This window comes from Colias eurytheme, chromosome 27 (assembly GCF_061535395.1).
Source record: "Colias eurytheme isolate Ceu_HAF_F1 chromosome 27, ilColEury1 Martin Lab GWU primary, whole genome shotgun sequence".
In the NCBI taxonomy this organism is placed as follows: domain Eukaryota; kingdom Metazoa; phylum Arthropoda; class Insecta; order Lepidoptera; family Pieridae; genus Colias; species Colias eurytheme.
Window position 1 is genome coordinate 4,837,987 of NC_143006.1, and position 220,061 is coordinate 5,058,047.

The window sequence follows — 220,061 nt, forward strand, 5'->3', positions numbered from 1 at the left end:
TGAATTTGAATTTGAATTTGAATTTGAATTTGAATTTGAATTTGAATTTGAATTTGAATTTGAATTTGAATTTGAATTTGAATTTGAATTTGAATTTGAATTTGAATTTGAATTTGAATTTGAATTTGAATTTGAATTTGAATTTGAATTTGAATTTGAATTTGATTGTGTTCGTGTTCGTTGTTCGTTGTTCGTTGTTCGCTGTTCGCTGTTCGCTGTTCGCTGTTCGCTGTTCGCTGTTCGCTGTTCGCTGTTCGCTGTTCGCTGTTCGCTGTTCGCTGTTCGCTGTTCGCTGTTCGCTGTTCGCTGTTCGCTGTTCGCTGTTCGCTGTTCGCTGTTCGCTGTTCGCTGTTCGCTGTTCGCTGTTCGCTGTTCGCTGTTCGCTGTTAACTGTTCGCTGTTCGCTGTTCGCTGTTCGCTGTTCGTGTTCGTTGTTCGTTGTTCGTTGTTCGTTGTTCGTTGTTCGCTGTTCGCTGTTCGCTGTTCGCTGTTCGCTGTTCGCTGTTCGCTGTTCGCTGTTCGCTGTTCGCTGTTCGCTGTTCGCTGTTCGCTGTTCGCTGTTCGCTGTTCGCTGTTCGCTGTTCGCTGTTCGCTGTTAACTGTTCGCTGTTCGCTGTTCGCTGTTCGCTGTTCGCTGTTCGCTGTTCGCTGTTCGCTGTTCGCTGTTCGCTGTTCGCTGTTCGCTGTTCGCTGTTCGCTGTTCGCTGTTCGCTGTTCGCTGTTCGCTGTTCGCTGTTCGCTGTTCGCTGTTCGCTGTTCGCTGTTCGCTGTTCGCTGTTCGCTGTTCGCTGTTCGCTGTTCGCTGTTCGCTGTTCGCTGTTCGCTGTTCGCTGTTCGCTGTTCGCTGTTCGCTGTTCGCTGTTCGCTGTTCGCTGTTCGCTGTTCGCTGTTCGCTGTTCGCTGTTCGCTGTTCGCTGTTCGCTGTTCGCTGTTCGCTGTTCGCTGTTCGCTGTTCGCTGTTCGTTGTTCGTTGTTCGTGTTCGTGTTCGTGTTCGTGTTCGTGTTCGTGTTTAAATTTGAATTTGAATTTAAATTTAAATTTAAATTTAAATTTAAATTTAAATTTAAATTTAAATTTAAATTTAAATTTGAATTTGAATTTGAATTTGAATTTGAATTTGAATTTGAATTTTTGAATTTGAATTTGAATTTGAATTTGAATCTGAATATGAATTTGAATTTGAATTTGAATTTGATTGTGTTCGCGGTCGTTGTTCGTTGTTCGTGTTCCTGTTCGTGTTCGTGTTCGTGTTCGTGTTCGTGTTCGTGTTCGAATTGGAATTTGAATTTGAATTTGAATTTGAATTTGAATTTGAATTTGAATTTGAATTTGAATTTGAATTTGAATTTGAATTTGAATTTGAATTTGAATTTGAATTTGAATTTGAATTTGAATTTGAATTTGAATTTGAATTTGAATTTGAATTTGAATTTGAATTTGAATTTGAATTTGAATTTGAATTTGAATTTGAATTTGAATTTGAATTTGAATTTGAATTTGAATTTGAATTTGAATTTGAATTTGAATTTGAATTTGAATTTGAATTTGAATTTGATTGTGTTCGTGTTCGTTGTTCGTTGTTCGTTGTTCGTTGTTCGCTGTTCGCTGTTCGCTGTTCGCTGTTCGCTGTTCGCTGTTCGCTGTTCGCTGTTCGCTGTTCGCTGTTCGCTGTTCGCTGTTCGCTGTTCGCTGTTCGCTGTTCGCTGTTCGCTGTTCGCTGTTCGCTGTTCGCTGTTAACTGTTCGCTGTTCGCTGTTCGCTGTTCGCTGTTCGCTGTTCGCTGTTCGCTGTTCGCTGTTCGCTGTTCGCTGTTCGCTGTTCGCTGTTCGCTGTTCGCTGTTCGCTGTTCGCTGTTCGCTGTTCGCTGTTCGCTGTTCGCTGTTCGCTGTTCGCTGTTCGCTGTTCGCTGTTCGCTGTTCGCTGTTCGCTGTTCGCTGTTCGCTGTTCGCTGTTCGCTGTTCGCTGTTCGCTGTTCGCTGTTCGCTGTTCGCTGTTCGCTGTTCGCTGTTCGCTGTTCGCTGTTCGCTGTTCGCTGTTCGCTGTTCGCTGTTCGCTGTTCGCTGTTCGCTGTTCGCTGTTCGCTGTTCGCTGTTCGCTGTTCGCTGTTCGCTGTTCGCTGTTCGCTGTTCGCTGTTCGCTGTTCGCTGTTCGTTGTTCGTGTTCGTGTTCGTGTTCGTGTTCGTGTTCGTGTTCGTGTTCGTGTTTAAATTTGAATTTGAATTTGAATTTGAATTTGAATTTGAATTTGAATTTGAATTTGAATTTGAATTTGAATTTGAATTTGAATTTGAATTTGAATTTGAATTTGAATTTGAATTTGAATTTGAATTTGAATTTGAATTTGAATTTGAATTTGAATTTGAATTTGAATTTGAATTTGAATTTGAATTTGAATTTGAATTTGAATTTGAATTTGATTGTGTTCGTGTTCGTTGTTCGTTGTTCGTTGTTCGTTGTTCGTTGTTCGCTGTTCGCTGTTCGCTGTTCGCTGTTCGCTGTTCGCTGTTCGCTGTTCGCTGTTCGCTGTTCGCTGTTCGCTGTTAACTGTTCGCTGTTCGCTGTTCGCTGTTCGCTGTTCGCTGTTCGCTGTTCGCTGTTCGCTGTTCGCTGTTCGCTGTTCGCTGTTCGCTGTTCGCTGTTCGCTGTTCGCTGTTCGCTGTTCGCTGTTCGCTGTACGCTGTTCGCTGTTCGCTGTTCGCTGTTCTGTGATGTGTGGTGTGCGTGGAGAGAAATAAAACGATTGATGGTTGGTTATACACTGACTTTTATTAGAGAAATTACCCCTTTTTATATTAAAATGTAAATAGGTACTTAAACTAAATATCTATCCGATTACAGGCGTCGGATTGCTAGTCTCTAGTTACTAATTAAGGAAAAATAATATGATATTCCAGTAACAATTAAAATAATTAAATATGATATTCTTTATAGTTTTTAAAGACACGTGTGACCTAAATTCCTTAGTGATATCTGATAGGAGTCACATTATATTTATATATAGGTATAAGTACTCACCTATACCTAATACCTACATTACATCTCTCTCCTTTTTTAAAAAAAAAAAATATCTAATACATTTTTTTTATATATGATACGGTATTGTTCTATTTTTATGAACTATATTTTCTTTACCATTTTGTAATATTTTTACATTGAAATCCATATCACTTATTACTTTGTATGGTCCCATATAAACTTGATCCAACTTTTCTCTATTTTCTTTTTTAACAAGCAATAGATCTCCCTCTTTATAGTTTATTGAATTTGTTGTTTTATCATAATTGATTTTTCTGCGTAATTTGGACTGTATTAAATTTTCTCTTGCTTCTTTCTGGGATTTTTGTAGCCTGTATTTTAATTCAATAGGGTAGTTATCAAAATTGTAAATTGGATCAATTTTATTTACAAGATTACTTGGTATACCACACAATTTACCAAATACAAGTTCATAAGGTGTATATTGTGTTTCACTATGAACCGTTGTATTATATCCAAAACACCAATATTGTAACCAAGAGCTCCAATTTTGAGTTTGGTTGTTAGTTTGAATCCTTAGAAACGCTCCCAATGTTTTGTGCGAGTTTTCTAAAGAACCAATACTTTCGTGGTGATATGCTGTTGATTGTATTTGCTTTACTTCTAACAATCTACAAACATCTTTCATAGTTGCTGAAATGAACTCAGTACCTCTGTCAGTTGCAATCGTCTGCGGAATACCGTAACGTAAAATAAAATTATCAACGAAAGCACGAGCTACTGTGTCTGTTTCCTTATTTGGTATTGGGTATGCTTCCACGTATTTCGTCAACTCACATTGTAGTGTTAGTATATAGGCATTTCCATTAACATCTCGTGTTATTGGACCAACTGTATCAAGAAATATTTTTTCAAAAGCTGAAGATGCAGTGCTAGTAATGCACATAGGTTGCTTCACTTGCTTATGAAATTTCTGCTTTTGACATTGCTCACACTTATTCACAAAGTTAGTTATGTCATTGTCCATATTTGTCCAGTAGTAACGTTTCTTTATGTTATTCGTCATTCTTCTTATACCAGCATGTCCACTGCTTGGTAATATATGAAAATCATTTAGTATGACCTTTTTGTCATCCATATTTTCTATTTTTACTACACCTTTTATTATACATATCCGTGGTCCTTGCCACTTATTTATATTTTTTACTTCCTGAGCTAGCTCTTTTATTAATTTTTCATTTCTTTCATTTTTTATTATGCATAATTCTTGAATATTTTCTTTGTTACAGAATTGTTCTAATTCTCTCACTGCGAAAGCTCGTTTCAACCATGATCTAGAATTAGGATTCATTGTAACCATATTCCTTGAAGGTGTATACATAAATGTTTTTTCTTTACTATGGACATTTTCTGAACATGTCTCGTTCTTCGTATATTCGTTAGTCTCCAAATTGAATTCTATCGAATTTTTTGTCCGTTTAAGTATTTCTACGACTCTTGGGTGATCAGTCCAATCGTCAGCTTTTTCATCGTTATCCTTCTTCTTATTTTCCGTTTCATCCATCATTTTTCTTTGTCTTCTAGTCATAACCATGAGGCAATTGACTTTATTATTAATAGACTTTAGGTCGTCCGTTGTTAATACTATACGAGATAAAGCGTCTGCAGCGACATTATCTTTTCCTCGCGTGTATTCTATTACAAAATCGTATTCTTCTAGACATAGCCTGAATTTGGTAAGTCGACTCGATGGGTCTTTCATGTTGAATAAGTATATCAATGGTCTATGATCTGTACAAATTTTGAACTTTCTTCCATAAATGTATGGTCGAAAATATTTGATAGCCCATACAATTGCTAAAAGTTCCTTTTCTATCACAGGATAGTTTCTTTCAGCTTTGTTTAAAGTACGACTGGCATATGCTACTGGTCTTTTGTCTTGATTTGATAAAACAGCTCCAATCGCTAACCCTGAAGCGTCTGTATGAATAATGAACTCATTACTTTCTTCAAAATTTGGATATTGCAATAAAGGCGGGTTACATAGTGTATGTTTTAAAGTTTCAAAAGAATTTTGACAATCTGTAGTCCAATTGAAGTTAACATTTTTTCTGGTTAAATTATTTAAACTTGCTGTAATTTTTGCAAAATTTGGTATGAACTTTCTATAATAATTGGCAAACGCAACAAACCTTTTGACTTCATCTGCGTTTTTAGGAGTTGGATAATTTTGCATGACTTTAATCTTTTCTGGATCTGGTCTTATACCTTCTGGTGTAACGATGTGACCTAGGTACAAAAGATCTTTTTTCAAAAAATTACATTTTAATGGGTTTAATTTCATATTTACTTTTCTTAAACGTGAAAATACATCAATAAGATTTTTATTGTGCTGATTTAAATTTCTTCCCATCACAATAATATCATCCAGGTAGACTATGCATTTTTCATAATTTAATCCTGATAATGCAATTGTCATCGCTCTACTGAATGCGCTAGGGCTTGTTTTTAGACCCATTGGTAAACGTTTCATTTGATAATGTTTATCAGCTACGAATGCTGTATATTTTCGGCTTTCAGCATCTAATTTCATTTGATAATAGCCCTGATTGAGATCTAAGTGACTAAAATACATAGCTCCTGATAAAGAGTCCAATATTTCGGTAATATTTGGCAATGGGAATTTATCGTCTTTGATACAATCATTTAGTTTTCTGTAATCTAGTACAACTCTCCATTTCTTTTCACCATTTGCTCCTATTTTCTTAGGCACTATCAGTAATGGGCTGGACCATTCTGAAGTTGATTCCTCGATAATATCGTTGTCTATCATTTCCTGTATTTGTTTACTAATTTCCGCTTTCTGTGAATGAGGTAGTCTGTAAGGTTTAGAGTAAACTGGATTGGTATTTTCTTTTAGGTGTATTTTCTGTTCGTATAAATTGCAAGTGTTCAGTTGATCACCCGACAAGTGGAATATATCTGCAAACTTAGCACATATACTTGCAATACTTTTCTGTTCTTCTGTGTTCATGTTTTCTAGTTTCAGTAAATCGAATAACCTTTTAACTCTTTCTCCATTGTTTGTTACTTCTTCAAATGTGAAGCACTCAAACTCGTCTAAAGGTATTATCTCTGGTGTGAAACAATGTAAAACTACTTCTGTTTCCCTAGTATTCATAATATGTATCGATATTTTTCCATTTCTGGCTTTATTCAAAGTATTAGCTATGAATACTCCATCACACACCTCTTTTGAAGTTATTACACAGTTGCTAGTATGGTTCGTTTTTATATTAATTATTTTTTCACATCTGGGTGGCAGTTTTATGCTTGTTGTGTTTATATCTTCTGTTGAAAACATGTCTATTGGTATTGTTGTATACTTTGAATTATCTGTTTGAAGCGTTAATGTTTGGTTTTCAAAATTTAGTAATGATTTGTATCTCGACAAAAAGTCTTGCCCGAGTATACCGTCAATGTTTAATGGTAATGTTTTAAATATATGAAATTTATGTTCAAATTTTTCATTTTTATATTTCAATGTTAATTTGGTATATCTGTCTGAGGTTATTTTTCCACCAATGCCCTTAATTTGTGTTGTTTTTTGGGTAACTTTGTGTTTAGTATGTTGTATAGCAATATCTTTAATTATAGATAAGGATGCTCCAGTGTCTAATAGAAAATTTAGTTTTTTATGATTTATATAAAATTTTACTGAATTCATGTTGTTATAACTTAATACGTATTCATTATTGTCGAAAAAACCACTTCGGTATCGAGCTTTGCTCATCTTCGTCCTCTTCGTTTTGCGAACTTTGGGCCAAATTTACCTGCTGATGCTGGTTTCTGTTTTTATGAGTATATGGTTGAGTACTACGGGTATTTGCTTTATTCCTTCCGTTTGTTTTACCTCGACCTCTTTGAAAATTCCCTTGATTCCTACCACATGAATAGTTGGTGAATGTATTCTTAAATTGTGTTTTTGGTGACCTTGAATTAGTATAGGAATATGATTTTCCACAGTGTTTAGATCCTTGGAGTCCCCGATGATAGGGTCTTCCTTTTGCAAAGAATACTTGGTTAGATGATGGAGAAGTCATCGTTACTTCCTCATCCTTTGCGCCTTGAATAGCGTCCTTTAATGAATTGTAATTTCGTGCAGCTATAACAGTTTTCAATCTGTCATTCCGTAGACCATCGGCGAATTTATGTATTGCCTGTTTTTCATTTATGGATTTCAGAATACTGAACGTGTCTGAATTTCCTTTTGATTGTGAGATGGTAAGGTTAACAAACAGTTGCTCGAGCTCTGTTCCAAATTTATCTATCGACCGATTTCCTTGATAACAATTTAATAGTTTTTTCTGCAAAGCGATTTCTGACTTAGTAGTTAGGAGGTGCTTTTTCATGTCACTAACCATTTCTTCTACGCTACTATAGGTATCTTTTAATCTTAATTTCGCGTTTCGTGACAACCGTGTCTTGCAAACAAATTGAATAAGATTTGTAATACTTTCTTTTGAAATCATTGTCACATATAATTCAATAGCATCTATTAACTGCAGAGTGACATTTTCTGTGTCGTCCATTACGGGCAACAGAGAAACTGCCGTTTTTAACTCAAATTCTGGTTTTGTCGACATGATTGTCATAAGATTTTTTATTTTATCAAAAAGACTATCTATTTCTAATGTTACACTTAATTCTTCTACTTTAATTTCTACCACTTGTATATAGTTTTTATACTCCTTGTATATTTGTTTAGCTACTTCGTATTTTTCGAATGCTGTTTCACTTTTAAGACGTTTAATTCCAAACTTAACTAAATATTGCTTAATTTCTAGCAAATCATTTAAATATTTTTGTAATATTATATTAGACATTTATGTTTATATATTTATATATTATATTTTTTTTTTAAACATAAGTTTAATTAATATGTTAATTATATTTCTACATAAAGGATAAACGTGATTAAATAAAAATAGATTAGAGAGAAAGGAAAAATTGCCACTTACAAGTATACTGCGAGTCACTGCACACACTAATTGCCACTTTTGAACTGGGTTTTCAAGTTGTGTTTTTATTTTTTATGTCCCTTTAAACCGAGGCGCGACGTGACTTCAAAACTATTTCCGTAGCTTGCCGCTGTATCTTCTTTGTAAGTCGCTTGTGCATCTTCTTGTAAACAGAATACGCAAATATTATTCCACAAATGACTGCTATTACCACGATCAAATTGAACATAGTTTCCGATTTTTCCCAGGGTGCGATGTTGTTTGGTGCGTAGTTGTTCTGTCCGCTCTGTGTTATAAATACTTCTTCTTTTTCGACTTCTTTAGATTGCTGCTTGCCCATTTTGTCTTTACCAATCTGCGTATGTAGAATCTCTTTCCCAACTTATTTTGTATAAAAATAACACGCTACCGCTATAAACTTCTTCAATCTTTGCAATAGCTCTCGTTCCGTCGGGGAAGTCCACATCCAAGCTCCATGTCCATGTCCATCCAATGATATTTTTTGCATTAGGCTTATTTTTGTAGGGGATGTATTTTGATTAATGTGACCCTCTACGTAAGCCTCTATTTTGTCACGATGTTGGTCTTGAATTAAGCGAATGGCTTGAAATTTAACTTCGTATATCTGGCATACTATTAATAGTCTGCTTTTAATAAAATCGATATATGAAAAGACTTCCATCTTTGCAAGTACGTCCGATTATCGGTGCGACTGGCGTAATTCTCCATAATAATTTATTATGAAGCCTTCGGCTCTCCGTATGAAGATGAAACTCCGATTTCGGTGCCAAATACGGAACGTAATTCTAGAACACTGTTATCCGACGCGCCCGCGCTGGCAGGGTCGCCATGTGATGTGTGGTGTGCGTGGAGAGAAATAAAACGATTGATGGTTGGTTATACACTGACTTTTATTAGAGAAATTACCCCTTTTTATATTAAAATGTAAATAGGTACTTAAACTAAATATCTATCCGATTACAGGCGTCGGATTGCTAGTCTCTAGTTACTAATTAAGGAAAAATAATATGATATTCCAGTAACAATTAAAATAATTAAATATGATATTCTTTATAGTTTTTAAAGACACGTGTGACCTAAATTCCTTAGTGATATCTGATAGGAGTCACATTATATTTATATATAGGTATAAGTACTCACCTATACCTAATACCTACATTACAGTTCGCTGTTCGCTGTTCGCTGTTCGCTGTTCGCTGTTCGCTGTTCGCTGTTCGCTGTTCGCTGTTCGCTGTTCGCTGTTCGCTGTTCGCTGTTCGCTGTTCGCTGTTCGCTGTTCGCTGTTCGCTGTTCGCTGTTCGCTGTTCGTTGTTCGTGTTCGTGTTCGTGTTCGTGTTCGTGTTCGTGTTCGTGTTCGTGTTTGAATTTGAATTTGAATTTGAATTTGAATTTGAATTTGAATTTGAATTTGAATTTGAATTTGAATTTGGATTTGAATTTGAATTTGAATTTGAATTTGAATTTGAATATGAATTTGAATTTGAATTTGAATTTGATTGTGTTCGTGTTCATTGTTCGTTGTTCGTTGTTCGTTGTTCGTTGTTCGCTGTTCGCTGTTCGCTGTTCGCTGTTCGCTGTTCGCTGTTCGCTGTTCGCTGTTCGCTGTTCGCTGTTCGCTGTTCGCTGTTCGCTGTTCGCTGTTCGCTGTTCGCTGTTCGCTGTTCGCTGTTCGCTGTTCGCTGTTCGCTGTTCGCTGTTCGCTGTTCGCTGTTCGCTGTTCGCTGTTCGCTGTTCGCTGTTCGCTGTTCGCTGTTCGCTGTTCGCTGTTCGCTGTTCGCTGTTCGCTGTTCGCTGTTCGCTGTTCGCTGTTCGCTGTTCGCTGTTCGCTGTTCGCTGTTCGCTGTTCGCTGTTCGCTGTTCGCTGTTCGCTGTTCGCTGTTCGCTGTTCGCTGTTCGCTGTTCGCTGTTCGCTGTTCGCTGTTCGCTGTTCGCTGTTCGCTGTTCGCTGTTCGCTGTTCGCTGTTCGCTGTTCGCTGTTCGCTGTTCGCTGTTCGCTGTTCGTTGTTCGTTGTTCGTGTTCGTGTTCGTGTTCGTGTTCGTGTTCGTGTTCGTGTTCGTGTTTAAATTTGAATTTGAATTTAAATTTAAATTTAAATTTAAATTTAAATTTGAATTTGAATTTGAATTTGAATTTGAATTTGAATTTGAATTTGAATTTGAATTTGAATTTTTGAATTTGAATTTGAATTTGAATCTGAATATGAATTTGAATTTGAATTTGAATTTGATTGTGTTCGCGGTCGTTGTTCGTTGTTCGTGTTCCTGTTCGTGTTCGTGTTCGTGTTCGTGTTCGTGTTCGTGTTCGAATTCAAATTCAAATTCAAATTCAAATTCGAACACGAACACGAACACGAACACGAACACGAACACGAACACGAACAGGAACACGAACAACGAACAACGACCGCGAACACAATCAAATTCAAATTCAAATTCAAATTCATATTCAGATTCAAATTCAAATTCAAATTCAAATTCAAAAATTCAAATTCAAATTCAAATTCAAATTCAAATTCAAATTCAAATTCAAATTCAAATTCAAATTTAAATTTAAATTTAAATTCAAATTCAAATTTAAACACGAACACGAACACGAACACGAACACGAACACGAACACGAACACGAACAACGAACAGCGAACAGCGAACAGCGAACAGCGAACAGCGAACAGCGAACAGCGAACAGCGAACAGCGAACAGCGAACAGCGAACAGCGAACAGCGAACAGCGAACAGCGAACAGCGAACAGCGAACAGCGAACAGCGAACAGCGAACAGCGAACAGCGAACAGCGAACAGCGAACAGCGAACAGCGAACAGCGAACAGCGAACAGCGAACAGCGAACAGCGAACAGCGAACAGCGAACAGCGAACAGCGAACAGCGAACAGCGAACAGCGAACAGCGAACAGCGAACAGCGAACAGCGAACAGCGAACAGCGAACAGCGAACAGCGAACAGCGAACAGCGAACAGCGAACAGCGAACAGCGAACAGCGAACAGCGAACAACGAACAACGAACAACGAACAACGAACAACGAACAATGAACACGAACACAATCAAATTCAAATTCAAATTCATATTCAAATTCAAATTCAAATTCAAATTCAAATTCAAATCCAAATTCAAATTCAAATTCAAATTCAAATTCAAATTCAAATTCAAATTCAAATTCAAATTCAAACACGAACACGAACACGAACACGAACACGAACACGAACACGAACACGAACAACGAACAGCGAACAGCGAACAGCGAACAGCGAACAGCGAACAGCGAACAGCGAACAGCGAACAGCGAACAGCGAACAGCGAACAGCGAACAGCGAACAGCGAACAGCGAACAGCGAACAGCGAACAGCGAACAGCGAACAGCGAACAGCGAACAGCGAACAGCGAACAGCGAACAGCGAACTGTAATGTAGGTATTAGGTATAGGTGAGTACTTATACCTATATATAAATATAATGTGACTCCTATCAGATATCACTAAGGAATTTAGGTCACACGTGTCTTTAAAAACTATAAAGAATATCATATTTAATTATTTTAATTGTTACTGGAATATCATATTATTTTTCCTTAATTAGTAACTAGAGACTAGCAATCCGACGCCTGTAATCGGATAGATATTTAGTTTAAGTACCTATTTACATTTTAATATAAAAAGGGGTAATTTCTCTAATAAAAGTCAGTGTATAACCAACCATCAATCGTTTTATTTCTCTCCACGCACACCACACATCACATGGCGACCCTGCCAGCGCGGGCGCGTCGGATAACAGTGTTCTAGAATTACGTTCCGTATTTGGCACCGAAATCGGAGTTTCATCTTCATACGGAGAGCCGAAGGCTTCATAATAAATTATTATGGAGAATTACGCCAGTCGCACCGATAATCGGACGTACTTGCAAAGATGGAAGTCTTTTCATATATCGATTTTATTAAAAGCAGACTATTAATAGTATGCCAGATATACGAAGTTAAATTTCAAGCCATTCGCTTAATTCAAGACCAACATCGTGACAAAATAGAGGCTTACGTAGAGGGTCACATTAATCAAAATACATCCCCTACAAAAATAAGCCTAATGCAAAAAATATCATTGGATGGACATGGACATGGAGCTTGGATGTGGACTTCCCCGACGGAACGAGAGCTATTGCAAAGATTGAAGAAGTTTATAGCGGTAGCGTGTTATTTTTATACAAAATAAGTTGGGAAAGAGATTCTACATACGCAGATTGGTAAAGACAAAATGGGCAAGCAGCAATCTAAAGAAGTCGAAAAAGAAGAAGTATTTATAACACAGAGCGGACAGAACAACTACGCACCAAACAACATCGCACCCTGGGAAAAATCGGAAACTATGTTCAATTTGATCGTGGTAATAGCAGTCATTTGTGGAATAATATTTGCGTATTCTGTTTACAAGAAGATGCACAAGCGACTTACAAAGAAGATACAGCGGCAAGCTACGGAAATAGTTTTGAAGTCACGTCGCGCCTCGGTTTAAAGGGACATAAAAAATAAAAACACAACTTGAAAACCCAGTTCAAAAGTGGCAATTAGTGTGTGCAGTGACTCGCAGTATACTTGTAAGTGGCAATTTTTCCTTTCTCTCTAATCTATTTTTATTTAATCACGTTTATCCTTTATGTAGAAATATAATTAACATATTAATTAAACTTATGTTTAAAAAAAAAATATAATATATAAATATATAAACATAAATGTCTAATATAATATTACAAAAATATTTAAATGATTTGCTAGAAATTAAGCAATATTTAGTTAAGTTTGGAATTAAACGTCTTAAAAGTGAAACAGCATTCGAAAAATACGAAGTAGCTAAACAAATATACAAGGAGTATAAAAACTATATACAAGTGGTAGAAATTAAAGTAGAAGAATTAAGTGTAACATTAGAAATAGATAGTCTTTTTGATAAAATAAAAAATCTTATGACAATCATGTCGACAAAACCAGAATTTGAGTTAAAAACGGCAGTTTCTCTGTTGCCCGTAATGGACGACACAGAAAATGTCACTCTGCAGTTAATAGATGCTATTGAATTATATGTGACAATGATTTCAAAAGAAAGTATTACAAATCTTATTCAATTTGTTTGCAAGACACGGTTGTCACGAAACGCGAAATTAAGATTAAAAGATACCTATAGTAGCGTAGAAGAAATGGTTAGTGACATGAAAAAGCACCTCCTAACTACTAAGTCAGAAATCGCTTTGCAGAAAAAACTATTAAATTGTTATCAAGGAAATCGGTCGATAGATAAATTTGGAACAGAGCTCGAGCAACTGTTTGTTAACCTTACCATCTCACAATCAAAAGGAAATTCAGACACGTTCAGTATTCTGAAATCCATAAATGAAAAACAGGCAATACATAAATTGGCCGATGGTCTACGGAATGACAGATTGAAAACTGTTATAGCTGCACGAAATTACAATTCATTAAAGGACGCTATTCAAGGCGCAAAGGATGAGGAAGTAACGATGACTTCTCCATCATCTAACCAAGTATTCTTTGCAAAAGGAAGACCCTATCATCGGGGACTCCAAGGATCTAAACACTGTGGAAAATCATATTCCTATACTAATTCAAGGTCACCAAAAACACAATTTAAGAATACATTCACCAACTATTCATGTGGTAGGAATCAAGGGAATTTTCAAAGAGGTCGAGGTAAAACAAACGGAAGGAATAAAGCAAATACCCGTAGTACTCAACCATATACTCATAAAAACAGAAACCAGCATCAGCAGGTAAATTTGGCCCAAAGTTCGCAAAACGAAGAGGACGAAGATGAGCAAAGCTCGATACCGAAGTGGTTTTTTCGACAATAATGAATACGTATTAAGTTATAACAACATGAATTCAGTAAAATTTTATATAAATCATAAAAAACTAAATTTTCTATTAGACACTGGAGCATCCTTATCTATAATTAAAGATATTGCTATACAACATACTAAACACAAAGTTACCCAAAAAACAACACAAATTAAGGGCATTGGTGGAAAAATAACCTCAGACAGATATACCAAATTAACATTGAAATATAAAAATGAAAAATTTGAACATAAATTTCATATATTTAAAACATTACCATTAAACATTGACGGTATACTCGGGCAAGACTTTTTGTCGAGATACAAATCATTACTAAATTTTGAAAACCAAACATTAACGCTTCAAACAGATAATTCAAAGTATACAACAATACCAATAGACATGTTTTCAACAGAAGATATAAACACAACAAGCATAAAACTGCCACCCAGATGTGAAAAAATAATTAATATAAAAACGAACCATACTAGCAACTGTGTAATAACTTCAAAAGAGGTGTGTGATGGAGTATTCATAGCTAATACTTTGAATAAAGCCAGAAATGGAAAAATATCGATACATATTATGAATACTAGGGAAACAGAAGTAGTTTTACATTGTTTCACACCAGAGATAATACCTTTAGACGAGTTTGAGTGCTTCACATTTGAAGAAGTAACAAACAATGGAGAAAGAGTTAAAAGGTTATTCGATTTACTGAAACTAGAAAACATGAACACAGAAGAACAGAAAAGTATTGCAAGTATATGTGCTAAGTTTGCAGATATATTCCACTTGTCGGGTGATCAACTGAACACTTGCAATTTATACGAACAGAAAATACACCTAAAAGAAAATACCAATCCAGTTTACTCTAAACCTTACAGACTACCTCATTCACAGAAAGCGGAAATTAGTAAACAAATACAGGAAATGATAGACAACGATATTATCGAGGAATCAACTTCAGAATGGTCCAGCCCATTACTGATAGTGCCTAAGAAAATAGGAGCAAATGGTGAAAAGAAATGGAGAGTTGTACTAGATTACAGAAAACTAAATGATTGTATCAAAGACGATAAATTCCCATTGCCAAATATTACCGAAATATTGGACTCTTTATCAGGAGCTATGTATTTTAGTCACTTAGATCTCAATCAGGGCTATTATCAAATGAAATTAGATGCTGAAAGCCGAAAATATACAGCATTCGTAGCTGATAAACATTATCAAATGAAACGTTTACCAATGGGTCTAAAAACAAGCCCTAGCGCATTCAGTAGAGCGATGACAATTGCATTATCAGGATTAAATTATGAAAAATGCATAGTCTACCTGGATGATATTATTGTGATGGGAAGAAATTTAAATCAGCACAATAAAAATCTTATTGATGTATTTTCACGTTTAAGAAAAGTAAATATGAAATTAAACCCATTAAAATGTAATTTTTTGAAAAAAGATCTTTTGTACCTAGGTCACATCGTTACACCAGAAGGTATAAGACCAGATCCAGAAAAGATTAAAGTCATGCAAAATTATCCAACTCCTAAAAACGCAGATGAAGTCAAAAGGTTTGTTGCGTTTGCCAATTATTATAGAAAGTTCATACCAAATTTTGCAAAAATTACAGCAAGTTTAAATAATTTAACCAGAAAAAATGTTAACTTCAATTGGACTACAGATTGTCAAAATTCTTTTGAAACTTTAAAACATACACTATGTAACCCGCCTTTATTGCAATATCCAAATTTTGAAGAAAGTAATGAGTTCATTATTCATACAGACGCTTCAGGGTTAGCGATTGGAGCTGTTTTATCAAATCAAGACAAAAGACCAGTAGCATATGCCAGTCGTACTTTAAACAAAGCTGAAAGAAACTATCCTGTGATAGAAAAGGAACTTTTAGCAATTGTATGGGCTATCAAATATTTTCGACCATACATTTATGGAAGAAAGTTCAAAATTTGTACAGATCATAGACCATTGATATACTTATTCAACATGAAAGACCCATCGAGTCGACTTACCAAATTCAGGCTATGTCTAGAAGAATACGATTTTGTAATAGAATACACGCGAGGAAAAGATAATGTCGCTGCAGACGCTTTATCTCGTATAGTATTAACAACGGACGACCTAAAGTCTATTAATAATAAAGTCAATTGCCTCATGGTTATGACTAGAAGACAAAGAAAAATGATGGATGAAACGGAAAATAAGAAGAAGGATAACGATGAAAAAGCTGACGATTGGACTGATCACCCAAGAGTCGTAGAAATACTTAAACGGACAAAAAATTCGATAGAATTCAATTTGGAGACTAACGAATATACGAAGAACGAGACATGTTCAGAAAATGTCCATAGTAAAGAAAAAACATTTATGTATACACCTTCAAGGAATATGGTTACAATGAATCCTAATTCTAGATCATGGTTGAAACGAGCTTTCGCAGTGAGAGAATTAGAACAATTCTGTAACAAAGAAAATATTCAAGAATTATGCATAATAAAAAATGAAAGAAATGAAAAATTAATAAAAGAGCTAGCTCAGGAAGTAAAAAATATAAATAAGTGGCAAGGACCACGGATATGTATAATAAAAGGTGTAGTAAAAATAGAAAATATGGATGACAAAAAGGTCATACTAAATGATTTTCATATATTACCAAGCAGTGGACATGCTGGTATAAGAAGAATGACGAATAACATAAAGAAACGTTACTACTGGACAAATATGGACAATGACATAACTAACTTTGTGAATAAGTGTGAGCAATGTCAAAAGCAGAAATTTCATAAGCAAGTGAAGCAACCTATGTGCATTACTAGCACTGCATCTTCAGCTTTTGAAAAAATATTTCTTGATACAGTTGGTCCAATAACACGAGATGTTAATGGAAATGCCTATATACTAACACTACAATGTGAGTTGACGAAATACGTGGAAGCATACCCAATACCAAATAAGGAAACAGACACAGTAGCTCGTGCTTTCGTTGATAATTTTATTTTACGTTACGGTATTCCGCAGACGATTGCAACTGACAGAGGTACTGAGTTCATTTCAGCAACTATGAAAGATGTTTGTAGATTGTTAGAAGTAAAGCAAATACAATCAACAGCATATCACCACGAAAGTATTGGTTCTTTAGAAAACTCGCACAAAACATTGGGAGCGTTTCTAAGGATTCAAACTAACAACCAAACTCAAAATTGGAGCTCTTGGTTACAATATTGGTGTTTTGGATATAATACAACGGTTCATAGTGAAACACAATATACACCTTATGAACTTGTATTTGGTAAATTGTGTGGTATACCAAGTAATCTTGTAAATAAAATTGATCCAATTTACAATTTTGATAACTACCCTATTGAATTAAAATACAGGCTACAAAAATCCCAGAAAGAAGCAAGAGAAAATTTAATACAGTCCAAATTACGCAGAAAAATCAATTATGATAAAACAACAAATTCAATAAACTATAAAGAGGGAGATCTATTGCTTGTTAAAAAAGAAAATAGAGAAAAGTTGGATCAAGTTTATATGGGACCATACAAAGTAATAAGTGATATGGATTTCAATGTAAAAATATTACAAAATGGTAAAGAAAATATAGTTCATAAAAATAGAACAATACCGTATCATATATAAAAAAAATGTATTAGATATTTTTTTTTTTTAAAAAAGGAGAGAGATGTAATGTAGGTATTAGGTATAGGTGAGTACTTATACCTATATATAAATATAATGTGACTCCTATCAGATATCACTAAGGAATTTAGGTCACACGTGTCTTTAAAAACTATAAAGAATATCATATTTAATTATTTTAATTGTTACTGGAATATCATATTATTTTTCCTTAATTAGTAACTAGAGACTAGCAATCCGACGCCTGTAATCGGATAGATATTTAGTTTAAGTACCTATTTACATTTTAATATAAAAAGGGGTAATTTCTCTAATAAAAGTCAGTGTATAACCAACCATCAATCGTTTTATTTCTCTCCACGCACACCACACATCACAGAACAGCGAACAGCGAACAGCGAACAGCGTACAGCGAACAGCGAACAGCGAACAGCGAACAGCGAACAGCGAACAGCGAACAGCGAACAGCGAACAGCGAACAGCGAACAGCGAACAGCGAACAGCGAACAGCGAACAGCGAACAGCGAACAGTTAACAGCGAACAGCGAACAGCGAACAGCGAACAGCGAACAGCGAACAGCGAACAGCGAACAGCGAACAGCGAACAGCGAACAACGAACAACGAACAACGAACAACGAACAACGAACACGAACACAATCAAATTCAAATTCAAATTCAAATTCAAATTCAAATTCAAATTCAAATTCAAATTCAAATTCAAATTCAAATTCAAATTCAAATTCAAATTCAAATTCAAATTCAAATTCAAATTCAAATTCAAATTCAAATTCAAATTCAAATTCAAATTCAAATTCAAATTCAAATTCAAATTCAAATTCAAATTCAAATTCAAATTCAAATTCAAATTCAAATTCAAATTCAAATTCAAATTTAAACACGAACACGAACACGAACACGAACACGAACACGAACACGAACACGAACAACGAACAGCGAACAGCGAACAGCGAACAGCGAACAGCGAACAGCGAACAGCGAACAGCGAACAGCGAACAGCGAACAGCGAACAGCGAACAGCGAACAGCGAACAGCGAACAGCGAACAGCGAACAGCGAACAGCGAACAGCGAACAGCGAACAGCGAACAGCGAACAGCGAACAGCGAACAGCGAACAGCGAACAGCGAACAGCGAACAGCGAACAGCGAACAGCGAACAGCGAACAGCGAACAGCGAACAGCGAACAGCGAACAGCGAACAGCGAACAGCGAACAGCGAACAGCGAACAGCGAACAGCGAACAGCGAACAGCGAACAGCGAACAGCGAACAGCGAACAGCGAACAGCGAACAGCGAACAGCGAACAGCGAACAGCGAACAGCGAACAGCGAACAGCGAACAGCGAACAGCGAACAGCGAACAGCGAACAGTTAACAGCGAACAGCGAACAGCGAACAGCGAACAGCGAACAGCGAACAGCGAACAGCGAACAGCGAACAGCGAACAGCGAACAGCGAACAGCGAACAGCGAACAGCGAACAGCGAACAGCGAACAACGAACAACGAACAACGAACAACGAACACGAACACAATAAAATTCAAATTCAAATTCAAATTCAAATTCAAATTCAAATTCAAATTCAAATTCAAATTCAAATTCAAATTCAAATTCAAATTCAAATTCAAATTCAAATTCAAATTCAAATTCAAATTCAAATTCAAATTCAAATTCAAATTCAAATTCAAATTCAAATTCAAATTCAAATTCAAATTCAAATTCAAATTCAAATTCAAATTCAAATTCAAATTCAAATTCAAATTCAAATTCAAATTCAAATTCAAATTCAAATTCAAATTCAAATTCAAATTCAAATTCAAATTCAAATTCAAATTCAAATTCCAATTCGAACACGAACACGAACACGAACACGAACACGAACACGAACAGGAACACGAACAACGAACAACGACCGCGAACACAATCAAATTCAAATTCAAATTCAAATTCATATTCAGATTCAAATTCAAATTCAAATTCAAATTCAAAAATTCAAATTCAAATTCAAATTCAAATTCAAATTCAAATTCAAATTCAAATTTAAATTTAAATTTAAATTTAAATTTAAATTTAAATTTAAATTTAAATTCAAATTCAAATTTAAACACGAACACGAACACGAACACGAACACGAACACGAACAACGAACAACGAACAGCGAACAGCGAACAGCGAACAGCGAACAGCGAACAGCGAACAGCGAACAGCGAACAGCGAACAGCGAACAGCGAACAGCGAACAGCGAACAGCGAACAGCGAACAGCGAACAGCGAACAGCGAACAGCGAACAGCGAACAGCGAACAGCGAACAGCGAACAGCGAACAGCGAACAGCGAACAGCGAACAGCGAACAGCGAACAGCGAACAGCGAACAGCGAACAGCGAACAGCGAACAGCGAACAGCGAACAGCGAACAGCGAACAGCGAACAGCGAACAGCGAACAGCGAACAGCGAACAGCGAACAGCGAACAGCGAACAGCGAACAGCGAACAGCGAACAGCGAACAGCGAACAGCGAACAGTTAACAGCGAACAGCGAACAGCGAACAGCGAACAGCGAACAGCGAACAGCGAACAGCGAACAGCGAACAGCGAACAGCGAACAGCGAACAGCGAACAGCGAACAGCGAACAGCGAACAGCGAACAGCGAACAACGAACAACGAACAACGAACAACGAACAACGAACACGAACAGCGAACAGCGAACAGCGAACAGCGAACAGTTAACAGCGAACAGCGAACAGCGAACAGCGAACAGCGAACAGCGAACAGCGAACAGCGAACAGCGAACAGCGAACAGCGAACAGCGAACAGCGAACAGCGAACAGCGAACAGCGAACAGCGAACAGCGAACAGCGAACAGCGAACAGCGAACAGCGAACAGCGAACAGCGAACAACGAACAACGAACAACGAACACGAACACAATCAAATTCAAATTCAAATTCAAATTCAAATTCAAATTCAAATTCAAATTCAAATTCAAATTCAAATTCAAATTCAAATTCAAATTCAAATTCAAATTCAAATTCAAATTCAAATTCAAATTCAAATTCAAATTCAAATTCAAATTCAAATTCAAATTCAAATTCAAATTCAAATTCAAATTCAAATTCAAATTCAAATTCAAATTCAAATTCAAATTCAAATTCAAATTCAAATTCAAATTCAAATTCAAATTCAAATTCAAATTCAAATTCAAATTCAAATTCAAATTCAAATTCAAATTCAAATTCAAATTCAAATTCAAATTCGAACACGAACACGAACACGAACACGAACACGAACACGAACACGAACACGAACAGGAACACGAACAACGAACAACGACCGCGAACACAATCAAATTCAAATTCAAATTCAAATTCATATTCAGATTCAAATTCAAATTCAAATTCAAATTCAAATTCAAAAATTCAAATTCAAATTCAAATTCAAATTCAAATTCAAATTCAAATTTAAATTTAAATTTAAATTTAAATTTATATTCAAATTCAAATTCAAATTCAAATTCAAATTCAAATTCAAATTCAAATTCAAATTCAAATTCAAATTCAAATTCAAATTCAAATTCAAATTCAAATTCAAATTCAAATTCAAATTCAAATTCAAATTCAAATTCAAATTCAAATTCAAATTCAAATTCAAATTCAAATTCAAATTCAAATTCAAATTCAAATTCAAATTCAAATTCAAATTCAAATTCAAATTCAAATTCAAATTCAAATTCAAATTCTAATTCTAATTCTAATTCTAATTCTAATTCTAATTCTAATTCTAATTCAAATTCAAATTCAAATTCAAATTCGAACACGAACACGAACACGAACACGAACACGAACAACGAACAACGAACAACGAACAACGAACAACGAACACGAACACAATCAAATTCAAATTCAAATTCAAATTCATATTCAAATTCAAATTCAAATTCAAATTCAAATTCAAATTCAAATTCAAATTCAAATTCAAATTCAAATTCAAATTCAAATTCAAATTCAAATTCAAATTCAAATTCAAATTCAAATTTAAACACGAACACGAACACGAACACGAACACGAACACGAACACGAACACGAACACGAACACGAACAACGAACAGCGAACAGCGAACAGCGAACAGCGAACAGCGAACAGCGAACAGCGAACAGCGAACAGCGAACAGCGAACAGCGAACAGCGAACAGCGAACAGCGAACAGCGAACAGCGAACAGCGAACAGCGAACAGCGAACAGCGAACAGCGAACAGCGAACAGCGAACAGCGAACAGCGAACAGCGAACAGCGAACAGCGAACAGCGAACAGCGAACAGCGAACAGCGAACAGCGAACAGCGAACAGCGAACAGCGAACAGCGAACAGCGAACAGCGAACAGCGAACAGCGAACAGCGAACAGCGAACAGCGAACAGCGAACAGCGAACAGCGAACAGCGAACAGCGAACAGCGAACAGCGAACAGCGAACAGCGAACAGCGAACAGCGAACAGCGAACAGCGAACAGCGAACAGCGAACAGCGAACAGCGAACAGCGAACAGCGAACAGCGAACAGCGAACAGCGAACAGCGAACAGCGAACAGCGAACAGCGAACAGCGAACAGCGAACAGCGAACAGCGAACAGCGAACAGCGAACAGCGAACAGCGAACAACGAACAACGAACAACGAACAACGAACAACGAACAACGAACAAAGAACAACGGACAACGGACAACGGACAACGGACAACTTTAAAATATTCCATTACTTTCATAAATCATATAATATGTATTTTTTTATTGCAAATTTTTAAGCATTAATCTATCATTTAATGTGTATTTTTTATTTATTTTTTACTCTGTTGTATGTTTTAGAAATTCGATAAAATAGCCTTACTTTGATGAAATTTTATACACATAAAATTTCATCAAAGTAAGGCTATTTTAACTTAGATTTTCTTTGAATTTTTGAATAAAAGTACTTAAATTGCCTCGAACATATTTTAGGATGTCTCAGTGTCTTTACTGTTGTATATTTTATATGAAAACTTCTTCTTTTAAATTCCGTGTAAACTACAAAGACACGAACGTCCCGCATGGAAAAAATTGAAACACGCCTCAGGTTATTTATTGGCTATTTAACAAACTGGACAATGAATATCAATAAATTATCTCGAACATATTTTAGATATTGAATGAATCTTTAATTTAAGATAATAAAACACATTGTTACTAATTTAGTTTTGTTAAACGAGCGCCTAAAGAATTACAGAAACAAGTCAAAATCACTCGAAAATCGATATGGACTCTTAAGAGAGAACACATAAACTGTAAAGTGGCTGAATTAATTTGCAACGAATTAAACATAATCAGTTACTTAAAAAAACTGTTCATAGGATTGAGAATATTTTACATTATAAAATTTAACAATAAATTCCGAATTAGTCGTAGACCGTAGTAGACGAAAGTATATTTCAGTAAATAATTTGTTTTTTTTTCGAATAAAGGCATTTATTTATGTAATGGTTATTTTAATATCTATACATATAATAAAATCGAAGGAAAGTCAAAACTGTAGATTGAATATTTTTTTAAAAGAATTGTATGGGCTGCTGATTGATATGATATGATATCCCATACACTCCTTTAGTTGATAAATTGATAGATTGATAGTTTGATGATGTAAAACAAGTTATTGCTTTTGATCACTTTATTGTTGATACTTTAAACTAATGATGATAATATGATATGATTGATATATATTTTGATAGTTGACTTGGGACAATAGATACCGAAGCCAAGAATATAGGTAGGCTACAAACTGAAACAATCGATATTTATTTAACGTGAAGTCATTGACATCACTTTTCTATACTATTAGACCGGGAGATACTGACACAAAATTTCGAGTCATTTGTAACAGGATGGCGGTTCTACAGGGTTCTTAGTACGCAATGACAAAAAGAAAAATGATGGTGTGAACGCTGGTACCGGCGGCTTAGTCGCGTGGGCGTTAGTCGAACTCATCGGAAAATAGCGAAAGTCAAACGATTTGTAACAGTATGGCACTTATTTTTCCTGTAAGTTTGAGGATCAACGAATATAAATACAAAATTTCAAAGATCTAGGTGTTGGAAATCTTCACTTAAATAAATTAATAATAAATTTATTTTTCAAGTATGACAGCACTTTTTCCCCCTACTAGAAGTATGGCAAATATAATAATGGTCACATTTTATCAAATACTCTCCAAAAAGCCAAATGCAATACTGGTACAAAAAGATAGGCGAAATAAAAAAATTTTGCAGATTTTCGGCGGTATGGCGACCATTTGGAATCGTCCGAAAAGTATGGCATGGCGATTTTCGTAAATGGCTGCACGACGATGGTTACCTGTGCAAAAGTTAGCTTGGTACAAATGGTTGAATAATTGTTTTTTTTAAATCAACACATTCTCGTCGGTATGGCGGGCTGTAAGTCATACCGGAAAAGTATGGCATGACACTACCGCCTACTTCTTTTTTATGGGCTATCAGTAAATTCTAAAATTTTTGTGTTACAAATCGTTTGACTTTCGCTATTTTTCCGACGAGTTCGACTAACGCCCACGCGACTAACCCACCGGTACCAGCGTTCACACCATCATTTTTCTTTTTGTCATTGCGTACTAAGACCCCTGTAGAACCGCCATCCTGTTACAAATGACTCGAAATTTTGTGTCAGTATCTCCCGGTCTATATGTATCTTTGTCATTCAAAATCTGTGGATGTGTCATCCGCTACTATCGATCCCCCTGAATACCCTCGTAAACACGCTTGATGGGGGGGGGAGCCATTTCGAACATTTTGTATGAAGTTTCCTTACTGACACTACATAGTATAAAACAAAGTCGCTCTCTCTGTCCCTATATCTCCCTATGTATGCTAAAATCTTTAAAACTACGCAACGGATTTTGATGCGGTTTTTTGAAGTGAAAACTTCTTTAGCGGCGTTGAGCACTTTTTCTGTAATGGGTATAAAATCTTAAACTCGCGTCAGGACACGTGACCTGATCGAAAAAGCGTAAGACGGATACCATTCCAAAATATCAAACATGCTCAACGTTAATAATCAAGTTTTCACTTCTGCCGGCACTCCCGGAGTGCAACCCGTCTTTTTTTTAATAGATTCAAGAGGAAGGTTTTAGTATTTAATTTATTAAAGTGAAACTTTTATTACATCGTCTCAAACTTTTTGGTCTGTGTAGCGCATGTCGCGTGTATCGCGGCTGCCGAGTAGGTATACCTACCTACTCGGCAGCCGACCGACACGCGACATGCGCTACACAAAGCAGTGTTCGGAACCGTTCGAACAGTTTCACTTTTACCGTGGTTTCATAAAACCACACAACATTTTTTATGTTTTAGACAAAGCGGGCGAAGCCGCGGGCGGAAAGCTAGTAACTTATAAAAAGTTTCGATACTGTAACTTAATAAATTAGAATGTAGTTCATGGGATTTAATTTGTTAAACATCTATATTTTTTTCATATAAAAATGAATCACAAAATGTGTTGGTAAGCGCATAACTCGAGAACGGCTGAACCCATTTCGTTAATTCTTTTTGAAGTGAAAACTTCTTTAGCGGCGTTGAGCACTTTTTCTGTAATGGGTATAAAATCTTAAACTCGCGTCAGGACACGTGACCTGATCGAAAAAGCGTAAGACGGATATCATTCCAAAATATCAAACATGCTCAACGTTAATAATCAAGTTTTCACTTCTGCCGGCACTCCCCCAGTGCAACCCGTCTTTTTTTTTATTATAATCCTTGAAGTAAGAGGATAGTTCTTATGGAGAGGAAACGTAAAACCGGGTCCACGTACCACGAGCAAAACCGGTGCTGACCGCTGAATCTTCGTAAAATATACTTAATATCTCTTTAAATTATTAGCTCCACTCGAGGTTTTTTAGTGCGCTTTATCACTATTATTTGATATTTCATAATAGTGTTACCTACTTGTATATTACATACATATTTTAGTTTAATGAAATGGAATTTAATCCACCTAATTTCATACATATTTTTATTTAATTTTAGCGAAAGTAATGGCACTGCTTCCATCAATTAACGAAGTGAAGAATTTAGAAAAGCGACATCTATGTAATTGATTTTATATTACGAACAATGCACAAGAGCTGATGTTGTAGGTAGTGGCACAGACTAATGTAGTGGTATTACGATGTTTAGGCGCTTTAATAAATTCGTTCAGATACTAAAATAACATATTATTATCTTTTGTTCTGTAATACCTAGGTATTTTTATTATAAATATTGTAACTGCTTAAGACTTTAGATTAATAAGAAAAATGTGAACCAATAAAAATTTAAAATTTATTTTTTTACTATAATAGATTTTAATATTCTGCACAGATAAAACAAAACAATAATAAAAATGGATATAATATGTATAATTTAATAAGATCTTCCAAAGAATATTTTCAATAAAAAAATGACTGATAACTAATTTTTTATTGGAATACAGATAACATAATATAGCTAATTTATCACAGATTATACTAAAATCACTGCCCGTCCACTTTATCCTCACTGAATTGCGAAGAAATCCATGTCAAAGCCCATTTCAAATTCGTTAACATATACTTCAGAGCTTTCGTCCAATGTTCTTCAGAATTAAACTGTATTTTGATAGAATAAGCATGCGGAGGTGACGCAGTGTCTTCAATTTTGCCCTTATCTATTCTATACGGCAAGCAAAACCCTGTATTTCCCTTCTCGACTTGTTCTTTAAACTGTTGCAGACAATCTAGGAAGGCGACCATAGCTGCGTCAAACTTTGTGTCCCAGAGAAATCTGAAACCCCCAGACCCATATAAGGGTAGTACTTTTTGATCCTCCAAAACCTCTATGTATGAATGATTTCCGTATGGAACGAGCCTGTATCGTTGAAAACAGAAATTTATTTTCCTTGCCAATGATGATAGTAGTAGTACTGTTTGTCCCCACGCGGCATTTATTTCTGACCAATCTACTGGAGCTGTGGGTAATCGACCCAGTCTAAAATTGTTTATGATGCCAAATTGTCCTGAATCCGATATGTGAAAAGTTGCTTTAAATACATTTGTTTTCTTTAGTTTTTCCAGCTGCGCTTGTGTATATGATAATTGACATTCATAGAATTTCATTTGATCTTCCGTGGTCATTAAATCCTTTCTATATCTAGTGTATTCCTTCCAATATATGTCTTGCTCTTGTTCTAACCGCTCTTTCTCTTTTTCCTGAACATCTATTTCATCTTTCATAGCTTTTTCCTCCTTTTGCAATGCAGATAATTCTTGCAAAAGTCTATCTTCTTCTTGCTTCCAATCTTCTAATTCTTTTTCAAGACCTTCCAAATTTAAATCCTCTTTATCATCCTCTAGTTTTTTTAAATAATCGTTATAATCTTTCCATTCCGCTTCCGTTATTTTTAATTGATTATCCATAAGTTCTAATAGGGTATCTGTACATTCATCACATAAGGGATGGTCTACATCAGAGTTGTTTGACAAAAGATCGAATAAAGTAGCTTTTACATGTAATTGATGCCCCAGAGATGTAGTTTCCCACCCGTCGGAGATCACCATAAACCCGTTTGCTCCGTTTCCTGAATCTAACATACGAAAGGGTGGAACATAGTGCTCTAAGCTTGATGATTGCAAATCCAAGTCCACTTCATTGTTACGACGTATCTGTAGTGTTAAATCGGCGATTGTATGTTCTCCAAGATTGTTCAAAGATTCATCGAGCTTCAGAGGCTGAAGACATCGCTGGCACGAGAAATTAACATAAGATTTAGAATCACTCATTATGGTTATACAACTTTCACGATGTATCAAGGAATGTTGCAATACTATAGTTAATATTTGTCTCAAGAAGAAACTTCACTATCTATATTTAAGCTTAGCTTATATGCAATAGTATGTACAGTCCATGAACAAAGAAGTCTTTGTGATTTATTTATAAACAATTTATGAATTTTGAGATTGACGACATTCGCAAATTTTTGTGATTTAGAAATTGACTGTAGACACTTGACAGTTGACATATTTCGATGACAGTTGGCATTACTGACAACTGACAATATGTGCCTTGTGTGACCATATAAAAAATTACACTGTATTTATCTGTGGTAGGTATTTATTTTAGAAAAAAAATTAAACAATCTCTAAAGTAAAAGTAAGAAAAAATGTTCTATTGAAATATTAATATCGCAAATAAAAGGATGATGGAGGGAAAAAAGAAAGTGTAGTTGGTAATGAAACAATAATATTTGCATTATATTAAACTTTAATACGTTGGTAGACTAGAATACAATGAAACATAACAGCACCTTTATTTACAATGGATAAGTGAATATAAAGTAGAATATTATAGACAATAAAATACTATTACTAGGTATGCACATTAATTCTTAGAATAGTTAAAAATAATAATGGAATAGGAACAATAAGTATGGCTTCTTTTAGCATGTATATTATGTAAACAAAGATTTATACAAAATAATTGTAAATATTCTATGTTTTTCAGTATTATTCAAACATATTTTTCACAACTATACTTAGCTGATATTTAATGAAATAATCTGTTATCTAAAAATCTGTAGAATACTGACACGGTTAATATATTTTCAAATCCACTAAAAAAACTACATAATTAAAATAACTAAATAGACTATGGTTTATTTACATTTAAAAATAATAATTTTTCTATCACTTTCTAATAAGCAATAACTAATACTAAACTCTAATAACTATTTTCTTGAAAATATAAAACAGATATTACAACATCCTCCTTTTATTTAGCTATTCTTATCGTTCTTTTGTTTTATTTATTTTCATTAATCTTTGGATATAATAACATAAGTAGTATAAAACCAGTTTCTCGACATGCTGAGATATTTTTAACACTTCTTGACATACATATTACCTATTAGATTTATATTAATTGTCATTATTAGTATAAACAGTACGTGTTCAGAAAAATGTGAGACTGGCTAGTAAGCATATTAAAATGGGGATTAAAAAGTAAATATTATCACAAATACATGGCAACACCACTTTATGGTACCCATCTATTATCTACTAGAGGTCCGCCCCGGCTTCGCCCGTGGTACATATTTCGCAATAAAAGGAGGCCTATGTCCTTTCTCGGGTATCAAAATATCTCCATATCAAATTTCATGCAAATTGGTTCAGTAGTTTAGGCGTGATTGAATAACAGACAGACAGACAGAGTTACTTTCGCATTTATAATATTAGTATGGATGTTGTCGTAATTCGTATTCGCAAACGGCTGAAAATGTGGCTGAAAATATTTGCCAATGAATTCAAATTTGAAACGGAAATTCGTAAAAATGGATTTGTTTTTACTGTGATTACTATCTTAGTAAATTACTCATGTGAAGACTACACCAGCTTATAATTCACCAGTCTTAACTAGTTTATATTTTAATTCATAAGATATATAATTGAAGGTGACTAATTTAGTGTAGTGTAGTAGTCTTGTAGTAGTATACAGTTTTCTAATTCCGTTATTACAACAACGAACTTCAGATTATTTCACGCTATTTTCTTCAGATTATTACCCGCTATTTTAAAACTTTCCGTAGAAAAAAACAGCGGATTTTGTGCCATTTTCTCAGTTTTTCACATCTATGGAGTGTTGCCATGTAAATAATGAGTTGCGTCTTGAAGTTTATGGTAATACGCGTTGGGTATGAATGACTGTGCCCAGCCACCGTTTGAATGTTGCGCGGGAACCAGGATTTCTCTGAAAAAAAAAAATAAATGTTATTACTTATTACTTTTGTCTTTATTTTGAAATACTTACTAGAAATGTACTTGTTTATAAGCCAATAATTTTATCTTTTTGTATTAGATTAAGTTTTTTTTTATAATATTGAAATAAAATTAGATAATACCTATAATGTTTCTCTGCATCAAAAGAAAGACTGAAATAAAGGCTCAAAAAAGAATTTTTGAAATCGGGCCATCGTCTTGGAGTAATCGAGTTAACATAGCATAAAAATTTCAATAGAAAACTTTAATATGAATAGAACTTTTTGTGACGTCAGTACGTCGTCAGTTCAAAATTAACAAGTCCAAGTCCTATCCTATCCTATCCTTATCTTACTACCAAATATTATACCTAAATGCGAAAGTTTGTGAGGATAGAATGTATGTTTCACTCTTTCACGCAAATACTAGGTACTGAACCGATTACAATGAAATTTAGCACACATATAGTGGGTAACATGGATTAACACATAATATACTTAATAGGTTTTATCCCGGATATTCCACAGGAACGGGAACTACGTAGGTATAGTTTTGGGTTTTTCTTTGAAAAAAGCGGATGAAGCCGCGGGCGGAAAGCTAGTATAATATATAATATTGAAGTGTTGTTTACAAACATTATAACACACATTAGTGCCTATTTAATTTGCCTATTCTAAATGTGTTTATATTAACCCTTTAAGTTAAAAATGCATAACATACAAATAGGTTTTTAATACAAACATAAATCTATTTTTGCAAATAAGGTTTTTAATGTCGCTCTATTGTTTGAGCCTAACAAAAACTACTTACTACGCTTGATTGAAACAATGCAAATGGCCGTTTTGAGCTTTTACGATTTTGTCGTGCTTTTGACTTCTTTCAAATGAATATTATTTATATTTTGTGAACTAATGTGATTTGCACCATACGGATTTTACATATTAGGTGAATAAGGAGATGCAGTGGTTTATTTATCAGTAAATTATATAAAAAAATTAAAACATCCTAAACAAAAGTTTTACTATAACTGTTAGCACTACGAAAATAATAAGTACTGTTAAAATACAAATAATACACTTAATATATTTCTAGATATAGTTACCTTTCTATTAATCTACATATACTAATATTATAAAGCTGAAGAGTTTGTTAATTATTGTTTGTTTGAACGCGCTAATCTCAGGAACTATCGGTCCGATTTGAAAAATTCTTTTGGCGGTGATATTATATATGTATCTTCACGCTAAGACCAACGACAGGAGCGGATGCGGGTAAAACCGCGGGGCACGGCTAGTATATATTATAAAGGGGAAAGCTCGTCGAATTTCTGAGTGATATATGCTATATTTCATTTTATCCTGTGCCAACCAACGAGCGAATTGTTTTGTATATTACTAGCTTACCGCCCGCGGCTTCGCCCGTTTTGTCTGAAACCTAAAAATTATATAGGTACCTTCCTCTTAAATCACTCTATCTATTAAAAAATAATTTGGAAAATCCAAAAGTGCACGCCTCATAATTTTTTTTTAATAAATATTTATTAATTATTATTTTTGTTTATTTAATAACAATTAAACCACATCGAATCAGACCCTGAAAAATGAAAGGGTTCTATTCCTGAGCATACTCAAGCGTAAGAGAAAAAACCGGCCAAGTGCGAGTCGGGCTCGCGCACAAAGGGTTCCGTAGCAGCAAATATAATAAATTACAGTTAAATCAACCTATCTCAAAAACTATAAGAGATACTTTGATCAAACCAAAAATCGTTGAAAGAGTTAATTAGCATGCATCACCTCTATTTTTTTTAGAATTTTATACCCCGTAGTTATAAAAATAGAGGGGGGGGGACATACTTTTTACGACTTTGAGAGCTGATATCTCAAAAACCGTTCACTTTAAGAAAAATGTTTTTTAGAAAACTTTATATCATTTTAAAAGACCTTTCCATTGATACCCCACACGGGTATGTACATCGAAAAAAAAAATTTCATCCCTCAGTTACATGTATGGGGGGCCCCACCCCCAATTCTTTTTTTTACTATTTAGTGTCATATTTTTGTAGCGGTTCATACAACACATATTCCCATCAAATTTCATCACTGTAGTACTTATAGTTTCCGAGTAAATCGGCTGTGACAGACGGACAGACGGACAGACGGACAGACGGACATGACGAAACTATAAGGGTTCCGTTTTTGCCATTTTGGCTACGGAACCCTAAAAAAGACTCGATTAGTAAAGTATTTCGGTCGCTATCGTGTTAACAAGAAAAAGGATCCGCACATACAGACACACGGACGTCCAAGACAGAACTTTTTTAAACTGTTTTTTAACTAGTTTAAATAACAAAAATGACATCAAAAATATCATGAATGTTAAAAATAGTGTTTTTTCTTAATATGTGTGTGTATGTATTATCTTACAAGTGCAATGTATGATACATAAAGACATTTTAAGTTTGAAAAATCAGATGTTTTGCGCGAAGTGACAGTAGTACCCACCTCAACGCTTCGCTTATGAGGCGTGCAATACATCAAAATCCGTGACGTAGTTTTAAAGATTTAAGCATAGGTACAAAGGGACAGAGAAAGCGACTTTGTTTTATACATATGTTTTATACTATGTAGTGATTAAAAATTATTTCAAGTTTCGTTTATATAAGCTTCAGTCAATTGGTCACACGAACCGACTTCAACCTTGAATATAAAAACAATGGCTTCCTTTGACTGGAAGCTCGTAAATATAATATTTGGGTTTTGTGCTTATCGCTCTTGGGATTGGTGTTTATATTTTTTAAGATGTAACAGACTGCGCGAAAGAGGGTCATGTTTTTAGACTGTAGTTACTAAATTAATAAATACATCACCTGTCCTTCTAAATATCGGCTTTTAACGAAAAGGAAAGTCTATAAATTATAATCACCATCAAAATATTTTTATAAAGAAACTATAGATTTCCGCCCGCGGCTTCGCTTTATCTAAAGTCTAATAAATTATACACTTAAACTCACTCACTCACTCAAAATCACTCTATCCGTTAAAAAAACTTCATCAAAATCCATTGCGCAGTTTTAAAGATTTAAGCATACATATGGACATAGAAAGCGAACACTTATTCCTACTGTTATGTATACGTGTTATCTGCAAAAAATACACAACGTATGGCAAAACCTATTTTTTTTTGTCACTGGCAATAATTACTGGACATGTCATTAGTGGACATTAATCAATGCAACAAAGGGTCGTCACATCTGCAATGCCCTTTTGGTAAATACCACGAAATGTATAAAAACTAAACAAAGTCAATTTTTCATGGGGATATCGGCAAATGGTGCTGAAACATGTGAGAGCAAATCAACAATAAATGGGTAGTAATTTAATCGATAATAATAAAATAATAATAATGGTGCTGAAACATGTGAGAGTAAATCAACAATAAATGGGTAGGTAGTAATTTAATCTTTAATCGATTTTTTAATTTTTATTCGTTAACCATTAGGAAAAATATCATCAAATGTACAAAAAAAGCTTTCCCCAAGCTTTTTTAGCATTTAAAGAATTATTGAGAGGAAAGACTTTACTTATCCGATTTTGAAATTCTTTAATCAGAAGAAAGCTACATTATTTCACAGTGTCCAACTTTATTTTTATCACGCACTAGCTGTGCCCCGCGGTTTTACCCGCATTGCTCCCCTCCTGTTGGTTGGCGTGGTGATATATAGCCTATATCTATAACCTTCCTCAATAGATGGGCTATCTAACACCGAAAGAATTTTTCAAATCGGACCAGTAGTTCCTGAGATTAGCGGGTTCAAACAAACAAACTCTTCAGCTTTATAATATTAAGTATAGATATGTTTGACACGCACTGAAGGGTAGGTTTGCTATGTCTGTTTTACTCAGTTTTCCCTCTTCTAAGCGATTTTTTATGACACAAAAAAAATAAAGCTACCACTCACGGTCGATTCGGTTGTTGCGGAGTTCTATCCCTTTGTCGGCGGTTTTTGAACCAATTTGACACTTGTGTCAATGTCAACCCGGTTTTTTGGGCAAGCGCGCGCTTTTCGTCTGGCGTAGGATACCTGTGTAAAAAATATATAAAAAAATCAATAGGTATATAACACAAAAATAGTTAAGAATCATGATAAAAAATAACGTGTGTGCCGAGCACACGTGTCAGAAGTGAAACTTCTTTGACAAGATTCAAAGTTATCAAAATCGTCGCCTTCTTCCATGGCGTTACGGTATTGCCATGTCGCTACCTTGAAATTTTACAATACAATTTATAACAAATGAGTATTTGAATAAAATTATATTTATTTAACCCTTTACAACCGGTCTGATAAGATCGTGAGTCTTGACTTTAAAAAAATCTGGACCAAAATCAAATCAACTTTTGCGAACGCAACCTGTGCCGATCGTTAGTGAGTCTATCTGAGAACGCGTGAAAAACTGGTTTATTAGTGTAGACACAATTCATAACTTGTTAGAAGCCCAGAGGCCGCAGGAAGGATGGCTGCGTTCTTCGACAACGATTCCCGCTCGCGTAAGTACCTAATATTTACGTAATTTAAACAGATATTTAAATAACTTTCTATGTGTATCGTATCTTTATGAGTTGCTTTAAAGTATATCAAGTGTTTTTTGTACTTTACATCGATAGTTTTATTAGAATCTTCTTCGAAATTTAAACACTCACGGTCGTGTGATACCGGTCGTAGTACGTACAATTAATTTGTTTTGTTGTGGTGCATTTTTAAGTTGCTTTTGAGTATTATGCTTCCTAAATATGGTTTTATTTTTTATTTTAGGGCTTAAGCTTACTGATGACATGATAGCAGACCTATTAAATGATGGAAATAATTCAGAGCTAGAAGATTTTGACGAAGACGACCTGGAATTATTCGATCAAGATGTCTTATTTAGGCAAACTAATGATGAAAATCACTTTGAAGGGGAGCAGGTCGATGAAGTTGTCCCTGAGAGTTCCTTTATGGCTCCTTCGACGTCATCTACTCCAGTAGTGCCACAACTTTCTCCGTTGATTGAGATACAAATCCCGCCGACACCAAGAAACACTGTTCGGGTATCTAGAAGATCACGCCAAGGCAATTCAACTTCTGCTAGACATGATAGATCCAGCTTATCAGAAGTTGTTCTGGAAGCTGTTCGAGGAAGAGTTTCAGCATCAGCACCCAGGGCAACGAGAAAGAGAGTATGGAAGCAAACTACATTCGCAGAGAAAGCGCACGACTATCCTGCTCTGCAAATAAAGCCGGCAAGGCGTCCAATTGATTATTTTAACGACTATTTTGACACTGAGTTTCTAGAAGAGGTATCGCGTTGCACAAACGTATATTTCCTACGCACTACAGGCCGTGAACTCAAATGTACAAGTGCAGAGATCGCTAAATTATTTGTAGCACATATCATCATGGGCTGCATTTCCTTTCCTCGACTGCCGATGTATTGGAGAGCTACTACTAAGTTAGAGGTGGTATCTCGTCTTATGTCATGAGACAGGTTCCTTGTCCTTCGTAATGCACTCCATGTTATTGATTCTGATACTCCGGCTGCAAGACAGGTAATCCGCTATGGAAGGTACAACGTTGAAAGTTCTCATACACTTCTTGGATCTTGCGCTGGTCAACTCTTGGAGGCTTTACCGAAACGATTGTTTAGCCAATAAGTTACCTAGAAAAGAATCACTGGCTCTGCTTGATTTTTATTTGAATGTTGCTGATAGCTTATCCTGCATACCAGATCGTCTTCGTAGAGAAGAAAATGAGGATGATTTACCATCAGTTCCTCGTCGACATTATTAGAAATCAATCATTAATTAACAACGACTCCATTATTTCCTTTGCTCTACCACAGAATAATAACTAGTAGGCTCTACGATGCTAATAATCATCATAAATAAGTATCTATGTACGAACATAAACATACTGTATATTTCTGAAAACTTACCTATTTCTATAATAACAGTCCTTTAGTGCGTTTCGACTTTTCTCTTTAAAACAGTAAACTGTCTCTTCACCATCCCATATTGTTTTTGGTAAGGGATATTTTTTTCTTAACCTGTACTTGTCCACAGCACCTAGGACAATTTTATATGTTTTATTAAAATTTAAAAAATAATATATCAATCTGACGAAAATATTCTAGTTATTTGTGTAGATAGAAAAATATATTGAGTTCACAAATGAATACAGTACAATTTAAAATGCTGCTAAAATATGATTGCTAAGAAAATCCTGAGTTCCTTCCTAAAGAGCTCATCAGAACAAATCAAAGATAACCTAATTGTATTGTAAAACAAGAAAAATATGAAATGTTAAATTGGAAATAATATCTGGTAAAAAAACAACATAAAATTATAAAAAAATCTTACCCAAAGCCCGCCCTCGAACTTTTTCCGCTTCTTTATAATGCGCTTTGAACCATAAAGTTTGTAGAGTGGAGTGATGTTTTGGCGGGAAAGTATGCGTCTCCAAAATGGCGTACAATTCTTGATAAACTCCTCTATGGTACGCGACGAGGGCACGAGCTCTAAATTCAACATGTTTCAATTTTAATCGAGTGAAAAATAATAAACACAATATATATAAATAACAAAAATTAAATAGCCTCAACCGCGCCGTGTTTGCGCCGTGAGTGAGACTTGGTATAACAGCAAAATAAAATTTTGCATAGGTGCTACGTCGGGAATAAAATATTTAAAAATTAGGTACCATACTTTGAAAAATTGTAAAACAAACTTACAAACGATAAATCATATCTCCATAGGTAATCTATACATACTTAAGTCTTGTATATAGGTATTGTAACTAGCTTTCCGCCCGCGGCTTCGCCCGCGTTTTCAAATAAAAACCCGTTCCCGTAGGATTTCGGGGATAAAACCTATCCTATGTCCTTTCTCGGGTATCAAAATATCTCCATACCAAATTTCATGCAAATTGGTTCAGTAGTTTAGGCGTGATTGAGTAACAGACAGACAGACAGAGTTACTTTCGCATTTATAATATTAAGTATGGATTGAAAGATTGCATACAAATTAATTCAGTACGGCTAAAAACGACCTAATACCTATCTACTGTTATTTCTATCAAGGACAAAAATAAACCATATAACAGCTAATGATGTTACAGATTACAATACATAGAATATACATACCGTAAAACAGTTTCATTTCCACACAACAGCTGACTCTCTGGCAAACTCCATAAAAAGGCTGCTAACTTTTCAATATCTCCCTTTTGCTGTAAAGCTTCACACATACACTGCACTTGTTCAGAATTAAAATTCATTCTACGCATATTATTCGCGCCATTTTCAAAATAAGACTGCAATCTTTCATTATTAACACTGGCAACATGTTCGAAACTCTGATTATTTATTTCAATCTCAATTTCAGTTAAATTATTCTCATTTTGAATGCACTTATTTTGCGCATCACTGAAGTATGAACGCATCCTTTCTTCTGTTTCAACTTGAAAAAAGTTATCGTTTATTGGCGGCAATTTGAGTTCGAAATTCAAATACTTTTTGCTTCTTGGCGGGGACAGATAATCGAAATTTTTATTGCTCTCTTGTAGATAAACCTCTTTGGTTCTTTCGTTTTGAGGTGACTTCTGTTTGCAGGAAAAGAACTGTTTTTCTTGTAATTCTGTTTGGTAGAAGTTTCCATTTTGGTTTTCATACGCAAAAGGTGGTAGTGACGTTTCCGATTCGCTTGTTATGTCACTCGAAGGACTGAGTCGATCGGAACAATCCATGTTTGTAGATTTCATCACTTCTTATTCTGTGAATGGAATATAATTTAATTACCACGTAAACAAACACAAACCAAACAATCATCCTTTAACTCCTTTTTCAAAAACATATGTACAACAACAAAAATGTAGCAACTGCAACTCAAATTTGTGAAAAATGAGAAATCTATTGAAAAATATTATTGATTAAGAAGGTGGTGTAATAAAACGTATTATATGAATTATACTATCTACTATATAGTATGCTGATATCAGCACAATAGTAACATCATTATTTTTAATTTAAAATGTCAACCATTCGCGTAAAAATATTCGCATTGTTATCATAACATCCTATGAGTTTTCACCGGACACTATTTTAAAACAATTTTTGCGGTTTATTTCTAGAATCGGAACATTGCTATATATGTAATAGCTATTTCATCCTACTTCCTACTAATATTATAAATGCGAAAGTTTGTGCGGATGGATGTGTGTGTGTATCTTTGTTACTCTTTCACGCAAATACTACTGAACCGATTACAATGAAATTTAGCACACATATAGAGCGTAACTTGGATTAACACACAGGATAGGTTTAATCCCGGAAATCCCAAGGAAACTATGTCATTTTTTCTTTGAAAACGCGAGCGAAGCCGCGAGCGGAAAGCTAGTTTTATTATAAAGAAGTAATGTTTGAATATTACCTGAAAATGTACCTATAACTTCAAATTTCATTTTCAATTTGGTACCTAATAGTGGTGGTTTTAGTTTTTGACAACGAAGGCTAAGCTCGTAAATTTATATTATGCTTTTACCGAGTTTATTTGAACGTGCAAACGGCAAAACTGAGTAAATACTGTGAAAATCGAAATTCTTTCACCGTTGGACAAAACCGGGTCAGACTGCTAGTTATTTGATATGACCGCTTGCTTTTAAAGAACACTAAATACAAAAAAACTAAGCGAACTAATAGGGATTAGTTAGATTTACTACTATTATAATAGGTATAAAATCTAGCCTATTAAGGAAATCCGACGGGATTGGGAACTATGCGGTTTTTCCTTTTGAATACGGGGGCGAAGCTGCGCGGGAAAGCATTTAAATAAAGTAGAGTTTTATTGCAATTACATATTATATATATACTAGCGGTCCGCCCCGGCTTCGCCCGTGGTACATATGAAAAATAGATGTTGGCCGATTCTCAGACTTACCCGATATGCACAGAAAATTTCATGAGAATCGGTCCACCCGTTTCGGAGGAGTATGCAGACTAACATTGTGACACGAGAATTTTATATATAAGATATAGATATTTATATAATAGACCTTTTAATATGTTATTTACTAAAAAAGAATTTAGATATCAGTATTATTAATAGGTAATGATTATGCTATTATATTACCTGCATGAGAACCTATTAGGTAACATTTTTTCTAAATTAATAACACATCATAAGTTAAATACCGAGATACAAGAAAAATTAAACAACAATAAGACTTATTTTCCACTAGAACGCCAACAAACGCCAACTACCTACCAATTTTTTAATTACTTTATAAAGAAAGAATATTCGATTTTTGTTTGTTTGAAATAGATTATTTAACTGCCTCCTGCGTATGTAATAATGTAACAGATCTATAAAATAAAAATTAATCGCCAAATGTAGAGCTTTGCGTTAAACTCGAGAACGGCTCTACCAATTCTGCAAATAGGTACTTAATTTTTTTTTTATTTTGTCACAGCACAAGGAAGGTTCTTATGGAGAGAAAACATGAAATAGAGGCAATAGGGCAGAAAAACATCTACTGAGATACCTAGTTTTTAATATATGTAAATGAATACTTATAAGAAATAGAGTTCGGCTCTATATTATACTAGCGGTCCGCCCCGGCTTCGCCCGTGGTACATGTTTACGTTTTCTCTACATAAGAACCATCCTCGTACTTCAAGGAATATAATCTTATCTTATATATAAAAATGAATCGCAAAATGTGTTGGTAAGCGCATAACTCGAGAACGGCTGAACCGATTTCGATAATTATTTTTTTATTATATTCCTTGAAGTACGAGGATGGTTTTTAGGTAGAGAAAACGTAAATATGTACCACGGGCGAAGCCGGGGCGGACCGCTAGTAAAAAATAATTATCGAAATCGGTTCAGCCGTTCTCGAGTTATGCGCTTACCAACACATTTTGCGATTCATTTTTATATTATAGATTCACTAGGATACAAAAGCTAAAAGTTTATAATATTATGCTCCTGTTTTCGTACTGTTTTGTGCAAAAGCCCGAGTTATGCCAGGATAAGATAAAAATAGATATTATTTATTTCATAACTTTCTGTAACCCCATTCAAAGAAATAAGTGAAATTTTATCCAATTCCATCAAAACCTGGTTAGTCATTTTACAATAATGGATATTATCAGAGATATTTTTTTGTGTTATTTCACTTTAACAATACATATTAGGTTTTTAAATAAAAAAAATTGATATAAAAATAGTTTTCTAAGATCAAACATAGGTAAGATATATTTTTTTGTGAAAATTAATCCCTAAAGATTTGCCCGGAAAATTTTCCATACTGCCGAAGAAACAAGTTTTTTTAAATCTCCTAATATAAATTTTGTATCAACATTATTTTTTATTTTTATTCAAATATACCTTATTCATTCATTCATTCATTATTCAGGTTTAATCTATACTAATATTATAAAGCTGAAGAGTTTGTTTGTTAATTTGAACGCGCTAATCTCGGGAACTACTGGTCCGATTTGAAAAATTCTTTCGGTGTTAGATAGCCCATTTACCGAGAAAGGCTATAGGCTATTTATTTTTACGCTAAGACCAACATGAGCGGAGCAACGCGGGTAAAACCACGGGGCATAGCTAGTTAAAAATATTATGAAGAAATAGTAGAGTCATGGTAGAGCAATTGTTTTACATTTTAAAAGGTATTTAATAAATTATTAAACCGTACAAAATAATAGCATTACATAGTTGCAATTTTAATTTTAATTTTAAAATGACCTATTGATGCAATTATTAAAAGACCTACTGTAGGTATTTGAATAATAAACTGTATTATAAAAAATATTATATGAAAACCTTTATAATTTTTTTTGCAGGCCATTTGTGATTTTTTTATAATTTCTCTCATCTTTACAACCTATCTATTTATCTACAATATATAACAAAAGGCAAAACCAATATCTAAAAGCTCTAATAATAAAAGTATACGAAACTCACCTAAATTAAAACCTAATTAATATTTAAAACTTATTGCACACACAGTCACCGGTGTTCAGTTTCAAATTTTAACAACACTACAACTAATTTATCTATACACCCTCTCCCATTGACGTTGCGGAGTCAAATAACAAAAGCGCGTTCGGATTTCAGAGGGTAAGGAAAGAGACAGACAGTGCGAGAGGGACGGCGAATGGGCGGTGTTAGCTGAGTTTATTTTTTAATTTTCGCTTTTTGGCAACGCCTCAGCCAGGTGAGACGAAGGTTTTATTATTTTTCTTTTTTATGGTAACCAGTGGCCAGTGACGTAATGGTTTCCCTGGATTGTAACACTGCTTGTCCGTATTTTTCATGAGGTTCATCCTCAGGAAGATTTTAAAAGAAAGTAAGTTCAGAGGATATTAGATAAGCGAATATTATTTTAATTTATGAGGTCTACATGGTCCTTAAAATTGATTTTTTATTTATGAATTCTAATATTGTCCTATAAATTGCAATAAATTCCCACAACCTACCATATTTGTATGATATCGTATCGTTCGGTACCATATTTCTTTAATTGTAACTTGTAAGTAGGTATACCTATATGAGTAAATAAACTATATTTTTGACACATTTGCATGTTTAGGTAGGTAACACCAAATTACTGAAGAGCATTAAAATGCAACAAGCTTTAAGCTCTTTCAGATCTCTCTGTTTCGTGCCGAAAGAACTGAATTCCTACGATACATTTTTAAAAGTTTAACACTATTTCAAATGTAGTTTAAAACACTCCCACCTCATTCAAATTTAAATGCATAACCTATTATAAGTTCCTATTGTAAAACATACAATTTACATTCAGCTGCTTCCCTAAGTTACGCCCATTAGTTTTATAAAATGTTTATTTATATTTTACAAGCTCCAGCTTAGCTCCAGCCCGCGGGTTTACTCGCGTGGTAGGTACTAGTAGGTACAATCATAAGCACAATAGTAGGTATATACCTGATTACTATCAGGTAGATCTAAGTTCTAACATAATATAATCATAACATGCAAAAATAATATTTTGGCACTGGACTAGGCTTTCAGGATACCTACCTACCTGTTGTCGATGCTACCTACTAAATCCTGTAGGTTTTATGTAGGTATACTTAGGGCTAACACTGCCATTTTAAAAACGTATTCTAATTGCCCGTATTTGACAGTTTACGTGAAATTTTAATATTATCGTGTAATAATATTAAAATTAATACGGATGGATACCTACGGACGGATAAGTTTTAACCAAGCATTGAAAAATCGGCCCTTACCTAAATTAAAACCTCCATGAATTATTATTAATCGCAGTATCCAAAAACGTAAGTACCTATACAAGATTGCCTTTCCAAGCGCAATTTTGTGGTTATAAGTTATTTGTATTATTGTGTGTAGGTACATATTTATTTGTGTCTGATAACATTTAACATATTATAGACATCTGACATAATATTCTAAACATATTATAACTTATAGATCAGTTAAGTTCAGTAGAGCTGTCTCTTTCATTATCAAACCTTTTTAACTTCCCTCAACATATTTTCACAAAAAGTCCCGACCTTTACTATCACCACTTATAATAATTGAAAAGTTACGTCTGACTGATTTCCACCATTTCAAAATGGCCGCCAATTCTCAGTATTCCGCACATAACCATGTATTTGGTTCCCACAACGGTTTCCTCGTAACAGCTACATGACACCTTGCATCATGTTCAATGGAAAGGGAAGGAAATCATGTATTGATTGTTTTGTCGAAGTTAAAAGGTTGATTTTAATACAGGTGAGGTTTTAGGTATATCTTTGTAATTGTTATCATCAGACCATATAATATGTTCCCACTGCTGTGACAAGAGCCCCCTATCCTATGAGAGTTCAGGAGCCGTATTATGACCTATTATTTCCAGACAGATTACGCAGTAAATTGAATTGACTGACAAATTCGTATAATACCACTAGCGGTCCGCCCCGGCTTCGCCCGTGGTACCTACATGTTTAAACTATCCTATATCTCAAGTTGGATCGAACTGCACATGGTGTGCGAATTTTATTATAATCGGTTAAGTGGTTTAGGATTCCATTGAGGACAAAGTACAAACATTATTGCGATCATAATATGAATTTGCCAGTCAGTTCAATTCGCGGCGTAATCTGTCTGGAAATAAGAGGTCATAATACGGCCTCAGGTCAAAATTGTGAGCTAGTACCTACAAAGTGATATGTTTCACATTTGTAAAGCGTTTAAAATGCTATTAAAAAAAATGTGTGCGTGTACTAGTGTACACACGTAAGAAGTGAAACTTCTTTATGACCTTATTTTTCAAAAAATAATTTACTATATGCAACTTTACAGAAATTCGTCGAATCACGCGTGGTAGGGATAAGAAAAAGATGGTGCGTAACGGAAAAATGTCACGCGTAACGAAAAAATGTTACACTATTTTTTTTTCCAACCTCGATAAAGAAGTTTCACTTCAAAAACTAGTACAAAATGTCCACTCAGGCCAAAATACGTGTAATAATTAGAAAAAATCGCTACATTTCCGCTTCATACTTTGCTCGCATGCACTTTGCGTGATTTCAAAATTCCATGGAAAACCAATTTTCAAATTTCCAATTTTTAAAATATGCTTCATCCCTTGATGTTTCGGTATCAGTTATTAGTGGAGCGCCGTAAGGTTTATACCTCGGAATCCAGGGCCAGTCAATGAATATTAATATAAACCTTGAAAATATGTTTTTAATAGTATATAGAAAAATGTTAAAAAAAAATTTTTTCGCGCTCTCAATTTTTTAAAAATTATTATAAACAATTATTAATTTTTTGGAGTTTTCATTGATTTATATTAGTCAAAAGTCATATTTTAAAATGAACAACTATTACAAACTTGAAAACTTGATCTTGGATCTTTAGGGACTGCAGATATACCGATGAAGGTCGGGTTGGAGACTATTCTCCAACCTCCAAAAGAGGGGATAACCGCAGCTGTTCGGTATTGTTCATGGCGGGCAACTTGCTAGACATAATACGTAGCTGTTGTTTTCGTTCCGAAAAATATTTATTTCAGATTTTTGTTTATTAAAAATTAATGTTTATATTATTGTGCAGTGAGTGTGATAAAAGTTAATTACTGAACATTACTGAGTTTTAAAAACTTTGAAAATAGTGGCATAAATTGTAAGTAGGTATTTGTTTTTCATTTATATTACATGCTTTTGAAAACAGTTATGAATATTTTGTAATAAATCGATGTTAAAAGTTAGAATATAATAGTAGAATTTAATAATATAAATCATTAAGTAAAAGTTAGTTATTAATATTACTAATATTTGTTGTTGCAGCCACGTGTCGCAATGGGTGAACCATCCTCATGATGAAGACATCTAGTCCTGAATTAAGCTCTGAACTAGGAGATATTATAAAAGTCACTAGAGGCATATCATCATTAAAAGCTGCATCTGCGGAAAGAGGGGATGGACTTTCTCAGTATATAAATACTCGCGACTTTGTCTACGTGCATTCGGTATGCAGACAAAAATATATTAATAAAGGATGCATTAATTCTTATTTAAAAAAAAGAACACCACATCGATCTGCATGCTCTCCACCTAAAAAAAAGCTTCGAACAGCTACTTCAATTGATTTTGATTGGAAAACTAGGTGCTTCTTTTGTGAAAAAGAAGCGGATGAAATGAAGGAAAGAAGGAAGTCCAAGTCGTCAAGACAACAAATCAGCTACGTCACTAGTATACTGATTTCAAGAAAAGTATTGTAAGTTTGATATGTGAAGACAAAAGTGAATATTGTCGCAATATTCATAAAATAATTGTAGGCGTGTTAGATTTAGTAGTTCAGGGTGCTAAATATCACGCGGATTGTTACATGCGTTTAAAAACAACGCTAAAACAGACTCAGAGGGAGAAAAATCACTAGCACTAATCCTTCACCTACAATCTTTATCAACGAGATCGACGACGACGACAATAATGTACAATGATGTAACAATGTGTATAGTTAATGATAAATTTTTTTTGTAACTTATTTTTTACGATAATCTAATAAATTAACATTGAAGTTACTCTGCACATATAATTTATTACAAATAAAATTAAATTTTTCACTATAAACACTTTTTCCCCCTTCCGCCTCTCATTTTTCAGTAAATTGTTGTTAAAAATTGTTGTTTATCGAGATCGGTCAATTTTTTTTTTTAACTTTTTTATTTGAGGTTTTAATAATGCAGTCTCATACTTGATATACAGATTCATTGACTGGCCCTGGGTTCCGAGGTTTGACCATTCTTATGCCTTACGACACTCTACTATATGTTATAAACATATAAATAAAATCACAAACTGTATTCGTGAGAATATAAAACGCTTACAAAATGTTTATGAATGAACATTTTATCGAAATGCGGAATACACAGAAAGCAATCGTCGTGTGAATGGACGGACGGTTTAACCTACTTGTAAAAATACGCTTATCTTCCATTTATATTATGAAACTATAATTTTGGCGTGGTTTCGTATGCGTTTTGGCATCGATAACGTATTTATTTTCTGTAGTGTCTGTTTCATAATGATTGACTGTAGCTCTACCAACCAATCAGCCATTTGCTATTTTATTTACAACTCTGCCTCGATAATTTATTTCTATTTTAATATTTTATTATTTATGTAGGTACTGCATGTACAATGTAAATAAATTTCGTTGTATTCGGATTTATTGATAAAATACAATTTCCGAACTCTGACGTTACATATGTACATATTAAAATTTAACTTCACCGGAATTAAATATCTACAGTATTGCCTCTTATTAAAATTAATAATATTAAAATTAAAAAAATTAAGCTCTTACTTTTACGTAGGTATAGTAAAAGTTATTTAAATATTAAAGTTCATTTTAGTTATCAATAATGTACAGATTTGCAATATAAAAACATATTTCGATTATTTTGTAATCCAACACGCCTGCATATCGCAAGGTGGTAATATTTTGCGTAACTCTTTGATATGTGAACCATGAGAAAGTTTTTATATCTACGTATGAAACAAAATAAATCATTGCTTTGTAAACGTATTTTATTTATTTACGTCTTTTTAAATTATAAGGTCAAGTCGTAATTGAACTTGTAATGCAAAGACATACAAATTCATGAAATAGGTATTATTAATTAATATATTATGTATACTTAATTTTTTTGTTTTAATGAGTTATTATATAAAATGACTATATTTTAAATTAACATTATATATTTTCATTGTTAGAAAGAAAGAAAGAAAGAAACCATTTATTCCAACACACACAACACACATATCAAATAGCATTGTAAATTATAAATAATAGGTAGGGGAGACCGGGTACAAAAGTAACACTTTGTACTTGTACCTTGATTTCTGACTGGGTGTTACTGTTATCATTAAATTAATATAACCATATATATATTTAGTTTATATTCTTTATACTAGCACCTCAATTTATTATATTATGTAGCGTTTTATATTCATAAAGTAAGTTTAAAAAAAAATCGTCAGTTGTTACTTTCGACCCCGTAAGCAGGTCGAAAGTAACACGTCGTGGGTCGAAAGTAACAAGACAAAGGGGTTGGTAATTAATACAATATTATGATGGTAAATCAACAAATTATTTGTTTAAAGACTTTGTATTAATAACACATATCAACTTTTGTATTTTAAATATAATACTTGCAAATATAATACAAAACAATCGATAAAAAATATTCGAAGTTCAAGTCGTGAGATTAATTAAGGGAATCATTATTTTATAATTAAAAATTCTGCATCCTGCATCCATCCACTAGCATTCCCAGCTCCAGCACAACCAACAGGACCCTCGGCAATACGAAAAAAGCGGAATGTGTTCTCCTAGAGCATTAATGGCAACAGCAACAGTTACTAATTTTCCAGGCTCTGCTAAAGTTATGGCACCTACTTGTTTAATCCCTTTTTAATCTATAAATTTGGTTTGTGGTCACCCCTGTCTCGTCCATATTCCAAGTATCTTTTGGCTCAAATTGGTATCTGAAAGATACCTCAGCAAGGTTATCAAAAAAATTATTCACATTATGCTCGTTGATGGAGATAACTGAAAATAAACTGCAGAGCACTCGATTAAATAGTCGCGTAGATTACTTTACTTGTTATTAGTAAATCTCGATCGACGCAAGGTAGCTGCAGTATTACGGCTTATAATTTTTTTATAAATCTATATAATGTTACATGGCAAATACATATTATATTTTTGCAAGGCCTCTAATTGTTGCACCATCTTTCAAAATGCTCTTCAGCCGTGTTGGTAATTCCTCGATCAGTAGTTCTAATGCGTTGTCGCGGCATTCTGTTGAAGTAAAGATGTACATAAAAATATACATAATCATAATGGGACAAAAATAACATGTTACTTTTGTACCCATAGGGCTATGTTACTTTTGTACCCGTCTATATTTTTGCCAAGACGTGCAACAAAACTTAAAAACGGAACGTGCTACATAAAAATGATTATGAGCAATGTACAATTACTCTAATCAAGAATGGATATGCAAACATTCAGATTTCTATCATCCTTTTAAGACTACGTAAACGGTTAATAAAAAAATGTCGAAAATCTTACTTTTGATTCGTGAAAACACGTTGCGTCCTGTCACACAGCCTAACAGCGCGTGGCGCACGCGGCGAATGAATACAATTAAGGGGGACGCTCTCGGCTATCGCCTGACAGAGGCTTAGCGGTGTACGCCCATTGGATAAATCTAGAGAGCATTTGTTACTTTCGACCCACCGTTACTTTTGTACCCGGTCTCCCCTAATAGAAAACATGAATTTATGTGTGGTTGTGTTGGTTGTTATTATTTATTGAATCGAGTAGGTACCTATAATAATCGGTTCCTTCCCCGGGAGCCGTGGGTATCTTTGGAAGATTTCCCCACTATAAAAAAAGGTGTAGGTAATAATCGGTCTAATCTTAGGGTCTAATAAAAAAAAGATATTCTCCTACAAAAGGATTCTAAAATTTTGTATTGTAGGTAAGTTAGCACACTCGCATAAGAAAATAAGATGAAAATTCAATGTTTATACCTAAGTTGTAAAAAGAATCGATTTATAGTTTGCACTTTTTTTACTCGAAAGTCTTGTTAGTTGAGTTATGTATGCAACTGTTTCCAAAGTAAGTAGATCCTACCTATACATATAAAACTTTTTTACACTAGGTACACCGTACAAGATCGAAATAAATAAATATTCACGCTAAGATTTCCAATCTCTTTTAATTATTATGTTTACTTTTTTCAGCACTTATATTATAATCATGTAATGGAGATTGTAACTACTATAATATTTGTTTATATTAACACTTAGCAGGTTTATAACACTATGGAGTTCAACACAAGGGCGATTTTATACAAAAACATACTTACATAGCAATAAACAACAATACCGCCTGTATGGCGCCCATCAAAAATTATAACAATTGGACCGCCCATAGAGACAAAAGCGCGGCAAATATTGTTTTCTTATTAAATATGTAAACAATATTTTTATATGGCAAGCCGCTGTGTAAACAACGTAATCGATCTATTCGGAGTTCAATAGCTGGGTCCACACCGGCCGATCCAGTGATCCCGCGATCCGCGATCCAGGATCGCGGAGCATGGATCGTGGATCATGTTAGGCCGATCCACTTTAAAAACTTGCGATCCAAAATATGCGCTCCAAGTGATCCTAAGGCGATCCGTGATTCAGCAAGTCTAACTCTTGTACGATATGGAGTCACACGTACAACGGCGGCGTCTTGCCGTTGCAGCAGTAACTTTTATTATACTGAAATGTTTGCGCAAAAAATAAAAAAAAGAAATCGACGGTTTTGGTTGAAACAACTTTACAAAAATCGATTGGAATCTGGGACTCAGCTGTACACAGAGTTAGTTTCAGATGAAGTGGAACACAAATTTGCAAGAATGAATGCTATTCAATTTGAGATATTCGACTTTCTGAGATGTCCATGGTGAGGTGGATCGCGCGATCCAACACAACCGTCCACACCGCGCGCATCACGCAACTGAGGCACCTTTGAAGCGGGTACAAAAACCGCCCGCTAACGGATCGCACGAGGTAGGGATCGCGCGCGGCAAAACGCGTGCATGGATCGCGCGCGGCACGTCCACACCGCCCGCATCTTTGGATCGCGCACCTGCCGCGCGCGATCGGATCGCGGTGGATCGGCCGGTGTGGACCCAGCTAATGAACGGTTGGTTTTTGATACTGGCAATATTTTATGTTTGCATTTTTAAATCAATAAAATTCTTTTGATTTTTTTTTTCACGATGTCAGAACAGGTTGGTGTTTTTCATGCTAAGTTTTCATGTATTGGCTCATGGCTGTTTTATTTCAGCACATTTAAAATTAGAAGATAATATTATCTTGAGTTCTATAGAGAATTTTAAAATTTCCTGAATACTTAGGTATTATTTATTTTCATTTAGGTAGTAGACATAATTTTCATGACACATCTCTAGAAATTTTATAAATGTAACTACCCATAAAGATTATTTTGAATGTACCTATATTTGCAGGTTTAGAATTTGGTTTATGTGCAAAATAAAATTTGACAAACTGTAGTTTCTTCTGCTTATGTCATAAAAGAAACATCCGCTCCAAATAATTCATATTATGATTCATTAAATAATTATAACCTTTGACTTTGCTACATTGAAATTCGTAATATACAGGAATTAGTAATTCGTTTTACTTAGCTTGATGTGATTTGTAAATACCTATGTCTGTTTATTCTATAACCATTCGTGTTTTCTGACAATTTTTTTACTCTTAGATAATTATTTTTATCATTCTTCCCATTTTCTATGAAACTTTAGCTAAAGATTTTTTAGCTTAAAAAGTCCCTTGTCCCAGTACACATCCTCTTTGAGACGAATTAAAAGATAAAAATTCGTAAAAAACTTACTGCAATCCGACCCACACCGCACCTGAGGAAATCTGCGTTCTGATTGGTCGAAATTCCCTAGAGGGTGAGTGAGCTTGTTCCTGATTGGTCGGTTCTCTAGGGGTGTATTCGGTGTCGAGTTACGCTTGTTAAATCGAGTGAGTTAGTACTTTGATACCGTTTACGGGATTAGATAATTCAAATTGCTACTTGTTAATTTGGTTTAATTTGGATGTTTGTTTTGCTATAGGGACATGATTGGAACTTAAAGCAAAATGATATGATAATTGATAATAGATAGCAAAGATGTAAATAGATGAATATTCTAGTTACAGCTGAGTATGAAAATTTATCCAAATAATACCTATCTACAAAAAATCTAGACAAATTAGTTCAGTAGTTTTTTACATAAAAGAGTATAATAAACACATCGATTTCAATTTTCAACCCTTTTTCATAATACCGGTGAACCAAGATTTATTTTGCGTAGGTAATTAATTATTAAATAGTTATGCCGTATAGGCATGAGTAGGGATATAATAGGTATATGAAATAATTTCAACAACAACCTTAAAAAATATAAGGAATATTTTTCATAAAAATATGTTCAGTACCAATTATTTTTTGTGCTCTAAAAGCCCAACAGACACAGAAGCGACGGCGTATCTAAAAGATATAGATACCTAAAGCTGTAAAGCATAGACATTTTTTCATCCCAATTCACTACAAATGAAGTATTCATACGTAAAGTAGCAACACTGGATTAAAAAAAAAAGTGCCACCTTTCAACACAGATCTGATAAATATTATCCCACGAACGAATGTATTTGTTTATCTGTGATTGGCTTAACTTTTTTTAAAGCCATTTGTTTTGGCGGTAATGATTTTGGGATGGATATTTTGTTTTTGTAGAAAGTATTATCCATTAGTCCACACAAAATTAGCGATATTTTATTACTAAATTATAAAAAAAATATATTATCCAGTGCCGGTGCCACAGATAATAATATAATAATTTACAGTATGATGTACAATACTGTAGTAGGTAGGTAGGTACTAATACTACAATTTACATGGACGTTACATGCCATGGTGTAAATATAAATTAATAGAGAAACCTTTTAAATTTAATTTCCAATAGGTACAGTAGGTAAATGATGTTCCATAAAGCTTTTGAGCACATTAATTATTATCAGTCTATGAAATTAGACATAAAACTTGTCAATTAAAATATAATATTATTACACGCGTGATATGTTAACAAATAGACATCTCAATTAATGTCAAGTATGACGCCATTATTGAAGTCCCAGCAGGGATTAAATGTGCAATCTTGTAACATATTGGGCGACAAATTCTATCCATTTGTGGGATGAGAAACGAGGGTTGTAACTTGTTTGTTCATTTCTTTTCACAGATACTTTAAATTTATTTGAAGATTTAGGATTACAAACCATTTAATAAGATAAAAAAAAGTTATTAAAAACAAGGGTTTTTATCGAAACCATTCCTAATTTTAAGCTTTCTTTAAAAGAAGTTATGCAGAGCGCGGCGTGCGCAGTAGATACTTTATACCTACCTACTATGCATTTAGTCTTGAGACTAAAATAAATTTACAATAAAATTATTACTGCCAAATCTCATCTCTTTTAAACAAATTTGTTATATTTATTACATTTGATATTTCACAATTACACTTATGAAATTGTACCTTGTGGATTTTAAAGTTGCAACCGATCTCCACGCACATCGCCAAGTGTGCACAAAATTCAACCATTGCGTATACCTAGTGTCAAACAACAATAGGGCTGTTCACTTCGCTCCCTAGTCTATTGTGTCCTTTGTTCAAATACTCGTAACTGCGGATTAACAGTGTCACGCCTTTGCCCCGGTCTATTAAAAAAAACATTATTCGAATAAACGTCAAACGCTGTGCAGCGCGGGCTTTGTTGAATGTCAAACTTCAGTTGACCACATTGAAATTTAGGCCTTATGTATTTGGTATAGAATTCATTTTCAGTTGAGTTGTTGTAACCATTGATAAAATTACACATTTGCGCTATCGGATTTTTGAAAAAATTGTCCACAACTACAGATTAGCGCGGCTTAATCCAGCGTGGAATTTGTTTAGTAACACGGAAAAAGTCAAGAATAGGTAAGTATATTATCGCGATTTTGTTGGCAAAAAGTTGAGCAACCATGTGGGTTATAAAAACAAACAAAGCGGATAATACAATAGACAAATAATAATAATTACTCACTGGTTACAGGTTTTATGTTGTAACTATTTAGTTATCTGTGGTAATATTCTGAATTAGGTCTTACATTGGAGAATTATTATAATTTATATTGGTGAGAACCGAGAACGTATTTTGATATAACAACATTTAAACTGCAAAAGGCAAATGTACCTTATTGCATTTTACAGTTAAAAAAAATAAACTTTGACAATGTTTATCTAAATCTAACTGAAATTGTATTTAACTTTGCTTATTATCCACTAGGTACGTAGGGTACCTAATAACACAGATATCGTGCCGTGTGTGAATATTGTCCTGAAAGTGTCCTGAAATATAATAACTACTAGCGGTCCGCCCTGGCTTCGCCCGTGGTACCTACATGTTTAAACTATCCTATCTCCTAAGTTGGATCGAACTGCAAATGGTGTGCGAATTTTATTATAATCGGTTAAGTGGTTTAGGAGTCCATTGAGGACAAACATTGTGACACGAGATTTATATATATTGAGATAATATAAGTACTAGTAATATCATGCCCCAAATCCCAAAAGAGGATACCTATTATTAAAGTTTAACTTTATCAAAATAAATTTTTAACATCACTCGATAGAAACATCAAAAAATACAAATAATTAGGACAATGAGAGAAAATACCAATGGATTAAAATCTGCAGACAAATTCGCGGGTAAAACCTAGTATTGTCACTTGTCTTTGGTATGAAAGAATAGTTAGTGTCAAATATCAAGATAAGCTTGCTAACTGATATCACACCTACAATATGAGAAATAATATGACTCTGGGAACCCGTTAGTTTGATATTTGCTATCAGCTGGACTTACATACTTTTTCACTTGTTAGTATGACTTATAAGGATTCACACAATCATTACCTATCTATTATTATTTTTAAACTAATGTTCAACGTCCGTCCGTCTAAAGACAAATTAGTAAACCGTATTAAACTTGTAAATGTGTCAATAGTTAAATTAGAAACTGTTTTATTGAAGTGACTTTTTAGGCGTGGTGAGGTTGCGTGATGCGTCATGGCAATACCGTCACGTCATGGAGTAAAGAAGTTTCACTTCTGACGGCACTGCACATGCTCTTTTTAATTAGGCTTATTATTTTTCCAAATTCAACTAGTGAAGACCCACTTCAAATCGATACAACAGTTATGGAAATTAAACCGAAAAAAAGGAAAAATCAAAAACAAATCATTTACAGTTTGCTTTTTATTGTCTAGGATAATAATAAAAAAAATCATATTACTTTATTTAACAGCTGTTTTTTCTCAAAGAATAACTTAACATAACAACAGGTAGGTATATTTAGTTTTAGCTAGAAACCTATTTATGTTCAAACAATAATATAACACGGGCTACATGCTTCACTTGCATTCGACATAGCGTGAAATGCAACTGTCAAAATGTCATTTTAATAATAGCTAAAAATATAAATAAGAATAACAATGACTAAGAACAATTAGTTATTGTATTGTTTCTGTATTTCTAAAGTATAGTAATCGTTTCTGAATTCAAGAAGCTAGTATGACCTAAAAATATGTAGAACACTTTTAACTTTATAGATATGTCGCAGGCAAATTGTATAATCTTGCCGTTTACAAACGGTCGGCATTTTGTAATATGCCGAAAATTCGTCTTTTTCCAAAATTCTACAAAAAGATGGTCGCGAGCCGACGGAGCCCCACTTCGTGGGGCTCCTATTTCTGTGTAGTTTTGAAAAACACGAACCTAATCTAACCCTTAACCCTTATCCAAACCAAAAATTTCTGATTACGAATTTTCGGCATATTAAAAAATGCGAAATATTGCAATTTGCCTGCGACAGAAAACACCTTCCAACGCTTTGCATGACACATCGACAACAGAATGGCTTGACAAAATTATGAAAGTAATAATGAAATAATCTCAACATTACGTCTTAGGTAGGTAATCTTAACGAATATTAACAAGAAAAATGATTTAATATTTTCTTTCATTGCGTTTATATTGAAAATATTCGAATAATTATTTACCGACAAGCTCATTTTCTTTTTCATTTAAATATGAATCAATTCGAGGGAAACCGGGACCTATAGCCTAGGTCCTAGGTATACCTAGGTCACCTAGGTATTAGTGTAGTGTATAATCAATATATTGTGTTGTTATAAATTTAGATATTGTAGAGGTGCACTTTATTTCACTAAAAACAGATGTTTATATCCTAGCCACCGTTTTTGTTTTTTTCACAAAATAACAACATCCGATCGTTAGACTTATTAGTGTAAAACTTCCAAATATTTCAAAATTACCCAAATTTTGACATAAAAATGACAAATTGTCAATAAAAAATGGCCGACACGAACTCTAACATCTAATAAGAATTTCAGCAATTTATTTTAAAAAGTGGAAGCTTTTTTGGTCACCTGACACCTCATTACGATAGTTGCATAAAATCTAATAATGTTGGAATGTGTTGGATAAGCCTAAATATTTTAAAGTGATTGCTACGCCCGATTTTCCATTAAGACGTAGAAAAAAGACCAAAAAATGTTAAAATGACTTAAAATTTGCACACGTTTTATTCCGTCGTGACGTCTCGTTGCTTTGAAAGTGAGCTTTATAAACTAAGTAGATATTCTTTGGCTTTATTCTTTTGACTTCTTTGAATTATCAAACTCAAGAAATTAAGTTGAACTTGTCAATTGTCATGCGCGAATCTTTGTCCTAACAAAGATTACAGATCTATTCTAATAATATAAAGATTCAGTTATTTTACAATAACTAGTCGTTAAAATAAAGAATTTTTTATATAGTGCATTTATCGAAGGCTAAAGACTTATAATACAGATAATATAATACTATACTAGGCTATCTCATCACGCTTAGACTAATAGGAGCGGAGCATCAATTTTGCAAAAAAAATGCAATGTTTTTTTTTTAACGTCGGTTAATTATGACAAGATCTCTGTATGTATTCCAATATAATATGTATATTTTATTAATGAAAAGGTCGTATCCACAAAAATCGAAATAAAGTGTCAAACATTTGTATGTCTCATCGCGGGGTTATTTTTTGTGGCAATAAATCAGTCACCCCGTGAAAAACTATCTGTTATTGCTTCGGGGTTAATTAGGTGACGCTAAAATTAGTGGCAAACGTTGCACTTTTTAGTTTTTACCTAATTTAAAATAATTTAAATACTAGGTATGTAGTTACACTTTTTACGATATCTTTCGATATTTAAAGGGTACAAAACTTATTTTTATAAAAAATAAATATATAATTTTACCACGTTCTTGCAAATCCAATACGTTTAGGAAATGAAACATGTTTTTCACAGAACTAGTAGGTACTTAGTAGAATATCTACACATTAACAAATACATATCTACTTAAATACAGGAATATCAAGAAAATTCCAACAAAAACTTCAAAAACAATTCAATTAAGAACCGAACGAAATCAACCCCCTCTTATAAATCTCAGTTTATCCAAACAACCCCTACAATTAAATATATTAGCTGCAAAAACACCCTTACACGCTTGTTACAACGTATGGCGGGAATCGCAAATTACACGGAAAATTACAATTAATTGTGTTGTTTTAATAAGGGTCATAGAGTATAGACTTTGTTTATGTTCTTTGTTTATATCTAAAATATAAAACGTTATTTCTACAATTAGTTAGAAAGAAGACGCTATTGATTGCCAGTTAACTAATACTTTTTTAACTTTGCTGCTAATTACTAATAATAAGAAAGTGTTAAATAAGTTTTGAGGGGTCAATAATAATCAATAATAAAGTAATCATATTATGTCATTTGTCGAATTCTGATAAGTAGTTTAGAAGTTACGAGGGAACAGATGAACATACATACATTCATACATTGCCTGTCAAAATCATAACCCTCCTTTTGCTTTGCCGTAGTCGGGTAAAAATAAATATCCACATTGTCTGCATGTTCTTGGTGAAATTAAATTTTAATAAGTGGAATGAAACCGCAATTAAATCTATAGGTATAATATTATAAAGAGGAAAGGTTTGTAGTTTGTACCTAATTATGTAATTATGTATGTTTGTATGGTCTTCACGCATTAACTACTGGACCGATTTTGATGAAATTTGGCACAGACAATCTTTATACCCTGAGAAAGAACATAGGCTACCTTTTATTGCGAAATATGTACCACGGGCGAAGCCGGGGCGGACCGCTAGTGTACCTACAATATGACGTGTAGGTAAGTAGGTATGTATTATTTAATTAAATGAAACTAAGTATTTGATTTTCCGTGTATTGATATTTTTTATCTATCTCATAATCGAAATTCATCATCTGTAAGATTATAAATTATTTATCTCCAAAACGTGTAAGTTTATTGGCTCCCCTGAGGGCTAATTATGGATTAAATTGTGAGGGTTACAATATAACAAGTGTGAAGTGACCCTTTCCAATAATAAGAGCTAGCGCGCACGAGCAACTTTGTCTCCGCAACTATTTTGTCTCTCCCACCTATGGGCTAGTATGAAAGTGCGCGCACGTCGCGACGCAACTCCCCATACAAATTGATGGGAGAGACAAAATAGTTGCGGAGACAAAGTTGCTCGTGCGCGCTCGCTCTAAGATGTGTTAGTACCTAATAGTTTGGGTGTGTATAATATTATCTTTGGTGTTAGAGATTAATTTTGTTTTGTATTAGAGCAACTTTTGTCTCCGCAACTATTTTGTCTCTCCCATCTACTCTATGGGCTAGTAAGAAAGTGCGCGCACGTAGCGACGCAACTCCCCATAGAGTTGATGGGAGAGACAAAATAGTTGCGGAGATAAGTTGCTCTTGCGCGCTAGCTCTTAACAATCCCAAAGTGAAAACTACTGTTGTAGATGTCTCTATACTATAAAATTCGACTCTGATTTGAATACAGTGGAATGAAGAGTATAATTCCAATTAGTTTGGCGCACGTTCACTAGATGGCGTTCAAATCAATAGTGTTTAGTGATGTGCTTATATAATTTTGGAGATCGATAAAATGTAAATTTCTGTGATAGTATCTTTTTGTTTTCTGTGATAGATCTATTTGTTTTTGATTCCGCAGTTATAAATATTATATTGAATGCAGGGTAGTAATTAGCTTTGCTACTGAAAATGTCTGATTTATCTTAGAAAGTTTAGTTATTCCATAGTTTTATATGTATAAGTTATTTAGCATCTCAATAGGATTTTATTAAAATAAAGGAAAACTAGCAGGTATCAAATAACAACAAATAATTTCGACGTCATTTATTCATAAAGATAATTTCATAAATTAACGCACTAAATTACGATAATTTTTGAGATATGTCACTTATATTTATTCAGTGGTAAATGTTATATTCCAGGAATATGCATATATTGCTGTGTAGAATATAACTCGTCATAAAATTGGTGTTTGGAAATCACGAACGTTTCTGTTACCTTTAAAAGCTGTTGCATTATAACATCACCACTTTTTCACTATAGTAATATAAATATATGCTTCAATTATGAACTGAAGTAAATCTTTAAGTACACTTTTGTACGATAACTTTTTTTAATCAAATCTCATATAATTTGTTGAAACCATGTTAGGATAGAGCACACAGACGAGATCATTCATATGAAATAGAAATACATTGTAGACTGTATGTTATTTAGTTATTTCGATTAATTTTTGCAAAATCTTTCAAAAGTAAAGATTTACCTCAGCTCATAATTGTAACATATAAAATTAATATAATAAGCTACAATACTTTAACGCTATTGTTATAAGATCAATGTTATTGGAAGACAAATCGTATGGCATATAATATTTTAGTATAATATTTATTTTTAATATAAATGCACCGATATGTATAACGCTAATAAACTCACGAGGGAACAGCTACGGGAATCCAATACAAAATATTAGGAAAATAGACATCTTATCTACTCGAAAATTTTTCAGAAAGTTTTTAGCTTAAGACAGAATTTTATATTATAAAAATTTTACCGGTGTTCCGTTACTAGACAAAATATCTCTCGTGCAATTGCAAGTGTTTATAATAAATACAATTTAGAGGATTTAAATAAGTAGATAGGTTAGTAAGTAAGGTAGTATTCAAAATCTTAGACAGAATTAACATTGTTGTATAAAATAGTAAAATTATTACAAAAATTTGAATTACTATTTATGAATGGAACTAAATTTATAAACGTACATAAATTACTGAACCTAAGCATAAACTATTTAACAAAATGAAAATAAAACTATAAAAAATGGACTCCTTCCTCTTCACAATTCTACATTCCTAAGAATCTTGAGATTAATCCAGTAACAGACACCAGCGTCAAATTACACAGATCGTAAATCGAAACGATAGTGCAAGAATACAAAAAAGTGGCACGTGATTAGAAATACATTGAATAAAATTACGTTAGACGAGCATCTTGTATAAAATTCAAAAATACATAATAAAAGCAGAAGAATACGCGAAACTAAAGCCACTTTATACAGCAGAAAGCGTTAACGTGGAGAATTACAGACTAACTTACGCTAACCTCAAACAATACCGATCGAACAACGATCCAAAATAGTAACATACAACTTATTTGATTACACGAAAACGATATGTTAGAGTAATTGATGAGTATAAGGTATTTATTAAAGAAATAGCCCTCACAATAAGCTTACACACAGCAACCTTAACTAGCAAAACTTGGATACTAGTGTTTTCACTTACTCGTTAAACTAAATATGAATTTCTAAAGGAAATAGAAAAATATTTACAGAAACCGTGGAAGTAAATAGAGGTAGATAAATTAGAATCACATAATATTAGGCTTAATTTGCTTAATAATTTAATTAATGCAACCCACAGTTCTAGAGAAATGATTTTAGTTAAAGTATATTCCTTTTGCCTTTTATCATCATAAAGAAATTAATACTTGATACATATTATAAAGACAAATAGTTAAAACAAGTGGGGGTAGTTTTAATGAAAAAACTTACATATTAATATATTAACTCAGTAATACATCGAATTTATCAAAAACACACAAGTCACAACTAACGTGAAAAAGCAGTCAATAGTAAATTACCAGAAAATCCTTATGAATACTGTAACTTAGTATAAATATACAATATGTTAACACTACAAAAATATTCGCACTTTTGATTATTGGTACAGGACATCGAAAATTTCCATTATCTTTTTTTGTTGTTTGTACTTACCAACTGTAACGAATGTATTGTCTAATAGAATATTAATAATTATTATTGTTATTAATCAAACATGGAACTACAGCCTAAGAGCGAGGAAAATATCACAACATATTCCTAACGCCGATATCCCATACCAATAACCAAGTATGTACCAGTAATTTAAACAATTACACAACGCGCCAATAAATAATCGAATCCAAAAATGCCATTCATTTCGCTCATTTATTGGCGCGGCCTATAATACTATACCGTAATTGATAATATTATAACCTACACTAGTGGAGCCAAGTTTTGCGCACAATACAACATCGATATCAGCCACTTTGTCGCAACGACGGCGTCGAATAAAAAAGTATTTATTGCTTGTACACGTAATATCATCAGTGTTCACTACACCGCAAACAATTTATAAAATAAATTATCATTTAATTACATATATCCCATAATTATAACTACAAACGTATGTTGATAAATTATATTGTGTATATTTATTATCGTGTGATATGTTTATATATTATACTGTGTTAAATAGTAACAAGGGAAACGCTATATTGACAATTACATGAAAAGTCAAAGCGATCGAGTATTTACGTAGTGCTTAATATATTTTAAGTAAAGATAAAAATTAACCTCTTTAAATTCAATAATCACTGACATCGAGGAAAAGCCACAAAAACCAAACTCTCTCTAAATGCATATACGTAATAAATTTCCGTATTCGTTTTTATACCGCACATATTGTATAGAACCAAGAAAATTTTAACTTATCCATAATAAAATCACTGCATAGATTCATCGGATGAGATTCAATAGATACTATCTCCAACAAATCGCCTTGACTTACTCATGAAACAATTATTTCAATCAAATAATACTGCTCTTAACCTAAGTCTATTTAATCGTCATTACACGCAACATTCCAATAGATTTAACAAAAAACGTTCCAAACGCAATATCTACTTTAAAAGGGTCAAAATTGTGCGATTATATTTTTTGTTAATTCTATTAATATGCCGTGAACGGAAATAATCTATCCTATAGTTTTGCGGGAATATGAGAGGATTAAATACATTTTTACATTATTATCAACCATCAACAACGTTTTTAAACAACTATTTTATATATCTCTGATAAAATATTCCCTTACATAAGAGTTCGACTACGAAATTTTTCGCATTTATATTTCGCTTCATTAATAAATACACGTGTAATATTCGCGTATAACATTTCCGAATTTCTATAACAATTCTAATTACTTGACGCAAACGCTATTTATCGATAGTCGATATATTCTTACATACATCACTAGACGTATAGTCTGTTCCAAAGTCACGTACGATCTGCTTTGGTACAAACTTTACACTACGCATTGCACATGCGGCAAAATACATGATAAAATATCGCATTTTGGATGTATTGAGTAATTGGCATACATTTTTGAGATCAATTTTTTATGAATGCGTTCTGATTTTAAAACGATTATACGATAAATAAAAACCAATAAATTATCGAGAATATTTAATAATTGAGATTCAAAATCGTTTTCATAAAACAAAATAAATTATGAAATAGAGTAATCATTATTATAATTACTCAGATCTTAATAAAAAAATCTAAATTTAAAAAAAAATGACGAACGATAAGAAATCGAAATTTAAAAAAATTGATGACGAACAGTAAAACATAAATAAAATAATCAACCACAATTATTTTAGGTCACCACAAATGCCCCAAAAAATTGAAATTCGAATTCAACTTAAAAAAAAAAGGCCACAAACAACAAAATTCGAAAAAAAAAACTCAGAACGCATTCAACCCCTTCATTCCATCGTGTCATATTGGACCTTTTTGACTTTCAAATACCGCCAAATCGCGTAGCCTACTAGCGTTCCCGCGGTTGCTATAGCCAGTGCTGAACCGACAGCGACTGGCGCGGTTTCCGAACGAGTTCTGTTAGCGTCAGAGCACTTCCATGGCGGGCCGAATAGACCGTCGCGTTTGAACATGAACGGTTGGAGACGCATTTGACGGAGGTACAGTTTTGCACGGTGCGCTGTGGTGGGGTTACTGAAAGAATTCGATTTAAATTAATTTTAGGTCACTTTAAATATAGTGGAGCTGGAAAAAGCGTGCTTAGGGACCATAAAGTAAATAATTCTGTATTTATGCCTATACAGAATTATTACATAGGTGTATATTATAATCTTCTAGCCAGCAATGGACTATTACCAATTCCTAAAGAATTGGTAATAGTCAATTAACAATCAAGGATAAAATCACCTGTTATTTTTTTAAATTCTCTAGTTTACAGATGTTTTTTGTTGTATTCTACTATCCAAGTAAGAATTTTGTAGAAAATTGTTGTTCAGAGAAATGTCTACGACGAAGAAAAATGTTTTGATAGTTAGTAGAACTGGTTGAATTAATGGAATGATCCAATAATATTCCACTATACGCATCAAAATCCACAAAAAACTTACCTAGCATCTTCTTCCAGCAATTCCACGATAGATTCATCAGGACAATCGAACGACTTGCCAACCGGAGTGGGAAACAATAGTGCCCTGGGTCCAGTTGTGAGACTAACTCGTCGACCCTGCTTCGCTGCGTGTTCCAGTATTCGGGCACTCGAGTTGTATGTTAGTCGGATGCTGTCGACGTACCAACGTTCGCCGCCTGGGGTCTGTAGGAGTCAAATAGTAAAGGTATAGTTGATTGACTGGGCTGAAGTTTGCACTACTGTATTGCTCATGTAAAAGTGAAGTCCCATGTCCCCTAGTGGGGTAAGGGGCAGATGCATATATACATCTATTTCACTGATCTATTTTCTTTAGGGACAAGTAGGTGATCAGCCTTCTGTGTCCTACCAGACCGAGACATTTTTTTTCTTCGTCTCCACCGGGAATCGAACCCAGGACCCCTCGGTGTTACGCTCACGCGTCAACCACTGTACCGAGGAGGCTCATGTAGGTAAATCTTATTACTGTGGTCCAGTCGATATTTTATGTTTTATGCATCGATACGTCCTTAACTTATTCTTCGTTCTTTTGTGGTATAGTAGACATTTTATGTTGTACGCATTAATATCAGTCCGGCCAATAAGATTGAATAGTATTGAAATTTTTGGTGTTAAAGATAAGGCTCTATTTTGCCATTGGACTTCAATAAAAAGAAGAAATGTTTATTTGCTTTTCCGGAAAGAAACGATGATATTTTTCGTTTCATGCCGTTTATCCAAATTTTTATGTCATGAGTTTTTCAATAAATAAATACATAGAATAATCAAATAATATATCAAAGAAAAATCATTTACATTACTCCAAAATTAATAATGCGTAAATAAAAATCACATACTTAACTAATTTCGATAGCTGATTGTGTTATACTAACTGCAAAATTGTTATTTCTCATATGTGTAAAAGATCATTGTATTGTTCTTGTTTATTTTATGAGATAAATAAAGTTCTTTAAACCGAATAAAATAAATAAATGCATAAATGCATTTAACCACTCTATATACATATCATCTTCGGACGCTCGACTCCGGGAATATGACAGTTGCCGAACAGTGACGAAGATTTCTATGCGCATTATTACTTTTGGAGTAGGTACTGTAAATATATTTGACCTGTATAACTAACAACAGATTAATTACCATACCTTAGCAAAAGTCCACTCCAATGCAAACTCCTTGAAAGATAGCACCAAGGTCTCGATGTCCGCTTCTTTACACGATCCAGCGACATTCGCGTTGTTCGGCACGAATGTGTTCGCGTCCTTCGAAATTATTTACATTTTATCAAAGATAGTCAGAGGCCTTTGCCCGGAACGACCCCATCAGTGTTAGTAGTGTTTATGAGTACTACCATTCATCCACCTAAGATACCACCTAAGATGACGCAACCATAATATGCTTACTTTGCTATAAAAATCGTGCATATAACTGTATAGTATGAAACACAGCATTATGAGAAAGCAATGCCTCTTGCATTGTTTACCAATTACCAAAACGACTTATCAACACATTAAAAGGCATTTCACAAAGCCATAGCCTTTGTCAGTTACTTCAGTGTTACAGAAAATTACCAGACTAATTTTGTAACGATTAAGGTGACTATATTATTATGTAGGTAGTTACTAGTTAGTGCTCTACTGATGACAAAATTACTTTCAGCGCTTTCATTAAAGCCCTGGCCTTTGGCCTTTGTTTAGAATTAGAACTATTATTATGACGTCTGTAGGTATTGTACCCAATATTACCTACTAAATATATTGTGCCCTTGGTTACCTTTTCTACAGAAGTATCATCGTTTTCTACATAAATTAGGTTAATATCGTTCTCTACATCGGTATCGAAAGAACTTGACCACTAATATTGCAAGCAATATATTATTTGTCACTTTTTGCCAACATTTTGTACGTAAAATATATCGGAATTTTAATGCAATAGATTCAAAGCAATAATTCATTTTGTCATCAAAATCAGCTACTAAAGAGGAGCAAATTTTATGATCCGTTTTTAATCCATCATAAACAAAATACTCACAGCCCGTTCATTAAGTTTGGTCATATAAGATATATCCAGTAATGCGTCCACAACCAGCAGGATACATGTCTCCCCCCCACTCCCTTGGAGACGATATGTGGCCGTCAACAAGCTGCGTTCGGTAGCTGGCTCCTGGAAGTTATAAAGTTACTAGCTTCACCGCGAGGTATCTGGATAAATACACCTAATTTCATAATAAAGGTTTTCTGCATAGAAGATATAAGGTTAATTGTATCTAAATTGCATCAGCTTCAGATATTGCTTAAAATATTCTTATCTACGCATTCATGGTAAAAAAATTCCCAAAAACCGTTGAGTCCTTGTTGACCTGTAAGAATGTTGCTGGCAAAATTGCGTATTGAAATTGACTGGCAAGCGTCAAATTATTATTGACGAACATTCATAAAATTTTCCACCGTCTATTTAGAATCTCTTCGAGAGATCTAAAATACACAGACAGGTACAGTTTAATTCTTATATTTGCTATAACATCTAACAATATTTAAATCAAAACACGGGAAGCAGAGCATCTACAATAATAGACCTTAGTGCAGCAGATCAGTTCCAACTATCAATACTATTGTATTGTAGTCACTATCTTATCTATTGTATTTTCTACCTATAACAGTATATTTAGATTATTCTGACTATCAAAGTCAGAAGAATTGCTATTAAAATAGACAGGGTTATTAGTAATAGTTCGATTGATTCAGCTCTGTGCCAAGCCAAGTTTTATGGTCGGAATTTCCAATAATATTTCCAAGGAGAATTTCCAATCATCAACAGTCTTCAACCAACGCTCCAAAAATCTTACAGTTCTTAATTCTTAGGTACTATTTTTGCTTTCCCTTATTAATTATTATATCCATATAATTACCGTTGACCCCGGCGACAGCGTCGTCTTGCTATACTTAGTTATCCGTGGCCGCCTGGTCGAAGCAATATTGTCGAGTTGCAAGCTATGCACTGAACATACCACCATCACTGCCAAAAGATACCACATAGATTACCACATTCACGCAATATAAAACTAAGAATTAACAGTCAATAGACAGAGAATTAAAACAATCGTTGGATGCTCTTTCAAAATATCTGGAGCACATTTTCCTTGTGTGTTTTGATAGAGTGCATAGCTAGTACAAGCATTCATGACTTGAGTCGCGATGAGATAGGGTTGGTACGTAATTTATCGATAGTTTTAATATTGTAATAATAAGTTGATTTATTCTTGTTCTCGGATATTATTTGTCATATACAAAAGTAGGTATACTACAACTGTGTTTAAATGTGTTTCCCTTTTGTGAAGTTTTAACACATACTTTTATTTGAACACAAAATGACTTAACATTATGTAAATAGGAGATTATCATTTAATTTCTTTGCTTAGCATAAGAAAAACGACTCAGCTATACATTTCCTAACATACACATATCGCCTTATTGTCTAGCAAATTTAAAATAAAGTAAAAGAAAAAATCATCGAACAATGAATTATACTTATAATATGAGTCGCTGTGACAAGTACAATAGTAGCAAAATTAATATTTATCGATAACAAATGGCACATCACTACGTAGCATGTAAATGGAAAATTATAGCCCACTGAGATTAATCTAGACAGACGGTTGTGATATGTAGGACATTCTAATTGAAACACGTAAGGACTAATAAAGGATTTAGAACTACTCTAAGTCTACTTTGAAATACGACGATAAGTAGATGAGAATTTCTCTTATAGTGAATTTGTACATTATTCTATATATTGAAATTAAACCAACAAATTCTATACACAACTACAATAACAATGGGGCGGACAGATAGCGATAGTTGCTGTAACTTTGTTTTACAACATGAAGTGATTATATTTCAATAAAATTTATTGTACTAACTAACTACAATAAACATAAATTTTTTGTAATAAAGAATAAGTGAAACTTATCAATTGGTCATCGTAAAATCTTCCAGATCGACCATAATATCTGCCCTCAAATTCATAAAAAATACAAATCAATTTCATTTGTCGTTATTTAATTTGGATTAGATCTTAGATTACAAAATAAAAGGAATAAAAGGATTGGATATTCAATTTAAAAAAAGAAAACCTTCAACTTCAAATTCAATCACAGCATTCGAAATCTAAAAAAAAAAATAACGTAGGTACCTAAATTAAAAATAGAACAAAGCTGGGCCAGTAGAAGCAGTGGCGCGAACTATTAAAATCGTTCATTCATGAACTCGAGATATTGGCAATTTATTCTGGCGATTGTTGTCTATGTATGTAACATGGCGCGTTATTAGTGTCTGTGGTTGGTACTTTTCGTTCACTCATAGATTCATAATGACTTTTCACTTTGTTTCAATTGCACTTACTAATATCTTCTGGTTGCCTAGTACATGATTTAAATTCTTTAAATCAACGCTAGGAAGTTACCTATTATTGTAATGTCGATAAATAAATAGATACGTAGTAAAATTGTAAACTGTAAAGCAATAACAATAAGAACTAATAATTGTATTAGCTTTTTGTTAAATCAATTCAAAAACTCAATTTCTCTCAAAATCACTCGCTTTCCATGTGATTTGAGCTTTTTGTTACATTGAGCTTTCCATGTGATTTGAGCTTTCCATGTGATTTGAGCTTTTTGTGAAATTGAGCTTTCCGTGTGATTTCAGCTTTTTGTAAAATTGAGCTTTCCATGTGATTTGAGCTTTTTGTTACATTGAGCTTTTCATGTGATTTGAGCTTTTTGTTACATTGAGCTTTCCGTGTGATTTGAGCTTTTTGTGAAATTGAGCTTTTCATGTGATTTGAATTTTTTTGTGAAATTGAGCTTTCTATATGATTTGAGCTTTCTATGTAATTTGAGCTTTTTGTGAAATTGAGCTTTCCATGTGATTTGAGCTTTTTGTTATATTGAGCTTTCCATGTGATTTGAGCTTTTTGTTACATTGAGCTTTCCATGTGATTTGAGCTTTTTGTTACATTGAGCTTTCCGTGTGATTTGAGCTTTTTGTGAAATTGAGCTTTTCATGTGATTTGAATTTTTTTGTGAAATTGAGCTTTCCATGTGATTTGAGCTTTTTACAACCTAGTTTCTTTGGAAGGTATATGTCGTAAAATTATAAAAGGAAAAGGTATAACAGATATCCAAGGTGTAGAAAACCTAATTTTTCATAATGGAAAATGAAAAAGTTGAAGTACATTACGTGATACGTCAGAGTGTCATACCGCCATTTTTCTTATGGCCCGACAAGACAAATGACATTAGGTGCCTAACCTTTTGTCAAAATGTCATGTGTCTGTTAACATAATGTTAGCGAACCACGAAATTATTTTATACTATTTTTCGCGCACCGCTCCTATTGGATTTACCTTGATGATATATATAACCTATATAGATAAATGGGCGATCTAACACGGATATTTTTTAAATCCGTAGCTCCTGATATTTGCAATTTCAATTAAACAAACTGTTCAGCTGTATAAGCATAATTTTAATTCAGATATTTGTTTCCTTACCGTATCTTAAAATAGGATCAGAATAAAAACAATAATGCATGAAAAAAGTTTGAGACGTTCCCTATCTTTAGGGACGAGTGAAGCGTAAACAATCATAAACATAGCTTTACTACATATAGCATAATACTGCTTTACTAACTACAAAGGAGCTCAAAACTATTTCGTGTTCCAAACAATTACGTTCACTGTTGGTTTCTAACAGAATTAACAATTTCAGGCTATCCCTAAAAGCAAAACTTTCTAAGTCAGTCACGTTTCGACTCGAGCCTGAAACTTTTGGTATTGATCAGCTTCTTTTAATCTAATAATATTAGTACTAAAGATATAATTAAAGCTTTTGATGTAAAACAATAAAGACCGACCGACGTTAGCGTAGCAGAAACTGTTAACAAGCCTGAAATTTTAAAAACTTAGTTTTAACCAAGAGTTTCTATTAAGAACAACAAAAAAAATACATGTAAACAAAAATTAAAACGAAGTTGTAATATATTTTTAGGAAGTGTTTTCCGTCCTAAGAATCCGATTACGTATCTGTTTCTATGATTTTTAGATTAACATCCTACACTACGTTATGTTTTAAATTATTTACAAGGAAACGTATTCTGCGTTTACTGAAAAGCATAACTAACCAAAATACTCATTATTATCATCACTACATAGTATAAAACAAAGTCGCTTTCTCTGTCCCTATGTCCCTATGTATGCTTAAATCTTTAAAACTACGCAACGGATTTTGATGCGGTTTTTTTAAGCTATTGCATAGCTTCTATCGCGGGCCTTGAGCGCGGGGACTGAATCGAGAAATTCCGTAACGAAAAAACCTCACGCTCCCCACGGGGACGGGCTCGGAGGTGTGGCTTGGAGGCATGCTATGCAATAGCTTTACCGCGGCAGTCCCCGAGTGCCACACGTCTTTTTTTAATAGATATAGAGTGATTCAAGGTTTTAGTATACCTATAATTTATTATGTTTTAGACAAAGCGGGCGAAGCCGCGGGCGGAAAGCTAGTTATGTAATATACCACACAGGAATGTTGTACTCTGAATAATCAAATAAAAGCTCTCAACGGAATAGAAACCAAATGTAATTTACTATATTACATGCGGTACGAAAATACTAATCTAGTAAAACAAACATACATAATGCGTATGGTTAAGTTGTATTTAGTTGAATATGTTTTCAACTAATTGACGAGCATAATAATTTTATTCCACTGAAATGAATGTTGCATACAAATTACCTACTCTCTTTACTATTATGTATCACCACTTGCTATTCAAGGTCAATAACAACTATGCAATTTTTTTTAAATATAAAGCCATTACCGTTATACGTATTAAACAAAACCAGGCCCAGCAGAGATCCCTGTACCACCCCCGCATAATCAATGCCTACTTTACGTTTGTAACCACCTACCAATCCCCTATTTCTGAAAACTTCTGTGTAATATTAAAACAATTGAATAAATTCAACCTATTAAGAATGTTAAATGACAAGAATATCATTATTTCACACGAAATCAATTCACACTAACCATGAGCAACTAATTAAAATGTCAGACTAAAATTAACTAGACCTTTCCTATTTCGAGTTATGGAAATCAATCGAGCTCCATTTTCTGGAAGGTTCATTAATATTGAACAATGGCTCAGAATAGATTAATCTTTCTACAGTTAATTTTATATTTCATATATCTATCACCCTTAAGACATAAACCTCGACTTTCCTTATCTTTTTTCCCTTGTGTTAAAAGACAAAGTTTATTTTGTTCACTGATTGTGATGTATACAATTACAATCCATACTATAATATTATAAATGCGAAAGTAACTCTGTCTGTCTGTCTGTTACTCAATCACGCCTAAACTACTGAACCAATTTACATGAAATTTGGTATGGATATATTTTGATACCCGAGAAAGGACATAGGCTACTTTTTATTGCGAAATATGTACCACGGGCGAAGCCGGGGCGGACCGCTAGTATTATAATAATTAAATATTATATTTTTTATACCTCTATGGACATGAGCTTAACGTAACGACTAGCGACAGTCATATCTACCAAAATATCAACTATAGGTATAAATTATTGCTTAAATATTATTTGGTTTAAATAGTATAATTTATTGTTTTTACAAGACTATTAAAAATCGCGTGTGATTAACCATTTTAGGTACGCTAATCAAACCTGAAACCTAATTATGTGTACTAATTACAACATACAATAATTAACAAATACATGAATGTCGTGGGAGCCAAGTGCCAACTCGGTCCCTGTTGTGGGACCTTTTTTTTTTTTTTTTTTTTTTTTATAGTGGGGAAATCTTCCAAAGATACCCACGGCCCCCGGGGAAGGAGCCGTGGGTTATGTCGGATTCTTACCGACTAAAAACCCCACTGTGTTCCGTCGAGCCGCTTTAATGATGGGGCCGCGGGTATTTGTTAGAATTCTTCCGCGACCCCTGTTGTGGGACCTACATTAAATTATTCTAATGATGACGTAATTGCTTTATTATTTGCATAATTGACATTCCCAAAACATTCTGATATTAAAACTATTTGGGTGTAATCCATACACAAATATATTACAAGGAGACATTCATATGATTCATTTCTATAATAGATGCTGTAGGAATTAAAAATCGTGCCAAAAATAAAGCTTAAAGGAATCCAAGTTCAGAAGAATCAAAGAAACAAAAACCGGTTATAGAAAGCTCACTAGATCATCACTTAAATTAAAACACAATCTCATATTTTTTTCTATCTTCAAATGTTTTGAATAGACAGTCTTAAACTACCTTCACAATTAACAAATCACGGTCATACTAATCAAGTATTCACGGTATCTATTTCAGCCTACAAATAGGTAATTGTTTTATTAGTCTTAATTACTATTATGCAACCTCTGACGTACCTTTAAACCCACACGATCAAAATCGTAGGCGTAGATAGAGAAATCAATTTAACTACCCTCATTTTCATATAACTTTATCAACGCTATAGCACTTTCCAATCTAAAGTAATGGCTGGTATTACTATACTTATATTATGTGGTAATGGTTTTGAAAATAACATAATACACACATTATATTATTACGTGCCTACCTTTCATAGTAGGAATTTCCTTTTATAAATAGTAAAGTTATTTTACAAAAAAGGTTTCATTTAACTTCATAACACAGTGGTATTTGTAGTAATATCTACGTTCTTGTTTATCATATATCTAGCTTTTCCTGAAATACTTTAATTAAATTTCCTTCGTCTTCTTTAAACCACTAATAACATTATAATATTTAGTACATTAAGGGAATTCCGAATGTAGGTGTAATTCGGATAATCGTGAACATCACTTCAGAGCATAATTTTATTGTATCATGAAGGTATCGCATGAAAATTAACGGTCTTAATTTATATTTTACAAAAACTCAATTAAATATGTATATTATTTACGTTACATTTACTAAACAGTTTATAAATATGACTTATTTTTATTTTTTTTCAGTGATACCGTAAAATAGATTTATTAATTTTTTTTCATGAACTCACTTTTATATTTTACTAACCTAAAGGCTAACAATAATATCTAAGCAATATGAGATATATTTACTTACAAAATATTTATTCTCTCCTCTCTCGGTTTGTCCAAACACTTCACCAGATATTAAAATCAACAATCAAGCCGGGGTCGGAAAAATACGTATCTATTTCCAAAGAAAATATTTGTTTTCAGTTATGTAAGTAGGGTAGGCGAATATTCAACTACCCTACCTACTAATAAAGGTTGTTTTTCCTTGTCTTTAAGTCGATGTCGATGCCAAGAATTTTCGTGAAATAAATATATTTCTGTATATTATGAATTTGAATAAGTTTTTATTAGAATATATAAATAGCTTTGGTCATAAAATCTAGGCTATCTGTTAAGGATTTATAACCGACTTTCATTAATTAGAGAAGGTTCCTAGTCGTATGTGTTTCCTTAGAAAGTCACAGTTTTGTTAAAATATTTAGACAATTTTAACCTACTTTAAAGAAAATTATGTTCGAAATAAGAAAATGCCCTCAAAGAAAATATCTTCTATTATTTTATCCAACGGGAAAATAAAGGCCTAACTGTAAATTGTATTACCTAGGAACAATGTATTAAAACTAGGCTGTCTAGATTTAAATCGATTCTTGGAAGGAAGAGACGGACAATCTAGGTTAGGTCCTCTTTTCCGCATTGTGATTCACAATTACTTAATTATTGCCATTTATAAAATAAAAACTTAGTAACAGGCACATTAATTGGAAACAATGCAATTTAAACATAACTGCGATGCCCTTAAAAACAGAGATCGTGTATATTTTTTAAGTACTTACTACAGGAAACTATATAAATTTGCGATAAAAATGTTCCAAATAAATTAACTATTGCAATGGGGCTGCCATGAACAATTTCACGTTTTTTTTATTAACGATTTCGATAAAACACGATAAAACGATTGCGTTTATTTTTATAAAAATTTGTTACAAATTAGAAAAGTACATAGTCAGCAATTATAATAAAAAATATGTAATCTATCAAGTAAATTAATACGTGGGTATGAACAATTAATATATTTTTTAATTTTGAATGATGTTGAGGGTCTTACGGACCTACACCAAAAATCTTTTGTTCCACTGTTTTGATAGCTTCAATTTTGATAATCAAAATAAATGTATATTGTTCTTTATTAAATATGCACCTTACATTTTCTAGTATTTTTCAAATATCCCCTAAATTATTATATCTTTGCAACAAAAAATTCAGTGATAAAGCTTTTGTGAAAAATGAAAAAAAGCTTGAAATATCCTCGATTATTTTAATTCTCTGTGGGAATTAGAAGTTAGTCAAAGATTATAAATAAAATAGAAATGGCAAATACTCACAGAAACACAGAAACTTCATCAGGGAGCACATAGCGGAATCCGCAGCCGATATTAAACTTATGAGCGATCTGCGAATCATTGTGACCTAAACTACCGTCGTAAAAAAAACGTAAATCATTTAACAATTTGAATGTTTAAAAATAAAACCGTTACTTTAACTGACAAAGCTTAGTACATCTGATATCCATTTGGGCGAAAGTATGCCAGAAATCTTGTATTTTAACGTTTTATACTAAGGTTTGCAGTGGTATGGCGGACATTTTGTGACGTCAGGGGAAAATCAATCAGTTCGCGCCTGCGCAAAGCCCATCCTTGGCCTATTTTGTTTACGGCGACCGTGACGGACATGTTTAATCTTGTATTAACACAAAATGGCGACCATTTTTTATGAATGAAACCCGCGCTCATTCAATTATTTATTTTTAGATCGGTTATCGCGATGTTAAGATTGCTTATTATATGTATAAGAATGGTCATTCATAACTTATTTTTCTCACAAAATTCGGTCTAAGTTGATAGAAATTGAAGACTTTTGTTGTTTCATTAACTATTTTTCTTAATAAGCAGTTATTGTGCAAATCAACCTCTCTTTTTAGGTAGGTAGGTACTTAGGTAATAAAATTTGTCGTCATATCTTCTTACAAATTTTATTACAAACCTGAAGACAACAAGTAACTTTAAATATATTTTTTTTATTTAAAATAATAATTAATACATTCAAATTAAATCTAAGTATCTGAGGGGTTTTCCTCGTTCATACCTAAGTGAACATACAAGTATTGTGGCAAAAAAATACAAACTGCTTTAAAGACCAACGTTAACAAATTAAAACTGAAGGACAGGAAGCGTTTACAATGTACATCTCCTTGATGTAATCTCCATTGAACAGAACGGTAAACCCCCAACGGCCATGGCCCGTGACCTAAATAAAATCAAGGTTGACCATATGAATGTCATATTTTCATGGACTAGTGTGCAGTTAAGTTATATTATTGCATTTAAATACCAACGTTCTTACAAGGTATTTCGTGCTTTGTTTTTTTTTTACAATGTATTATTTTTATCTCTCATAATATATTTATAAAAATAAATAAATAAAACTAACTAATAACTATGTATGGAAGTATTTGCCTTTATGATTAAACCAAATAGCTTTATTTTCTCTGATGCACGCGGATTTATTGTGGATGAATTACAAACATTGAAATAATCTAAAATTAATTAATTTAAATAATACAATCAACTAGATAAAATATCTAACTGAACAAATATTACGCTTTAAAACAATGTACCTAATATCGTATTCGTAACAGTGATCAAAAAATTAATACAAATTACAAATTACATAATAAATTAAAATTATAGTCTGTGTGGGGTAACATGATAAAAGTGGCTGGTTAATTATCTATATTTGTCATGTGTCAACTGTCAATCTTTATGTCATAACAAATCCATGTGTTTTGTGTACAAATTGTGTGTACTTTAATAATACATTTTATAAATCATTTAAATAATTATTATGATTAAATCTTACATTAATTAATACGCTGTATTGTGTTTGTAAATTACAAACTTCTAAAAATGTCTCATCCATTGAATGGTAAGAAATATATGTTTATTTAACAACATAACCTCTACAATATTAAAAGACTTATTTTAACATCTAATTCTCCTTTATATTGCATCTTTTTTATAATTGAATACTATTATCACATTGAAAAGTTAATTACAAATGCGTATGTAGCATTTGCTGCATATTTATTAGTCAAGATCACGTTTAATTCACACGTTTCTACGTCTTATAAATTTTAATGTTTCAAAAATCTTTTCCACAGAATTAAAGCGACGTCTAGAAGATGATTCCACACCTTTAGCAAAGAGATTCCGCCTTGCGAAAAATGTAGCATTTTCCGAGCATTTTCCTACAACACCTAAAGAGAGAGTAATAGGTAACTGGCTGGAAGAAATAACATGTAATAAAAAAATAACAAATAAGGACTTCAAGGATGTATTAAGCTGGTTAAATAATGTTGATGATTTTACTGTTGAATTGAAGTATAAACTTATAAAGGTAAGCAATATTATTATATACTAGCTGGGGGGAGCTTGCTGACCCGGCAAGCATTGTTCTGCTTATCAATTAGGGTTATACAAAATGAAGGTTAGCACACAAATTCATAACAATCAGTCCAGCTGTATTGGATGAGTTTGATAAGGAACAATATGACATTACTATTTTATAAGGGTAATTTAAAAGATTTGTATTCAATCAAATAAGTAGTATTTAGTCAAATTGTATCAAACAAACTAAAAATCAAATCTTTGCAATATATATTTTACTTTCAACTTATTATACAATATCTATTTGCAGATTGTAGTACAATATCTCAACAAAAACGACATACAAGATGAGGAAATACAGCACATAATATCCTTCATAGAAAATCCAAAAATATCTCAGCAATTGAGCGCACAAGTCGAAGACTATCTCTCCATAACTATGACTGTGTTACAGCATTTATCTAATTCAGAGCAAAATACAATAATAATCAACAAAATATTTAACCACATAACAAAATATTACAAAGAATGTCGGAAAAAGTTTGAATTTGTACTCAAAATATTGGCAGAAGACAGACTGGAAACTATTTTTAGCTTTTTGAACACTAACAATGAAAAAAGTGTACTCAATCTCTGTCAAAATGTTTTATTTCCGTTGAATAAAAGATCTTTCTTTGCACGGTATTTAAATAATTTAATACGAAAAGACAATTCTTTGTTGGAAGAAAAAAACGATAACATTGAATCTGTAATAAAAATAATGGACACATTTTTAACATTCCCAAATGGCCGTTCTAATAAAGAACCCAAATTTTTATCGGACTTCATCAAAGTATTTGTGAACTGTTTTAAAAATGAGAGTCAAATTGTCTTTGCCTTTTATATCATTGTTGTTAATTCTCTAGACATGACACAGAGTTATATAAATACTGTAACAAAACTAACAACTATAACATTTGAAGAGAATGGCGATAAAATAAAACGCAGTATTTTTCTGAATATGCTAGAAGCATTATTACAATATGAAGTAGATATCAGTGTACATCTACGCGACACATTGAACGAAAAATCTAAAGAAACCAAGAAAATATTCCTTATATTCCTACAAGAGGTTATAACGGGTACATTAAAAATGGAGGGAAAACCGGATAAAACCAGTTTGAAAATAATAAAGACATCATTAAAACTGGATCCTGGTTTAATCGATCAGAAAATGATACAATTACTTGCGCCAATAATGGTAGCAAAAAAAGGAGCAAACATTTTAGAAACATATGCAGACACAATTTTAATTCTGTTGCAAACATTATTTAAGTTGAGTAAAGGCATAGACTTTGTCCATCAAATGTTGCCACATTTAAAAAGCTGTCTCGAAAAAAATGATAGCAAACAGGAAGAATTAAAAGATAAATTAAACCAGTCTATGGACAATGAGGAGTGTTGCGAAAAATTGAGGAACAAAATTGTAAATGGATATGATATAATGCCGGCAAATTGTGTTGAATTGTATGGCAAGTTGACGTCGGAATTAATGTTTAGGCAGAATAAGGATTTGTTGTTTTTGTTACAAAAAGATTTGGAGGAATTAGTCAGGGGCTTAGATGGGAATAACAGTAAGTATATTTTATGTTATGTTTATGTATGAACAATAGGTTTAAATAGGTTTAAACAATCAATTTAATATTGGATACGTAGCCATATTTTTGAAGTGAAACTTCTTTAGGTACATTGAGAGTAAAATTTCAAGGTCGCGTCATGGCAATACCGTCAAGTTATGGAGTAAGGCGACGATTTTGGTATCTTTGAATCTTGCCAAACAAATTTTACTTCTGACACGTGTGCTCAGCACCCACACACGCTCTTTTTTATCATAAAATAATAATTCCTATGCTCTTATTGATTTTATAATACTGTTCTTTTTCCAATGATTTAATAAGTAATTAATACTTAATTTCCATTTCAAGTATGACAATTTGTGCTTAATCATGTTTTATTCCTTTTTCATGAAATATTTAAAGGAATTAAGCAAATTTTGTAACATTGGTTTTTAGGTGATCATTTTTACAATCTATAAAACATTTATTACAAATACATATATTACAGGTCCTTCCTTAGTGACACTAATAGGAATGGTTTCCGCCATTTTGTCGAGTTTCCTATGCCACAACAAAATGGCCGATCACACAGTACCATTACCTATTGGTGAAGAATTCTGGACGATATACCAAAACTTTGAAGATCAATGCTTGAAAAGATTTGGTGAATGTGTTTTGAAATCGGATTGTGTAAGTGTTCATTTCATTTATTTCTTCACTAGTTGTTTATTGCATGTAATGTATAATACCTTAAAAATATTAGTAAAATATGTTGTCAAAAGTCTAAACTGCACTAGGATTTTTTATAGAGATAGATACTTCTACTATGTTTGCACAGGAATTTAAAGTGTAAATACATATATTTTCAGTACCTTTTAATAGATCATTCTTTTTTAATGTAACAACCACTTGACTTACCTTTAAGAAATAAGAAAATCGTAACAGTACATTAATTTCTTTTACAGAGTTCATTACTATCATCATTTCTAAAACTTTGCATAAGTTTTGCTCAACTGAAAATATTGAATATCAAATATAGCAACACAAAAGTGAATTTCCCTGAAGTTCAAAGTGCTGATGTTTTTGACTTACATTCAGTTTTACCATGTTTAAGTGAATCACAATGGAAGGATATAGCAAGCAAAGTTACTGAAGAAAACAATATGTTATTGGTGAGAATATTTTTCTTTTAAAGTAATGTATTATAAATAATTAATAATTAATTATTAATTTCTTTTTTAATTTTAATTATTTGCAATTTTGACACTATCACTACATAGTATTAAACAAAGTCGTTATCGCTGTCTGTCTGTCCCTATGTATGCTTAAAAACTTCGCAACTGATTTTGAGGCGGTTTTTTACACACATAAAGTGGTTCTTGAAGAAGATTTTAGTATATAATTTGTTAAGTCTTCTACAATGCGAAACATATTTGAAATAAACTGGTAATACTGTTTTTAAAAATGTATAATGTAATAAATACTAACTAGTCATTTCTTTCAGGACAATCTACTCTTAGTTAAAACCATGGCCCTACATCTTTTAAAAATACAATCAAATACTGACAATATAGATGAAATAATATTAAACACTAAATCACATCTGATTAAACAGATATCAAGTACAAATAACCTTCAGAATAATGAGTATTTTGCTAAAGTATTATTTGCCAATTTAGATAAAAGCCAGCACAGACAATTGGCAAAATGTCTGATAAAAATGTATTCAAATAACCAAGATATAGACATTTTTAAAAATGACAGCATTTGTAATAATAAAGTGCTTCTAAACGCTCTAGTTTTTGAAGTAGCTAAAAATATTACAAAAAGCTTTGAAAATGCTTCGTCGTTTAGCAAAAGTTTGGGAAAAGGTAGTTTTGAAATCACTACCTTCTTTAAAGATAATAATGTAAATGATTATTTTAATAATTTAACAATAAGTACAGAAAACTTTGAAGAAATAGTCAAATATATTGAAGTGTTGAAACATCTACAGATATATTATTTAGACGAAAATTGCCAACTAACAGCCATATTTGTATTGGTGACGTTAAAAAAGTGTTGCAACTCGAAAAAAGTTAAAAGATCCATCAACAACATACTACAGAGCATTTTTGAAATAAGCCCGAAGAATCCTGATGTTTTTAAAATATTCCCTGTGGAAGTATTATTTAATTTTGAAAATGGAATACTGGAATTATTAAAACTGAACGCGAAAGCATCCAATCACGTATCGATAATCAAAAACATTCTAGAAACAGCTGTCAAAAAGGTTAAAAAAGAACCAGAGGTTGTAAAGAACATGGTTGAGATATTGCTCAATAATTTTAAAACAAAAGTCGTTGATATTACGAGTATCAGTGACTTTAATGACGATGTATTCCAAATTATATGTATTTTATTACCATTAATTGCTAAAGAAAAGAAAAATATAACAACGAGCGCGTATAGATCAATTCTAGCAAACTTACAAGACAATTTGAACCAGGCTATGTTAAATTCGTTCAAAAACGTTGATTTTAGTAAAAGTGTTTTGAACGCTAGCAACACTGATAATAGTGTAATATCTGATGAAACAATGGCAACACTTAACGCGATGGGAGCTTATACGTTGACTTTGTTGAAGATATGTGAAACTAATGACGGTACAGAAATAAAAAGTATGGATTGTCTATGGTCAGGATTGGATTTCTTCGTTCAAAATGCTGTGAGTATTTTAATTTATAACAATTTAACTTAACTAATTTCGTAGCAGTATTAAAGTTATCTTCATTCAATATATTTTGGTTCCAGAATTAACTGATAAGATATCAACTCTATCCTCTGTATGAACATTTAAATTTTACCCCAAAAATTCGATGTTTATAATGACCAATAGGTGGTGTTAGAGTTATGTATGAAAATCTTGCCCCTTTAAAGTAGATTTTAAAATTTCCTATCAGTGCAATATCAATAAAATTAAATAAATATTATAATTTGTAGCATTGTTTAACTAATATATTTGATAACATACTTTTTTTCCTTTCAGATACAATCCATAGAAAATCCAGACACTAAAAACATACACGTAGATTCATCGATGCAACTTCTCAACGTAATATTACGATACATAAAAAAGTTGGAATCACACGAAATTTTCAAAAGCAAAGACAAGTTATTCTTGCAAATATGGCGCGCTGTCAAATCGCGGTTGTTTATTCTACTCGACCATAGACAAAAGAAAAATAACAGTTGTCTAGAGGAAGTGGCTGTCAGTTTGAAATTTTTGGCGGAATTGTCTACGGTTGAATTCTTTGCGAATAATATTGTTGCTGATTTGAATACATTGTGTATTCTAAAGGTGAGTCCATTTACTTTAATTCTTTTGCTTTAATCCTTATCTAATATATACAATTCCAATGTTAGTTACCATACTCCTCCAAAACGGCTGGACCGATTCTCATGAAATTTTCTTTGTATAACGGGTAGGTCTGAGAATCGGCCAACATCTATTTTTCATACCTCTAAATGATAAGAGGCAGAACAACGTTTGCAGGACAGCTTGTTCCTTTATAAACATAGGAGATTTGAATCATTATTTTATTATTTCTGAGTAATAATTTATAAAATAATATTTTCATGTTTTTAGAAACCATCCATAATCCTCAAGAACGAAGAAGTGACAGCATCGCAAATAATAAGCAGAAAAGTACTAAAATATTTATGCCTTAATATTCTTAAAGCTAATATTATCGACACAAAATGTAGTGCATTGGAAAAATTAATATTTAGATCGACGAAAAATATTAGATTTTGGATACAGCAACATTATTGGAATGGCGGGGAAATACAAGATGGCGCCGATCAAAAGAACGTTATTATTGAAGATTCCATTTGTGAATTGTTGAAAATCGATTTGGATGTATTGGCTGATGTTATTTTGGCGGCAAAAAAAGTATGACTTTGAGTATTTACTTGCAAAATTAGACCTATGACTATTATTTTATTAAAAAGAAAACTCATGAAATATTAACTAAATTTTTTCTTCACATTTAGACCATAATTAATCATCATTAGACATCGGATTATATGCATTTGCATATTTGCATATGCAAATGCATAAATCTCTCTAATTACGGCGTTAGTGCATATTTTAGCCTTTTTCCCCAATCGTGCATATTTCGTTAAGTAGCGGGAATTTTTTACTGGTCGACTAACCTTTATTAGCCAATCAGAACGCTCAGCGAGTAAACAAACCCTATTTTAGCATGGTAAAATGGCAAAAAATTACAAAATGGGCTCCATTTTAAGTAAATTTTGAACCAATCAAAATAGGGCTAGATTACCCTTTTGGGGCTAAAAACTTAAAACACGGGTTGAATACCAAAAAAGGGCTTAGTTTAGCTCGAAATGGTCTAAGGTTAAGGTAATTTGCGCTCGAAAATTTGGTAAAAATGCTTAATTGTATATTGGCAAAAAAACTATACTTAATTACAAGAAAATTTCACTGTTTTTGTACAATCTATAATTTAAATATATAAAAATAATGAAGGTTTTTTGATTTTGTATTGTGCATATTTTAGGCATATCAGTCGTTTTTAGTGCATATTTCGGCCTTTTTTAGTGCATATTTGCATGCATATTTTGGCATTTTGTTAGTGCATATAATCCGATGTCTAATCATCATATACAATTAATTTCTTTAGCCGAATCAACTTGTTTATTAATGATAATTTAAAACAAGTAAAGAATTACTAAATAAGTCTTTTATAACAAAATATTTAATTTTATAAATCTACTAAAATATACTATACTTTATTTCCAGATTTCCCTCGACTACAAATTCATAGACGCCATCTTTGAATTACAACAACTCATTCATTACATTCTCGGCCGTAGCGCCATAGACTCAAGGTGCGAAGTCACTTGGCAATCGTTCTTCATACTGTTTGAGGGTTGTGTTGCTGTGTTGAATAGTATGATATTGTCTAGGGATGAACTGCTGGAAGATAGGTATGAATTTTTTAAATATTTTTTGTAGTTTATCTTCTACAAATATTGTTTAATTGCAAAATTAGTGTATGTTCTGCCGGTTCAAGGTAAACAGTTTTTTATTCAAGGATTTTACTCGCATTAAAAGACAATTTATTTACTTAATCGTAATTACTGCAATAAATAGGCCCTTTATTTTTACCAAATATCAATATTTGTAGGTGTATCACCAAACCTACTGTGCAAAATGTCTCTGACAATTGACATTAAATTCAGAGCACAAGGCGTTGCGATCAACTTTCTAGTTTTTAAAACTACCCTATCCAAAATGTTCATATATAATTATCTTAATATATATAAATCTCGTGTCACAATGTTTGTCCTCAATGGACTCCTAAGTCCTAAACCACTTAACCGATTATAATAAAATTCGCACACCATGTGCAGTTCGATCCAACTTGAGAGATAGGATAGTTTAAACATGTAGGTACCACGGGCGAAGCCGGGGCGGACCGCTAGTATCTTTTATAATAATAAAAATGAATCGCCAAATGTGTTGCTAAGCGCAAAAATCGAGACCGGCTGAACCGATTTGGTAAATTCTTTTATAATATTTCTTGAAGTACGAGGATGGTATGGAGAGAAAATGTAAACATGTACCACAAGCGAAGCCGGGGCGGACCGCTAGTTAACTATAATATATAATTTTCAGGTGGCCATGTCTAATGCAGTGTTACAAAACATTGGTTTTGTGTATGTGTGCGAGAGCTACAGCCATGAATGAAGCGGACAGATTGATTGAACATAAATTTGCTGAAATTGCACATTCTATTGAGAAGTGAGTATATTTTTTTAATATTAGTGAATACAAAAAAAGAGCGTGTGTGCCGTGTCAGAAGTGAAACTTCTTTGGCAATATTCAAAGGTACCAAAATCGTCGCCTTATTCCATGACGTGACGGTACTTCCATCACGCGACGTTAAAGTTTTACTCTCAACGCGCGTAAAGTAGTTTCACTTCAAAAAATAAATAAAATTAATTTACTTAAAACAAAAATTTATTGACTTGTTAATTTTTGCTACTTTTATATTTTTATTTTTACTGAATGGTATTTTTTAACTTTGGAATTAAAAAACTTAGTAGGTACATATTTTTTTCTGTGGCAATAAATGTTTTTCTCTGCCCATAACTTGGACAGTGGACACTAGTAAATTAAAAATTTTATTTCTCTCCCTTTTTCCCTCCCCGTTACTTTTGTTATTGCAAAGCTTAAAAGAAATAACAAAGCTACGTTTCAATTAAAACATTTATTAAAAACTAATGGTATTACCACAAAACAATTTAAACTCAGTCTAACTTTAAACCAGGGATCTGTCACTTTAATCGTTGTCTATGTGAAATATGACAAAACCAGATTAAAGAGAACCCGCGCTTAAAGTTAAACCCTGTCTAAAGTTTTTTTGTGGTAAGACAATAATTCTTTTTACAGGTTAACCCAATCCATATCGAAACGGAAAGCCCACGTATCTCGTATATCAGCTTACGCAGTCGCTGACTTTTGTTCCTGGCTCGAAAAATCTCCCCCACCAAAAATAATAAGACAACATTTAGAAAATTCCATTGTTTTGCTAATACAAGCGTCTGATTCTAATTACGCTATGGCGTTCTTACGACGAGGCCTTGCGGGGTCTATAGGGCAAATGACGTTAACAAATATGTATACAATGTATAAAAGATACCATAAATATGTTGGGAATGCTTAAATAAATATTTGGATATTATTTCTTGTTTTATTTACCTGTCCTTCAATATTTTTTATTGATACTCCGATGACCGATATTTTTAAGCCTGAGTAACTATAGCAGAGCTTGAAGGACTATAAGATAAATAATTCGAATAAATTTTAAAAATTTAAGCTGGAGCCGCTCCCTTGCTTGTATTTAAAAAAAAATTGCCTTAAAATCTAGCTCGTGATTTTTTTCTCTTATGTAAATAATTAAAAAAAAAATCCAAAAGTGCACGCCTCATAATTTTTTTTAATAATTATTTATTAATTATTATTTTTGTTTATTTAATAACAATTAAACCACATCGAATCAGACCCTGAAAAATGAAAGGGTTCTATTCCTGAGCATACTCAAGCGTAAGAGAAAAAAAAAGACTCGATTAGTAAAGTATTTCGGTCGCTATCGTGTTAACAAGAAAATCCTCCGCACATACAGACACACGGACGTCCAAGACAGAACTTTTTTAAACTGTTTTTTAACTAGTTTAAATAACAAAAATGACATCAAAAATATCATGAATGTTAAAAATAGTGTTTTTTCTTATTATGTGTGTGTATGTATTATCTTACACATACAGCACTGAAAACTCGAGCAAAATGTTTCATAAAACTTCTTCCTTACAAGCATGGCTTACAAGTATGATACATGAAAACATTTTAAGTTTGAAAAATCAGATGTTTTGCGCGAAGTGACAGTAGTACCCACCTCAACGCTTCGCTTATGAGGCGTGCAATTAAGATCATAAATCTCTTAACAATTATTATTTACTTATATATTTTTTTTAAACAGTGCAAAAAATAATTAAATTGAAATAAAAACAAACCACAACAAAATTTATTATGTTTAATGAAACAGCCAAAATTATAATAATTGCACTTATTAATTGACATTAATGTACACACACATAGAAACTGGTATACATTGTTTCTGATGTGTAATTATCATAATACTTTATTTCATTGAATAACCATATTATACGGTCTGATAAAGCAATGAAATATGTAGTTTATAATCTTCCCGCTAAGATTCAAATACAAATCTTTGAGAGCCGGTCTGAGCCGGTGCAGTTTCCGCCAGTCCATATATGGACATCTATTCAATACTGAATTTTGATTGGTTAAAATGTCGTCGTCATCAGTGAGTCACTTATCAAGTGGTTATCAAAAGTAAAAACTAGTGATAATACTTCTGAGTACGAGTTGGAATCGCTCATATTTTTTCATACAATATCTTATCATTGGCACCGCTCCTTTAAATTTATCATCTAATAGAAATAAATATAGAAACATCGCAGTGAGCAACGGAGATAGAACATTTTAAACAGTTGTCGCCTTGAGTGACATTTCTAAATAAAGACTAATTTTTAAAATACGCTGAATTAAGTTTGTGATATAAATAGATATTTATAAAATATTTATTTAAAGCAATACGTAATAAATTTGATTTTTTCAATTGTAAAATATTCCAGTACGAATTTATAAAAAAGTGTTTTGACTATCTTGTACAATTTTGACACATGCGCTCATTGGACGTCGCGTAAAAACGTATAGCCAACATTCCGGTTCAGTGTCGTTCCGGTCGCCGTTGTCGTGAACTCGGTGAAGTTAGTGGTGGAATTTTTACGTGTATAACATCAAAAAATGGTAAGTGATGAAAATAAATTGAAGTGTTTTATCGATTTGTTGTGTTAAATATTATTGGACACAGTGAGAATGTTAGTAATGGCGCAGTTACAAGGTAATATAGCGACGTATGACCGGTGCCGCCATCGGCCATATTATTTTGCACAACCCTCTGCCCAGTTCGCACGCCTTTTCGAAGAAATAGTTGTCACCGTTCAGTGATTTTATGCCACGTGTCGTATTCCACATTGCATTTAGACCATGATTGACGTCCCGCGAAGGACATGGCAGTTATGGAATGGATACACGTTTAGTAGAACGGTGTTATATTTCACTAAAGGTTAGCTATCCATAACGCCTTTTATGACGGCTAGTATGGAGACGTCACTAGCAGGACGATAAATTCGCGTTATCATAAACTTTTGGTTGTGTCGAGGGCAACGAACTCCGGAACGCCGCAACGCCGCGCAGTCGCTTTACAGTTTAGCCTTATATGGGTATAGGCCGGTAGCTTGTCATATAGTTAAAGGCCGCTATCGTACCAGTTTTTTCGTCGAAATATGTTCTAGTTGAGACGAAGGCATATATCTGTAACGTCCATGTACCACATTGAACGGTTGACCTTCGTGGGTGGTGGGTACAGTGACTAGGATGGGCGTAAACGCACAGGCTAAGGGTTATGATCGATCAGTGTCAAGGTTACGTCTTTATCGAACCCTGTACTCGCCTATGGCGATTTCCTTTTATGTATTGATTGTAACTTGTTTTACATGAGTCACTGAGATGAATCACCCAAAAGATTTCGGTGACTCCTGACTCAGTAATATGGTAATGTTGTTCATGGTCTTATCTTGTATTGAAAATGCTAAATACATAAATGAGTTAATACCTATTCATATAATATGATAGGCTAGTAAGGATTATATTGATTGAAGTGTTTGAGATAATTTGAGTACTCAGAACATGTTAATTGTATATCCTGTTTATTTTAATGATTACCAAACAGATATGTATTTTATTATTACCATTTATCATTAAAATACAATGGTGTTGTTTGTAAATGATATTTCATTTTTCTTCAAACACATCAACTTATACATTAAAATTATGATGTAGGTTTTCCATATCTGATCCAATTGACACACAAATATCTTACATTGACCAGAACTTAATTTCACTAAAGGATATATTCAAATTTAAGTTATATTATTGTACAAATTAAATTCTTACTAATACCATTCCTACACCAATTAATTAAACTAAGCTTCATATTGCCCAAATCCACAGAAGGTTTCTTATGGGTATGCTGCATCAGTAATAGTTATAGTTAGCAACTTGTGATAAATAACTCTATGACCATCTATACTAATATTATAAAGCTGAAGAGTTTGTTTGTTTGTTTGAACGCGCTAATCTCGGGAACTACTGGGCCGATTTGAAAAATTATTTCGGTGTTAGATAGCTCATTTATCGAGGAAGGCTATAGGCTATATACGATCACGCTACGACCAACAGGAGAGGAGCCACGGGGGTGAAACCGCGCGGAGCGGCTAGTGACATAATAAAACCACTTAAAAAGTTCCCTATTGGTCTTAAATTTTACATCTCTATACACTCAATTAGGTACTTGGTAATAAATAATTGCCTGTGATGAAAACCTAATATAATTATTTATCAATAATGATTGACCCTAAAAAATAATGACACATACCATATATTTTGTAACACTCCAATATGTTATATTTTATATCCTACTTCACTATATAATGAACTTTAATATATTAGAATTTAAAAATCTATGTTAATCAACTGAAGGCCAAGTTTAATAGATATCTAATAAGATAACACTGAGTACACATATTCTTAATTGTGTGAAATTGTATCAGAAAAGTATAGATAACCTGACCGTTAAAATATGATACATTTTATTATATACTAGCATTCTGCCTGCGTTTTCAAAGAAAAACCCGCATAGTTCCCGTTCCCATGGGATTTCCGGAATAAAACCGAAATATCCTATGTATTAATCCAAGTTACCCTCTATATGTATGCTAAATTTAATTGTAATCAGTTCATTAGTACATATTTGCGTGAAAGAGTAACAAACACACACACACACATCCTCACAAACTTTCGCATTTATAATATTAGTAGGACAAAATTGAAACAGTAAATTAATCTGCACAAAAACTCAGAACAACCAATTTTTATTTTTTGCTACAATACTAGGATTGTACAGAAGAAATGAAATTTGTAAAACGTGAGAGGTAATTAACTGTCTGAAAACTTTCACAACAGTTAATTGGTGAGCATTTGATATTTTGAAGCTAATACGGTATAATCAAATTATTTGTGAAATCATGTAATTTACGGTTTTATCTTTTTCTAATTACTGAAAATGGTAGTTCTGCAAATATTAATTATGTATTGATTATGCAGATTTAATTTTATATCTTTTTGACACATAATGTTAATTTCATTTCTAACTAGCGGTCCGCCCCGGCTTCGCCCGTGGTACATATTTACGTTTTCTCTACATAAAAACCATCCTCGTACTTCAAGGAATATAATAAAAAAAGAAATATCGAAATCGGTTCAGCCGTTCTCGAGTTATGCGCTTACCAACACATTTTGCGATTCATTTTTATATATAAGAAGAAGATTAAAGATGTTTATTGTGTATGCTATCATGATAAATAATATATTGATTTTATTGTATGTCTTTTTAACACAAAGCTTAATTTCTAATCCAATTAGACAATATTCACTGTCACTAATCTGTACAAAAACACGAAGGTCACAGCAGACATTGTTTATATCAAGTGTCTGATAAGTACACTACATTTGTAGTAAATTTATTTATTTTTATTAAGCGCGCTAGTGTCAACGAACCCGACGTCACATCTCGACGATGGAGGTCGTTGACCCCTGCTTCCTGCACCCTCGGAAGTACCCTGGTGACAAATGTCAGATAGATGACGTGGTGATCGTTTGCATTCGAATTACGTTGCAATTCTATCAATTATGTGTCTATACTGTATACATACTTAATATTCGTCAATAAGTAGATATGAACTTTCTCCAGTCTGAATTATTGCAGTTCTACAGTTATTATTTTTGATATAGTCCGTTATTTACTTGAGGAATAGCTTAATCTCTGTTAGATGGTAAATTTTACGTTTATTAATTCGTTTCAAACTTTTCTATAAAAAATAAGTTTCATGATTCTCCAAAATATCTACATTTAGCGCTTAGTACAAATCCCCATGTAAAAAACATCGCTTTGAAACGTTCTTAAATTTACGATTTAAGCACCTACATTAGAGGGGTTTTCATTACGTTACAATTGCAACCCCTCAACAATTTGATTACTCAAAGAAACTCGTGAACATAACCTAACCTAACACATAAATTTTAACGAGATCAGTTCGTTATCTTTCTTCTGCTCGATTAACTTGCTCAAGAGATAAATGTCTTTTCTCTACTCACAAATATAGATCTTATCCTGCGTTTTATACGTGCAGACTGCAAGACGCAATGCGGGTTTTGAAACCAAGTAAATTACTGTTTTACATGTATCGATTTTTAGATACTGCAAGATACGCCAACCAACCCCTTTAATAAATACATTCAGTGTAATACTACAGAATGTGTAAAAGAACATTTATTAAAATTTAAAACACTCACTACCTACGTCCTACATAAATTTCACTTCGTGTGAACTTCCAATAATTAATTTCATGCCGCATATTCGAAATGAATACATTTTACGACACAGTTCTAGTTTGAAATGCAGATTTACCGTTCGGCCAAAGTTCATTTTAACTTCGATTATCAATTCAGATGCATCGTCTTCATTATCTACCTACTTATTTTGCTCCTAATTACTAACATATACATAATACACATCTACAAGAGAAGTCAGTTTTATGTCTGTAATAAACCGTATAAATGAACTTTAAAAATAAATTGATTTAGATAACTTCGTCACAACGTAGGCGGGGGAGTCGCGTACGTCACAATCTAATTTTACTTTTATTACCATTGTGAAGTTTCCGTGAGTCTCATATTGTCCACCATACGCTAATATTTGTCTGTGAGAGACCGATGTTTAATACCAATTTTCAGTAAATAATGTTACTCAGAAAAAAATTAAACGTAATAAATGAGGTATCTATGCATTTTACTGCAATCTCTGGATACTAAGATCAAGTTCTACAGTAAAAGACTAGGGTCTCGTTAAAATTCCTATGAAGACTTGAATCTTCCTGTAGCATTTTATTGACCGTTATACAACCTATCTTATGCTATAACATACTCGTATCATCACATAACACCCCTCAAATTATCTGGAAAGTTACGATAAATATCATATAATTAACTGCCCTTATAATTCAGGGCAAGCTTAGTATAAGGACATCAAGTAACTCAAAACAGTCATACTTGCAGGATATAAAATATGACTTATTTTCGCGAAAAACGGATGTCTCATCGCAAATAATTTGCTATTGACCTGTAATATTTTCCCTATACCGGAAGAATGTCTATGATTAAATGAGTCAGAAATTAAAATTGACATCACGATTCACGTTGAATGCCGATCGTGTGAAACCATACCTTGGCGTGAATATATCATATCAAGGTTAAAGACTATAATGCGTGTGGTTGCAGTAACGTTAATTATACCTTGGGAAAATCGATATAAATAGCTATAAATTACGTATATTCTAAACTTAGATAAACACTTTCTCTGCAGCATCTTCCCGGTGCCGTTAGACATAAGAGCATTATACTAATTAAAATTATAATGTTGGAAACTTGTTATTTAACATGCAAGACAAGAAATAAGAATTCTTTGATTTGATAGTGTGCAACTTTAAAACATTTGGGTGATATTATTTGTAGGTATTAATTCGAACTCACAACTTTTATCAAGTATTTATGAAAATCGATGTAGGTATTTAAACTATATCCTACGTTACTTATTGCTCTTGTAATAAAGTAATTTTGGCAAATTCATTGAGATTCTCTGTAAAGTTATCATCGTTTAATCACCCTGCTCTTTAACCTCATTCAAAATATCACAGGAACTTCACCAGCAGACTATATCCTATATAATATGTCGAGATCAAAGTATTAAAAGATCTACCTACCATTTACCGCACAAAATATAGGATCAATGTGGGTAATTGTGAACAGGGGTGATTGAAAACAACTCCACTTACACTTTTAATACCTAAATTACAATTCTAAATAACTCTACTTACAACTGTAAAAAATATTTCATTTATAGATCGGATTCTGGTTTTTCAAACGTTTGGAAATTCATCTTACTAATTATAGAAAAAAAATCTTGTTAGTTGTTTACAATCGCCCCTGTTCACAATTACCCACCCTGTCTATACTAAAAATCCATTATCAAAACATGTTAGCAACACGTTAATTTGAACCTCATCAACGATAATATTGCAAACCAGTTGATTCTCAAATGCAACAAAATTCTTCTCAACTGTAACACGTGCAACGCGGCGACTATAATTAACCAACGGCCAATGTCTCTAGTCTATTTCGAAGCAACGCAGTGGTATGCCATACGTCTCAGTTTTAGAATAATCATTGTTTTGTGAATGAGATTACATTTAGAAAGCTTGCGTGTCATTTGTTCAATTAAATACGACACTTATTTTTGTTTTATCTAGAAGTGTCGATTTGTATGTTAATAATCATGATTAGCTTCTAGATATTGCCTGTTATCAGCGATTTCTTGGGAATTCTTTACCCAATATTTATGGTGTTTGGGCATTAATAAAGACATTCGTTTTGCTTATGTAATAAGATATAAATAATAGAAACTAAATAAATACTAAGTTTCAGTTATTTCTATGTACGAAGAACGGACCTCTAGCAATCCAATACCTATATCAAAATGATTTATTATCAATTTAATTAAGTCATTATTTTTCATTTGAAACTGATAAAGCATATTTATGAACTATCAGTTACATGAAATAATTAAATTAATTTAGAATCTTACTCTGGTAGAATATTGACCCCATCTCCGTCTAGACTCAGTCGAAAGAGAAAACGAATGATGACTGATAAGCTCGCTTGAAACGCAGCCAATTACCGGTTAAAAACCTAACTGCATTTGCAATCGATACTTTATAAGATGCAATGCAAGTTTTTACTCGACATCTGCAATAAATCTACGTCAGTTCTACGAGTTTGTCCAATCACCATTATAAGGATGTTTATGTAACTTGACTCTTATCGATCCGATAATAATGTCCTTTGTCTGTAAATGCTACTAATAAAATAAATGTAAAAGTCATGAAGATGACTGGATCTTGGTGTGTCTATCACGATTCACGACTAAAGGGTTTAATAAACTTAGATGTAATTCCCGGGCATATTACAGGTAAAGCAAGGATAAAAATATAGCATTGTTAGGTTTTATCATTATGAAATGCGACATACAATTAGTCACATAGCTTATTATATTCGACAGCATCTGTATGGATCAGAATTAGTTTATAAACACTGACTTCAAACTATACATGATCGTTCTGCAACTCCTCTCAACACTAAATAACATTAATTCACTACTCTACCACATGAAATTTGCATTGTAAAATAAACCGTATCACGTTTTGAATTAGGTCGAATCTCCTCATGACCTTTCACGTACGGAACATAAATCGGTTGAGTCATGAAGTATTTATCAAGAGAAAAATGCACTTCAGAGGTCGTGAAATGCGAAAGTTCGTTCAATTGAAAGTCCCCTAAATGTCGTGTGAATATCTCTATGAAGGTTATCATCACGAACAGTTATTTCTGTAGTGTTATTTTTAGAATGTATTTAGTAAGTGGTGATTTTGTTTGATCGTACTTGACCTATTTCGATGGTTGAAAGGGAATTTTCTATGGGAAATTTCAATTTATTAAGGAGGGAGTATGATATTGTATGAAAGATGTTTCGTATTCATTATCAATACCTTGTAAAGGTAAACTTTTAATACAGCATCTACCTAGTAACAAACTTTATCTAATATATTTAAAAATATTCCTAATTCCGCGTTACATTTAACACTTTTATAAAGAGAGTCCAATTCGTCCATTAGAACTAAAATAACCATCCATTAACAAGCATACATTACAATAGATGAAATGTACACAAAAAATATGCAAAGTGGATTCGATTAATGCATTAGGATCTCTGAGATAAGCGAAACAAAAGTTGAATCGACAACAGATGTGACATCACCCCTTCGGTTGCCTTCGGGGAATAAAGTAAAGGGGAATATAATAAAATTATGTATTATGGGTTGTTATTTAAAAACCCCTTTATTTAATTTATATGCAAACGTTAATTTCTCGTTTGTCTCTGTATTTTCAGTATGATAAATATTTAAGCTTTCGTAAACGAGCCCGTATACAATAAATCAATGTATGAAATATTAATTTTCATAATTAATTTAGAAAGATTGTCGTCATTAATGAACACGAGTGAATTTTAAACGATCCAGCATTTGCTGGACAAAATACGACCACTTAGTATCTAAAATTACCCGTAAAATGGAACGGCAGCTGCGTTATTATGTCACGCTTAACAATTTACTGGCTCGACTCGTGTGTGGATTAAAACGTGTTTTTTGGCCAGTTTATTAATCATATTTGAATTGGACAATGAGCACCGCAAGTTAATAAAAAAAACTATATTCTTTCGTGTAACTTTTCGCCATAAAATAGACTACAAGAAATAATAAAAAGCTGCTTTTCAAAAGGTCACAATTCCTTAGTCTATGTAGGATGTTAATTATAATATTTCTAGTACATATTTCAAATAAGACAGATTACGCCGTGAATTGAAATGACCGGCAAATTCGTATTATGATCGCAATAACCAGCCATGGTTAATTATGGTATCATATGAATTTGCCAGTCAGTTCAATTGACGGCGTAAACTGACTGGCAATAAGAGGCCATAATAGGACCCCTGTATGCATCAAAGAATATGATTGGTGGATATACATCCACAGCAACATTAGCATAGCACATCTCTGGTGAAAAAGCAAGCTTAATTTGCACGTAAAACAATAAATCTATCTACTAAATATAATATAAGTTGGGGGATAAAATATAATTTGGGGGATGAAGTCGTTCGCGTCCATAGGAAATCCCTAACCACAACCCTATACGTGTCCCCTGGGTGGCGCCAATCGAACGACAACGCCGGGTCTCGGGCGGCGGTAAATAACCTGATACTGCAGATCTTAAGCTGCAGATAACATCAGAGGTAGGAAATGACCTCTCCAAGCCGTAAACTACTGGATTCTTAACCAGGAACGGGGGTCTTGGCTTAATTGCCCGGACCGCGAGGAAGAAAACCTCTTCAAAAATTACCCAAATCCAATGGTGGGAAACGTGCCAAATGGATGCATGGCTGTATGGATGAACAGCATTAGCGCCAACCTCTACGGACCTGGCAAACGTAGTTGTATTCTGCCTTCTTAGGGAATGGCGTCACCCCTAAGTGACCTGTTATTTCGTCCAATACTCGTGGGAACAAAATGAGCAAACTTACCCCAAAAACCAAAACTAATGTTAATCCAACTATGATTCAACAAACTTTCCACAAAAGTTTATTTATAAAAACACGAAGCAACTCCGTCGGTTCCATACCGCAGGAAATTAATACTAACGATTTACTATTTAACACAAAAGACAAAAATAAAACCTGGCAACGAGACCAAATACCTCAAGCTAAAAGAAAAAGAATGGAAACAACATCTCCGGAGACGGAAAATGCAAACAAAAAGACAAATGTGACGGCATATGCCATTCCAACACAAAACCAGTTTGAAATACTAGACAATGAAGAAGATAAAACTAATGATAAGGATTTAGAAAAGCCACCAAAGCCAGAACCAATCTTTGTAACGGGGGTTCTAGATATTAGCTCACTCAAAACCCTATTGTCGCAAATAGCTACAGTAGAAAATTACACTATGACCACACTAAGGTCGGGACATATTGTGAAAATAATGCCTGGAAATATAGATGTTTACAAATCAATAAGAGAAAAATTCATCGCGGACAACATAAGTCATTATACCTACATGCTAAAGAGTGAAAAACCTTACAGAGTTGTTTTACGAGGCCTTCATTGCTCAGAGGATTTATCGGAAATAAAAGAGGAATTGAAGGCCCATGGACATGAAGTAAGGCAACTAGTAAATGTGCGCCACAGACTATCAAAAGAACCCTTACCCCTCTTTTATGTAGACCTGGAGCCAAAACCAAACAATAAGGATATATTCAAACTGAAATTCTTAAACCACATGAAAGTATCTTTTGAACCACCATATAAAAAAAGAGAAATCTTGCAGTGCAAAAGATGTCAAAGATTTGGACATTCAAAAAATCATTGTTATCGACCATTCAGATGTGTCAAATGTGGGCAAGACCATCCAACCACTAGTTGTACCAAAACAAGAGATACGGAAGCAACTTGTGCTAATTGCCAGCTAAAACATCCTGCTAGTTACAGGGGATGCATAAAGTATAAACAGTATAAAGAACACCTATTTAAAATACAACCAAAACAAACACATCAAAGTATGGATCCAACAAAACGTATTTCTGAAGGTGTTAAACCACAGCCAAAAACCTTTAAAACCTATAATAGAACTTCCGCAACATATCTAGACATAACGAAAAACAAAACAGACAATAAAAATAACACAGACCAGCCAATTCAAATGCAACAACTTGGTGACATCTTAGAACAAATGTTTAACAGAATTCAAACCATGATGCTTAACATGGTAGACAACATGATGGATCGATTTATCCAGCTTATCAGCAGCCAAATAAACAAATCATCCTACCCTTAAAATAATCACATGGAATGCCAACGGACTAGTCGCACGGCGACTAGAGCTCGAACATTATCTCCTCACGAAAAACATAGATATAGCTTTAATATCAGAAACAAGGTTCACAACCAAAAGTTATGTCTCAGTTAAGGGCTATAATATTTATACCACCAATCATCCATCAGGAAATGCACATGGAGGAACGGCAGTTCTCGTAAAATCGAATATAAAACATTACCCACAGGAACCATTTTCCACTGACAAAATTCAAGCCACTCTTATTAAAGTTAATGATACAAGCTCGGACATCACACTAGCTGCAGTTTACTGTCCGCCCAAACACCAGATAACTAGAGAAGACTACAAAAACTTCTTCTGTACTCTTGGACATCGTTTTGTAACTGGAGGCGATTGGAACGCAAAACATCAGTTCTGGGGTTCTAGGTTAACAACAACTAGAGGGAGACAGCTTTACCAAGTAGTAAAGGATTTAAACCTTGAATGTTTGTCCGCTGGCGCACCCACCTACTGGCCAACTGATAAACATAAAACACCTGACCTGCTGGATTTTTTCATATCCAAAAATATTGCCATTAACAATACAAATACCGAATCCGACGTGGATCTCTTGTCAGATCATTCTGCAGTTGTCCTCAATATATGTGGTAAGATCATTTTAATAGAAGTCCAATCTAAAATATACAACAGGAGCACTAACTGGGACAAATATCAGGACATAATCACGTCGAACATACAACTTAGGGTCCGAATGAAAACAATCGATGAGGTAGAACAAGCTATAGAAGCACTAAATCAATTAATTCATGAAGCAGCATACAAGTCCACATCCCATCATAAAACGAAACAAGTCAAAGAACATGTTTACCCATTGTCGATCAAAGACTGCATTAAGGAAAGACGTAAACTTCGCCAAATATGGCTAAACACTCACTATCCCAATGATAAGACCGCGTTCAATAAAGCCTCACAACGTCTGAAAACATTAATTAAAGAGTCGGTAAACGAGAATCTCCAATCGTATCTGGCAGGACTGACACATTCAAGTGACACGAATTATTCTTTGTGGAAGGCTACAAAATACCTAAAGCGTCCCAAGCAGCCAATAACTCCATTAAAAACACCTTTAGGATCCTGGGCTCGCTCTGACAGCGAAAAAGCTAACACTTTTGCTAATTACTTGCATAATGTTTTCGAACCGTATCCATGTAGTACCCGATGTCTTGGGAATGAAGTAGAAAATCACTTGAACTCACCTATGCAAATGTGCTTACCACTAAAACACGTGACAATTAGGGAGCTTAAGCGGGAAATCATGAAACTTTCAGAAGGTAAATGTCCTGGATATGATCTCATTGATGCTACCCTACTAAAAAATCTCCCAAAAAAGGGAATATTATTCTTACTCACTATTTTCAATGCATGCTTAAGATTATCCGTATACCCAAGCCAGTGGAAAATAGCACAGGTGATTATGATCCTGAAGCCAGGTAAACCAGCTCATGAAGTGTCTTCATATAGACCTATAAGTCTGCTTCCTGTTATTGGAAAATTAATGGAAAAGATTATCCTAAACAGAATGCAAGAACATTTAGCAAAGATAATACCAACTCATCAGTTCGGTTTTAGAGAAGGGCACGGCACCGTAGAGCAAGTACATCGGCTGGTGGATGTTATAGGTAGAGCGATGGAAAGTAAAAAATATTGTTGCGCAGTTTTTCTAGATATAAGCCAAGCGTTCGACAAAGTGTGGCATGACGGGCTTCTTTTCAAAATTAAAAAAATGCTCCCACATTCGTTCTTCCCACTACTAAATTCTTACCTGGCTAAAAGATGCTACGAAGTAAAATATAATTCTGATATATCAGACATGCATGAAATTAAGTCAGGAGTACCTCAAGGTAGCATACTTGGTCCCGTACTTTATCTTTTGTACACATCAGATATACCAACTGATCCCAACACCATTACTGCTACGTACGCAGATGATACGGCTATTCTAACTACAAACGAAAACCCTGATACTGCTTCAGTTAAACTACAATATCACCTTACCCGCATCGAAGAGTGGCTTGATAGATGGCGCATGAAGGCTAATACAGATAAATCAGTACAAGTAACTTTCACACTTAGAACGAAAACCTGTCCACCTGTGAAACTTATGAACAAAGAGATCCCACAATCAGATGACGCAAAATATCTGGGAATGCATCTTGACCGTCGTCTTACTTGGCGTAAACATATATGGACCAAACGCAAACAACTAGACTGTAAAGTACGTAGTATGTACTGGCTAATCGGACGTAAGTCAAAGTTGAATGATGCCAGTAAAATCTATAAAGCTATTCTAAAACCAATCTGGACTTATGGCATTCAGCTCTGGGGAACAGCCAGCCATAGCAATATCGAAATTCTCGAAAGGTTCCAGAATAAAACTATGAGAGCTATGTTCAACATCCCACCATACATTAGCAATAAATATATGAACTTAGATCTCAACCTGCACACAGTGAAGCAAGAAATAGAACTAAACAGCAAGAAATATCAAGGCAGATTGGGACACCATATAAATAAATTAGCTGCTGAACTGAAGGGAGGGGGCACTGTGAGATTTTCTCGCCTGAAGAGAAATAGCATACCCGATCTTGCGATAAGATTCGCAGACAAATGATGAGATTTGCGTCACTGGATGCAAATCTCATTCTATAAACATATTTACAGATGAAAATCAGAGACCATATTAGATTATTGTTTACATAAACAGATGGCTAAGTTGCAGTATAGAAAGAAAAAAAAAAAAAAAAAAAAAAAAAAAATCTACTAAATATTTTTAATTTTTATTCTATACATTTTACCCGATACATATATTCCAGTATATTTATGTATTCAACATTTATTTCCAGGCGTCTGGTGTGACAGTATCGGACGCGTGCAAAACCACGTACGAAGAGATCAAGAAGGACAAGAAGCACCGCTACGTGGTGTTCTTCATTCGCGACGAGAAACAGATCGACGTGGAAACCGTTGGCGGGAGGAACGCTGAGTACGATCAGTTCCTCGAGGACCTGCAGAAGGGTGGCACCGGGGAGTGCAGGTTGGTTATAATAGTAATTATTTAAAAACAACTTCAGACCACATACTTTACTACTAACATAGTCGTAGAGTTTTAATTGTTATCCCACTACGTAAAATAAACGCAAAGTTTCGTACAAATATATGGATGTATAAAACCACTGAACGGATTTTGATGATGCTTCGCAAGGATGTAATTTATGTATTCAAATTTGGAATAACTTTTGCATGAGATACAGTTATACTATCTTAAATGTCAAAACATTTATTATAACTTACCTCAAATAATATTAAATAGAATATAGACAATCAAGAGCATCATCAGCAATAGTAAAAATGGTCCTTAAAACTATAGGTTTTGTTTTTACAAATCCCAACCTTGCATTTGACATAAGCTATTACATGCACGCATTCTTATGCGTGTATGTTCGAATGGCTGTAACTGTATCTTACCAAAATAACACAAGCTAGCAAACTACTTGCTAAAATTCGGTATCATCGTTTAATACAGTGGTATTTTTATACAATTTTCTAAAATAATTATTTTTACTTCCAGATACGGCCTCTTTGACTTTGAGTACACGCACCAATGCCAAGGCACATCGGAGGCGAGCAAGAAACAGAAGCTGTTCCTCATGTCGTGGTGCCCGGACACCGCTAAGGTTAAGAAGAAGATGTTGTACTCTAGGTGGGTTTTTCTACACTAAGGCGCGGGACATAATATACAAGCGGCGCGGCGTGCATCGGGTGCGCTATTGGCATTTTGTATGAAATAATTTTGGAAAGGCGGCGCAACCTTGGCACAACCGTGGCGTGCCGTCTCGACACCTGTCCAAAATTCTTTCATACAAAATGTATAAGAAGCACGTGGTGCAAAACAGATTCAAGAGGTGCGCTTATGGCACGCCTGCGCCCGCGCCGCTTGTGTTTGACCCGCGCCTAATATTATAAATAGGAAAACTTTGTTTGTTTGTTTGATTGTAATGAATAGGCTCATAATCTACTGGACCGATTTTAAAAATTCTTTCACCATTCGAAAGCTACATTATCCACGAGTAATATAGGCTATATATCATCATGCTAATACCAGCAGGAGCGGAGTAATGCGGGTGAAACCGCGCGGCACAGCTAGTGTTATAATAAAGGGATTTTTCTTTAGGTCTGGTGTAAATTTTAGTGATAAGCGATAACTATAACATGTTAAGCTTTAAGTTGTAGTGTAGTTTGATATTTTGGTGAAAAGAAGAGTTTTTTTTTTCATGTATGTTGTTAATTTTCTTAAGCTCGTAATCGCACCTAACTATTTTTGAAAGCCTCAATTATCTGGATTGCGTGGATAAATGTTGTTTATAAGCGATAAGACCTATGTTGAGTTGACGTTAAAGATTCTACGTTTTTTGTGTATTAAATTTGTTTTCATATTTTGTCTAAAAGTATTTGTTTAATGTTTTATGAAAAGAAAGCCCCTCCTTTAAACATATTTTATTGGTTAAAATGTTTCTAATAAATGTCATGTCTCTTGTCCACAGCTCTTTTGATGCACTGAAGAAATCGCTGGTCGGCGTACAAAAGTACATCCAAGCAACTGACCTCTCGGAGGCTTCCCAAGAGGCCGTCGAAGAAAAACTTCGCGCCACCGACCGTCAATAAAATAATAATCAGCATTTATTTAACCTTTACGCTACGACCGACGTGGTGCGCGACGAAATATGCACCATCTGCGCGTTTAATCTGTGACCGGAACTGACGTTTTCCACAATTCTTAGCATTTCAATACCGAATTCCATTTTAGAATTCACAATGTCAGATTTTTTTTCATGGTTCACTTTAGTCAAGAACAATCGGACCTTTGTCCGGTTTTGAAAAAAAAAATATTAAAAAAACAAAAGTGACAGCTGTCAGATGGTGTAAACATTTTGGCGCGTCGACACAGTGATACGCATGGGTTCTTTTATATTTACGTTTGTCCTTTGCTTCTGAATAGAAATGAGCGGTCAACTTAGTCGGCGGTGTTGTACAGATATAGTAAAATGCTATATTAGGATACAGGCCGACTGAATTAGCTAATAAGGGATCGTTTAAGTAATAATTTAAATTATACTAATTATTATATATATTTTTCCTATAAACTAAAGAGTAAGTTAAGCTCAAACTAAATTAAATACAGTGACGCGTGTGCGTTTTAATTTTTTTTATCGAAAACAAGTGACGCCGGTCGGCTTTTTATACTATTTAGATGTAAAAAGGTACGATTTTTATACAATTGCCTAGTTTTGATTTTGAGATAGAACTGGCTAATTGCTTGTAACGGCTCGGACCCAGCGGGCGGTTGAATAAGTATTTTGTAACCAATTTATCCAGAAATACACTCGATATAAGTGAAATTGGTGGTTTTATTTTTTTACTACGTTTATTTTTCCCTTTACCTATCATATCTGTAACCTAGTGTCTGTATGAACTGAAGGGCTTTTTTCCATAATGGAAAAAACGTCCCTTACAAAATACAAAAATCTATACTAATATTATAATAATCCCTGGAACTACTGGTCCGATTTGAATAACTAAGACCAACAGGACTCAGGAGCGGAGCAATGCGGGTGAAACCGCGGAGCACAGCTAGTAAAATATATAGAGAGAATAAAATATAACAGAATTGCCATAATAATATCCTTTGAAACTGTGGATTTCATTGAATATCAACCCTATACACTATTTTCTCGTAAACAATTGAGTAAAAAGATGCCTAAGTACTATTTATCTCCTAACACAAAATTCCTACTTATAAAAACATCATAATCCTACACCTTATACAAATATTAAATACGAAGGATGGGTGTGCGTTACCCAGGCAAAATGTTTTGCTTTAGAGAGATGAGACTTAAACAAATAATTAGTGTATCATGAGGAGCAATTTGTTTACTAATAGCAAAATTTGTTTGAATTGTAGTTTTTAAGTTATTTAAGAAAAACAAATTTTGCTGGAGTAACGTTTGAAACGTTACCCAGGCAAAATCGTCTTTCAAAAATTAGTTTCAGCACGGAACCAAATACATGAATAGATAGCTTTTGTTGCGTAGTAAATGTTTATAAATAGCAAAATTTGTGTGTGGTATAGTTCTTTAGTTATTTAAGATTTTGCTGCGGTAACGTTTTGGGATTTCCCAGATCTCGAAAACGGCTCAACGCAGAAGTTTGAAAAAAATACCAATAAAAGACCTCAATTTGTTTAAATTTGTTTAATCATTAGTTTTTGATTTGGTTGACGTAAACCAATGTAATTAAATGGTTTCAAAAATCAGAAGAAACGGGTTTGCAAGTAAACCAATACACTTATAACCAAATAAACAGCTGTAAAAAATACCCGTGGTTCGACGCTTGTTTACATCAGAAATATTAGATTTCATACTTTACACATTAAGAAGATAAAAACAAATTTGATTTATTTTAGACTGGTCGTACTTTAGCGATCAAATACGCAGTTCCCATAACATTAAGAAACATGGCATACTTTAAACAAATTAAAATGATTCCTGAAAATTCCTTCCTGTTAATTGCAGCTTTGAATTACGGCTCTAATGAAAGTTATCTCAAAAACAAGATTATGTCAGCAATTCTCTAATGAGCCGACCAAATTGAAAAGGTCACATAAAAGCGACCGCACCATACATAAGCGCAACCATCTGAAATGAACAGGATAATATAGATGTTTTGTTAGTACAGTTGAATACAAAAGTTTTCTGGTCAGGTTAGTTAAAATAATAAAATGGTTAAGATTCATTATTTTTATTTAAAAAATCAGTCTCATACAAATTATATGTATTGCTTTGCCTTAGCATCAACATTTTTGAGTTTTGTTACGTGTTACTTAGAGTGAATATTTTAACATTACATGTGACTGCCACAGGTGGATAACCCGTGAACCAATCATTGTCAAAGCGTCGTAACCTTCTTTTAACTTAATGTTGAAATATCCACTCTAAGTAACACGACATAAAGCTCATATTTCAATACCACAGTGTGACTTGAGTTGGAATTGAGTCGGCGTTGTGTGTGTAATGTGCAAAGCACATTTAATGTTTTTTTTTACAAAATATGTATTATCGGCTTGCCTATATTTCTTGCCCTTATGAGGGACGGTTTCGAGCATATTCTATAAAAAATGTATATAATCACAAAACTTTTAAATGAGAAAACAACAATATAATACAATAAATTATACACTATGATATTACACTTTTATTAACTAGTAAAAATTGTGTAATATGGTACTGCACTTAAAAAATATTAAAAAATCGGCTTCACGAATAACGTTTTTCTGCTTAACTGTACAAAACATCGGTTACCAAGCTGCTAATTTGCGAAGATTACCCGTACGTACGGTGCAGTCGCTTTTACGTGACCTTTTCAATTTGGTCGGCTTATTAGAGAATTGCTGACATATTCTTGTTTTTGAGATAACTTTCATTAGAGCCGTAATTCAAGGCTGAAATTAACAGGAAAGAATTTTCATGAATCATTTTAATTTGTTTAAAGTATGCCATGTTTCTTAATGTTATGGGAACTGCGTATTCGATCGCTAAAGTACGACCAGTCTAAAATAAATCAAATTTGTTTTTATCTTCTTAACGTGTAAAGTATGAAATCTAAAATGTCTGCTGTAAACAAGCGTCGAACCACGGGTATTTTTTACAGCTGTTTATTTGGTTATAAGTGTATTGGTTTACATGTAAACCCGCTTCTTCTGATTTTTGAAACCATTTAATTACATTGGTTTACGTCAACCAAATCAAAAACTAATGATTAAACAAATTTAAACAAATTAAGGTCTTTTATTGGTATTTTTTTCAAACTTCTGCGTTGAGCCGTTTTCGAGATCTGGGAAATCCCAAAACGTTACCGCAGCAAAATCTTAAATAACTAAAGAACTATACCACACACAAATTTTGCTATTTATAAACATTTACTACTCAACAAAAGCTATCTTTTCATGTATTTGGTTCCGTGCTGAAACTAATTTTTGAAAGACGATTTTGCCTGGGTAACGTTTCAAACGTTACTCCAGCAAAATTTGTTTTTCTTAAATAACTTAAAAACTACAATTCAAACAAATTTTGCTATTAGTAAACAAATTGCTCCTCATGATACACTAATTATTTGTTTAAGTCTCATCTCTCTAAAGCAAAACATTTTGCCTGGGTAACGCACACGAAGGATGGATGTTTGACTCTGTCGAAAAAACTTGGATGAAAATAATTTTCAGTACCTAAACCTAATAATATTATACATCAGAATAACACCTCAACACGTGAGCTATAGAAATACTCGATTTTTCCCGCGAGTTAAACCGCGCGGCACAGCTACTCATAACATAAAATAGTTTCTTTGCAACGTGGAGAAAATCAAACACACATGAACAATGAATAATAGGTATTCATAGCAGATACGATGCTTGAATGCATCGTTCATCGCAATTCACATCGATGAAGTCGTACATTTGGTAAAGAAAGACAGATTAAAATATTGAGCTTATAAAATTCTGAAATAATTAGTACATAACTTACATGGTGCTGTAGGATAGGTGCCCTAAATTTCACGTATGTATGTAATGTATGTAAACGGTATTTTATCACTTATCACAAAAACCAAAATCAATGGAAGGTCTCTAAACCAAGTTTCATCAATATCCAGATCGGTCGTATCTGTGCGATAAGTAAGTACGCAAAATGCTTGTGGCGTGGTGGGGGCAAGCAAGTGGCGAGTTTGTAGTAAATAGCACAGACTAAGTAATAGAATAGTAAACTGATTCTATTGTAACTGCCAGTAATTCATATGATGCGAGTGTCATCCTCGTAATAATTGAGTAGATCATCGTAAGCCAACTGCAATGCAATCGTATGTCAATTAGACGCAGTACCTATGCGACTCGTACACTTGTGCAGCTTTTTAGCGGCGTCGACAGCAGTTTGCCTGGTGTGCCTGAGCGAGGCTAGTCATGCGAGTATACAGCCACAATAGCTGTCCACTTCAAATGCTTGCACTAGGTATGTAACCACAGAAATGTAACCTATCCAGTAGAGACAAGAACTGATTCCGTTTTTCCAACGACATTATGACTGTTTTAACTTTTAAGTACAGCTCGCTGATGCACATAACTTTTTCAAACATTCTTTCTCATTGTAACTACCAATATTTATTATTTGTCGTAAAATGTGTTAGGTTAGGTTACAGTACAGCATATGTCTCTCTAGACTAGACTCTTACGAATACACTACAGAACACAAATGAATTTTAACCCATTGACCACCGAGCGGCCCGATCGGGCCACGACACAATAGATTCTATTGTGTCTGTGATTCCGGGGCCTGATGGATTAAATTCAATTCAGTAGTTTCCGAGTAAGCTCTTTTAAACCAACTCTTCAGCTTTATATTATTAGTGTATTTGGGTATATAAAATAAAACACAAAACTCCGGAAAACCATTTATTTATTTCCATTTTCCGAATACATTCCCATAACTAAAATTCATGAGCAATAAGATACAACCAATTATAACTGGCTTATAATAAATACTACAACTTTTACCGTTTCACACATTTCAAACGTACTTTTAGTTTAAATCTGCTAAATAGCACAATATGTATTTGAAATAATACACATCAATGTACATTAAGACCATGCATTCACAAGCTCAGAAATACGGCAAATATTAAATATAAAATAATTATTAATATTAATTAAATAATTATTAATATTAATTAATTATTATTTAATTTATATTTTATATAAATATAAATCATAGCTATTTTTTATCATTTTAAATACCGTTTCCTTTGTCGTGAATACACAGCATATTAGCTCTTCTGCTAAGAGAAAATTTTGCAGATTATTCGAAACATTAATCCTGCGTATGTTTGACAAAAATTGAAAGAAATTACAAAATGTTTGATTCTCATATCAATACATATATGTAATCTGAAAAAAAAAAATTATTTACAAAAACGGTTCGAATTACATACTTACTGTATTTCTTCAATATGAAAAATAATTACGTATTTTAATATCACAAGTCGACCATTTTGGTGATGTTCAAATTAAAATTTACGCATGTAGATGTGTAATGCATTACTTTACGTCTTATGTATTAACATTTTTCATGTATTCAAATTGTTTACATTTCATTCGATATAATATCGTAAATATAAAAATAACAATTATGCCTTTCAAAAAGGACAAATTCGAATCACATACTTTTCAGAACGCAAACCACTGCTTGTAAATTTGCTGTCAACTATTAATAATCTTAATTTTTTACCTTTAAATATTATATAAAAAGTTTTAAATGATTTGTAAGTAGGAATTAAATTGATTCATTGAATATCAAGTTTTCTCGTAGTATTTTCTAGTGTTTGATTTTACGCGAGTATTATACATTTAGAAATTAAACATATTAAATTTTAAAGCTAGAGTTCAGTTAATCCATTTATTAAATTAAAGAAAAAATAGAGAAATCAATATACATATGTATATGCTTTTAGTTGACAGCAGAATTAACATTTAGGAAAAAATACATAGTAATGTTCAATAAGTCCTTTTTCATTTTTATTCACATTTTCCCAAGTATTGTGAAATATTACAACCATTATTAATAATAAAATAAAATATTTGATATGTACAAAAATTATAAACAAATTCAATAATTATAATAGGTACATTTAGGAGAGAGAAAATAAATTCCCTACACATTATCTACACACAGATAATAAATTGTTGTGCTTTTATATTCTTTTCAAGTTTTAATAATTATCGATTACAATATTAATTCGAATATAAAAGTCGAATTCATAGGTATTTTGCCAATATTATGACTACATTTTTATATATATTTTACTATACATTTATTATATTAGAGTTAGGTATGTTTCATAGTAATAGTATGATAATAATATCAGATATGACGACATTAAAACATTCATAAATTTCAAAATATAATCTAAAATGGGAAAAAAGTAATAATTTTTGGTAAATTGTTCCAATTTCCAAAATTTTGGGACGGTATAAACGTAATAATTTTTCCAATTACCCCTTGACAGATAACATAGAAAGGTATACATTAGTATAAAATATTAGAAAATACCACTACTACCACATTAAGTTTAATAATAGTAAGTAATCAAGTATAACATTCAATTTACACATACAGTGGTGGACGTTTAATTAGAAACAGGTAACACGATGAAGTAGTCATCAAGTTTATTTAACATTTGTGTATTAAAGTATTAGAGATTAAGCATTATTTCATATGTAATAGAACACCCGTTTATCTAGTTTTATAATAAATTGCTTAATTTTAATCAAACGTTAGCTTAAATTAATAAAATCAAACAACTTTAGGTGAAGTCTGATTTCCACGTATTTTCAGTCTGGACAACAAATTAGAAACAGCATGTTTCGAGTGTTCTAAAGTCAAAACCTATTAAAATGCCGTCAATATTTTTTTCATCTATAAATATTTGCACCATTTTTTAAACATTCTATCTAAAAGTTTCTGAAAATTAATTGACTTTGCAGCAAAAATGGGTAAAAGTAAGATTCGTGACCCATCAACAAGAAAAATAATTTTAAGTTTACATTTTGACAAAAACTGGAGTTACAGGAAAATTGCAAATCATTTAGAGTGTTCGATAAAAAGATATTCAATGTTACAGTCTATTTCAATAAGCGTGGTAGTTCTGATCAAGTGTCTAGAAAAGCTGGACCATGAAAAATCACTGCTCGCGAGGATAGGCAAATGATTCTTTTGGCAAAAATGGATCCATTTAAAAGCTCAAATTCTATTATAAAATTAGTTTTTTCCGAAGATGAACCACGCCATGTGTCGATGAGATCGGTTTTCGGGTGGTAAGTCGAGGCAAAACTGTTTGTGAGAGACGCCAGGAAAGTACAGCTTCTTATTAGGCAGGGAACGACGATTTGCATTTACTAAGAAATATTGTTTGAGAACAGTCCGCCAGTGAAAAAGTTTTATTTTGGGAATTGGGACGAAACAAATTAATTTAATCAATTCTGATGGCAAAAGATACGCGCGTCGTCCAGTTAACCATACCTTAGATAATAAATTAAAAACAGTTAAGCAAGGCGGAGGAAACATTATAGTATGGGGTTGTTTTTAGATTGTTATAATCTTTATAGACAACAACGGCTTTACAACGTCGTGGCTCAGATTGTAAGAGATTTTCACACGTTTGCAAAAACATATTTCCTAATAGAATTGGAACCTTTAAATGGATCTATCTTTGCGAAAAGAATAATTTACCTATCCTCGCGAGCAGTAGTTTTTCATGGTCAAGCTTTTCTAGGCACTTAATCAGAAGTACCATGCTCTTTGAAATAAACTATAGCATTGAATATCTTTTTATCTAACACTCTAAATGATTTGCAATTTTCCTGTAACTCCAGCATTTGTCAAAATGTAAACTTAAAATTATTTTTCTTGTTGATGGGTCACGAATCTTACTTTTACCCATTTTTGCTGCAAAGTAAATTAATTTTCAGAAACTTTTAGATAGAATGTTTAAAAAACGGTGCAAATATTTATAGATGAAAAAAATATTGACGGCATTTTAATAGGTTTTGACTTTAGACCACTCGAAACATGCTGTTTCTAATTTGTTGTCCAGACTGAAAATACGCGGAAATCAGACTTCACCTAAAGTTGTTTGATTTTATTAATTTAAGCTAACGTTTGATTAAAATTAAGCAATTTGTTATAAAACTAGATAAACGGGTGTTCTATTACATATGAAATAATGCTTAATCTCTAATACTTTAATAGATACACAAATGTTAAATAAACTTGATGACTACTTCATCGTGTTACCTGTTTCTAATTAAACGTCCACCACTGTATATGGAATAATTTTTTTCTTTTTTTTCTCAGATCATGCTACACATAAAATGATAATAATTTATTTTAAATCCATTCATACATAATTCGGATAACATTTATAACATTTTTTTCCGCACTTTTTCTTAATATTACGTCTTTTCCCGCCAAGTGGTTGTCAAATGTGACAGCTGTCAAAAATGACACCTGTCAAAAGTGACAGCTGTCAGTTTAGCTGGCAGTTGACGCGTAGCGCGATAGCTCTGGCAACACCATCCCGACGGCCTGGAAAAATTGTGCAATCTACCGTGAGCGTATTAAAATACCGTTCGATTATACAAGCATGGTTAGTATTGTTAATTATATTATATGTATTACTTAGATTAACACACGTTTTAGGGGCAAGAAATAGAGAGAAATGAATCGAAAAGATATGGAAAATATAAATAAAAATTGATGTGTGGCAAAAGTAGTTTTGAGAGAATATATTTTTTTAGTAGCGTAAAAGAAGTAGGTTTTGCTCTTAAATTATAAAGAAAAGGGGTAGGACGAAAAAAAATATGCCTAAACTAAAATATAAGGAAGAACATGCACAGGTTAGTAAACGGTTAGTCACAAATATTTATACTTACCTATACATACATATAATAAGAGAATAGTTTATTAAAATATTCCTTCAAAACTTTTGAATAAAATATATAATAAAATACCGGACAATTTCAAGCAACTACCAGTAAATTTTTTCAAAAATAAACTGACGAACTGGTTAATGGTGAAACAATTTTATGACATTGAAGAATTTATTACTTTTAAGTAGTGTAAACTGAATTGTGTGTGATAAGTGTGTGATATAATCGTGTTAATCGTAGTGCGTTCGCGTAATTGTGAAAATTGAATTGTGTGTACATTTAAATAATTAGACTAATCAACTTTCTTTTTCAATATTTGCACACCCAATCAATGGGTAGAATGTATTAGCCACATAATATTGTAATTAAAAACATCTATAATTTGTAACTACATTCTTGCAAATAAATATAATTTGAATTTTGAATTTGAATATGTCACCTTAATCGTTGAAATACAATAGCAGTAAGTCATAACAATTTTATTATAGACTTAAACAAAATTACATGATATAAGATAAAATGTCACCTTCATCTACAAAAAATACTATCTATTTTTGGCTTTTCGCCTACATTCCATCTGTACCTAATAGTCACCAAAACGATTGTTCAACATCTGGATGATATTCACAGTTTAGCAGTATATAGCTATATACAGATTTATTTTATTTTGGAACATAGGGTTGCCCTCCAAAAAAAATTTTTTACTAAATAATTTTTTATTTGCAATTATGACAAAACAATTTGGAATTATTGTGATGCTAATAATATTAGAGATAAACTACGATAACATGGCGCGCCCCTCCAAAATTCAAAACGTTTGAAAGTATTTGTGAAAGTATTTACAATGCACCACCAAGATTCACAACGCATGTGTGCGTAATGAGACGGCCGTCAAACCATAGAAATCTAAATAACAAGACACTAGAAGTCGTAAGCGCGCGTGACATTGTCGCCGCTCAGGTGGTTACCATTCCACAAGTCTGTTCGTCGCTTGGTGGTCGCTTGTTCAGTTGTTTCTGACACGTGCGTGAGTAAACATGGTGTGTTGCAGCATTTCCCAGTGCGGAAATTCTTCCATAAATTGTAATTATACTAATAAAGGAATAACATTTCACCGGCAAGTATTTTTGTTTATAAATATTGCCGTTTTTCCTTAAAATTAAACAATATTTACAAGCAATACGAATGACACAGTCAACCGTTCCTCTCATCACGTTTAGCTATACATTGCCTTTTACTATTGTCAACATCTGACAGGTCGGTTGTTATAACTGCCAGATGTTATCAAATGACAATTACAAGAAGCAATGTACTGCATTGTTAACGATAAAGAGTAAATAGTCGCAAGCTAGTGATGTGATGTGTTAAAATTTTTCGATATCGTAATACGATGTTTTTTTGCGTAATAATATGACGACTGATGGAATAATTGGATTATATTTTAATTTGAATTCTATTTTATTTTTATAACTGATATATAACTTTTTAAACTAAGTACATCGATACAATCATTTTCGGACAATTTTACTGTCGATACAGAATCACATTAATTAAATATACAATAATGCCATAATGTAAAGGACATTCTTCGCTTTAAGGTTGACAAAACTATTTTATGTTAAATATATTCTTTGTAGATTTCCACAACGCCGTCCTGACATTAAGGACGAATGGATATCCGCGACTGGGAAAAGAAATTGGTTCCCTACAGGCTATAGTAGGATATGTTCAAAACATTTCAAAGAAGATGATTTCAATGTCACAACAAAAAGACGTACATTAAGTAATTGTTATAACTCTTATAATTTTTGGTGGTCTGGCGCGGTTTGCATCAGGTGTTCGAGATTTTCAAATTTAAACTCTCAGTTTCTAAACCCCCTCCATTTTTTTTAATATATAATGTACAGACACTGTTTTATTATTTGTATATATAGATAAATAAATATTTAAGTACATAACATGTTTTTATTTCTTATACCTATATGTACAGTCTGCCGTGGGCCCACGAGATGAGCCTACCACTGTATTAAAATCAACAACTATATATTTCTTATTTGTAACTATCACTTAACTATCGATAACAAGGCTGATGAAGTCTTACATCACTAAAGCGTTGAATGAACGTTAATGAAATTTCAACCTTATTTCTATGCGTTGAGGTTAAAAGTTATATCTATCAAAAATTAACGCCCTCTGTTGTCGAGTAGCCGAACTTTTTCGTATTTGAAGTTTCTAAGCAAAAGGAAACAAAACATCTTACGTACCTAGGGATGTTATACTAAAATAAACCGTAAAGTCGTGAGTTAGGGTACATATTAAAATGCGAAATTTATTATTTATGTTAGTTTTCATTAAAATGAAGCTGTCCAATAAAAGGCATAGTTTACTTGTGTGAACTGTCTAGATATCGTTTTAAATGTGTGGATTTTGGCGACAGTGGTTTTCATACTAATTATGACATTATAGCACTTCTATGTGTCTTGTTATTTAGATTTCTATGCGTCAAACAAAAACAAATCCACGGATTTGTTGCTCGACTAGTCACGCTCTAATCGCTCATTATTATTAGTAATGGCGCTGCACTGACGTATTCTATGAAAACGACACGTGCGTTGTCTTGGGCGCTCGGCAACTTATGATTAGTTGACCAACAAATCTGGACGTAAAGTACTAAAGACGAATACGTACAACTACATACAAACTCCTTCGTAAGGATGTCACTACACATATTGAAACAGTAATTTGGAGGGGCGCGCCATGTTATCGTAGTTTATCTCTGCCTAACTACAAAATTGCATTTTTTTTATATTATTGACTTACGATGTTATCGACTTTAAAATCCTGACCACATCTGATGAAAAATTAATAGCTACTTTACGCAAAAAACTAGTACTAATAAAAAAAAATTACGAAACACAATAAAAACATTTTTACGAAAAATCCCCACAAATCCCACCCCATCCCACCAAATCCCACAATCTCACCTCATTATCACCCCTTTCTTCGTCGCTCTGATACTGTACATCTAGTTCAGAACTGTTCACGCTGTTCTCCCAGTCTTCAGACGATTCCACGGACGATGCGTCCATTTCCATCTCTGTGAATATTAAATCTTAATATATATAAATCTCGTGTCACAATGTTTGTCCTCAATGGACTCCTAAACTACTTAACCGATTATAATAAAATTCGCACACCATGTGCAGTTCGATCCAACTTGAGAGATAGGATAGTTTAAACATGAAGGTACCACGGGCGAAGCCGGGGCGGACCGCTAGTAATATTGATATGGAAATTTCAAAATAGGTCGACGTGGAAATATTATATGCATAGTGCGTTATGCGTTATTGTATTAATGTTTTTGTATTATCGCAATATGTCATAGCTTACCATAAAGCAAATGTGGAAAAAAAAACAATTTCCCAACACCTGGCCATTGATAAACAAAATCGAATAAGAAAAAACCCAGCAGACCACTCTTCACTCACACGATATCTCAACACCATAGACTCAACACCTAAATGAACAACAAAAAAAAGTTTTATCTCGCTACTAACACAGTCACGGTCAAACACACCTATCACAAACTCAAAAAAGAAAAAAAATACTTCCCGCCAAAACACCTGTCCTAAGACTGGCCACTGTTTTTAAGCTATTGCATAGCTTCTATCGCGGGTCTTGAGCGCGGGGACCGAATCCAGAAATTGCGTAACGAAAAACCTCACGCTCCCCACTCCGACGGGCGCGGAGGTGTGGCTTGAAGGCATAGCATGCAATAGCTTTACCGCGGCAGTCCCCGAGTGACACACGTCTTTTTTTTATCACCCATCCTACTGCCAAAACTCACCCAGTATTAAATCCGGGTGTCTCGGCGCCGGCACAGCGGGCAGGCGGAGCGCGGTCGCGTTCACGGCTAGTGCTTGTGCCGCGAGCGGGCCCACGTGCTGCCGGCTGCTTGACGGGGACGTGTCGGTGGGTAGCGGCTCGTCTACGTAGCGGATTAGCGGGTGCTCCTACGATTATGATCACTAGTTAATTAGAGCGAAATAATAAACATATAATATAGTTATATACATGTCTAGTTAATTCAATCGAAATAATTATAAACGACATTATGAATAATCCAACATTAGAAGTGCTGAACACAGTATATTTTATTTTTGGACGTGAAAACTGTAAAAACTATACATTAATTATTTCGCACAGATCACTGCGCTTAGTGATTCTTATTCTGCTAGTGCTATATTGTCTCTTTTCTTCACCGATTTTTAATCAATGTACAACATAAGTGGCGAATAAAATAAAACTTATTGTGAAAACTATCGCCAATTTTATTTTATATCCTTTTAAAGCTGTGATTAAATAATTACTCACTAAACTACTACTTTGATGTAACCGTTGTTCAACAAATCACTTCCTTACTTAACCCTATGTTAAAAATCCTGGAAATCAGTTCAGTTATAAGTATTCCTATTAAAAAAAAAAACATTTGATAGCAAAAGACAAACATTTTCAAATTGATATTAGTAATCCTTTCCTTTAACAACGGAAAACAGGCGAGACGAAAGCTAATCAAAACTGAACAAACTACTCTTTATCATATAAAAGCTCTACTTACTGGATGACTTAATTCGCAGATAGGATTGTCCCGCAGATCGATCATTTCCAACACTGTCATTACGCTCGTATCAAAGTTCTCCGGCAAGATTGAAATCTAGAAATAAACAATCATGTTCATTTATTACCCGTTTTTTTAATTTCTCTAGTCCTGGAAAGAACTTGAAGTATAACATCCCGGTCTTCCTCGAGATCCTAACTTCATGTGTATCACAGAACTATATAAATGCGAATGTAACTCTGTCCGTCTGTCTCGCCTTCACTCCTGAATCGATTTAGATGAAATTTAGTACAGAGATATCTAGAGATCTGAGGAAGGAATAAAATAGGTAAGTTTTATTCCGGAACCCCACGGGTTGGAATACGCGGGCGAAGCCGCAGGCATAAAACTAGTATAACATAAATTTGCATATCGTTACACTAATAACATTTTATTAAATAAAGTGATAAATTGTAATAATAATTAAGGAAATAAAAACGAAATACCCCCAAATTAAGATATAACGAAATATGATTAGACTGGGGTAGAAGCCTTTGAAAATAATGAAAAGATAAAAAAAATCGCAGTCGGATGAAACCCATTAGAAAAGGAGGGGAATATGATAAAAATGTAAGGAAAAATAAATTACGGTCAATCCGAGTTCGGGAAGCGGGAGGGGGGAGCTTTTAAGAGAAAAAAATGGTTTCTCTCGATTTCCGACAAAACTACAAGTCCTATAGAAAAAAGTTCAATGGCAAAGTTGTAGGTAATTAAAAGTTCTACAACTTTTGTATTCACAATTTTTTCACATAACCTAAAAATTTAGGTGAAAAATTCAAAAAACCAAGTTTTTGGTCTTTTATTTCTATCTACTTCAAAATTTATTTTTTTTCTACGAAATTTGGTGGAAACTTACTTTATTATGTCCCAAATACACTGTAATTTATTTGATTGAAAATATTTATTTTTTCGCCTTATTTTGAATTAATACCAAAAAAACAACCTAATTTTCAATCGAAAAGTCACCCGTCAAAATATCAGCTTTTTTCAAAAACTTGGGGTGCCTTTTATTCATTGAAATCTCTACTTTCATATGGTGTAAAAAAAAATAAACACCACTATAGTAAATGTTCTCAGGAAATGCATACAAACAGTGTGATAATGAGCTTTTACTAAATCAGGCACACTTCTTGAACTCTATATCTTCTCTTGTATCGGCTTTTCGGTAATATTTCAAAAGAAAAATAATTATCGGTTCTAAGTTTAATATTTTACAGCATATTCAAAAGCAAAATGATGTCGATAAAAACATTTCAGGTAGTTCGAGAAGTGTGCCTGATTTAGTAAAAGCTAATTTTCAGACTGTTTGTATGCATTTCCTGAGAACATTTACTATGGTGGTGTTTATTTTTTTTACACCATATGAAAGTAGAGATTTCAATGAATAAAAGGCACCCCAAGTTTTTGAAAAAAGCTGATATTTTGACGGGTGACTTTTCGATTGAAAATTAGGTTGTTTTTTTGGTATTAATTCAAAATAAGGCGAAAAAATAAATATTTTCAATCAGATAAATTACAGTGTGTTTGGGACATAATAAAGTAAGTTTCCACCAAATTTCGTAGAAAAAAAATAAATTTTGAAGTAGATAGAAGTAAAAGACCAAAAACTTGGTTTTTTGAATTTTTCACCTAAATTTTTAGGTTATGTGAAAACATTGTGGATACAAAAGTTGTAGAACTTTTAATTACCTACAACTTTGCCATTGAACTTTTTTCTATAGGACTTGTAGTTTTGTCGGAAATCGAGAGAAACCATTTTTTTCTCTTAAAAGCTCCCCCCTCCCGCTTCCCGAACTCGGATTGACCGTAATTTATTTTTCCTTACATTTTTATCATATTCCCCTCCTTTTCTAATGGGTTTCATCCGACTGCGATTTTTTTTTGTTTCAAAAATTATCTACTCTAGTGTAGATGTTATTTTTAAACATTGAAAATTGGCAATGTCGTGTTTTCCAATGTCAATTAAAATTTAAAAACAAGTTTTGGTATAAAAACAATAAGATTTACATGTAAATAGTAAATACTCTTAAATAAGCCTTTGTTGTAGTTTAGCGCTTATATAAGCAGCAATTTATACATACTGTAATATTATGTATGTATGTACTATGTACTTATAAATAGTTTATGATTTTAAACATACCTAGGCAAAATTTTTGTTTATTTTATAGAGTTTGGCAACTGCGGTATATAGTTTAAACAAATTCAAATAAATTTGAAACATTTCAAAGCATTATTAGTCTAATAAAAATTATATATATTAATAAAGAAGAAATATTGTAGTTTTATTTTATAATTGTATTAGCATTGAAGGACATTACTCCTACAAGCGATTTACCCCACAGTAGTAACAAGCACTAATCCCTGTATTATTTTACATTTATCATAATTAAATGCAAATTACTTAAGCCATAAGTTACTTACTCGTTTTCTAGGTCTTGAAACCATAAATGGTTCTAATGTGTTAAGGATTTAATATATTTTGTAGGCTATGTGCAGTTTTTAAATGAGGAAAAAATCTTTATACATATGTATGTTCTGAAAATATGTTTATTAAAATCTTTCTATTGGCTAGAATTTAGCAAGAACGTATATTTTTTATAAATTTAAAAATTAAAACCTCATTAAAAACAAAAAAAAATGGGACCATTTAATATGTATCATCAAAAAATATGGAGAGAATACTCATAAATAAAATATGATAAATTAAATATTGTTTGAGACCTGCATAAAACATACCATAGTTTTATCCTGGAAATCCCACCACCGCAACAGGAACCATACGAGTTTTAACTTGATTACGGAAAACTAGTATATTCTAAATGAAGTCTGGTTAAATTTGATCCTCAAAGAAATACTTATTAGCTTCAAATATAATTAATTAAAAATATAATAATTGTATTAACTATTAATCATAATTAATTTTCATTGTATTACAAATATTTATCAACGTATCTATTCTATATAGATTGCAATAAAAGCGATTAGGCAAAAGACCTTGTACGATCAATGTTATGACAAAAAATATAATTGAAAATTATATAGCATTGAGTGTTTAAGCCTTGACCATAAGATATGCTTATTCTTGGTTGTAATTCTATTCATTGCTATTATAAGGGGTTATTTTTTTTTAATTTAGATTTTTTTTTTGTATTGTTGACCGTTTGAGCCCACAATTTGTTTTTTATTCGTATATTTTCGACTTTTTGCTCATCGTGTATGACTTAATATGACCTTGCAAATGTATTACAGAATCAAATAACATTAAAAAATAATTCATTAATCGAGTCCTACTAATATTATAAATGCGAAAGTTTGAGGATGTGTGTGTTTCACGCAAATTCCGCTGAACCGATTACAATGAAATTTAGCATACATATAGAGGGTAACTTGGATTAACACATAGAATAGGTTTTATCCCGGAAATCCAACGGGAACGGGAACTTTGCGGTTTTCCTTTGAAAAAGCGGGCAAAGCCGCGGGCGGAAATCTAGTACTACTATAAATTCTCATCGCCATAGTTAATGTATGTGAAATGAATTATGGCATTTATTGAGTTAAACTTATTCTCTGTATACTGGAATACACATCAAAAACTGCAAAGCAACTTTTCTAATAGAAATCCCTACTAATATTATAATTAATGCGAAAGTAACTCTGTCTGTCTGTCTGTTACACTTTCCCGCTTAAACCTCTGGAAGGGCCCTAGTCGGACAGGGTCAAAACAGAGTTAACAGTGACTATTATAGCAATATAAACTGGCCATTAATATAACAAACTAACCTGATTATTGTTCAGCTGCAGGAACATCATATCAGGGCATTTGAGGAACGAAGCCGGGAACTCTTTCAGACGATTCTTGCGCAGATTGCAGTGCACTATCGCCTCCATATTGTCCAAATTATTTGGTAGCGTTTCTATTTGATTTTTCTCCAGTGTTAACCATCTTGAATATAAAATTAACATTATATTGATAACATATTGAGTTACAATGAAAAAGATAATTTTAAATCTTGTATTTACAGAAATACAAATTCTATCAAATATTAAAAACAATAATAAAAAAGGCACACACAATATTTAAACCAAGATACATGTAGTACTAATTTGGACAAAAAAAGACTCATCACTGACTATAGTATAGGTAATAAGGAACTTCATATTAGTAAAAATATCGCACCTTAGCTTCGTTAACCTTGTCATCTCCTCAGGTATTGTCTTTAATTCATTGCCCCTAGCACCAAATGTATCCAACTTCGACAATTTGCCGATCTCCTTTGGTATTTCCCGCAAACCTATTCTGTTGCACCAGAACGCTTCAAGGTTCTCTAATTCACCGATTTCTGGTATCAACACCTTCAACGGGTTGTAACTTATGTTCAAATTTACGAGATTCTTCAAGTTACCGATCTCGGATGGCAATGAAGTTATGTTGTTATAGTCCAATGTCAATGTTGTAAGGTTCAACAGCTCAGTTATCTGGACTGGTACTGTTCTAATGTTGTTCAAGTGTAAATAAAGATGTTCGAGCTCCAGGCATGAGTACAAGAGCGTAGGTATTTCAGTGATTTCAAAGGCGTTTAAACTCAAACGGGATTTCTTCTTGGCGATAGCCTGTTCTATGACTGCGAGTATGTGATTTTCACGGATGAATTTAAGTATTGCACTCATTTTGTGTCTATTTTTGTTCACATTTCTATTGATACTGTATTGGTATTGACCAAGGTATTGACTATTGCGTTTTGAATTTGATTTTGTTTGGTGACTTTGACAGTTTCGAGCAAAATCAGTATGGATCCAAATGTCAATTCATTTTTTAATGCTGTGTCTGTTGGCCAGGAGTCCAAGCTTTTTGAATGAAAATGACAGAAGTTTAATGTAGCTCTATAAATTTTGCAATTTTTTAATTAAAGAACTAAAAATTTAAGTAAAATTTACGAAAAAGTGTTCGTTGGAATTATTCAGATGCAAAATTAAATTATTTAATATTCACTTTCATCTCATATGTCCTTACTTTTGATACCTGTAAAGAAACGATAAGTTTGTATTGATTTTCTTCAACGGGATATAATTATAGCCACCGACACAGCTAAATATAAACAAATTATTTAAAATTTACTGCGACAACTGGAAAGTAAGAAGTGAACCAAGATATAATGTGAATGTGAGCTACAATATGAGCTTAAAAATGCGTAATATCGTTTCAAAGTTAACACTTCTCGCGCTGTGTATTTATTATGCATCTACTAATAATGTTCTTGGTAAGAAATACCAATATTTAGAATATGTGATTGATTGTATTTTTAGTCGAATTTTCGTATCTTATATTTGTATTATAATTGCAGCATTTCAGCAAAATAAGACGGTTCACCACATACGACGGTCAAGTTATGACGTTTTCTATAAACCCCAGAAGCTGGGTACATACCGGTCTTTCCAACCAGTAGCACCACACAAACCCACTTACATAAAGGCAGACGATCGCAACGACTACGATGTTAATGCTTACGATTCTGAATATGGAGTCGTGGTTTCAAACTTCACGTCTTCGATTTATGATGACAACCCTCCGTTGTATCCCAACCCTGATGTGTTTTCTAAAACTGGACAAGGTATTTATTTTTATATTGAACAGAATGCATGTATGATGTTAGCATGTTGTTAAATTAATGAACGTAAATGTAAAGGAAATAAACTAGCTTCAGTTGTTATTGCAATTTAACCCTAAAATGCGTACAATGACTTCGTGTTAAAAAAGTGATGTTTTTGCAGGGTCGCCAAATAAACTATCAGATAATAAGCTAATAGAGCCAGATGTGGATCTTCCCGATGATTCTTTGGCAGACTCTGATCTCAGAGAGCACAATATTATAGACAGTGTTACTTATGTTTATGGATTCAACAATTGCCACGGAGTTCGCGATGAATGGATGGTTTTGGTGAGCACTAAAATAGTAATTAAAATCAACGAAACAAATCTGAAAAAAAGATGGGCTTATTTTTGACTAGCTAGGATTTTTTTTTACTAATTAAACCAATCATGAAATGAATGATGAAATGAATCTATTTTTCGCGGGAAACTCATTTCTCGACTTGTCTAAAGTTTGTAAGGATAAAGGAAAGTAATATATATTTTTGCAGATTTATGTAACAAGTGGTCTAGCGGTACTATTTCCAATAGCATCCATCGTGTGGTTAATGTGGAGTGAATGTGCTGCGGAGTTTCGTCGAAGCAGCAAATTGTATCCGATTAATATTAACCTGTGCTGCTGTTTGGCTGCATGTACTCTTATTTATATTCAAGCAGTGGTGGTGAGTACGGAAACTTTTATATTATTCTTTTTTTTCCATTCTTATCACATATAGGGCCCAGCAACTTACAGCCGGAAAGATGAGGAGTTTCCGGCCACAAAGATCAATACTTTCCTTAGATCATTATTTCACGTTACCGTTTTCGTAATAATATCGATCAAATACTATTCAAAATACTAATCGAATATGTAAGATTGATCATTATTTAAACAAAGAACTAAGAACGTTTCATACATAGATAACTGAGTTTTTCGTGACCAAGAAAAGTGATTTGTTCATTATTTAAAATTTTACACACCTAAATCACCAACAGAAATTACGTTTACAACTTACGTATCTGCTTCATAAACGGAACGTATCTTCTATGAAAACTTTCTATAAACATTTTCTAGGGTACCTCATCACCATCCCAATGCGAAAGAATCGCGCTACTTCTACACTACACGCATATAACGTGCGCTATGTGGATAGTAGCGTTGGGCTCGGCGGTTGCTGAGTTCTGCACATGTGATACTTTATTGCCGTTGAAGTATAATTATCTGCTGGCATATGGGGTCCCGGCTATTGTGGTTATGGTAAGTTTGTTGAATTTGCAAGCATAAGTTGTCTTTTACGCAGAACAAGTGAAGGAGCATGTGAGCCAAGTCATGTTAGTTGTTGAACACCGTATGTGAACTATGTGAATAAGTAAAAGCCTAATTATTTATTAGTGAGAATATCGCATTAGTTTCCAATATTTATAAATTAGTAGCTACATAGCTAATCGTGACATAGTCTTTAGCTAATAAACTTTGCAGTTCAACTACGCGCTATCGATGGAACAATACGAAATCAAGCACTACTGTTGGATGTCGATTGAGAAGGGCATGGTGATGGGATTCATGATACCCGCAATGATATTGATATTAATCAATACAGCGATCATCATAGTCGGCTTGCAGAGCGTCAATCGTAAGCAAAACGAGATAATAACAGCCAAGATTCAGGAACTAGTTGACCAACATTTGGCTAATTGGTCGAAAAGCGAGAATCCGGGAAGTTCGGAGACTTTGAACAACGATTGTACTCCACTACCGAGTAGGAAGAACACAGATAGCTCGGATACATTGGACAGGGACTCCAATAGTAATGATGAAGATAATCCGTATATCACTGTCACGATGGGCGCTTCGAATAGCGATGCTAATAGTGAGGAAGGGAGGGAGGTAAGAACTGCTAAATCAAGCATACAGTATATAATCATGTATGCATGTAGCATATTAAAGTATGCTAATCACTATTATAAAAATACACATAACTTATTTTTACCTTATTATTCATCATTATTTTACCATATCTTGTTAAATCTTAACTGCAGTAATATACAATGCTATTTTATTACAGATCAAACCACTTTCCGACAAACATTTGATTAATCTGTGGAAATCTATGGAAAAATTGTCGTGGAAAAACGGCTGGAACATCGAAGGAAACGATTTAAAGGCCTATTTGAATCTGTGTCTGATCCTGGAACCATTTTTCGCTATAAATTGGGTGATGGGAGTCGTTGCTATTGAAAACGCCACTCATTGGTCAACGCCTACTATTTATCTTATTCTTGTATTATCTATGGTAAGCATTACTTATTTTTTTTCTAACATAATATTTTTTTAACAAAATAAAACGAGTTCGTTAGAGAAACATCAATAAAATTATCTCAACGATATTTTGGTTCTTTTATCGTTTTTTTTTCAGCTTAAAATACAACCTTATTTTCCGTTTTTTTTTTCGTAATTTTAGCTCAACTCCGTTTAAGGTGTGTCAATATGTTTATAACATTCATTTTCAGCACATTTACCTGATGGCTACAATATGCACAACACTCCCGATCGTACAAAAGAAAACCCCCACCCCTTGCGTTGAAGTAACTACAGAACCTACGATAGTGCGATCCAGGTAAAACAATAAAAGAATGTAATTCTAATTTTCATAGAAATACGGCAAATGGACTTGTATCCGTCCCGAAAATGAGAAAAAAATTTTTTAATTTAACCGCCAATTCGAAAACAAAAAAACTTTTTTACGATAACCACAGATTTAACTAAATAGTTACTACGCTTCGATAACAATTTTGATCTAAGTCACTACTTAACTTTAGCGTAAACTACCTTTCTACCATACTATAAATATAATTACTAATACTTAATAAATAAAAATTACCAAAATTATTTCGTTTTCAGGACAACAGACAGTATCCCTCTTTTGGACCCCACCGTGCAACAACCAAATGTGACGCCAGCCCCCGTTGACACCATTAGTACTATAAGCATTTAAATTTTTAAATAAAAACCGTTGGAATGACAGAAGGCAATAAAAAAAAGATGACATGTCACTTGGAGGGTTTGCTGCGTGTGACATTTTTTGTGTAGGTATTTTAAGAAGATTTAACTATTTTCACTTGTTCTGGAGGTTAAACAAGGAATGTAGTTTACTTTTTATCTTTTTCAACGAAAATACTCTACAATTTTCCTTGATTTATATATTTTTTATTCAAATTTATTTCAAAGTTTTATGTGATTAGAGATGAGAAAGTCAAGAAGGAATATTATATGTACTCCTTGAAGATGTCAGTATAACATATCGAAAACTATTATATTCACACTTTTTTGTAGGTATGTAGGTATGTATGTCATAGCTGCGCAGCATTCGTCGATCCAAAGTGGCTATAGTGTTACCATTTAATAAATTGGTAAAATAAATAAGAATAAAAATATATCTATTTTCAATAATTAATGTTACTAACCTGCTTAATAATGTGATCTAGAATTTTTATAAAGTAATGACTTCTTTATATCTATCTCTCACTGCCTTATCTTTTTAAAATATTACGTACTTACAAGTTTTATCAACTTTCCTGAAAAAACAAAAAATAATTTAGTTATCAAAATTTAATAATGTAGTATAACATTATTTTCACACAATTATACAATTTATTTACTTTTGTATATAACTTTTTTATTTAGATTCTGAAACTATATCATGGAATTGTACCTAAATTTTTATTGTATAAGCACAATGATATATTATGTATAACATGTGTAAACACAAATATTTATAACTATGTAATATGTTTACAATTCGTGGTAAATATGTTTTTACATATTTTTTAAAGATTTTTTTAGATAAAATGACAATTTGCTTTTACCACCAATCGAGACCTGCGCTCCTATTTACTCTGTGTTAATTGACCCTATTATAAGGCTCTAAAATAGTACTTACTTTCTTTAAATTTTAATTGTTCAAAATAAAAACTAAATATTGGTATCACAGCACTAAGAAGTATCTATAAAATTGGTGGTTAAACGGCAATAATCTAGATTTAGAAAAAAAAACTTCGTTGATTCTTGACTATCAAAGATTTCCGCATTTAATACTTTTTTTATATTTAATTAATGTTAGGAAAAGCTATAATATAATATGTTTAGTTGAAGATAATAAAAATATGTATGTCAGAATCTGTGGTCAGAATATATGAAATTCAATTGTTTAAAATTATTCACTGTTTTACGGAGGAATTAGTGTGAATCTCAAATTATAGAGTTAACAATCAATTAAATAGATTTACTTAGATGTTTCAGATTTTTTAAGAATTATTAGTTCTAGAACAGTGTTTAGAAATTTTAAATAAAAATTTAAATCACAACTAAGAAAATTTGGGATTGGGTGAAGTGTCTTATTAAATAGATTATCCTTCATTTAATCGATGAATGGAATGAATGGATATTGGAATTTTAACACAGGCAATATTATTTGCTTACAAAAATGGCCCCAATTTTCTTAACTTTTAACACTACCTACATTAGAATTAAAAACTCTATCAAAATGTATGGAACACTCAATTTCGAATCGTGGAATTTAATAAACCGACTTTTGTTGCAATTATGCACAACTAAAAAATTGACGTAATTATAACTAACGGCACGTAAGTTTAGCGCTCACCTTGAAGTGGAGGGGATCTATTTGAACGAAATAGAGGCGAACTTGCCGTAAAACATTGAAGGTCACCGCTAGACTTACGTGCCGCGACTACTACCTACTTGAACATTTTGATGTATTAACTACATATAAAGTTTTAAACATTTGTTCCTAAAGTTTGTACATTCTAAGAATTTGATCTCATTGTTACAAATAAAATTTAAATAAATAAAGATATTGTTCGTTTCAAGTTTTATTTACTTATTTTACATACTTAGTAGGTACCTTCCACGTTTAACTACGACGACTCAAAGCACTGAAATAGTTTCAATATTTAAAAGAGTGAGCGAATTTAGGACTATTTAATTATAAGTTAGGAAAACTTAAACTCACTTTGAACCAGGATAAGCGAACAGAAAAAGTATAGGCGAATCTCACAAAGATCAAATAAGGTTCGTTTACGAGTTTAATCTTAGTTTAATGCTCTAAGGTTTACTTTTAAAATTAAACACTCAAGAAATTTTTTATTATTTATTCCCAAATAAAACAATTATAAAATTACCTACATTTAACAATCAATAAATAATTCGAATATGTATATTATAAAAATTTGTCTAGTATTTAATTTTAAACTACGCAATAATACTACCGCGATATTCCCGCCAATAAAAAATATGGCGGACGTACGTCACGTGTAAGCGGGATAGCAATCGACTATTAATATATGTGCGAAAGAGATACCATGATAATTACAACTATACAATATTGTTTAGTTCGAATCTACTTAACTAACTAAATTTGATACATTGGCAGAAAACTACTTATAAAAATATAACAACAATGTTAAGTAACTACTCCGTAAAAATTCAATTTCAGTGAATGTTAAAATATCATTTTGATCACATTTTATAATTATATAGTTACTAATATGATAGCATTTAAATATTATACAATAAAATTTGCTAAACTGGTTCCAAATTAATTTATATATAAAAACCAATGGCAACAAATAATGGCTTATAGCAGTTAAACACAGTAAAACATCTTTGGTTCATTAATAAGGTAGTACGAATAAGATGTTCTGGGTTGGTGTTTCACTTAGAGCTACATGACACACCAAAATATATTTCCGAATTTAGTACATTTATCAGAAAAATATACAAAATTAATCGCATCACTATCAGTTAACGACGGTGCTCTGTGCTATTTTATTTATTTTTAATTATCTTTAAATATTACAATGCAAGCCTAGGTACTTATATATTTCAAATTAAATACATAAAAATAACGTAAAAAACACAACCCCGCGCAAATAACCGTCAAAAAATTTCTATAATTTTTCCCAAACGTTTTTTTCTAATCGTAACTGATATTTTCAACTCCAACATCATTATTCAATAAAATAATATCATCATATATATATAATATAATATATCATATATCAGTACCTACCCTCATAATTATTTCATACAATATATAAAAAATAAATTCATATTATATCAGTCTAAATTCTGTAAAATCTCATATTATATATTATACTGCTATAGTATTAAAATAATATCAATTGTGTACATAAATAAAAATGCTTCGTTTGTATCAATAATAAAAATTATACTTACGCCATATTTAAATGGAATACAGCTACTATCTCTTTCATTTATATTCAACGAATAGAGACAGCATTATCTAATAAATATTTTCTTAATATTTATCATGGGACATTCATTATTAAAAATTTCTATAAAAAAGTCAACTTAGTCCCGCGGTTTCACTCGCTCGATCGCTTTTAAATTCCTGAACTATGTGAACCAATTTTTTTTAATAATAGGATTATCAATTTTCCCAATTCCACCTATCCGTTGCAGAGATTAGCTTGTGCAAACATACATTTTTTACATAATAAGCCCAAATAAAACAATTAACTAGAGAAACATATTGAATCAGTCTTGTGCTTTCTTTTTCTCTAAACTTCTGAATTCTTCTATTAACGCCTCTTCTTCTATGAAGGGGAATGAATCTGGAAAACAATTTAGATAATTTTATTATCTTACTAGCGGTCCGCCCCGGCTTCGCCCGTGGTACATATTTTCGTTTTCTCTACATAAAAACCATCCTCGTACTTCAAGGAATATAATAAAAAAAGAATTATCGAAATCGGTTCAGCCGTTCTCGAGTTATGCGCTTACCAACACATTTTGCGATTCATTTTTATATATAAAGAAGAAGATATTATTCTAGCTTTTAACCGCGACACACCTGTAAGTCTATACTAATATTATAAAGAGGAAAGGTTTGTATGTATGTATGGTTTTCACGCATAACCTACTGGACCAATTTTGATTAAATTTGGCACAGATAATCTTTAGACCCTGAGAAAGAACATATAGGCTACCTTTTATTCCGAAATACATTTATATAAGTACCACGGACGAAGCCGGGGCGGACCGCTAGTAGTAGGTATATAAAATTATTTTTTTTTATGTTAAGAGAATTAATATGCAATTTATTAAAAGAATGAAAATTAATACTTACAGTAAATAAAGAAATAAATTAAAGTAAATTTCAACCACACTTACTTTTATCTATTAAAATCTAAAATCAATTGATCTTTCCTTATGTAAAAACAGGCAAACTAACACAATGGAACTAAAACATAATAATATAATTATAATATAATTTCTAACTTACCTTCTCTTTCAAGCTTAATCTTGCCAATTGGCTTCTTTTCATCGTCTGGTTCGCTTTTTATTTCCTTCTTGAAGTTTTTCTGCAATTATTATTATCAATATTCAATTTAACTAAAACTTAAATACTTTTTTCGATGATCTGTAAATGGTATAATACAGGGTGTCCCCAAATTAACACAAGATTGAAAAGAAACAAACTTAATTTTTAATAAAAATAATTAAAATACATAAAAAAGAGCATGTCAAAAGTGAAACTTCTTTGGCAAGATTCAAAGAAACCAAAATCGTCGCTTTACTCCATGACATGACGGTATTGCCATGACGCGACCTTGAAATTTTACTCTCAACGCGCCTAAAGTCGTTGCACTTCAACTATGGAAGTATGTGCGATATTATGTGTAAAACTAAAAATCTAAAGAAAACTTTTAAAATAAACTTACCTTAATAAACTCAGGCAAGCCGTCTTGTAAGTGATACCAGCTCAAAATGAACACCAGTGACGTAAAAAACAGATTTGTGGAAATACCTGAAATATTAAGATAGTTGTAAGTAGATTATAGACTAAAATATTGAAAATAGTTTTATTTTGGACTAAAGTAATTTACTTATATCTATTTCTTTTCGAAATTTTGCGTATAATCATAGGAAGTTTAAAACAATAAACGAATAAGCCAGATTTTAATTGATAGATAAATGGAAATGAGAAAAATTAAAACAGATTATGTTAAAATAGCTATTAAGCAAAAGTATGGTGCACACCAAACAAGCGATGACGCGAATGAATATTATTTAGTAATGAATTTACCTTCGTAAAAAATGATTCCTGTTTTTTTTTTAAATTGATAACTAATGAATTATACGCGTGCAAAGTAAGGTGAGATGACAGAATAATATAAATAGGAATAAGGATAAGAATAATATAAATAGGAATAAGGATAAGAATAAGCTGGAATAGGATAGTAATGGAGGATCGTAAATAGTGTATAATGGCCGGTTTACACGGGCTTCTTTAGTTCCAAATGCTTCGTATTTTTCACAAGCCCTAATATTAACAAGTGAGAAGTAACCGTTCACACATAGGAGCTAGTAAAAGTATAAGTGACCAGCCATTCGATCCAGCATTTTCACTGGTCGGTAAAACAGTACAACTCGTCACCAATTAACTTGTTGAGTTGTTGACAACAGGTAAGCAAGAGACCACTTCGCGGTCATATATCGACTGGTCGCTAATATGCTCGGTTCACTCGTACTATTGGTGAATAATACAAAACACAAATGAATTTAAAATTAAATTTTATTTAAATTGACTGGCCGGTTGGCTTGGTTGGTAGTGGCCCTGCCTTCCAAGCCAGAGGTCGTGGGTTCGATCCCCACCCGGGGCAAATATTTGTGTTATGAACATAGATGTTTGCTATGTGTCTGGGTGTTAATTATCTATATAAGTATTTATTTAAAATTATATATGTATGTTTATCAGCCATCTGGTTTCCATAACACAAGCGAAAGCTTAGTATGGGATCAGATCGTGCCGTGTGTGAAAATTGTCCCGAAATATTTATTTATTTATTTATTTAATTTATATTCTAGTGTTGGTCGACACTATTACTACGCACTTATCTCACCGTATACATTGGGACTTAACATTAGTGACAAGCATTAAGCACTTAGTTACCAAAGTAAACCGGCCATTAAAGCACGATAAGCTTTAATCAATGTTAGTAGATCTTAAACTAAATTAGCATTACAAACAAGCCCCCTTACTAAACATTCTCACCGAGGAGGGCGGAGGCCTTCGGCCAGTAGTACATTGCGTAGCGGAGCCCCGAGAAGTGCGCTTCAATGTGTAGCGAACAAGAGTGTACTTGTACATAGCGGGATTGGAGCTCTACGTACGCGTCTGTTACTGGTGTGTTCTAGTGTGTAAATATATTGTTACAAATAGGATTATATCGTTACTAATAGTATTATTTATTTTATTTATTTATTTATATTTTAGGAGAATCTACAGCTGTATCCTTAAAGATAGTCACATAATATAATACTTACAATAAGCCATTTACAGATTCTCACGGCTAGAAAAATGTTAATATATAACAATTACAAATGTGAGCGATTACCTACACGAATCAAATGCTTAAAACCAATGCCATTGTAACACTAATCAAATTACATATCAACTTGACCACCAAACTGTCGGAAGAACTCATTAGCTAACTGACGCTTAATGGAGTAAGAACTGCTGCAGAATAAGTCAAAGTCGAACTGTTTTGATAGCTTGTTAAAATTATTGCTTACGCGTAGAATAAACGAGTTTTGACGATAGTTAGTGTTGACTGCGGAAGTAAAGATAGGATTATATTTACGAGATAAAATTGAGGGTGTGTATAAAGAAATTTTGGCTAGTAGTTCTGGGCAGTCTATTTTATTGGATGTAATGCCTAAAAGTAATAAAATATCAGAAATCTCCCGGCGATATGTTAGGGGTAGGAAGTGAAATTTGCTGCAGACCTCGTAATAATCCTCAGATTTGTACGGGACGTGTAATCGGTAACATAGGAATTTCAAAAATTTCATCTGTATTCGTTCAATTCTAGTTATATATTTATCGTATCGCGGATTCCATATTGGCGACGCATATTCTAGAATGCTACGTACGTAAGCACAAAACAGAATTTTAAACGTTTTCGCCTTTTTAAAATCTGACGAAATTCTCATTATAAAGCCTAAAGCTTTAGAAGCTTTAGCTAGAATATAATCGATATGTTTATCAAACATGAGTTTTGGGTCATGTATCACTCCTAGATCTCTTATGTCAGGGCTAGTTCCAAGATCTTGATTTTTTATTCGATAGTTGAAACGCAGTGTTTGTTTTTTACGACTAAATGAAACGACTGTGCATTTACCAGGGTTGAGATCTAATTTATTTTGAGTACAATAGTAGTCTAATTTATTAAGGTCATCTTGAAGCATAGCAGCATCAGCAGAAGATTTAATAGTCCTAAATATCTTCATGTCATCAGCAAAGCAAAGAAGATTTGAGTGTGTGAAGCAATTTGGAATATCATTTATAAATACGCAAAACATAAGAGGACCCAAAAGGGAGCCCTGAGGTACTCCACTTGGTATTACCACCCAACTTGATATATAGTTACTTATTACAACTGCTTGAGATCTATTGTTGATATACGAGGAAAACCATCTGAGTAAGTTACCTCTAATGCCCATTATGTATAATTTATGCAAGAGAATCTTGTGATCTATGCGGTCAAAACATTTACTGTAGTCCGTGTAGATTACATCGACCTGATGGCCTGTCTCCATAGCATCAGTAATGTAATCATTCAGAAGCACCAGGTTAGTCACGGTTGATCGACCTTTAAGAAATCCATGCTGATAACTCATGAATGTGTTTTTAAATACTGCATAAACCTGGTCGTATACTATTCTTTCGAAGACTTTGGCTATGATACACAATTTAGATATAGGTCTATAATTGACAACTTCCAACTTAGAACCTTTTTTGTGGACAGGTGTAACAAATGCCCTCTTCCACATTGAGGGGAATTCCATAAGAGTAAGTGATTTCTTAAATAAATAGGCTAGTGGAATGGCTATTGAGTCGGCACATTTTATAAGAAACAGTGGACTGATTTCATCAGGACCTGCAGATTTCGAAGGATCTAGTTGGGATAATGCCTTTTTTATCGTATTCAAGTCAATGTTTATCGAACAAAGGTCAAAATTTGATTCAAAATTACTTAATTCCAGTTCAGATACATAATTTGATAAATTTGTGTCAGTTTTGTCTAGGAATGTAGAATAAAAATATTCTGAGAATGCATTACAAATATTGTTTCCGGATGTGAGTAAATTGTTATTGTATTTAATATTGCTAGGTAAGCCTTTAGATTTCGATCTACATTTGAAAAAGGACCAGAAGTATTTAGGATTCTGTTCAATGGAATTTTCAACAGAATTTATATATTTTTGGTAACAGTCATTTTCTACATTCTTAACTCTATCCCTTAACAGTTTGTATGATTCTAAGCTACTTAGGTTTTTGTAAATCTTGTATTTGCGAAAATGTTTAAATTTTTCTTTAATAATCTTTTTTAAAGCTGGTGAATACCAAATAGGAAACTTATTGTCGACCACGGTTTTGCTTGGGATGTAAGTGTGTATTAGATTATTAACAATCGAATAAAAATAATTCACACATTCTTCAATGGAATGAGTCCTGTCAAACTCTTGTGACCAATTAATTTTAAACAATTCTGCATTTATTCCCTCGTAATCCCCTTTGTTGTATAATATTTTCTTCCTAGTATTCGATTTTAAATACGATATGTGAACAAATTCTACATCAATTATGAGTGCTTTATGGTAAGGGTCGATCGGTAAAAGCGGACGGACACATTCATACACAACAATAGAATCGTTCGATAACACTAAGTCGAGTATTCGGTTGCTAGCGTTATGTATGAAGTTGTACTGCTGCAAACCGTGAGTGTATAATTCGTCAATAAACAAACATTCATCACCATTCGAATAGTTTGAAGGAAGAAGTAGACCTTCAGAATTTAAATTCCAGGATATATTACTCATGTTAAAGTCGCCCGCAATAATTATTTTATCCGAGGGGTGATTGAGAATTATATTATTTAGTGCTTCTAGAAAGTTATGCATTTGTTGAGAAAATGATCTGCCTAAGTTTTGTTTACAAAGATATAATACACATATGTGAATATTAATAAGTTCGTTATGATATTTAACACGTAAAGTCAACCAGAGGTCTTCGGCAGATGATTGAAATTGCTCCTGTGACGTCACGATTAATTCCTTTCGGGTTGCGACAAGCACGCCCCCTCCCCGAGATTGTCCTGTCGCCTCATAATTCCGATCCCTACGCCACACTACATAACGATCATCAAAAAATTCCGAGTCCGATATACCATCCACAAGCCATGTCTCCGTTAACAGTATAATATCATACGAGGTTAAACATAAATTACGAAAAAATAATAAGGACTTTGTCCTTAATCCTCTAACGTTTTGATAGTAAATTGATAATTTTGTATTTTCATTAGCCATTTCGTTTTGATATAATCAATAAACGTTTAGATGTCACGTTATAATCGAATAGAACCATTAACGATTTAACCTTACGTACGTACGTATATTTGCAAGTTATAATGATTATTAGAATGATAGTTACTAGAACGTATAAAAGTAAGATAATTGATAGACTTGTGTCAAATACAACACGATGTTCCAAACGCTGCATTATCACATTCAAACCACTATTAAATAAGTACTTATAATATATATCATTTCTACAAAATAATGTTCCTAACATTTTAACCGAGATTAAATCAAAATAGTATTTAATAAAATATAGCGATTCCATAAGTTTATTAATAATATTCACGAGAGCTTGAGTGCGTATTAAAACCATTAGAACGTTAACGACATTAATTCTAATCATATAAGTGCGACAGAGAAAAGTGCAAATACTAAATTGCACGAGTTTGTACGGAATAGCAATAATCGGTAAAGAATAAGTATTCGGAGCATCTTTGCAACAAGCGACACAAAAGAAAAATACATCCACCCGCATTAGTAGAGAATAAACCGGTTCGACTATTATATATATTATATCGTTACTAATAGTATTATATCGTTACTAATAGTATTATATCGTTGCTAATACTTATTATAAAATTGTTACAACTTAAAAAAGCGTGTGTGCCGGGCACACGTGTTAGAAGTGAAACTTCGTTGGCAAGATTCAAAGATAGCGACAGTATTACCATGACGCAAAGTTATCATTAAATATCGAAGAAAAGCAATTTAGCATTTTTTGAATGTTTTTTTTAAATGTGTTTGTTCCGACACTTTAACAATCTCTGTTTAACTTGAATGAAATATCTTCGTATCTTTGCATATATGTATTATTAAAAAGCAGTTTTCTAAGAAACAGAACCTTTGAATATTCAACTTAACGTATATGTTAAACAAATGCGGGTATATGCATATTTTACTTACAGGATCATCTTCGAAATGGCTAAACAGTTCCACTTGCAGTTCTTGTCTCTCGTCCTCTAATCCCGATAGGAATAGAGGCGAATACACCGCTGTGCGGATGTAATAGTGTAGTCTTGATCTATAAACAAATAAAACATATGTAACAGGGTGTCCCAGTTATGATGGATAATCTATCTCTATAAAAAAGAGCGTATGTGACGAGCACACGTGTCAGAAGTGAAACTTCTTTGGCAAGATTCAAAGGTACCAAAATCAGTAAAATCACCTCCACTCACCCAGAAAATTCTACCTCAAACGACTCGCGATAAACGCATGTTTTTGTAAAATTTATAAAAATTAAAAATAATTCTAGCTTTGTGGTCATAACCGCGTTAGTTCCTATTTCTAAATTTATTGTTGTAATGTGACGAATAAGGCAGAAGCCCTTTATTAATTTAAACATAAGTTTGAAATATTCGTGCTACAGTGCTCTGTGCTACCTTTAGGCTTTATATTATAACCTAAAAGTCAAAAGAAACTTCTACACTAATTTTAATCTCCTACCCCTCTACTATATTACATTATTTATGTAAATATCAAGAAAAATGTCTTCGTAACAAAGTATCAAATAAATAAATTATTTACGTACCTATAACTGAGCATAGCTGATCTGCAAGAAGACGATATTAAAGTCCCGCCTTTCCCGCGCATTTGTAAACATACCATAAACATCCCTGAAAAGAAATAAAGACATTAGTTTCATAGTTTATGCATTTATTTTTCTGTTTATAAAAGGCAAATATAGAATTCGAAATGCAATATCAAATGTTTCAATTTTCATACATTTGAAAATTAATGAAACAAAAATTTTGTTAAAGCTGAATCCTACTAACGCTATACAGAAAGATTGTAAAGATGAGTGAAAACTATTTGTTATTTCTGTTTCAAATGTTTTTATTAAATTTCTCTGTTTATATTTGCTAATTTAATAGATACATTAGTTTTACTGACATGTAATTAAAGACGCTGGATCTAGCGACACAAACAATTAAATTTTAGCTTAGCAAACAGAATCACTACATATTATAAAACAAAGTCGCTTTCTCTGTCCCAATGTCCCTATGTATGCTTTAAATCTTTAAAACTACGCAACGGATTTTGATGCGGTTTTTTTTAGATAGAGTGTTCAAGAGGAAGGTTTAAATATATAATTTACTAGCGGTCCGCCCCCGCCTTCGCCCGTGGTACATGTTTACGTTTTCTCTACATAAAACCATCCTCGTACTTCAAGGAATATAATAAAAAAAGAATTATCGAAATCGCTTCAGCCGTTCTCGAGTTATGCGCTTACCAACACATTTTGCGATTCATTTTTATATATAAGACTAGCGGTCCGCCCCGGCTTCGCCCGTGGTACATGTTTACGTTTTCTCTACATAAAAACCATCCTCGTACTTCAAGGAATATAATAAAAAAAGAATTATCGAAATCGGTTCAGCCGTTCTCGAGTTATGCGCTTACCAACACATTTTGCGATTCATTTTTATATATAAGACTAGAGGTCCGCCCCGGCTTCGCCCGTGGTACATATTTACGTTTTCTCTACATAAGAACCATCCTCGTACTTCAAGGCATATAATAAAAAAAGAATTATCGAAATCGGTTCAGCCGTTCTCGAGTTATGCGCTTACCAACACATTTTGCGATTCATTTTTATATATAAAGATTAGGTTTTAGACAAAGCGGGCGAAAATTATAATTCAATTACAATGTTTGTTTTATTAATGCAATGGTAGACTAATTAATAAATAACAGCATGATAATCAGTATTATCAAATTAATTAACTATTTGTGTGCCAGGGTTACCAAACCTGTATGGTTTATTATATAACTAAGGTGTGGGTATATAGTATACGAAATAACTTGAGTTTATTTAAAGTAAAACAACTGATAAAAGAAGTGACTAATCCAATTATAGTATCAAAAATAAAATTTCAACAAAACAAAAATTCTATTGTATGACATGTTCAGTAACTTAAGTAAAGTTTGTTGTGCAAGTTAGCATTCAAACAATTTCATACAAAAATTAATAAAAATAAACAAACCTAAGTTCTTATTATTTGGCGATTCAGGTACGTCCATCACTATTTTGATCCTGTACGGCTGGCCTGACATTAGTACATAGCTGCCTTTCGTCAGCTGTACGTAGGCGTAAGGAAACGAACATAGACCCATTTGATCTTCGCATGATCTAAAACATATAAGATTCATACAAAATATGGTTATTTATATCAATAATAACAAAATTGTATACACTAGTGAATTTAAACACACAACTTTATAGTCTTCTAAATACAACAGATTCTGCTGTTACAAAAGATATAATATGATAAACATAAACTAGCTTGCTTTTTCACATTCCATTTTACTAACAGCAGTGACTGAGACAAATAGGATAAAATATTGATGTATATTAAACTATAGTATCAACTTATTGCATGTTATAATTTGGATAGGTACTCTAATGCTGTCAAGGTTTTCACATAAAACAAGTAAACATTAACTTACTTGAATTGCAAATGAACAGGCCTCACATGGGTTACATTCGGCATATATGTGTAATAGAATATAATGTACATAAACACTGAAATCCACAATATAGCCGAAAAAAACACTAGAACTATTCCCGCTCTATACAACAGATCTTTTATGCTTGTGATACTATCATTAGTTTTTCTCTTATACCCAATATATTGATCGGTAACAAAACTTTCGACCGGTCGACTGATAAAATCTCTAAATATCATAAAAGGGTTCAAATAGCGTATAAGCGACATTTTTTGCTTCGTTCTGTGTTAGAAATAATGTGACTTTGATACAAACGGTCAAGGAAACGGAACTAGGATCTATCGGATTGATAACGTTGATTATTATTTCAACGATAATTTATTAAGAAGATAAAACATAACGGGGGCGACGAATTCTGATAACAATACTATGTACGAATGGCCAGTAGCCGCCGAGTATCTTAGAGATAATTAAATGGGACAAAAAATGTACATGAAGAAAAGTTATCATAAAAATTCAATTTCTCTTTTTTTATTTACAAAATACAAGGTGAAAACTGAAATGTCAAATTATAATCGGTCGTAGCCGGTGACAAGGACTGTCAAGTGGTATGACATCTATTGTTATTTAAGTCAGACTAGCGGATAGTTGCGTTCAATTTATTGGAAATATACGGGGAAAGTATACTGAAGAATAAATTCTAAATAAAAGGAATGTGTACGTAGTAACCCAGGTAGTATTTAGTTAAGATGTAATTTGCATAAATTAAATTAATAGTACATCACTGAATTAACTGTCAAATCAGTTATTTGATTATGTCAACTTCAAACTTGTGTCATCCGCGTCAACGTGAAATGTTTTGAAAATTGAAAGTGCAAAAGTGCAATTCTCAAATTTGTAGTTGATATTTTTAATATTTTGAATTATACTAACAAAAACTTACAGAGTAAATGTTTTCATTATGATTTGGAAATATTATTTGGGAAGTTGCTCATGCCAAAGGCGGTTTATATCAAGTACAACTAAAATTATTTTGAAAGAAAATTTACCTTCAACCGCATACAAACCTGAAATAGTAGAAAAAGATAAATATAACAAATGGACACAAGAAAAGTTATTTCAAGGGAAATTAAATGATGAGAAACCCGTATTTAGTATGGTACTACCGCCGCCGAACGTGACCGGAAAACTTCATTTAGGTTAGTAAAGTAAATATTTTAGATACATATTTTTTATGTAATACAACAACTGATATAACAACATATAAAGATTCGATATGTTCTTATTGAAAATGTTTAACTATATTAATTAATATTATAAAGCTGAAGAGTTTGTTTGAACGCGCTAATCTCAGGTATTACTGATACAATTTGAAAATTTGTTTCGGTATTAGATTTATTTATCAAGAAAGGCTATAGGTTATTATATATCATCACACTAAGGCCAATAGGAGCGGAGCAATGTGGGTAAAAACGCAGGGCACAGCTAGTTGTTATTATATAGGATATTTTCTGTTCCAATGTGACTATAAGTCACATTGGAACAGAAAATTTCCAATAAAACAACTGGTCTCATTTTTCCACGCTGATGATAAGTATAGAAAAAGTTTGTCATATCATATTATTTTTTAGGACATGCATTATCTAGTACCATTCAAGATGTGATAGCGAGGAGGCAGCGATCTTTGGGATATAATGTAATGTGGAAGCCAGGAACTGACCATGCTGGTATCGCTACACAGGTGGGTTTTAGATATGGTGTACCGTTTTTGTTGTTGTTATACTATATTAAACTTAAAATTTATGGACTTCATATTATGGTATATATTCATTGTTCTTTCACTTTTTGTTTGATAATATGAAATGCTTAAAAATTTAGAATATGGTATAATCATGGATGGATGGATGGATCAACAAATATGGTGTAATGATGATAAAATTTAGTAACTATTTTACAAAATGCTCATAATATACTAGTTAATATTTTATATTATTCAAAAATAGTAGTTATGTGTAACAATTTTTTTTACAGAGGGTAGTCGAAAAATATCTGAGCAGTAATCAAAACATAGACCGCCACACAATAGGACGTGAAAAATTCACACAAGAAGTTTGGAAATGGAAAGAAAAACATGGCAATGCTATTTGTGATCAATTAAAAATGCTCGGCTACTCATTAGACTGGTCGCGCGAAGTTTTTACTATGGACGAAAATCTATCTCACGCGGTCACTACTGCATTCTTAAATCTATTTCAAAAAGGTTTAATCTATAGAAAGAAAGGTCTAGTCAATTGGTGTACGACACTCAAATCAACGGTATCCGATATTGAGGTGGACAATGTTGCGGTGACTGAAGTGACTGATCTAAAGTTACCAACATATGCAAAGCCTGTGAAGTTTGGACAAATATACAATTTCGCATATAAAGTGCATGATAGTGATCAAGAGGTAGTAGTGTCGACGACAATCCCTGAATCTATGTTGGGAGATTCTGCTGTGGCTGTGCATCCTGAAGATAATAGGTAAGTGTCAGTAAATATATCAAAAATAATAGTAACTGTAAAGTGCCTATAATTTTTATTTTAGGAGGACTTGATTTTTTGAAATATTTAGAAATTAGAACATGTACAGTAATATCTTCAGTTACAGAAAAAAGCAGAACGAAATAAATGCAAATACGCTTATAGACCAGCTGAATAATTTTTTTGATAAATATCAGTATCACCTTCTTCTTTATAATAAACGTTTGTATTTCAGGTACAAGCATCTCAAAGGTAAAAATTTAGTCCACCCATTTAGAGAAACTTTAATACCTATAATATTCGATGACTTTGTTGATATGAATTTCGGTACTGGCGCTGTAAAAATAACACCTGCACATAGTAAAATAGATTACGACATTGCTAAACGACACAACTTACCTCTATTGCAAGTAATAAATGAAGATGGTGTTATGGAAAACTCCGGAAAGTTTAATTCTATGAGAAAGTATGATTGTCGCGAAGTTTTGATAAAGGAACTCGATGATTTAGGACTTCTTAGAGCTATTAACCCTCATCAAATGACATTACCGATATGCAGTCGAACTGGCGATGTTATTGAATATTTGCCCAAAGAACAATGGTTTCTATCCTGTACGATATTAAACGAAAGAGCTGCACAAGTAGTAGAAGAAGGGCATTTGAAAATTGACCCAGAAAAGTACAAATCCCAATGGGAGCATTGGACAAATGACTGCAGAGATTGGTGTATATCAAGACAGCTATGGTGGGGACACCAAATACCCGCGTATAAATGTAGCGTGGGTAAAGAATTTGTCTGGATAGCCGCGACAAACGAAACGACAGCAAAAGTAGAAGCATCTAAGTTTTTGAGAACTCTACCTGACGATATTACAGTTAAAAGAGACTCTGATGTGCTAGATACTTGGTTTTCCTCGGGTATTTATCCATTCGCCGCGTTGGGTTGGCCCGAACACCAAAAGAGCCAAGATTATAAAAAATTCTACCCTTTGAACCTTATGGTTACTGGAAATGACATACTCGGCTTTTGGGTGCACAGAATGGTCATGTTAGGTTTAGAGTTAACTGACAAATTGCCCTTTAACAATGTTCTGTTACACGGAGTCATCTGCGATAGTAAAGGAGCGAAAATGTCCAAGAGTAGAGGCAATGTTATCGACCCAATTGATGTCATAAATGGCATATCACTGGATAAACTTAAGGATAAAGCTGTACAAATGCACAAAGACGGTGCTATTACCAAAGAAGAACTTAAAAGAGCACTATCATACCATAAATCTCATTTTTACAACACAAAAGGTATCCCTGAGTGTGGAGTTGACGCACTACGCTTTACATTACTCGCCCAAGACGTGAAATCGAATTTCATTACGTTCGACGTCCATCAATGTTTTGCGAACAAATTGTTTTGCAACAAAATCTGGCAAAGTATTAAATACATGCAGTTATCGTTTGCGAAGCTCAAAGAAATTGATGAAGAAATTACACACGATGATTTAACATATTTTGATAAGTGGATTCTTAGTAGATTGTCTGAAATGGTTGAGAAAGTAAATAGTTCGATGGACACAAATGAGTTTCATACAGCAACTAAAGCGTTGAGAACATTTATTTATAACGAATTTTGCGATGTTTATTTGGAAGCTACGAAACCTGGTTTCGATAATGGCAATCCTAAGACTGGATACGGACACGCACATACCCTATCAGCAGTTTTGAATTGTTCTTTACGATCTTTATCGCCATTTATGATTTATTTGACCCACGAAATTATTCCCAAGATACCCGCATTTGAAACAAATATAATTCACAATTATAACGACCTCGATAAAGATTATTTTGACTTTCCACAAACGGCAGATTACAAATCGTGGAAAAATGAAGAATTAGAAAAGCAAGTTGAAAATCTACTAGACACTATTAGTATAGTGCGAGAACTGAGAGGTTTTTACGGAATATCCAACAAAGAAAGACCAACTATTGTAATAAGAAGTAAAAATAATAAATTGATTGGCGATATAATGCATAATTTAAAGATAGTTTTAAATCTGACCAAATGCAGTGATGTTAAGTTTGACAAAGACAGTGATAAAAAATACATTAGTTCTATATTAGATACTAAAACAGAGGTGTTCGTCGAAATTCCTGGAAATGATGCAGACAGTTTAATTGAAGCTGCTAAAAGTAAGTTAGAAAAGCGAATAAAGAAAATGAAAGAGAACGTAGAAAAGTATGAAGAACAACTTTCAAGTTATAATTACATTACATCTGTACCGGAATGTTCGCAACTGCAAGACTTCGAAAAACTTAAATCGCAGAAACAAGAATTGAAACGGTTAGAAAGACTGATTTAGTTTTTAATGAATAAATTGTTATTAAAAAAAATATGTTGTGATGTAGTATATATAGGAAATGTATAGAATGTGAATAAATCTAATTATTTGTTAAATGGCAATGTTTTTATTTTGTTGGCCTTATGTTTGACCAAGACAAATTAAGTGTCGCCGCACACGAGCCACAATAATTTAGAAGCGTGTAGCGTGTGGCAGCCACCGGCGTCAACCGTGTGCGTAGAGTCTATATAAAATGTATGAAAAGTACAGGAAATATACCGGTGGCCGGTGGCCCGTGTGCGGGAGCCCTTAGGCTTATCAAGTACAGAGCTAAAATAAAAAAAAAAATAAGTACAAAATTTGTATAAAATTTATTGCAGTCGTGTGTTTTACACTATCACTTTACTTAGGATTTAGGACAAACAAATTTATATCTAATTTACAGCCAATTGGTCACAACCAAGAAAATCTTTTTCATATACATCAAATACTTCAATAAAGTATTTAGAACAATTATTACAATCAAATAAAATTCCTGTAAAAATGTAACATTCATTCATCGATATCACATCGGACTTAAAGGGGTCCAAAACGCAGTTTTACCTCCTAAATCTATCAAAGAACACAACGATAACCACTTCCAAAATTCTAACCTCAAAATTACTCCGACACAGCAGCGCCATCATTATAATTCCATTCATGGACCGGAAAATACATTTGCATCAGCGTTTCATAGATATCAACGTCGATCGGCATAAATGTACAGAATATAACCCTCTCTACATCTTCATTTTCTTCTAGAAACTTCCTGGTTGTTCTTAGCGCTATATGAGCGGCTAGACGATTGGGGAAGCCATAAATTCCTGTAGAAATGCAGGGAAAAGCTATGGACGTGATACGATGCTGGTTTTGGAGGGAAAAACATTTCTCGTAACACGATTGGAGATTCGGTGCGGAGCCGTTCTGTGGGCCCACTGTGTGTATTACGTCTGAAAATAATAATTAAGGTTTTATATTTCGTAAAGTTTACACTGTTGTGATTTAACAAATTTTTACAGAAGGTATTATTTTTGAGTGCGTGTGTGTATGTATTCTGTTTCGTTACCGTGTAATTGATCGTGGTGTCTATTATCGATGTTTGGCATAGAGTATGCAAACAAAGGTTGTCAAATTATTTTGCAACTGTCATGCACCACGACACAGTCGACAGTCGACACTTGTACTTCCGCCTTCGATCGAGCCGCTCATCTGCTGTGCGCGCGCGGCGGCCATTGAAACACGTGTATCGCAATCGGATAATTGGCGCAAATTCATCGAGTGCTGCAGCATCTCAAAGGTACGTGGTGCATTGTTTTTGCTGCTCACTATTTCTGAACATCGATTTTGTGTTAACGTAATTTTCCCTAATGTAGTAGAAGCCACCCGCTATTTCGGCTTGGTGCGATTCTACATATTCTATTGTATATTTCTTTGGCACGTCCTAGAAGCAAGAGCCTCAACGGCTTCTCGTATTTTTTTGTGTCAATTGATTAGAAAATAAAAATAGTAAAATATGCAGTGTTTTATAATCTATAGTGTATACTTATAATATAATAAAGCTGAAAAGTTTGTTTGTTTGTTTGAACGCTCTAATCTCAGGAACTACTGGTCCGATTTGGTTTTATAGCATTCAAATGCATAAATGAAACTTGAACTTACATTTTGCAGGTAGATCATATCCTCCTGTGATCTGAGCATCCCCTGTACTACAGCCACCAATTGAATTACACTCTTCCTGTGAAATAGAAATTAAGAACACATTTATGAAATATTTATATTAGTTTAAACAAGTCCAGGAGAGACTGACTAGGAAATAACTTCACCCTCTTTTAGTTTGAGACAAACTGTTTTCCAAAATCACAATTATAATCACTACATAGTATAAAACAAAATCTTTCTCTGTCCCTATGTCTATTTGTATGCTTGAATCTTTAATACTACGGATTTTGATGCACTTTTTAATAGATAGAGTGATTCAAGAGGAAAGTTTTAATATATAATTTATTAGGTTTTAGACAAAGCGGGCAAAGCCGAGGGTGTAAGCTAGTGTGAAAATAAACATAAATATTAATTCTAGGTTATACCTGAAGCAGTGGTCCTGCAGCTCTATGGATTGCTCCATCCACACCACCTCCAGCTTTCAAACGAGAATTTGCAGCATTCACAATTGCGTCTACCTAAAATTTATAAATCTATATAATTATATAAAACTCAAAGGTGACTGATATAGTGATCTATCAACGCACAGCCCAAACCACTGGACGTATGGGGCTGAAATTTGGCATGCAGGTAGATGTTAGGACGTAAGCATCCGCTAAGAAAGGATTTCCCGAAATTCTTGCGGGAACGGGGAAAAACGGGGATGCACGTACAAAGTCGTGGGCGGAAGCTAGTAGTAATATAAGATTAAACATATAGGTTTTCCTCATTGATACACTTGATATTGTATGTATTAGTCATCATTAAAGTATGTTATACTTATTTAACCTTATTCAAAATAAAGTTTATACATACCTCTAACTTGGTAATATCTCCTCTATATATAGAGACTTTTTCGGCTAATGCCTTGTTCTTCTCAGGGTCTATTTTTATCTTCCGAAACTCGTTGAGGTCATCAACTGTATGTTTCTTGTTTTCCACGTCTTTGTTTTTGATAACATAACTGCACCAGGGGTCAACTTGATGGACGGTAACATAATCTCCTGATTTATAAAGTTTCCTCTTCTCTTCTATTGGTAGAGCTAAGAGTCTATTCTTTTCAACCATCCACTTCGACTGCGAAATCATTTTGTGAATAACAGAGGAAAAATAACGTTTTTGCGAGGTGAAAATGATAAGCCGGTTGAAGCTTTTCGCAAAAAATCCCATTTGTTTTTGTTGTATTGTATTTTACGAAATTTCGTCTGAATTTAAAAATGACAGTAACTTTTCTGACATTGACGTATAAATATGTATATCTAAATTTTACCATTATTACCATATGTAAGTACCACGTAAGTACCTGTTTTATTTGTTAGAATTATGAAAAAAACGCCAAGTTTCCTTTTTAATGATGAATTTATCATCAAAACTCATTATTTATTTAATAATAATATAATTTATTAATTAATTTAATGATGGGATAATATGTACAGATATCTTTTTTTTGTAACTCCGCCCGTTATAATTTATATAATAAGAGCCAGCGCGCACGAGCAACTTTGTCTCCGCAACTATTTTGTCTCCGCAACTATTTTGTCTCTCCACCCATGGGCTAGTATGAAAGTGCGCGCACGTAGCGACGCAACTCCCCATACAAATTGATGGGAGAGACAAAATAGTTGCGGAGACAAAGTTGCTCGTGCGCGCTAGCTATAAAAATAAATGATGGCAACAAAGTTAAAGCTTATGTCCAAAGAGGATATAATCACTACGTTTTATGTCTTATGCTTATGTCTTCCTGAAATTGTCAAACGGAATTTCTCCACGTAACGCAGGCGTGCGTTTCATCGGTTTATTTCCCGATTTTGCTGATATAATATCAAGCACCGGCTGAAATGGTTTTTTAAAAACAAATTCTAATTAAATATTCTCTAAGAAAATTTAGTACATCAATCCAGTTTCGGCCAGGTAAGTTTAATAAAATTAATTTTTATGTAGCGGTGTATTCGTGACACCGGTGTTTTTCTTCAAAAATGAATGCAAAGTGTTTATTTATACCTGTATATTTTGCAGAATGAAGGCTGTGAAACTGTTTTTAATTGCTGTATTGGCAATCAATAGTACTTTAGGGGTGGATAGGAACAATTTTAAAACATGTGAACAATCAGGTTTCTGTAAAAGATTACGAGCTTTGAAACCAGAGAAATCGCAATATTCTCTAAATATAGATAGTGTATTTGTGCATGGAAATGTTCTTTCGGCTGAAATTGTTACCATAAATACGGAAGGAGAGAAGAAAAATATCTTGGTAAGTATCGTTTTTATAATTACCTAATGTAAGAATTATAGAACATTTCTTTGTGTTTATAAAACGAAGACAGATCAGGTATTTTCAAGGCCATGTAATGAGACAATTATAAGAAAATGAATAATTAATTTAAACAAATATTATCAAATACTAGTAGGTACATATAGGTTTAATATTCATGATGATAAAATAATAATTTTTTGGTATATTTTTTTAATTATTTATAATTAGTCAAAATATATAGACCATTGTCAGTCTGAAATTGTTATTGAATAATACAAATTTACACTAAACCTAAGAATTAGCATCTTATCAATATAATCTTATCATATTTATTTGATTTTTATGAATTAAATAATTGAATCTGTATTATACAGGTTATTTTCTTATGTTGTGTCTATTACATGCATAATATATGGTTTATTGATGTTCTATCTGATTATTTATTAATGTATAAATTATTATTCATTTTTGAGAAATATTTATTATTAATTATTTATATTTATAATTAAACTTAGTTACCTGTTTAAAACAAAATGCAATAAAATATAAACAAATTGAAAATACCACTTAATATTTTCTAGTGTTTGAATTTACGCGAGTATTATACATATAGAAATTAAAGACTTTTTAACGGATTTTAAATGCGATTTATTCATTATATTCGTAAAGTGTTCGAAACGTAGGGAAAATAATATAATATAATGAATAAATCGCGTTTAATCCATCAGTCCTCGGAATCACAGACACAATAGAAAATCTATTGTGTCGCGCCCCGATCGGGGCTTACGGTGGTCAATGGGTTAAAATCTGTTTTAAAGTCTTGAATTTCTAAATACCACTTAAATTGATTCGAAACCATCTTATCAGTATTATAAAACTTTATTTTTGTTGCAGTGGCATTATGCACTAAGGCTGTCAGCGTTAGTCGATGGTACGTTTAGAGTGGAAATTGATGAAGCAGATCCTCTGTATCCTAGATATAGGACGCAGTTGGCTCTCAATGGAGAACCTAAGGGCGATGAGTAAGTTCACTGAGTTATTATGTCATAGTACTATCCTATCCAACTAATATTATAAATTCGAAAGTTTGTGAATGTGTATGTGTATGTTTGTTACTCTTTCACGCGAATACTACGGAACCTATTACAATGAAATTTAGCACACATAAAGAGGGTAACTTGAATACGTAGGATAGGTTTTATCCTGGAAATCCATGGAAACGGGAACTATGCGGGTTTTTCTTTGTAAACGCGGGAAGTCGTGGGCAGAAAGCTAGTGATAAATATATTAAAGAAGGTATGTTTTGTAATATAAGCAAGATAACATTATTATTTTGACATAGTAAAGCAAAGGCGTATTGTTGTATGTATCTATATCGTTCTGCGCAATACGAGAGCAGTATGTATAGTGTGAAACAAATCCATTGTAGTTGTCTTACTTAAAAGATGTTGTGTATATAAACCTATTTTTATGATACACTTACGAGACAAACGAGATAATTTGAAATATCAGACGCAAATAGAAATCTACATGGACGTATAAAAAAAGACGGACGGTATATCGCCTAAACATTGAGTGAAGCCTAGTAATGGCGGCGAAACATCCATGTGTGGGTGTGCCATGTTGCCATGGCAACAGCTGTCCTGATAACAATGGCGGCTGTATTTTTTTCTATAAATTTTGCCGTAATAATTTTGTCATTAAAACATAAAAGAAATAACTTGCTTCCCTGTGGAATGTAATCCCTTGTGTTTTGTTATTTAAAATTGTACTGTTGCGACACCATTTAACCACGCAAGACGGCATTTTAAATATTTTTTGTGAAACAGTGACGCAGTTAATCAGTCGGTAGTTCACGACGTAATGGCGGCCGACTAGCTTACTATGGTGAGAGTGTGTGCGTGTTTATTGTCTTTACACGATCGCTAGCTTACTATGGTGGCTTCATGTTGTTTGTTCGTAATACGGCGTCCGTCTTTTTTTATACGTCCATGGAAATCTAGATAAGGAATATTATGCCATAACCTGTTTAGTGTTTAAATTAGTTACACAAAGTTATTCCTGAGGCCATATCCAAATGTGGTAAATAAGCTATAAAGCAATAGGATTGTACTTTGGTATAAAAATAAACAAGAAAATCGTTTTATATGGGGATTCATTTGCGCTTTAAACACGAGAATAACTTTGGTGTGAACTCTTGCCATTACGTACTAGAGAGGGCATCTCTACTAAACTATTTCTAACATGAGTTAGAGTCAATCGTCTCAAGCCATTTTTTTTTTGTTAGATTGATTGGTTTTAATTGATAATTTTATTCATATTTTTTTAATAAGATAAACAACATTTATTTGTAACATTGATTGGTTTTAATTTATTTATAAGAAATAAAAGGCAGAATATCTACAAAGTGTCTACTCACTAGCCGGCCGGCGCCGCCGCGCTTGTTACACAGATTTTGTTCGTGGTGTCCTCTCTATAGTAATACCTCAATGCTTGCCATGAATTTAACACACATACACATGCCAAAAATGTGAATTACTTATGTTCAATTTCAGTGTGTATGTCACAGTAAATTTTAAACAACGAGATTCATATTTTGATCATTATTTCATATTTGATCCCGTGAGATTATAGTCTGTCGAAAAATTGCGATCAGTTACATATTAATTATCTATTGATTAATTTACCGCATTATTTTTCGGTTCATTATAACTTATGTGAAACCATTGGATTGTCATTTTATATGATATAAGGTTAGGCTTGATTCGGTTTATTTAATAACTACTATAACATAAACTCAAATATATATAAACGCTTGTCTTGTTAAACTAAATCCTTCGTTCCAGATTGAAACTACTATCCAACGAAGCTGGCAAGCTTACACTCAAGAACTCGCAAGGTCACAAAGTGGTGATCACCGCAGAACCCCTCAAATTGGAGTTCCTCGATAAGAACGGTGAAACGGCTGTAGTTTTGAATGAAAATGCTCAACTATTTGTGGAACCGCTAAGGGTGAGGCGATCTGATGATGAGGAAGGGAACGAAGTCGTGAGTGTCTTGTTTTTGTCCATTGTTTTGTGTTGTGCAATCCAAGTAAGAATAATATTGCCTTCCTTTGTGTAAACAAGCTTTCCGATACATTTTTTTGTTTTAGTGATATGCAAAAATGATTCAATTTGTTTGTTTAATAGCATTGAAACACTATATAAATGAAACAAAATTAAAGTATATAAAAAATTCGAATCCCGCTTTTTGATCATTTTTTAAAAATTTTTTTAAATTTTTCATGCAAAAAGGATTTCTTTTAATAAATTTTCGCAAATTATATCTGAGTCATATACCATTGATGTAGCTATTCTTAGTTGGGTCGCATTATATGCTCATGTTAATGTGGTTACTGTTTTTGTGTATATGTTTTATTAGGGATGGTAAAAGCTAAAAGATAATACTGTATTCGTAAAAGTTTGTGTAAAAAATTGCATAAATGTATGCAATTATTACCTGATCAGTAAAATACATAAATTTACATCTTAATTCTTAATTATATTAACGATTTTTGTTTAAAAAATTGAATTAAAAGAAATCATGAACATTTTAAAAAGAAGTCTAGTTAAATAAATAAATATTTAGGCGAAGTTTGAAAAGATAAAAATGCATAATGACTTGCAATTTACACACTTTTAGAGTGTTAATTGTTACACTTATACATAATATAATGACTCAATATACAGATAAAACTTAAGTACATTTAAAATGATTGCTTTGTAAGAGTCAAATAAACAACTGCCGTTTTGAACAACGAAATGACGTCGTACGATTATAAATATCTTCACAAAGAGGGAAATAGATAATATTTACTATGTATAGGTGTATTAGTTGTTGTTTTTATAAACCTAACCTAAATCAACAAAATTGAATGTAGATATTTAATATTAATTATATTTAGCTCTTAATTCATTAATAAAATAAGTGGGGTATTTCCATAAACCTCCAAAACATGCAAATTATTTAATTAGTATGTCTATAAAATAATTATTATTTATTCAATCTGTGCACTTGAATTTACTTATTTTCGTTGCATTTTACAAGATGTATTTTTATAGATTTTATAATTAAAATATTCCTTCTTATTATACATGTAGGTAATTTTCGAAATTTCTATACAAAAAATAGCTTTTAAAAGTCATCCTCGTAAACACTATAGTCCTTTTCACCTAGGATGATTCCTGTGACACTTCATCGTGTTCCGAATTACGTATTTTATTTTTAAAAAGTCAAAATAATTTTAGTGCATAATATTTTTATTTTATGGCGGCATTATTACCAAAAATATAAAAATGAAACATCGTAAGCTTATAAATAAAAAACAGTATTGTTTAGCTTAATACAATGAAAAATAAAATAAAATAACACAAAAATATAATACCTACGCAATTCGTGTACATGAAATGGATCGTTGAAAAATCATAGAGTTGGAAAATCATATAATCGGCGCCCATCTTGTGATCGTTTGTCAATCGAGACAATCGTCTGTACGAGTGCGTCAGCCTTGTATACAAGTTGCATTTTTATATTGATAGTTTACGTGGTATTCTGTTATTGTTACTAATTGTTATTGTTGACTTTTTGTTGCTGTTGTTTGCTAAGTTTCCTTAGCTAATTGTTGGCGAAATGCCGAAAAAACTAATTTTGGTACTTTATTCAAATCGATTTCATTTCCATATAGAATATTATCGATTATCGGAAACAATTGATACGATTTCAGTAACCGACATCTCTACACGTGTCAAAAATCGATGTGTCACAGAAATCATCTTAGGTGGAAAGGACTATAATAAATTATCATCTCAGCTGTGAGATGTCATTGATCTTGGCTTTATCTAAATACGTGACTGATAGACGTTACTGCTTATCACTTCCCATGTGCATACTGCAGTGCAACCAGACTTTGCTTATGAAGTCGAGACAATAAAAAAAAATGGAATGGACCAATAAATAGGGTATCTATCCTACTTCCAACTAATTTTAATAAACTCGAATGTTTGTAGGAATGGAGGTATATTTGTTACTCTTTCACGCAAAAACAGGAAACCGATCTATAGGAAATTTTGTACAGAGATAGATCGTAGTCTGGATGATGTTTCTTCATATTTCTCGCGCAGATGGTACAAAATCATTTCTTTTGATGTAGTTTCAAAGGTTGACGTAACCTAAACAATTTCTGGGTCAAGTTCAATGTCGTATCAAAAAATAGACAATTGATACACCAACAATATTGAAATTTAAAACGGAAACAGTTTATAAACCGCGCTATATCTCTAACACACATAAAACTGATTACATCGCGCTTGCTCGCCTACACGAGTCAGGTAATTACCTGAATTTCGTATAACTTAAGCATCGGAAGAATATTTTTTTATTTATTATTCCCTCACAGATGGTACACATTTCTATGTAACCTAACCAAATTTCTAGGTCTAGGGTACAAATTGACGCTCAATCTGATCCCCCACCGTGAATTATCTATTTCCTATATAAAGAGGGCCCTTATCACCACATTATAGGGTTGTTATTCGTTAAGCATATTCGATACGTTGTGTAGAATTGATCGAGGCAATTAGGTCGATTCTATAATAATAATTGTGTCGCCGAACTAACCTATAGAACATGCCAAATAAATAAATCTCCTGCTTGTTCTTGTAAAATTATAATTCAAATGTCAGTTCTGTTTTAATTCAAATTAAATGAATTGGGATTACATCTATTACAATTGGATTGGACATTAGGGCTACGACGACGGCTACTACGGCGACGTTACAAGTAAACGAATAAACAAACATGTAGATTCGCGGCCGTGGCTTCGTCCGCTTTCTATAGAACTAAACAAACTATACACTGAAATGTTCCTCGAGAACCAGGCTATCCATTGGTGAAATCAGAATGAAAATCGATGCAATAGTTTTGATTTTATCACATACAGACGGACAAGCTCGGCGGAGGACTTTGTTTTAAAATATGTAAATATATCCACTGACATAATTTTAATATTTATGATAGTTTTATAACTATATTAGTGTAAGTAAATACATTATAGATATGATTAATAGGTCTTAATTAATTGGCTACGTGAGTTCAACGTTATTGATAATTTATTAGCGCGTGTTTACAAAGTTACGTCACATGTTAACGATTAGGGTCAAAAGATTTAATTTTAATACGAATGTTCTTAATAAAGCCTATTGGCATAGTTACATTATTGGACTATTCAAATTTGTGTTTTATATGTGCAAAACTATTCCGCATCAAACAAAATAACAATCACGTAAAATCAGGTTCAGGTTCAGAAACCTCTGTGAAATCGGTAGGTACATAAAAAAATACACCAGCTGAATTGAGGACCTTCTCTTTTTTTAAGTCGGATAAAAATAAAAGAAGAGCGTGTGTGCAGAGCACATCAGATAATATAAACCCGCACGGTTCCCGTTCCTGTGAGATTTTTGGGATAAAAAGTAGCATGTCTTATTCTGGGTCTTCACCTACCTACATACCAAATTTCGTTGTAATCGGTTCAGTAGTATTTTCTTGAAAGAGAGAAACAAACATCCATCCATCCTCATAAACTGTCGCATTTTTAATATTAGTAGGAAACGTACAAAAGAGCTTGCGTATCGCTATTCGCTATAAATGCGATCTCTTCCAAGCAACTTGAGGTTTTTAAATAATTATAAACTGATTTGTATCTACTGATAACTTTAACTTTAATTTTTAAATATCACCAGGAGGACGAAGGTGCCTGGAGTGAGAATTTCAAATCTCACCACGACAGCAAGCCGCGGGGCAATGAGGCTGTGTCCCTCGACATTGGATTCCCTGATGCTGACCAGGTTTATGGTATGTTGGTGTTTTGCTTTGTGAATTATAGAAAAAATTTAGTACCTACTTTTTAAATTTATATTTTAAAGGCGCCAATTTGTCGGGATAATGTAAAATAATTTTCTGATTAAAGGCAATAAGTCAAAGATATAAGAGTGGTAATTGATAAAATCACGATGGTATTTAGTTTTTTTTTATATATATGTTATTATAATAATCGCGAAATTTAATGTTGTTGAAATAAATTTGTTTACCTACTATTTTAAGCTATAGGTGTTAGCTACTATTAAGTATTCTGTGGCTATAGTATATCAGACAGTTCAATATTAAGTAGTGAAGTTAACCTAATCTATTATTTTCAAGAAAAACAAACATTTTCTCAATTTACATACATACAAACTAAACTATAATATTAGTAGTTACATTCTAAAATCAACTCTTTCCATAGGTATACCGGAACACACAGACAATTTCCACTTGAAAACAACGACATCTGGCGAACCATACAGATTGTACAATTTGGATGTTTTCGAGTTTGAGTTAGATAGTCGGATGGCGTTGTATGGAGCCATACCGGTTATGTATGCTCATGGGTAAGTTATCTACAATTTGAACTAACTTCGCCCCTTTTGTCTAAAACCTAATCTATACTAATGTTATAATGCTGAAGAGTTTGTTTGTTCGTTTGAACGCGCTAATCTCGGGAACTACTGGTCCGATTTGAAAATTTCTTTAGTCCATTTATCGAGGAAAGCTATAGGCTATATATCATCACGTTAATACCAACAGGGGCGGAACTATGCGGGTGAAACCGCGGTCAACAGCTAGTAAATTATAATATGCTAAAACCTTCCTCTTGAATATGAACCACTCTATCAATTAAAAAAAAGCATGAAAATTCATAGTGTAAAAAGATCTAAGCGACTTTGCTTTATACTATGTAGTTATCTGTTATATTTATGCTCAGTTTCATAAATTCTATATATGTACTGTTTGGCTTATATTAAAGTATATAGTACTAGCTTCCGCCCGCGGCTTCGCTCGCGTGGTGTTTTGATAAAAGGTAGCCTATAAGTATGCCTTTCTCAGGGTCTAAAGATTGTGCCAAATTTCATCAAAATCGGTTGAGAGGTTTAAGCGGGTAAGCGTAACAGACAGACAGACAGAGTTACTTTCGCATTTATAATATTAGTAGGGATATAAGAAGAAAGTGTTCAATTTATTTAATGATGCTTTAATTTTTTTTATTAGATTGCCTATTTTTTTTGTTAAAATATTTTCAAATAAATTTCGCCGCGACTTGTATATTAACGAAGAACTTCATAACATGTTTAGAGGATTTATTTTGAACCTCGAAATGCATTTACCGTCACATTAAAAAAAAATATATATATATGTATTTATTAGCAAATTTTACATATTCGGTTCACAATTTTGCTCTACCTTCTGAACTAGGTTATGTATGGCATATGGACATCGTAGGCGATTCTTTTTATATATTTTTAACTTGGTACCTGTACTTTTAAGTCAAAATGTAACTAATTTTAATTATTTCAGTTCAAAACGCACAGTAGGAGTATTTTGGCACAATTCAGCGGAAACATGGACGGATGTTGTCAACTACGCCGATGGTACAGTGGTTGCGTCTCTTGTTAGTTTGGTCACGGGTTCGCAGAACAGACGGGTTGATGCTAGGTGAGAATTTATAATAAACTATAGTATTTAATATTGTTTGTTTGAAAAAATGGACTTTTAATGTAAAAAAAAATACAATATCGTATTTGTACAAAAGAAATAAGTTATAATCATTAAAAATAAATTAGAATTTTTTTTTATTGGCAATAGGGAAGCGCTTGACCACAATCTCGCCTGATGTTAAGCTGAGATGTGGTCTAAGATGGAACGCGCTTCCCTAGAAGGTACCTGTTCAAAATTAGTTCAAGAATAATTAATATTGTTCGTTTGAAAAAGTAATCTTGGGAACTTTTAATTAAAAAAAATAATACTATAAATATCGTATTTTTACAAAAGAAATAAGTTATAAGCATTATCTTATGTACATTACCAAAATGTCAACATTTTACATAAGTATGGAAACTACCCATACAAAAATAGTATCGCCGGTTGTCCGGGGATTAATTAATGTTTCTATTACAAAAATAAAATTAAAATCAGTTCCAAAGATCCCGAAATTACTCCCTGCACAGTCACAAAATTTACCTCTAAGGGCTGATTTTTCAATCCTTGGTTAAAACTTATTCGTCGAATAATGTATAAAACTACCATTTTAAAAACGTACTCTAATTGCCCGTATATTTTGACAGTTTACGTGACATTTAAATATTATCGTGTAATACTTTATTGGACGGATAAGTTTTATCCATGCATTGTAAAATCGGCCCTAAATAAGATATAAGTATTTAGTATATAATATCACAATGCCTTACAAATGTAGGAACAAAAACATTATAAGGTGTACAAATTGTGATTTATGTTTCACAACAATAAAACTAAATAAAAAAAAAGCCGGGTTGCACTGGGGGAGTGCCGGCAGAAGTGAAAACTTGATTATTAACGTTGAGCATGTTTGATATTTTGGAATGGTATCCGTCTTACGCTTTTTCGATCAGGTCACGTGTCCTGACGCGAGTTTAACATTTTATACCCATTACAGAAAAAGTGCTCAACGCCGCTAAAGAAGTTTTCACTTCAATAAAGTTTTTACTAACAAAAAATTACAGATTCATGAGCGAGAGCGGTATAGTGGATTTATTCGTGATGATGGGAGACACGCCCACTGATGTGTTTAGGCAATACACTGCTCTTACCGGCCCTGCACCTTTGCCACCTGTAAGTTTTTGAGTTAATAAATACTAATATATTTATTTATTTATTTACTCTTTATTGTACAACAGTCTTATAAAATAAAAGTACAACAAAACCATTCAAAATGTACAAATGGCGGCCTTATGGCTCTAAGCCATCTCTGCCAGGCAACCTTCAGGTAAAGGATAGAGCATAATATACCAAAGGCTAGGAAGCCAAATAACTAATTAATTTATATATATAATACTAGCTTTCCGCCCGCGGCTTCGCCCGCGTTTTCAAAGAAAAACCCGCATAGTTCCCGTTCCCGTGGGATTTCCGGGATAAAATCTAATTTCATTGTAATCGGTTCAGTAGTATTTGCGTGAAAGAGTAACAAACACACACACACACACATCCTCACAAACTTTCGCATTTATAATATTAGTAGATGTTTTCTTTTGTGATATTAGAAAGTGTGTAAAATTCCCCGTACAAGTGTCGAACATAAGTAAAGGAAAAAATGCAGTTCAAATCAAACATCTTTATATTGCTTCTCATATACAAAATATAGATAAAAATAAAGATTCTTACGTTACAATTTATTAGATTTTCAGAATTTTTTAATAATGTTAGTGCACTGTTTTCTAGCTAAAAGTAATTTTAAATGGCATTACATGCTAAATAACAATTTAACCATCCGAAAATATATCTAACTGCATTGTTAAAAATATACAATCACTTCCATATTGATGATAAAATGTTTTAGAATTTTACTGTGTGGTCAATCAATTAACATTATTTTATGGCTATATATTATTTTATTTCACAGTGCATTAATTGATTAAAAATATTTCTATACTAGCGGTCCGCGGTCGGTGACTTCGCCCTTGGTACATATTTCGCAATAAAAGGTAGCCTATGTTCTTTCTCAGGGTCTAAAGATTATCTGTGCCAAATTTCATCAAAATCGGTCCAGTAGTTTATGCGTGAAAACCATACATACATGCAAACGTTTCCTCTTTATAATATTAGTATAGATATATACAGGGTGTAATCGTTAAGTGTGCACAGGCGATTATACCGTAACTATTGCAGATATCGGATATATGGGAGTGCGTGGTGTAAATTTTTTGGATATTTCCCGATTTATTTTTGTATTATTGTCATTTTACTCGTTAGGTAAAAGGCCTTCCATATCAGTATAAAGTTTTTTGATATCTGCAATAGTTACGGAATAGAATAGAATAGAATAGAATAGAATAAGAATTTATTCGCAGTAAAAATCAAACACATAAACAAAAAAAATACACAAGAAAAATAACAGTTTACTACGAAAAGGCTATGGACTCAGCATGTGGTGGAAGCAATGACTAAAAGGCCAGTGCTTTCACCGCTGTTTTTCAGCCATAGCCTGTTGTAGCCACAAATGTCACACGAGTTGATACAACAAAAATTTTGTTATTAAAATAAAAGTATACAAACTAACAGCATTTCTTATAAAACAAACATGCAATACATTAGGAAAACAGGTAAAACAATAAAGAATAAACAACAAAAAAATGGAAAATGAAAGGAATGCAGGATAATGTTTTATTCCGTTTCTACCGGTGGGATACATCGATACATCTTATATTAATAATAATTAATCAACCACACAATTATATCTAATAGCCAGTTCATTCATACCCGGGTGAAATAATTACTATTGAAGTATTTAAATATGTAAAAACACAGTATAAAAAAAAAATATATATATTATAAAAATTACCCATTCATCAACTAATTCACTGGGCACTGCTCTTTTTGTTTTATTAATAAATAGCTTTTTAGTTTAGCTTTGAATGTACCAAGACACCTTGATTCGCGTATAGGATAGAATAATCGCCTGTGCACACTTAACGATTACACCCTGTATATATTGTATCCAATTTAATATACTAACAGTCTGGAACTGTATATTACCCAATTAAATATACTTACCATTTGAAAATATTCCAGAAATTCTCTCTATCATACCACCAATCTCGTTGGAACTACGTCGACGAAGCAGACGTTCGTTCCGTGGACGAAGGTTTCGATCAGCACGATATTCCACTTGATGTTATTTGGCTGGACATTGAATATACTGATGGGAAGAAGTGAGTATTTTTATTAATATTCTGTGGAATGTTCCACTGTTCCATAAATTTTCAAATACATACAGAATCATGTTTGGAATGTTCCACACAATTTTTGAATTGAAACTTCTTTAGGCGCGTTGAGAGAAAAATTTCAAGGTCGCGTCATGGCAATACCGTCATGTCATGGAGTAAAGCGACGATTTTGGTATCTTTGGGCGTATTCAGAAAGAAAGCTTGAAACTTATACGCGCTTATCGGCGCTTGTCATGTTCATATATTTTCCTGCGCGGGTTACCAGCACTGACAGGAAAATATATGAACATGACAAGCGCCGATAAGCGCTTATAAGTTTCAAGCTTTCTTTCTGAATACGCCCTTTGAATCTGGACAAATAGTTTCACTTGTGACAGGTGTCATACAATCATTTTTTATTTATGTTTTTAACAAATAATAAGTATATATACACACTTTATAATGTTATATACCATACTCAAATAAATAAATAAATATTCAGGACAATATTCACACACGGCACGATCTGATTCCATACTAAGCTTTCGCTTGTGTTATGGAAACCAGATGGCTGATAAACATGCATATATATTTTTTTAAATAAATACTTATATAGATAATTAACGCCCAGACACAAAGCAATCATCTATGTTCATCACACAAATATTTGCCCCGGGTGGGAATCGAACCCACGACTTCTGGCTTGGAAGGCAGGGCCACTACCAACCAAGCCAACCAGTCAGTCAAAATGACTGCCAATACTTATTTCAATTTACCTTTATACCATAAAACACTCAAAAATATTAACATTGACATGTATTAACATGTAATCTACAGATATTTCACATGGGACCCGATAAAGTTCTCGACCCCCACAGAAATGGTCTCCAATCTCACGGCCAAGGGACGGAAAATGGTGGTCATTATTGACCCCCATATTAAGAGGGAAGCGGGGTATTTCCTTCATGAAGATGCAACCGAACAAGGCTTGTATGTAAAGGACAAAGATGGCAAGGATTATGATGGTAAGAGATAGGAGAGATAATAGAGAACTTTGTTGAAGATATTTCTTTCTTTCTTTCATATAGAAGAGAATAGAGATATTTGTAGGGAGATGAATTTTAAGTAGCAGAAGCCACGATTTTTAACAGACGTAAAAAGACACCTAATTCGACTTTTTGGTTTTGTTTATTTGTTACTTCAGTATTTTCTACTGGAGAAACCGATTTTGATGATTTTTTTTAATTGAAAAGTAGTTTCTTGCAGTTGTTCGCATTTATATATTGCCCAATGCTGAAATGAAAAGAGACAGGAAAAAAAGGAACAAGAAGAGATATTCATAAAGAAAAAAAGTATCTTTTTCAAGGATAAAATAAAAGATTTGCTATCTAAAACCTGCCATATATTATACAAAAGTGACATATAAAAAATAATATTTAAAACCTATTTTCCTTCCCCAGGTTGGTGTTGGCCAGGATCTTCATCATACTTGGACTTTTTCAACCCGGCAGCTCATAAATATTATGCGGAAAGATTCTTGTTCGAAAACTTTCCCGGGACAAGTAAAGATGTGCATTTGTGGAACGATATGAATGAGCCTAGCGTGAGTTGAACCGAGTTTAAATATTGAGGTTTTGTGTTTGTGGTCATTTTTGAAGTGGTTATTTTCTTTTGGCGCGTTGACAGTAATCAAGGTAGCGGCATGGCAATACCATTAAATAATATGAATGAATGAATGAATGAAAACGCTTTATTGTACACCATTACAAACAGGAAAAAGACATACATATACAGAAGAGAGACATGCACAAATGGCGGCCTTATGGCTTTAGTAGCCATCTCTTCCAGGCAACCAAACACAAGATAAAAAAAACATAAAATCATGACAGAGGGTGTGGTAATATGTATTATTAAAAAGATTTTTTATTTCATAGGTATTCAGCGGTCCAGAAATAACGATGCCCAAAGATTGTCGTCACTACAAACCGCCGCAAGACGGACAAGACGGTATCGCCGCGTTTTGGGAACACAGGTGAACATACATACGAATTCTATACATACATAATCATTTATTTATATAAATATTTAATGTTTGGTAGATTTGTTATGATACTTAACTGATTAGTCACATAAAACACATTAAACTCGTATTCATAATTTTACCGTATTTTACATTTTTTATTAAAGTGAAACTTCATTAGGCGTGTTGAGAGTAAATTTTCAAGGTCGCGTCATGGCAATAGCGCCACGTCATAGAGTAAGGCGACGATTATGGTATCTTTGAATCTTGCGAAAGAAGTTTCATTTCTGACACGTGTGCTCAGCACACACGCTCTTTTTTACCTATTTACTTTTGTAAATGATTTGAAATTAATGTCTCTAAACCTATTTATTCGAATCCCACTCAATCCCACAGGCATGTACACAACGAATATGGTCTATCCCACATTCGTGCATCCCATCAGGGTATGGTGCAACGGACAGACGGGAAATATAGACCTTTTATATTATCCAGATCGGTGTTCGCTGGGACTCAAAGGTAAGTTTTTATTTATTTACTCCAACTAGTATTCCCTATGAAAATTTGTATAATTTTCGATTGAAGTTTTGTCTTATGTAAAATTTATTGCTATAATAATGATAAGGTTTTGTGTAATCCAATAAGGCGTCATGCGTGTGCATTCTACTGATATTATAAATGCGAAAGTTTGTGAGGATGTGTGTATGTGTGTTTGTTACTCTTTCACGCAAATATGTACTACTAAACCGATTACAATTAAATTTAGTACACAAAAAGAGGGCGGAAATCTAGTAAATTATATAAATTAAACTTATAATTTAAATATTTAGAAACAACAACTTAAATACGTCTTATAATATGTGGTCGTGAATTTTATGAAAAATTCTAGGTCAATATGAAATTCAAAAAGTATGACACTTATTTGATAAACTTTTTTGAATCAACACACATCGTACTAAAAATTATTTAAAATCGTTTCAGTAAGTAGTTTCTACAGAGTAAAACCGAGTCAAAATAAAAGCTGAACCCATTTTGATATAGTTTCTTCCACTAAACAGATATGCAGCAGTATGGACAGGTGACAATATGGCGGAATGGGGCTTTTTGGCTGCGTCAATAACGATGTGCCTCTCGCTAGCGAGCGCCGGTGTTTCTTTCTGCGGGTCGGATGTTGGCGGTTTCTTTAAATATCCTGAAGCTGAATTGATGACAAGATGGTATCAGGTAAGAATAAAGATTAGTCACATAAATCTTAAAAAATATTAATCTTAAAGATAGTCACAGTCCTATTTTATCAGTCTCGACTACATTACCCTGTAAAATGTACCACTTTACCCTGTATAATCTGTCACTACATGTATATAATATCACTTTACCTTGTATAATCTACCACTTTACCCTGTATAATCTGTCACTTTCGATTATTCAAGTGGTCGATTATACCCCTGTATAATCGACCACTTTACATTGAATAATCTACCACTTTACCTGTTTAATTAATCTGTAAATATTCTATTGAAGAGTTTTTATACTATATGATATGTTAATCAGTCATATTAGTCTCTGCCTGTTTGAGTTCCTAGCCTTTATAATATACCTGTTTCATGTAATATTATAATTATTAATAATTAATAAATTAATTTAATAATTGACTGACCGGTTGGCTTTGTTGGTAGTGGCCCTGCCTTCCAAGCCAGAGGTCGTGGGTTCGATTCCCACCCGGGGCAAATATTTGTGTGATGAACATAGATGTTTGCTCTGTGTCTGGGTGTTATATCTATATTAGTATTTATTTAAAATTATATAATTATGTATGTTTATCAGCCATCTGGTTTCCATAACACAAGCGAAAGCTTAGTATGGGATCAGATCGTGCCGTGTGTGAAAATGTTTCCTGAATATTTATTTATTATGTATGTTTGTCTGTCTGTCCGTCAGGCGGGTGCGTTCCAACCGTTCATGCGGGCACACTCACATATTGAAACCAAAAGACGTGAACCGTGGTTATATGATGCAACCACTGTAGCTAGGATCAGGGATGCTGTGAGGCGGAGATACGCTTTGTTGGACTTTTGGTAAGATTTTGACCTTTTTTTATCATATAGATTAATTGTATGAACGAACAATAAACACAAACAAATTGTCCGTAACAAAACACTGCTCACGCGTCTTTTAGGCAGAGTTTTCTTATGAGTGTGTAGGACTTTGAACATTAGTTTTACGAAATAAGGTGTCAATTTCACTGAATTTATTTTATTCTCTTGGATTTGTTCGTCAATAGGCTAAAGAGACATCCCACGGAAGGGTCTAAAGATCCAAATTCAAATCCTGCCTCGAGGTCGATTTTGTTTTTCTAAAAAAAAATTACATTTATAAATCATTTGAATTCTATAAAATTAAAATATCAAATAATACTAGTGGTCCGCCCCGGCTTCGCCCGTGGTACCTACATGTTTAAACTATCCTCTCAAGTTGGATCGAACTGCACATGGTGTGCGAATTTTATAATAATCGGTTAAGTGGTTTAGGAGTCCATTGAGGACAAACATTGTGACACGAGATTTATCTTAATATACTATTATAAAGGCGAAAGTTTGTAAGTATGGATGTATGGATGTTTGTTACTCTTTCACGTAAAAGCTACTGAACCGATTACAATGAAATTTAGCACACATATGGAGGGTAACTTGGATTAACACATAGGATAGGTTTTATCCCGGAAATCCCACGGGAACGGGAACTATGCGGGTTTTCCTTTGAAAACGCGGGCGAAGCCGCGGGCGGAAATCTATTATAATATATTAAGATAATATAATTCCCAAGGTACACGCTGTTCTACGAGCACTCTATAGATGGCGCCCCAGTGATGCGGCCGCTGTTCCAACACTATCCTAAAGAGCAAGATACTTATACTATCGACGATGCTTATTTATTGGGTAAGTGTTAAAAAAAAACACAAAAAAAATGTGTGCGTGTACTAGTGTACACACGTAAGAAGTGAAACTTCTTTATGACCTTATTTTCCAAAAAATAATTTACTATACGCAACTTTACAGAAATACGTCGAATCACGCGTGGTAGGGATAAGAAAAATATGGGGCGTAACGGAATAATGTCACGCGTAACGAAAAAATGTTACACTAAATTTTTTTCCAACCCCGATAAAGAAGTTTCACTTCAATAAACTACTTTACTCGAGACCTAAATTGAGAATTTGACTCGAGATACCAAGTTTAAATCTCATGAATAAATGGAGTTCTCTGGACAGTATCTAAATTTATAACTTATCGCCGAATAAAAGTATTAGAGAAATACAAAAAAAAAACTTTGAAGTAATAGAATATGATTTTTTTAGTAGTTTAGACAGTCGTGGTGTATTTAATACTAGCTGTGCCCTGCGGTTTTACCTGCATAGCTCCGCCCCTATTGGTCTTAGCGTGATGATATATAGCCTTTCTCGATAAATGGGCTATCTAACACCGAAAGAATTTTTCAAATCGGACCAGTAGTTCCTGAGATTAGCGCGTTCAAACAAACAAACTCTTCAGCTTTATATATTAGCATAGATTATGTTGCTGTATTTCATTCTTCATAATAATTTTATTTTCAAATGGTTGCACGATTTATGAGAACATTTTCAAGATTCTCGGCGTCATACAACGTAACGATTAGGAACTTCAGATGAAGTATTATACGTATTAAATTGTATGTATATTACCAACTAGCGGTCCGCCCCGGCTTCGCCCGTGTTACATATTTCGCAATAAAAGGTAGCCTATGTTCTTTCTCAGGGTCTAAAGATTATCTGTGCCAAATTTCATCAAAATCGGTCCAGTAGTTTATGAGTCTATTCATGACAAACAAACAAACAAAGTTTTCCTCTTTATAATTAGTGTAGATTTATTACATAAAACCATTTATTTTATAAAAAAAATCTTAGAGAATGACTCTATTTCCCTCTAAAAAAATCTAACCATTTTTATTTTTTATTTCACAGGTGACAAACTCCTAATCCGACCTGTAGTCGAGCCCGGTGTGTCTTCCGTAAAAGTGTACTTGCCGGGAATCGAATCTCGTACATTATGGTACGATGTGGACACTTTCCAACCGCATAGAGCGAACGGGTATATTAACCAAGAGGTTACCATGGCTAAGGTAATTATTATTATTTTTAATTAGCTGTGCCCCGCGGTTTCACCCGCGTGGCTCCGCTTGTATTGGTCTTAGCGTGATGAGATTCCTCGATAAATGGGCTATAATATGATACCGAAAGAATTTTTCAAATCGGACCAGTAGTTTCTGATATAAGTGCGTTCAAACAAATAAACAAACTCTTCAGCTTTATAATATTAAGTAAAGATTTATATTTTACTGAATAATCAATTCTACCACATCTAGAGTAAATCTACTGAAATTTTTCTATTTTCTTTTTTTGAGTCAGAGGCTATGCGATCCACGAAATTACAATTATTTTATTACTACCATTATTTTTTGGACTAAATAATAATTAATATCTCAATCGCTTACCACTACAAACATTTATTTATTCAACTAGATTAGTAAGATGATACCTAACTAAGGTGAATTTAATCATTTACAAGTATTTTTCTTTTGAAAAAAAACTTCTTAGCCAAGAAATTTGCTGCTAAGTTAAAACTTCTACCATTTTTTTGGAATAGTCAAAACTAACAATCGCTTTAGTGAATTGTTTTGAACGTTTTAGGTTTAGTTGATCAATTTATTACCAAAAAATATTAAAAAAATTGGTTGTCTGTAAAGTCGGTTTACTGACGATAGTTGAACGTGACAACGTCCGATTGTGCTTCTTTGTCGCTCGTTCCGCGCTCTCGCTTGCACTTCAAGCCTTACATGGAACGCCTCAGAGCGAGGTAACGCCGCATGAGTCATGTTGTTTCGTGCGTGCAGCCGGCTCTATCGAATTATAAGACGTTGTCACGTCAAAAATACATATTTTTTCCCAGATCCCAGTATATCAACGTGGCGGTAGTATAATACCTCGCAAGGAGCGAGTTCGAAGATCTTCACCGCTTATGGAAAATGATCCGTATACGTTTGTGGTGACTTTGGATGATAATGTAAGTTTTTTTGTGGATTTTTTGTAATTTTTTGTGGTTTTTAATATATTTTTTGACTGGGTAAAGATGGGGTTATGATTGTGCTCGTTGATATTGTTGTTTTGTGGAATTTTTTGTTGTTTGTTGACTAGTTAAGTGGATTTGATTGTGTAAGAAAATTTGTGTAAATTTTAGATTCTTCAAAATATTTATTGACTTTGTGTTTAGACAAAAATTAAAATCGGTTCAGCTTGAAGTGTAGACTTAAAAAACAATTGATAAAGCATGTTTCTTCACCAACATAAGTTAAGAATAAGACATTACATATTTACATGCAATCAAAATCACTTTGGTTTATAAAAACGTACCTATATTTTCTTCAAATATATGTTTTTTTTTACAAGTATAATATAACACCCTGTATATTTATGTGGCCCTGCCTTCCAAGCCAGAGGTCGTGGGTTCGATTCCCACCCGGGGCAAATGTTTGTGTGATGAACATAGATGTTTGCTTTGTGTCTGGGTGTTAATTATCTATATTTAAGTATTTATTTAAAATTATATATATGTATGTTTATCAGCCATCTGGTTTCCATAACACAAGCGAAAGCTTAGTATGGGATCAGATCGTGCAGTGTGTGAAAATTGTCCCGATATATTTATTTATAAAAAAAAATATGTATTTTATTTATTTATAATATGTACATCCATTTTTGTAACAGAACACAGCAAGCGGCACCCTGTATATAGACGACGGAGAAACTTACGAGTACAAGAACAACAAATATATTTACGCTAAAATAACTTACGAGCCAACATCCATGAAATATACGTGAGTATTCTTTGTTTTGTTTGAAAGTATTGATAATTTATTTATAAGATTTTTGTGTAAGAATTTAATAAAACTGCCAAGGTTAGGACTTAGGTTTAATATTTTTATAATATACATATTTAATTGAGTAGAATTTAAAATTGTTTCGAAATTAAATTGTTAGAAATATGATTTTATACATTGTTTTATAGTTGATATTTTTGAAGTGAAACTTCTTGCCTTACGTTGAGAGTTAAATTTCAAAGTCGGGTCACGGCAATACCGTCACGCCGTGGTATAAGGTGACGATTTTGGTATTATTGAATCATGCCAAAGAAGTTTCACTTCTGTCACGTGTGCTCGGCACACACATTTTTTTTTACTTTTTTAATATTTATAGATTGTTGCCAATATCATAATATTTCCCTTTCAATTTCAGTATAACAAACGGCTCCTACGCGACTCGCACTTGGCTGGAACGTATCGTAATAGCGGGCATAAAGTCGCCTCCCAAATCGGCGAAACTCATCCAAAACGGTCGAGCCACGCCGCTACAGATGACAATACATCGCGGTAACGATGTACTCGTCGTGAGGAAACCCGCGGCACAAATGAGTGCAGATTGGGAAATACAGTTTACGTTTTAGTATAATGTAGTATGAGAGCGTGTGGACTTTTTTTGTATGTAATTTAATAAAAAATAAATATAAATTTGTGGAATTTAATTAAAATTGTGAACTTATGTATATGGAATATGATAATAACTAAAAAAATCTGTGAAATTATTTTTATATTATGTGGTTGAGTTAAAACTGTGTTAAAGGTATTTTGTTGTGAATCACTGCCCTTAAAAAGTAGATTGTGCGATTTGTATAAAATTTAATTTGTATATGCAAGGTTTATAAAGCTTCGCTAACGATATAGTGGAAATTATTAAAGTAAAGTAAAGTAATAAATATAAAGTCTAAAACAATTACCGTTTAATATACAAATTAATAAATTATAGTATTCTCGACAATTTTTATTTTTTATATGACATCAAATGTACCAATTTACATGATACATAAAGCTAGAATGACTTCACTAATAATTTATAAGACAAAAAATAAAATTAAACTGTACATAAGATCTCAGAAAATGTCTTTAGTCTTTTTGTGTTATATTAAATTGTGTAAAAATATTTATATAATGGTTAATTAATTAAATCACGATGCGTTATTTCTCTTTAATTATTCTCTTCAATAAAAAATGTATGGATATGCGGTGTTGTCAAAAGTACATTGAGTTCACATGCTCTCTTTAGAGGACGTAATAGCATTAATTATTGTAGTCTAAATATGAAATAATTTCTCATTTCTACGAGCGAATATTGTTTTTATCACAATAAAATAATTTTAAATAAACATCGAGTGTTTTTCCGGGTTTAAAAAGTCATTTTTTTAAGTTTACAATATAAAAATGTCACCAACTCTTGTACTAAAATAAAAATATTAAAAACTATTTCGTTCGTAGCAATGTCCCCAGACCTCTCTGTATCTATGATACTTGATAAAATTACAAATCCAGTGTTTAATGCTCAACACTGTTTACATTTTATTCATATTATATGAATTTTTATTATAAAAAGTATTTAAGTGTAGTTTTCGTTTAGAAATTTGTTGTAACAAACATTAAATATTATGAGTAATTTATGGTATTATTCTTATTATACTTAACGAACTCAAATTGCAAAATGTTTGTAAGTTAATCAGTGATTTATAAATACTTATACCAAATTATATAAATTATTTTTACTCAAATGAAGTTATCTGCGTAAAAACTTCAAATTTCTAAACGAATTCTACACTAAATTCAAACAGTAGATGTATCTTGTGATAATAAAACAATTTTTAAATATTTATCTTCTTTTATTTAAATCAAACCAACACATGAAACAATTCAACAATATATATAATGGTGTCTTTTGTGTCAACTAACTTAGCGTATAGATCTTACAATATATTGCCCTTAAATACAATTATCAGGCACCAGTAGCTGCATAAAAGTAGTAGATGCAACCAATATACTTAAATACGAAAAGATATTTTTAATTTGTGTAAAGTTTAGTTTCAAAATATTTGAAAAATATCACTTCGATAAAGATGCAAAAAAGAAAGACATTCTGATCACATTAAGATATGAATAGAAAGTATCTTTTTAATTTAAATAAAGGTATTTTATTTTTGTGTCGTATGTGGAAAAATGTACGAAAACATGTCGAGATAAATAGGGCCTTCAAATCAAATAATAAAGAAATAAGAAAAGTGCTTTAATAGAAATAATATCGATATTTTTTCTAGTGCAAAACATTGCGTAGTAAATAAATTAACTTTAAAACATACAACTAAGTTTTAACAAAACCACAGACTAGCTTCTAACACAGGCAATAATACAAATATAAAAACTACACTGTAAAAATATAGTTATTGATATTCCAAGCAGTAATGTTTCGTTAAAAAAATTACCGTAAAAATATCTAGTGCCTATGACTCAAATGGATTCAGGATCCATCGCCCATTTTTGCACTTGATTAGGTATTATCAAGCTAATTTTCCGTGAGTAGCTTTATTTTGATGAGACGCCCAATAATTTCCTGTACGAAACTCTCGATTGTGGTAGCTAACAGAGGTAACAAGGATAAAATGTTTTGATTTGATGGTTCTCAAATATTTATTACGCAATTATGGTTCTCAAATATTTATTTAAAAAATGGGCGAAGGATCCTGGACTATTAAAAAAACTTAAAAATATACTTATTCAAATAAATCAAAGTGAGAGAAATGAAAATAGAATGTTATACAAATAAATATGATGAAATTATAGACTTATGCACCTTTATCTCAGACTACGTTAGAAAATACAATTCACATCGTATTTTCAATTTTATAACACTTGCAACTGGCAACAAAATTACTACCATTTTTTTGTAATATTGTCAAGGCACAAATATTTATTATTTTTTAAATAATTTTAACTAGAACGTCGTTTTGACAAGATAAATTACATTCAGAAAGTAAAAATCAAACATTACACATTAACAAAAAGACCAACGAAAACAAAAAAGGACTCAAATTTTTGAGTGAATCAAACTAGATTCAACATAAGCACAAAAAAATATAAAAACTACTTCTATAAGTAGAGCAAAAATAAATGTTTTATGACAAATTGGCCAACTTTAAGGTCATTTTAATTTTACCTTTTGTTTAGCATTAGAAAAATATAAAAGAGAAAATTCTAATCAGTGAAAAATTAAAACTATACGAGAAGTGTACCAAAATATCGTTTTGTGACAACTTTACATCTAGAAAGTTTTAATTTAGAATTTTTGTTACCAATAAATTACGACTTACAATTAATATTTCTTTACAACTTTATTCTATTGCATCTGCAAAGGCGGGATCAACGCAGTTATTATAATTTGTATAAATTACTTTTTCTTAAAGCTACACATTTAAAGGCAAGGATTGCTACTTAAAGAATATTCTAGTTGGTGTATCTTCATTGGGAAAGACTATAAATGGGTGCGTTTCTTTGTGTTTCAACATTTTCTTTGAATTCGAAAACTTTTCACCGCATATATCACAAATAATTGCATCATCCTCTGTTGTGGACGATGATGTTTGACTCTCCACTTTAGCTAAATCATCCGTGGTTTTCATAGGTTTTTCTTGTGTTTGACCTAATAGAAGATATTGCTTCATGTTTAAATGTTTTTCAGACATTTTGTGCTGTTTGAGCCTATTTTCTGAAGTGCACTGATACTCGCATATAAAGCACACATACTTCATATCTCCCGTATGTAACTCTGTATGCGCTTTTCTCTTTTCAGGGGTTGCGAAGCGAAAATCGCAGAATTTGCAGGGATACTTCCTATCCGGAGAATGTAACCGCATGTGTGACGTTAAAGCTGCTTCGTCTTTGCATATTTTCCTACATTCGATGCACATAACGCCTTCAACGGTTTCTGCTTCTTCAGTACTGCCCGTACTGTGATGTATCCTTCTATGGGACGTTAAGCCTTTCTGACTGACGAAAACGCGTCGACAATCGTCACACTGGTATTGTGTTTCGGTTCTTAAATCTGGACTATGGCTCTCTACTTGGTGCTTTGCTAGTTTATCAGCTTCGTGGAACTGCAGCTCACACTCCTCGCATTTCCAAGCTTTAACTAATTTCGAGAACGCTTCTAACACATCCAGAACAGACTGCCCTTCCACTTCTGGGTGATCTGTTTTTGTGTGATGCCCGAAATCGATAATTTTAGAGAATGTTTCATTGCACCGAGGACACACGTAAGGTTCCTTGTGATCGTCCATTACGTGACTCTTTAATTCCGACAATTCCGTGTACGATTTGTCACACATGAAACATCGCAACTTCTGCTTGCCCTCCATAACTTCCGCTATAACTTTGTACTCCATTAATTGCACTTTCTGATGTATTCGTAGATGTTTGAATAGTTCCTTTCTGGTGTGATAGTCTGTTGGGCAGAATTTACAGGGGAATCGCTTTCGGTGCATCCGTTTTCTGTGCGATGTGAGTTCGTCTTTATTCTTGAACTGTTTCGAACACGACATACAAGAGTAACACGATGAGGAATTATTGTCCAAGTCGTGTGACCGAAAGCATGTCTCCATCCTGCTTCTCCGTTGGAATACTTGTCCACAGGTACATTCATATCCTTCCTTTTTAGTTTCCTTTTTCGTTTCAATGACAACATTGCTTTCCTCTTGACAGACGTTATTCCGTTTATTGAATCGTTCTTGCCTCGCCTTTATGCTTTGGATGTCAGTGAGCCGTATCGTTTTCTTATAAATCTCGTCGTTGTCATAATCCTCATTGTTTCTTTTCAATTTGTTCTTCTCCCACGTCTTCAGTCTTTTAATAATTCCATTCTGATAGTTCTCTATTGTGGTGTGGACTTTCATATGAGTTTTCAGGATATATTGAGTTTTATATGTTTTCGAACACTTCGGACACGCGTGCGGTCGATCGTTTGTTAAGATTTTTTGTGTCTTTGCTTTCAATAAGCCGTACGCTTCTTGTTCGAGCGACAGAACATTTCCAGTGATCGAATTCAACTGAAATGTCTCACTGTAATCCATATCTTGATCTTCTTCATATGAGGTGGATAAGATTTCTTCGGGATTACCCATTTTGTCCAACGCTACACTGCCGGAGTGTATCATTGGGTGAATTTCCATTACTAATTGTTTAGTTGTCTGTGATTCAATCACTCCTATATCAGGATTGGATATTGTTGACGTTGTGTTCATAACTTTATTGGATATGAGATTTGTTTCTGTGACAGTTACATCTGATTCTTCTTTGATTTTATCAGTTATTTCTTCTCTATCACCTTGCTGGAAAAAAATATATTATTGTTTACTTACAGAAATATTTATTGTATGTATCTATATTTTCATTTCAAATTTTTGTACTATATTTTATGGTCAAAAAACTAATTACCTCAAATAAATCATTTTCCTCTTTAATATCTTCCTGCAAACAAGCTTCAACATTGCCGAGTGCCGTGGCATCTGAGCTGTCCATACTGTCTTCGAAATTGGGATAATCATATGTGATAAGTGATTCATCTTCAAGGGAACATTCTTCTTTGATTTCTTCTTGACTATCTTCTTTTTCACAAAACGGTGCATCAATGAGTTTTTCGTCTTCTGTGATTTCCTTCTGATCATCACATAATTCTTCTTTGACATGAAGCTGTATATTTTTAAACGGATTTTCATCTTGAATTGTTTCTATCGTGTTTTCAAGCTCTAATTTAATTTGTACATCACTCTCTTCTTTTATTTCCAATGGTTCAGCTTGGAGACTATGTTCCTCTATGGTGGTATTATTTTGTAATTCTAATAATTGTGACATATCTGTAAAAAAGGAGAAAATCAATTTACAAACAAGTATAAAATTAATTAAAAATTATTCTCTAATAAAAAAATTCAATTTGCATACCGTACAAACATACTATATTCTATAAGTTTATAGGTCAAGGTCTACAATTATTTATAATTAACTGTTGAAAAGATACTAGGAGGTAGGTATAAGGTGTATAAAAAACGAAATCGCTCCGTACATTTTTTTACCGTTTTCCGCAAAAGTACCTTACTATTATTTAATATGTAAAATAAATTTTACTCAATAAAGAGAGAGAAAGGAATATTCTGTCTTCATTATAACATACTAATCAACTACAAAATTGTAGCACCTTCGGCTAATACTTATTGGAATATTCCTGTAAAATTATTATGAAGAATTTCACTCTAATAATAAATGTGAGAAAACAAAAAGCCTGAGTTTCATTTAGATTTAATATCACTTGTTAAAAAGTTTTGAGTATAGATAAAATTTTAACTTACTTTAAGTTCCTCAGTATAATATAGATTGTAAGAAAGGCGCCGATCTTTGCCAATCCATATGTGTTACACAAATTACATTATGAATAGAACCGATATCGCATATATATTACAGAAAATCTACCTTTTATCTACCAATTATTTTATATTGATAACCACTACACATTAATAACTATGAATTATGATAATTTCCAAGTGACATAACTTCTATCGGCGTTATCACTTTGCAAGTAAACTGTGAATTTTGCAAAGAAAGTTATTGAAGACGCAAAAGATTAGAACTCATAGGAATTATTGCGATACTTGTAATCACCTACGACAAAATATTTATCACAACACAAAAAAAAAATTGACAATTGTGAATTGACATAAATATAATATATTTTTATTTTAAATTATTAAGCACAGATAAACGAAGATTGAACAGATTAAGCTGAAAATTATAATCAAACGAAGTAAACAAATGGTTGTGTAAAAACTAAAAAAGAACATGCTGTAGATAGACTATCATTTTTATCCATTGAATTGAGACAGAAATTAATAAAAAATAGCGATCGCATGGAATAAATTGTGGAATAAATAATAAATAGCCATTAGTGAAAAAATACCTTTAGATTAAATATGGCGTTGACATCGTTGACTGACACGTCGTGACAGAAAGATAGAAATGCCATTTCATGAATGAATCCGAAACGTTAACAAATTGGAAATTTTAAGAACGCATCTTATAGAAATTGGTGGTAAATTATAAATTGCATTTTACAAATTTGAGATATTTTTTGTAAACTTGTATTACTTTAACAATGTATTTAATACTTACAGGCAACATGACGACAAACATAAATGTGAGAGAAATCGTCAGGAACATAGTAAATGGGACATTTGCTAAACATAATTGTTTAGTTTGTTTGGCACAGTTGCGAGAGCCTTGTGGCGATATATTCACTAAAATAAGTGACGATAAATACTCGTCGGTGGCTGATATGCTAGAGCTGTGCGGTATTAAGGTAAATAAGCGCTTATTATTTAATATATAACCTGGAACATAAAGTATCTTCATTTTTTTTATTAAATATTATGTACCTTTTAGTAAAATAATACATTTGTGTTCAATTTACAGCTTCCACTATCAGTTTACAATAAAGTCTGTTCCAAATGCTTCAAGTTGGCATCAGCAACATACTTATTTCACAAGATCGCACAGCAAAGTGAAGGCTTGCTTAGATTCTATCTTAATGAATTGGACAAACAAATAACACCAGATATTTCAGATGAGATGCAATCATTTTGTATAGCTCTACCACAGTATACACCATTATCTCATACTTACAATGAAGATTTACATTTAGATAGTATTTTAGAACAATCCATAAAAAAAGAGGAAGACACAGCGACTTTAAATGATGTTAAATTTGAACCATTTGATGAAGATCCTGATAATATCGTAATCATTTCACACGATAACGGCAAATCAGATTTTTTTAAAGCACAAAACGGGAAATTGAAACTCTTAGACGTTAATTTTTGTGGACAGAATGGTGTAGTAGATGATAAGAGCAAAATTAAAATACGCAAGAAAAGAAAACCGATGTCGTATAAATCTTGCAGTCAGTGTCCAGTTAAATATAGATTACTGGGCAAATTGAAAGAACATATGAAGATGCAGCATAATATTGATCTTCATATTTGTAAGGTAATTTATTTCTCCTCTAATACATAGTTAGATAGACGTTAATAAGTCAGACCTTAAATACTAACAAGAAAAAATTTTCCATCTTACTTTACTAATATTATGAATGAAAGTTTGCAAGAATGGATAGATCTATTCATTTGTTGCTCTTTCTTTTACTTTTAATAGCTATTTTATACAAAACTAAAATTATAAAGCTGAAGAATTTGTTTGAAAGTCTCAGGAACTACTGGTCCAATATGAAAATTTTTTTTCAGTGTTAGATAGCCCATTTACCAAGGAAGGCTATATATCATCACTCTAAGACCAACAGAAGTAGAGCACTGGGTATAATCGCGGGGCACAGCTAGTACAATATAATATATGAACATTCAAACACTATTTTACAGATCTGCAAAGCATTCATAGAAGACGAACAAGAATACAGGAAGCATTTACGAACCCACGGCGATATTCACGTATGTGCCAAATGTAATATGGTTTTCAAAAAACGAAAAGCCATAATAAATCATTTGAAATGGCATGACGATGTTAATAATTTAACGAAGTCGGATAAAGCGCATATTTGTGAAATCTGCGGCTTAGTGCTCGAAGACAGTGAGCATTTACAGGAACATTATGATCAGAAACATGTCAAGAAGTATACTTGTTATTATTGTGGTCGAATGTACAAGGGAGAGATTAGTTTTGAAATGCATATAAAGAAACACGAAATTCATATGAATAAAAAGTTAGTAGTAGGTTGTCTGTAACTTAAATTCTAAGCTATATTAATATTCTATACTTTTTTATGTGATTATTGATACATTTAATACAAATTTTCAATTTAACTGAATATAAAGTTTTCCTCTCAATTTATTATTTCAGTGAAATCCAAGAAAAGCCAAAGAAAACATCAAAGCGAAAACATACTTGTACTCAATGTAATAAAGATTTTGTTGACGAAAGATCTTTGTTGTGGCACAACAGACTACATACTAACGAACGACCATATCCCTGTAAGGTAGGAATTATCAAACACATACAGTAAAGAAGTTTCTTTACCGCACATATGTACAAACAAACAAACACACGCACACTATATGTGATGTAATCCTTAGTGTGCACAGGCGATAATTCCGAAACTATTACAGAAATTTGCAAATACACAATTTTATTACACTGATTATATAACAAATGGATGTATTCTACTTTAGCAGCGAAAATTATGGGTTGAAAATAACGATTTTTCTTTTAATGTAGAATGGATGTGTGTACATTTTGTACCGATTTCCGCCCAGGGCAAATGTTTGTGTGATGAACATAGATGTTTGCTCTGTGTTTGGGTGTAGATTATCTATTAAGTTATAGATAAGTATTTATTTAAAATTATATATTATGTATGTTTATCAGCCATGTTACCATAACACAAGCGAAAGCTTAGTATGGGATCAGATCATGTCGCGTGTGAAAATTGTCCTGAAATATTTATTTATTGCTTTCTTTTAATTTAATTTTATCCATATATATTTCCATATACAGTGAAACTTGGTTAAGTGGGACCTGGGTAAGTGAGAAACCACCATAACTGGAACTCATGCTGAGGTCCCAACACTTTGGCACTGAATTACCTCTGTTAGTGGGACGAGGTAAACCTCTATATCTGGGATTTGTTCTTTCGATTTATCATCATAGTTACCTCTATAACTGAGACAGCGAGTAAATTTTATATGAATAAACCTCTGTAACTGAGATAACATTGTTTGTTTACTCATTCTTATTCTACCCACAAATTCCACACGTAATTCCAAGTACGTAAGTACAAATTTTGAGCTTCAATTACCTTCAGTTTTAGTTTAACTTTACTATCATACAGATGTTTATTTGAAAAATGTCAAATTATTATTGGAACCCTCTGTAAATGAGACAGATATTTATTTATACCTGTATATCTGAGACACTGGGTAAGTGGAATACCTCTATAAGTGCAACGAAATTGCTGGTCCCTTGATGTCTCACTTAACCAGGTTTCACTGTATTATAACTAGCGGTCCGCCCCGGCTTCGCCCGTGGTTGTTAAACTATCCTATCTACATTACATGTTTAAACTATCCTATCTCAAGTTGGATCGAACTGCACATGGTGTGCGAATTTTATTATAATCGGTTAAGTGGTTTGGGAGTCCATTGAGGACAAACACTGTGACACGAGATTTATATACAGGGTGTAATCGTTAAGTGTGCACAAGCGATTATTCGGTAACTATTGCAGATATCAATAAACTTTAAACTGATATCGAAAGTACTTAACCTAATGAGTAAAATGGCCATAATCAATTTTTAAAAATAAAACGAGAAATATCAAAAAATGTTACATTAAACGCCCCCTTTTTTGATATCTGCAATAGTTACGGAATAATCGCCTGTGCCCACTTAACGATTACACCCTGTATATCCATATATTATAATAACGAATTACTGGGTATCGCGTAGGTGTGCGGTCGCGCGTTCGTGTCGCTGAACCGCCGCAACCAGCACGCGGTGTGCGCGCACTCCGCGCCCGCGCGCCGCTGCCCGCTCTGTCCCGCGCTCTTCCATCTGCGCTCTATGGTCAACACGCACATCAAGAAGGTGACCGATAATAAAGAACATTGAAATTGATATTTTTTGTTTTATGGCATTCAAATGCTTTATAAATATAAATTTATAAAGAATAGAAAATACTTATTTATAAAATTCCAGGTGCACCTAAACGCTCACAAGCGTAGGAATCGAACGAGTAAACACCAAAATGTGTATTGGAAAACTGAAACAGTGCCCGTTCAAGAGTTGAGTGTGGCTATACAAGACGAAATATTGGAACTGCAGGCTAAGAAAAGAAGTAAATCTGGTTTTGATTTGGTAAGATAATGGGCCCTCTACACAATCGAGTGTTGGCCCAACAAATGATCGTCGATGTTTGCCGCCATTACGGCGATTATGAAAAAACATTACGACGGCCGATCATAGACATTGAAAAAATCCAAATAGACAAGAAAAACTGTATCTTTTAAAAAAAATCTAGTATTTTATACTAAAACTGTTTTTTTTTTTTTTCAGTGACATGAGTTTTGCAAATCAAAATCATACTGAAGAATGAAATTGAACATGTACTTTAAAATTATGAAAATAAATTATCTATGTAAATACTTGTACATTTAAGATGTAATTACTTAAATAAAATAGATGTGTGAAATAAAACAACATGATCCCTTTTGTATATACATTTATTGTTTTTTTTTTTTCAATTTTATTTTTTCCATATATATTTTCATATATAATAACGAATTAGCTATCGTATATATACAACTTATAATTATGAATTCCTTATAATATACTACATTGAAGTCTTATGTCCTAAATGGAATTATTCTTTGATAGTTTCTTACGTAAATAACGTGTTTTCATTTCAAATACACAATATAATATCAAGTTGTTTTTTCTTGTGAGGTCAATGCAGAAAAAAGTATACAATTAAAATATTAAACATAAATACGAAAATTTTCACACATATAGGTAAATCGTTTGAAACAAACAAAAATAAATGAAGTCTTAATTTATAATTTAAGTCTAAAAAATCATATAAAAATTAATTGATATAAATATTGTAGGTACATGTACATATAACAATATTTTGTAGGCGTCAAAAGGGTTGCGATGAATTAAAACACGTTAGATACGTATGATATATTTATTATTTATTTGCATTATTCCATACAAAATACATATTTGTTCTACAATATAATGAATAAGGTGAAATGAGAATGGATTTGCATCAAATTACGTAACAATTCGTTCAAACACCCCATTAGACTATTTATTAAGTATCTTGCCAAGAAAATTTAATAATTAAAATATATTAGACCAGAATTACAAAGTATGTATGTGTATTCTTCTTAGATGATATACTTCTTTTATCTCTTCTTAAAATTATCTATCATTCTAGTAATGTTCAAAAATTCTACCAACTTGAATATAAGGCCACGCCCACTTCACACTAAAATCTGTAAAGTTAAATTAATCAATATCCCCTGTAAACTGCATGAGTTTTATTTAATTTCTTATCTATATAATATGGAGGTCATTTTCAAATTAAAAATTAAATATTCATTCATTCCAATTGATCGAAATTGTAACATAAATGATGCAAATACAGTAATATGAATGATAGGTATATTATTGGAATATTGCAAAAAAATGACACAAGTAGAAGAAAATATATAATGAAAATATGAGTATATACAAGTGAAATTTTCATTGAATCGTACATCAAATAGACAATGAGTCCAACAATCAATTATTATTATTCGGAACAAAAAATTTCTCCTACTTTGTACTATTGGCGTTTGTAAGAAATGACAAAACAATCTAAAGGCGTATTCAGAAAGAAAGCTTGAAACTTATAAGCGCTTATCGGCGCTTGTCATGTTCATATATTTTCCTGTCAGTGCTGGTAACCCGCGCAGGAAAATATATGAACATGACAAGCGCCGATAAGCGCTTATAAGTTTCAAGCTTTCTTTCTGAATACGCCCTAATAATATACTTTCCGTAACATATGTACATTAAATTTGAAATAAATTCGTTATCTATAAATCGAAAATCTCGGTGTCTAATAAAATGTCGTACAGACATAAAAACGTGTCGCCTTGACGTAAACATTTTGCGGTTATAAAAATAGTTTCCTCCCAAACGCCTCGACAACGGTCAATATGACAATATTTTGATTAGTGTGACAAGACATATCATCGTCAATCTCTTGTCATGTTCAAACTTAGTGCAGTGCTATTGTGAGCTTACAGCCCAGGTAATTCATATACCGCAAAAATTATTCCTTTCTGAATACATTCCTGCTCATTTAAATTTTGAGTCACACAAAAATTTTTGTTGTTAGATAACCACCAAGACAATATGGTTAATTGTTACATGATCTTGAGATACTAATCAATTAATTATTGCTTACCCATTGACCACCGAGCGGCCCGATCGGGCCGAGACACAATAGATTTTCTATTGTGTCTGTGATCCGAGGACTGACGGATTAAGTTTACTCGTTATTTGTCTAATTAACATTCTTTTACATCAAATTGTGCTATGTGCCAATTGACATCAATGAACTAATTTAATTACTTTTTACTGTTTATCAAACCCTAAAATTTTACAAACAAGAGAAAAGCGACTTCCCAATTTATAAATTAGTATTTAATTATCTTCTAACATTTACAAAAATCCAAAATTTAAGGCACCAATAGCATGTTCACAATTTTTTTGGCATCAGTCATTCCAAAATTGAAAATGACATGACAAAGTTGAGTCCAAATGTGTCCTTTTACTAAAAAAATACGAAATTTTCCATTGACATTCACTTATTTTATTTGTAACTTGATTGACACCACATTGAAATTTACCGATCACCCGAATTATTGCCAAAATTATCACAATATATGAAATAACCCAGCTATAAGATCACAATAGCAAAACACATCATCAATAAGAGCTATCAGCTACATAAAACTTACGTTTAATCGGTGAGCAGTCATGTCCATGCCACCTGCAATGGTAACACCCAAAACATATTCTATATTTCTTTGTTTTCCACTTGTTTTTAATGTGAATAAGTGTCTTTAATTATTAGCTATTTTGAACAAGAAACTATTTAATCCCAATTTCAATTCACAGTTAACCCATTGAGCCCCAAACGGCCCGATCGGTCCACGACACAATCGATTTTCTATTGTGTCTGTGATTCCGGGGCCTGAGTTATTAAGTAAATACTAAATACTTACCTATTTAGAAAAAATATTTAACTACAACAATTGTGTTGAATTTAAGTTATTTTCTCGTGATAGCAATAACACACAAGCCACATTCACATTAAAAACGATACGTCCAATCAACGATCAACTCATCGCATCGAGCAATCAATAAATACCTGATAAGACCACACTTACCGAGTAGAAAGAACACGTTGCGCGCGTCACATCACTATACAGTTTTCACTAAGATGGGGGTTCTTTAACACTTTTAAAGTGAAACTTTTATTACTTTGTCTCAAACTTTTTGGTCTGTGTAGCGCATGTCGCGTGACGGTCGAACTGTACGCGTACAAATACGATAATTTTGTGGATAAGTTTCACTTTTACTGTGGTTTCATAAAACCACACAACATTTTTTTTTTTAATTATCTTTATTATTACACGTTTGTCACACATCACTATCACTTAAACACGTTTGACGCGGTATTTGGCGCGATTTGGCCCGTATATAAACCGCTCGCGCCATTCTTCGTAATGCTATGTGCACGCTATAGTATTGGACGTAGATGGGCTATGTTCTGAATTTCCTAGGGGCTTTTCCGCAGGTTTTCTTTCCTCTTGTGAATTGGCTACAGTTCCGTTTTGTATGTTCACTTCGTATATATTGGATGAGTTTGAGTCTTCGTTGTAGGATAGCAGGCTGACCTCGTCGGTCTGAAATCATTATATATATGGTAAATAATAAATAGTTTACAGGTTATTTTCTCTGAAAAATCTACATTATTCCGGATAAACTTAAAAATGTCTTTATCATCATTTATAAAGCAAAATTACGATTAAAAATAACAGACCTTTACGTTTAACTTAGACATTGCAGAGCCTACCTTAGAAGACTTGCCTCATTCATAATTATAATGAATCGCCCAGGCAAGTGATTGAATGTTAGAGATAAAAATCCTACCACCTACAATATGTAAGAAGGTAATTTTTATAGATCAAAATCATTTGCACCAATTCAATCATCCGCCTGGCCAGTCAGGCAGTTAATTAAACGGCGTACTCACACTGCTCTCCGACAGGCGCTTGGTCTTCTTCAGCGGGGCGGGTTGCGTAGCGCTGTCCTGCTTGCGCTTAGCGCCCGACGTAGTTCTCTCTCGCTTCAGCAGAGATGGTGATAGGTATTGATGAAGTTGCTTGCGACGTACGTGTCTTGCCTGCAATTATTTTATTATAATGTTAATAAATTATTTAAGACAAAAATAGTTTTTTTTTTCTTGTGAGCTTTCCAGAGTAAGTAGTAAAAAAGAACAGTGAAAAAGTAACAGATAGATAGAAATACTTTCGTATCTATACTATATTTAATACTATAATAATATAATGTTATAAAGCTGAAGAGTTTGTTTGTTTGAACGTGCTAATCTCATGAACTATTGGTCCGATTTGAAAAATTCTTTCGGTGTTACATAGTCCATTTATCGAGGAAGGCTATAATATATCATTACGCTTAGGTCAACAGGAGCAGAGCCACGCGGGTGAAACCGCGAAGCGCAGCTAGTAAATAACAATACACATGCTTTTGCGCCGATTAACTTTATCTATGATATTCAATTATTACATTATAAAAATTATACACACCTCAATAGTCATGCCTTCTCGTAACATATTCGTGATTTCAGCTTGATAATGCACCACTTTAGTGAACGACAGTATATCATATGTAAGATCCACATTGACATTGGTTTTGTCGAAGACAAGCCCGATGAACCACATTGAGCAAACGTTGGCTATCACTTCACCCTGAAATAGAGATATTAGATTTCTTACTATTTTTATGAATGAAATATCCACATTTTAAGCTATTGCATAGCTTCTATCGCGGGCCTTGAGCGCGGAGACCGAATCCAGAAATTCCGTAACGAAAAAACCTCACGCTCCCCACGGGGACGGGAGCGGAGGTGTGGCTTGAAGGCATAGCATCAAGCATGCAATAGCTTTACCGCGGCAGTCCCCAAGTGCCACACGTCTTTTTTATATAGGTACTAGACATTTAAGAAAATATTTTTAAAACCTATTTTGTCAAAAATAAAATTGTTACATAATATAATTATGTTTTATAAATTCACTTTCTAGATAGGACTGTAAAACTTGTCATTCTTTCTTGTATTAAAGCTTTACTCTACTTAACCGACTTCAAAAAAGGAGGTTCTTAATTTGGCCGATATATTTTTATTTTTTATTTGTGTAATATTAACTGCCCAAATGAGGTATTTCAAACTGTTTCATACTGATTGATTTAAATGTATTTTCATGTTATGTTATTTAACAAAAATATAATAAAATAAATATGAAATATGTACTTACATTTTCATTCTTTTTAACTTCAGTTTCGGGACTGACTGGGGCCACTGGTGTCCCTGAGAACACAAATAAGATTTACCATCCGATTTAACAACAACCATTATATTAATCATTCTGATTTTGAAAGCAGTCAAACATCTAGATGGAACAGGTATCTTCTTAATATATATAAATCTCGTGTCACAATGTTTGTCCTCAATGGACTCCTAAACCACTTTACCGATTATAATAAAATTCGCACACCATGTGCAGTTCGATCCAACTTGCCGGGGCTGACCGCTAGTATTTTATATATTTTGCTTTTATAAGAAGTCTAATTGAATAAATAAATGTTTGAGTTTGATAAGTCAGTAATTAAACAAAAAAAATATATTTGAATATAATTCAAAAAAAAATTCTTCAAAAACAAATATATCTGAAAAACTAGTAAAATGGACACATCACTTACGTATGTAAGTTGATAAATCAATAAAAAGTATGCTGTAAAAATAATAATCAATAGTTTTCGAGCAAATTAAAAAAGTAAGTAAGTAAACCATACAATTGTGAAATCTGTTTCTCATAATGTAATTTCTAAAATGGCATTATTTCATAAAATTAAAAAAAAATGTTTATGCTTTACTTCTCGCCATAATCGGCTTCTTGCACATAAATTTTGTATTATTGTCACTATGTAATACATAATATCATCTATTATGTATCCAATTCAAAGAACATCAATAACTTACACTACGAAAAACTCAAGAACGGCTGACTGATTCGCAAGACTTTTTCTATTTCTATTGCATTTACCTGCACTTACCACTGAAATTTAACCTGAAATACTTCTTCCACTTACCTTACCCTAATACCTTGCAACTTTTCAACCCCTTCTTTAGGGCGTTAGTACACCTACGCATTCGTATGCGGCAGCGAAACAACGAAAAAACTGTAAGTAGTGTGGCAGGTTTTCGCATATGATATATGTCTCACTCTAGCACATAGATAGATGAAATAGTTGCGTCCTTGTCAGTATTGTTTCGCGAGGACCTGCAAAATGGCCGTTACACAGACGCATACGTTTCGCTAGTGATGTTTCGCATCGCAAAGCGTCAGCTCGCGATCTGTCGGTGAGGACAGATTTTCGCACCATGGATGCCGAAAATACTGAATTATTTTTGCATTCTTTTCGAGATTATCCCGTATTATACGCAATTGGACACGCAGAATTTAAAAATACGTACAAAAATTACGTCTGCACCTGCAGTCGTCGAAAATTACAATGGTATATCATTGCGAAAACATTGCTGTGTACTATGTAACGTTCCGCAGATATTTCGCTACGCAGTAGTTCCGCAGAGACTCGCTGCCGCATACGAATGCGTAGGTGTACTAAAGGCGTTACTTCTAAAAATTTCTAATTATTAATAAAAACACAAGTATCTCACCCGGCGGTAGGGCAAGCGGTTGTCCATTATTAGTGCTGAGCGGCACTGAATTGTAACACTCTGGGTTCACGTGCGCTATTGTGATGTGCTGGTTTCTCTCTAATGTCGCTGTAAGTGGAAATTAAATTTAAAAATTTGTATTTGATAGGATAACCTTTTCTGATTCGTAAGCATTTGAGTATCAATAAAAGAGAATTCAAATGGATCCAAACAACGATCCTTGTGGCAATGAAAGACAAGAACACTCCAAGGCTTACTTTAACAATAGGACGTAACAGTATTTGAAATCAAGAAATATAACTCTGTATATTTTGTGAAATGAACAGATAATAATACTAACACGATCAGTGTTTGGGAATTTACAGCTTTTAATTCCTGATACCAAGATTCTTCATGAAATTCTACACATAACACATCTTACTTAATTCCAATCAAATTAATTTGTTTATACTTTGTTTAACAATTGATTGAACTGCACTTAATAGTTATTAAGAGATTAGATTGAAAGGTTAGATTATTTAAAGATTACACAATTCTTTTGTTCAAAGAGGATGCAAAAAAGCAGTCATATTCTGATGAATATGATGTAAAGAAACCGATAAGAGTTTTTATAATAAAAATCTAACAGCCGTACAAATAAACGAGTTATAACATTTTATGCAAAGAATAAACTAAGAATAAGGAAAAATCATACAAATAAACACGAAATAAATGTAACCTAGTATAACTTCGTAATAAGTATTCATACTAATGCTATTCCGTCCTTATTACGGCTACCACCCTAGTATAAGTCTGACATAACCGAGTTATAACATATCTTTTAGTACATTGTGCTGTGTTTTACAAGTTTTAGAAGCAATTTTCAATCTAAATTTGAGATAATAGCAATGAGAGTAATACGAGAAGTAGGAAAAGTTGAGCAAATTAATAATTTCATTACGTACCTATTGAAATGGAAAATTTTGTATGAAATGTCAAAATATACGAAATTATGAAAAACCCTTTTGATATTTATAACGATTTATTTATTTACAACATGCGCCAAACCATACATACATAAAACTTATTTCAAAACTTATCACAATAATATGTACACTTTCGTTGAAAATATAAATCTTCTAAGCCTGGAGTTGTATGTTTTGAGTACCAGTTATTTGGCAACTCTCTATCTCAAAGTGGGTTTATCTTCTGTTCTCCAGATATTGGATAGCGTTATCTATCATTTGCTTGCATATTTAATGATATATTTAAATTATTTCCAATAAATATTTAAAAAATAAATAAACAGAACATCGTATGATGAAACTTCACAACAAATTACGAAGTCAAACGAGCGTCAGCAAAATGACAGCACCAAGGCTTAACCGTAGACAATTTCAATGTTTTTCATAATTTTGTGAATGAATTGCGACGTTGCCGCTTCGCGCCTATTGCATAGCGTGAGCATAGATACATCGACGTTATTCCAAATTTATTTGTAAGAAATTATGACATCCATATTCTTTATTTATTCTTATCATATCTATGCATTGCATAAGGTTTGAATAAGCAAGTTTTTATTTGTACGGCTGTAAATGTATAACAAGTGAATTGTTTGTTTGTTTAAAAAATCTAAACTATACTATTTATTTGTTTTATTGACATAACTTCAAATACTGCTGGGATTTATTACAAATATGTACATTATTGTAACTATAATAGAGTTAACAACACACATTTGGGTAAGTTCTCCTAAAAAAATAATTATGTAAATGTATTTGATCGTCCGCGGCGGCAGTGACGCAAGCAGCAAAGATATCATTATTTCTTCCCCAACTTAATCCTATTATTTTACAACCAACCCCCCCATTTTTCCCTACTATTTCATAACCAACTTTCCCCCCACTCTTATCCCACTATTTTACGATCTAAAGTAAGGCCAACGAGAAGCGATACGAAAGATCATTCACCTAAAAAACAACTGGCGTTGACAATATAATGTCTATCTCTTTCTATCTTGTGCCTTTGTCGTAATGTCTCGTTCTCCCGGCAAAAACATAACAACGTCAAGACGGACTCGCCAACATTCGGGCGGCCATTTTATTATTATTCAGAAAATTATTATTATTCGCGTTATTTAATTTAAATCTACATTATACAATAATTCAAATTATGATAAAAGTTATAAAAATAGTCTATCCTTTTTGGTATTATTACAATTTGCTGGATATTTTTTAAAACTAATTATATAAATCCAACTTTCAAAAAGTTACGCACCCCTGCAATTCCCAATGACCTTGCATGTGTTTTGTTTACATTTGGTATCGCTTCTCGTTGACCGTACTTTAGTTACAGAATTATCTCCCCCACTCACTGATCAAGTGCCGTATCTTGCTCTCAATAAGTCCGCACCACTACCCCCCTAACTCCACTTTTTCCTACTATTTCATAACCACCTTTTTTGAAGTGAAACTTCTTTATTATCGGGGTTGGACAAAAATTTAGTGTAACATTTTTGCGTTACGCCGTACGCGTGACATTTTTTCCTCCTATATTACGATCTAGCAACTAAATTATCTCCCCCCACTCACTGATAAGATGCCGTATCTTGCTCTCAATAAGTCCGCACCACTGCAGCTGATCGTCCGCAGTCACAGACGAAGCTAGCAACACTATAAAGTGTTTGTAGCGAGCGAAGAAATTGGGCGCTTCGAAGAGACGCTCCCAACCGCACTTGCCGAGCATTATCTCGTCGGTGATTGCTAAACCTGGGGAAAATGATACTTGTTAATAGAATACATAGAAAAATAAAATTAAATAATTTTTACCGGATTCGTCTACAGTTATATATACCTATAAAGTCAAAACTGTACATTGAATATTTTTTTAAAGAATATTTGGGGCGTGATTTATATTAGATACCGAAGCTAAAAATATATACTTTATAGGATTTTTGTCTGTATGTTTGTCCGGGCTGATCTCAAAAAATACTGCATGGATTTACTTCAAATTTGATACACTGATAGCTTGAGACCTGAGCCCTGAGGAAGGACATAGGATAGATTTTATCCCACGGGAACGGAAACTATGCGGGTTTTGCTTTGACTACGCGAGCGAAGCCGCTGGCGGAAAGCTAGTTATAAATAAATCAAATATATATATATAACCTAAAAGACAGTAAGACCTTCACATTGGGGCAGAATATTTATAAAAAATAAGGTTATGACGGGTTTGTTATGAGTAAAACAGAAACCAAAGCAAGAAAATTAAACATACCGAGCCTGAACTCCTCCATGATGACAGTTCTGGTTGAAGCTGATACATTGAAGGTAGAATTCTGCTGCGGATACGCTGGCGTGATGATAGGCATCAGGTGGAAACGATCTGACATGTTTACCTGTGGAATAGATGAATGAATGAATGAATGAAATACTCTTATTGTACATACACAGTAATAAATTTTTTTACATAGTTAAGATAGCTTATAGGTAATAGAGATGTACAAAGAGCGGCTTTATCGCTCGTGAGCGATTTCTTCCAAGCAACTCGATGTAGATATAGATATGAATTAAAGAGTAGAGTAAGACAAGGAAAGAAGAAAGATTAAACATAGAAAATTATTATACATAATGAAGGACACATAAGTTGATACACTAATATTACAATAAGATTAAAATTATATAGAAGGAAAACTTAAATTTAGATTTATTTTAACGATTTGTCAGTGATCGAGCGAAGGTAGTAGTTCTTCAATTGACTTTTAAAGGAGTGAAGGGTTGTTGTGAAGGGGAATGGAGTTAGTTGAGCAGATGTTTCTTGTATTGCTTTCATCAAATAAACCATTTATGTGAATTAAATGGTATTGTTAAAAGTACATAAATGGTATTGTAAAAGGTACATAAATGGTATTGTAAAAGGTAAATAAATGGTATTGTAAAATGTGAATAAATAGTATTGTAAAGAGTAAATAAATAGTATTGTAAAGTTTTAAAGGGGTCAATTTTTTTTCTTCAATTCATTTTATAAAAATTGTATGTAAATTTTAAACATTTTTACTGAATAAATTCAATAGTTGTCATTATTCAGTAAAAATGTTTGATTTTCTTTCACGTCACAACAGGACGATTTTATGCTATAATTTTAGTCTATTTCGGTACTTTTCAGCAGGGCTCGGAAACCGGTTGAAATTCTTAACCGGTTTCGGTCATTGACCCCAAACCGAAATTGATTTAGGTTAAAGGTTGCACTTTACCGGTTTTTACCGGTTTATGCGAAATACCGGTTTTTCATTAATATTGGTTTTGGTGGTGAAAATTAACCGGTTAAAACCAAGTTCCATAAGGATCCTCGGCCCCCGCTACCCTCGCTCGACGGGCCTGGAGGCTGGACGTTGCGAAGTCATTTAGTTACAAAATTCTTTAATCGCACTCAAGTTCCCAACGTCGCCGCCTGTCTTCTCCAAAGTTTGTACTGCGGGACTACAAGGACTGAAATTTGGCAACGAAGGATGAATAACAGAGGCGAGTCTATTTTGAATTAAATATGTTGACGCAATTTTAACTAGCTTCCGTCTTTACTTTATTTAGTTATTTCTTCCAGGATTAAAGCGAAGCAAATCTCCGTACCCTTTTGATTCAGAAGATTACGATTGGAAGCGCCCTGCATCTCCATCTTTGTTGAAACCAAATATGTGTACTTCGGAGAAAAACGAAGTCAAAGTAGAAGTGGTGTCCAAACAAGACAATAAAATATGTTTGTCTTGTTCAGAACATTCTAAAGTAGAAATAGACCAAAGGAATGAACATTTTTCGGATCTCATTAAAGAGGAATTAAAGCATATCTTACCATGTATGCGTACAAGATGTTACGTAAAAATATTAAACTTTTTGAACACCGTGAAAGGTTTTCATACTGACCAAATTGGAGTTACTGATACTGAAATAAATTAATAGTACTTAGATTTATTCATGTTTTATTGATTTATGTAATTAAACCTACAATCAACTGTATCAAAAGCAGAAGATTCGTGTAAAGTGTTCTTTTTTGAAATAAAATACATAATTGATAAGATTGTTTTATTTCTAAACTGAATTAGTAAACAATGCAACAATCATCGCATGAAAATAACATCGTTTTTAACTTAAAAAAATGTTTTTATGGAGATTTAAAAATTGGGTTTTTAAATTAAACTGTATAAATAAATGTATGTAGGTAATAATTGTAATACTAACACTAGAATAAGATTTTGCTAATACTATATGGGCTACTAGCTTTCCACCCGCGGCATCGCCCGCGCAGTCAAAGAAAAACCCGCATAGTTCCCGTTCCCGTGGGATTTCCGGGATAAAACCTATCCTATGTCTTTTCTCGGGTATCAAAATATCTCTATACCAAATTTCATGCAAATTGGTTCAGTAGTTAAGGCGTGATTGAGTAACAGACAGACAGACAGAGTTACTTTCGCATTTATAATATTAGTATGGATGTGGCCTGAAATAAACGAATTTTATTTATTTATTAAATAACATGTAATACAAAAATAATGAACATTCCTTCATACAAAGCAAATTTATTCCAACGAAAATAAATGATTATTTCTCACCATCAAAATATCATCAATTATTAAATCATTTAGTGACATACGTAGATTATTAAGTACAAATTTCAAGGACGAAAAGAGCCTTTCAACACTAACACTAGTCGGTGGTGTCGCCAAAACTATTTTTGCCAGATTATATAAATATGGATCAGTCATCTTTCTTTGCTCCCAATACTCTAAAATGCTACGTTTTGATGGTAATACTGGTTCTTGTAGAAATGCAACTAACTTAAAATTGATTTCTCTTTCTAATGATTGTAAATTCTGCTCATCCATATTTATATGTCTGCTAGTCACAAAATATTGTCTAAGGTAGCTGTCAAAATTGTTATTTTCATTTGATGAATCATGTTCTGCTGAAGTTCCTGGAACAACGCTATCGTTAACACCAGGACTGAAAGGTTCTGAAATCGCTTCTGCAGTCGTTCTTCTTTTTAAATTAGTTAACCTTTTATATGTTTCAACTAACACAGCCCTTGCACTGTTCTGTTGTGCTGTCGTAAGTGTAGCATTTACTCTCGGGTCCAGGTAAAGAGCTGCAAGGAAGTATTCATTGCTAAAAAGTGTTTCTTGACGACTTCTTAAACAGGACAGCAAACGCTGGGCAAAAGGGCTATGTAGTTGTTCGATTTCGAGGCGACACTTCATCCAAGCAATGTAGAAATCGCCAAAAGTCAGTTGTTCCATTTGTAATTTTTTTGATAAAATCCTGCACGGCCTTAGGATATTTAAATAATTTTCAATTGAATCCCAAATGACTTCTGGTTCAGAATCTAAGTTAACGATGCAAAAATCTTTAAGTTCATGCAGTCTTTCTAGCATAACTACGGTAGAATCCCATCGAATTGGAGTATCAATCACTGCATTTTGTAGTTTAAGTATTTTTAAACGCATTGCCATATTGGGCGTACGTAAATTACGAGCAATTCTTCGACAATGCCCAAGAAATTCCTCTATTTCTTGACAGGCTTCTTTAACGGCGAGCTGTAGACAGTGTGCAGCACATCGTATGCTTGTAACCGTGCGAACTATACCAGATGTGCTACCTGTGCCAATCTCTAACTCTAAACTCTGTTGGACAAAAGCAGAGTCCTCCTCGTTGTATTCACCGTCCGTTTCGATGTCCGATTCACTAAATGATTCGCTTACCGACTGGTTGATTGACTCCCTCGCAGCCTCGTTTATTTGGTTAGTCATACTTATCATATTGGCTCCATTGTCAGTAGTGATTGTTTGAATTTGGTTTAGGTCTATACCGTACCTACTCAGACAATCGACTACATTGTCCTTTAAATACTGTCCTGTATTTCTATCGTGCAATTCTTTGATAGTTAAATTTCGAAGGACAATCTTTCCATCTAAAATTGAAATTTAAATAACATTAAAAAAAGTATGTTTCAACTTTAGTTTGAAAATCATTCTTTAGCTACTTACCCATAACATACTGTATATTTAGTCCCAGAAACCTTCGCAACTTAATGGACGCAACGTCTACTTTAATTGCAAGTAGATTATTTTTGATCTCGTTACTAATCTTTCCGCGTATTTCGTGAGCCATATCCTGTATACTGGAACGTACATTTTTGATATTAATTGCTTGATGCTGGTTTTCTGTAACCCCTGGTATTAACTTAATTAGGTCTCTGAAAGCTTTGTCTTCAATTAGGCTAAAAGGACGACCATGATCTGTTACAAGTTTCGTGCAGCATTGCATTACACTTTTGGTGACATTCGACGTTTGCGGTGGCATGATTTCTTTAGCTGCCAAATTTGCATTGTGAATTTCTTCATATTTTGCTCTATGTTGAGAATAAAAATGACGTAACAAGTTTGCACCATGGTTACCCTGAAAACGAAAATAAAATGTAGATAATGTGCAGAAATATTTATTTTAATATTTGAAATAATGGAAAATGATAGCAAAAAGTATGAGACGAACAGACAGAGTTAATTTCGCATTTATAATAGGTAGGTATGTATATATATAATAGGTATGTATGGACGGAAATTAAAAGAAATCTAATAAAACATATTCATAATATTGTTGTCCTACAGGTTACTTAATTAATTTAGGTACGCGAAAGTCAATTAATATTAAATTTATCTGCATTGGATAAAAGTTTCATTTAGAATGACGAAATTAATAAGCGACCCGCGATAGCCACACTTACGCATCAAGTAGGTATTTTCGTTCCGTTTAAAATTACGTAAGTACTTAGTTACGTAAACTATACGTATGCCATACTAATAACACCGACAAAATGAAATAGGTACCAAGCAACCATTGTAGCAACTAGGTACCTAAAAATCTAACAAATACGTGGCACGCGAAGCGCGCTAGTCTCTTTTATTACTACACTAGCGACCCGCCCCGGCTTCGCACGGGTGCAATGCTGATACTAAATACACTACAGAAAAATTGTGAACGTTGTATAGGTATAAAAATATAGCGGCCCGCTCCGGCATCGCACGGGTATAAAATACATAGCCGGGCGGCCGCAAACGCTACGTCCCGCAATTTTTAAATCTGTAATATCTTCGAAAATATTCACTTAAATCATACGGTGTAAAGGGCCATATAGATCTATATTAAATGAACAATGTATCCATGGTATTTAATTGGTTAAGGATTAATGCTGTATTGGTTAAAATCGCTTCGAAAATTAGCCATTATTTGTCGTAAAAAGTAAATGACAAAAAAAAGTTATTGTGGGTTATCCATAAGAGATAGACATATACCATCGCGGACTTTTCTGTAGACCTTTTCAATGTGTATAATACTTAGTACATTATTTTGATAAAACTCGTAGGGTTCAGCCTGCGTTTGCAATGTAAGCGGAATAAATGTAATTTTTTACGACATCACATTAGAAACCTCAAAAATAACAGTACTTCTCCACTACTTAATGGATCTTATTATACATATAAACCTTCCTCTTGAATCACTCAATCTATTAAAAAAAACCGCATCAAAATCCGTTGCGTAGTTTCAAAGATTTAAGCGTACAAAGGGACATAGGGACATAGGGACATAGGGACAGGGAAAGCGACTTTGCTTTATACTATGTAGTGATATAAGAAAAAGTTATAAAAACCTTGTATAATAAAGAGGGTGGCTAAGTACGCATTTATCGCTGTTTAATGAAAACAATACCTGCGAAGTTACCCTGCACAATATTATAATATAAATACATATTGGAATAGAGAAAACCACTTACCTTGATGGTTGCATTACAACCCTCCATTAAACACGTAGATTTTTTGTTTTCTTCGTCGTACGTAAACATAGAATAAATCCTATTAACTTTTTTTCGCCCCATAATAAATTCCTATACCCACAATTTATAATCGACGAGTGAGTGCCGAGTAGTGACTGGCGTAGGTTTGTTTGCTTGTTACGGGGACGTCACGCGCTCGCAACTGCCATGTCGAAGTGTGCGAACGCGCGACGTAACAAGTCAAATCATGAATCTACCTACAACATTTAAGTTCGCCGGTAGCAATTGACGTTCGCAGATCGATCATTTTTTGTTTTTTAATTTTAGTTTATATGATAATTCACTATATCTTGTGGCAAGCGTTAAAAAATGAGGCAAAAATAATAAAGGAATTAACCGGTTAATTTGGGTGTCAACACCGTTTGTGCAGAAGTAACCGGTAACCTTAATCATTTGGGTTACTTATAAACAGTTCACTTGTTTAACCGGTAAATGAAGGAACGATATATTTACCGGTATATAATCTAAATTAACCGCTCTTTTCAAACCGGTTCCGAGCCCTGCTTTTCAGTATTGTGAAACATATTATATGCACCAGCGTGGCGATAATGCTTTGGAGTACAGTTGCCAAGTGTGGGCCATCAACGTGGCCCATCATACACCATCACTCACCCTCGGATCCCACACGGGGAAGCCCAGGTTCACCGAGTCGGGCTGTTTCAACAGTACAGGCTGCGGCCACTTCCACTGACTGAACACCAGGAAGAACTTGTGCACTAATGTTGCTGGTAATGCATTGGGGTATAACTGGCAAGTACGGGCTACAAGCATAGCCCAGGAGACACCACCGAGGTAGCCCAGCGTGTTCGAGTATATACCGTGGCCTGGAAAAAGATATAGATAAAGACAATCTTATACGATAAAAAATGTATTCTGTTCTGTGTATATAAAGCCGTGTACATATCATTTAAGTACAATAAAGTGTTTTCTATAATTTTTTTTGTTACAAAATTATGAAATAATTTTCTGTTTGTGTTTATAAAACCGTGTATCATAAATTTCTATACAATAAAGTTTTCTTATTAGTACAGACTGTTTATTTGATGAAATATTTTAATTTCTAAATGCTTATTACGATTAATTTTATGTCTGTCGCACGCAAAAATAATGCGCTCTATTCGAACTGGATTGATGTCATATTATATCCCCTGTGAACTGGACACAATACCTTTACCAGGTACATGTACGAAATTATGCGTAATTCGCGAATACACTTGAATTATTTCACAGTAAAACTACAAAAATGAACTCACGTTTAGCCCAAAGCTTAATAGCTCTCAACGTCAGTCTAAAGTTATTGATGTTAGGCACAAGTCGCAGAATTTCATCTGTAACTCGACAACCGTTGAGCGATCGGACGCATTTCTGGTCCAAGTTCTTGAGTAACATGTCGTCTCGGAGATCGAATGAATCTGTAATAAGAAAATAATGAAATATATGAAAGTACCAAATTAATTGTAAAAATAATAAATGCTACTGAAATGGATTATTAAGAAATCTAGCTTTTATCTTCATGTTAATTACTGAAGTGCCAAAAAGTTAAGATTACTCAGCTTTTGAACTGTGAAAACTGTCTATGTTAAGTAAAGGGATATCTCATTATTACGGTGAGGCATTTAAAAAACATTGTGGATATGATATTTCCTGGGTTCAATTTATTACAAAAACACATTTACAGAGTAGTAAATAATCCTAAATTCCATTGTATACCAAAAGAAATTCACACAAAACAAACCTGGTATCTCTTTCAACGCCAATCTAGCGAACAGTAAATCAATTTCGATGCCATCAAAGTTCATCTTGATCACCGGGACGAATGCGTCTTCAACTGCGCGCAGATCTTTCACCTTAAACAATTAATTATACTTTACTAAAGTATTTTATTAAAATATAGATAATAAGATAAATAATTGCATATCATCCATTTGTAAATGGTTAAATTAAAATGTGCTATATTCGCTATATTATAGTCTTATTGGGGAGGAACATGCCCTTCCCATGGGAAGATCTATTATGATTTGTATTTGATGCATTTCCATAATAAAAAATTCCGATAGATGGCGCTAAATCAAAAATGTAAATGTATAACAACTACATATTTAATTTCTTTGATCACGAGAGTGAAACTGTGGGCAACAGCAAGTAAATTATAAAAACTTTGTCACATTCTACTTTAATTTTGATGTTATTTCAGATTTAAAAAGCTATCGTTGCAAGTAATTACATACCGAAATAAAAATAAATAAATAAAACACATTTATTGTCTATACCTGTGGTTGTTGCTTCAGTAATTCATAGAAAGACTGAAAATAATCACATCTGTCAATGTGTCTCGGAGCCACGCACAGAGCGTCAATATCTGCGCCTCTGTGATGCACCTGCAAGATAAATTATGAAAAATTCATGTATTACATTTTTTAAAGTAAATTTTTGCATACGGAATAAATGGCTCTATAATATAGTTATTAAAATTTCCTTAATGATTTGATCCAGCTAACTACTGAAATATCTATAATTATGACAGTACATTCGACAGTATTTTAAATCAACATTCACATGACTTGCTATTTAAATAATCTATACTAATATTATAAAGCTGAAGAGTTTGTTTGTTTGAATGCACTAATCTCAATAACTACTGGTCCGATTTGAAAAATTCTTTTGGTGTTCAATAGCCCATTTTTCGAGGAAGGCTATAGGCTATCAACACGCTAAGACCAACCGGAGCAGAGCAACGCGGGTAAAACCGCGGGGCACAACTAGTAAACAATATAAACAAAACTTTTTTAACCCTGTAAAATATCACAAGTGTCTGGTATTCTACAATTGATTCAAAATATTACATATCCCAAAAAATTTCAATAAGCAACTCAACAGTTTCTTACAAGTTTTTTCTAGTGTTTGATTTTACGCGAGTAACTATTATATAATATTTAGAAATTAAAAGACTTTTTAACGGATTTTAAACGCGATTTATTCGTCATATTATTTTCCCGACGTTTCGAACACTTTACAGTGAGCGTGGTCACGGGGAGACTGATATATAATGAATAAATCGCGTTTAAAATCCGTTAAAAAGTCTTTAGTTTCTTTCAAGTCATTCCAATCTATTAAACTATACTCACACCAAGTCTATATGATCCAAACGTGTATATATTCCCGCCGACGGTATCAGCTACACTCGGCGGCATATTTTTCCGCAACGACTCATCTCTAATCCACTGTCGAACCAATCTATGTAATGCACCGAGGACTTCCATCCTATGATGCATTTCTTGCTCAGACTCAAACACCCCGTAGGGTATGAGGGAATCTTTCAATTCATTTGTTTTCTCTATATCTATTGGCTTGGGACCTAAAATATTATAATTGTGTCAAGTTATTTATTTGAATAGTTTTTTTGTTGTACACTCTAATCTCATGTGTCATATTTTAAACATAATCAAAATTCACTAGATCTGATAGGGAAAAAATTTGAACATCTATAAGAACAGTATTTTGTTGCTCACACGAATCAGTAACAGTGATTCAACAAATTTAAATAACCCCTTATGCGATATTACAATTTATAATACTATGTTATCATAATTATTCTACTTAATTAGTAAACAAACTATTAACTAATGCTTTTCCTAATGATAAATTAATGAAAATGTTTAAAAATTCACCAAATTAATGATAATAATTGATGATAAGAATTTATATTTGTCATAAATAATAAAGGCTAGACTAGATAAACAAAAATACATACCTGCCATAGAAATGGCCGAAGTCATCCCCAGCGTTTTCAAATGCTGCGGACTCTGTTCACTTGATTTAGAACTATTTTGGTTTTGATTGTTTGTATGCGAGTACTGCGACGCTGGCCACATGATGATTGTTTATTCTCTACTATTATATAACTAAACCTTACGCCTAAACTACAGAATGGGTGGGTATTGTATCTAACATTAGGTTAAATGCTCAATATGACGACTGCTGGCTGTAAGCATAAGTCTGAAAAGAAATAACATATTTGTAAATATTTGTACCGCTACCGCGGGCGGACCGCTAGTTAGAAATAATTTTATATAATGATTATGAAGATTATCGATATTGGTTATTGCATCCAATAAGTTGAATCTACAATCAATGAATATAAGTATTACAATGAACAATAACTATACAAATACTGCTTACACTTGAATATCAAACATTAGTTCAACACTAGTACAGACCCATTGACCACCAAGCGGCCCGATCGGGCCGAGACACAATAGATTTTCTATTGTGTCTGTGATTCCGGGGACTGACGGCAGAAATAAATTATAATCTATCCTACTAAATAATAGTTTAAATAATAGAAACTTTCTTTTATCAGATAAATCCAGTTGGTGCTAGTAAAGTTAACAAGCTAAATGTGAACTTTGAGGTCACTCTTACAATAATAAAATGTCTTGAGATGCACCCCATGTTATAGCTATATTCAGATTTAGGGTGCCCAAAGGAAGTGAAAACGGAGGGTTGTGATTTAATTATAGCATTAAACACATACATATTACAAGACATGTAAGATGGAATATTTTTGTAATTTTCTGTACTAAGTATATTTTATAGAAATCAAAATAAAAAAAATTGACAAACAAACACCTGTTGTCGAATCAGTTGACTTGATTACATGAATTTAATCATACAATCAACGTATAAGGAATAACATGTTAAAATCATATAATATATGATGCTATTTGTGGAAGGTGATTTTTAAAGTTCATTCACCTGTTTGTTTGCGTGATACGGTAAATAATATACAAATAGAATATGTCATCGTATAAGAAGGTTAACTGAAACGTTTATCAAGCAAAAAAAACCTCGAAACTCGCGGAAATAACTTCGTCGAGTATACGTTGTATATTCAAGACCTTTATTGTTCGTCGTTGTACAGTTTTAAGGTCATAATGTAGATAATTGAAAATCTTTCAGAAGAACCATCAATCAATTTGTAACTTAAATATGAATGTAGTCACGTTTTTCAACATTGGTAACCTACTAAGAAAAAAATAACACGATTTCACACTAAAAGAAAAGGTGGTTCACGTTGCGTCGAACAATGTTATTACGTTACACCTAGATTTTATATGAACTATATCGAAAATACAATTGAAAACTCACCAATTAATAAAACTGTTTAAACAAAGGCACAAAAATAAACTCGTATAATAACACGAAGTCATAACAAAGCAAAGAAACAAACATTAATTGCCAAACAAGCACCCAACAGTCGCCAACAACAATGCAGCCATCTTTCTTAAATGGCGAATTAAACAATTACCATGTGTAAAATTAAATTAATGTTACCCTACATACTACAAATCACAGCTACAAATACACCAAAATTCCCAACGGATTTTGTAAGGATTTTGATATCATGGCATGGGTTTATTTTTTAATGTATTCGTTTAATTTCAGAATAACTCAATCTATTTTATGTATTTTATACGTAAAATACCATACGTAGTACCATTAATATTCATGAAAAGATTAAAAACATCACACATATACTATTTGTAGCTATTTTATATTATTTATACACCAAGTACCTAGCTATTTTATGTTATTTATACCTATATTTTAATATTCTCACTAGCCCGACTAATAAAAATTATACAGTTTTTTATCTTTTAAATAGTTAAATTACAATAAAGCAAAATAATCACAACGTAATTTTAAACTAAATAAAATACCTTCTTTTATATTAACCCATTATTTAATTAAATCCATTAATTTAAATATTAAAATATGTATTTACAATTAAATAAAAATATTACAGTTTATATATTGTACTAAACGTTTCATTTTACGATAACAATTCTTTTGCGCATATTCATTGGCAAGTTTTATGACGTATCCGCGACGTATTTTTTGGTTCTGTTGAAGTTCTTCACATATGACTATCTCATTTTAAACAGTACCAAAAGAAAGGGATTGATAGAGAGCCGGTTGATGTTTTCGTGTCAGCCTTGTGCCCATTTACGAGTAGGTAAAATCCGCCATCTTGAGAGTGATTTCAAGAATATACGGATTTTTAGTGGAGTTATGTGAATATCTTTAGCTTATTTATTATTAAATTGACGGACATTTTCATATTATTCAATTTAGTAACAGCAGTAAAGGTCGTTCGCGTTATAGAAACCGATTGCCATTGGTGTATATTCAAAACACCGAATTCTTTGGTAATGTTTATGTGACAGCAGAAGGCACTATAAGCTTTCTAATAGATTTTTGCGTGTCTATTTCCGTTTTCAATCTCAACGTACGTTAGTATATTACGCGAAAGTGAAGTAGGTATTCCTGTTGTGTCCTGGCTATCGTGTAAAAGATCGTAATGTATTTTCGCGATTAAAATGCGGTTAGATGGGCGTAGTTGTGTCGGTTCTGTAAAGTGTTGAGGCCTCAGGTTTTGGGCCAGTCGAGGGGTGCTGAGTGCGTGACCGCGGAGGATGCGAGCGGAGAAGTTTGGCTAGCGTGGTGTAAAGTAATCTATAAGAAAGATGTCGACTACTATGCGGCCTACTCTGCAAACTGTGCCTGAGTCGTTACCGGCGGACCATGTGACGACGTCTCCAGCCCCTGCAACTACGACAGCTGCAGCACCCTCGCAGCCACGGCATCCACGCCCTATCTTCAAGGTAAGTGTTAGAATTTGCACATTTTTCGAAAACGTTCAATGAATATGACCGCATATTCAATCTGACGACGTTTCATTGCCAATTTTATTAATGCAACGTCGATTTAGAGTAATGTTCATTGAGCATTAGAGAAAACTGTGCCAGCTTTTATAGTTCCTCAATCATTACTTCCAAACATGTCAAAGTGAGGTGATGTCATTGATTACCCTTTGAGGATATCCTTATTTGAAGAGAATTATTAGTGAGATTGTAAACCTATTGAATTGTTCTTATTATTTCCAAAAAAATTGTATCAAAAGGCCTGTTGCACATCATATTACAGAAATCTCTTGGTAAACTATTTACTTATAACTTTTATAGGTTTACTTTTTACAAAATTTGAGCTAACATTAGAGTAATAATACTTAAGGTAATGATAAATATGAATGCCTGTTGTTACCTATCATATTAAATACCAACAAATTAGTTTAAATTATAGATAAAATACTTTAAAACACATCATATCTAAATACAATCCAATTTAACATGTACAACATCAGTTTAAATGTAATTCATATCTAAAAATATGCCAAATATCATGATGCGTAGTAGAAAGTGTGCACTGTAGCGTGCATGTAAAATATTTAATTAATCATCACCTAGTTAGGAGATATTGCAAGCGCCTTGTGGAACTAACTATTGTTGCAATATACTTGAGATTTGGTTTATGAGATTTGTTTTATAATGAAAAAGAAGAGAGCAGAAATGCTTATTCAGTGTTGTTAAGTATTGTTATTGAGTGAAGTAAGGTTTTTTTAATATACAGTGTATAGAAATAGGATTTTTATGTTGTGAAGATCAATCAACAGTTTAAATATAATATTACATAAATAAACAATGCTATCAGGTCTATAATAAATTCTTATAAGATTTTACAATTACAGCCTTTTATAAAGTCTTCGTTCACTCTTTTATTTAAACACAAAATGTGAAATTCATTAACAACATAGTCTCAAAAGTATTGCATCAAGATTTGTTAATGTTGATTTGTAATTGTACAGTTTCTTAACATGAATAAATATTATTATTGTGCAAAATATGTTCCAATTACATAATCTTGATACTTCCATGCGTTTACCTTTAATTGAACTGAATGCATATTTATATTATGCTAAGGTCAATCTTTTGGATGCTTTTAAATCTTAATAAATGAACTTTGCACATTGTTTCATACATATAAATTGATATAGAGCACAAAATATATAAGGATAAAGAATTAAGTAATATTGTTTAAAATATTGCAAACCCATATATTTTATAATCAATTAATATTACAAAATAATAAATAACTGGGATTTCCTTGATTGAGAATGGATGTTGTTACATCATATGTATTTATAGAATCACAGTTTGATATTATTATTAAAGTTTTATATATATAGTATATACCTATATAAAAGTCTCTGTGTCTTTCTGATGAAATAAAACTAATTATACTTATTATTACTTATTTGTGACATATGGAATAATGATTGAGGAACAAATATTGTAAGCTTTAAGCTATCGCCTATTGTGTTTGTTTATCCAACTTGAAGTTATTGTAACGCTGTGTTTGTGTGTGTTTAAAAATTAAGTACTACTAGAAATACACTAAATGTATCGATGTTTATGAATATTGAGGTGTAAATATACATGAACTTATAAGTTGAATTATGTTTAGGTAGGCTATTTCTACATGTATATAATGCAGAGAAACCTACACCTAAGAAAAGTTTAGTATATATACATATAGTAGCTATAGTAACTGCCTAATCAATATAATTTCAATCAATAGAATACAATAAAATTATGAAGACTATTTTTAAAGGTACCTATTCAAAAGTGAAATTTTTGTTTATCTTCAAAACCTAATATTGTTTATATGTATTGGCCTATATTTATACAAATAAAGAAACATTTTCATGCTGAACAGTTTTCATAGAAGACTGAACACCTTATACAGATGAGTGCTTCCCTGTCGTATACCATTGTTTTTGTTTATATTTTTTATCTGTACCGATAGAGCGTGTAATATTCGAATTATATTTTATCTATGCTTGAATGAACATGACAATTGAAAAAGTGCTTCACGAAAATTGAGACGATTTCTCGTAAGATTAGATTTGCGTCTTACTATTTTTAATGGATTATTACGAAACTAGGTATTGTTTTCGTAACTGTATTATGTCGAATGTCGTGCTAGAAAATTTACTTACTTTGCTAACTTTGAAGGCGTGTGTATTGTATTCTTAAGGGTGCATTGAACGTTCTAAAAATCGAGTTCAATATAAACTTTTTGCCTTGAACTTGCACGGTTCTATGATTTAACAAGCTTATGAGAAATTGTGATTCACACACCAATAACGCGCGGATATTTATGTCTCCAAAATAAACGCGTGATAAATATTATGTTTCTTGCGTAAATAAATATTTCTTTCTATTTAATTATCGTACAATTTGTCTTCGCTCTGAAAATAATGGTTATAGAACACCTGCCATTGTTAGTCGGACATTTTAAAAATATCGTAGGCATCATACACAGCACAAAGATGGATGCACTTTTAAAATAACCAACATTATGTCACGGGATGCACGATCTATTTTTGATATCGTCCGGGACTGTAGGGATAGTTTACGGGAATGTTGCCTACTGATGGTGGAACGTTTCTTAGGCGTTGTTTTAAATAGAAATCGATGAATGAAGTAAATTAAGTTAATAACAAGCTTTATTTAACTGTTCAAGTAAATAGGTACGTATATGTTTTATCTGTTGATACATAATGCATAAAACTTAATATGCAACTGTATGACTACGAAAATATTGATAAATATGCATATTCATCATTATCTGTGGGCCAAGGGCACTATTTGCATCGAAACAATGAAATAGATTTTAGTAAATCATCCTATATTTCATTTTCCTCGTATATTGGATGTATGAACACATACATAACACAACAACAATGGGTACAGATAAAATTAACTTAACGACGAACAACTAAATAGAATCGTGGCTCGAAATACGGAAATAGAAAGAGTAAATCTTAGTCTTTGTAAGGCGAGTTAGTTCTAATTTCATTGTTATTCAAGAACTGTAGTGAAACTTGCATTTGAACGTGAAATACGTAGGCAGGTAAAGTAGGCTTGAAGTGTTTTAAAAGTATGAATGAGGAAAGTTTGTCTCGACCGCGATATTTTTAAACCTCATGCCTACTTTACGTTGTTTCCTTGACTACGGAGTTTAAATGCCGCAAAATATTAGCTTTAATTTTTACTTGGAATAACAAAGCTAGTAAAAATGAATGCTAAAAATATCGTGGTAGGTATATATAGGAATGATTAGCTAATTTCAAATATATATGAAACGTTATAGTATTCAATATGTAACATGTATACAAATTTCCTCGAAGAACTTCCTACAAATGACTGACTGTGAGGGAAATCAAATAACGTTCCTACTTACTCAGGATTTCCTTGTATTTTGCGCTACTATTATTTGTTACATTCAAATATCATCTATTTAAACTTACTTTTTACTATTTAAATAACTTTATTATATCTAACTATATTCAAAGTGTAAAAGATAGATAAAATATAGCACTGAAAACTGTTTTTCTATTTACAATAATAACGCATTATTATTACGAAATAACACACAAATAAGACAAGTCATTAAAACTATATGGCATTAAAATATATATTGCTGAGTAGGTAATACACTGCTGACACAATAATATTTCGCGAGACCTTGTGAATTATGTGAAACGTCGCGTTTCCGCTGTTCCTATATTTCCAGTGTTTCTAGATATTAAATATATCAAGATATACATATAATGTATAACGGAATAAGGCAGGACTGACTGAGCTGTCGAGCTAATTGCGTTTTCTATTTGGAACGAGTTCAACGTACAATTATTCGGAAAGTTTGATAGAAATCAATATTATAGTTATTTTTGACTGAGCTTAACGATGTCTAAGGTAGAACAAAGGGGATAACGCTTGACTAGCTATACTAATAAGGAGTAAAATTTGATGTAACGACAGACCTATTATATTTAATGTTACATTTTTAGTTAAATGAGTAAATGAAAATGGAAAATACTGCATAATTTATGGCTAGCAATTTCTTAATTGTTTCGAAGTTAAATTTCAAAAATTTTTCTCTTGAATGGTAATAAATATTAACACATAGGTAAATGAATATCTAATGACTAATCGATAAATAATTGGTATTATAAAATATAGACCCAGTAAGAGTTTGCCATAAGCTCAAAGATCCAATAAAACGCGTGTGAAGAATCACAGCTGATGATATCTATCATAATGTTTGAACATTGATAATGTCGATGTTTTAATATAGCCTCAGTAAATTGATATGTGAAAGCATTCTCGTCTAGACTCCAGACTTACTAATGGTGAAATTGCACCCACATTTCGGTATGTAAATGGATTTTTTATGACGTCATACATCCTAATTTTGCCACATTCGCGGTATTCCGTTAAGGGCTTATGTTGAAGTATATGCATCTATTATCATTATGTATTTAACGACCTAATAAAAAATATATAGGTAACAAACTTAAATAGAAGATCCTTGCGTTAGGTTGGTAGAGTCGCTTTTTCCTTTGTAAAATAGTAAAATTCATATAAATGTACAGATTTGAGCTCTTAAAACTTTATTTCAGAAGCTCGCTTCTTTAGATAAAGTTAGGTTTAAATGCAAATTTAAGGCAAGTTAAACTTTAAATATAAAAAGCATTATTATATTGTTGGAGTGAACGAAGTATCTAATAAATTTCACTTATTTATAAGGTGTTCATCCACACTTGTAGGGCTTCTTATAATTTGTAACAGGAATGCATATTGAGGACGTGACATTTTTTCTATGGTAGCCTTTAATCTCTAATTATACAGGATATATAGTTGGCGACAGATAATTCGCAACGGGCATTTAATGAGCGATCTAGTTACAGAACTGATTGCGATTTGTTTGTACTGTTTCAATTGAAATCAATATTGTGGACGTCAATTACAGCAAGCCTGCAGTGGGGATTTCGACTAAATGAGACAGAAATGTAAACGAAACATTTACACACGAAATGAATCTTATTTACATTGAATGGTACACTCAGACAAGCGAATTAGCTTATCCTTAGCTTCAACGACTTTCACGCTTCCCTTCCAAGTAAACTTAAAAACTATTGTAGCATTAGATGATTAGACAGTTGGATTAATCGCCTACCTAACAATATAAGTAAATCTACGTATTCCTAAGTATTTAAGCGTGTATCCAGTTTCCTCCACATTCTGCAATGAACCGAGAGGAACTAGTGAGATTTACGCTTCGTTGGACACACGTATGAACGTATCCAATGTACGCTCGTGCGATTAATATATTTCAACGTATGCATGTGACGTGATGATATAATTGCCTCGTGGTTAAGTGCAGATGTCAGATTTAGTTATATAGTAGGTAGTTTTTGGTAGAAATTTAATGCGGGTAGTTAGAAATATCAGGATTGTAAAGAGTTTGAAAGGTTGATAATACTGATCTACGGTAGAATATTATAGAAATACGATTTCCTTTAAAAGGTTTATTAAAACACTGAGAATTGTCTGAGATCCTACAATTTCTAAGGAAATAGCGTTTGTTGTAAAAGTATTATACTTATTGTGTTAAAAGAAATGAGTGGGTATTTAAATATAAACATGACCTTGACAGTTTCACCAGAATTAAGTTAATTACAATTACGTCCCCGTTGTATCAGAGGGGAATATTTTAATTAATTAATATGAACAAACAGCGAACATTCCGTTCATTGTAATGTACATTGTACCGTACTGATTGTATAAAGTTTATTTTTAATTTACTAATAGCAATTATTTTAACTTGACTGGGAATTTGGGAGGGCGTGGCCTTTGTTGTGAGGTTGTTCCTAATTATTATTTATTGCACGCCTCATAAGCGAAGCGTTGAGGTGGGTACTACTGTCACTTCGCGCAAAACATCTGATTTTTCAAACTTAAAATGTCTTTATGTATCATACATTGCACTTGTAAGATAATACATACACACACATATTAAGAAAAAACACTATTTTTAACGTTCATGATATTTTTGATGTCATTTTTGTTATTTAAACTAGTTAAAAAACAGTTTAAAAAAGTTCTGTCTTGGACGTCCGTGTGTCTGTATGTGCGGATCCTTTTTCTTGTTAACACGATAGCGACCGAAATACTTTACTAATCGAGTCTTTTTTTTTCTCTTAAGCTTGAGTATGCTCAGGAATAGAACCCTTTCATTTTTCAGGGTCTGATTCGATGTGGTTTAATTGTTATTAAATAAACAAAAATAATAATTAATAAATATTTATTAAAAAAAAATTATGAGGCGTGCACTTTTGGATTTTCCAAATTATTTCAAAATACTATGAATTATTTAATGTATTCAGTACAAATGTATCGACCGTGATCGTCATCAGCAATTGAATAAGCAGATATTTTATAGCATGCATTACGACTGTTAATAATTGAATATTGAAATCAAACACTCGAAGTATAAATAAGATGCACCATGCAACTAGCTCATTTGAGACTCGATAATTATGAAACAGGCTCTCAATTCACCATCAACATTTTATCTAGCACGTAACTAAAGGAGCCAAGTCCGTTCCGTGTATGTTAATGTGCCGATAATCAACACATCGCAGATACAAACAGTACGATAAAATAAAACTGATCGATCTGTGCGCATCACGATCAAAACAAACGAAGCTGGTATATAAATAAACATTGAATTATTTATATCTACGCGTATAACTTGTGGTAAATAAAAACACGTAGGTAGGTAGGTACAGGCAGGCTCCTGATCGTCTATGTTACCTAGTTGTTTTTAAATGGATATAAATCAATGCTCACGACTTTAGATTTAAGCTCTTGCAATGAGATTAGTCGATAAGCGGACGATCTCTTAAGACACTGTTCACCATCGTTTTTTATTTACCTAGTGAGCAGTATTATACATACAATTAAAATATGCAGTTTGTCGTCTATAGGTCATACAAAAGATAGGTCAGCTTTATGTGAAGTTACATCTATTTTGTTGATTCTACCACTTATTACTTCAAACCATTTTTAAATCGTCAATACTTTCCTTGTTTGATGGTTTACATCTCATGGGTAATGACATTTTCAAACACAATTATTCCAAAAATAGCATCTCCATACAAATGTACTTATAAATTGTATATTCATTTACACTATACTGCTACGCCTACAAGTAACGAAAATAAGTACTCAAGAAATTGAATGCCTAAAGTATTAATAGTTGATGATGTATGAACCATTTTCGTCTGTAAAAGCTTCTTAATTAGAATTGTGAAAAGATTAAAAATGTGAACGCCTGGCTGAGACGTGTTTTTGTTGTCAATCGATAATTTAACTTCTGAAATGGCATAACTACATCGTCCAATGCATTCTTCGTTTGCGGTCCTGGCTGCCTTCTACCGCGCTCGCTTATTGGAAAATTTCCTTGAACTCTTTACCTAATACAGAATAAATATCCTAAGAGAAAGAATTTGTTTACGGAATTGTTTGTTATTCTGATTTCGTAGGATATTAATTAATGTTTGGACGCACGCCGTGTCAAACAAGTTTGATACGAGAAAGTTGTGCTATAAAAAATTTAATTGGTTGTTTTTAAATATCAATAAAGTATTATTCGAGGTGCGTTAGGTTGCAGCGCTGCAATGGATATTTGAAATTAGAGACTTTTATTATCCTTCTACCCTTCTCCCACTAATATCACGAGTTATGATAAATTTTGTGAGGGTGAGCGGATGGAAATTTTGAGCAATAATAGCAGATTGTTGTAAAATTGAACAGGATGATAGAAATTCGATTTTAGCCTGGATTAGCAGACCATCAAAATCAAGGTATTCTTTAACCCATTGACCACCGAGCGGCCCGATCGGGCCACGACACAATAGATTTTCTATTGTGTCTGTGATTCCGGGGCCTGATGGATAGAATATAGTCCAAGGCAAGATTCAAAAAACGTAATTTGTTAAAAGAAACGTATTTTGAATTCGGCACAAATGGCCTCATGGGAAATTGTCTCTCGCACAGCCGAGATGTAGGTTATCTCGCAAAAAGTATTGTGTCCGAACCCGTCGTGGCCATGTTGGGGCGTGGAAAGCTGACGGGCCACCGCCATACGTCCGTCTCGATGTTTCACGGTAAATATGTGTGTGACACTTTCACGATTTATTGATTCGACCAGTTTTTGTTGGGATAATCGTTCTGGCTGCATTATTGCCAATGGTACTATTATAGCTCGTGTTTCACGATACGGTTCTGTGTGAGAGAAATTGATTGATTAGGTCAGGAAGTGGGTGAATGAGGATTTTTATTGCTTTGATTATTGTGAACTGTGGTCGCGTGGAACGCTAAAATGTAGAACCTTATTAGGATATGTGAACGGTAAACACTGGCTGTATGATGTTTAAAATGTAATTTTATAAGATCTCTTTATCTTAAAAATATATTCAGGTATTTATTACATCCCAAGGCTGAATGTCCTTTTTTATTACGTGTGTTCCAAAAATCTGGATCGAAGCAATAAAGTTTTAAAGATCGCATGAAATGGTACCCCAATAAATACCGTCAATGTTCTGCCCAATAGAGATCTCATTACGGAAACGCACCTGAGCCCTATTGCTTTTTGCAATATTAACGACGTCGCTACTGAAATTAGCAATTGGGCTTCGAAATTAATTCCCGTTTGGTGGTGCGTAATTTGAGTCATTTTGGGCTTAGGAAATTGATAGCATTTGTAATATTACTCCGTTATATTTTAGTATTAATCGTTTACTTTGTCTCAATCACAACAAGATGTTTTTGTATTATTTTAAATCAGGAAGTGCATCTAAAACGAAATCTTTTTCTAATTTTTCATTACTAGCTTAACCAAAAAGCTTCACATATTCTATGATATTTTATAGTCTAAATATGTAGGTAGCAAAGAAAATATGCCCCAGTGTCCGCGTTATCACAGGTCGTGTTTATAACCCTTGACCTTATGACACTCGATCGGCTCTTTTGTCACCTTCTGCATTGACACCGGGTGACACGTGACTCGTGAACTTCTGAAGGAAAAATAAAATTGCATCTGGTCTGATATTAAAGTATATCTTCTATATTTGTGATGTTGTTGTAAAAAAGTTAATCGTTTGAAATGTCACTACAAAACTGCGTAAAATACTGTAGACTTATGGAGATATGAGAAGATGAGATTTAGTTTCCTTTTTTTAATAAAAGTAAATGATTTATATTATGAATGTTTATCGTTTAGACCCAGTTTTACAACCACATTCGTTCGTGTAAAGACCTCTTCGTTATTTAATTTGTTTTCCATCCTGGCACTAAATGTTAAAAAGAATATTCAACATTCAAATTCATTGTACATTTATGTAAATATAAACGACTGGAAAGGGCAGTTTCGGGGTCGAAGAGGGAATTAGATTTTGCGAATTAGGACGGGATCTATATACCTTTACTCTGATTTAGTTTATATAAGCTTTGAGTTAACCTTTGGTTTAATCGCTTGTGCGAAAGTTGGTGTAATCTGAATATAAGGATTTGTAATCTGGATATGGGTAGATAACTAGGGCAGTCTTTTACTACACATCTAAATTGCTGATCATGCAAAGGAAGTTATGAAATGAAGCCAATATCTCAAGTTCCTCAACTCCTAATTAAATTTTTGCAATTTACGATGTTCTTGAATATATTATACTGTATATTATGAACATCGTCCGGCTTTTCGTAATATTCTTGGCTATATAAATCAGTTTTAAAATCTATGTAGATATCGATGCACACTACTATGTTTCTATCGCTACATCATTTCCTACCCTAGTGGAAATAATAACAGTTGCCTACAAGCGCACAAAATCAGTGTAATCAACGTCAATAGGTGTCACATGAGCGGCGTGGTAGGTGTGAGTCGCGACCGACGCACGCGCATGACTCAATTGCTGTGTGCCGCTAACCGATGTACGGATTGAAATACACTAATCAATTGTTGTTGAATGTGATATTGAGCGAATTAGTTTGGGAGACGAGATTTCCGCTCGAGGTGCGTGTGCGCATGGGTTGGAATGATGTGTGACTGAAAAGGGGGATGCAATTGAGCGATATAGAAATTGATTTATTGGATTGTTTTGTTTTTAGCAGAAATGTAATTTTAAAGTTTATACTTTATAGGATCAAAAAGGCCACAAGTGGGTAGTTTAAAGTCGAGAAAAGTGAAGTATCAGCGTAAGTAACTATGAAGGATGGACGAAACGATGGTGTAAAAATTCGTATGAATAAAATTGCAATATCACCGATACATCATCTTAAAGCTAACATAATGTAGTATTATTAAAATATCTGTTATATGTTTTAGGAGAATTCTAATTTCTATCAAACGGGATAATTCAATAGGGACACTATAAACAGGAAATGTTCCTAAAGAGACAATCTATAAAACGCGGCGGTGTCCTGTATACCAAGTACCAACTATTGTACAATATTCATATTCGGCATTCCCCTTGTTAATTAATAGTTGAGTTGCGTCATGTACTCGCTCATTACGCGGGGCGGTGTTATTAATTTTCATTAGTTAGTTTGGCTGTGTTGATAACCGCTCGACAGTTTGGTACTTGTAGATATTTAAATTACCTACATATTTACTATATGGGGTAAATTGAATTTCCGTTTATGAAGTTGTTACAGAGGTGTTTTCAAGTTTATGTAGTTTCTATTCATATACCTACATATTCGTAGACTTGGAAAATTAAGTATAATTATTAAAATGGTAATAAAATTGCTTTTACCTCTACTTTTTGATTTACACAGTAACGCTTTTAACACCATGTTTTTATACGAAACTAGCTTTCCGCCTGCGGCTTCGCCCGCGTTTTCAAAAAAAAACCCGCATAGTTCCCGTTCCCGTGGGATTTCCGGGATAAAACCTAGCCTATGTCACTCAGAAATGATGTAGCTTTCCAACAGTGAAAGAATTTTTCAAATCTGCCAAGTAGTTTCGGAGCCTATTCAATTCATACAAACAAACAAACAAAAAATCAAACCTTTCCTCTTTATAATATTTGTATAGATGAATACTGTTATTGCTGTCTCTAGTATAAACATGAAGGAATTAATATGTTAGCAATCTGTTTGCGTAGGACCAGCTATATTCAATATACTTTATCGATAGCTTTTTAACAGTTTTATTATTTGACAAAACATGGGTATGTAATGTTCGTCAAGTAACAACGATGTTTAATTGGTAGTGTGATGTAGTTCGGGAATTAAAAGGGACGTTGTCATGACAACGGAATTTCATATAAGTTCATCTTCAATGAATTGTGGTAATTAAGTTTTAGAATATATTGTTTAAGTTCCAAATATATTGTTTCATAGTCTAATTTCAATTCAATATTCAAGTTATATAATCAAAACATACTACTACTTCTATAATAGTTAATAATTAATATCTTATATATAAAATTCTCGTGTCACAATGTTAGTCTGCATACTCCTCCGAAACGGGTGGACCGATTCTCATGAAATTTTCTGTGCATATCGGGTAAGTCTGAGAATCGGCCAACATCTATTTTTCATATGTACCACGGGCGGAGCCGGGGCGGACCGCTAGTGTTACTATAAATATACGAAATCGATCATTTTATTCGTATGAACAACTCAAAGTAAAAAATGGAAATAAACATATCAAATGAAACATGAAGAAAAAACGAAAAACACGTTTATTACGTGTTCCCCGGCGGGTTTTTAGTTCAATTACAAGTAACAAGTTCAATGTTAATTAGAATTTCCTGTAACGCGAAAAATAGGAACTAATAGGAACTAAGGGAAATTTTTTAACGATGTTTAGTTTTTATTAATTAAGGCTGTACGCATATGTATTGTACGTAGCAATATTATTGTAGTGTAGAATAGGCGTATACAAGAATTATTTTAATGTAATAAGTAGGTATCTGTATCACTGAGGCTTTAATTAATATAGTATGTATATGTATGGCATGAATTTACAGATTTTATAAGGTTTTATTACATAAAAATATGCACCGTTATCTTATATATAAAATTCTCGTGTCACAATGTTAGTCTGCATACTCCTCCGAAACGGGTGGACCGATTCTCATGAAATTTTCTGTGCATATCGGGTAAGTCTGAGAATCGGCCAACATCTATTTTTCATATGTACCACGGGCGAAGCCGGGGCGGACCGCTAGTTATTTATAAATATTTTAAATTATAATCAACCTAAATAGGTACATAGAGATTATCCTCTTATACAAAATATCTATATGTATTATGTATAACAGCCGCTCATATCGACAGGCTTTTAAGTTTTAATCAAAATGGGGTAAGGATTTGATCGTTACAAAGATAAAACTCGTCCCGGGAGGTAGGTACCTATAACCACTTAACGTCGGCCGGCCATTAAGGCGCAGCCCGGAAATTAAGTTTTCCGGGGAACATTTTCAAAGTGTAAAGTGCGAGTAGACTTGAATTAGTAAGTACGGTGTGTATTATAGACATCGTTTATGGAAAATTATATTTTTTTTTCTATGTTTTACTTGTAAAGTGTTAGCATCATCATCATGAAAAGCCTGTAATTGTCCACTGTTGAACATAGGCCTCTCCTGACTATTATGTAGCTGATAATTTGATATATTACTATATCAAAATGATAAGGATGATCAGTGTGGCGCACTTTATTTCTGACGGAGGAAAGGACGGTACTAAAAATCAGGAATAAACAATGCGCATAATCATTTTCAGTTTTTTAGGGAGTGATGCATGTTACTAGTATGTAGTGAAATTTCCTCTATCTCGATTTTAAAACGCACGCGTCCGTCGGTGCGATGCAATAAAAATTGGTGTTTATAGGTTGCCATGGAAACAGGCCCAACACGGCTTGCAACTGGACACCAAATGAATCAATAAACAGCCTGTCCTTATTTTAACGAATACAACTACTAGTGGTATTTATTGTGTGCGTTAGTCATAGTTATCTACGGAGCGGTCAAGTTCGCGGTGGGCGTACGAAAGATAAAAGGCTAATTTAGATAAATCTCGTACGAAAGTTTTGCGTTGATTAACGCAGTGTTGTTTAAATGTGGCAAGCTCTGATTTGTAGTTGTTTTGCGATTTATATGAATGCAGGGTTAGCGTAAATAATATTTTTAAAAGAGGAATCAACAAGTGTTATCGATTCTTGAAATGTATCGCTTATAAAATAATCTTTCTTTTTATTCATTTAGGTAATGTTTAAGCAATAAAAAAATACAGTAGGTATTTATCACACCTATAATTAACTTCATTAATCTGTAATAAAAACTCTGCACACGTCAAAAATAAAATAATTTGGAAAATCCAAAAGTGCACGCCTCATAATTTTTTTTTAATAAATATTTATTAATTATTATTTTTGTTTATTTAATAACAATTAAACCACATCGAATCAGACCCTGAAAAATGAAAGGGTTCTATTCCTGAGCATACTCAAGCGTAAGAGAAAAAAAAAGACTCGATTAGTAAAGTATTTCGGTCGCTATCGTGTTAACAAGAAAAAGGATCCGCACATACAGACACACGGACGTCCAAGACAGAACTTTTTTAAACTGTTTTTTAACTAGTTTAAATAACAAAAATGACATCAAAAATATCATGAACGTTAAAAATAGTGTTTTTTCTTAATATGTGTGTGTATGTATTATCTTACAAGTGCAATGTATGATACATAAAGACATTTTAAGTTTGAAAAATCAGATGTTTTGCGCGAAGTGACAGTAGTACCCACCTCAACGCTTCGCTTATGAGGCGTGCAATAACATTACGTACATTGCATCGCGTCGCGCTAAAATTGGGAGCGTTCACCAAGAATTATGTCAAATTACGCGAATCCATTAAAAGTTGAGCCCGAGTTCGGGTGCGCTTGCATAATTAATTAGTTTTAAACTCGCCTTAATGTTATTTGTTAATAGTAAACACGTTACATATGTGTGGTTATGGATATACGTAGTTTTAACTAGCTGTATGTATATTGTAGAGTGCTGTGTGGGTATTTAAATATAGCTCAATTTTTAGGAGTCTTTTTTTTGACGGCAATTGTGTACAGCGAAATGAACTAAAATGCACGAGTAAGATATTTTATCATATTTTATAGACATAATTTGATGGACGTATTTTAACATGCATCGTAGAGGTAAGGAGATTAAATATTTAATTTCGGGCAACGATATATACCTACTCGTGAATCTAAATTGCATTCGTAACATTATATGTAATTAAAAGCGTAATTTAAAGTTTTCAAATATGTTTTGTTTAGCTTATCTGCAATTTAAAATGGCAAAGTAGAAATGTTTAATAGGCTATCAGTGAATCCGTCCTCACTGGGATTGGGAATTAATAAGAAAGAGAAGAAGAAGAAAAAGGAAAGAGAAGAAGAAGAAAAAGACTTTTTCAGCGAGGGATTAATGATGAAAAATTTATATCATGAGGTAATAATTGATCAGTAGATATCTCCGATTGTCAATCTACAATCTATTGAATACGACATTCATTAAAAATCATCTTCCTCGTAAAAACTCATCACTTATTGTATTAAGTTTTTCTTTCTATGTTTTTTTTAATCCTCTATCTTCTTTCGTATCTCTCACCAATGATTGCGATAATTGTGCAAGATCTGTGTGCAACTCAAGTGACGTGACCGCAAAACGCAGCGGTTACGTAAAGACGCCATAAATGTACGTAGATTACAATCGGTTTGTGTGTGTGTTTGTGTTTTTATACTGTTGTATAAACACGATGTATTGTGATACTTCTGTGGGGTGTAGATTGGTTTGGTAGAGGGTTTGGTTGTATGGATCGGTGTGATAAATGATTAGTAGTAATATGATGATTTATTTATTTACTAGGTTTCCGCCCGCGGCTTCGCCCGCGCAGTCAAAGAAAAACCCGCATAGTTCCTGTTCCCGTGGGATTTCCGGGATTTTTCCGGGATTAAAAGTAGCCTATGTCCTTTCTCAGGTATCAAAATATCTCCATACCAAATTTCATGAAAATTGGTTCAGTAGTTAAGGCGTGATTGAGTAACAGACAGACAGTCAGAGTTACTTTCGCATTTAAAATATTAAGTATGGATTTAAGTAACACTTCATCGTACATTATAATATAAAATTTCATAAAAAATACATATTGATGATGATCTGTTTAGAATTTATAATTTTAAAATGGGACAATTTATGATATTATTTTTAAATCAATAACTATATATAAGGTCATCGATACATACCTATTGTTAAATGCACTACTAGAATAAAGGAGTAGGTAACGTATTTTATTAATTCAGACAAAAACCAATTTACGAAACTCATAGGGTATAACTAACTTCTGAATTACGTTGCATATGCTTAGAAAAACGTGTATTATTTTTGTTATCAATAACATATTTATTCCTTCGACGTTATATAAATAGATATAGTCAAAAACACAACATTTAGATTGTCGCGTCCGCGGTTGAGGTTATTATGATCTCTACATGGCAGCCTGCCAACGCGCTGCATGTAGTCTTCATACAGTATACATACAGGTATACCAATGTCATCAGATCATGCAACTATGGTGAGTACGGGTGTATGACTCAATACTGTATCCTTACGAATTATACGTATGTGTGGTTGATTGCACATCCTTCTTTGTGAGGTAGCGATTTTGTGGTGAAATTTTTGTCGGGAGATAGAAGGCTAGAGAGCGATTAGGCTACTTTTTAATGTGATGAAATATCGCATTCTAATAAGAAAGGTGGATTATTGAGATTTGAAATGTAGGAGTAACTATTATGTTCTTGTGGTTGTTCTAAAAGGGTACGCTTCTGTGAATGAGTTAATTAATTATATCATTACATTAGGAAATAAATATATTTTAATTAACAATAAAAACAAATAGTAAACATTTCGTAACCGCCAAATTGTTTTGACCTCCATCAACAATAATCAAAGCAATTATCCACTACGTTAGCACACGTTGTAATATTCATAACAGCACATACCCTCGAGGCTTGTAATTAACCACCGCACCGGCACCTTATCGATATCTCCCAAGACGGTTGTCGGTCTGTCAGTTATGATGCGTTTACACATACGTGCGAGGCGAATAACGAACACGCATATGTAAACAGTGCACTCGCTAATCGCCTAGAGATTGGCGTATTCGTGTAAGTAATAGCAATAAGCAATATTATTGTTAGAGCGGTTTTTCAGAAAAGATCAAAAGAGAAAAGAAGGCAAATTAAAACTGTGGCTCGCGACGACACTCGCATACGTTTAGTATTTTCTTGATTGATTTTAATTTTATGCGACTTTTATAGATTTAGAAATTAACACTTATGATGTGGAGGTTGTTCAAAAACAGACAATTGCTGTATGAACGTCTAAACATGTAACATCTTACCACGCTCGCTGTGTTTAAAATCAGTTAAAAAGTCTTTCTATACGAACGTTTTGTCGAGTGACAAATCGAGCGGCGTACCCAAACGTGTAAATGCACCATTAGGCAATGCACGGGTTAGGCCGGGACTCCACCAAAGCGGAGACGAGACGAGCGGAGAGGAGATGTTTTTTAAACAACCAATAGAATTGAGTTATTGACACGTCTCCTCTCCGCTCAGCTTCAGTGGAGATCGCTGTGCGGAGATGTGTAATATTTGTATGTCGCGATGGAAGCGGAGATGTGAGCTGTGCGATGTGAGCTGTGCACCTTTCGTGTCAGAATGCGTACTGAGCACTCAACGCCCCGCACCCGAGCTGAAAAACATCTCTTCTCGCACAGCACACAGCACACCGCACACATCTCCGCTTTGGTGGAGTCCCGCGAGCTGAAAAACATCTCTTCTCGCACAGCACACAGCACACCGCACACATCTCTGCTTTGGTGGAGTCCCGGCCTTAGTCACCCCGAGCGTGGTTTCCGCGGTGACGTCACCGCTGCGGCGACGCCCGCGCATCTATCTGTACCGACGGCATTCCATGGCTACCGTTGAGGGTATCGAAATTCGAACTTGCTTGGTGGATACAGATTATGTATGTATTGTACATAAACCCAACGTGTTTGATTGGTACAGATAATGTGTGTGTGTATATTGAATAAGCTAAAACATATTAGAGCGTAGACGCACTATGCGGGTAGCCGCATTGCGGGTATAGCCGTCCGGCTGACCGCAATCACAATTATGTACGTAATATTCATTTCTATGCGCACTGTGCGGTCTGCGGTAGCCGCATCGCAGTGCGCATAGAAATGAATATTACGTACATAATTGTGCTTGCGGTCAGCCGGACGGCTACCCGCAATGCGGCTACCCGCATAGTGCGTATACGCTCTTAGTGTTTTGGTATACTAGTAAATTAATTTTATTATGTTCAGTCTTAGATCATTAAGTAATGGATAACACACGCAGGCGTTTCCCCTTTTGCCGAGGTATAAGATTATTCGAATCGAAAAATCTTATGCTTTCATAAAAACTACTTGCGTAATCGATTACGAACACTCTGCGTATTCGTAAAACATCGAAAGGACGTCTGCGAGTGCTCCGCTAAAAATGCCGTTTTGCACTGTCAAGTCTTGCAGAAGCAATTCAAACATGTCGAATATTAAAAAAGATGGAATAACCTTTCATTTGTGTATATTTTTTTATTTTTTTAACGTACATTTCTAATTAAATGCAATTTCTAATAATCGTCGATGTATCGTTTAGCGATATGATCAAGACAAATAATCGAGTCATGTGTGTACTCGATCATTGATGCGGCCTCACGAGACTATCATGGAACGAAAATATACAAATTTAATCTTTATGAACTAAGCGATAAAGTTGAATTTAGAACGCGATATTGAACCGCACTCCCCACGAGACTATAAAGTGATGTAGCGAGACTATCTTGAAGAGAAAATATACAAATTTAATCTTTATGAACTAAGCGATAAAGTTGAATTTAGAACGCGATATTGAACCGCACTCCCCACGAGACTATAAAGTGATGTAGCGAGACTATCTTGAAGAGAAATTCATATTTAATCTTTATGAACTTAGTGATAGAGTTGAATTTAAAAACTCGTCGCTTAAAAGGTCGTTAATTTTTACGACTTTCTTAGTGACGGACTGCTTTTAACTTGAACGTCGATAAAAAAATATTTTTCTAAGTATAATTTGAAATGAGATGAGAATTAATCTTTATTATATTAAAATTTTACACAACTGCATAAAAAGGAGTATAATGTTTATTTTGTAAGTCTTGTATATATTTATTAAAATTTACGCTCGGTTACTTTTAACTGGCAGAACATTTTAATGGTACGGAACCCTTTTTTTGTAATGTTAATCTTGTAATTATTCTATTATGTAATCTATACTAATATTATAAAGCTGAAGAGTTTGTTTGTTTGTTTGTTTGTTTGAACGCGCTATTCTCGGGAACTACTGGTCCGATTTGAAAAATTCTTTCGGTGTTAGATAGCCCATTTATCGAGGAAGGTATATATCATCACGCTACGACCAACAGGAGTGGAGCCACGGGGGTGAAACCGCGCGGAGCAGCTACTTTATTTATATGTATGTACGAATATTGCGTATATTTCAGATTTACAAAAAATCCTGCTTTAAGGCTAAGGTGGATTGAATGCTGTGGGAGAAAATCAGAATGGACACCTCGGTACAGAAATAATAAAAATTTCTGGACCGATATTTATTTTATTGAATATAATATGTGATGTGTTGAATAAATACATATTCAAATACAAATAAAATGGCGTTTTATTGTTTTTTCGTATGCATATAATAATGATGAAAACGTTACAAATGACCTGTGTAGTATTTTTTATGAATATAATATTAATGTTATTTCTAATTTCAACAAAATTATTATTTTTGTAATATCGATATGGTTACATCCCTTTAGAGCGATTGTATTATTACGTATATGTATAGAGATTTTTCTGTGTAATCGATGTATGTGTGCAAAAACATGCTAGTCTGTCCATTTTGTAATAGTTTGAGTTTGTAAAGACACAAATTATTTTTGTGAATGTGTGATAGTGTTTCAAAGTGTGAGTTACCCTCCCCGCACCAAAACCGGCAGAAAGTTTAGTTAGAACATTTGCCAGCGTGCTCCATCCATTACTTAATGATCTAAGTGTTCAGTTTTTTTTTTTATAATTATCATAAATATAATGGTTCAATCAATTGAGATAAAACACACAATTTTTTATTCAAAAAATTAAGGTAAATATAAATAAAACAGTGTCCTAACTATTACTATGTAATATAAACATTTGAATTCATCTGAATGTCTGAATCTGAATGTAAAGTTAATTTCTCTCGTGCAAAATGCAGTTATAGCTGTAAATAATGTATTAATTTCAGTTATTTAAAAAATAGAAAGCAAAAACGTATACAATAAAGTTAAAAATTGTGTTAAGATTAGCATAACTTGTAAAACGTTCAAAAAGTTATAAACAACTGTGTTGTCATGGTAACAGGATATTAATTAAAACGGGGTAGAAAGGCCACCGGGTCAACTAATATACTGTAAAACGAATTGTGATTTTAATCCCATTAACGTTTGTGCTATGCTCTGGTAATTAGTGCAACGTGAAAGCTTTTGTTTCCCCCATGCGGATATTACATAGTCATTTGAAGAGATGTTTAATGTTTTATAACAGAAGTAAGCAGAGGATGTAGCAGAGCCTTGTATGTGGATCGTATATCGTAAAAGTATCTGAGGCAAATAGGGGATTCTCTTTTTGTTACATAATAAGGTCAATGTACTTTTATTACTTTATATAATAATTTAACGATACTTCTCTGGTTTTACTGGGGTTTCGCCAGCCCTTTTTGCGTGTTCTTCAAATTATCTCGGCAATGTAGTTTATAAAAATGCAGGTAAAATATCTTCAGCCTCTAGTTTACGTAAGTCTACCTTTTTTCCTAAAAGACAAGTTACTTTAGAAAATGTTTTGTCTATTATTTTCTTGTTATATTATAAAGATGGTTTAGCTGTCTGGCCGTGACGTGAAAGCGTAGCAGACAAAAGATTGCATTAATTAATATTAAATATAGTAAATGTAAAATGTTATTTGCAAACGTATTGTTTTATTTAGAACGCGTGAAAAATACCTATCAATTTCAATCAGTCAATTTTAATCAAATAACAATTAAAAATTTATAGTGAGGGTAGCTGAATAAAGAAATAACTGTGTGTTTCATCTGTAAAAAAAATTCAATCAGTTTTCCTTATTATTCAACAGTGTGATACTTTATTGTTAAGAAATAAATAATTATGAAATCTAAATGAGCCACCCTTTAAGTGCTGTCTTATCACAAACTGATAGTGATTAATTAATGGACACAAAAGATAGTTCTCAGCTTTATCTCTCATCCCTTACGCATTTGCATGTATAATTAATGAATCAACGTGTTTATACAATCATTAAATATATTTGGTAGCAAAAAGAGGTTTAGGGTTCGCCAAGTGTGATACCTAAATTACCAAACTTTTTTTTATGGGAAATAATGTTATGATTGATTAAAATTAAAGACTTGAAAATTGAAATTCCTGCACGCTCGCCTGGTCTCGAGCGCACGGTTTATCGATTTGAAGTCCGAGGTACTCGCCACTGAGCCATCACTGCTTTTGCTGCTTTTAGCATAACCACTGCTACTGCTATCAGCTATGTCATTGCCAAAACCTTGAAAGCGTCATAGTTTATCATTTTGTAAAGTAAAATGTATTTTACTGCTACACTTTACTAAATGAAGATTGTAGGATACTGTCGCGTCGTGATAATGGAATCAATAAAACCTAGATATATATTCGTGAATGACCTATTGTGCAGGTATATTCATTAAATTCGATTACGAGCTCCGGTGACAACGCATCAATCATTCCACGAGGTTGGGGGTGAATGACAGCGATGACGCAGCGAAATGCCGTATTGCATGTTACGTAGCTTTTGTAATAAGGTAAAATTCGATTTACATTGCTGCATTTGTTACAATTGTCGTGGAAATGCAATTCGTCGATAGTACATGAGCAGCAGTGTACTGCGTTTGTAGGATTATGTTTTGTGTAGGGTAGTAATGTATCTAGATTGCATTGCTTTTTTGGTTTGGATGTACGATTTGTTGTCAAAACATAAGAAGCACTGTAAGTGCATTGAAGCTTTTTGTTAGGGTAATTCGTGCTTGATACAATGCTGTTATATAATAGAAGTAAAGCGTAATGTTGCATACAATGAGAAAATCACTATAGTTGCAATATTAAAAACTTTAAAGTCGTTTTATACTTAACGATTTCATTTTAAGAAAATAAAGAACATTATATTTATAAAACATATCAAGAAAGCTAGTTTGCAAAAAGAACAATTAATCTTCAAATAAATTTACCGCAAGATAAGAAACCGTGTTAATTTATACATATATTGTTTTAAATAAATTGCAGCAAAAACTAAAGTACCACTCGCGAAGAAACCATAACCGTGAATAAAAATTAAAAATTGCAAAACGTAAAGTTGTATCAGGGTAATGAGCAAAGCGATTAGCGTTTTGTAGTTAACTAGCTTTCCGCTCGCGGCCCGCTGGCCCGCTTTGTCTAAAACATAATAAAAATCCGTTTCATGGATTCATAATGGGGACAGAGAAAGCGACTGTTTTATACTATATAGTGATGAACTGTAGTGTCACAGTAAATAGAAAACAAACATTACAGAAACTCTTCAAACAGCGCACAAAACGTCGTGTAAAGGTTACGCCGTCATGGTAGCAACTTCAATGGTACTTAGATTAATATTACACAGGGATAAAAACGTTTCAGGTGATGGTTATAATAATACGATCATCTATAATCAGGTTACGATTAACGCATTGAAGGCTGCAGCTAATGTGGATCAGTGTGCTATGTCCTATGATGGTGAGGTGAATGACAGCGCAAGGATGACGCTGCCGTAACAGTATATCGGCTGTGCGATCGCAAGCGCATGTCTTGCATTGAACAATATAAAAATTAGGGTCTGGTTACGATGATAAGCGGAGCGATAGTTATTGGAATAGCGATTAAATGGTAGGAGGTATAATGCAGTTTGTTTTCGGGGATGGTTTTGTCGTATGGTTATTTTATATCAGGTTAAGGTGATGGCATGTTAGTGAGCGACGCTAAAAGCGAGAGTGATTTAGGTAGCGATATTGAATGATTGAAATTAAAAACAATATTTTGTCTCTTTAGGTTAATAAGGGTAGGTACGAAACGAGGCGGCTGAAAGTAATATTATTTAGAATAAAGTGCAGTGTTCTGTGGTAACCTTATTAAACTATATGTATATAGATATGACGGTACATTGTTACATTAAATACAATGCTAGATAAGTTTCGTAGTTCGTGGAAGAATTTAATTATCAATAACAACTCTGCCACTAATAAATGTGATTTGATTTGAATGTGGCTGTGATTATTTAAGAATAATAAACCATAACAAGTTATCATAATTAATAATTATACTAGCGATCCGCCCCGGATGTTAGTGTACCTACATATTATTTAGACTATAGCACTCTAGAGATCACAAGCAAATCAAATAGTGAAAGAATTTTTGAAATGTATTGACTACTGAGATTAGCGCGTTTTTATATTATTACCTGGTATAGATTCAAAATTTGTAATTTTTTCTATTAATACACTCTGTAGATAAGGTAATTACAATGTAAAATGTATAAACATATACATAGTAAAGTAGCGATAGAGTTATGTTACGTTCATAATTCTTTATCAATCAGCATATTATTGTAAAAAAACTGGGTCGATTGTGCAGTTTCTGTTGAAACGTGTAGTATTTGCAATGTGATAAATGTACAATGCTTTAATGCGGAAAACATTACAACAATATTTCATCTATAATATGTATTTTATTTTAAACTAGCGGTCCGCCCCGGCTTCGCACGTGGTACATATTTACGTTTTCTCTACATAAAAACCATCCTCGTACTTCAAGGAATATAATAAAAAAAGAATTATCGAAATCGGTTCAGCCGTTCTCGAGTTATGCGCTTACCAACACATTTTGCGATTCATTTTTATATATAAGACTAGCGACCCGCCCCGGCTTCGCACGGGTGCAATGCTGATACATATATACACTACAGAAAAACTTTTACGTTATATATAAAAACATAGTGGCCCGGCCGGCCGGTACCGCCGCAAACGGTACGTCCCGCAATTTTTAAATCTGTAATATCTTCGAAAATATTCACTTAAATCATACGGTGTAAAGGGCCATATAGATCTTAGATATTAAATGAACAATTAATTCAAGGTATTTAATTGGTTAAGGATTAATGCTGTATTGGTTAAAATCGCTTCGAAAATTAGCCATTATTTGTCGTAAAAAGTAAATGACAAAAAAAAGTTATTGTGGGTTATCCATAAGAGATAGACATATGCCATCGCGGACTTTTCTGTAGACCTTTTCAATGTGTACAATACTTATTTTGTAAGTACATTATTTATTTGTAAGTACATTATTTTGATAAAACTCGTAGGGTTCAGCCTGCGTTTGCAATGTAAGCGGAAAAAATGTAATTATTTACGACATCTCATTAGAAACCTCAAAAATAACAGTACTTCTCCACTATTTAATGGATGTTATTATACACATAAACCTTCCTCTTGAATCACTCTATCTATTAAAAAAAACCGCATCAAAATCCGTTGCGTAGTTTCAAAGATTTAAGCGTACAAAGGGACATAGGGAAATAGGGACAGAGAATGCGACTTTGTTTTATACTATGTAGTGAAGAAGATATAGATAATTTGTCATAAGGAAATTGGTATCATTTAATAATTATAAAATGAGCAGCAAAATTGCGTCAAACAACAAATTTTCAAGTTAATATGATTAACAAATCAAATTAAATTTATTATTTTATCATTATCCTGGCCAATATTTGCTTTGGTGATAGAAGCGTATTAGCAGTACCAAAATTATCATAATTATAACATCATTGCCATGTTCGTCTTTGAAAAACATAATTTCTTATGGTTATGATGTTTTTTTTTAATATAATTTGAATTAGCAAATTATACCTACTTAGAAAAAAACATTTCACAACACAATAACTTTCATATATATTCCTATTCGTATTTATATTTGTAGATGTTTCATGAAAATAATATCGTGTCAAATAACAGACGCACGTTTTTTTTGGAAATTGAATTTTAAGAAGTTAAAAATAGTATTTTAAATTTTTCTTGAAATAAACTATCACGTATATAAGTATCAAAATAAACAACTACAATAGTTTCCGCTTGTACCGCTAGGTGGCGTACACCGGCCAATAGCGCCATGTACAGTTGAATGTTTTCATCGAGATACAGAATGCCGTTGCGACTTGCGTAACGGAACACGAAGTGGTTGTAACACCGCTACTAGACACTAGATGGCGCTTGTATGACTGTAGATATAAAAATAACTGTTGTTTTGACTATGTATTAATAATTAAGTTAACAGAAATAAATATGTAATGTGTATTATGAAATGTACATTGTTTTATACATATAATAACAAATAATATTTTTTTTTATCTTAAGCATATAATGCAGTACATATTTGGAGTTGACTTTTGTCACTAGATGGCAGTGTGTGTTGTATACTTGTATGAATGAAGATAAATATTGTACAGGTATTCGTATTGTTATGC

At 33.1% G+C, this 220,061-nt stretch overlaps 16 protein-coding genes across 21 annotated transcripts; 7 read left to right on the forward strand and 9 right to left on the reverse strand.

Annotated features, from left to right (window-relative positions):
• Positions 1-26,023: 26,023 nt before the first annotated feature.
• On the reverse strand, positions 26,024-27,591 carry Atg6 (Beclin-1-like Atg6). The gene has a single exon (XM_090117276.1). The coding sequence runs from the start codon at positions 27,373-27,375 to the stop codon at positions 26,092-26,094; it is 1,284 nt and encodes a 427-aa protein (XP_089973402.1). The 5' UTR covers positions 27,376-27,591; the 3' UTR covers positions 26,024-26,091.
• A 375-nt stretch (positions 27,592-27,966) lies between these two features.
• Positions 27,967-37,138, reverse strand: LOC149896882 (homeobox protein SIX6-like). 2 transcript variants are annotated; one of them, XM_090117216.1, is made up of 5 exons: positions 36,522-37,138; positions 35,740-35,897; positions 35,316-35,445; positions 33,305-33,427; positions 27,967-29,338 (listed from the first exon to the last, which is right to left on the reverse strand). In XM_090117216.1, the coding sequence occupies exons 1-5, from the start codon at positions 37,136-37,138 to the stop codon at positions 29,221-29,223; spliced, it is 1,146 nt and encodes a 381-aa protein (XP_089973342.1). In that variant the 3' UTR covers positions 27,967-29,220. The 2 variants fall into 2 exon arrangements, with proteins under 2 accessions (XP_089973342.1, XP_089973343.1); XM_090117217.1 differs by having other exon boundaries at positions 29,310-29,338; positions 33,298-33,427; positions 36,522-37,135.
• On the forward strand, positions 33,677-34,878 carry LOC149896883 (uncharacterized). Its single transcript, XM_090117310.1, has 2 exons — positions 33,677-33,891; positions 34,157-34,878. Exons 1-2 carry the CDS (start codon positions 33,858-33,860, stop codon positions 34,861-34,863), a joined length of 741 nt encoding a protein of 246 aa, XP_089973436.1. The 5' UTR covers positions 33,677-33,857; the 3' UTR covers positions 34,864-34,878.
• Positions 37,139-56,833: 19,695 nt separating the features above from the next.
• On the reverse strand, positions 56,834-71,993 carry LOC149896884 (lysosome-associated membrane glycoprotein 5). The gene is made up of 6 exons (XM_090117247.1): positions 71,762-71,993; positions 64,211-64,317; positions 63,334-63,465; positions 62,448-62,564; positions 61,268-61,470; positions 56,834-60,854 (listed from the first exon to the last, which is right to left on the reverse strand). The coding sequence occupies exons 1-6, from the start codon at positions 71,838-71,840 to the stop codon at positions 60,608-60,610; spliced, it is 885 nt and encodes a 294-aa protein (XP_089973373.1). The 5' UTR covers positions 71,841-71,993; the 3' UTR covers positions 56,834-60,607.
• Positions 71,994-73,220: 1,227 nt separating this feature from the next.
• LOC149896885 (uncharacterized) lies at positions 73,221-82,169 on the forward strand. The gene is made up of 11 exons (XM_090117227.1): positions 73,221-73,361; positions 73,597-73,832; positions 74,133-75,435; positions 75,926-76,107; positions 76,383-76,589; positions 76,922-78,124; positions 78,446-78,757; positions 79,046-79,351; positions 80,222-80,409; positions 81,101-81,226; positions 81,878-82,169. The coding sequence occupies exons 1-11, from the start codon at positions 73,343-73,345 to the stop codon at positions 82,149-82,151; spliced, it is 4,356 nt and encodes a 1,451-aa protein (XP_089973353.1). The 5' UTR covers positions 73,221-73,342; the 3' UTR covers positions 82,152-82,169.
• A 1,490-nt stretch (positions 82,170-83,659) lies between these two features.
• tsr (Cofilin/actin-depolymerizing factor homolog tsr) lies at positions 83,660-99,149 on the forward strand. The gene is made up of 4 exons (XM_090117195.1): positions 83,660-83,818; positions 96,597-96,787; positions 97,322-97,453; positions 98,295-99,149. The coding sequence occupies exons 1-4, from the start codon at positions 83,816-83,818 to the stop codon at positions 98,413-98,415; spliced, it is 447 nt and encodes a 148-aa protein (XP_089973321.1). The 5' UTR covers positions 83,660-83,815; the 3' UTR covers positions 98,416-99,149.
• A 7,527-nt stretch (positions 99,150-106,676) lies between these two features.
• LOC149896887 (uncharacterized) lies at positions 106,677-116,647 on the reverse strand. 2 transcript variants are annotated; one of them, XM_090117166.1, is made up of 6 exons: positions 116,113-116,647; positions 115,716-115,878; positions 111,897-111,992; positions 111,126-111,291; positions 110,263-110,375; positions 106,677-106,934 (listed from the first exon to the last, which is right to left on the reverse strand). In XM_090117166.1, the coding sequence occupies exons 1-6, from the start codon at positions 116,601-116,603 to the stop codon at positions 106,881-106,883; spliced, it is 1,083 nt and encodes a 360-aa protein (XP_089973292.1). In that variant the 5' UTR covers positions 116,604-116,647; the 3' UTR covers positions 106,677-106,880. The 2 variants fall into 2 exon arrangements, with proteins under 2 accessions (XP_089973292.1, XP_089973291.1); XM_090117165.1 differs by having other exon boundaries at positions 106,677-106,952.
• A 176-nt stretch (positions 116,648-116,823) lies between these two features.
• Positions 116,824-120,638, forward strand: LOC149896888 (uncharacterized). The gene is made up of 9 exons (XM_090117317.1): positions 116,824-117,193; positions 117,278-117,544; positions 117,705-117,871; positions 118,074-118,244; positions 118,637-118,819; positions 119,042-119,449; positions 119,628-119,855; positions 120,073-120,179; positions 120,464-120,638. Exons 1-9 carry the CDS (start codon positions 117,109-117,111, stop codon positions 120,555-120,557), a joined length of 1,710 nt encoding a protein of 569 aa, XP_089973443.1. The 5' UTR covers positions 116,824-117,108; the 3' UTR covers positions 120,558-120,638.
• A 3,013-nt stretch (positions 120,639-123,651) lies between these two features.
• Positions 123,652-134,034, reverse strand: Seipin (lipid droplet biogenesis associated protein seipin). Its single transcript, XM_090117291.1, has 8 exons — positions 133,478-134,034; positions 133,015-133,160; positions 131,559-131,643; positions 130,931-131,048; positions 126,660-126,798; positions 125,326-125,411; positions 124,887-124,965; positions 123,652-124,215 (listed from the first exon to the last, which is right to left on the reverse strand). Exons 1-8 carry the CDS (start codon positions 133,744-133,746, stop codon positions 124,139-124,141), a joined length of 999 nt encoding a protein of 332 aa, XP_089973417.1. The 5' UTR covers positions 133,747-134,034; the 3' UTR covers positions 123,652-124,138.
• Positions 134,035-134,358: 324 nt separating this feature from the next.
• Positions 134,359-138,532, forward strand: LOC149896890 (uncharacterized). The gene is made up of 4 exons (XM_090117186.1): positions 134,359-134,676; positions 135,109-135,218; positions 135,509-135,999; positions 136,235-138,532. The coding sequence occupies exons 1-4, from the start codon at positions 134,439-134,441 to the stop codon at positions 138,351-138,353; spliced, it is 2,958 nt and encodes a 985-aa protein (XP_089973312.1). The 5' UTR covers positions 134,359-134,438; the 3' UTR covers positions 138,354-138,532.
• Positions 138,533-138,709: 177 nt separating this feature from the next.
• Positions 138,710-141,296, reverse strand: LOC149896891 (uncharacterized). Its single transcript, XM_090117187.1, has 4 exons — positions 140,886-141,296; positions 140,456-140,548; positions 140,031-140,106; positions 138,710-139,321 (listed from the first exon to the last, which is right to left on the reverse strand). The coding sequence occupies exons 1-4, from the start codon at positions 141,237-141,239 to the stop codon at positions 138,993-138,995; spliced, it is 852 nt and encodes a 283-aa protein (XP_089973313.1). The 5' UTR covers positions 141,240-141,296; the 3' UTR covers positions 138,710-138,992.
• Positions 141,297-141,810: 514 nt separating this feature from the next.
• GCS2alpha (glucosidase 2 subunit alpha) lies at positions 141,811-162,977 on the forward strand. Its single transcript, XM_090117292.1, has 20 exons — positions 141,811-141,980; positions 142,086-142,320; positions 143,218-143,345; positions 145,170-145,371; positions 149,103-149,214; positions 149,645-149,789; positions 150,754-150,891; positions 151,938-152,046; positions 154,003-154,142; positions 154,974-155,161; positions 155,597-155,739; positions 156,071-156,168; positions 156,553-156,675; positions 157,215-157,380; positions 158,095-158,231; positions 158,980-159,092; positions 160,154-160,311; positions 161,139-161,252; positions 161,954-162,063; positions 162,482-162,977. The coding sequence occupies exons 2-20, from the start codon at positions 142,087-142,089 to the stop codon at positions 162,687-162,689; spliced, it is 2,766 nt and encodes a 921-aa protein (XP_089973418.1). The 5' UTR covers positions 141,811-141,980; position 142,086; the 3' UTR covers positions 162,690-162,977.
• Positions 162,978-164,333: 1,356 nt separating this feature from the next.
• On the reverse strand, positions 164,334-168,798 carry LOC149896893 (uncharacterized). The gene is made up of 3 exons (XM_090117293.1): positions 168,459-168,798; positions 167,551-167,969; positions 164,334-167,444 (listed from the first exon to the last, which is right to left on the reverse strand). The coding sequence occupies exons 2-3, from the start codon at positions 167,965-167,967 to the stop codon at positions 165,549-165,551; spliced, it is 2,313 nt and encodes a 770-aa protein (XP_089973419.1). The 5' UTR covers positions 167,968-167,969; positions 168,459-168,798; the 3' UTR covers positions 164,334-165,548.
• Positions 168,799-169,117: 319 nt separating this feature from the next.
• On the forward strand, positions 169,118-173,123 carry LOC149896894 (uncharacterized). Of its 2 annotated transcripts, none has more exons than XM_090117091.1 (7): positions 169,118-169,195; positions 169,278-169,462; positions 169,576-170,148; positions 170,535-170,875; positions 171,013-171,148; positions 172,617-172,754; positions 172,866-173,123. In XM_090117091.1, the coding sequence occupies exons 2-7, from the start codon at positions 169,283-169,285 to the stop codon at positions 173,031-173,033; spliced, it is 1,536 nt and encodes a 511-aa protein (XP_089973217.1). In that variant the 5' UTR covers positions 169,118-169,195; positions 169,278-169,282; the 3' UTR covers positions 173,034-173,123. The 2 variants fall into 2 exon arrangements, with proteins under 2 accessions (XP_089973217.1, XP_089973218.1); XM_090117092.1 differs by having other exon boundaries at positions 169,118-169,192.
• Positions 173,124-175,208: 2,085 nt separating this feature from the next.
• hrg (poly(A) polymerase hiiragi) lies at positions 175,209-193,849 on the reverse strand. Of its 3 annotated transcripts, XR_016458263.1 has the most exons (15): positions 193,708-193,849; positions 192,311-192,555; positions 191,685-191,914; positions 190,830-190,937; positions 190,295-190,406; positions 189,813-189,971; positions 189,172-189,383; positions 182,959-183,079; positions 182,274-182,450; positions 179,704-179,811; positions 178,280-178,332; positions 177,554-177,715; positions 176,983-177,132; positions 176,114-176,632; positions 175,209-175,713 (listed from the first exon to the last, which is right to left on the reverse strand). XR_016458263.1 is itself a non-coding variant. In XM_090117090.1 (14 exons), the coding sequence occupies exons 2-14, from the start codon at positions 192,429-192,431 to the stop codon at positions 176,456-176,458; spliced, it is 1,881 nt and encodes a 626-aa protein (XP_089973216.1). In that variant the 5' UTR covers positions 192,432-192,555; positions 193,708-193,849; the 3' UTR covers positions 175,209-176,455. The 3 variants fall into 3 exon arrangements, 2 of the variants coding, with proteins under 2 accessions (XP_089973216.1, XP_089973215.1); XM_090117090.1 differs by having other exon boundaries at positions 175,209-176,632; positions 178,280-178,323; XM_090117089.1 differs by having other exon boundaries at positions 175,209-176,632.
• On the reverse strand, positions 185,101-186,801 carry LOC149896896 (zinc finger BED domain-containing protein 4-like). The gene is made up of 2 exons (XM_090117329.1): positions 186,716-186,801; positions 185,101-186,639 (listed from the first exon to the last, which is right to left on the reverse strand). The coding sequence occupies exons 1-2, from the start codon at positions 186,717-186,719 to the stop codon at positions 185,252-185,254; spliced, it is 1,392 nt and encodes a 463-aa protein (XP_089973455.1). The 5' UTR covers positions 186,720-186,801; the 3' UTR covers positions 185,101-185,251.
• Positions 193,850-220,061: the final 26,212 nt, after the last annotated feature.

Coding starts and splice junctions, on each gene's coding strand:
- hrg (XM_090117089.1), bottom strand. CDS start 192,431: ATGTGGCCAGCGTCGCAGTACTCGCATACAAACAATCAAAACCAAAAT. Junction 191,915..192,310: donor TTCGGCCATTTCTATGGCAG/GTATGTATTTTT, acceptor ATAATATTTTAG/GTCCCAAGCCAATAGATATA. Junction 190,407..190,829: donor TACTGAAGCAACAACCACAG/GTATAGACAATA, acceptor TAATTGTTTAAG/GTGAAAGATCTGCGCGCAGT.
- LOC149896882 (XM_090117216.1), bottom strand. CDS start 37,138: ATGAAATCTACAAACATGGATTGTTCCGATCGACTCAGTCCTTCGAGT. Junction 35,898..36,521: donor GGAAATGAAACTGTTTTACG/GTATGTATATTC, acceptor TGTTGAATTTAG/AGCTCGTGCCCTCGTCGCGT. Junction 33,428..35,315: donor GACTGTTATTATAGAAATAG/GTAAGTTTTCAG, acceptor TTTTTTACACAG/GTATCCTACGCCAGACGAAA.
- LOC149896890 (XM_090117186.1), top strand. CDS start 134,439: ATGATTTGGAAATATTATTTGGGAAGTTGCTCATGCCAAAGGCGGTTT. Junction 135,219..135,508: donor ATGCTGGTATCGCTACACAG/GTGGGTTTTAGA, acceptor TTTTTTTTACAG/AGGGTAGTCGAAAAATATCT. Junction 136,000..136,234: donor GTGCATCCTGAAGATAATAG/GTAAGTGTCAGT, acceptor TTTGTATTTCAG/GTACAAGCATCTCAAAGGTA.
- Atg6 (XM_090117276.1), bottom strand. CDS start 27,375: ATGAGTGATTCTAAATCTTATGTTAATTTCTCGTGCCAGCGATGTCTT.
- LOC149896888 (XM_090117317.1), top strand. CDS start 117,109: ATGAGCTTAAAAATGCGTAATATCGTTTCAAAGTTAACACTTCTCGCG. Junction 119,450..119,627: donor ATAGTGAGGAAGGGAGGGAG/GTAAGAACTGCT, acceptor ATTTTATTACAG/ATCAAACCACTTTCCGACAA. Junction 119,856..120,072: donor TTATTCTTGTATTATCTATG/GTAAGCATTACT, acceptor ATTCATTTTCAG/CACATTTACCTGATGGCTAC.
- Seipin (XM_090117291.1), bottom strand. CDS start 133,746: ATGTCGCTTATACGCTATTTGAACCCTTTTATGATATTTAGAGATTTT. Junction 126,799..130,930: donor GCCATTTCGAAGATGATCCT/GTAAGTAAAATA, acceptor TTTACACACTAG/AACACACCAGTAACAGACGC. Junction 124,966..125,325: donor GCTTGCCTGAGTTTATTAAG/GTAAGTTTATTT, acceptor TAATAATTGCAG/AAAAACTTCAAGAAGGAAAT.
- LOC149896891 (XM_090117187.1), bottom strand. CDS start 141,239: ATGGGATTTTTTGCGAAAAGCTTCAACCGGCTTATCATTTTCACCTCG. Junction 140,549..140,885: donor GAGATATTACCAAGTTAGAG/GTATGTATAAAC, acceptor TATAAATTTTAG/GTAGACGCAATTGTGAATGC. Junction 140,107..140,455: donor CTGCAGGACCACTGCTTCAG/GTATAACCTAGA, acceptor TCTATTTCACAG/GAAGAGTGTAATTCAATTGG.
- LOC149896884 (XM_090117247.1), bottom strand. CDS start 71,840: ATGATTCGCAGATCGCTCATAAGTTTAATATCGGCTGCGGATTCCGCT. Junction 64,318..71,761: donor GATGAAGTTTCTGTGTTTCT/GTGAGTATTTGC, acceptor ATCTTTTGGCAG/TGATGGTGGTATGTTCAGTG. Junction 60,855..61,267: donor TTGCTGGAAGAAGATGCTAG/GTAAGTTTTTTG, acceptor GAATTCTTTCAG/TAACCCCACCACAGCGCACC.
- LOC149896885 (XM_090117227.1), top strand. Junction 78,125..78,445: donor ATTTCTTCGTTCAAAATGCT/GTGAGTATTTTA, acceptor TTTTCCTTTCAG/ATACAATCCATAGAAAATCC. Junction 78,758..79,045: donor ATACATTGTGTATTCTAAAG/GTGAGTCCATTT, acceptor TCATGTTTTTAG/AAACCATCCATAATCCTCAA.
- LOC149896887 (XM_090117165.1), bottom strand. CDS start 116,603: ATGAGTGCAATACTTAAATTCATCCGTGAAAATCACATACTCGCAGTC. Junction 111,993..115,715: donor TGCAGCTGAACAATAATCAG/GTTAGTTTGTTA, acceptor GTTTATTTCTAG/ATTTCAATCTTGCCGGAGAA. Junction 106,953..110,262: donor AAGAAAGGGGTGATAATGAG/GTGAGATTGTGG, acceptor CGCTCACGGTAG/ATTGCACAATTTTTCCAGGC.
- tsr (XM_090117195.1), top strand. Junction 96,788..97,321: donor GGTGGCACCGGGGAGTGCAG/GTTGGTTATAAT, acceptor TTTTACTTCCAG/ATACGGCCTCTTTGACTTTG. Junction 97,454..98,294: donor AAGAAGATGTTGTACTCTAG/GTGGGTTTTTCT, acceptor TCTTGTCCACAG/CTCTTTTGATGCACTGAAGA.
- LOC149896883 (XM_090117310.1), top strand. CDS start 33,858: ATGGCTGCGTTCTTCGACAACGATTCCCGCTCGC. Junction 33,892..34,156: donor CGACAACGATTCCCGCTCGC/GTAAGTACCTAA, acceptor TTTTTATTTTAG/GGCTTAAGCTTACTGATGAC.
- LOC149896894 (XM_090117091.1), top strand. CDS start 169,283: ATGACGACAAACATAAATGTGAGAGAAATCGTCAGGAACATAGTAAAT. Junction 171,149..172,616: donor AACGACCATATCCCTGTAAG/GTAGGAATTATC, acceptor GGTATCGCGTAG/GTGTGCGGTCGCGCGTTCGT. Junction 172,755..172,865: donor TCAACACGCACATCAAGAAG/GTGACCGATAAT, acceptor ATAAAATTCCAG/GTGCACCTAAACGCTCACAA.
- LOC149896893 (XM_090117293.1), bottom strand. CDS start 167,967: ATGTCACAATTATTAGAATTACAAAATAATACCACCATAGAGGAACAT. Junction 167,445..167,550: donor AGGAAAATGATTTATTTGAG/GTAATTAGTTTT, acceptor ATTTTTTTCCAG/CAAGGTGATAGAGAAGAAAT.
- GCS2alpha (XM_090117292.1), top strand. CDS start 142,087: ATGAAGGCTGTGAAACTGTTTTTAATTGCTGTATTGGCAATCAATAGT. Junction 145,372..149,102: donor ATGAGGAAGGGAACGAAGTC/GTGAGTGTCTTG, acceptor AAATATCACCAG/GAGGACGAAGGTGCCTGGAG. Junction 155,740..156,070: donor ACGATATGAATGAGCCTAGC/GTGAGTTGAACC, acceptor TTTATTTCATAG/GTATTCAGCGGTCCAGAAAT.